We start from the raw sequence: 288,358 nt of genomic DNA, 5'->3' as shown, positions 1-288,358 counted from the left end.
TTGCGACATTGCTACAGCGATATCGTCGGGGTCAAATCGAAAGTGACGCACATCCGGCGCCGGTAATGACGTTGCAACGTGTAAAGCCTAGATGCGCCGATAAACGATCGCAAAATCGTTGTAAATTGGCGATCTGTGTAGTGTCGGTTATTTCCATAATGTCGCACCAATAGGAGATACGATGTTGTTCCTCGTTCCTGCGGCAGCGCACATCGCTGTGTATGAAGCGGCAGGAGCGAGGAACATCTCCTTACCTGCCGGCAATGAGGAAGGAAGGAGGTGGGCGGGATGTTTACGTCCCGCTCATCTCCGCCCCTCCGCTTCTATTGGCCGCCTGCCGTGTGACGTCGCTGTGACGCCGTACGACCCGCCCCCTTAGGAAGGAGGCGGGTCGCTGGCCAGAGCGACGTCGCAGGGCAGGTAAGTGCGTGTAAAGCTGGCGTAGCGATAATGTTCGCTACGGCAGCTATCACAAGATATCACATGTGCGACGGGGGCGGGTACTATCGCGCTCGGCATCGCTAGCATCGGCTAGCGATGTCGCAGCGTGCAAAGTACCCCTTAGAATGCAGTAGTTTAGGCTACACCTGAGTTGAGGTAAAGCCCTGCCCCTGAGGTGCTTCACCCTTTTACGGATTTGTCCTAATAGGTCACACCTTCATTTTATAGACCTTCATCTTGACTATCTCATAGATAAATTTGACTTGCAATTTGACTATTTAGCATACAAATAGTTATGCAGATTCTTGTCAGGTCACTGCATTGTTACTGTTTTGCTCCTGGTGTTTGAAACATTTTTTGTCTTCCTGTATACTACAAATTACAACATGTTCTCACATTCTCTAATAGCTCAGTGTGTTATTAGGTTGATTCCCAAGCAAAAGGTCCCTGGTTAGAATTAAAGAGCAGCTGTGAAGAAGATTTCCCAAGAAAAGAGAAGCAATATCATCCACCTCATCGATAGCCATCTCTCGGCCATGAAAATTGCCAAACTGCATCATATGAGGCCATGATAGTTGGAAGAATACAAAATGAAGTCCATCCATCCATTCAAAAGCCAAGAGGTGATGTCCAGGCAAAATATCGGAGTCAACAAGTCGGCTCATAAGTTCTGGTGTGAGAAACATAGTATTAGGTTCATATAGCAACTCACAAAGGGTAAAGGTAACACACTAAAGAACTACAACTGACCCTGCCGGTTCCTCTACAGACTAGAAGTCCCAGCCACGCAGGTCATAGTGGTTCCTGCTGGAGTTGAAATAGCCTAATTGATGGCAACTTGGGCCTTATCTGCCCGATCGGCCATCGAGCACTTCACGTTTCTCCTAAGGAACCAGAGGGCAGAGGAGAGAGCTATGTACCTACAGAAGGAAAGGTGTGCTGAAGTAGAAAGTTATTCCAGAGTGACTAAGACAAACAACAAAATACAAAATACCAGAGAAGGTGAATATTACTAAAGAATATGCCCCCTACTTACTGACAACAAACATAAGATAAGAGCAGAGTGGAGAACAAAAACAGTAGAGAGGGGTATCCTAGCTGGTCTGCCACTGACTGGTGGAAACTAACAGCAATATGGCTGGACTTCAAAATGAGAATATCACCAGCAGGGGAAAAGTATTCGAAGCCGCACCCAAAAGGTGATTGGGCAGACAAATAAGTAAATTAAAACACCTGCTACCCTAACAGAACTAAAGCAGTGATAACAGAAACTAAACACCCAAAGAAAAACTGTATCCACTGTGGTCCAGCAGACAGAAAAGCCGACCACAGAGCACAGACTCGAGGGTTTGCATCCAGACGCGAGACACATAGCAGTGGAGGTGGCTCTTAGGCTTCATAATAGTGAGATCACTGACGTCCATGCAAGTACCGGGCAATGAATTTTAACCAAGTCTGGAATGGTGGCCCGAAAAAAGGTGAAGAAGCTTCCACTTCAATATCATCAAAAGAAACATTGGCCCGAATTTGGAAAGAAGTATGAAAGTAGAAGACTAGAAGATTTGGAATGATGAGATGAAAGTCAATAGATCTCTCTAATGGGGGCAAATGGGTCTGGAAGAAACAAGGGAAAAAGGGGCTAATGAATCGAGAAATTGAAGGAACTGTCAAGTTCGGTGGAGGAAGCCTGATGATATGGGGGTGTTTCACAGCCAAAGGCGTTGGATACTTGACCACGATCAATGGTGGTCTTCATGCTGAGCTGGATGTGAGTGTCCTACAAGACGAGTTACTTCATAAACTGGTATGAAAAGGACGACAAAGTGTTCCAGCAGGACAATGACCCAAAGCATACGGTGAGATTGGCTAACAAATGGTTCAATAACAATGAAGTCAGGGATTGAACCCCACAGTCCCAAGACCTCAACCGAATCCAACACTTGTGGGTAAAGTTGAAGAAAAACCTGTATACATACCCAAGTGAGCTTACCAGTATACACCAACACTGGGACCGTGTAGAAGAAACCAGGGATCAGATTTTGGTTGAGACATGCTTGAATCGGGTCGAGGGCCCAAAAGGATTCAGGCAGCGCTGAAAGCCAAAGGTGGATTTACAAAATATCAACAAAATAATACAAATTTTAATTTAGATCTTTAGGAGCAAAACAGTAACAATGCAGTGACATGACAAAAATCTGGATAACTAATCATATGCTAAAGAGTTGCAAGTCACATTTATGAATGAGATAGCCAAGATGATTGTCTATAACATGAAGGAAGTCTTGCACTCAAAGCTGTAGTGGATGGTGAGATATAGAGCCTGAATGACAACAGGTCAAAACATTGTTACCCTTTTGCTTGTCACTGTATAATGATATATATATATATATATATATATATATATATATAGTGTTTTATGGTATAGAGTTATCCATACTTGTCCTTTATTTTTTCGGGAGATGTTTTTTTTTATTGGACGCAGAGAGATTATTCCGGTTAGACCAAGTCCTTTGTAAGCTAGCAGCTAATTTTATGCCCTCGTCTTTGCTCGCCAAGCATATTATTAGAGGGATGGAAATAAACTGGGCTGTAAAGTGCTGCGAGATGCAATTTAGGGGTAAAGTAAAGGATATTAATAATCAGAAACACCTTTTCTTGCAGAATCAGCAGGCCGGATAATGAGTAATGAGAGTGGATTGTGTCCAGCAGGAAGGGTTGCCGTATGTGAAGCTGGCACAGATGCCCAGGATTCTGCCATATCGGTGCCCAGCTGTTCTTATTCTCCATGCCGCACCTCCTCCCGTGCTTCGGCAGGTACACGTGAATATTGGGGAGGGGGCAGGAGTAACTTCATCTCTATTCTAAAAAAAATAAGAGCCCAAACATTTTTCCGCTCCGTCAGGCTGTTGTCGCCCTCCCCACCCCATCAGCTTCCAATTGTGGAAGGAGCGCAGGGATAATTACCCACACAATGGCTCCTAATGATCTCGCTGGAGGAAGCGGCTTCTGCCATTCTCCGGTGTTTTTCTATGAGTGCAAAACACAGGCCAGGAATATAGGAAACACTTTGCGGGATAAGTGGGTGGATATTAATGTCAAGTGTGGCGCTCCTTCCTCCAGCCTGGAGTGGGCAGCGCACTTGTCAAGGTCGTTTGCAGGAGATGGTGACAGGTGCTCGTCCCCTCCGCCGCTCCAGCACCTGCACCACAGTCTATGGGATAAATTCCATTATAGGGCAGGCGACCTGTGGATCTCCGCTGCCCACGGACCACAAAACACGGATGTAGCACTACTGCTTAATCATTCAATATATTGGGTTACATTGAGTTGATTTACATAGGACTGCAGGAAAATATTGTGCTCATTTGGGTGCATTACATGAGTCATCTAAAATATAAAGCTGAGTGTATGTGTATATGTCCGCTAAAGGAATCCGCACCGTCGCATTTACAATCACAACATTTTGAACAGACGCCCCATGTGACTCAGAGAACGTCATAGACTATGTAAAATAGACAGGAAAATTTAACCCCGCGCTTTACAGTTACTCTTCAAAAAACCTGCCTCCATTAAAGTCAATGGAGCTGCGAGCTACAGGCTATTGTGATTGGTTGCTATAGGAACAAAGGAAATTGTTAGTATAAGAAGCTTATGTGTGAGGTAATATGATGTCAGTGGGGAGACGGATAGGGAGAGACAGAAAGAGACAGACAGACAGCCACAGAGAGACAGGGAAAGAGATAGAGACAAACAGACAGAGACAGATAGGAAAAAAAAGAGCCAGACAGATAGAGACAGACAGAAAGACACATGGGAAAGAGACAGAGACAGACAGACAGATAGAGGCAGACAGGGAAAGAGACAAATAGACAGAGGTAGACATGGAAAAAAGGCAGACAGATAGAGACAGACAGTTAGAGAAAGAAACAGAGGCAGACAGGGAAAGAGACAGATAGAGGCAGACAGAGAAAGAGACAGAGACAAACAGACAGGGGAAAAAGGCAGACTAAGACAGGGAAAGAGACAGAGACAGACAGACAGAGACAGACAGACAGAGACTGACAGACAGTCAGAGACAGACAGAGACATATAGAAACAGACAGAGAGAGACAGACAGAGATACAGTTATTATCCCGGACAATGCCTGGGTACTATACTACAGCTAGTTTTGGATAAAAATGAATCTAAAGTATACGTGGTTTTACCCAATTTGATGCGGTTTTTCAATGAGGTCTGATTATCACAGCCCGAGTTTGATCTGATACTCACATGACACTCAGCCATACAAGTCAGTGAGTGCACGGAAATAATCCGACTGCACTCGGATGACATCTAACTGCAGTCCAATTTCCGTGCACTGACAAAAATGGAGAAAATGGAGAAATCTTGTTCTCCAATTCTCCCATCCAAGAGAAGCAGACCACACTGTGCTGACACTCAGATCAAACCCTGACAAGAGTGTCATTTGCATAATCCTCATGAATTTCTCGGATGAGAGAATCTACAGGCGCCTGACCCTGGCCATAGGGTCTACACGTGTTTCTATGTATGAATGACTGGCTGAGCGTACACATATATATATATATATATATATATATATATATTTACAGTATATGTATAGTTGTGTATGTCAGAGTGCCTCTGCGTGTATATAATTATATACAGTATGTGGACAAGTTTCAGGCAGGTGTGGAATAAATGCTGCAAAGTAAGAGGCCTCTAAACAGGAATGATAATCAATTATTTTTTATCAAGTAACAACCTGCAAAGTCAATGAACAAAATAGAAATCTAAATCAATCAGTACCTGTGTGTAAGAGTATGAGTATCTATCTGAAATAAGTATTGAACACATCACCACATCATCATCAAGTAAATATATTTCTAAAAGTGGTACTGACATGAATTTCTCACCAGATGTCAGTAACAACTCATCCAATCCACAAAGGCAAAAATAAAATAAATCAAACTATAAGTTAAGTGATGTGTAATAATGAGAAATGACACAGGGAAAAAAATATTGAACACACTTACTGAAATGTATTTAATATTTTGTACAAAAGCCGTTGCTGGTAATGACAGCTTCAAGATACCTCCTGTATGGAGAAACTAGTCGTCTGCATTGCTCAGATAGGATTTTGGTCCATTCTTCCACACACACACTCCTCACATCCTGCAGGTCCCGGCTCCTTCTATGAACTCTGAATTTTAGTTCCTTCCATACATTTTCTATTCGATTCAGGTCTGGTGATCGGCTCGGCCATTCTAACAGCTTTATTTTCTCCTTGGCTGTGTGTTTGGGATCTTGGTCTTGCTGAAATGTCCACCCTCGTTTCATCTTCTTCATCCTGGTAGATGGCAACAGATTTTTATCAAAAATGTCTCTGTACATTTGTCCATTCATCCTTCCAACAATTATATGACGTTTGTCAGTGCTGTATTCTGAAAATCAGCCCCACACCATGATGTTCCCACCTCCACACTTCACTGTTGTTGATGTTTTTGGGGGTGATTTGCCTTTTGGCCTCCAAACCTGGTGTGTATTATGGTATCCAAAGAGTTCAATTTTGGTCTCATCAACTATATTGTTAAGCAAACATTAAATGACCCTTAACCTGCTTTTTGTTCAGCAATGGAGTCTTGCATGGTAAGCGTGCATACAGGAGCGTGCATACAGGCCATGGAGGGGGAGTGCATTACTTATTGGTTTCCTTGAAACAATTGTAGCTCCTGATTCCAGGTCGTCTTTCTGTAGCTCTTTACAGGTGGTTCTTGGCTCTTGGACAACTCTTCTGATAATTATTTTCATCCATCTGTTTGAAATCTTGCAGGGAGCTCCTGGTCATGGCCGGTTTATATGAATGTGTATGTGTCTATACATGTATATTTGTATGAGTGTCTGCATGTATAAATGTGTGTATGTGTGTTTAATATGTATGATTAACAAAAAAGAGACAGTTGCACACTGCAGCGCTAAGATATGCAAACAATTAATATAAGAATATAGGCATGCATTACTGCTATAAAAAGAAGTAAAAATTGAGATACACAAACTGGCCAGTTTTATGTGAGCCCAACAGCCAAGTTGACTTCTTATTGTTCGTTCCATGATTTCTCTAATACCTCTCTTTGGGTTAAAAAAAACCCCTACAATTTCTGGGTGGACAGGAACCTGATAATAAAAAATTAAAAGCACCTATGGCTGAAGAGCAGGAGTGCTCAATGAGAAGGTATGACCCTGTAAGCTAAGAAAAAGACTAATGGCACTTTTATATTTCTATATTCATTTTATACATACTACAGAGTGCAACTGTTTCTTTTTTGTTACTATGTTTTATGATCAGTATTCACCTGTTCATATTAGAAAGTTAGGAAGTGCCTTCAGTACTATGTATGAGTGACTGAGTGTGTTTTGTGTATGTACTGTATGTGTGCATATTTATATACTGTATCTCACAAAAGTGAGTGCACCCTTCAAATTTTTGCAAATATTTTACTATATCTTTTCATAAGACGACACTGAAGATCTGACCCTGTGATACAATGTATGTATGTATGTGTGTGTGAATATATATATATATATATATATATATATATATATATATATATATATATATATATATATATTACAGTGGAACCTTGGTTTAAGAGTAAAGTGGTTTGAGAGCGTTTTGCAAGACATGAAAAGCTTCCTATAAATTTGTAACTTGGTTTAAAAGCAATGCTTTGCAATAAGAGCAAATACTCACCATGTACACTTCCAATTCTGTCCTTTCACCGCGTTCTGTCCCGCTCTGGAGGAAACTTTCTGTACATATGTACTGTATACAGTATACCATTGTACAGTACAGTACGGTATATACTATATAGCATTTCTATCAATTTGCATTTGTGGATATAGTATTGCACTTTCTTTCTGCTAACCAGTGCAGCACATTGCTTATACTGTATCTCTCACACACCAACAATTCTATTGTAAGCTAAAGTGAAGTTTAATTTGTTTTATATGTTTTTACTGTACAGTATTTTGTATTAGTGACTGTAATGATTTTATATGAATACAGGACAGTATTTTGTATTACTGTAATAAGTTTGTATAAATGCAGTAAATATTTTTGGGCTGTGGAACGAATTGTCTGTGTTTCAATTATTTCCTATGGGAAAATTCGCCTTAATATAAGAGTAACTTGGTTTAAGAGCGCACTCCCGGAACCAATTATGCTCATAATCCAAGGTTACACTGTATATATATATATATATATATATATATATATATATACATATACATATTCAGACATACTGTATATATGTGTGTATTTGTGTATGTGTCTGGAAATTTGCGTGAGTGTATATTTGTGTGCATGTATGTGTATCTGTATATATGTACGTGTGTATGTGTGTATATATATGTATGTATGTGTATATATGTATGTGTGAATGTATGTGTACCTGTGTGTATGTTTATATATGTATGTGTGTATGTATGTGTATCTGTGTGTATGTACAGTCATATGAAAAAGTTTGTGCACCCCTATTAATGTTAACCTTTTTTCTTTATAACAATTTGGGTTTTTGCAGCAGCTATTTCAGTTTCATATATCTAATAACTGATGGACTGAGTAATATTTCTTGATTGAAATGAGGTTTATTGTACTAACAGAAAATGTGCAATCCACATTTAAACAAAATTTGACCGGTGCAAAAGTATGGGTACCCTTATCAATTTCTTGATTTGAACACTCCTAACTACTTTTTACTGACTTACTAAAGCACTAAATTCGTTTTGCAACCTCATTGAGCTCTGAACTTCATAGGCAGGTGTATCCAATCATGAGAAAAGGTATTTAAGGTGGCCACTTGTAAGTTGTTCTCCTATTTGAATCCCCTATGAAGAGTGTCATCATGGGCTCCTCACAACATCTCTCAAATGATCTGAAAACAAAGATTATTCAGCATAGTTGTTCAGGGGAAGGATACAAAAAGTTGTCTCAGAGATTTAAACTGTCAGTTTCCACTGTGAGGAACATAGTAAGGAAATGGAAGAACACAGGTACAGTTCTTGTTACCCCAGAAGTGGCAGGCCAAGAAAAATATCAGAAAGGCAGAGAAGAAGAATGGTGAGAACAGTCAAGGACAATCCACAGACCACCTCCGAAGACCTGCAGCATCATCTTGCTGCAGATGGTGTTAATGTGCATCGGTCAACAATACAGCGCATGTTGCACAAGGAGAAGCTGTATGGGAGAGTGATGCGAAAGAAGCCGTTTCTGCAAGCACGCCACAAAGAGAGTCGCCTGAGGTATGCAAAAGCACATTTGGACAAGCCAGTTACATTTTGGAAGAAGGTCCTGTGGACTGATGAAACAAAGATTGAGTTGTTTGATCATACAAAAAGGCGTTATGCATGGAGGCAAAAAACCACGGCATTCCAAGAAAAGCACTTGCTACCCACAGTAAAATTTGGTGGAGGTTCCATCATGCTTTGGGGCTGTGTGGCCAATCCCGGCACCGGGAATCTTGTTAAAGTTGAGGGTCGCATGGATTCAACTCAGTATCAGCAGATTCTTGACAATAATGTGCAAGAATCAGTGACGAAGTTGAAGTTACGCAGGGGATGGATATTTCAGCAAGACAATGATACAAAACACCGCTCCAAATCTACTCAGGCATTAATGCAGAGAAACAATTACAGTGTTCTGGAATGGCCATCCCAGTCCCCAGACCTGAAGATCATTGAACATCTGTGGGATGATTTGAAGCGGCTGTCCATGCTCGGCGACCATCAAACTTAACTGAACTGGAGTTGTTTTGTAAACAGGAATGGTCAAATATACCTTCATCCAGAATCCAGAAACTCATTCAAAGCTACAGGAAGCGACTAGAGGCTGTGATTTTTGCAAAAGGAGGATCTACAAAATATTAATGTCACTTTTATGTTGAGGTGCCCATACTTTTGCACCAGTCACATTTTGTTTAAATGCGGATTGCACATTTTCTGTTAGTACAATAAACCTCATTTCAATCCAGAAATATTACTCAGTCCATCAGTTATTAGATATATGAAACTGAAATAGCAAAAACCCAAATTGTTATAAAGAAAAAAGGTTAACATTAATAGGGGTGCCCAAACTTTTTCATATGACTGTATTTGTATCTGTGGGTATGTATATATATATATATATATATATATATATATATATATACAGTGCCTACAAGTAGTCTTCAACCCCCTGCAGATTTAGCAGGTTTGATAAGATGCAAATTAGTTAGAGCCTGCAAACTTCAAACAAGAGCAGGATTTATTAACAGATGCATAAATCTTACAAACCAACAAGTTATGTTGCTCAGTTAAATTTTAATACATTTTCAACATAAAAGTGTGGGTCAATTATTATTCAACCCCTAGGTTTACTATTTTGTGGAATAACCCTTGTTTGCAATTACAGCTAATAATCGTCTTTTATAAGACCTGATCAGGCCGGCACAGGTCTCTGGAGTTATCTTGGCCCACTCCTCCATGCAGATCTTCTCCAAGTTATCTAGGTTCTTTGGGTGTCTCATGTGGACTTTAATCTTGAGCTCCTTCCACAAGTTTTCAATTGGGTTAAGGTCAGGAGACTGACTAGGCCACTGCAACACCTTGATTTTTTCCCTCTTGAACCAGGCCTTGGTTTTCTTCGCTGTGTGCTTTGGGTCGTTGTCTTGTTGGAAGATGAAATGACGACCCATCTTAAGATCCTTGATGGAGGAGAGGAGGTTCTTGGCCAAAATCTCCAGGTAGGCCGTGCTATCCATCTTCCCATTGATGCGGACCAGATGGCCAGGCCCCTTGGCTGAGAAACAGCCCCACAGCATGATGCTGCCACCACCATGCTTGACTGTAGGGATGGTATTCTTGTGGTCGTATGCAGTGCCATCCAGTCTCCAAATGTCACGTGTGTGGTTGGCACCAAAGATCTCGATCTTGGTCTCATCAGACCAGAGAACCTTGAACCAGTCTGTCTCAGAGTCCTCCAAGTGATCATGAGCAAACTGTAGAAGAGCCTTGACATGACGCTTTGAAAGTAAAGGTACCTTACGGGCTCGTCTGGAACGGAGACCATTGCGGTGGAGTACGTTACTTATGGTATTGACTGAAACCAATGTCCCCACTGCCATGAGATCTTCCCAGAGCTCCTTCCTTGTTGTCCTTGGGTTAGCCTTGACTCTTCGGACAAGCCTGGCCTCGGCACGGGAGGAAACTTTCAAAGGCTGTCCAGGCCGTGGAAGGCTAACAGTAGTTCCATAAGCCTTCCACTTCCGGATGATGCTCCCAACAGTGGAGACAGGTAGGCCCAACTCCTTGGAAAGGGTTTTGTACCCCTTGCCAGCCTTGTGACCCTCCACGATCTTGTCTCTGATGGCCTTGGAATGCTCCTTTGTCTTTCCCATGTTGACCAAGTATGAGTGCTGTTCACAAGTTTGGGGAGGCTCTTAATTAGTCAGAAAAGGCTGGAAAAAGAGATAATTAATCCAAACATGTGAAGCTCATTGTTCTTTGTGCCTGAAATACTTCTTAATACTTTAGGGGAACCAAACAGAATTCTGGTGGTTTGAGGGGTTGAATAATAAATGACCCTCTGAATAAACTTTTCACAATTTAAAAAAAAAAAAAAAAAAAAAATAAATAACATTCTTTTTTGCTGCATTTCACACTTCCAGGCTGATCTACAGTCCAAATGTCACAATGCCAAGTTAATTCCGAATGTGTAAACCTGCAGGGGGTTGAATACTACTTGTAGGCACTGTATATGTATATTTTATATATATATATATATATATATATATATATATATATATATGTATGTATGTATGTATGTATGTATGTATGTGTGTGTGTGTATGTATCTGGGTGTGTGTGTATGTATGTGTGTATATATGTATATGTGTTTATGTATGTGTATGTATATATATATATATATATATATATATATATATATATATATATATATATATATATATGTGTGTGTGTATGTATGTGTGTGTATGTATGTGTATGTGTGTATATATGTATGTGTATCTGTGTGTATGTGTATATAAGTATGTGTGTATGTATGTATGTGTGTGTACCTGTGTGTTTCCCAATACTCTGTGTATGTTCTTCATACTTTGTCATCTACCATATTACACTCGCTCCACTGCTGTATATTTCTACCCGTCAGATTAATTCATTTTCGGCATTACGTAATATCGTTGTGTTCAAATATTTGCAATCCGATTTAGTAATGAAAAATGAAGCATTTGCAGGAGCGAGGGCCAACAACACAGCTGATTTTACCCCCAATGGGGGATTCCAGGTCTCTATCATGTACCACAATCCTCTGTGGAGGGGAGTGGGTTAAACTTTAATGCCAGACACTCAAGTAAACAGACCCTTGAGCCTTTCACTGCTAAATATGAAAATGAGGATATCACGTCGTCTATGTAAGAGGGGGGCCTCAATCAGGTGCCGGGAGAAATTCACCCATTATTTATGCATGATTTGTGAGCATAAATGAAAGAAAATTTTGAATCCTATCCCCACGGTGCGGCACAATACGCCAGTACCCGAGCCGGGAGACGGGGGGGTCTGTATCGAGCCAGGAGATGGGGGGGTCTGTATCGAGCCAGGAGACGGGGGGTCTGTATCGAGCCAGGAGATGGGGGGGTCTGTATCGAGCCAGGAGATGGGGGGGTCTGTATCGAGCCAGGAGATGGGGGGGTCTGTATCGAGCCAGGAGACGGGGGGTCTGTATCGAGCCAGGAGATGGGGGGGTCTGTATCGAGCCAGGAGATGGGGGGGTCTGTATCGAGCCAGGAGATGGGGGGGTCTGTATTGAGCCAGGAGACGGGGGGTCTGTATCGAGCCGGGAGATGGGGGGGACCTGTATCGAGCCAGGAGACCGGGGGTGGTCTGTATCAAGCCGGGAGACAGGGGGTCTGTATCGAGCCAGGAGACCAGGGGATCTGTATCGAGCCGGGAGACGGGGGGTCTGTATCGAGCCAGGAGACTGGGGGGGGCTGTATCGAGACGGGGGGGGGGGTCTGTATCGAGGAGGGGGGGCTGTATCGAGCCGGAAGACGATGGGGTCTGTAATGAGACGGGGGGTCTGTATCGAGCTGGAAGACGGTGGGGTCTGTATCGAGCTGGAAGACGGGGGTCTGTATTAAGCCGGGAGATGGGGGAAGGGTCTGTATCGAGCCAGGAGACGGGGGGGGGGGGGGGGTCGGGAGAGGGGGGTGTACCTGGGTCACTGGTAAAGGTGATAAGGAAGTGGGAGAGTATGAGACAGAGATGGAGACACTCACTAACCAGTGAGGGGCCTGATGGATCCTGTCTGACAGCTGGAGGATGAAGGACATTGCAGGTGACATTCTGTCAGGTAGATGCACTACAGCTCCGCTGCGGGGGGTTCACTATCCCTACACAATTCATTATATGTCACTCACTATGTCCTATTTTTCCTCTCTCGTTTCATAGTTTGACTGACGAGCCTCAAACAGACACAAAATGCACAACTCCCCTATACCTGGAGAGCTGAGCACGAACGTAGCAGAGCTGAGATTGTAAAAGATTGTAACTCTGGATCAGTACAGGATCACTAATGTAATGTATGTACACAGTGACTGCACCGGCAGAATAGTGAGTGCAGCTCTGGAGTATAATACAGGATGTAATGCAGGATCAGTAATGTAATGTATGTACACAGTGACTGCCGCTCTGGAGTATAATACCGGATGTAACTCAGGATCAGTACAGGATCAGTAATGTAATGTATGTACACAGTAACTGTACCAGCAGAATAGTGAGTGCAGCTCTGGAGTATAATACAGGATGTAACTCAGAATCAGTACAGGATACATAATGTAATGTATGTATACAGTGACTGCACCAGCAGAATAGGGAGTGCAGCTCCGGGGTATAATACAGGATGTAACTCAGGATCAGTACAGGATAAGTGTCGCGGGCGGCGGGGCGCTGCGCTCACCACGCTCGGGTCCGGCGCTGCTGCTGCTCGGTGGCTCGAGTGGTGGGCCGGATCCGGGGACTCGAGCGGCGCTCCTCACCCCTGAGTGAAAGGGGGGGTAGTTCGGTTTGGGGATTTGGTCCGTGATGCCACCCACGGGTTGTGGTGAGGTTGGGCACCACCGCTGCTATTGACGGGGATCCCGGGAGCGATGGCAGGGAGCAGCTGGGATGTTTCTCTCTCCTCCGTGGGTAGGGGGGTTGGTGGTCCCGGGGCCCGGTGAGGTGTCGGGGAGGCAGGGTCGGGCAAGGTGCAGGGTCGCTTGGACTGCACAGCGCGGTGCCGGATGGCACGGTAGTACTCACTCAGCCACAAAGATATGCAAAGTCTCTGGTAAAACAAACGGCTGGATGGATGGGTCCCGCAGCCGGCTGCTGTGGCTTCTCCTGGACGGTTGGTGGTGGCTGCCTTTCCCTGCACCTTTTGAGTATGTTCGGTCCCGATGGCTTCCCAACGGTAATCCGCTCCCCAGCGTGTATATGTGCCGGAGGAGCCCTTTTGCCCGCAGGCTCTGGCCCTTGGAACTCTAGCTCTAGCGGTAGCTGTATTTCCTTTTGCTGGTCGGACGGTTGCCTTCAATCGGGTCTTGGGTGTTAGGAAACCCCTGGGGTTCCGGTCACTAACGGATTTGACCTGTTTAACGGAGACTCCAAGCCTGGTCGGGGTCCGCAGGCCCTGCCGGTTTGTGCTGGCTTCACTTCGCTCCCCGGTTCGGTACCGGTGGGCCACCGCCCGTCCCCGGTCCTACGGTTCCGCGTTGATCTGCCTCTCCTGCAGGCGGCCACCACCACCTGCCAACCTTGCTCTCGGTGCCCGGGCCACACACCCGGACACGGTCAGTTTGCTCCTCTCCTACTACTTCACTCCTTACTCCTTTACTTCCCTAACTGCACTCGAGCTCAGCCCGAGCTTAACTGACTTCCTTTTCCGCCTCCAGGACTGTGAACTCCTCAGTGGGTGGGGACAACTGCCTGGCTCCACCCCACCTTGTGTGGACATCAGCCCCTGGAGGGAGGCAACAAGGATCTGTGTCTGACTGATGTGCCTGTCTCAGGGTGGGGAGTGTCGTGTTCTAGTCCCTGTGACGACCTGGCTAGTCCAGGGCGCCACATAAGTAATGTAATGTATGTACACAGTGACTGCACCAGCAGAATAGTGAGTGCAGCTCTGGAGTATAATACAGGAGGTAACTCAGGATCAGTACAGGATAACTAATGTAATGTATGTACACATTGACTGCACCAGCAGAATAGTGAGTGCAGCTCTGGAGTATAATGCAGGATGTAACTCAGGATCAGTACAGGATAAGTAATGTAATGTATGTACACAGTGACTGCACCAGCAGAATAGTGAGTGCAGCTCTGGAGTATAATGCAGGATGTAACTCAGGATCAGTACAGGATAAGTAATGTAATGTATATACACAGTGACTGTACCAGCAGAATAATGAGTGCAGCTCTGGAGCATAATACAGGATGTAACTCAGGATCAGTACAGGATAAGTAATGTAATGTATGTACACAGTGACTGTACCAGCAGAATAATGAGTGCAGCTCTGGAGCATAATACAGGATGTAACTCAGGATCAGTACAGGATAAGTAATGTAATGTATGTACACAGTGACTGCACCAGCAGAATAGTGAGTGCAGCTCTGGAGTATAATACAGGATGTAACTCAGGATCAGTACAGGATAAGTAATGTAATGTATGTACACAGTGACTGCACCAGCAGAATAGTGAGTGCAGCTCTGGAGTATAATACAGGATGTAACTCAGGATCAGTTCAGGATAAGTAATGTAATGTATGTACACAGTGACTGCACCAGCAGAATAGTGAGTGCAGCTCTGGGGTATAATACAGGATGTAGCTCAGGCTCTATAGGAATGTTACATATTATATTACACTGTTTCACTCTGTTGTGTCTTGGATTGTAATCTGTCTTCTGAGTGTTTCGTGCAGACACATCTATCTGTACATCCATACATAATCAGTCCATTTACGCTGAAATTGATCTGTGTCCCCTTCCTCCAAGGTCGGCTTTCGCAGTTCACTTAAGAGTTCAATTTGCGTTGTTTCTTATCAGGGCCATAAGTACAGGTTACCGGGAGCCGCTGTCTGCAGCCGCCGCTTCTCCCCGGTAATGGAAAATGTATTCTAATGCTCTTGTGTTATTGTGATGCAGGCTGGGGCTCGGGGCTCGCAGAGAAGGGCGATGATTTTAGCTGCATCCAAAAAGCTAATTTTTTCCCTCTCGGCTTCCTGGCTTTCTGCCCACTTGGCCCTGACAGATAGAAATCAGCCTGCCATCATCAAGAGAGCACAGGCAGGCGGGCGCTGCAGACAATATGCAGCAAGCATTTCATTTGCACCCACTGAAGGGCCCTTGTAAGGGAATTCATAAAGCAAGGTTTAAAGGCACAGGTGCATGGCGGGAATCGGATCCATATTCCTGTTAAATCCCATTTTTAAGTACTTAATTAGTAATTCTGTGTTGTGAGAGAGTCGTTTCTTGTTCACGACCCGGACAACACACTTATTTCAATAGAAAATGGGGTGTAATTCCTTATATTTCCTCCGGAGGCGCTGCAGGTGCTCAGTACTCGTAACTAGTGATGAACAAGCACTACCATGCTCGGGTACTCGTAACTAGTGATGAGCGGGCACTACCATGCTCAGGTGCTCAGTACTCGTAACTAGTGATGAACAAGCACTACCATGCTCGGGTGCTCGGTATTTGTAACTAGTGATGAGCGGGCACTACCATGCTCAGGTGCTCAGTACTCGTAACTAGTGATGAGCGGGCACTACCATGCTCGGGTGCTCAGTATTCGTAACTAGTGATGAGCGGGCACTACCATGCTCAGGTGCTCAGTACTCGTAACTAGTGATGAGCGGGTACTACCATGGTCGGGTGCTCAGTATTCGTAACTAGTGATGAGCGGGCACTACCATGCTCAGGTGCTCAGTACTCGTAACCAGTGATGAGCGGGCACTACCATGCTCGGGTGCTCAGTACTCGTAACTAGTGATGAGCGGGTACTACCATGGTCGGGTGCTCAGTATTCGTAACTAGTGATGAGCGGGCACTACCATGCTCAGGTGCTCAGTACTTGTAACTAGTGATGAGCGGGCACTACCATGATCAGGTGCTCAGTACTCGTAACTAGTGATAAGCGGTCACTACCATGCTCGGGTGCTCAGTACTTGTAACTAGTGATGAGCGGGCACTACCATGCTCGGGTGCTCGGTTCTCGTAACTAGTGATGAACAAGCACTACCATGCTCAGGTGCTCGGTACTCGTAACTAGTGATGAGCGGGCACTACCATGCTCAGGTGCTCAGTATTCATAACTAGTGATGAGCGGGCACTACCATGCTCAGGTGCTCAGTACTCATAACTAGTGATGAGCGGGCACTACCATGCTCAGGTGCTCGGTACTCGTAACTAGTGATGAGCGGGCACTACCATGCTCAGGTGCTCAGTACTCGTAACTAGTGATGAGCGGGCACTACCATGCTCAGGTGCTCAGTATTCATAACTAGTGATGAGCGGGCACTACCATGCTCAGGTGCTCAGTAATCATAACTAGTGATGAGCGGGCACTACCATGCTCGGGTGCTCAGTACTCGTAACTAGTGATGAGCGAGCACTACCATGCTCGGGTGCTCAGTACTCGTAACTAGTGATGAGCGGGCATTACCATGCTCGGGTGCTCGATACTCGTATACTCGTAACTAGTGATGAGCGGGCACTACCATGCTCGGGTGCTCGATACTCGTATACTCGTAACTAGTGATGAGCGGGCACTACCATGCTCGGGTACTCAGTACTTGTAACTAGTGATGAGCGGGCACTACCATGCTCGGGTGCTTGGTACTCGTAACTAGTGATGAGCGGGCACTACCATGCTCAGGTGCTCAGTACTCGTAACTAGTGATGAGCGGGCACTACCATGCTCAGGTGCTCAGTACTCGTAACTAGCGATGAGCGGGCACTACCATGCTCGGGTGCTCAGTACTCGTAACAAGTGATGAGTGGGCACTACCATGCTCAAGTGCTCGGTACCAGGGCCGGCCTTAACCTGAATGGTGCCCTGTGGAAAACTGCCCTTTGGTGCCCCCCCTACTGATTTTTTACCCAATTTCCCAGGAAACAAACGAGGACAGGAGGCCATTTTTTTTATATCCTAAGAAAATCGATCTCTTCAAATGTACAATTACAAATTTGTGCTGGAGAATCTGCACCTCAAATCCATCACGTCTGATCTCGTTTTTTGAGGTCCTCCAATTTCAACCATTTATGCCATATTCATGGATATTACACCCCACCCCAGCTACGACTCCAGCCCTCCCTCAAGCGTATGTGTGTGTGTGTGTATATATATATATATATATATATATATATATATATATATATATATATATACACACATATACACACACACACACACACAGTCATGGCCAAAAGTGTTAGCACCTTTGAAGTTGTTTCAGAAAATAAAGCATTTCCCTTAGAAAATTAATAATATACCCCCTACACTTCCCCTCTCCATAATATACTCTCTACACTGACCCTTTCTATAATATCTCTCCCACACTGCCCCTATTTATAATATTCCCCCACACACTGCCCCTCAGTGTTCCCCCACACGATATCCCTGTGTATAATATCCACACACACTGCCCCTCTGTAAGATATCCCACAAACACACACACTACTCGTCTGTATAAATATCTCTCCCACACACACTGCCCCTTGTTTAATATCCCCCACAAACACTGCCCCTCAGTAGAATATACCCACACAATGCCCTCTGTATAATATCCCCCCACACACTGCACCTCAGTACACTATCCCCCACACACACTGCACCTTAGTATACTATCCCCCCACACACACTGCTCCTCAGTATAGTATCACCCCACACACTGCTTCTCTGTATAATATCCCCCACACACAATGCCCCTCTGCATAATACTCCCCCACACACTGGTCTTCTGTATAATATCCCCACATACACACTGCTCCTCTGTATAGTATCCCCTCACACTGTGCTCCACTGTTTAGTATCCCCCACACACACTGTTTTTCAATATATTATCCCACACACACGGTTCCTCTGTATAATATCCTCCCACACCCACTGCTCCTCTGTATAATATCCTCTCACACACTGCTCCTCTGTATAATATCCTCCCACACACTGCTCTTCTGTATAATATCTCCCCACAAACACTGCTCCTCAATACATCCCCCTCCACACACGGCTCCTCTGTATAATGTCCCCACACGTACACTGTTCCTCTGTAAATACCAACACACACTGCCCATTTGTATAATATCCCACAGACTACTCCTCTGTGTAGCATCCTACACACACACTGCCTCTCTATATATCCCCCACACACTGCAACTCTGTATAATATACACACACACAATGACCCTCTGTGTGATATCCCTCATGTACGCCTCTTTGTACACTATCCCCCACACAAGATGCCCCTCTTATATTATATTATATATATATATATATATATATATATATATATATATATATATATATATATCCTCACACACAAAATGCTCCTCTGTATGTCATCCCACACACACTACCCCTCTGTATACTATCCCCCCACACACATTGTCTCTCTGTATAATATTCTCCTGGTATATATGTCCAAATCCTGGTATATTTGTCTGCATCCTGGGCCCTTCCTGGTATGCATGTCCCCATCCTGGTTTATTGTTCCCTTCCTAGCATAAATGTCCTCTTACAGGTATATATGTCCCCATCCAGGGACCCTCCTGGTATGCATGTCCCCATCCCAGTTTATTTGTCCCTATCCTGGTGTATATGTCCAATCCTGGGCACCTGGTATGTATATCCCACTCCTGGGCACATTCTGGTATATATGTCCCTATCCTGGTTTCTGTCCCCTTCTTGGTATATATGTCCTCCTCCTGGTATATATGTTCCCATCATGGATTATTTGTCCCTTTCCCAGCATATATATCCCCATCCTAGGCTCCTCCTGATGTGTATATATATTCCCCTCCTGGGCACATTCTGGTATATATGTCCCCATCCTAGTTTTTGTCCCCTTCCTGGTATATATCTCCTCCTTCTTGTGTATATGTGCCTTTCCTTGGTCTCTCCTCGTATATTTGTCTACTGCAAAAAGAAAAAAAAAAAAACATTTTACTCACCCTCCCCGCCTCCCATGTCCTGCAGCCTCCTCTCTGAGCAGCGATGCATTTCAGCTGGATACGTGCCCTCCACACATCCAGCTAAAGCAAGGCAAGGGCTGCAGTCAGTGCCCCCCCCACCACCATCGCTGGAGTCAGTGCCCCCCCACCACCCACGGCTGCCCCCCGCACCACCCGCGGCTGGAGTCAGCGGCCCCTCGCCCCCCGCGGCTTGAGTCAACACCCCTCTGCCCCTGGAGTCAGTGTCCTCCCCACCACCCACGGCTGGAGTCAGCGGCCCCTCGCCCCCCGCGGCTTGAGTCAACACCCCTCTGCCCCTGGAGTCAGTGTCCTCCCCACCACCCACGGCTGGAGTCAGCGGCCCCCCCACCCCCCGCAGCTGGAGTCAGCACCCCCCCACCCCTGGAGTCAATGCCCCCCACCACCACCCGCGGCTGGAGTCAGCGCCCCCCCACCCCCACGGCTGGAGTCAGCGCCCCCCACCACCCGAGGCTGTAGTCAGCATTCCCCTCCATGGCTGGAGTCAGTGGGTCCCCCACCACCCCCGGCAATCTTCAGCTCATAGAGCGCCTACCTCTCCCTGCCGGATGCCGCGCGCTCGCCAGCTCCGCGTTGCCCACAGCACTGTGATGAGGTGCAGGGTGATGACCACATCACATTGGGCTGCGGGATGACGTGCCACCTTTCTGCTCTGCTCCATTCACAGTGCCTCCCCCACCACATGGCTAATTTGCATGTGATGCCCTAGAAGGACTTTGCACGCACCATAGTCATGTGCAGACTGCAGTTGTGGCTGGAGCGACACCGCCGGGCCCCTCTGCTGCAGCTGTGACTGGGGCTCGGTGAACATGGTGGGCCCGGCTGGCCAGGGGCTACATAAAGCTAAGTAATTAACCAGCGGCGGTTACAGTAAAAACGCAGTGCTGGGACCGGAGGAGCCAGGAAATTTAAAACTTCCTACCTGTCTGCTGCGCCCCCTCCGAAGCATAGCCGTTTGCACCCTGTGCGACCGCACAAGTCGCACATGCCTAAAGCCGGCCATGCTCGGTACTCGTAACTAGTGATGAGCGAGCACTACCATGCTCGGGTGCTCAGTACTCATAACTAGTGATGAGCGGGCACTACCATGCTCGAGTGCTCTGTACTCATAACTAGTGATGAGCGGGCACTACCATGCTCGGGTGCTCGGTATTCATAACTTGAGATGAGCGAGCACTGCCATGCTCGGGTGATTTATACTTGTAATGAGCAGTCGGACGCTCGGACGGTCTTGACTCAGGTACAGAATATAATGGAAGTGAATGGGGGACTCGAGCATTTTTCTGGAAGATCTGGAAAAATACTTAAGTTCTCCATTGACTTCCATTATACTCGGGTACTCGAGTTGAGCCCATCTGAGCGTCCGACTGCTTGTTACGGGCACCAAGCACCCAAATAATCAGTTGCACCTCTCCAGGGTCACCTGTACCCCAAGAAAGTGGCTAGGGAGGTCTGTATGGCGCCTTGATCAAATATGTCATTGTTACATTCATAAATGTGCTGTACCAAAGTGTAAGGTGTTGAATGGACGGAGAGACTCCTCTGTTGTTGGTTCGGACAGGAGTTTTCCCTCTACGAAACGTTCAGGTCCGGACCTGTGTAAGAATGACTATGTGTGGGTGTCCACTAAAAACACCAGGTGGAAATGTGTCCCTGTGGCTCTAGGCTTGAAGTTTATTGGTTCCTTTAGAGTTACTGACATTCCTAATCCTATGGCTGTACATCTCGAGCTACCCCCAGCAATTAACACCATGACGTATTCCACAGGTCCTTGCTCCAGAAATGTGTGGTGCCTCCTACTGGTAACCGGAGGGGCCTGTTCACATTTGAGGTGAACTATATTACCCAGTCTTGAGAGTCCTGAGGCCTCTCGTTAAAGGGGGGTACTGTCATGGTTGTCTCCCTGTTTTTGGAGACTAGTGGCAGCTTTAGGACTGAAGCCTTTCATCTTCATCTGGGACTCTACATTTATATTTTGTTTGGTTTCTCTTGGTTCTGAAACAGTTAATGTCAGTTTTGCTGCTAGCAGCTTCCCAGCAGTGCAGGTCAGCTGCAGCTACTTTGTATCCACACCCCTTTGTGTTTAAGTAGCAAGTTTTCCCAGCAATCTTTGCTGATTATACAAAAACATTTGTATTCTGGCCGCCTTGGTGGAAGGAGCTGCTATGGATTTGTCCTGAGCTCCTATCTTCTCCATTTTGGTTGTTTTTCCACTGTTTGTCTCACCTACCCTGTTGTTGTTTTAGTGCTGCGGTGGGTCAAGTCTACCTTACCTTCCCACTCATTAGCCAGGACTATAGTAGGGATTTTTCAGAGCTACAGATATTCTTGCTTGGCGACAGGTGAGGAATCTGTATAGGGTCTGGCTAGGAGTGCAGGGTACCGCAGTAGGTAAGGACAGGAGGTGTCCCAGTTATCTTCTCACTAGTATCAGGACCCACCGCTGTTATTGTATTCCTGGTGTTCCCCTTGTTTGTGGTATTGTTGAGGTGTGTTTTTGTTGTGCGTCAGACATCTATGGTCTGAACGTGCCCACCACGCGTATAAGCATGACAGTCGTTCCAGTCACCTATTTTCAAAGAACATACTTGACGTCACTCCATTCAAACTTCTCCTGCCCTGAGGTGGGGGTGGGGGCTGAGGTGCCTAATTCTGGCCGTAATGAGGCATCCATTTTAAAGCTTTGATAAATAAAGGTCACCATGTTGGGAACTAGGTTTTTCCATTGTTATAAGGATATGAGAACATGATGAGCCTATGGTAGCAAGTTGGTTGTCACTAATAGGTGGGTTTGCGCCCCTTCATCTGGACCTGTACTAGCAGAACTACCTGGAAAGTCCAGATTGAGGAGTGAGTGACACAACCCTGTATGTACAGAGTCAGTCTACTGTATAGCAGCAAAGCTTCCTGTATAATGCCACAACATGTGCACTGGTGGTCAACCAGAGTCAAGTGGTGCCAGCATAATAGTCCCCAACATCTGGTTCTGCCACTGATATTTCTAATAGGTGGAGAGCCACCAGTTGGAGTTCATTTTTTTAAGCCGAGGTTAATAAACCATAAATTGGAAGTTCTTTCCATTATCGTGTATGAATGACCCATCCAGTAGCTCGCGGGTTAATCAGCGGCGGTGGCGGCACAGTCTGGTGTGGAGCCGGCCATCTTTTGCTTGCGCACATGTTGTCTATTCTCAGAATTCTCACCTTATTTATTCAGTATAGTATTGAAAACAAGTTTTACGCCACATTTAGCCCAGCTGGATCCGGCTCACTTCCAGAAGGAAAATCACACTTTACCACGCGTCACGTATCATCTCCATCCTGAGAAGTCTGCCGATGGGAGAGCGGGATTATAGCGGCCACTGTATACCTAATTCTGTGTACTGCAGCCTCTCTAACATGCAGAGATATGGCGCATGCTGGTATAACCTGGGCATCTCCTGTATATAATTATATATGTACAGCTGGTATAACCTGGGCATCTCCTGTATATAATTATATATGTATAGCTGGTATAACCTGGGCATCTTCTGTATATAATTATATATGTACAGCTGGTATAACCTGGGCATCTCCTGTATATAATTATATATGTACAGCTGGTATAACCTGGGTATCTCCTGTATATAATTATATATGTACAGCTGGTATAACCTGGGTATCTCCTGTATATAATTATATATGTACAGCTGGTATAACCTGGGCATCTCCTGTATATAATTATATATGTACAGCTGGTATAACCTGGGCATCTCCTGTATATAATTATATATGTATAGCTGGTATAACCTGGGCATCTTCTGTATATAATTATATATGTACAGCTGGTATAACCTGGGCATCTCCTGTATATAATTATATATGTACAGCTGGTATAACCTGGGCATCTCCTGTATATAATTATATATGTACAGCTGGTATAACCTGGGCATCTCCTGTATATAATTATATATGTACAGCTGGTATAACCTGGGCATCTCCTGTATATAATTATATATGTACAGCTGGTATAACCTGGGCATCTCCTGGATATAATTATATATGTACAGCTGGTATAACCTGGGCATCTCCTGTATATAATTATATATGTACAGCTGGTATAACCTGGGCCTCTCCTGTATATAATTATATATGCACAGCTGGTATAACCTGGGCATCTCCTGTATATAATTATATATGTACAGCTGGTATAACCTGGGCATCTCCTGTATATAATTATATATGTACAGCTGGTATAACCTGGGCCTCTCCTGTATATAATTATATATGTACAGCTGGTATAACCTGGGCATCTCCTGTATATAATTATATATGTACAGCTGGTATAACCTGGGCATCTCCTGGATATAATTATATATGTACAGCTGGTATAACCTGGGCATCTCCTGTATATAATTATATATGTACAGCTGGTATAACCTGGGTATCTCCTGCATATAATTATATATGTACAGCTGGTATAACCTGGGCATCTCCTGCATATAATTATATATGTACAGCTGGTATAACCTGGACATCTCCTGCATATAATTATATATGTACAGCTGGTATAACCTGGACATCTCCTGTATATAATTATATATGTACAGCTGGTATAACCTGGGCATCTCCTGTATATAATTATATATGTACAGCTGGTATAACCTAGGCATCTCCTGTATATAATTATATATGTACAGCTGGTATAACCTGGGCATCTCCTGTATATAATCATATATGTACAGCTGGTATAACCTGGGCATCTCCTGTATATAATTATATATGTACAGCTGGTATAACCTGGGCATCTCCTGTATATAATTATATATGTACAGCTGGTATAACCTGGGAATCTCCTGTATATAATTATGTATGTACAGCTGGTATAACCTGGGCATCTCCTGTATATAATTATATATGTACAGGTAGTATAACCTGGGCATCTCCTGTATATAATCATATATGTACAGCTGGTATAACCTGGGCATCTCCTGTATATAATTATATATGTACAGCTGGTATAACCTGGGCATCTCCTGTATATAATCATATATGTACAACTGGTATAACCTGGGTATCTCCTGTATATAATTATATATGTACAGCTGGTATAACCTGGGCATCTCCTGTATATAATCATATATGTACAGCTGGTATAACCTGGGTATCTCCTGTATGTAATTATATATGTACAGCTGGTATAACCTGGGCATCTCCTGTATATAATTATGTACAGTGCCTACAAGTAGTATTCAACCCCCTGCAGATTTAGCAGGTTTGATAAGATGCAAATAAGTTAGAGCCTGCAAACTTCAAACAAGAGCAGGATTTATTAACAGATGCATAAATCTTACAAACCAACAAGTTATGTTGCTCAGTTAAATTTTAATACATTTTCAACATAAAAGTGTGGGTCAATTATTATTCAACCCCTAGGTTTAATATTTTGTGGAATAACCCTTGCTTGCAATTACAGCTAATAATCGTCTTTTATAAGACCTGATCAGGCCGGCACAGGTCTCTGGAGTTATCTTGGCCCACTCCTCCATGCAGATCTTCTCCAAGTTATCTAGGTTCTTTGGGTGTCTCATGTGGACTTTAATCTTGAGCTCCTTCCACAAGTTTTCAATTGGGTTAAGCTCAGGAGACTGACTAGGCCACTGCAACACCTTGATTTTTTCCCTCTTGAACCAGGCCTTGGTTTTCTTGGCTGTGTGCTTTGGGTCGTTGTCTTGTTGGAAGCTGAAATGACGACCCATCTTAAGATCCTTGATGGAGGAGCGGAGGTTCTTGGCCAAAATCTCCAGGTAGGCCGTGCTATCCATCTTCCCATGGATGCGGACCAGATGGCCAGGCCCCTTGGCTGAGAAACAGCCCCACAGCATGATGCTGCCACCACCATGCTTGACTGTAGGGATGGTATTCTTGGGGTCGTATGCAGTGCCATCCAGTCTCCAAACGTCACGTGTGTGGTTGGCACCAAAGATCTCGATCTTGGTCTCATCAGACCAGAGAACCTTGAACCAGTCTGTCTCAGAGTCCTCCAAGTGATCATGAGCAAACTGTAGACGAGCCTTGACATGACGCTTTGAAAGTAAAGGTACCTTACGGGCTCGTCTGGAACGGAGACTATTGCGGTGGAGTACGTTACTTATGGTATTGACTGAAACCAATGTCCCCACTGCCATGAGATCTTCCCGGAGCTCCTTCCTTGTTGTCCTTGGGTGAGCCTTGACTCTTCGGACAAGCCTGGCCTCGGCACGGGTGGAAACTTTCAAAGGCTGTCCAGGCCGTGGAAGGCTAACAGTAGTTCCATAAGCCTTCCACTTCCGGATGATGCTCCCAACAGTGGAGACAGGTAGGCCCAACTCCTTGGAAAGGGTTTTGTACCCCTTGCCAGCCTTGTGACCCTCCACGATCTTGTCTCTGATGGCCTTGGAATGCTCCTTTGTCTTTCCCATGTTGACCAAGTATGAGTGCTGTTCACAAGTTAGGGGAGGGTCTTAATTAGTCAGAAAAGGCTGGAAAAAGAGATAGATAATCCAAACATGTGAAGCTCATTGTTCTTTGTGCCTGAAATACTTCTTAATACTTTAGGGGAACCAAACAGAATTCTTGTGGTTTGAGGGGTTGAATAATAAATGACCCTCTGAATAAACTTTTCACAATTTAAAAAAAAATTAAAAAAAGAAATAACATTCTTTTTTGCTGCAGTGCATTTCACACTTCCAGGCTGATCTATAGTCCAAATGTCACAATGCCAAGTTAATTCCGAATGTGTAAACCTGCTAAATCTGCAGGGGGTTGAATACTACTTGTAGGCACTGTATGTACAGCTGGTATAACCTGGGCATCTCCTGTATATAATTATATATGTACAGCTGGTATAACCCGGGCATCTCCTGTATATAATTATGTATGTACAGCTGGTATAACCTGGGTATCTCCTGTATATAATTATATATGTACAGCTGGTATAACCTGGGCATCTCCTGGATATAATTATATATGGACAGCTGGTATAACCTGGGCATCTCCTGTATATAATTATATATGTACAGCTGGTATAACCTGGGCATCTCCTGTATATAATTATATATGTACAGCTGGTATAACCTGGGCATCTCCTGTATATAATTATATATGTACAGCCGGTATAACCTGGGCATCTCCTGTATATAATTATATATGTACAGCCGGTATAACCTGGGCATCTCCTGTATATAATTATATATGTACAGCTAGTATAACCTGGGCATCTCCTGTATATAATTATATATGTACAGCTGGTATAACCTGGGCATCTCCTGTATATAGTTATATATGTACAGCTGGTATAACCTGGGCATCTCCTGTATATAATTATATATGTACAGCCGGTATAACCTGGGCATCTCCTGTATATAATTATATATGTACAGCCGGTATAACCTGGGTATCTCCTGTATATAATTATATATGTACAGCTGGTATAACCTGGGCATCTCCTGTATATAATTATATATGTACAGCTGGTATAACCTGGGCATCTCCTGTATATAATTATATATGTACAGCCGGTATAACCTGGGCATCTCCTGTATATAATTATATATGTACAGCCGGTATAACCTGGGCATCTCCTGTATATAATTATATATGTACAGCCGGTATAACCTGGGCATCTCCTGTATATAATTATATATGTACAGCTGGTATAACCTGGGCATCTCCTGTATATAATTATATATGTACAGCTGGTATAACCTGGGCATCTCCTGTATATAATTATATATGTACAGCTGGTATAACCTGGGTATCTCCTGTATATAATTATATATGTACAGCTGGTATAACCTGGGCATCTCCTGTATATAATTATATATGTACAGCTGGTATAACCTGGGCGTCTCCTGTATATAATTATATATGTGCAGCTGGTATAACCTGGGTATCTCCTGTATATAATTATATATGTACAGCTGGTATAACCTGGGCATCTCCTGTATATAATTATATATGTACAGCTGGTATAACCTGGGCATCTCCTGTATATAATTATATATGTACAGCTGGTATAACCTGGGCATCTCCTGTATATAATTATATATGTACAGCTGGTATAACCTGGGTATCTCCTGTATATAATTATATATGTACAGCTGGTATAACCTGGGCATCTCCTGTATATAATTATATATGTACAGCTGGTATAACCTGGGCATCTCTTGTATATAATTATGTATGTACAGCTGGTATAACCTGGGCATCTCCTGTATATAATTATATATGTACAGCTGGTATAACCTGGGTATCTCCTGTATATAATTATATATGTACAGCTGGTATAACCTGGGCATCTCCTGTATATAATTATATATGTACAGCTGGTATAACCTGGGCATCTCCTGTATATAATTATATATGTACAGCTGGTATAACCTGGGCATCTCTTGTATATAATTATGTATGTACAGCTGGTATAACCTGGGCATCTCCTGTAGATAATTATATATGTACAGCTGGTATAACCTGGGCATCTCTTGTATATAATTATATATGTACAGCTGGTATAACCTGGGCATCATATGTATATAATTATATATGTACAGCTGGTATAACCTGGGCATCTCTTGTATATAATTATGTATGTACAGCTGGTATAACCTGGGCATCTCCTGTATATAATTATATATGTACAGCTGGTATAACCTGGGCATCTCTTGTATATAATTATATATGTACAGCTGGTATAACCTGGGCATCTCTTGTATATAATTATGTATGTACAGCTGGTATAAGTTAGACTACTCTAGTCTTGCGGCTCAGGAGGAGTATGGTTGTTCGTCTTGCCCGTGGATGTTTAGGTGCAGAGGACACTTGTCGCTCTCAGACTGCAGATCTAGTTCACAGTAACATCTTAATGGATATATTATTTTCCAGCCGGAGCGTAAATTATTCGGTAAAGCAACAATTTTTCTTGTCAGTTTTAGCAGGTTATTATGCGCCGCCTGCACTCGTGCTCCTCTCCTGCCTCTGCACAGCGCCAGTATTTATTAATTAAAAGCTTCTATTCAATGTACAGGAAGAATGAAGAGATTGACAGATGGCAAATTATCCAATTTCTTCATTCACCCATAAACTGTGACCCGTAACTCAGATACAGAAGAGATCCCCAGATGTGATTTATTTACTAGTTAAAAGTAAGTGCGCCCCCAATAGACGGCTAGGCCAGGGGGTCAGTGGGGCAAATACCCCCATGGGCCACTCCCCCAGCAGCAGTGCAGAACCACCATGGCCGTCACATTATTAGACATGGCCAGGCACAGTGCACTGGCTGCTAGCAGTGACACTGCCGGGCCTGCACACAAGCAGAATGACAAAGACAGTGCCAGCCCGGCTGCGTCACTGCTAGCAGTCAGTGCACTGTGCGCAGCCATGTCTGCTAATGTGACGGTCATAACAAGTGCGCCCTCCATCTTGTCCTTGGCACCCAGCTTCCCCATGCTCTGCTATACATCTTTCCCTCAGCACCCAGCTTTCCTATATCAGAACATGGGAAAGCTGGGTGCTGAGGGAAATAGCCCTTTTCCCTCAGCACAAAACATTCCCATCCCATTCTTATATCTTTGTCCCCCCTCTTATGTAAGGTACTAAATACTATAATGGCCTCCACATAGCCTTCCGTATAGTATAAGGGGTCCCACATAAGGTCCCACATTACCCTTCATATATTAGAATGCACACCCAGGCCTCCATGTTTTATAATGCATTTCCCATAGTTCTTCATGTATAAGGCATTTCCAAGCCTCCATGTATAATGCAGCCCCCCAGGCCTCCATGTATAATGCAGCCCCCCAGGCCTCCATGTATAATGCAGCCTACCAGGTCTCCAAGTAAAATGCAGCTCCCTTGGCCTCCATACATAATGCAGCCCCCTTGGCCTCCATGTATAATGTAGCCCCCCAGGCCTCTATGTATAATGCAGCCCCCCAGGCCTCCATGTATAATGCAGCCCCCAGGCCTCCATGTATAATGCAGCCCCCCAGGCCTCCATGTATATTGCAGCACCCCCAGGCCTCCATGTATAATGCAGACCCCAGGTCTCCATGTTAAATGCAGCCCCCTAGGCCTCCGTGTATAATGTAGCACCCCCAGGCCTCCATGTATAATGTAGCACCCCCAGGCCTCCATGTATAATGCAGCCCCCAGGTCTCCATGTATAATGCAGCCCCCTAGGCCTCCATGTATAATGCAGCCCCCCAGGGCCTCCATGTATAATGCATCCCCCAGGCCTCCATGTATAATGCAGCCCCCTAGGCCTCCATGTATAATGCAGCCCCCAGGCCTCCATGTATTTTGCAGGCCCTTAGGCCTCCATGTATAATGCAGCCCCCCAGGCCTCCATGTATAATCCAACCCCCCAGACCTCCATGTATAATGCAGCCCCCTAGGCCTCTATGTATAATGCAGCCCCCTAGGCCTCTGACCACCGTATACTCACTGATTTAAAAAAAACAAACAACAAACCAAAACTAAAGCACCAAGTACTCACCTTTCTCCTTGTTCCACCGCTGCTCTGTCCTCACCTCTCTCCTCACTTCACCGCTGTTTCGGTCAGCGTCCTCCCGTCCTGCGCAATGCATGCATCAGCACAGCAGTCGCACAGGAATGACATCGCCACGCAGGCATAGGGGGAGAATGATGAAGCATGGAGCAGAGGCACATTGCTGTGTGCGATGACGGGTGACACCGGGCAGCAGCGGTGGCACTGGGTCATATAGCGGCCGCGTGGTCTGCGAAAGAACAGCGCAGCTCTTCTCTCACAGAAAGGAGCCGGCTGCTGATGTGCAAAGCGGCCGCCGGGCCCCTAACCTGCCGGGCCCGGTCGCAATGGCAACCTCTGCAACTGTGGTCATTATGCCCCTGTATGTCAGTGTATATGACTGTGCATATATTTATTTCTGTTTATGTATTTTGATAAATGTTTTCATGTATGTATATGCCTGTGTGTGTACGTACCTGTGTACATATCTTTGTATATGTTTGTGTCTGTTCTCCTTCCTTCTGCTCTTCTAAACTTTCCTTTTTTCTACATTCCTCTCCTCCATTTCCCACTCCTTTACTTGTTTTCTTTCTGTACATTTCACAGCCTTAATTTCAATATCCCTCTTTTTTTCCTTTGCTTTTTCACTTTCTTCTCTTGTTTGGTCTCTTCCCGTTATTTCTCCACCTGGATCTTGTCCTTCCCTCTTTTTCTTTCTCCTCCTGTTGCCTTCACTCTCCTCCATTTCCCCATCTTTTCCTTTCTCTCTCTTCAGTTTCTTCCTTCTCTACTACATTTCTTCTTTTTAGTCTTTTCATTCCCTTCCACTTCACTTTTTCTCCCCATACCCTCTCCTTCCCTGCTTTTTCCTTCCTTTTCCTCTGTTTCCTTCTGACTCTTCTATAATCATCGTCCTCTAACGTATTCTTCGCTCTCCTCCACCTCACACTCCTTTTCTTTTATTCCCTTCCCTATCCTGAAATTCATTGAATTTCCCTCTTTTTTTTTCTTTTCCCATCTTCAGCGGCATAACTAGAGTTCGATGGGCCCTGGTGCAAAATTTGAACCTGGGGTCCCACCTTATGTTAGTCAGATGTATGTATATGTATGTCTACATTTAGCATTCTAAATTCTATAAAGACATACGAGTTGCCCCCCCCATTATGTAGTAATGTCCCCCACCCTTTTCTAATGTCCCCCATCCTGGGCTCCTTCCATGTAAATATGTCCCCCATCCTGGTATATATGCCCCCCATCCTGGTAAGAATGTCCCCCATCCTGGCATATATGTCCCCCATTCTAGCCCACATTCTGGTGTGTATATATAACCTCATCTTGGTAAAAATGTCCCCATCTTAGTATATATGTCCCCTTCCTGGGCCCCTCCTGGTATATACTGTCCCCCTTTTGGTCTATACTGTCCCCTTCCTGGTATATATTGTCCCCCTCCTGGTATATACTGTATGTCCCCATCCTGGGCCCCTCCTGGTATCTACTGTCCCCTTCCTGGTATCTACTGTCCCCTTCCTGGTATCTACTGTCCCCTTCCTGGTATCTACTGTCCCCCTCCTGGTATCTACTGTCCCCCTCCCGGTATCTACTGTCCCCCTCCCGGTATCTACTGTCCCCCTCCTGGTATATACTGTTGCCTCCTGGTATCTACTGTCCTCCTCCTGGTATATACTTTCCCCCTCCTGGTATGTACTGTGCTTTTCCTGGTATCTACAGTCCCCCTCCTGGTATATACTGTGCTTTTCCTGGTATCTACTGTCCCCCTCCTGGTATATATGTCCCCATCATGGTAAATATGTCTCTGTTCTGTCTAATGCCAAAAACAACAATATTGTACTCACTCTCCCTGGCTCCCACGTCGTGTATCATCCTCCTATGTAGCCAGCGCACAGTGGCCGGCAGGTTTCATTGATGTCGGTGTTATTGCAATGCATGATGTCATTGCAATACGCCACCCTCAGTGACTGGAACACAGATTAATGCTGGCGGCTTCTGTTTGGTTGGCAGCATGTATTGCAGTACAGGGAGCCAACGGGTCTCTGCACCGCGATGCATTTCAGCTAGATGTGCAGCCTTGGACACAAATGCAGCTGAAGCAGGGCTAGGGCCGGCGGGCCCCCTGCGCCCCCGGGTCGGGTTGCAATCCCTGCAACTGAGATTGTCCCGCCCCTGGCCATCTTCACCTTCCTTTTCTTTCTTTCTCTTCCCTTTTCCATTCTTCTTTCCATTCTTTCCTATCATTTCATTTTATTTTCTTTCTCTCTTCCATGTCCATGACTTTTCTCTTTCCTTCTCTCTTACCGTATTACTTTCTCTTTCCCTTTTCTCTCTCCCTCCCTTCTTCTCCTCTTGACTTTCTTTACTTTTCCCCAATTTTGGCCTTTTCGGTAATGTCAGAAACTCGTCCACCCGAGATGACGAATGGCTGCTCAGACTGTGAATAGATACTTTTAGCTTCAGTAGTGGAAAAATAAGAGTGAATTTCATGAAAATATTCAAAGCCAAATAACTTCTCTTTATGAGTCCAGGACAGGAGAATGCTTGTTGAATGCAATTAGTATGATTCACAGATATGATAGGGAACAGAGATAGACTCCGCCATGCAGGGAAACCTCTGCTCTGATTGGGAGTGAATGAAATCTGATTGTGTTTTTCTTCAAGCCGCCATTAATCTGACTGCGGAGTCTCATCACTCGAAACACGCTCATCTCAACAGCACTTTAATTAGATCAGATAGAAAACAGTCATGACTGTGATAAAAGCAGAATCTTAAAGTAAAGTGAGGTCTACACATAATAGCCACAGGGAGAAAGCGAACTATTGTATGTACAGAGCCCTATAAATAGGGGAACTATTATGGTAATTTTATTCTTGTACATAGGAGCAGTATTATAGTAGTTATATTCTTGTACATAGGGGCAGTATTATAGTAGTTATATTCTTGTACATAGGAGCAGTATTATAGTAGTTATATTCTTGTACATAGGGGGCAGTATTATAGTAGTTATATTCTTGTACATAGGAGCAGTATTATAGTAGTTATATTCTTGTACATAGGGGCAGTATTATAGTAGTTATATTCTTGTACATAGGAGCAGTATTATAGTAGTTATATTCTTGTACATAGGAGCAGTATTATAGTAGTTATATTCTTGCACATAGGGGGCAGTATTATCGTAGTTATATTCTTGTACATAGGGGCAGTATTATAGTAGTTATATTCTTGTACATAGGAGCAGTATTATAGTAGTTATATTCTTGTACATAGGGGCAGTATTATAGTAGTTATATTCTTGTACATAGGAGCAGTATTATAGTAGTTATATTCTTATACATAGGAGCAGTATTATAGTAGTTCTATTCTAACAAATAGGAGGCAGCATTATAGTAGTTATATTCTTGTACATAGGAGCAGTATTATAGTAGTTCTATTCTTGTACATAGGGGGCAGTATTATAGTAGTTATATTCTTGTACATAGGGGTAGTATTATAGTAATTATATTCTTGTACATAGGGGCAGTATTATAGTAGTTATATTCTTGTACATAGAGGCAGTATTATAGTAGTTATATTCTTGTACATAGGAGCAGTATTATAATAGTTATATTCTTGTACATAGGGGGCAGTATTATAGTAGTTATATTCTTGTACATAGGGGCAGTATTATAGTAATTATATTCTTGTACATAGGGGCAGTATTATATTAGTTATATTCTTGTACATAGAGGCAGTATTATAGTAGTTATATTCTTGTACATAGGCGCAGTATTATAATAGTTATATTCTTGTACATAGGGGGCAGTATTATAGTAGTTATATTCTTATACATAGGGACAATATTATAGTAGTTATATTCTTGTACATAGGGACAGTATTATAGTAGTTATATTCTTGTACATAGGGGCAGTATTATAGTAGTTATATTCTTGTACATAGGGACAGTATTATAGTAGTTATATTCTTGCGCGATACAGCAGCCAGGTGAATATAATCTTTTCATATTTCTTTTTACCTAATAACACTGCTATATTTATTATGTTTTGGGGTTTGGGAAGATGTCAGAAAATAATAAAAGTCTTTTCAGGGCACTTGTCACTTAATTTTATTTGGCTAGCGAATAGCGAGTGAATGTACCTGAAACTCAGTTTGGGAGATTCACTTATCTTTTAGCCGTGGCCTCGATGTTGGCTGTACGTCACTTGCCATTGGGAATGATGGCGGTTTATATAGAGACTCAGCATAAAAACAAGCGCCCTACTCTGGCAGTAACATAACAAAGTAAAAGCAACAAATTGCTGAAAAGTAGAAAAGTTAATGATATTTGACATCTTGTCACCGGTGTTAATGTTTCCTGTTTCCCCTTTTCTTTTAAGAAAATGATCTATATGTAAGATGATGGCGTCTGTGGTAATAAAGCGCTCGCTGGTGCTGAGAGTGTGGCGCCCCTGACCTGGTCAGGCACCACTGAGTACTGCACCCATGCTGGGGACAGTACAATACAGGTAATCCAGATGGCTGACTGGGGTGTGGAACACAGGCGCATAGTGATCAGGCCTCACACATGTACCTAAGAGAGGACCCCTGGGGAACCCAGGAGGGGGCAGAGCCTACGCCTTCACTGGAATAGTGGAGGGGGTGAGAGCTTCCATCTCCTCTCAAGGGGTGTGGTAAGAGAGTCTGGTTGCTAGGTGGCGTAGGCAGACACAAGTGGGGAAGGAAAGAGAGATAGGAGGAGTTAGTTAGAGCTTGGAGCTCGGACTGAGGAGATGTCAGCAGAAAGAGCAGAGATGGAAAAACCCACCAGTGAGTCGGTTAGAGCAGAACTCCAGAGGGCTCAGTGAGGAGCAGACCTGTGGGGCTGATGCTGTCTAACAGCGCCCGCGCAGTGGCTACAGACGGGGGAGAACGGTCAACTAGAAGTGCTGCCTGAAAGCCAGCTTCAGCTAGAGAGTGCACGGAGTGGGAAGTACGGAGACTTCTAGAGAGCACCAGGCCCAACCGGGCGGCAGATCCCGAAGCGGGGATAGATTCACCTTTCCCTGCTAAACCTGCCGGTGTGGGGCTCTTACAGCCCACACCACAACACTACAAAAGCCGCAGCCACGTAACCGCAGTGAGGGCCCATAGGTCATAGGAGGCAAGAGGCTGGAGTGGCCTGGTCCGGGGAACAAGCACACGGCACACAAGAAGGGGAGAGAGGCTTGGAGCATCTTCCCTGGGTGACCCCCATAGGGACTCAAAGTCGGGGTCACCCCAAACCACCAAGGGCTAAGGAAGGCGAGTCAGTAGTCACCCTCATAAAGTCAGCCTGAAGGACACCTGGTTCCCATCTGGTTCATCTCAGCTACGCCCGGGCTACTCACCCTGCCATCTAATGTGAGTAAAAACCCTGAAAGACATCCTGCCTGTGTGGTCATTCTGCGACTTGTGGTACTACAAACCTACACAGGGCCCTGGGGCTTGCCTCACTCTCAGGAGGCTACTACATCTAACTGCACACACCATCAGCCCCAGGCGACCCTCAACCTGCAGTGGCGGTCCCTACTGGCCGCAATACTGAGAGTGGCGTCACGATCAAAAACAGAAGATTTCCTACCAGTGACGGAGATCCAGCAACGTGGAGTCCCTGAAGGTAACGCACCGACACCGACACAACACCTGCGGGGCTTCACATCTGGCGTCACGAACAGGATAAGGACTAGACCTGTCCAGACAGGTGACCATGTGCCTGGGCGGTCCGCTTGAAAAATTGGAAGCGCCGCCATATTGCCACCATGAAAAGCGCGCTGAAAAACAACAGCAGCCCGCGCTGGAAGAAGTTACCGCCCACGAAGAGGTGTGGCTACCCAGAGATCCTCTGCAGAGTTCTGACCTTGCCGGCTATGAAAGCGGAAGCGTCCAGAAACGGCGGGAGAGAAGGGAAGCCACAAACCTGCTGCTGCGGAGAGCAGAAATGGAGTCCAGACGCGGATACCCAGAACCAGGCACTGCTGCCTGGTGGTGCCGAGAGCTTGCCATCTTCTGCGACCGGCTGGAGGCCGGGATTGTGCGACAGCTTAGGGAAGAACGCACGGAGCTCCTAGAGATGGCTGCGGCGGTGCGGACCTACGAGGAGGGAGCCGCGCGACGCATGTCAGACCGAGCGGCGACGACGCAGACCCCGATGCTGCCACAGATGGGTGAGTCGAGTGATGCCCCGGCCAGCACAAGTGCCCCGACCCCTGCTGCCACGCCCGCGGTCCCGGAAGAGGCGCCCGGCGCGGCGCCACCGAACCAGGCCGCAGCCACGCTAGATGCGGCCCGCCAAATCCAGGCCGCCGCAGCCATGCCCCGCCTGGCCCGCAAAGGTCCGACTACCACTGCGATACTGATCCGTGCCGCAGGTGTGACACTGACCCAGGCTGCCACCCTGCTGAGCCCAGTCCGCCAAGACCCCACCGCAGCAGCGACGCTCGTCCGCGCCGCAAGTGAGATGCTGAACCAGGCCGCAGCCCCGCCGGGTGCGGCCCGCCAAGCTCCGATCGATGCAGCGACGTCTAGCCCAGCCTGCACAGAGCCCCCTGCAACAGCGACACTGATCCAGGCCGCCGCCATGCCGGGCGCGGCCCGCCAAGACCAGGCCGCCGCCATGCCAGGCGCGGCCCGCCAAGACCAGGCCGCCGCCATACAGGGCGCGGCCCGCCAAGAAGAGAAGACTACCTCACTATTTTCCCCGGCCTGCAAGGCCAGAGCAGACACCGCTCCCCAGTCAGAAGAGGTCCCTGCTGGAAAGCCCACGCTGGGGGAAGACCCCGAATACTGGCGGCTGAAGGCTGACATGGAGGCCAAGTTTCCACAATGGTTGGTGGACCGGTACATGCTCCCTCCGCATACCCCCAAGAGGATTCCAGCAACCCCTGCAGCCGCGCCAGAGAGTCCACCGCCCAGACCAGCTGAAGAGAGCCCATCCCCAGCACTGCCACAACCAGAGTGCAGCGAAGAACTAAGGGGGAGAGGAGGCCAGGAAGCAGAAGGGCTAACTCCGACGCCAGCCGCAGCAGACCCCTACCCAGAGCCGGAGATGCTGCCCTATTCCCGCTGGGAGGAGGAAGACTTGACACCGTCAGCAGACGAAGATCAGCCCAAAGACCTCACCTGGGAGCCTGCAGGCATGAACCCAGCCCGCAAGACACGGCGCAGCAGATCAAAGCGTCCTCCGACACCACAGTCCCCAGAACAGAAAGAGGTTACAGCCAGAGATCTGGAGGAGAAAAGGTGCCTAAGAAGGTCCAAAGCCCAGGCTAGAGGACCCCTTTACAGAGGAATAGTAGAGGACTTCAACCTGAAAAGTGGATACGGCTTCATTGTAGTAAAAGGAATAAAAGAGGGCATATTTGTTAACAGGAGAGATGTTCAAGCCCACCTGCCCAGAGGACATTCCGGCAGAAATTTGAAAATTGGAGAAGCAGTACAGTTCACTCTGCATGAAGGTGAAAGGGGATTGTATGCGCTCGATGTAGCACCATGTCCAAGACAAGAAAGACAAGAAAGACAAGAAAGACAAGAAAGACAAGAAAGACAAGAAAGACAAGAAAGACAAGAAAGACAAGAAAGACAAGACAGAGATAAAGAAACAGATACAGAAAAGGAATCAGATGCAGACCAAGAAAGGAAAGACACAGAACCTATAGATGAGGTAACCACAGATGAAGACAGAGACAAAGAGCAGGAAAGTCACAGGTGCCAGTGCCCAACGTGCCCTCGCCCTAGTGAAAAAGAGGAGTAAAGTAAAGGAAAGTAAGAAGAGAAGTTACTGTTTTGATCAGTTTTGAAAAGTTTTGTTTTGCAACGTTTAAGAAATGCGCCCACAAAAACTATTGTGAGAAACAAACTTAAGGCTATGAACTTGCTATAGCCACAAACTCTCGCAGTGTAAATAGTTACACCAGTGGCACCACCACCAGGGCCAGCCTGTTTAGGGGCTTGGCTCGTCTGCAACCAGGGGGGCCCGTCCGTAGAAAAGGGCCTTGGCTCACCTGCGACCAGAGAGCACGCCTGTTTATGGGGCCTTGGCTCACCACCACAAAGAGGGTACCTGGTCAGCACCAACTGTGGAGTCCGCCTCTGCATCCTGCCAGAAGAGGCTGACGGCGCGGATCCACCAGGCCAGGTATACCCTGAAACCACCAGCCCATGAAAGCCGCCTATACATCCTGCCAGAAGTGGCTGAAGTTGCGGCCAACGTGAGAGGGTTTTGGGTGGGTTAACGGACTTGTGGGTGGAGGGTGGTGATGTCTGATACCTGGTGCTTTTAAAAATGTTTTACATGTTTTAATGTTTTATGCATTTTAAAATGTTGTCTTGCAGCCCGAGGACGTGCTGGTGATAACTAAGGGGGAATGTGGCGCCCCTGACCTGGTCAGGCACCACTGAGTACTGCACCCATGCTGGGGACAGTACAATACAGGTAATCCAGATGGCTGACTGGGGTGTGGAACACAGGCGCATAGTGATCAGGCCTCACACATGTACCTAAGAGAGGACCCCTGGGGAACCCAGGAGGGGGCAGAGCCTACGCCTTCACTGGAATAGTGGAGGGGGTGAGAGCTTCCATCTCCTCTCAAGGGGTGTGGTAAGAGAGTCTGGTTGCTAGGTGGCGTAGGCAGACACAAGTGGGGAAGGAAAGAGAGATAGGAGGAGTTAGTTAGAGCTTGGAGCTCGGACTGAGGAGATGTCAGCAGAAAGAGCAGAGATGGAAAAACCCACCAGTGAGTCGGTTAGAGCAGAACTCCAGAGGGCTCAGTGAGGAGCAGACCTGTGGGGCTGATGCTGTCTAACAGCGCCCGCGCAGTGGCTACAGACGGGGGAGAACGGTCAACTAGAAGTGCTGCCTGAAAGCCAGCTTCAGCTAGAGAGTGCACGGAGTGGGAAGTACGGAGACTTCTAGAGAGCACCAGGCCCAACCGGGCGGCAGATCCCGAAGCGGGGATAGATTCACCTTTCCCTGCTAAACCTGCCGGTGTGGGGCTCTTACAGCCCACACCACAACACTACAAAAGCCGCAGCCACGTAACCGCAGTGAGGGCCCATAGGTCATAGGAGGCAAGAGGCTGGAGTGGCCTGGTCCGGGGAACAAGCACACGGCACACAAGAAGGGGAGAGAGGCTTGGAGCATCTTCCCTGGGTGACCCCCATAGGGACTCAAAGTCGGGGTCACCCCAAACCACCAAGGGCTAAGGAAGGCGAGTCAGTAGTCACCCTCATAAAGTCAGCCTGAAGGACACCTGGTTCCCATCTGGTTCATCTCAGCTACGCCCGGGCTACTCACCCTGCCATCTAATGTGAGTAAAAACCCTGAAAGACATCCTGCCTGTGTGGTCATTCTGCGACTTGTGGTACTACAAACCTACACAGGGCCCTGGGGCTTGCCTCACTCTCAGGAGGCTACTACATCTAACTGCACACACCATCAGCCCCAGGCGACCCTCAACCTGCAGTGGCGGTCCCTACTGGCCGCAATACTGAGAGTGGCGTCACGATCAAAAACAGAAGATTTCCTACCAGTGACGGAGATCCAGCAACGTGGAGTCCCTGAAGGTAACGCACCGACACCGACACAACACCTGCGGGGCTTCACAAGAGCTCCATATTGTGGAAGCGTAAAGACCAAACACTTACATGTCAAAACCCAGACACTGTGGATACAGGCAGCTCCAGCACCTGACTTCAGACGCTCACGAGACACTTAAAGACGTCTTCCAGGGTACAAATAAGACATAAAGTGATGGTGCAAAGTGCAGGGAAGATCGTGGATTTCAGAAGTGGATACAAATTACGGCAATTTTATGTGTGAGGGAAGTGCGGGAAATTAGCAAGTTGATTTTCACAAAGTGAACAGCGGAAGAATAAGGTCAAATTCAGGAGCCTCGGGGTAAAAAGTGCGGAATGTGAGACATGGAGAAGACATCTGGCCACATTACTGCTGACCATCACTCCCTTCCTTCCTCATCATACTGACTACAAGGGATGGAGAAAGGAGAGTGACTTTTCTCAGCACATTTCCACTTCACAAAAGTGAAGGTGTGCCGCCCCCGTGGGAGCAGCCGGGCTCCTCGGACCTGGGTTCTCAGTGGCTCGAGGGTCTCTGGATCCCGGGAGTCGTGCGGCCACTCAAATGAAGGAGGGGTATTTAGAAGGGATTATAGAGTTTGTGATGCCACCCGTGGTGCGGGGTAACTGGGGAGAATACCGCCGCTGCCGTTGGGGAGTACCCGGGAGATGACGGGGGCAGCCAGGTGTTGTAACCCTCCACATGTAGGGAGGATGCCCCAGGACTCGGTGTGGGGATAAGGCCGTGGGATGCAGGGATCACTCTTGTACTCACTCAGTCCATTAAGCAGACTGAGGGGCACTGCAGCCAGAAACTTGAGATGCTGCCCCCTGACTGCTGGCCCCTCTGCATGTTTAAAGAGAGGTCTCCCCCTGGAAAGACACTGACCTGCCGCCCCGCCTCCTGTGGTGTGACTGGCCTAAGCTCCGCCTCCTGGATACATATCACCGTGCTGCCCAGCTTCCGGCCTCTCGGCTGCAGGACCCGGACCTGTTTGTGCAGCCGGTCACAGGGACCCGCTCCTGGAGGCGGTAAGAGAGCTATCAGCAGGGAGGAAAGCGTTTCAGCTCACAGCGCTGTTTGCTGTGAGCGGCTTCCTCTCTGCTGAGGCAGAAGCGATGTGTGCCGGTGAGCGCGGCGTTCTGAGGGAACTACCCGCCCGCCGGTCAGCTTGTGCTCGCCGTTAATCTGCCCCAACCACCCCCCCCTCCCCTTTTCAGCAGGGAGGGAAGCGTCCTGCTCATGGCATTGTTAGCTGTGAGCGGCTCCCTCCCTGCTGAGACTCAAGCTATGTGTGCCGGCGAGCAGTGTTCTGAGGGAACTGCCCGCCCGCCGGTTAGTTTGAGCTGCTGCTAAATTTAAAAAAGGAGCGCTTCGCGCTCTTTTTCTACGGCGCCGCCCACCCGCCGCCCTATCACTGCCGGCACGGGGGGGGGGAAGTACGGGGGCGATCTGTGGGTCGGCGCGGTCCCTGTTGCAGGCGCAGGTTGGAAGCGCTGCAGCGGTGGGTGCGCTGGCCTGCTGCAGTAATAAGCCCCGTTCCCCTGTACCGGCCCCTCCACCACCCCACATCTTCTCATGGTATGCCTCCAGAATGTAGCTGTATCCCCCGTACGTTAAGGGGGGATATCCTGGGGACCGCGTCAGGGGCCGCATGGGTATCCCCGCGGGGGGGGCAAGAAGGGATGTGGTTAGGCTTCACTACAACTGTTCAGGGAAGGGGGCAGTTGCATTACGCAAGGAGCAGCAGCTGCAGGTGGCGTATGCTCCACCTGCTGATACCCCAACTCCACCATTTAGGGTGCCAACCATAAACCTCCCCTCCCCCCCACCTTTTTGAGGCTGGCATGACGCCAGGGGGAAAGCTAAACACACAACCCCCCCCCCCCCTCTTGACACTGTACGCACTGGGGCTGTAGGCAGAGCAAACCCTCCTCCCCCTCCCCTCCCAGGGTTCCGGCATGGGATGGCGGCGGTTGGGATGGCGTTGAACACCGTGCTATGCTGTCATTTGCAGGTACCCCGGCCACTATTGTAGTCAAAACATGGTGCGGGTAGCTGCGTAGTCAGTCAGCTTCACTATTGGATCGGCGTGGGCATCGGGGCTCTGAGCATCATCATGGAAGAGGAAATAAAAAAAAAAAATATATAGTCACATCGGTAGAGCTAGATCCCACCACCACGGCGGGTGGTCGAGGTCGCCGCGTTGGCAGACGCATTCTCGTCCTCAGACTAAGTTCTGGTGAGGTCCCGCGGCGGGACGAACAGCATCCGGGTACATTGGTCTGGACAGCGGAGTTGCCGTTGGAACCGGGCGTGCAATTTCCAGAGTAGGGTCTGCTTTTTCCTGCATCTTCTGGTAAGTACCATTATGTGGGACTGTGGGTGGGATAAGTGCCCCAGGGGAGGGGTAACATGATGTCACCAGGAAACAGGATTCCCACCCAATTCTACATTCTTCCTACTGAGTCATGTATGACCAACACCGTGGGTGGACTGCGGAAATCTCCCACCCTGATATTAAAGGCAGTTGTAGTATCTGCCATTGCTGAATACTGTGGTCGGCATTCCACAACCTGACTGCTCTAACTGTAAAAAACCCTTTCCTATTTATTTTAAAAAGTCTTGTGCCAGTCCTTTATACAAACAGGTATTTATGCATGAAAATGGGATCTCCATGATAACTTAGTGCTGTAGCTTTAAAGTTTAAGGTTTGGTACCTTTTCGTTGCTGGTTTGTGTTTCATCTTAACAGACAAAATGAGCAAGTGATGTGCAAAATTTGCATCTTTATATTTTATTTAATTGCATAATTATGTCCATAACATTTCCTGATTAATTATGTCCACATGAATATCCCCTCAAAAAAAAAAATCAATTTTATTTTGATCCCAGGTGCATATAACTGACAAATGGCTATCCAATGTTTTACCAGACGGAGATTATTCTAATATTATACGATAGTGGGTGCCGACCAACTATATTATTTGAAGCAATTGTATTTTATATATATATAAAAAAAAAAAAAAAAAAAGAAAACCTCTTATAGGATTTGCCTCTATTCGGAATGCTTGGCCACATGGAGACAGTTTTATTCACTATTACCCGTTACCTGGACGCTCTACACTCCATCTCTGGGAACCCACAGGGAATGCTTTAACTTTGTAAGGCATGTCTACGGCATTAGTTTTTCCCAGGTGCCTTTACCCTGGCTACCAAGGGTATTACTAAGTGGTAATGTTTGGTGGCCCGGGTTTTTGGTTCATGTGTCCAACCTCAGGAGCGGTAAGGTCTAACTTGTGTTCCGTAACATGGAATCAGGATATGGGCAATTGCCAATTAAAAAAAAAAAATCTTTATGTTATATAGCGATCACATATTCGGCTGTGCTTGGCATGCATTGGGGACGCTCTCCCCATTGGGGCTTACGGTCTGGATTCCCTACCTGTATGTTTTTTGGGGTGTGGGAGGAGGCCGGAGTGCCCGGAGGAGACCCACGCAGACACGGGGAGATTGTGCAGGTTCCTTGCGGATGGTGTCCTTGATGGGATTTGGGCCCAGGACCCCAGCGCTGCAGGGCTGCAGCTAGCCACTGAGCCACGGTGCCCTGCCATAATAGTTTCAAGAGCAGGAACAGACAGACTTGTAGGTGGAGTATTTCCGGCGTTGCAGGGCCAGCTGTTTGGGATTATTTGCAATACATAGTGTTTATATAGTTATATATATATATATATATATATATATATATATATATATATATATATATATATAATAAAAAAATTTAAAAAAAAAACTCCTTATGCTGGGCCCGGCGGGCATGGTCCGGTAACCTAACTTTGATGGCGTCTTTCCCCCTATTTAGGTTCCAGCTAAACAAAACGGGGGGTGGACTGGGAAATAGGAGGATGACCAGTGGTTCGACGATGCTGGTGGGTAAAAGCCTTAACCAACTACAGCCCCTTCCTCAAATAAGTAATCAGGCTGATTAGGTTTTTTGTGGCTTGGAATGCCTATGGGTCAACGCAGGGTTGAAGGCAAAACAGGCATCTGGTTTCCGGGTTAGTATTTTGGTAACTCCACCCACCAGCAGGATCAAGGCTTGGAATTCTCAGCTAGATGGTGGGGTGTTCGGTGAAGTTAGGCCTATGATCCGGGCCCCCATTATGCATTGACCTGACGGTTTTATGGTACGTTATGCAGCGGGTGTTGCTCCGGTGGTTGATGTGAGTGACGATTTTCCAAGCCACCCTCTAGTAATACACACCCTGCAGTATTCAGCAAACGTGCACCATTTTCGGTTGCAAGCAACCTGTTACGAGGTCGGTCTTCCCATTTTAAATTGTGGAACGGTACTGAAGCGATGAGGGTCTTGTGGGGTGTAAGGTATTGTAGGGTTGGATGATTAGCGGCAAGCGAGTGGATCACAGTAAGCCTATTCTTATCTAGCCGTAGATTGTTTAAAAAAAAAAAAAGGGGGGTTTGGATTGTTCGCCCCATTGCAAATCTATACATTGATGTTTTGGATCTTTTTGCCCTCACTCGGCGGGTGGCCCGACGGTGTCGGTTATGTCTATTAGGCGAGCGGGTGTGATGGGACCGGTTTTTACCCACGACGACGGCCCTTCATTTTAGCGTCACGGAGTTAGTCCTCCTTTTTGTGGGCTGGTTTTGGTTGGTAATGCGACGGTTCCTGGTTATTTTGGTGTTTGCCAGTCGTGGTACCCGGTACGTACTCTCCCAGAGTTGGGGTGTTCCAAGGCTTCAGGGGCCAGCATACATGAGCACAGTTTCAGTGGATTAGGTGACTGCAATTGAAATGCATTATGAGGGACGTCAGGACTGAGTTGGTTTTGAAATCGGGTTTTTATTAGACACGTAAGAAGAGTCAGAACAGCGTACAGGGCTAATGTAAAATGACATGATTGTGATTTGTTTATTTATAAAAAAAAAGAAAAAAAAAAAAAAGGGGTTTTGCCAGTACCACCTTGGAGGGAAGAGGTGTTTGATGGTTACGAGAATTCTCTGTTCTGACAGTGTTTTTCCTTTCAGATCCAAGTCGGCCTAGTGACTGGGTCCGAGGTTACTTCCATATATGTTGGCTGCGAGGATAGCGGATCTTCGCCTCTTCGCCTTGGTGGTCGGTCCTTTGTTCCCTTTACAGTGGATGTAATTGGAGAGGTTGCCGGAGCTTGGCTCAGCCGTGGGTCTATCAGAGGCGATCAAGATTGCGTGAGCTCTCTTTTCTCCAACCGACTTGGTGATACACATAGGCTTCAAGTATCTGGTCCAAGGCCGTCTAGCTAGGCCTCTTACCCTTATCTGGTCATAGAGGTACAAGTTTCCCTGTTTTCGTTCGGAGTGTTACAACGCTCTCCGGTCGAAGGTAACCCTCTGGCCCAGGGGGCATGGAGCTAAGGAAGAATGTGATAAGGATCTCTCCTGGCGCATGGTCGATCAGGGCCTACCCAAGTTGTGCTGTTAATAAAGTTTTAAAAAAAAAAAGTTGTTGGTCTGGCACCGCCAGCGAGAAGGCAATATTTGGCTGTCCTTAAGCTTGGATGGGTACATCCCAAATGATGATGTTATGGATATGGTGGTTGCGGAAATACCTGGGACGGCTCAGGTATTTTAGTTTTTGGGGGGGGGTCGCAGCTTGCTGGCGCTGTGCTGCTCCTTGGCGGAAGGGGTAGGAAAAGTGGTGGTGAAATACCCGCGCCGGACGGCCGGAAGGCGGTACATTTCCCTGAACCCCGTGATGTTGGCAAGTTAATGCCTGGTTAAAAGCTGCGACCATATTTTATGCCAAAGTAAAAGATGAGAGTGGTTTTTCCCCATGCCTCTCTCCAAAATGGAAAATTCAAATAAAAGTATTTTAATTTATAAGAGAACGGTGTTGTGTCTTTCTAGGGGGGAAAATGGTGGTAGTTGGGTCCTGGCAGTCTGAGGGGCACTGCAGCCAGAAACTTGAGATGCTGCCCCCTGACTGCTGGCCCCTCTGCATGTTTAAAGAGAGGTCTCCCCCTGGAAAGACACTGACCTGCCGCCCCGCCTCCTGTGGTGTGACTGGCCTAAGCTCCGCCTCCTGGATACATATCATCGGGCTGCCCAGCTTCCAGCCTCTCGGCTGCAGGACCCATACCTGTTTCCCGCCCTCCCTCCCCTTTGTTTTCCAATTTTGATTGAGTTTACTGTGTTTAAGTCGCAGCAGCGGAAGGGGTAGGAAAAGTGGTGGTGAAATACCCGCGCCGGACGGCCGGAAGGCGGTACATTTCCCTGAACCCCGTGATGTTGGCAAGTTAATGCCTGGTTAAAAGCTGCGACCATATTTTATGCCAAAGTAAAAGATGAGAGTGGTTTTTCCCCATGCCTCTCTCCAAAATGGAAAATTCAAATAAAAGTATTTTAATTTATAAGAGAACGGTGTTGTGTCTTTCTAGGGGGGAAAATGGTGGTAGTTGGGTCCTGGCAGTCACCGACAACCGGGTAAACCACGTCTCTGGACACCGCTGCCGCTGAGGGGAGCTTAGTTCGGGTCCCGTCCCCAATAGTGCTGCCTGGTGATCCGTAACCTGCCTCCTGGCACTTAGTGTACTTCTCTGGTGGTCCCGGTAGTGTGAAACTTGCCGGGTCCCGCTGCCCACTGTGGCTAAGTGTGGGAGCTTGCTCTCAGGGCTCACGCTTGGGATTTTCTGGACCGTTTTGGATGGAAAGTCCTACCCCCCTTGTTGCGCTAGTGCCCCGATTTTGGAGCGGTTGGGAACAAATCTTGAAGGCTCCGTTCTCCATGGGTAAATTATTGGGTTGCCTGCAGCTACTCCCCAACCTAGGCTCCACGTACCCCTTTGTACCTCGGTCCCAGCCCGGTGATGGTGCAAGGCCGCCGGCTGTCCTGCTCGACAGATCCGAGACCCTTGCCACGATCCCCTGCAACTGAGGGTCCTACTCCTCTAGGCCCTGACCACCATCTGCAACCTAGACAGTTTCCTTATGTGAGTCCCCGCTCCCGACCTCCTCAGAGCTCCTCACAGCTCGAGGGCTACTCTCTCACCACCACAGACTAACTCACACTGACTATGTCGCGGGCGGGGAGGAGGGTGTCAGCACACTACGCTCACCCCCCACTGCTCGGGTCCGGCTGCTGCTGCTCAGTGGTGGCTCGAGCGGTGGGCCGGATCCCGGGGGTTTCTCGAGCGGCACTCCTCGCCCGTGAGTGAAAAGGGGATTTTGGTTGGGGAGATTGTTTATTGTCCGTGACGCCACCCACGGTTGTGGTGATTGAGTGTACACCACCGCTGCTCTATATGGGGATCCCGGGGATGGTGAGGCGGAGCAGCCAGTTGTTGTGTTGTCCCTCCGTGGGTAGGGGTTGGTGATCCCGGGGCCCAGTGGGGTGCAGGAGCGCAGGGGCAGCGCTGTGCCTTGCGGCACTGAGGTACTCACTCAGCCAGTAAACACGACACAGTTCTCGGTAAACAAGCGGCTGGTTGGACGGGTCCCTTGGACGGTTCACGGTGCTGCGGTTCCCTGCAGTTAGCGGTGACGGTCTCTTCCCTGCACCTTTGAAATGTCTGCTTGGTAGCGATGGATTCCCACCGGTTACCCGCTCTCCGACTACAATCTGGGCCGGAGGAGCTCCACACTTTGCCCGCAGGCGCCGGCCCTGGGAAACTGGTGCCTTGGCGGTGGCGGTGTTTCCCCGTTGTGGTTGGACCTTTGCCGTCAATCAGGACTTGCTTGTTGGGAGACAGACGTCCCCTTCACTAACGGATTTGGCAATTTACGGCGACTCCAAGCCTTGCCGGGATCCGAAAGGCCCCTGCCCTGGTGCTGACTGCCCTTTGTATACTGCTCCAGACCCCCGGGCACACAGCCTCCGTGGTCCTTCCAGCAACCTCCAGACAGTCCCACTGCAGACCTTCACCGCCGTCTGCTGACCTTGCTGACTCCGTCTGGGCACACAGCCACAGACCAACTTCAGGCTGTCACTTCCACTGTTGTTTCACTTCACTCTAGCTCCCTCCTGAGCTACACTCTGTTGTTACTCCTTTCACTTCCTCCTCCTAAACTGAACTGCACTCTAGCCCTGCCTGGGCTAATCTGCCTGGTACTTCCTGCCTCCAGAGCTGTGAACTCCTTGGTGGGCGGACACCAACCGCCTGGCTCCACCCCCTGGTGTGGACACCAGCCCCTGGAGGAAGGCAACAAGGATTTGTAGGTTAGCTGGTGTACCTGCAGGGAATGTGGGGTGTGTGTGGTGTTGTGACCTGTGACCCCTGGCTTGCCCAGGGCGTCACAACTACACTCCTCCCCTCCCCTCCCTGACCCCCACAAGTGGGCGACTCTATTCCACTCAAGCCGTCCACTGGTGTGTCTGGTGGGTGTGGTGCAGAGTGTGTCTAGGATTTGATTAGCTGATGTAGGCAACACCATTTGTTTAGGGACCCATAACCAAGAAGGAGGTGGATACTGCACGGGAGGGTAGATTGTGCAATACCCTGTGACGACCTGATAGCCCAGGGGCGTCACAGTTGTTGTACTGGGTAGCATGGCTACCAGTGTGGGGGGGGGGGATGGGGCAGCGGGCCCACCCAGAGCTATGCTTCTGTAAACTGTACCAGCGCGCTTGACGCACCCCAGGGCTTTGGGGTACTCGGTCCCGGGCAGTATATTTACTGGGACAGTTCACTGGGTGGCCGTTGCCCGATTCCGTGACCCTGGGGGTCGCTTAATAGGGGAATTTGTACAGGGGAAAATAATCAAATTAAATAGTTTTTCGTGACGCCACTTTTGGTGTGCGGTTATATGGAGAGAACCGCCGCTGCAAAGTCTCTCAGTGCTGGGGCTGGTGATATTGGGCAGCTTAGTTGTAATGGCTCTCCGCAAGTAGAACTAGGCCCCAGGGGAGGATGATGGAGGTTGTAGTCTATGGGTGCAGAGGCGTACGAATAATTCAGACAACACAGTGGCTGGGATTAACTTGTGCTTTACTCGCTGGTTTTGAGTTGTTGCCACCCGATTTGTGCTGGTCTTTACCAATCCGGTATTCCCTTTGTTCCAGTGTCAGTCTAGTGAACTGGTGTGCTTTACCTCCATGAACCCTGTAGTAGTTGGTGGGTCCCCGTGGCTTGGAGTATTTTCGGGGTCCCCTCCTATTGTCTCCGTCTTGTCCCATATGGCAGGTAGCTTGAACCTCTCGTGGGTCGGACCTCTGTCCCCGTTCCCAGGTTCCCTCTCTGTTGTTGTGCCCTGGACACTAACGTCGGTAAGGTCATTGATGGTCCCCTCACCAGACAGATTGTTATCAGGCGAGCGTAAAGTGTCCTCTTGAACTAGGGTTCGTAACCCCGTCAGTGCTCAGTCCAGTGAGTACTTCATCGTACTCTCCCTGGCAACCGTACTCCTTTTTACTCAGTAGATCACTGCACACTTTCCCATCCGCACGTCAACTTCTGACTGACTTGGTGTCTGGTTACTTTCTATCTAACAAGATGTCCGTCGTCTGTCCACTTCACTGACTAGCCCCTCCTCTTCCCAGTTTTCTGACTAGTGGATTGGATGTGTCCCAGCCTATAGGTGACCACCCGTCAAGTCCATTTCTAACCTGATTCTCATTTTGGGGGCAAAGGGCGTGGTTTGTGAGTGGTGTGTTGTGGTGTTTTACCAGCACTGGTCTTCCAGGAATCCTGGGGTTGGATGTAGTACCCTGTGGCACCTGATAGTCAGGGGCGCCACACGCTCAGTGCCCACACAATTAAACTCTGCATTGGAACAGGGAGCCATGATCTCCCTGCACCACCACTCTTCATTCTGCAGCTCAAATAAGGCCTGTGGTCTATAGAGCAGCAGGCAGACTCATGGAGGAGGCAGGGCGCGGAGTGATGATGTCATCATACTGCCATATCATAGTGTGGGGAGAATACTGGGCTATCCATACAGTGTGGGGGAAATACTGAGGCCCCCTATAGAGTATGAGTAGGGCTACTGTCATACAGTGGGAAGAGGATCAATTTGGGGCCCATCATACTGCGCATACGGAGCTGTGTATCTATCATGCTGTGTATATTAGAACTGTGGGGGGCATCATGCTGTGTAGTGGGGAAGTATATATGAGGGGACTCAGGACACATAATTAATTAAGTGGGCATTAAGGCTATGTGCGCACTAGAGCTTTTTACCTGCGGATTTACCCGCGGATTTGCCCCGGAAATTTCTTGAGAAATGTCTGCAATCTTTGTGCAGACATTTCCCATGAAATTCAATGAGAAAAAAAAATAGCTGTGCGCACTGTGCGGATTTTTCTCAAGAAAATTTCTTGAGAAAATTTTCTCGAGAAACTTTCTTGAGAAAATGTGCATGTCCATTAATTTCCGCAGGTACCGGGGGTATTCCGGGGGTATTCCGCAGGTAGCAATGATGTGCGGTATACCCCCGGAATAGCCGCGAATTACCTGCGGGAATGATCATCGCTGCCTGCGGTTTTGCAGGAAGCGATGTCATTATGCCAGGAAGAGGAAGCGGAGCAGACGTCACACTCCCTGGACGCCGCACAGAAGCACTTCCGTGCGACCTCCAGGTGCCAGTCTGTGTCCTGCTCCGGCCTCGCGGCTGCCTGCACTGCAGGGTGTCAGTGTCTGCCCGCAGTGTCAGCAGCCTGTCACGCGGCAGCGCAGGCAGACACTGACACCCTGCAGTGCTCGGAGCCGCGGGGATGACGATCGCTGCTGTCAGGAGGTGAGATCATTACCTGCTGTGACGATCTCCTGCCTCCTGACGTCAGCGCTGTCTATGCCCGTCTCACGAGCGACCCGAGACTGTCACTAGCGGTGACGTCACGGGCTCTCGCGATAAGTCAGTGACAGCGCTGACGTCAGCAGTACAGGAGATGATCACAGAAGGTAATGATCTCATCTATGCTCCTGATGGCAGCGCTCGTCATCCCCTGCAGTGACCTGAGCTGACCTATTGATGTTAGCTCAGGTCACTGCATTGCTCTCCCAGCCAATGGGGAACATTCTGTTCTTCATTGACTGGGACAGCGACTATGGTATGGATCGCCGTGGGACCCCCCCCCCCTATTGGATTACGCCGGACGTGGATTGATTGTTCTTTTCAATAAATTGGTTAAAGAGGCTATGTGGGGAGTGTTTTTTCAAATAAAACTTTTTTTGTTGTCTATTTTTTAATTACTACTGACTGGGTTGGTGATGTCGGGTATCTGATAGACGCCTGACCTCACCAACCCCAGGGCTTGATGCCAGGTGACATTACACATCTGGCATCAACCCCATATATTACCCCGTTTGCCAACGCACCAGGGCGCGGGATGAGCTGGGGCAAAGCACCAGGATTGGCACGTCTAATGGATGCGCCACTTCTGGGGCGGCTGCGGCCTGCTATTTTTAGGCTGGGGAGTGTCCAATAACAGTGGACCTCCCTAGTCTGAGAATATCAGACCCCAGCTGTCCGCTTTACCTTGGCTGGTGATCCAATATGGGGGGGACCGCACGTTTTTTGTTTTAAATTATTTATATAATTTAAAATAACAGCGTGGGGTGCCCACTGTTTTGGATTATCAGCCAAGGTGAAGCTGCTCACAGCAAGTTGGGCTGCAGTGTGTACATCGCCCTGGCCAAAAACTAATGCTCTAGCAGGATACAGCTAAACCCCCACTAAGTGAAGGCATCACAGGTGCAGGAGAAGCAGATCACACACACACCTTCACACAACTTGCTGTGAGTAATACTTGATTTTTGGAGGACATTATCCTCTTATTGTTGCTTTTTTTATATTTAGTGTAGGGACCTACAGACATGAGGTCCCTTGACGAGGGTGTAGGCTTACGTTTTATGGCCATAAATACCAACAAAAACCTCATATTTATTTTTTTGTTTGTACAGGATACAGCCAGGCCCCTTTCTGTTGGGCCTTGCATTGTAGAGTGTCTGTCCGTGCATGATATACAGTGGAGTACGGCTTGGCAGCCCGCCTGATCTAATAGAAGGGCGTTACCTAATAGGCTGCGGGTTTGTGACTGTGTCATCTGCATGTGAACAGCGCTCTATGCAAGCCACTTGTGTGCAGTTTTATCATCTAGCAGTCACCTCCCCTCCATTCCATGAAGGTGTGTGTGTGATCTGCTTCTCCTGCACCTGTGATGCCTTCACTTAGTGGGGGTTTAGCTGTATCCTGCTAGAGCATTAGTTTTTGGCCAGGGCGATGTACACACTGCAGCCCAACTTGCTGTGAGTAATACTTGATTTTTGGAGGACATTATCCTCTTATTGTTGCTTTTTTTATACCAAGGTGAAGCTGCCAGCGGTGTTCTGCAGGCTGCAGCCGTCTGCTTTACCCAAGCTGGCTACAAAATATGGGGGGACCTCACGTCGTTTTTTTTTAATTATTTATTTATTTTATGGCTAAATACAAGGCTAAGCACCCTTTAGTGCCACATGAAAGTCACTAAAGGGTGCCAGCTTAGAAAATGCAGGAGAGTGGGACATTATATAGGTTTTTCTCATCTATCTATCTATCTATCTATCTATCTATCTATCCCTCTATCTATCTATCTATCTATCCATCTATCCCTCTATCTATCTATCTATCCATCTATCCCTCTATCTATCTATCTATCTATCTATCTATCTATCTATCTATCTATCTATCTATCTATCTATCTATCTATCTATCTATTCATCTGTCCATCTATCCCTCTATCTATCTATCTATTCATCTATTCATCTATCTATCTATCCCTCTATCTATCTATCTATTCATCTATCCATCTTTCCCTCTATCCATTATCTGTCTATCGATTATCTTTATTATTTATTGCAGGGACAAACCTGCGGTAAATCCGCGGTAAATCCGCGGTAAATCCGCGGCAAATCCGCGGCAAATCCGCATGCGTTTTTGCCGCGGATTTTTCCGCAGGTGCGGAAATCTTCCACTCCCAGAAGTTTCTCAAGAAATTTTCTTGAGAAAATTCACATTTCTAGTGCGCACATAGCCTAAGAAGTATTATTGTCACTCTGTGTAGCTGTGCTGTGACCTCTTCTGCAGGACTGATATCTACCGCTATAGGTTCACAGTATGGTGGTAATATTGATGCAATCTTTATATAGTGATTTTCAGTAACAACCCAGTCACCTGCTGAGGTTCCCCTAAATCTATGATTGGGGTGCGCCACCGTAGTTGTAATCAGAGCTAAATGGTCAGAGGTCACGGAAATGTGTTGCCTCCTCTAGCTACGCCTCTGCATGTAGAATTCCTTTACTAAACCAATGCTAATATATACAGTGTTTATATATATATATATATATATATATATATATATATAGCATAACACTATCTGAACAGTGATTCCATTATAGAATATAATGTTCTTTATATGTCGAATAATAGTACTGCCCCTATGTACAAGAATATAACTACTATAATACTACCCCCTATGTACAAGAATATAACTACTATAATACTGCCCCCTATGTACAAGAATAACTACTATAATACTGCCCCTATGTACAAGAATATAACTACTATAATACTGCTCCTATGCACAAGAATATAATTGCTATAATACTGCTTATATGTACAAGAATATAACTACTATAATACTGCCCTCATGTACAAGAATATAACTACTATAATACTGTCCCTATGTACAAGAATATAACTACTATAATACTGCTCCTATGTACAAGAATATAACTACTATAATACTGCTCCTATGTACAAGAATATAACTACTATAATACTGCTCCCTATATACAAGAATATAACGACTATAATACTGCCCTCTATGTACAAGACTATAACTACTATAATACTGCTCCTATGTACAAGAATATAACTACTATAATACTGCTCCCTATATACAAGAATATAACGACTATAATACTGCCCTCTATGTACAAGAATATAACTACTATAATACTGCTCCTATTTACAAGAATATAACTACTATAATACTGCCCCTATGTACAAGAATATAACTGCTATAATACTGCCCCTTTGTACAAGAATATAACTACTATAATACTGCTCCTATGTACAAGAATATAACTACTATAATACTGCTCCTATGTACAAGAATATAACTACTATAATACTGCTCCCTATATACAAGAATATAACGACTATAATACTGCCCTCTATGTACAAGACTATAACTACTATAATACTGCTCCTATGTACAAGAATATAACTACTATAATACTGCTCCCTATATACAAGAATATAACGACTATAATACTGCCCTCTATGTACAAGAATATAACTACTATAATACTGCTCCTATTTACAAGAATATAACTACTATAATACTGCCCTCTATGTACAAGACTATAACTACTATAATACTGCCCGCTATGTGCAAGAATATAACTACTATAATACTGCCTCTTTGTACAAGAACTACTATAATACTGCCCGCTATGTGCAAGAATATAACTACTATAATACTGCTCCTATGTGCAAGAATATAACTACTATAATACTGCCCCTTTGTACAAGAATATAACTACTATAATACTGCTCTCTATGTACAAGAATATAACTACTATAATACTGCTCCTATGTACAAGAATATAGCTACTATAATACTGCTCCTATGGTACAAGAATATAACTACTATAATACTGCTCCTATGGTACAAGAATATAACTACTATAATACTGCTCCTATGTACAAGAATATAACTACTATAATACTGCTCCTATGGTACAAGAATATAACTACTATAATACTGCTCCTATGGTACAAGAATATAACTACTATAATACTGCTCCTATGGTACAAGAATATAACCACAATACTGTCTCTTTTGTATTTGCCTATAGCATCACAGTTACATATATCCCTGTATACTTTCCTCTCGTCTTATATGATTTATTTGCACACAGAGTAACATTGTGTTTCATTTATTAAAAAATAAACCTAACATAAAAATATTCAGATTATGAAGTATTTCTTGTGTTTTCGGTAAATTCTCTGCAGGATTATGCGGTATCATTAGTTATAAATTTTCACGCTTTTTCTCCCGTCTGATAATCTGATGCAGTTTTAGTTAAAATGCCGAGGGAAGGCCGAGCACACGGAAAGACAGGGAATTTTCTATTTCTAAGCAGATTCAGTTTTGCGTTGCCGAGGCCTCGCAGTCATGTGTAACCCATTTTCGGCATTTTTTACCCCTGCTGAGTGTATGGACTTCTAACGAGACCCTGATGGGAACTTGGGTTTAAGACATTATTCTCAGCAGGTTATTTGATCTTTATTTGCAGAATGCATTCAGCTGTGTCCCTATCTCTAAACAATATGAAGAATCTAATGCGCGGCACGCTCCATCAGTTCCCAAGCTCATCTTGATTTGCGGAGACAATTACAAGAGCCTTCCTTCAGCAGCCGCTGTGCTCCTCTCAACCTCTGCAAGTGCACAGATTTCAGACTCTCTGCCTGCTGGAAACGACGCCATGTCAAGAAACTGGGGCGGCCGCAACATGCGCAGGTCCAGATAATGTAATGACTGCAGGGTGCAATGCAACCGTCCAGGCCACCGATGGTAATCTGCAACAGGGCCGCCCATCTAACCTTCGCTATTGGTGTCTTCTTATTTAGCACCCGGTCCCTAGAACAACATATGGCTTTCCACAAGGGATATTTTAGGGTTTGATGGAGGTGGCATCTGATCATAAAGCATTGGAAGTCACTAAGGCATGGCTAAGTGTAAGGATTTACATTTGGATGGCAGTAGTGGGCAGCCTTGGCTATTTCTGAATTAATTGCACAAACTGTATACAGGGAGCTCCCCCTAGTGGTGGCTGAAGACAGAATCTTATCATGTATCTCTGTATACAGGGAGCTCCCCCTAGTGGTGGCTGCAGACAGAATTTTATAATGTATTTCTGTATACAGGGAGCTCCCCCAACTGGTGGCTGAAGAAAGAATCTTATGTATCTCTGTGTACAGGGAGCTCCCCCTAGTGGTGGCTGCAGACAGAATCTTATCATGTATCTCTGTATATGTCACGCTCCCCGGGTCCTCTGCTCCGCTTCCCGGCTCACCTGCCACGCTCCCCACTCTCCAGCCTCCATCGCCCGCGCTTCCCAGGCCTCCTGGTCCCCGCTCCCGGCGCCCGTCGGCTTCCCAGCCCCAGCCCGGCTCTGCTGCGTCCTCCTCTCAGCTTCCTGCCCTGGCTTCTGGCACCCGGGCCGCGCGCATGCGCATTAGGGCGCGCGCGCGGTCACTGACCCTTTCTTAAAGGGCCAGTGTCCACTGACAGGAAATGAAGCACACAGGTACGGGGTATAAAGGGGTGCAATGTCCAAGGGGGCGGGGCCTGATCTTCGTGTTTCCCAAGCTAGGAGTCAGGTCTCCTTGTGTTCCTGTGAGATACTTACCTCTCTCTCTTCTAGAGCCGATCCTGCATTGCCATCCGGTCCTGCCGTATCCCGAACCCCGAACGCTGCCTATCTGCCATCCTGACAGTCCGCACCATCTCTGTTCCCTGCGGTGACCCGTCATCTCGCTCCAACGGTTCCGGACCCCGCCTGACATCATCCCGGCTTCCGAACCTGAGCTCCGTCACCCGGACCACCATCAGTGACCCCGTGGTTCCAGGGACTTCTCCATTGTGCTCTTGTGCGCGGACTGTTCTGCTACCTATAGTGCTCCGGCTACCGGACTCCTTTCCTCATCGGGGAGTTCGGCCCAGTGGATCCACCTCCCGGGTCTGCCCATCCACCTGGCCCTAACAGTATACAGGGAGCTCCCCCTAGTGGTGGCTGCAGACAGAATCTTATCATGTATCTCTGTATAGAGGGAGCTCCTCCTAGTGGTGGCTGCAGACAGAATATTATCATGTATCTCTGTATACAGGGAGCTCCCCCTAGTGGTGACTGCAGACAGAATCTTATAATGTATCTCTGTATACAGGGAGCTCCCCCTATTGGTGGCTGCAGACAGAATCGTATTATGTATCTCTGTATACAGGGAGCTCCCCCTAGTGGTGGCTGCAGACAGAATCTTATCATGTATCTCTGTATATAGGGAGCTCCCCCTAGTGGTGACTGCAGACAGAATCTTATCATGCATCTCTGTATACAGGGAGCTCCCCCTAGTGGTGACTGCAGACAGAATCTTATCATGCATCTCTGTATACAGGGAGCTCCCCCTAATGGTGGATACAGTCAGAATCTTATCATGTGTTTATGTATACAGGGAGCTCCCCCTAGTGGTGGCTGTAGGCAGACAGAATTTTATCATCTATGTCTGTATACAAGGAGCTCCCAATAGTGGTGGCTGCAGAAAGAATCTTATGTATCCCTCTATACATAGAGCTCCCCCTAGTGGTGACTGCAGACAGAATCTTATCATATATCTCTGTATACAGGGAGCTCCCCCTAGTGGTGGCTGCAGACAGAATCTTATCATATATCTCTGTATACAGGGAGCTCCCCCTAGTGGTGTCTATAGACAGAATCTTATGTATCTCTGTATGCAGGGAGCTCCCCCTAGTGGTGTCTATAGACAGAATCTTATGTATCCCTGTATACAGGGAGCTCCCCCTAGTGGTGACTGCAGGAAGATATAATCTTATGAGATTCTTTTGCTATATAAGGAATTTGAATTTATGTAAAAGTAAGAAAAAGTAGAACTTAACAAGCTATACAGATATATTTCCTAACTAAATAAAATTGATTAAATAATTAGATTGCTATAAACCGTTGCATTTTAGGTATCCCATTATGGTCAAAATAACAGAACCATTATTTTGAAGGTATTTCTCTCTAGCTCTCTATGATGGGGTAAATTCTTTATATAAGATGATACCTCCCTTATACAGAGAGAGAATGGTTAATTCCCAGAATCCCTGTGACTGTTGGGATCTGACAACCCAGAGAAAGCGATTTCTTCCAGGCGTGGAAAGGGATGCTAAAATACTGTGACAATGCATGAAAGGGAAAGGCAAAGTTAATGAACTGTTGGAACCAGTGAGTAAAAGTGAATCCGTTTACTTATGCATGAAAGTTACTGATTAGCTTGGACTTTGGATCAAGGCTATAATGAGGGCTCAGCTGGTGGTACCTAGAAGAAGAATCCTGCCCGCCGCACGATTCTGGCGCCGCCGATTCTGCAGTGACAGACTCATCAGGCATGCAATGCTATGCTGACAACGGGACCCCTGTGGTCTTTTTATACAGCCTAAAGAGAACTGTTTTAAGTTGGAGATGCCCCAGCGAGCGGCGCAGGAGTTATCTCTCCTCTTAGAATCCCACAGTTCGGATGTAATCTAATTCCCAAAGATTTCTATTTAGTCATTTATCCCATCCTTCCTAAGGCTTTATGAAATTGAAATTTTCAATTTTATTCTTTGCACTGGGTCACAATGTTTTTTTTTTATCCATATATAATACTGGTTTTCAACACTAGGGGGTGGTAAGTCATTTAAAATTGGGCGCGGCAAAAACTGCATAGTGTAGAAAGGTCTTATTCTCCAATGATCTGCATTACATAGGCAAGACTGGAGCAAAAAAATGCCTACAAGTGTTTTGGGTTGTTTAGGTTTTTTTTTTAGAAACGGCACCACCTTCATCTGTGGCTGTGTCTGGTATTGCAGCACAGTACTATTATCTGAAAATTAGGATGCGGGGAGATGATTTTGTCTTTCTAATTTCCCACAACCCCTTTAAGTTCATACAAGGATTGGTCATCCAGATTATGTTCTACTAGTTGTAGTACTCGAGCGTTGCCCGGGATAGTAACTGTCTCTTTGTCTCTCTCCCAGTCTGTCTGTCTGTGTCTGTCTCTTTCTGTGTGTATGTCTGTCTCTGTCTGTGTGTGTGGCTCTGTCTATATGTCAGTCTCTTTCCCTGTCTGTCTGTGTGTCAGTCTCTTTCCCTGTCTGTCTGTGTGTCAGTCTCTTTCCCTGTCTGTCTGTGTGTCAGTCTCTTTCCCTGTCTGTCTGTGTGTCAGTCTCTTTCCCTGTCTGTCTGTGTGTCAGTCTCTTTCCCTGTCTGTCTGTGTGTCAGTCTCTATCCATGTCTGTCTGTGTGTCAGTCTCTATCCATGTCTGTCTGTGTGTCAGTCTCTATCCATGTCTGTCTGTGTGTCAGTCTCTATCCATGTCTGTCTGTCTCTGTGTCTGTCTGTTTCATTCCAGGTCTGTCTCTTGTCCCCCTCTGTCTCTTGTCCCCCTCTGTCTCTTGTCCCCCTCTGTCTCTTGTCCCCCTGTCTCTTGTCCCCCTCTGTCTCTTGCCCCCCTCTGTCTCTTGCCCCCCTCTGTCTCTTGCCCCCCCTCTGTCTCTTGCCCCCCCTCTGTCTCTTGCCCCCCCTCTGTCTCTTGCCCCCCTCTGTCTCTTGTCCCCCTCTGTCTCTTTTCCCCTTCTGTCTCTTTTCTACCTGTCTCTTTCCCCCTCTGTCTCTTTTCCCCCTCTGTCTATCTCTTTCCCTATCTGTCTCTGTCTCTTTGACTGTCTCTTCCCTCTCTCTCTTTCCCTGTCTGTCAGTCTCGGTCTGTGCTTATGTCTGTCTGTCTCTTTCTGTCTCTCGCTATCCGTCTCTCCACTGACATCTTATTCCCTCACACATAAGCTTCTTATACTAACAATTTATTTTGTTCCTATAGCAACCACTCACAGCTCCTATTAATCAGCTGTAGCTCCTATCTCCATTGAGTTTAACGGAGACAGGATTTTTGTAGAGTAACTGTAAAGCATGGGGTTAAATTTTCCTATGTCAAAACATAGTCTATGACGTTCCCTGAGTCACATGGGGTGTCCGTGCAAAATTTTGTGATTGGAAATGCGACGGTGCGGATTCCTTTAGCGGACATACACACACACACACGCACACACACACACACACACATACACTCAGCTTTATATATTAGATTAGAAGATTCTACACAGATTGCTGTGTAGTAATATGATTATTCATAGGCAGATAGTCCTTTACAATACTTGAGTACAATAGGCCACATTAGCTTTGTGAATATGACTCCATCCTCAATGACAAACATGTGTAAGGTTGCACCCCGCAACCTGGGGGGGTTCCGCTCACTAGCAACGGTGCAAGGTAGCTTAGGCATACACAGGCAACACAGTCTTTCTCAAAAATGTAGCAGTTTATTAGTAACCAACATAAACTGCCCTTCCAAAACACAATGAAGCCTCTCTTGGCTTAAAGGAAAATATAACATCCACATACCGTGGGCTTCCAGTCCAGTTAAATGTCCATAGTGGAGTCTCCACACTCTGGCTCCAGCCAGCGAACACAAGTCACTGTGGTTGCAACCTGCAGCCTCCAGCCCTCTCCAGCCAGGCTGCAGTATTTTCCCCAGTCCTCACCTGGACTGATTTCCAGGAGTCTCTCTTCAGTCTTCACACAGACTGAGATCTCCAGCACACATCCTCCATGTGCAGCACTCTCAGGCTTCTATCCAGCACACATCCTCCATGTGCAGCACTCTCAGGCTTCTCTCCAGCACACATCCTCCATGTGCAGCACTCTCAGGCTTCTCTCCAGCACACATCCTCCATGTGCAGCACTCTCAGGCTTCTCTCCAGCACACATCCTCCATGTGCAGCACTCTCAGGCTCCCCTCCAGCACACATCCTCCATGTGCAGCACTCTCAGGCTTCTCTCCAGCACACATCCTCCATGTGCAGCACTCTCAGGCTTCTCTCCAGCACACATCCTCCATGTGCAGCACTCTCAGGCTTCTCTCCAGCACACATCCTCCATGTGCAGCACTCTCAGGCTCCCCTCCAGCACACATCCTCCATGTGCAGCACTCTCAGGCTCCCCTCCAGCACACATCCTCCATGTGCAGCACTCTCAGGCTTCTCTCCAGCACACATCCTCCATGTGCAGCACTCTCAGGCTTCTCTCCAGCACACATCCTCCATGTGCACCACTCTCAGGCTTCTCTCCAGCACACATCCTCCATGTGCAGCACTCTCAGGCTTCTCTCTGTTTCTAAAACTGTCTCTTAAACCCAACCGGATACACCCACAGGTGGAGGTATGTGATTCTCCAGCCCTGTCCATCATACTGGTCACAGTTTAAAGGGAACCTAACCCTTAATTACAACCCAAGTTCTGTGGAACTACAGGTCCCACAGTCACACCTTCAGTTCAATATCACAGGGGGATCCTTCTCCACTGCGACCATCCACAACATTGGTGGTCGCTACCTCACACATGATATTGAAGGGGTTAAAGGGGACCTTTAACTGTAGTCTGTAGAGTTTTAATGGCACTGCTCCTCTGATTCTGGAACAGTTTGTCTTTTTCTTCTGTGCTCCTCTGTTCCAAATTTATGCGTCCCAGTAATAATGGTGCAAATTATCCCCTTAAAGGGATGGTCCAAAGGCTAGAGTAAATTTCATTTTAAATTCCCTATCTATTTGATGCTATAATCTAAGCTACTTTCTAATATACCTGTATTAAAAATTCCTTACTGTTCTCTAACTACACTATATAACTGCTGTTCTATTTATTTTTCTATTTCTTGTCTGTCCCAGTGCATGCTGGGATCCTCAAACAAAGCGTCATCAGGGGGCTGTGAGCACAGCCTCTGCCATCTCCAAGAAACTGGGTCAGCGCTAGTCTCCTGCATGTTATAGACACCGCTCTGTTATCTGCTGATTATTGTTAATCTGAGCAGACAACAGAGCAGGCGCTGTGCACTATGCAGATTGCACAGCACAGGGAGGGACAGAGCACAAACACAGCTGGGGCAGAGAAGAGACAGATCAGTGCCTGAAATGCGCGTTATGTTGACACTTCGTTTCAAGGAGGGGACAGAGGTTGTCGTCACTGCCACAGCCTCTGCCTCCTGATGATGCTTAGTTTCAGGGAGGGAGCAGAGGCTGTGACAGTGACTGCAGCCCCTGCCCCCTGCACTGATGACACTTTGTGTATCCCAGCATGCACTGGGATTCTCAAAGAAATCATCAGCAGACAGGAAATAGAAAAAAATTGAATAGTAGATAGTGTAGGTAGGGAATTTTTAATACAAGTATGTTAGAAAATGTCTTAGATTATCACATCAAATAGATAAGGATTCAAATGAAATTTACTTTTGCCTTCGGGCCACCCCTTTAAAAAACTGGGAGGACACTACAGAGCTGCGCTGTCGGTACTTTGTGTTTTCATTGGCCAATGTAAAAGAAGAAAAGCCAACACCCACAGAAAAAATTGCATTGTAATTATCAAGCTGCATAACTCTGGTGCGGAGGAGTACAGAAGAAAAAGAAAAACTGTTATAGAATTAGTATAGTGGCACCAATTGGAAGAGGTATTCATTGTAAATTTTGCAGGGTCAACATAGCCACCCCCTTTTAGGGAGCTCACTAGGTCTTTAAGATCCTCTAAGCCCAAAGCCGGGTGGGTACATGGGCCATAGTGCATCAAATGGGAGACCCTTATCCAAAATACTGAAAGCCACAAGCAGAAGGGTGACTGAGGAACAGGAAGCTGCAGACAGCCAGGAGATGTTGTGGAGGCCGAAGACAGGTTGTAGAGGTACTGAAAGCCATAGGCGGACAGGTAGCTGAGGAACTGGAAGCTGCAGACAGCCAGGAGGCGACCTGGAGATCACAGACAGGTTGCAGAGGTAATGAAAGCTGCAGGCAGCCAGGAGACAACCTGGAGATCACAAGCAGATTGCAGAGGTAATGAATACTGCAGGCAGCTAGGAGACGACCTGGAGATCACAGGCAGGTTGCAGAGGTAATGAATGCTGCAGGCAGCCAGGAGACGACCTGGAGATCACAGGCAGGTTGCAGAGGTAATAAATGATGCAGGCAGCCAGGAGACGACCTGGAGATCACAGGGAGGTTGCAGAGGTAATGAATGCTGCAGGCAGACAGGAGACAACCTGGAGATCACAGGCAGGTTGCAGAGGTAATGAAAGCTGCAGGCAGCCAGGGGATGTCCTGGTGTCCGCAGACAGGTAGCAAACTAAAAGTCTTAATATCATTGAAATCTTAATAACAATTAGTAAGCCTTATGCACGCCTAGGTAGGAGATCACTTGGGGGCACACCAGTCTAATTGTAAAACTTAATGTGCAGGACAAGAAAGTTTAGCGGAGCATAACCCAGACCCAAGACAGGTGTGTAACAATACTCCATTCTTAGGGCCCCTCCACAAAAGGTCAATAACCCTCAGCAGTGTTGTAGCCACTGTAACTTTGGGATCTACCGGTATGTTCTTAGTATTTTGTTAGGGCAATCAGTAGGTGAGGTAGTTCCTCGAAGCTCAGGATAAGGGTGTACACACGCGCTATGGGTGCTGCTGCAGCAGATGGGAGACTATTAACTGAGAGCTGCAGGCAGAAGGGTAGTTGAAGAACTGAAAGCCGCACACAGCCGAGAGACATCCTGGAGACAGCAGACAAGTTGCAGAAGTACTGAAATCCACAGGCAGATAGATAATTGAGGAACTGCAAGCTGTAGACAGACAGGAGACACCCTGGAGACCACATACAGGCAGTCTGGTAACTGAAGAAGTGGAAGCCGCAGGCATCCAGGGGAAGTCCTGGAGACCACAGACAGGTTGCAGAGGTACTGAAAGCCCCAAGCAGACAGGTAGCTGAGGAACTAGAAGGCACAGAGCGCCAGGAGATGTCCTGGAGACCACAGACAGGTTGCTAAGAACTGGAAGCCGCAGAAAGCCCAGAGCCGTTGTAGGGTCCGCAGACAAGTTGGAGAGGTATTGGAAGCCGCAGGTTAACAAGAGACATTGTGAAGACCACAGACAGGTTACAGAGGTTCTAAAAGCCGCAGGCAGACTATTGCTAAGGAACTGACTGTAATCTCATGAAGATCACATGATTGTTATAGGTTGAGCTTTAGAAACTCTCAGCAATTAGCTTTCAGTCTTACCTTCACGGGGCAGGCGCAAAGATTTAAAAGAACACTATAAAAAAATATAATTGTGTTATGCAGGGCTGGGGAGGCCGGACCTAGCGCCAAAGTTCTCCCTAAGTCATGCTCCTCCCAAGGTGAGACAGGAATACAAAAATGGCACAAAACTAAAAGCTCATGGCACTGCTGTCACTTGGCAGATGAGCACATGTACATTTTCCATTATAGTTTTCCCGTCATCTTACTGTGATAAATGAAGGTGGCTGTCGTATGTAGACTGATGTGAGCGCGGACATGCACCTCCTTATTTACAGCATCTCCAGATTACAGCAAATTACTACAAGTTCTGTCATCAGCGAAAAGACACAAAAGCTGCCACAAAGCTCATATTCAGTAGACGAGGGTGGGGCTGCGTTTGGTGGTGGCCCCCGTCTTGGTCTTGTGCTCATGGTTGGTTTATTTTCAGTCTGCGGTCACGATTTGATGATTCCCTCCCATCAGATCCCTGCAGAGCTGCATTCTGTACTCGGGGAAGAAACCTCTAGTTACACGGGAGGCCGGGCACAGCCACAGCAGACAGCGGCAAAACGAGGAGCTTCCATTGGTGGTCTTTACAGGATTGTAGTTTTTTAGGCTCATTCATCAGACCTGTCCTGACAGTAAAACTGTCTGCAGTCACTAGTACGGAGAGCTCCCTTTATACAGAGACATGATAAGATTCTATCTGCAGCCACCACTAGGGGGAGCTCCCTGTATACAGAGATACATGATAAGATTCTGTTTGCACCCATCACTAGGGGGAACTCCCTGTATACAGAGATACATGATAGGATTCTGTCTGCAGCCACCACTAGGAGGAGCTCCCTGTATACAGAGATACATGATAAGATTCTGTCTGCAGCCACCACCAGGGGGAGCTCCCTGTATACAGAGATACATGATAGGATTCTGTCTGCAGCCACCACTAGGAGGAGCTCCCTGTATACAGAGATACATGATAAGATTCTGTCTGCAGCCACCACCAGGGGGAGCTCCCTGTATACAGAGATACATGATAGGATTCTGTCTGCAGCCACCACTAGGGGGAGCTCCCTGTATACAGAGATACATGATAAGATTCTGTCTGCAGCCATCACTAGGGGGAGCTCCCTGTATACAGAGATGCATCATAAGATTCTGTCTGCAGCCACCACTAGGGGGAGCTCCCTGTATACAGAGATGCATCATAAGATTCTGTCTGCAGCCACCACTAGGGGGAGCTCCCTGTATACAGAGATGCATCATAAGATTCTGTCTGCAGCTACCACTAGGGGGAGCTCCCTGCATACAGAGATGCATCATAAGATTCTGTCTGCAGCCACCACTTGGGGGAGCTCCCTGTATACAGAGATACATGATAAGATTCTGTCTGCAGCCACCATTAGGGGGAGCTTTCTGCATACAGACACATGATAAGATTCTGTCTGCAGCCACGACTAGGGGACGTTCCCTGTATACAGAGATACATAATCAGATTCGGTCTGCAGCCACCAGTAGGGGGAGCTCCCTGTATACAGAGATACATGGTAAGATTCTGTCTGCAGCCACCACTAGGGGGTGCTCCCTGTATACAGAGATACATGGTAAGATTCTGTCTGCAGCCACCACTAGGGGGAGCTCTCTGTATACAGGGACACATGATAAGATTCTGTTTGCAGTCACCACTAGGGGAGTTCCTTGTATACAGAGATACATGAGAAGATTCTGCCTGCATCCACCACTAGATGGCGCTACCTGTATATATAGACACATGATAATATTCTGTCTGCAGCCACCACTAGGTGGAGCTCCCTGTATACAGAGATACATGATAAGATTCTGTCTGCAGCCACCACTAGGGGGAGCTCCCTCTATACATAGATACATGATAGGATTCTGTCTGCAGCCACCACTAGGGGGAGCTCTCTGTATACAGGGACACATGATAAGATTCTGTTTGCAGCCACCACTAGGGGAAGCTCCTTGTATATTATTTATGTCATGAACCTTCTATTTGAGCTCCCTCTTGTGGTGGCTGCAGACAGACACAATTTTATGTTAATGTTTTACTCAGAGAGGAGGTTTGGGGCTCTGTATCAGTAAAACTGAGCTCCAAGCATTATGAAGATATATTAAGTTATTATTCAGGGCAAGGCATTAGAGCAATATAGACATTAAAAAATGATATGGTGTAATGGGCAGCCATTCACTTTAAGAACCTTACATATATTCCTATTTTTCTTTGGAAACGGTTAGTTCTTTCCCGCGGGATCCTGCCGGAGTCGCTTCTGTTCCGTATCCCCCCGTGGACCGGTGAACATCTCCTGCTTGTCATGAATTTACATAAGTTGATTGCAGGTTGGTTAACTGGCGGAGATTCATTCTGCTCCATCACGAGGCGGCCGAATCTTTCTTGTTTTCGCTCACGTCACTTGAAGTGTTTGGCATTTGATGTCGGAGCTGGTAATTCAGCGGCGAGGTGCTGGCATTTACTGCACGCGCGGCTCTCTCACACAAACTTCCATTAAGAATTAAATCATCTCATTAGGAGAGCAGAGATCGGGCTCGAAGACTGCAGCCGCCCCGCCATCGCCCTCCCGGGACACGGTGCACAGGGATAGCTATTTAAGAGTTAAAAATGGATAGAAAAATGGTGGTGCAGGCTTTGTGATCCTCCTTCAATACCTTGTACTCCACATACTTCCCAGCTCTATAATTGGATATGACAGTAAAGAAAGACCACCTACCCAGGGTTTGTTTCCGCCTATGCACCCTTTTACTTATTACCACCCTCTGTAATACTATTGTATGAACTGAGGATTTCGATTGCGTTAGGGCAATGACAACCAGAGACGGGTTCTTGGTGCAAAGAAGTTTTATAATATGTAACCACAATATGTACACAGAACAGAACATAAACACAGTAAATACCTGCCAGGTTCGGAGCAAAGGGGAATTCCCGGGGCCGCGCACCGGACTCCCCCAGGGAGACCACCAGGAGCGAACCCCTATACAGGGACTGTCTGGCGATCACCCCAGAAGGCCTAAATGCGCAGCAGCCGGGACACGAAAGGTCAACAGGTATAGCCCAAAAATGCCCGTACGTGATGTGAGTCCAAGGGTGGATATGAAACGGAAGGAACCGGGCAGAAGTGCCGACCAGAGACGGCAGACGGAGTCCGGGCACAGCTTGATGAGACCAGGTGAAGTCCAGAGCCGGTGTCGGTTGTTTCAACAGGATCCAAATAGCACTCAGGAACCAAGAGCAGCAGGGCAGGAGTAGACAGGAAGCAGTATACTCAGGCAACTAGACTAAGCTTAGGGGCGGGCTTTTAAACAGATGAACAGGAAGAAGGGCAACAGAACAGAAAACTCCATGTTAACAAAGGGCAAGATCCTTCAGAAGAAAACTGGAAATCCCGGAACTCTGACACCCTCACTCTTTATAGTGGAGACCTCTACAGGTCCTCGCCAGCCAATTGCCAAGAGGTGACCGGTCATGGCTGGGCCTCCTCTTTTTACGGTCTCTATGGGAAGTATGGTCTTCAGTGGAGGCCATAGACCACAGTGGTAATCATGGTTCCTGTATAATGTCACAAGGGTGACATCACAATATCATGACACAGACACATGGAGGAAACCATTAAGGAGAGACTTCACATGTAAGGCTACTTTCACACATCAGGTTTTTTCCATCAGGCACAATCCAGAAAAAAACGGGTAAAACGGATCCGGTACGACATCCGTTTTATCCCCATAGATTTGCATTGTTACCGGATTGTGCCTGATGGCTTTGCGTTGCATCCGTTTTTTTCCGGATGCGGCAAAATAAATTAAAGCGGCGGCCGGAGGCAATGTATCTTGCAACCTTTTTTTGTCCAGCAAAAAAAACGCATTGCGCCGCATCCGGCCGCTGCGGTACATTTTTCAATGCATGCCTATGGACGCCGGATGTGGCGCGATGCGGAAAAAAACGCATCCGGCCGCCGCATGCGGTTTCTTCCACTGCGCATGCTCAGTAGCGTGCCGCAACTGGAAAAAAACAGACGGGCCGCATGTAAAAACTTATGCAAAGGATGCGGTGTTTTCGATCCATCCATTGCATAGGTTTCACAGCCGGACTGAGCCGCACTGCTCAAACCGGATGTGTGAAAGTAGCCTAAATTTTCTTAGTTGAGTGGAATCATCTTGGAATTGGATAAATTGCTACACCTTGAACAGTAAACTTACCAAATGGTCGAGACAAGTTCTGGCGGATAATAACTTTAACTACTCTTTTCTGCACACCATATGTTTGCATTGCACCAAGAAGCCATTAGACCCTGCAAATTTGCCCCATTGTGAAAGTCCTCCCACTCCATAGTCACAAATTGCCACCATTCCCTAGCAAGGAGCGGACATACCTCCTCTGTAGCTGCACAGGGGTTCAGCAAGGAAGCACTCTGTTTCTCCGATAACAAACCCTTGAATGATTTTTTGGGGTGTTTTGGAGTATGCTTAAAATATAATCCCTACTGCAAAAATAAGCCCCAGTTACAGTTCTATAAGAAAGTGACCAAGCAGCTAAAAAAGTTAAAGAAAACAACAGGACTTTTCATTAAAGAAAGCAGACACCCCCAAAAGATGTCAGACAACCCCCCCAAAAAAATTAAATCGCACTCACCAGACCCCAAACAATTACAGTTGGCAAGTACTGATGGTGGATGGGCTCTCACACAGAGATCTGCGTCACTGTCAGGTCCCCATCTTTACTGCACTGCAGCTCTCACACACAGATCAGGTACCAGTATCACTATGTGAGAGTGATACTGCTTCCAGTCACCAGGGGGAGCCAACCGCTATAGAACACAAGGGAAACTGACAGAGATGCAGATTTGTATGTGAGAGCCCATTTACTTGCCAACACTAATTGTTTGGGGTCTGGTAAGTGCGATCTTTTAGGGGGTGTCTGCTTTCTTTTCGGGGTAAACTTAGCAGTACATAGAGGATAATATATTTAAGCAGGTTATTTAACTCTTTGTAAATATAGTATGTACCCACTTCTAGAGGACTGGACCATGAGGATAGCAGATTAGATAGGAAAATGTCCATCTGACCCAGTAATAGGAGTAACACAAAGTGCTGATGTTCCAGAATTGATGACGATTAGATTAGAATAAATGTTGATTTTTTTTGTTCAAGAATAAATGTGGATTGTTCTTCATAGGAAAATATAAGACGTCCCCTGAAAATAAGCCAAGAGCAAAAAATAATGTAAGACCCTGTCTTATTTTCGGGGAAACACGGTATTTCCACTGGTTTCTCTTTACTGTATATTGTACGCTGGCTCGTAGTAATCTGAGTACACATTTTTTGTGTTGCTTGTTACTCAGGACGTAGCTGTGCTTTCTTCTGTTCTCCTTCCTCCACTAACATAAGATGTTGTAGGAGGAACCTCCCAGCATCTGAGTTTACTCATTAAATAATACTGAAGTTTGAATTCATTGTCTGATTTTTCTTTTAGTCATTTTGTGGATTCAAACTAGTATGGGAGGCAGAAACACTAAAAGTGAGCCACAGGCTGCAGTGTTACGTATAAGACAAAGACCTAAATTGTATTCTTTCCTCAGGGGTACTTTGCACGCTGCGACATCGCAGGCCGATGCTGCGATGCCGAGCGCGATAGTACCCGCCCCCGTCGCAGCAGCGATATCCTTGTGATAGCTGCCGTAGCGAATATTATCGCTACGGCAGCTTCACATGGACTCACCTGTCCTGCGACCGTCGCTCTGGCCGGCGACCCGCCTCCTTGTTAAGGGGGCGGGTCGTGCGGCGTCATAGCGACGTCACACGCCAGGCGGCCAATCGGAGCGGAGGGGCGGAGATGAGTGGGATGTAAACATCCTGCCCATCTCCTTCCTTCCGCATATTCTACGGAAGCCGCAGTGACGCCGGTAGGAGATGTTCCTCGCTCCTGCGGCTTCACACACAGCGATGTGTGCTGCCGCAGGAGCGAGGAACAACATCGGACCATCGCGTCAGCGTAATTATGGATTACGCCGACGCTGCAGCGATGATACGATTACGACGCTTTGTGAAGTGCGTCACTTTTAATTTGACCCCACCGACATCGCAGCTGCGATGTCGTAGTGTGCAAAGTACCCCTCAGTATGGGTGAAGGAAGACATGGACACCAGGCCATATAGGCTCCTTGCTTGTTGGCCAAGGAGACTCTGTCTACCGGTATGACTTTGCGTTGGGTGCGCGTCATGCACTGGTTTCTTCAGGCCGGTGTCCATCACCTGCTGCCGGTCCTCGACGTAGACGAAATAGTAACCCACGCAACAACAGAGGTCACTTGACAACCAAACTTGTTCAGTTTATTCTTCATATGACAGAGATGGCCTCACTCCTCAATGATTCTACTGTTTCTGAGGATACTCTTTTTCGTCCTGTCTCCCGCAATATTGGAACTCATCCTCAAGCTGCTGGGTCTGTGTCTCCATTCCTCCCTTTTCTAACACCTTCGTCCGCTTCTGGGCTCCGAAAGCTTATTTGGTCCCACGACTCTCTAAGACCGCTGGGGTCAGCCATAGGCTCCAGACCTTACAAGATTACCTCAGGGTTCCCTGACACCGTAGCCACGTCTTTTCTTACTCAAACCCTAATCAGAACTGGCACTCCATGAATCCAGCACTACTAGCCAACCCACTTATCATCCTCTACCTTGACTTAAAGGGAACCTGTCAGGTCCAATATGCACCCAGAACCACGAGCAGTTCTGGGTGCATATTGCTAGTCCCTGCCTAACCGTCCCTGTATACACTAGCAAAGATAAAGAGATCTTTAGAAAAAGTATTTCTAAAGATCTTTTATTATATGCTAATGAGCGAGGTGACTGGTCCCCTGGGCGTTAGTTCCCCTGGCTAATCGGCCCCATTAGCATGTTGGTACACCCCTGTGGGCATGCTAACATGCTAGTTAATGTCCAGCGTCAAAGGATGATCTCACTCACCTCTCCGCTGCCATTCCCGCCCAGCGCTGGATTTTGGCTCAGTGCGCATGACCCCGGTGTTTCGGTCATGCGCACTATGAAGCCGGGTGTACGCGTCCTGTATTCAAACTGAAGTAGTGAGCATAACCGAAAGTCTGGGCTCATGTGCACTGAGCCGAAATCAGGACTCGGACACGATGGCAGTGGAGAAGTGAGTGAGATCATCCTCTGATGCTGTGCATTCATTAGCATATTAGCACACGCACAGGGGTGTACTAACATGCTAATGGAGCCAACTAGCCAGGGAAGCAACACCCTTGGGACTAGTCCCCGCTCTCATTAGCATAGGATAAAAGATCTTTAGAAATACTTTTTCTAAAGATCTCTTTATCTATGCTAGTGTATACAGGGACTGCTAGGCAGGGATTAGCAATATACACCCAGAACTGCTCGTGGTTCTGGCTGCATATTGCACCTGACAGGTTCCCTTTAACCCTGTTCCATCAGATATCTAATCTACCACTGCTCCAGCCCACCCGCTAGGTGGTGCCCGCTGGCAAACGGCTCTGTCTCTACTACATCGAGAACCTACAATCCACTAGCAGCATTTACATGTTAACACACATGATGTGTAATGTGTATGTGCTTACTTTATATATCCCTGTGTGCAGGTGTGTAAAATAATAATAGATATTAGGGATGATCGAACACTTCGATTATTCGGCTTTGCGAATATTTTCCGAATACCTCGCCGCTATTTGACTATTCGCGAATATTTGATGCACAATGTAAGTCTATGGGAAACCCGAATAACAACTATTTGGTACTATTCGGACTTCCCATAGACTTAGGGGTACTTTGCACGCTGCAACATCGCTAGCCGATTCTAGCGATGTCGAGCGCGATAGTCCCCGCCCCCGTCGCAGATGCGATATCTTGTGATAGCTGGCGTAGCGAACATTATCGCTACGGCAGCTTCACATGCACTTACCTGCCCTACAACGTCGCTCCGGCCAGTGACCCGCCTCCTTCCTAAGGGGGCGGGCCATGTGGCGTCACAGCGACGTCACACAGCAGGCAGCCAATAGAAGCGGAGGGGCGGAGATGAGTGGGACGTAAACATCCCACCCACCTCCTTTCTTCCGCATGGCCGGCGGAGGCAGGTAAGGAGATGTTCCTCGCTCCTGCGGCTTCATACACAGCGATGTGTGCTGCCGCAGGAACGAGGAACAACATCATACCTGTCGCTGCAGCGAAATTATGGAAATGACCGACACTACACAGATCACCGATTTACAACGCTTTTGCGATCGTTTATCGGTGCATCTAGGCTTTACACATTGCGACACCGGATGTGCGTCACTTTCAATTTGACCCCGATGAGATTGCAGTAGCGATGTCGCAACGTGCAAAGTACCCCTTACATTGCGCATCGAATAGTCGAATAGCGGAGAGTTATTCGGAAAACATTCGCAAAGCTGAATATTTGAGGTATTCGATCATCCCTAATAAATATCTATATAATGTATATGTGCTTATTTTATATATGTCTGTGTGCAGGTGTGTACTATGTGTCTGTGTGTATAATGTGTATGTGCTCATTTGGTATATGTCTGCGTGCATGCCTTTACTACGTGTATGTGTGTGTGAGGTACAGTATTAGCATGTACATCTAATATATAAAGCTGAATGTGTATATGTGTGTGTGTGTGTGTGTGTGTGTGTATGTCCGGGATTGGCATCTGCACCGTCGCAGCTACAGCCACAAAATTTTGCACACTCACACATCTGGACCCCGAGAGCGTCATAGGCTATGTTTTGAGGGGAAATTCTAACCCCGCGCTTTACAGTTATTCGCCAAAAAACCTGCCTCCATTAAAGCGAATGGAGCTGGGAGCCACAGAGCCACAGTGGAATTCAGAAGAATGCGCAGCCACGCCCTTATATGGAATGTTGGCTAGTCACAATGCAGCCAGGGAAAGAGACAGACACAGACAGGGAAAGAGGCAGACACAGACAGGGTAAGAAACAGACATAGACAGGGTAAGAGACAGACACAAAGAGACAGACAAAGAGACAGACTCACAGGGAAAGAGACAGACACAGACAAAGAGACAGAGACAAAACACAGGGAAACGGACAGACAGGGAAAGAGACAGACAGGGTAAGGCCCGTTTCACACGTCAGTGAAAAACACAGACGTTTTTCACTGGCGTGTAAAACACGCACATGTCCCTGCGTGTGCCGAAAATCACGGCACACGTGGGTTGTCTAAGTGCAATCCGGGCTCCGTTCTCCGTGACCCGTGATTGCACTTAGAGATTCACTCACCTGCGCCCACTCCCGCTGTCTGTGGTGCTGAATCCTCCCGCGACGCAGGATCCGGCCGGCGGTGACCCCTGCAGGAGCTGCTTCCGGGTCGGCTGTGTCGCGCATAATGAATATGTGCGACAGTAATCAGCCGGCACAGAAGGAGCAGGGAGAACGGGCTGCAGAGGACATCGCTGGACGCCGGGTGAGTTAAAATGTTTATTATTTTAAAAGCACGTATTTTTCTGGCACGTGTTTCACGGACCACACCACTGCGTGGTCCGTGGAACATCAGTGATGCCAGAAAAAAATGGACATGTCTCCGTGCAGCAATCACGCACACGCGGGTACGCTGCACGGAGACACGTGCAGTGACAAATCACTGACGTGTGAGCAGACCCATTCATTAGAATGGGTCTGCGTATGTCAGTGATTCTGGTACGTTTAAAAAAAAGCACAAACGTACCAGAATCACTGACGTGTGAAAGGGGCCTCAGAGACAGACAAAGACAGGTAAAGAGGCAGACACAGGGAAAGGAGGGAAAGAGACAGACAGGGAAAGAGAGGGAAAGAGACAGACAGGGTAAGAGACAGACAAAGACAGGTAAAGAGGCAGACACAGGGAAAGGAGGGAAAGAGACAGACAGGGAAAGAGAGGGAAAGAGACAGACAGGGAAAGAGACAAACAGGGAAAGTGACAGAGATAGATAGACAGACAGGGAAAGAGATAGATAGACAGACAGGGAAAGAGATTAAGACAGACGGAGAAAGAGATAGACAGTCAGAGACAGACAGGGAAAGAGACAGACAGACAAAGAGATAGAGAGAGAGACAGAGAGATATATACAGAGGGGGAGACAGACAGAGAATGGGAGAGAAACAGAGAGACAGTTACTATTCCGGGCGTTAATACATTCTATTTATACATTCTATCTCGGGAATGTTAATACATTCTATTTTGTTAACAGTTATTAACCCGGGCGAAGCTGGGCAGTACAGCTAGTATTTTATATAGTTGTGTATATTAGTGCTTAATGTGTGTATACATGTGAATATGCATGTGTATAGGCGGGTGGGCATGCACATGGGCTTTTTGCTTTCACTGTCCGCCCGTTTCCCATTGATATTTGTGATTCCTTGAAGCAGAGGGTGGCTGTGTCACAGCTACTCATACAGCCAGCCTCCGTCGGTGCGGGCCTAGTCGGAATGCAATATTACCTGTTAATCTTCCCTCTGTTCCTAATATCACAGTAGAGAGATTTGCTTTTGCTCCCTGTGAGTAATGACTAAAGTGTGAGGTTACGTAGGGAAATACAGAATGCTAAACCTCAGAGTGGTGAACGTGGATGCACACCTCCATCAGGTATAATGTCAACGATGAAAAGGGAGAAGAATTTATCTGCGGGGAAACTATCGAGTGGCTGGTTTTCAAGGTAAAATTACCATGGATACAACCACCGTAGAGATGAGGCGTCTCTTCACATCTGCTGTCAGTGCTATAATAGTTAAGGCTGAGCGGCTCTTTCATTTTATAGACTACTGTGTGGAATTATAGCAGTAATCATGAGAAGGTCTTCATTCACACAATTTTCCGATCACCTGCTGTATGACTTTCCTTCAATTTCTCCTTCAAAACTTCTCTTGTGCTGCAGCTCGTCCGTAGAATGAGTTGCCACGTTATATCGATCTGTGCTAGCATATCCCCGCCTCTCGAGCAGGAACCGACATGGTCCAAGTGTCTTCTTTCATTGTTGGTTTCTCTTTTGCATTTCAAAACCTCTTGTTAGGCTATGTGCGCACTAGGCGTTTTTGCCGCGTTTTTAGCGGCGTTTTTTACCGCGTTTTTGTGCTGAAAACGCAGTGACATTGCTTCCCCAGCAATGTCAATGGGTTTTCATAAGTGCTGTCCCCACACAGCGTTTTTTTTTAGCTGCGTTTTTGTGGTGACCACAAAAACGCAGCATGTCAATTATTTCTGCGTTTTTCACTGCGTTTTTCACTCATTGAATTCAATGAGATGTTAAAAACGCAATGAAAAACGCATATAGCCGCGTTTCTATGACTAAAAACGCAGCTATACACGCAAGGGGTGGGCACTACAGTGACGTGTACAGGAAGAGGATTCCTTCTGTTGGTAAACACAGAAGCATGAATCCTCCCGGTACCGTCACCGCTGCCTCCACCTCCCGTCCTGTGCATGTCAGCTCCGTGCGGCGCCATGTCTGGGCGGGAGGTGGAGGCAGCGGCGAAAACCAAAGTGAACACTAGAAAAATAAAAAAATGTCATATATACTCACCTGTCCGCAGGGTCCCGGTGCCATGCCCGCTCCCAGCTCCTCCCGGTCCCGCCGCTCTGGCTGTGTGCAGTCTCCCCGGGGCAGGACCTTGCTTGCAGGACCTGGCGAGGGATCACCTGATGCAGTCACCTGACGCATCAGCTGATCGCAGTCTCGCCGGCTTCTTCGCGCCCGGCCGGCTATCAGCTGATCCTGCCGTCAGGGGACTTCATCAGCTGATTACCGGCAGCTCTTGCAGCGATCGGACGGGATCAGACTCCTGTCCAATCGATCGCTCCAGGAGCTGCCGGTAATCAGCACAGCACATAAGTGAGTATTATTATTTTTTTTTTTTCTACTGATGCATCTGCTGATTGTATAATCGGCTTTTATACAATCAGCTGATGTGTGATGGGATTCAGGCACTTGAACCTGACACATCATCTGATCGCTCTGCCTTCCAGCAAACCGATCAGATGATATTGGATCCGGATTGGACGGCGCGGGACCCTGACCCAGGATTACTGCGGAGGGGGGTTAATTTCAATAAAGATGGAGTCACTAATTGTGTTGTGTTTTATTTCTAATAAAAATATTTTTCTGTGTGTTGTGTTTTTTTTTTATCATTACTAGAAATTCATGGTGGCCATGTCTAATATTGGCGTGACACCATGAATTTCGGGCTTAGGGCTAGCTGATAATATACAGCTAGCCCTAACTCCATTATTACCTAGCTAGCCACCCGGCATCAGGGCAGCTAGAAGAGTTGGATACAGCGCCAGAAGATGGCGCTTCTATGAAAGCGCCATTTTCTGGGGTGGCTGCGGACTGCAATTCGCAGTGGGGGTGCCCAGAAAGCATGGGCACCCTGCACTGTGGATTCCAATCCCCAGCTGCCTAGTTGTACCCGGCTGGACTCAAAAATTAGGCGAAGCCCACGTCATTTTTTTTTTTTAATTATTTCATGAAATAATTAAAAAAAATGGCTTCTCTATATTTTTGGTTCCCAGCCGGGTACAAATAGGCAGCTGGGGGTTGGGGGCAGCCCGTATCTGCCTGCTGTACCCGGCTAGCATAGAAAAATATGGCGAAGCCCACGTCATTTTTTTTTTTTTAATTATTTCATGAAATAATTAAAAAAAAGGGCTTCTCTATATTTTTGGTTCCCAGCCGGGTAAAAATAGGCAGCTGGGGGTTGGGGGCAGCCCGTATCTGCCTGCTGTACCCGGCTAGCATAGAAAAATATGGCGAAGCCCATGTCATTTTTTTTTCTTTTTGGGCAAAAAACTGCATACAGTCCTGGATGGAGGCTGCTGAGCCTTGTAGTTCTGCAGCTGCTGCCTGCTCTCCTGCATACACTAGTGAATGGAGGCTGCTGAGCCTTGTAGTTCTGCAGCTGCTGTCTGCTCTCCTGCATACACTAGTGAATGGAGGATGCTGAGACTTGTAGTTCTGCAGCTGCTGTCTGCTCTCCTGCATACACTAGTGAATGGAGGATGCTGAGACTTGTAGTCCTGCAGCTGCTGTCTGCTCTCCTGCATACACTAGTGAATGGAGGATGCTGAGACTTGTAGTCCTGCAGCTGCTGTCTGCTCTCCTGCATACACTAGTGAATGGAGGATGCTGAGACTTGTAGTTCTGCAGCTGCTGTCTGCTCTCCTGCTTACACTAGTGAATGGAGGATGCTGAGACTTGTAGTTCTGCAGCTGCTGCCTGCTCTCCTGCATTCACTAGTGAATGGAGGATGCTGAGACTTGTAGTTCTGCAGCTGCTGCCTGCTCTCCTGCATACACTAGTGAATGGAGGATGCTGAGACTTGTAGTTCTGCAGCTGCTGTCTGCTCTCCTGCATACACTAGTGAATGGAGGATGCTGAGACTTGTAGTTCTGCAGCTGCTGTCTGCTCTCCTGCATACAATGAACATTTTGAAGAAGGAAATGACATCAGACCTTTTTTTTTTTTTTCATCAACAATCTTTAATGGCATTGTGCACTGATTAAAAACGCAGTGAGCAAAAACGCAGCAAAAAACGCACCAAATCGCGGCAAAAACGCATGCGTTTTTGCCGCGATTTGGTGCGTTTCTTGCCGCGTTTTTTTAGCCGCGGGTGCGTTTTTTAGACAAAACGCACATAAAAACGCAGCGTGAAAAAAACGCCTAGTGCGCACATACCCTTAGGCTATGTGCACACGGTGCGTTTTTCTCGGCGTTTTTGCGCGTTTTTCGGGTGCGTTTTTGGCCTCAAAACTGCATGACTTTGCTTCCCCAGCAAAGTCTATGAGTTTTCATTTTTGCTGTCCCCACACAGCGTTTTTTTTCAGCTGCGTTTTTGTGGTGACCACAAAAACGCAGCATGTCAATTATTCCCGCGTTTTTCACTGCGCTTTTCATCCATTGAGTTCAATGGGATGTTGAAAGACGCAATGAGAAACGCAAATAGCTGCGTTTTGGTGCGTTCAAAAACGCAGCTATAAGCGCAGGAGGTGGGTAGTAAAGTGACGTGTACAGGAAGAGGATTCCTTCTGTCAGTATAGACAGAAGCATGAATCCTCCCGGTACCGTCACCGCCGCGTCCACCTCCCGTCCTGTGCATGTATGCTGCCGTGCGGCGCCATGTACAGGCAGGAGGTGGAAGCGGCTGCGAAAACAAAAGTTAACAGTAGAATAAAAAAAAAAAAAGTTATACTCACCTGTGTGCAGCCTCCCGGTGCCATGCCCGCTCCCAGCTCCTGTCACGGTATCGCCGCTCCCGCTCCGGCTGTGTGCAGTCTCCCCGGGGCAGGACCTTGCTTGCAGGACCTGGCGATGGATCACCTGATGCAGTCACCTGACGCATCAGCTGATCGAGTCTCGGGCTGACGCGGGCGCCCGGCCGGTATCAGCGGATGCGTCAGGAGACTTCATCCCTGATTACCGGCAGCTGCTGCAGCGATCGGACAGGATCAGACTCCCGCCCCATCGCTCCGGGAGCTGCCGGTAATTCAGCACATAAGTGAGTATTATTTTTTTTTTTTTCTACTGATGCATCTGCTGATTGTATAATCGGCTTTTATACAATCAGCTGATGTGTGATGTGATTCAGGCACTTGATCCTGACACATCATCTGATCGCTTTGCCTTCCAGCAAACCGATCAGATGATATTGGATCCTGATTGGACGGCGCGGGACCCTGACCCAGGATTACTGCGGAGGGGGGTTTATTTCAATAAAGATGGAGTCACTAATTGTGTTGTGTTTTATTTCTAATAAAAATATTTTTCTGTGTTGTGTTTTTTTTTTATCTTTACTAGAAATTCATGGTGGCCATGTCTAATATTGGCGTGACACCATGAATTTCGGGCTAGCTGATAATATACAGCTAGCCCTAACTCCATTATTACCTGGCTAGCCACCCGGCATCAGGGCAGCCGGAAGAGTTGGATACAGCGCCAGAAGATGGCGCTTCTATGAAAGCGCCATTTTCTGGGGTGGCTGCGGGACTGCAATTCACAGCGGGGGTGCCCAGAAAGCATGGGCACCCTGCACTGTGGATTCCAATCCCCAGCTGCCTAGTTGTACCCGGCTGGACTCAAAAATGGGGCGAAGCTCACGTCATTTTTTTTTTAAATTATTTCATGAAATTCATGAAATAATTTAAAAAAAAAAAGGGCTTCCCTATATTTTTGGTTCCCAGCCGGGTACAAATAGGCAGCTGGGGGTTGGGGGCAGCCCGTACCTGCCTGCTGTACCCGGCTAGCATACAAAATATGGCGAAGCCCACGTCATTTTTTTTTTTTGGGGGGGCAAAGAAATCCTGCATACAGTCCTGGAAGGAGGATGCTGAGCCTTGTAGTTCGACAGCTGCTGTCTGCTCTCCTGCATACACTATTGGATGGAGGATGCTGAGCCTTGTAGTTCGACAGCTGCTGTCTGCTGTCCTGCATACACTATTGGATCGAGGATGCTGAGCCTTGTAGTTCTGCAGCTGTCTGCTCTTCTGCATACACTAGTGGAAAATGAAGAACACATTGAAGAAGGAAATGACATCAGACCTTTTTTTTTTTTGTTCACTGATAAAAAACGCAGTGAGCAAAAACGCAGCAAAACGCAGCAAAAAAACGCACCAAATCGCGGCAAAACGCGTGCGTTTTTGCCGCGTTTTTTTTTACGCAGGTGCGTTTGTGCGTTTTTAGCAGCCAAAAACGCACAAAAACGCAGCGTCAAAAAAACGCAGCGTGTGCACATAGCCTTACAGTTGCGTAGTGTGAGTTGCAAGGAAAGTGTGATGCTAGTCACTACTTACGGATAGTATAGACAGAAGAGTAGTCAGGAATACCGGGGTTTGGAACAGGACACGTATGATCACACGGAGTAAACAGAGGCGTAGTCAGGTCACAATCCGAGGATCAAAATTCCAGGAAAGCACTTAATAGGTTCAGGGAGAAAACAGAGACGTGGTCAGGTAACGGTCTGAGGTCAAAAGTCAGGAGGTCACAACAGGAACAGGGAGCGGGCAGACAGAAATGAAATAACATTCCGGGGTCAAAAAACAAAGAGCAGAACACTAGCAGAGACACAAACCAATAGCACAACTGCAGAACCAGAAAATACAACTGGCAAGGTTGTGGGCGAGCATGCTCAGTAAAGAAGCCTGAGCAATTACCAGGAAGGTGGAACACCTGAGTAATCAGCACCTCCCAAAACCAACATGTAATCCTGCGCTGTCAATCAAGCTACCAGCCAGTAGCACAGGAAAGCGCAGCAGAACATCTCCTAATGCAAGATGCTATGCACAGAGGAATTGTGTCACTGCCAGGTCTGTAGTCCAGGAAAGTGCAGCAGAGCATCTCCTAGTCTGCAAGATGCTCTGCACAGAGGAATCGTGACAGAAAGTAGCCCATGCAATGCCTCCGTCTTATCATACAGATCCTGCTTGCAGTTTCAATCACTTGGTGGAGTTGCATGGTTTACCGTGAAATTGCTCTAGTGTTGAGTGCAAATCTGTGCGTTCTCTGTAGACAAATCAGATGGCAAGCTCGACTGGAAGCTTAATGGTCTTAATTAGCTCAAGGTTGTCTTCTGAGGGACATATACTACAGGTTTAAGTGTGGTAAGCGGCATCCCAAGTGTCCCATCGTGCATGAAACCTAATCATGGTGTCTGAGACAGTGTTTCTTATGCTTCATGCCTTCTGTTGAGTAAGTTTCTCGTTTACCAGTTTGTCAACGTGACCCAGTTTGCTTTCGATAGAAGTTACTAGATGGTCTATACTCATTGTAATGTTACTTCTAGATACGAAAAATAAAGCTAATGTCTTAATTTTGGTATCCATGGATCTGCTAAATCATGGGAAATCCAATAAGTCTTGAAAAGAGGTCATAAGTTTACTTTTTGGTGGATTTGACCATGGAGTGTCCCTAAAACACCATCAATGTAAATCATGATTGGTCAAGAATATTATTTAGGATATATTTAGAGGAACAGTTACTTACTAGATGGTTCTAGATCTACAGACAATCAGGAAGGACCCCCAGGTAATCACACTTTTCACCTTTGGGGCTCCATTTTCCTTAGACTTTAGATTGGGCCAGCATTATTCTGCTAGCCTGAGGACTTGAATGCAAGATGGTTTTCTCCAGGACTATACCTTGAAGGAGATAGATAGAGATTTACCCTACAGGCTGGTAGAATTTTTAGGCTAAGGTATCGTTGGACAAACTAAGCTGCTGAAATATCAATATCAATCAATGTAGGCAACTATGGGCTTCAAGTAAATGAGAATAGGATAATTATAGGCACCTGTAATCTGATTTGTCTGTTAACATGTATGTGCCATATACTCTTCGCAATTAAACCCCAGTGGTGGACATGTCCTGGTCTATAGAGTAACACTAAACTGAAAAACTTAGCTCTTACATCTTACATCTCTCTATAGTAAATGAGCGGCCAACATAGAGAGGACCTTACCTGTTTAACTTATCCTGGCCTATGAAGTTGTTCCCAACTGAGATGATGTTGAGGAGAAAGACCCATCCAAATGCTATCTATAGAAAATGCCAATCCACAGATAAAGATCAAGCTGGTACATAATCTTCACCAACTAGTGTATCAAGAAAGTCTCACCAAAACTATCAGTCCAAAAATGTCGAGAACAATCTTTATACCAAAAGAGACCATTGGGAAAGGTCCATAATCTGTGGACCACGGTCACGTAAACTTCCCTCTATTTGCTAAGGGTTCATACCACCAACTTTCTACACAGGACCCTATAGATACTACCGTAATATAGTTTAGGGGATATCTTTAGGTCCTTCACGTTTGTCCTGCTATCTTGGTGCCTTTTTTCTAGTTTATGTTTTGGGTTTCTAGTCATGCTAGATTTTGTGCTCTTGCTTTTCCAGGTTTTAGGGTCACCGGTTACCCTACTCTAGGCTAGTCGATTACCTGTATCAGGAGTGGTACTTACTAATGGAACCTGGACTTGTTAGTTCTAGTAGGGTCAATGATACCTGGACTTGTTGATTCTAGCAACGTCCAGTCAGATGTGGTTTTGTTGGTTCTAGTAGGGTCAAGCCAGACGTGGATTTGTTGATTCTAGTAGGGTGTAGTCAGACGTGGGCTTGCTAATTCTAGTAGGATCAAGCCAGATGTGGTCTTGTTGGTTCTAATAGGGTCAAGCCAAAGATAGACTTGTGATTCTAATAGGGTAAAGCTAGATGTTGTCTTGTTGATTCTAGTAGGGTAAAGCCAGATGTGGTCTTGTTGGTTCTAGTAGGATTAAGCCAGATGTGATCTTATTGGTTCTAATAGGCTCAAGCCAGATGTGGACTTGTTGATTCTAGTAGGGTCAAGCCAGATGTGGTCTTGTTGGTTCTAGTAGGGTCAAGCCAGATTTAGGCTTGTTGATTTTAGTAGGGTAAAGCTAGATGTGGTCTTATTGGTTCTAATAGGGTCAAGCCAGATGTGGAATTGTTGATTCTAGTAGGATCAAGCTAGACGGGACTTGTTGGTTCTAGTATGGTCAAGCCAGACGTGGACTTGTTGATTCCAGTAAGGCAAAGCCAGATGTGGTCTTGTTGATTCCAGTAAGGCAAAGCCAGATGTAGTCTTGTTGGTTCTAGTAGGGTGAGGCCAGAGGTGGACTTGTTGGTTCTAGGAGGATCAAGTTAGACATAGACTTGTTGCTTCTTGTAGGGTAAAGCCAGACTTGGACTTGTTGGTTTTAGTAGGGTAAAAACCTACAACTTTTGTTGGACCCAACTGTAGTCTTGCAAGGCACAAAATTAAATATTTGATACATTTATGAGTTTTATCTTTGGACCTGACTCCCTACTTCCCGATTAGTATCAAAGAATTATTGATGGTAAATACTGATCATAAGCCGCTATTAAAGTGGTTACATTTTTTGGACTGAAAGCTTAGTCTCTGACGAGATATTCCGTACACTCATTGTTCTCCGGCATAGTATCTCTCCACTCGCTCTGCTTCCAACTCACGCAATCAATTTCCTTAATTAGTTTTTAATCAGAAAAAGATTACCAGGTACCTACGAGTATGAGACATGTAGGTGCTTCATTACCATGCAAGTGAGATTTTTCTTATGTAATAAGACAGTCTCTGCAGGTCTGATCAGAGAGAACATAAATAAGACTGTTTATCAAGGCGCTCTGGCTTCTTCTCATTCCTATTGTCGTCTTGTTACCCTGAGAATTGTAATATTTGTCATCTTCTGCGGTTTACAAAGCTTTTGTCCTGTGCATCACGGTATAGAAAATTCATTATTTTATCACGTAGCCATACACACAGCAGGGAAGCCATAGTCTGGTCTCAGCAAAGTCTGTCAGTTCACAAGAAAACACTGACAAAACTATTCTTATAGAAATGGGCAATTTTATAGTAGGTAGTTCTTGTATATAGGGGCAGTATTATAGTAGTTATATTCTTGTACATAGGGGCAGTATTATAGTAGTTATATTCTTGTACATAGGAGCAGTATTATAGTAGTTATATTCTTGTACATAGGGGCAGTATTATAGTAGTTATATTCTTGTACATAGGAGCAGTATTATAGTAGTTATATTCTTGTACATAGGGGCAGTATTATAGTAATTGTATTCTTGTACATAGGAGCAGTATTATAGTAGTTATATTATTATACATAGGGGCAGTATTATAGTAGTTATATTCTTGTACATAGGGGGCAGTGTTATAGTCGTTATATTCCTGTACATAAGGGGCAGCATTATAGTAGTTATATTCTTGTACATAGGTGGAGTATTATAGTAGTTATATTCTTGTACATAGAGGCAGTATTATAGTAGTTCTATTCTTGTACATAGGAGCAGTATTATAGTAGTTATATTTTTTTACATAGGAGCAGTATTATAGTAGTTATATTCTTATACATAGGGGCAGTATTATAGTAATTATATTCTTGTACATAGGGGGCAGTGTTATAGTCGTTATATTCCTGTACATAAGGGGCAGCATTATAGTAGTTATATTCTTGTACATAGGTGGAGTATTATAGTAATTATATTCTTGTACATAGGGAGCAGTATTATAGTAGTTCTATTCTTGTACATAGGAGCAGTATTATAGTAGTTATATTCTTGTACATGGGGCAGTATTATAGTAGTTATATACTTGTACATAGGGGGCAGTATTATAGTAGTTATATTCTTGTACATAGTGGACAGTATTATAGTAGTTATATTGTTGTATATCTGAGCAGTATTATAGTAGTTATATTCTTGTACATAGGGGCAGTATTATAGTAGTTATATTCTTGTACATAGGGGGCAGTATTATAGTAGTTATATTCTTGTACATAGGGGCAGTATTATAGTAGTTATATTCTTGTATATAGGGGCAGTATTATAGTAGTTATATTCTTGTACATAGGGGCAGTATTATAGTAGTTATATTCTTGTACATAGGGGCAGTATTATAGTAATTGTATTCTTGTACATAGGAGTAGTATTATAGTAGTTATATTCTTTTACATAGGAGCAGTATTATAGTAGTTATATTCTTATACATAGGGGCAGTATTATAGTAATTATATTCTTGTACATAGGGGGCAGTGTTATAGTCGTTATATTCCTGTACATAAGGGGCAGCATTATAGTAGTTATATTCTTGTACATAGGTGGATTATTATAGTAGTTATATTCTTGTACATAGGGAGCAGTATTATAGTAGTTCTATTCTTGTACATAGGAGCAGTATTATAGTAGTTATATTCTTGTATATAGGGGCAGTATTATAGTAGATATATTCTTGTACATGGGGCAGTATTATAGTAGTTATATTCTTGTACATGGGGCAGTATTATAGTAGTTATATTCTTGTACATAGGGGGCAGTATTATAGTAGTTATATTCTTGTACATAGTGGACAGTATTATAGTAGTTATATTGTTGTATATCTGAGCAGTATTATAGTAGTTATATTCTTGTACATAGGGGGCAGTATTATAGTAGTTATATTCTTGTATATAGGAGCAGTATTATAGTAGTTATATTCTTGTACATAGAGGGCAGTATTATAGTAGTTATATTCTTGTACATAGGGGGCAGTATTATAGTAGTTATAGTCTTGTGCATAGGGGCAGTATTATAGTAGCTATAGTCTTGTACATAGGGGGCACCATTATAGCAGTTATATTCTTGCACATAGAGGACACTATTTACGTTAGCAGAGCTTTGCTGTTTGTAGGTAGTCATACACTTTGCAGCATTAGTTAGTCATTATTGCAGCGCAGTCTCAGTATTGGGCAGAGTGGATTGTGAATATTATTTGTTAAACAGAAGCAACAGATTAACACATGATTGGAGCATTATTATATTCTTCTACCAGAGGGAAGGATTATGTAGGAAGGACGTTAGACTTTTCGCAAGGTGACTTCATTGAAAGGGTTAAGTGGCGCCGCAGACAGACTGTAGAATAACTCCCTGGCCTTACAGTGCTTGCAGGGAGATAATTAAGAAAACAATTCAATCTCATTAGTAAATGTGATGGGGTCTGGGAGAGAGATGCCAGAGTAATTGAAATGAGCATTTCCCCCCAGGGAGGGAGTCACGTACCCTCTTACAGACCATTGGCATTTCTGCCTGTGCAAAGAAATGATTGTGGTCCTTCAATGGAAGAAGAATAAGGACTCATGTAGTATTTGCAGGGGAAGGAAAACATCTCATCCAGGGGGCAGAGGCAGCAACTGGCGCTCTAGTGCAGATTTTGCAGTGGGGTCTTTTTCTGTGTTCAGGGTCTTCACCTCCCCTTGGGCACCAGGCTCTGGATGCATCTACTGCTCCTGCACCTCCTACAGTTACACCCCTTTTACTGATTGACTGGGCATCCTTGGCACTCAGATTTCGGGCTGGTTTGTCATCTCGTTCTTCTATAGTGGATCTGTTCTTGAAAACCATTTATTTTCTATCCACACCTTCCCTGCAGCAGACTAGGGGGAGTGCTGACGCCGCAGAGATGGGGATTTATGTTCCACAGACATCAGCTGGTGGAGTGACATTTATTGCAACACTGCTCAGCAGACGAGAAACTCGAGTCTGTTCAGATGTCTGCAGCTGTGTTGAATGTGGTCATTCAGACGGCTCCATTGCTTTATGATACTGGAAACATACACTTAAGGCCCCGTTACACGCAACGACATACCTAACGATATATCGCCGGGGTCACGGACTCCGTGATGCACATCCGGCATCGTTAGCGACGTCGTTGCGTGTGACACGCACAAGCGACCATTAACGATGGAAAATACTCACCAAATCGTCCATCGTTGACACGTCGTTCATTTTCAAAAAATTGTTGATTCTTGAGGACGCAGGTTGTTCGTCGTTCCTGCGGCAGCACACATCGCTACGTGTGACACCTCGGGAACGATGAACTACAGCTTACCTGCGGCCGCTGGCAATGAGAAAAGAAGGAGGTGGGCGGGATGTTACATCCGCTCATCTCCGCCCCTCCGCTTCTATTGGGTGGCCGCTTAGTGACGCTGCACGAACCGCCCCCTTAAGCCTGCTTTACACCTTACAATTAGGTGTGCGATCTCGTATGCGATGTGACACGCCCAGGTCGCATATGCGATTGAATGAGATCGCACATAGGTCGTTCATTTGCTGTCACACGTGCGTTAGTAGTCTATGTTAAATTGATCAATTTTATGTGCGATCCTTTAGATCATGTGTTCTGTGACGTATGCATTGAGCACCCTTTTTTTTTTATTTATTGACTTGACAAGCGTGTGTAATGTGTAGGGATGCGTTTTTACTATGTCATCTGCCATTCAGCTCTGCTACATGGCCGCTAACAGCAGACACAGACAGCCATGTAGCAGAGCTGAATGGCAGATGACAGCAGACACAGACAGAGCCGCACTGTCAGAATGAACTCGGGTGAACTTCACCCGACTTCATGGTCATGCTGCGGCTCTATCTGTGTCGCGCCCTGATTAGCGGTCACCAGTAGAGTTGAGCGCGGTTCGTGGTTCGTGGTTCTCCAGTTCGCGGCTCGAGTGATTTTGGGGCATGTTCTAGATCGAACTAGAACTCGAGCTTTTTGCAAAAGCTCGATAGTTCTAGAAACGTTCGAGAACGGTTCTAGCAGCCAAAAACAGCTAAATCCTAGCTTGGTTTCTGCTGTAATAGTGTAAGTCACTCTGTGAATCAAACTATTATCACATTTCAGTGTATAGTGTGCGTGAACAGCGCCTTCAGATCACTGCTGTTTCTATAATGGCGATCGCCATTTTTTTTTTTTTTTTTCTTGTCTTCCTTCCCTAAGCGCGCGCGTCTTGTGGGGCGGGCCAGCATGTCAGCCAATCACAGACACACACACAGCTAAGTGGACTTTGAGCCAGAGAAGCAACGGCATGTGTGATAGGATCTGCATGTCACATGTCCCTGCATTATAAAACCGGACATTTTCTTCACGGACGCCATTATCTGCCTTCTGCGTCTTTGGTGTCAGACATCACTGTCGCAGCTCCGTCCTCCTGAGTCCTATCGCCGATACAGCTGTATGCGCTGCATACACAGCGTTAGACAGCTTAGGGAGAGCACTTTATAGCAGTCCTTTTAAGGGCTCGTACCGGCAGGGTCAGAGAGCCATAGGTGACAGGTCCTGAAAACAGAGAAAGCGTCTGTGTAGCCCAGGTCAGGGATTTCCTCCCTGCATTTCACCATTAGGAGGGAATAGAAAGGCAGGCTTCCATTCCTCTACCCAGAGCACCACAATCCTGCCACTGTACCCTCCTGTCCTCTGCACACTCCAACTCATTCTAAGTAAGCCATTATACTAGCACACACTCAGTGTACCTAGTGGCATCCTAAACGTGGCTATTGGACTTTGCTATAGTCCCACTAGTGCCAAGACATTTGCAGCACGTCTGCCTGCGTTGCACACTCCAACTAATTATAACTAAGCCATTATACTAGCACACACTCAGTGTACCTAGTGGCATCCTATACGTGGCTATTGGACTTTGCTATAGTCCCACTAGTGCCAAGACATTTGCAGCACGTCTGCCTGCGTTGCACACTCCAACTAATTATAACTAAGCCATTATACTAGCACACACTCAGTGTACCTAGTGGCATCCTATACGTGGCTATTGGACTTTGCTATAGTCCCACTAGTGCCAAGACATTTGCAGCACGTCTGCCTGCGTTGCACACTCCAACTAATTATAACTAAGCCATTATACTAGCACACACTCAGTGTACCTAGTGGCATCCTATACGTGGCTATTGGACTTTGCTATAGTCCTACTAGTGCCAAGACATTTGCAGAGCGCATCTGCCTGCGTTGCACACTCCAACTAATTATAACTAAGCCATTATACTAGCACACACTCAGTGAACCTAGTGGCATCCTATACGTGGATATTGGACTTTGCTATAGTCCCACTAGTGCCAAGACATTTGCAGCACGTCTGCCTGCGTTGCACACTCCAACTAATTATAACTAAGCCATTATACTAGCACACACTCAGTGTACCTAGTGGCATCCTATACGTGGCTATTGGACTTTGCTATAGTCCCACTAGTGCAAAGACATTTGCAGAGCACGTCTGCCTGCATTGCACACTACAACTTTTTTAAACTAAGCAATTTTACTAGCAAACACTCAGTGTACCTAGTGGCATCCTATACGTGGCTATTGGACTTTGCTATAGTCCCACTAGTGCCAAGACATTTGCAGAGCGCATCTGCCTGCGTTGCACACTCCAACTAATTATAACTAAGCCATTATACTTGCACACACTAAGTGTTTTTTAGTGGCATCCTATACGTGGCTATTGGACTTTGCTATAGTCCTACTAGTGCCAAGACATTTGCAGAGCGCATCTGCCTGCGTTGCACACTCCAACTAATTATAACTAAGCCATTATACTAGCACACACTCAGTGAACCTAGTGGCATCCTATACGTGGCTATTGGACTTTGCTATAGTCCCACTAGTGCCAAGACATTTGCAGCACGTCTGCCTGCGTTGCACACTCCAACTAATTATAACTAAGCCATTATACTAGCACACACTCAGTGTACCTAGTGGCATCCTATACGTGGCTATTGGACTTTGCTATAGTCCCACTAGTGCCAAGACATTTGCAGCACGTCTGCCTGCGTTGCACACTCCAACTAATTATAACTAAGCCATTATACTAGCACACACTCAGTGTACCTAGTGGCATCCTATACGTGGCTATTGGACTTTGCTATAGTCCCACTAGTGCCAAGACATTTGCAGCACGTCTGCCTGCGTTGCACACTCCAACTAATTATAACTAAGCCATTATACTAGCACACACTCAGTGTACCTAGTGGCATCCTATACGTGGCTATTGGACTTTGCTATAGTCCCACTAGTGCCAAGACATTTGCAGCACGTCTGCCTGCGTTGCACACTCCAACTAATTATAACTAAGCCATTATACTAGCACACACTCAGTGTACCTAGTGGCATCCTATACGTGGCTATTGGACTTTGCTATAGTCCTACTAGTGCCAAGACATTTGCAGAGCGCATCTGCCTGCGTTGCACACTCCAACTAATTATAACTAAGCCATTATACTAGCACACACTCAGTGAACCTAGTGGCATCCTATACGTGGATATTGGACTTTGCTATAGTCCCACTAGTGCCAAGACATTTGCAGCACGTCTGCCTGCGTTGCACACTCCAACTAATTATAACTAAGCCATTATACTAGCACACACTCAGTGTACCTAGTGGCATCCTATACGTGGCTATTGGACTTTGCTATAGTCCCACTAGTGCCAAGACATTTGCAGCACGTCTGCCTGCGTTGCACACTCCAACTAATTATAACTAAGCCATTATACTAGCACACACTCAGTGTACCTAGTGGCATCCTATACGTGGCTATTGGACTTTGCTATAGTCCCACTAGTGCCAAGACATTTGCAGCACGTCTGCCTGCGTTGCACACTCCAACTAATTATAACTAAGCCATTATACTAGCACACACTCAGTGTACCTAGTGGCATCCTATACGTGGCTATTGGACTTTGCTATAGTCCCACTAGTGCCAAGACATTTGCAGCACGTCTGCCTGCGTTGCACACTCCAACTAATTATAACTAAGCCATTATACTAGCACACACTCAGTGTACCTAGTGGCATCCTATACGTGGCTATTGGACTTTGCTATAGTCCCACTAGTGCCAAGACATTTGCAGCACGTCTGCCTGCGTTGCACACTCCAACTAATTTTAACTAAGCCATTATACTAGCACACACTCAGTGTACCTAGTGGCATCCTATACGTGGCTATTGGACTTTGCTATAGTCCCACTAGTGCCAAGACATTTGCAGCACGTCTGCCGGCGTTGCACACTCCAACTAATTATAACTAAGCCATTATACTAGCACACACTCAGTGTACCTAGTGGCATCCTATACGTGGCTATTGGACTTTGCTATAGTCCCACTAGTGCCAAGACATTTGCAGCACGTCTGCCTGCGTTGCACACTCCAACTAATTATAACTAAGCCATTATACTAGCACACACTCAGTGTACCTAGTGGCATCCTATACGTGGCTATTGGACTTTGCTATAGTCCCACTAGTGCCAAGACATTTGCAGCACGTCTGCCTGCGTTGCACACTCCAACTAATTTTAACTAAGCCATTATACTAGCACACACTCAGTGTACCTAGTGGCATCCTATACGTGGCTATTGGACTTTGCTATAGTCCCACTAGTGCCAAGACATTTGCAGCACGTCTGCCTGCGTTGCACACTCCAACTAATTATAACTAAGCCATTATACTAGCACACACTCAGTGTACCTAGTGGCATCCTATACGTGGCTATTGGACTTTGCTATAGTCCCACTAGTGCCAAGACATTTGCAGCACGTCTGCCTGCGTTGCACACTCCAACTAATTATAACTAAGCCATTATACTAGCACACACTCAGTGTACCTAGTGGCATCCTATACGTGGCTATTGGACTTTGCTATAGTCCTACTAGTGCCAAGACATTTGCAGAGCGCATCTGCCTGCGTTGCACACTCCAACTAATTATAACTAAGCCATTATACTAGCACACACTCAGTGAACCTAGTGGCATCCTATACGTGGATATTGGACTTTGCTATAGTCCCACTAGTGCCAAGACATTTGCAGCACGTCTGCCTGCGTTGCACACTCCAACTAATTATAACTAAGCCATTATACTAGCACACACTCAGTGTACCTAGTGGCATCCTATACGTGGCTATTGGACTTTGCTATAGTCCCACTAGTGCCAAGACATTTGCAGCACGTCTGCCTGCGTTGCACACTCCAACTAATTATAACTAAGCCATTATACTAGCACACACTCAGTGTACCTAGTGGCATCCTATACGTGGCTATTGGACTTTGCTATAGTCCCACTAGTGCCAAGACATTTGCAGCACGTCTGCCTGCGTTGCACACTCCAACTAATTATAACTAAGCCATTATACTAGCACACACTCAGTGTACCTAGTGGCATCCTATACGTGGCTATTGGACTTTGCTATAGTCCCACTAGTGCCAAGACATTTGCAGCACGTCTGCCTGCGTTGCACACTCCAACTAATTATAACTAAGCCATTATACTAGCACAAACTCAGTGTACCTAGTGGCATCCTATACGTGGCTATTGGACTTTGCTATAGTCCCACTAGTGCCAAGACATTTGCAGCACGTCTGCCTGCGTTGCACACTCCAACTAATTATAACTAAGCCATTATACTAGCACACACTCAGTGTACCTAGTGGCATCCTATACGTGGCTATTGGACTTTGCTATAGTCCCACTAGTGCCAAGACATTTGCAGCACGTCTGCCTGCGTTGCACACTCCAACTAATTATAACTAAGCCATTATACTAGCACACACTCAGTGTACCTAGTGGCATCCTATACGTGGCTATTGGACTTTGCTATAGTCCCACTAGTGCCAAGACATTTGCAGCACGTCTGCCTGCGTTGCACACTCCAACTAATTATAACTAAGCCATTATACTAGCACACACTCAGTGTACCTAGTGGCATCCTATACGTGGCTATTGGACTTTGCTATAGTCCTACTAGTGCCAAGACATTTGCAGAGCGCATCTGCCTGCGTTGCACACTCCAACTAATTATAACTAAGCCATTATACTAGCACACACTCAGTGAACCTAGTGGCATCCTATACGTGGCTATTGGACTTTGCTATAGTCCCACTAGTGCCAAGACATTTGCAGCACGTCTGCCTGCGTTGCACACTCCAACGAATTATAACTAAGTTACATTGTCAGGGATATTTATTCTTTATTATTCTGCTGTTAATAAAGCTAGACCACCACTGCAATCTTCACCACCTCTCAATTTTTACTACCACATTTTCAGTCCACAATCTTGTCGCAATCAACATGAGTGGCAAAATGACAGATGCTGGTGGAAAGGGGAAGAGGCGTGGTGGAAAAGGCAAAAAAGGTTTTGTCAGTGGGGAAGGTGCCAAAGCTCCATTATCATCTGCTGAAGATAGACCATCTACTAGCAAAAGTAAGATGTCTACTACTTATTGTGGACAATCCGATGTGCTCCCTTTTTTACGGACACGAACAAGAGGAACAAAGGTAGATGATGGGCAAAAAAGGAAAATGCTTGAATGGATCTCAAGTGGTCCAACAAGTGCCCTCTCAGCCACTTCAAGTACCGCATCCAAAAAACACCATTCCTCTGAGTTGTCATCCCAATCACACTTGATTTCTCCCAGCTCTGAAGTCTCCATCAGCCCTGCACAGTATGGTGGAACTGAGATGGCTGAGTCTGCAGAGCTGTTCAGTCACACTATAGCCTGGGAATCAGAGGTCTGCTCCCAAGCTACAGTGAGTACAGAACAGGAAATGGTCTGCAGTGATGCCCAGAACCTTTGTGACTCAGATTCAGGCCGTGAGGACCAAGTTTCTGAGCATAATGTTGACCCTTTGTCACAAACTGTAACACCTGTGGTTATAGACAATGAGGAACATACTGATGAAGATGAGACGCAGATACCCGATTGGGATGACAACTTAAATATTCGGTCAGGGCAAGAAGAGGCTCGGTCTGAGGGGGAGGGGAGTGCGAACACAACAATTGATGATGACGTTCTAGATCCCACCTACTGTCAACCCCCAGTCAGGCACTCGAGGAGGTCAACAGAGGCGGTGGAGGAGGATGCAACCGACGACGAAGTTACCTTGCGCCTTCCTGGACAGAGTCGGAGCACTGGTAGCACGTCTACAACTGCATCCTCAGCCACCACTCTGCCTATGAGCATTATTCGGGGTGGATCAACAGGTCGCATGGCCTCTAAGCCTTGCCTAGCCTGGGCCTTTTTTCACATCGAAAAAGATCGCCCAACTCATGTGATATGTAACATTTGTCATGATTCTGTTAGTAGAGGTCAAAACCTCAGCAGTTTGACAACTTCTTCCATGAATCGTCACATGAATAAATATCATAAGTCCCGGTGGGAAGCTCACCGTGCTGCAATGCCGGCTAGCGGAGCGAACCATCCACCGCCCGCCCCTTCCAGTGCATCCGCGCGCTCTTCATCTTCTAGGACTGTGGGGACAGCTGTCACACCTGTTTTTCCACGCAAAACTTCCACCACTGTAACCGCAACAGGCAGTTTGCTTGTAAGGTCGTCAGTTGGTTTGGAAGGGGAAACAAGTGAGTGTGTACAGCTCTCTCAGACATCGATAGCACCAACGTTGGATGAAGGCAACATCATGTCTCCGCCTGCACTTTCCTCACAAACCTGCATTTTTCCAGGGACACCCTACTCAACACCGTCTACACACAGCAGCCAGATCTCTGTCCCTCAGATGTGGTCAAATAAAAGGCCACTTCCTCCGACCCATGACAAAGCTAAGAGGTTGACTCTATCCCTCTGTAAGCTGTTGGCTACCGAAATGCTGCCTTTCCGCCTAGTGGACACACAGGATTTTAGAGACCTTATGTCTGTCGCTGTGCCCCAGTACCAGATGCCTAGTCGCCACTACTTCTCTAAGAAAGGTGTGCCCGCGCTACACCAGCATGTCGCACACAACATCACCGCTTCCTTGAGAAACTCTGTGTGTGAACGGGTGCATTTCACCACCGATACTTGGACCAGTAAGCATGGACAGGGACGTTACATGTCGCTGACTGGGCACTGGGTAACTATGGTGATAGATGGTGAAGGGTCTGCTGCACAAGTCTTGCCGTCCCCACGACTTGTGTGTCAATCCTCTGTCTGTCCAAGTTCCGCCACAGCTTCTGCATCCTCCACCTCATCTGGGTCCTCCACCTCCGCCCCAAGCCTGCCTGGTCAGGCCACCAGCGTTCTCACTGCGTAGAAGGAATCACGCACGCCTCATTACTATGCTGGCAGCCGAGCGCAACGGCATCAGGCGGTCTTTAGCTTGACATGTCTTGGTAATAAGAGTCACACAGCTGAGGAGTTGTGGTCAGCTCTGCGGTCCGAGTTTAATAAATGGTTGTCTCCACTCAACCTGCAGCCTGGTAAGGCCGTGTGCGACAATGCTGCAAACCTGGGTGCGGCCCTTCTCCTGGGCAAGGTGACACACGTACCTTGTATGGCTCACGTGTTGAACCTTGTCGTGCAGCAATTTTTAACACACTATCCCGGCCTAGATGGCCTTCTGAACAGGGCACGAAAACTGTCTGCTCACTTCCGGCGTTCAAGCGCCGCAGCTGAGCGACTTGCATCGCTACAGAAGTCTTTCGGCCTGCCGGTTCATCGCCTGAAATGCGATGTGGCGACACGCTGGAATTCAACTCTCCACATGTTACAGCGACTGTGGCAGCACCGCAGAGTCCTGGTGCAATACGTCATGACGTATAGCCTGGGCCAACGAGATGCAGAGGTGGGGCAGATCACCCTGATGGAGTGGTCTCAGATCAAGGACCTATGCACCCTTCTGCACAGTTTCGACATGGCGACGAATATGTTTAGCTCTGACAATGCCATTATCAGCATGACGATTCCAGTCATTTACATGCTGGAGCACACGCTAAACACTATTCGGAGTCAGGGGGTGGGACAACATGAAGGGGAGGAACTACAGGAGGATTCATATGTGCAAGGGACAACAACATCACCAAGGTCCAGACGTTCATCATCACCAACGCAGCAGGCATGGGACCATGGGGAACAGGGATCGACAAGGGCGCATAGTAGCAGGCGAAATGTTGAGCAAGGTGCAGGAGAACATGAAGAAATGGAGGACGAACTGTCCATGGACATGGAAGACTCAGCGGATGAGGGAGACCTTGGTCAAATTTCAGTTGAAAGAGGTTGGGGGGAGATGTCAGAGGAAGAAAGAACGGGTAGCACCTCTATGCCACAAACACAGCGTGGACTTGGTCCGCATGGCTGCGCAAGACACATGAGTGCCTTTTTGTTGCACTACCTCCAACATGACAGTCGTATTGTCAAAATTAGAAGTGATGATGACTACTGGATTGCCACACTATTAGATCCCCGGTACAAGTCCAAATTTTGTGACATAATTCCAGCCATAGAAAGGGACGCACGTATGCAGGAGTATCAGCAGAAGCTGTTACTCGATCTTAGCTCGGCTTTTCCACCAAACAACCGTGCAGGTGCAGGGAGGGAATCTCCCAGTTGTAACTTGACAAACATGGGACGGTCTCGTCATCTTCACCAGTCTACCCGTACCAGTAGGACCGTATCTGGTGCCGGTAACAGCAATTTTATGGAATCTTTTCATAATTTTTTTAGACCCTCTTTTGCAAGGCCACCAGAGACAACAAGTCTGACACATACTCAACGGCTGGAGAGGATGATACAGGAGTATCTCCAAATGAACATCGATGCCATGACTGTGCAACTGGAGCCTTGCTCCTTTTGGGCTTCAAACATAGAAAAATGGCCAGAGCTCTCCAGTTACGCCTTGGAGATTTTGTCGTGTCCAGCTGCCAGCGTTGTCTCTGAACGTGTCTTCAGTGCTGCTGGGTGTGTGCTGACAGATAAGCGCACGCGTCTGTCCAGTGACAATGTGGACAGACTGACGTTCATCAAAATGAACAAGTCATGGATCCAGAAGGAATTTACTACCCCTGTGTCATCCTGGGGAGAGTAAATGCTTGTGGATTTGGAATGTGCTTGATGCAAATCAAAACATCCTGTTTGCAACTAGGGCCCAAGTGCTGCCACTGATGGGGTGGGTGTCTGTGTGGCCCAATTTTTGGAAAAAAAGGGAGACTCCGCTTGGAGTAACCCTTGCTTGATGTGTTTTTAAAAGAAGCCAAGATGAACAGAGCTGGGATCAGGAAAGACTTTGCTACCTACCCCGGTGTCATCCTGGGGACGGATAAGAATGACGTATTTTTGAATGTGCTTGATGCAAATCAAAACATCCTGTTTGCAACTAGGGCCCAAGTGCTGCCACTGATGGGGTGGGTGTCTGTGTGGCCCAATTTTTGGAAAAAAAGGGAGACTCCGCTTGGAGTAACCCTTGCTTGATGTGTTTTTAAAAGAAGCCAAGATGAACAGAGCTGGGATCAGCAAAGACTTTGCTACCTACCCCGGTGTCATCCTGGGGACGGATAAGAATGGCGTATTTTTGAATGTGCTTGATGCAAATCAAAACATCCTGTTTGCAACTAGGGCCCAAGTGCTGCCACTGATGGGGTGGGTGTCTGTGTGGCCCAATTTTTGGAAAAAAGGGAGACTCCGCTTGGAGTAACCCTTGCTTACATTGTTTTTTTTTTTAAACTTTGAATTTTTATTGAGATTTTCAATTTACGTTTTTCATACATAAAATAAAACATAAAATTCAGAATTCTTATCGAACCTAGACAAACAATGACAGGACAGGTGAGGAGGGTTAGGAGGGGAGAGGAGAAATAGGAGGGAAGAGGGAAGGGTTTCAAGAGTCCATGCTCCTTCCATAGGACCCATAGGCCTCAGTCTCACAGATCCTCCTGTCCCGCAAAGTAGTCCCATGGTGCCCACACGGCCTGGAAACGGTCAACTGTGTCATGCAATAGTGCCGTGAGATGTTCCATGCGTCTAACGTCCAGTAATCTATACTTGAGGCTCTGGAGTGAGGGTGTCCCTGGCTGCCTCCAATTCTTTGCAATTAAGCATCTGGCCGCCGTAAGGATGTGGGACAAAAGCTTAGAGGCCGTTTTTCCCAATCCCCCATTCCCAAGACCCAGAACATAGATCAGGGGATCAAGATCAACCTCTATATATAGTACTTTATGGATCAACCCTCTAACCCGCTCCCAGAAGGGGACTATCCCTGGACAGGACCAGAATATGTGCAGAATGGTGCCCCTGCCTCCCCCGCATCTCCAGCAACAAGCCGGTATGGAGGGGTCTATGCCATGAAGGAAATCTGGAGTGTGGTACCAAAATAGCAAAATTTTATAGATATTTTCCTTATATATGTGCATATTGACGTCTTGGCGGCGTTTCCCCAGATTGCTGCCCATTCCTGAGGAAGTATCCGCCTTCCCAATAGAGACTCCCATTTCCGCATGTATGGAAAAGACCCCTCGGGCCCCTCCCGTGACTCAGAAAGCAAAATGTAAATTTCCGAAATTAGTCCCTTAGTATCAGTGCCCCTTCTGCAAATTTTCTCAAAATCTGTGGGAATCGAGGCCCCTGCCCTGCCAAACAAGGAGCCAGCCAAGTCTCTGATCTGCAGATATTGGAAAAACTCTCGATTAGAGAGAGAGAATTTATCTCTAAGGTACTCAAAGGAATGGATCTGCATTGTACTTCCATCTATAATGTCTGCAAATCTGAATAGACCTGCCTTGAGCCAGGGGTGCACCATGTCCGACTCCAGACTGCTTGGGAGCAAAGGTTGGTATATGAAGGACACCAGAGGGGAGCAGGGGGATGCCAAAGGAAATCTTCTAATACAAAATGCCCAGAGGTCCCTAGTGAACTGCATCGGTCCAAGAAGAGGGGGGGGCGAATCACACCGGGCCGGGGGCCACAGGAGCGTGTTTGGATGTATAGGCGCCAGCCAAAGTTTTTCAATCTCAGTCCACCTGTTGTATGCCCAAAGGGACACCCAACAGGGGATCCTCCTAAGATGGGCCGCCCAATAGTATTTTAGGATGTCCGGGACAGAAAGCCCCCCCCTGTTTCTCCGAGCCATCAACACCTCCCTGGCCACCCTATGACGTTTGTTACACCAAATAAATCTAAGGATAGCCGCCTGAAGGGACTTCAGCTCCTTTATTGGTACCTTAACTGGGAGGGTTTCAAAGAAATATAATAATTTTGGGAGCAAGCTCATTTTAACCGCCGCAATGCGCCCCATCCACGAAAGAGGGAGGGGCAACCACTTGCTCAAAAGATTTCTCAGCTCTCGGAAAAGGGGGGGGAAGTTAAGGTTATAGAGGGAATCATAAGTAGATGTGAGGTTAACCCCCAGGTACTTGACCGCATCTGTCTTCCAACGAAACTTAAAATTCAAACGCAGGTAATCCAGGGCCACCAGGTCGAGATTCAAGGGCATTGCCTCCGTTTTGCTAGAGTTGATCTTATACCCCGAAAGGCTCCCGTACCTACCCAAGTTGCACATTAAAATTGGAAGGGACACATGGATGTTAGTAAGTGTAATGAGCACATCGTCGGCAAAAAGCGAGATTTTAAACGGTTTATTCCTGACCAGGACCCCCGAGATGTCTGGGTTGCTCCTGACCGAGGCCGCGAGGGGCTCTATGCATAGCACAAAAAGGAGGGGGGACAGGGGGCACCCCTGCCTGGTGCCATTGGAGATGAGAAAAGGCTTAGAGATGTGGAGGGGGAGTTTGATAGAGGCCGTAGGAGCGCTATACAGGGACTTCAAGGCCCGCATAAAGCCACCCGAGATCCCAAAGACCTCCAGTGTCTTGAAGAGAAAAGGCCACGCAAGGCGGTCAAAAGCCTTCTCTGCATCTAGACTCAACACCAACGCCTGTTGCTTCGTCCGATTTGCCACATCCACCAGGTCTATGACCTTCCTGGTGTTGTCACCCCCCTGACGGCAAGGGACAAAACCCACCTGGTCTTTATACACGAGTTGGGGCAACCATCGATTAAGCCTGGCCGCCAAGAGCTTGGTGAACATCTTCAAATCGGAGTTCAAAAGGGCTATTGGTCTATAATTAGCACAGTCCAATGGGTCCCTGGGTGGCTTGGGCAGGAGGATTAAATGGGAGTGTAGCATGGATGGAGGGATAGGGTCACCCTGAAGGAAAGAGTTAAACAAGGCGGCCATGTGTGGGAGGAGCTCCGCCGCAAACACCTTGTAATAAAAATAAGTAAAGCCGTCCGGGCCCGGTGACTTCCCGCCAGGCAGGGCTTCCAGAACTTGCTCCAGTTCCTCTGTAGTAATCTCTTCATTCAAAGCCGCGGCTGCTCCGCAAGGCAGTGAAGGGAGCTCAAGGGCCGAAAAATAGTCCCCAAGTGCCCCAGCCCCGCGCGAAGCCATGCCCGGGGGAACCGGAAGGTTATAAAGCTTGCTGTAGTAATTGAAAAAAATGTCAGCTATTGAAGCGGGGTGATAGTGGATAATGCCCTTTTCGTCGCGCAGAGCCTGAGGGCATGAGGATGTAGCGCGCTCCTTAAGCTGCCTGGCGAGTAAGGTATGAGCCTTATTACTCCTTTCATAGTATCTTTGTTTGGAAAAGGTTAGCAATTTTTCTGCTCTGCCAATTGCCAAGTCTCTCAACTTTTCCCTAAGGCTGATGACTCTCCTAAGAATAGTCAGTGATGGGGCAGCCGCCAGTCTCCCCTCCTGTAGCTTAAGATGGGCCGTTATAGAGTCCCGCTGACTTGTGGCATTCTTTTTAGCCCTGGCGCCCTCTCTAATGCATAGTCCCCTCATCACTGCCTTGTGAGCTTCCCAGAGTGTTGCCGGCGACGTGACCGTGCCCGTGTTCAACTGAAAGAATTCGACCAGTTGCTTATTTAAAAAGGCCCTAGTGTCGGGATTTTTGATCAGAGATTCATTAAGGCGCCAATGCTGAGGCCTAGGTCGAGGACCATCTTTCTTGAAGTCCATTGTGAGTGGGGAATGGTCTGACCACGTAATCGATCCCATCTCCACCCGCTCAAGACGCCCCAGCAGCTGTGAGTCAATGAAAAAATAGTCTATTCTGGTGTGCGTCTGATGCGGATGCGAGTAGAAGGAAAAGGCCTTCTCTCCCGGGTGGTCCACCCTCCAAGCGTCGTATAAAGCGCCTGATCTAATGAGCCTACGAAAGTCCCGGGACAAATTTTTCGAAGCACCCGATGGAGGGTGTCCACCCACAGAGAGTCTGTCGGCCACCTCCGAAAAGGGGATGTTAAAGTCTCCCCCCAACACCGTAGAGGCCGGTGCCAGTCCGCCTATCAGATCGAGTATTTTCTTAAGAAAGCGTATCTGCCCTTCATTAGGTGCATAAATGTTGGCCAGTATGTGCGGGGATCCCCCCAGTTGGCCCTCCAGAATCACATATCTACCCTCTGGATCGCAGTGAGAACCCGTAATTTGTAGAGGACAACTGGAGGATATTAAAATAGCAACTCCCCCCCTCTTGGAGCCCGAGTAAGCCGAGTAATGGATGGGAAAGCGGTGGGACACAAATTTGAAAGTGTTTGATTCCACAAAATGTGTTTCTTGGATAAAGGCTATGTCTGCACCTGATGTTTTCAGTTCCTGTAGCAGCAATTTCCTCTTACGGGGTGAATTCAGACCTTTTACGTTAAGAGAGATAATGCGGGTCATATCTAAAACTTAGAAGTAAGAAAAAGCTAATGGCACACCTATACCGTCGGGGGCATGACTTCCCCTGTGAAGCCGGCCAGAGGAGACGGTCCATACGACAAAGGGCCGCAGCTCCCAGGGACTCTAGAAGGGGTGGTACCTGAAAGGACACATAAGGAAAAAACATCGGGGAGGGGGGAAGACAAGGACAAACATAGAAATGAACATGAATTAAGAACATTAACCAAAATGCATAAACCTTAGGCATAGATTCCCGGGGGGTAAACCCGGAAGGGAGAGACCTAGAGGGAGGTTCCCCAACCCGTCTGGGCTGAGAGAGCCACCCACCTCACTCCCCAGTAGCCCTCCCACGGGGGTCAGTCCAGTGGGCACAGGCCCGTGCCTAAAGGAAACAAGGGAGAAAAAAAAAAAAAAACCTCAACCACTAACTCCAAGTAAGGGGACCGGGCTCCCGCCAACCCCCCTACCCCCCACGGCATCATTGTGGCTACAGCCCCCCCCCCCCCCCCTTATGCAGCTCAACAGACCCAGAGGGCCGCAGATGACACAATGGACAGTCAGAGGCTTGCTGTAGAGAGAGTCACAGTATCACAAAGCATGCTCAGCCACTGGAACTCAGAGGGTATAAGAAATAGGCACCAACCAGGTTAAGGAGTGTCCTCAACGGCGAGCCGGGGAGGGGAGCGACCCGCGGCCCCTACCTCCTCTCCCCCCCAAAGCCCCACGCCCTCCACCCCTCACCTTGGACCACACGGGAGGGGGCGGACCTTCCAACCTTTGCAAGTCCCAATCTGGGATACAGACCGCTGGAATGTCCAGTGCTTCACAGAACAGAGTGGTATCTGCTGGAGTGCGAAGGGTCGCCGATTTACCCCCTCTGCGCGCTGTTAGTGCAAACGGGTAACCCCAGCGGTATGGAACCTGGTGCTCCTTCAGGCTCGTGAGGAGGGGTTTGAGGTGCCGCCTTTTCTGGAGTGTGATGCGAGAAAGATCCGGGAAAAGCTGGATTTCCTTGCCATTGAACACAGATGCCGTGCGCCTCATTCTAGCCTTAGCCATGATCAGTTCTTTGGTGGAGAAGTCGTGGATGCAACAAATGATGTCCCGGGGTTGGGTGGATAAATTCTTCGGCTGTAAAGCCCTGTGTGCCCTGTCCAGCTTGATGATGTTAGAAGGGGGAGCGTCCAACACTTCATTAAAGATGGATTGTAGTATGGAGTTTGTGTCCTCGGGCCCATCTGACTCTGGGACCCCCCTCACACGGACATTGCAACGGCGTCCTCTGTTGTCGAGATCCTCTATGTGAGACTGCATATCCTCCATAATTTTTTGTTGCGATTTTGCCAGTTTGTGTAATTCTGATACATGGGATCTGGTGATGTCATGCTCTTCCTCCAGGGATTCAATTCTGCCAGACAATTGCTGCAAATCTCTCCTCACTTCAGCTATTTCTGACCTGCAAGTTGCTTTAACCTCATGTATGAGGCATTGAAAGTCCTCTTTAGAAGGAAGTTTACTTATGAAATCATGCATGTCCTTATAGGAGGTGTCTGGCCCTTTAAGGTGAGCACCTGCAGTAATAGACGCTGGAGTTTTAGTCTGGTGCTGGGGAAGCTGGGGAAGTTGGTCTCCACACCGAGGCCCAGAGGGGGGAAGCAGGCTGCTCTGTTCCCTGATATTACCAGCTGTAGCTGCAGTCCCTTCTCCCGGCAGTGGGGAGGGCTGCCCCCCGACCTCCACCTTATCTCCCACAGCCACTATGTGCTCCTGGGCCTGCTGCTGCTGTGCCTGAGGATCCGATGCAGTGCAGGGCTGCTGAGCCAAGGCATTCCCTGTTGGAACTGCTGCAGAGATTCCTCCACTTTCCCCTGTGTCCCCGCTCACCCACTCCTCCTTCTCTTGCTGCTTAGCAGGCCGGGCCAGTGCCTCCATTTCCCCTCCATGCTCCTGGAAAGATGGCGTCCGGGCCTCCCCTGGACCCTGTTCCAGGCCCAAGAAAGTATCCAGCGCCGTGGTGTGCAGCGGGGGGGGCACCGATGCCTGCTGCGATGGTTTAATCCTCCGTGGTCCCATCCTGAGAGCCGGTGAGTAGGTTTATGCTTATGATAAGTGCTGATTTAGCTGAGGGTCAACAGGAGCTCCTCTTCCCCACGTCCACTCAGCTCAGCATCCTGGACACGCCCCCGCTTACATTGTTTTTAAAAGAAGCCAAGATGAACAAGTCATGGGTCAGCAAAGACTTTGCTACCTACCCCGGTGTCATCCTGGGGACGGTTAATTATGGGGTATTTTTGAATGTGATTGATGCAAATGTAGCTGTGAAGTGTACAACTAGGGCCCAAGTGCTGCCACTGATGGGGTGGGTGTCTGTGTGGCCCAATTTTTGGAAAAAAAGGGAGACTCCGCTTGGAGTAACCCTTGCTTGATGTGTTTTTAAAAGAAGCCAAGATGAACAGAGCTGGGATCAGGAAAGACTTTGCTACCTACCCCGGTGTCATCCTGGGGACGGATAAGAATGGCGTATTTTTGAATGTGCTTGATGCAAATCAAAACATCCTGTTTGCAACTAGGGCCCAAGTGCTGCCACTGATGGGGTGGGTGTCTGTGTGGCCCAATTTTTGGAAAAAAAGGGAGACTCCGCTTGGAGTAACCCTTGCTTGATGTGTTTTTAAAAGAAGCCAAGATGAACAGAGCTGGGATCAGCAAAGACTTTGCTACCTACCCCGGTGTCATCCTGGGGACGGATAAGAATGGCGTATTTTTGAATGTGCTTGATGCAAATCAAAACATCCTGTTTGCAACTAGGGCCCAAGTGCTGCCACTGATGGGGTGGGTGTCTGTGTGGCCCAATTTTTGGAAAAAAGGGAGACTCCGCTTGGAGTAACCCTTGCTTACATTGTTTTTTTTTTTAAACTTTGAATTTTTATTGAGATTTTCAATTTACGTTTTTCATACATAAAATAAAACATAAAATTCAGAATTCTTATCGAACCTAGACAAACAATGACAGGACAGGTGAGGAGGGTTAGGAGGGGAGAGGAGAAATAGGAGGGAAGAGGGAAGGGTTTCAAGAGTCCATGCTCCTTCCATAGGACCCATAGGCCTCAGTCTCACAGATCCTCCTGTCCCGCAAAGTAGTCCCATGGTGCCCACACGGCCTGGAAACGGTCAACTGTGTCATGCAATAGTGCCGTGAGATGTTCCATGCGTCTAACGTCCAGTAATCTATACTTGAGGCTCTGGAGTGAGGGTGTCCCTGGCTGCCTCCAATTCTTTGCAATTAAGCATCTGGCCGCCGTAAGGATGTGGGACAAAAGCTTAGAGGCCGTTTTTCCCAATCCCCCATTCCCAAGACCCAGAACATAGATCAGGGGATCAAGATCAACCTCTATATATAGTACTTTATGGATCAACCCTCTAACCCGCTCCCAGAAGGGGACTATCCCTGGACAGGACCAGAATATGTGCAGAATGGTGCCCCTGCCTCCCCCGCATCTCCAGCAACAAGCCGGTATGGAGGGGTCTATGCCATGAAGGAAATCTGGAGTGTGGTACCAAAATAGCAAAATTTTATAGATATTTTCCTTATATAGTGTGCATATTGACGTCTTGGCGGCGTTTCCCCAGATTGCTGCCCATTCCTGAGGAAGTATCCGCCTTCCAAATAGAGACTCCCATTTCCGCATGTATGGAAAAGACCCCTCGGGCCCCTCCCGTGACTCAGAAAGCAAAATGTAAATTTCCGAAATTAGTCCCTTAGTATCAGTGCCCCTTCTGCAAATTTTCTCAAAATCTGTGGGAATCGAGGCCCCTGCCCTGCCAAACAAGGAGCCAGCCAAGTCTCTGATCTGCAGATATTGGAAAAACTCTCGATTAGAGAGAGAGAATTTATCTCTAAGGTACTCAAAGGAATGGATCTGCATTGTACTTCCATCTATAATGTCTGCAAATCTGAATAGACCTGCCTTGAGCCAGGGGTGCACCATGTCCGACTCCAGACTGCTTGGGAGCAAAGGTTGGTATATGAAGGACACCAGAGGGGAGCAGGGGGATGCCAAAGGAAATCTTCTAATACAAAATGCCCAGAGGTCCCTAGTGAACTGCATCGGTCCAAGAAGAGGGGGGGGCGAATCACACCGGGCCGGGGGCCACAGGAGCGTGTTTGGATGTATAGGCGCCAGCCAAAGTTTTTCAATCTCAGTCCACCTGTTGTATGCCCAAAGGGACACCCAACAGGGGATCCTCCTAAGATGGGCCGCCCAATAGTATTTTAGGATGTCCGGGACAGAAAGCCCCCCCCTGTTTCTCCGAGCCATCAACACCTCCCTGGCCACCCTATGACGTTTGTTACACCAAATAAATCTAAGGATAGCCGCCTGAAGGGACTTCAGCTCCTTTATTGGTACCTTAACTGGGAGGGTTTCAAAGAAATATAATAATTTTGGGAGCAAGCTCATTTTAACCGCCGCAATGCGCCCCATCCACGAAAGAGGGAGGGGCAACCACTTGCTCAAAAGATTTCTCAGCTCTCGGAAAAGGGGGGGGAAGTTAAGGTTATAGAGGGAATCATAAGTAGATGTGAGGTTAACCCCCAGGTACTTGACCGCATCTGTCTTCCAACGAAACTTAAAATTCAAACGCAGGTAATCCAGGGCCACCGGGTCGAGATTCAAGGGCATTGCCTCCGTTTTGCTAGAGTTGATCTTATACCCCGAAAGGCTCCCGTACCTACCCAAGTTGCACATTAAAATTGGAAGGGACACATGGATGTTAGTAAGTGTAATGAGCACATCGTCGGCAAAAAGCGAGATTTTAAACGGTTTATTCCTGACCAGGACCCCCGAGATGTCTGGGTTGCTCCTGACCGAGGCCGCGAGGGGCTCTATGCATAGCACAAAAAGGAGGGGGGACAGGGGGCACCCCTGCCTGGTGCCATTGGAGATGAGAAAAGGCTTAGAGATGTGGAGGGGGAGTTTGATAGAGGCCGTAGGAGCGCTATACAGGGACTTCAAGGCCCGCATAAAGCCACCCGAGATCCCAAAGACCTCCAGTGTCTTGAAGAGAAAAGGCCACGCAAGGCGGTCAAAAGCCTTCTCTGCATCTAGACTCAACACCAACGCCTGTTGCTTCGTCCGATTTGCCACATCCACCAGGTCTATGACCTTCCTGGTGTTGTCACCCCCCTGACGGCAAGGGACAAAACCCACCTGGTCTTTATACACGAGTTGGGGCAACCATCGATTAAGCCTGGCCGCCAAGAGCTTGGTGAACATCTTCAAATCGGAGTTCAAAAGGGCTATTGGTCTATAATTAGCACAGTCCAATGGGTCCCTGGGTGGCTTGGGCAGGAGGATTAAATGGGAGTGTAGCATGGATGGAGGGATAGGGTCACCCTGAAGGAAAGAGTTAAACAAGGCGGCCATGTGTGGGAGGAGCTCCGCCGCAAACACCTTGTAATAAAAATAAGTAAAGCCGTCCGGGCCCGGTGACTTCCCGCCAGGCAGGGCTTCCAGAACTTGCTCCAGTTCCTCTGTAGTAATCTCTTCATTCAAAGCCGCGGCTGCTCCGCAAGGCAGTGAAGGGAGCTCAAGGGCCGAAAAATAGTCCCCAAGTGCCCCAGCCCCGCGCGAAGCCATGCCCGGGGGAACCGGAAGGTTATAAAGCTTGCTGTAGTAATTGAAAAAAATGTCAGCTATTGAAGCGGGGTGATAGTGGATAATGCCCTTTTCGTCGCGCAGAGCCTGAGGGCATGAGGATGTAGCGCGCTCCTTAAGCTGCCTGGCGAGTAAGGTATGAGCCTTATTACTCCTTTCATAGTATCTTTGTTTGGAAAAGGTTAGCAATTTTTCTGCTCTGCCAATTGCCAAGTCTCTCAACTTTTCCCTAAGGCTGATGACTCTCCTAAGAATAGTCAGTGATGGGGCAGCCGCCAGTCTCCCCTCCTGTAGCTTAAGATGGGCCGTTATAGAGTCCCGCTGACTTGTGGCATTCTTTTTAGCCCTGGCGCCCTCTCTAATGCATAGTCCCCTCATCACTGCCTTGTGAGCTTCCCAGAGTGTTGCCGGCGACGTGACCGTGCCCGTGTTCAACTGAAAGAATTCGACCAGTTGCTTATTTAAAAAGGCCCTAGTGTCGGGATTTTTGATCAGAGATTCATTAAGGCGCCAATGCTGAGGCCTAGGTCGAGGACCATCTTTCTTGAAGTCCATTGTGAGTGGGGAATGGTCTGACCACGTAATCGATCCCATCTCCACCCGCTCAAGACGCCCCAGCAGCTGTGAGTCAATGAAAAAATAGTCTATTCTGGTGTGCGTCTGATGCGGATGCGAGTAGAAGGAAAAGGCCTTCTCTCCCGGGTGGTCCACCCTCCAAGCGTCGTATAAAGCGCCTGATCTAATGAGCCTACGAAAGTCCCGGGACAAATTTTTCGAAGCACCCGATGGAGGGTGTCCACCCACAGAGAGTCTGTCGGCCACCTCCGAAAAGGGGATGTTAAAGTCTCCCCCCAACACCGTAGAGGCCGGTGCCAGTCCGCCTATCAGATCGAGTATTTTCTTAAGAAAGCGTATCTGCCCTTCATTAGGTGCATAAATGTTGGCCAGTATGTGCGGGGATCCCCCCAGTTGGCCCTCCAGAATCACATATCTACCCTCTGGATCGCAGTGAGAACCCGTAATTTGTAGAGGACAACTGGAGGATATTAAAATAGCAACTCCCCCCCTCTTGGAGCCCGAGTAAGCCGAGTAATGGATGGGAAAGCGGTGGGACACAAATTTGAAAGTGTTTGATTCCACAAAATGTGTTTCTTGGATAAAGGCTATGTCTGCACCTGATGTTTTCAGTTCCTGTAGCAGCAATTTCCTCTTACGGGGTGAATTCAGACCTTTTACGTTAAGAGAGATAATGCGGGTCATATCTAAAACTTAGAAGTAAGAAAAAGCTAATGGCACACCTATACCGTCGGGGGCATGACTTCCCCTGTGAAGCCGGCCAGAGGAGACGGTCCATACGACAAAGGGCCGCAGCTCCCAGGGACTCTAGAAGGGGTGGTACCTGAAAGGACACATAAGGAAAAAACATCGGGGAGGGGGGAAGACAAGGACAAACATAGAAATGAACATGAATTAAGAACATTAACCAAAATGCATAAACCTTAGGCATAGATTCCCGGGGGGTAAACCCGGAAGGGAGAGACCTAGAGGGAGGTTCCCCAACCCGTCTGGGCTGAGAGAGCCACCCACCTCACTCCCCAGTAGCCCTCCCACGGGGGTCAGTCCAGTGGGCACAGGCCCGTGCCTAAAGGAAACAAGGGAGAAAAAAAAAAAAAAACCTCAACCACTAACTCCAAGTAAGGGGACCGGGCTCCCGCCAACCCCCCTACCCCCCACGGCATCATTGTGGCTACAGCCCCCCCCCCCCCCCTTATGCAGCTCAACAGACCCAGAGGGCCGCAGATGACACAATGGACAGTCAGAGGCTTGCTGTAGAGAGAGTCACAGTATCACAAAGCATGCTCAGCCACTGGAACTCAGAGGGTATAAGAAATAGGCACCAACCAGGTTAAGGAGTGTCCTCAACGGCGAGCCGGGGAGGGGAGCGACCCGCGGCCCCTACCTCCTCTCCCCCCCAAAGCCCCACGCCCTCCACCCCTCACCTTGGACCACACGGGAGGGGGCGGACCTTCCAACCTTTGCAAGTCCCAATCTGGGATACAGACCGCTGGAATGTCCAGTGCTTCACAGAACAGAGTGGTATCTGCTGGAGTGCGAAGGGTCGCCGATTTACCCCCTCTGCGCGCTGTTAGTGCAAACGGGTAACCCCAGCGGTATGGAACCTGGTGCTCCTTCAGGCTCGTGAGGAGGGGTTTGAGGTGCCGCCTTTTCTGGAGTGTGATGCGAGAAAGATCCGGGAAAAGCTGGATTTCCTTGCCATTGAACACAGATGCCGTGCGCCTCATTCTAGCCTTAGCCATGATCAGTTCTTTGGTGGAGAAGTCGTGGATGCAACAAATGATGTCCCGGGGTTGGGTGGATAAATTCTTCGGCTGTAAAGCCCTGTGTGCCCTGTCCAGCTTGATGATGTTAGAAGGGGGAGCGTCCAACACTTCATTAAAGATGGATTGTAGTATGGAGTTTGTGTCCTCGGGCCCATCTGACTCTGGGACCCCCCTCACACGGACATTGCAACGGCGTCCTCTGTTGTCGAGATCCTCTATGTGAGACTGCATATCCTCCATAATTTTTTGTTGCGATTTTGCCAGTTTGTGTAATTCTGATACATGGGATCTGGTGATGTCATGCTCTTCCTCCAGGGATTCAATTCTGCCAGACAATTGCTGCAAATCTCTCCTCACTTCAGCTATTTCTGACCTGCAAGTTGCTTTAACCTCATGTATGAGGCATTGAAAGTCCTCTTTAGAAGGAAGTTTACTTATGAAATCATGCATGTCCTTATAGGAGGTGTCTGGCCCTTTAAGGTGAGCACCTGCAGTAATAGACGCTGGAGTTTTAGTCTGGTGCTGGGGAAGCTGGGGAAGTTGATCTCCACACCGAGGCCCAGAGGGGGGAAGCAGGCTGCTCTGTTCCCTGATATTACCAGCTGTAGCTGCAGTCCCTTCTCCCGGCAGTGGGGAGGGCTGCCCCCCGACCTCCACCTTATCTCCCACAGCCACTATGTGCTCCTGGGCCTGCTGCTGCTGTGCCTGAGGATCCGATGCAGTGCAGGGCTGCTGAGCCAAGGCATTCCCTGTTGGAACTGCTGCAGAGATTCCTCCACTTTCCCCTGTGTCCCCGCTCACCCACTCCTCCTTCTCTTGCTGCTTAGCAGGCCGGGCCAGTGCCTCCATTTCCCCTCCATGCTCCTGGAAAGATGGCGTCCGGGCCTCCCCTGGACCCTGTTCCAGGCCCAAGAAAGTATCCAGCGCCGTGGTGTGCAGCGGGGGGGGCACCGATGCCTGCTGCGATGGTTTAATCCTCCGTGGTCCCATCCTGAGAGCCGGTGAGTAGGTTTATGCTTATGATAAGTGCTGATTTAGCTGAGGGTCAACAGGAGCTCCTCTTCCCCACGTCCACTCAGCTCAGCATCCTGGACACGCCCCCGCTTACATTGTTTTTAAAAGAAGCCAAGATGAACAAGTCATGGGTCAGCAAAGACTTTGCTACCTACCCCGGTGTCATCCTGGGGACGGTTAATTATGGGGTATTTTTGAATGTGATTGATGCAAATGTAGCTGTGAAGTGTACAACTAGGGCCCAAGTGCTGCCACTGATGGGGTGGGTGTCTGTGTGGCCCAATTTTTGGAAAAAAAGGGAGACTCCGCTTGGAGTAACCCTTGCTTGATGTGTTTTTAAAAGAAGCCAAGATGAACAGAGCTGGGATCAGGAAAGACTTTGCTACCTACCCCGGTGTCATCCTGGGGACGGATAAGAATGGCATATTTTTGAATGTGCTTGATGCAAATCAAAACATCCTGTTTGCAACTAGGGCCCAAGTGCTGCCACTGATGGGGTGGGTGTCTGTGTGGCCCAATTTTTGGAAAAAAGGGAGACTCCGCTTGGAGTAACCCTTGCTTACATTGTTTTTAAAAGAAGCCAAGATGAACAAGTCATGGGTCAGCAAAGACTTTGCTACCTACCCCGGTGTCATCCTGGGGATGGATAAGAATAGCGTATTTTTGAATGTGCTTGATGCAAATGTAGCTGTGAAGTGTACAACTGGGGCACAACTGCTGCCACTGAAGGGGTGGGTGTGTGTGTGGCCCAATTTTTGGAAAAAATGGAGACTCCGCTTGGAGTCACCTTGCGGTGTTTTACATGATTTTAGAAGGGCGTGCCATGCCTATATCTGTGTGTCCTCCTCTTTTTCCTTGTCCAGCTGTTTTGTTTTCGCATGAGTATATGTCCTTGTCACTTTCCAATGTGTTTGAGTTGTTTGTCACCTTTAGGACACCTTTGAGGGTGTTTTCTAGGTGTTTTTCTGTGTTTGTGATTGCCTGCCATTGTTTCCTATGCAGTTCGAGTTCGGTTCGTCGAACGTTCGACGAACCGAACTCGAACGGGAGGTCCGTTCGGCGAACCAACCTCGAGTCGAACCGCGACCGGTTCGCTCATCTCTAGTCACCAGTGAAGGACTCACCGGTGACCGCTAAACTCCTGAGTGACTGAATTGAGCAGCCCTCTCTCATATACTCACCGATCCCCGGCGCTGCACGGCATTCACACTGCTCCGGCGGCTTTTACTGTTTTGAAAAAGCCGGCCGCCCATTAAACAATCTCGTATTCCCTGCTTTCCCCGCCCACCGGCGCCTATGATTGGTTACAGTGAGACACGCCCCCACTCTGAGTGACAGGTGTCACACTGCACCCAATCACAGCAGCCGGTGGGCGTGTCTATACTGTGCAGTGAAATAAATAATTAAATAATTAAAAAAAACGGCGTGCGGTCCCCCCCAATTTTAAAACCAGCCAGATAAAGCCATACGGCTGAAGGCTGGTATTCTCAGGATGGGGAGCTCCACGTTATGGGGAGCCCCCCACCCTAACAATATCAGCCAACAGCCGCCCAGAATTGCCGCATACATTATATGCGGCAGTTCTGGGACTGTACCCGGCTCTTCCCGATTTGCCCTGGTGCGTTGGCAAATCGGGGTAATAAGGAGTTATTGGCAGCCCATAGCTGCCAATAAGTCCTAGAATAATCATGTCAGGCGTCTATGAGACACCCTCCATGATTAATCTGTAAATTACAGTAAATAAACACACACACCCGAAAAATCCTTTATTAGAAATAAAAAACACAAACATATACCCTGGTTCACCACTTTAATCAGCCCCAAAAAGCCCTCCATGTACGGCGTAATCCAGGATGCTCCAGCTGTATACGCCTAGTTGAGGCGACCACCAGACTTGATAAGAAATGGAAAGATAAATATGTGTTGACAGACAAAAGGACGATGGTGGAGGATGTTGATGTGGACGGTAGTGTGGAGCATGGCGTGGACGGTAGTGTTGAGGATGGCGTGGACGGTAGTGTGGAGGATGGTGTGGACGGTAGTGTGGCGGATGTTGTGGACGTTAGGGTGGAGGATGGTGTGGACGGTAGGGTGGAGGATGGTGTGGACGGTAGTGTGGAGGATGGTGTGGACGGTAATGTGGCGGATGGTGTGGACGTTAGGGTGGAGGATGGTGTGGACGGTAGGGTGGAGGATGGTGTGGATGGTAGTGTGGAGGATGGTGTGGACGGTAATGTGGAGAATGGTGTGGACGGCAGTGTGGAGAATGGTGTGGACGGTAATGTGGAGGATGGTCTGAATGGTAATGTGGAGGATGGTGTGGACGGTAATGTGGAGAATGGTGTAGAAGGTAGCGTGGAGAATGGTGTGGACGGTAGCGTGGAGAATGGTGTGGACGGTAGTGTGGAGAATGGTGTGGACGGTAGTGTGGAGGATGACGTGGACGGTAGTGTGGAGGATGGTGTGGACGTTAGGGTGGAGGATGGTGTGGACGGTAGTGTGGAGGATGGTGTGGACGGTAGTGTGGAGGATGGTGTGGATGGTAGCGTGGAGGATGGTGTGGACGGTAGCGTGGAGGATAGTGTGGATGGTAACGTGGAGGATGGTGTGGATGGTAGCCTGGAGAATGGTGTGGACGGTAGCCTGGAGAATGGTGTGGACGGTAGCGTGGAGAATGGTGTGGACGGTAGCGTGGAGGATGGTGTGGACGGTAGCGTGGAGGATGGTGTGGACGGTAATGTGGAGGATAGTGTGGATGGTAGTGTGGAGAATGGTGTGGACGGTAGTTTGGAGAATGGTGTGGACGGTAGCGTGGAGGATGGTGTGGACGGTAATGTGGAGAATGGGGTGAACGGTAGTGTGAAGAATGGTGTGGACAGTAATGTGGAGAATGGTGTGGACGGTAATGTGGAAGATGGTGTGGACGGTAGCGTGGAGGATGGTGGGATGGTAGCGTGGAGGATGGTGGGAGGGTAATGTGGAGGATGGTGTGGACGGTAATGTGGAGGATGGTGTGCACGGTAGCGTGGAGGACGGTGTGGACTGTAGCGTGGAGGATGGTGTAGATGGTAATGTTGAGGATGGTGTGGACGGTAGCGTGGAGAATGGTGTGGATGGTAGCGTGGAGAATGGTATGGACGGTAGCGTGGAGGATGGTGTGGACGGTAGCGTGGAGGATGGTGTGGACGGTAGCGTGGAGGATGGTGTGGACGGTAGCGTGGAGGATGGTGTGGACGGTAATGTGGAAGATGGTGTGGATGGTAGCGTGGAGGATGGTGTAGACGGTAAAGTGGAGGATGGTGGGAGAGTAATGTAGAGGTTGGTGTGGACGGTAATGTGGAGGATGGTGGGAGGGTAATGTGGAGGATGGTGTGGACGGTAATGTGGAGGATGGTGGGACAGTAATGTGGAGGATGGTGGGAGAGTAATGTGGAGGTTGGTGTGGACGGTAATGTGGAGGATGGTGGGAGGGTAATGTGAAGGATGGTGTGGACGGTAATGTGGAGGATGGTGGGAGAGTAATGTGGAGGATGGTGTGGACGGTATGTGGAGGATGGTGGGAGAGTAATCTGGAGGATGGTGTGCACGGTAGCGTGGAGGACGGTGTGGACGGTAGCGTGGAGGAGTGGGTGGACGGTAATGTGGAGGACGGTGTGGACGGTAATGTGGAGGACGGTGTGGACGGTAGCGTGGAAGATGGTGTGGACGGTAATGTGGAGGATGGTGGGACGGTAGTGTGGAGGACGGTGTGGACGGTAATGTTGAGGACGGTGTGGATGATAATGTTGAGGATGGTGTGGACGGTAATGTTGAGGACGGTGTGGATGGTAATGTTGAGGATGGTGTGGACGGTAATGTTGAGGACGGTGTGGAGGGTAATGTGGAGGACGGTGTGGACGGTAATGTTGAGGACGGTGTGGATGGTAATGTGGAGGATGGAGGGACGGTAGCGTGGAGGACGGTGTGGACAGTAATGTGGAGGACGGTGTGGACGGTAATGTGGAGGACGGTGTGGACGGTAATGTGGATGATGGTAGGACGGTAGCGTGGAGGATGGTGTGGACGGTAATGTGGAGGATGGTGGGACGGTAGCGTGGAGGACGGTGTGAACGGTAATGTGGAGGACGGTGTGGACGGTAGCGTGGAGGACGGTGTGGACGGTAATGTGGAGGATAGTGGGACGGTAGCGTGGAGGATGGTGGGACGGTAGTGGTGAGGTTGGTGTGGACGGTAATGTGGAGGATGGTGGGAGGGTAATGTGGAGGATGGTGTGGACGGTAGCGTGGAGGACGGTGTGGACGGTAATGTGGAGGATGGTGGGACGGTAGCGTGGAGGATGGTGGGACGGTAGTGGTGAGGTTGGTGTGGACGGTAATGTGGAGGATGGTGGGACGGTAGCGTGGAGGATGGTGTGGACGGTAATGTGGAGGATGGTGTGGACGGTAATGTGGAGGACGGTGTGGACGGTAATGTGGAGGATGGTAGGACGGTAGCGTGGAGGATGGTGTGGACGGTAATGTGGAGGATGGTGGGACGGTAGCGTGCAGGACGGTGTGGACGGTAATGTGGAGGATGGTGGGACGGTAGCGTGGAGGATGGTGTGGACGGTAATGTGGAGGACGGTGTGGATGGTAATGTGGAGGACGGTGTGGACGGTAATGTGGAGGATGGTAGGACGGTAGCGTGGAGGATGGTGTGGACGGTAATGTGGAGGATGGTGGGACGGTAATGTGGAGGACGGTGTGGACGGTAATGTGGAGGACGGTGTGGACGGTAATGTGGAGGATGGTAGGACGGTAGCGTGGAGGATGGTGTGGACGGTAATGTAGAGGATGGTGGGACGGTAGCGTGGAGGACGGTGTGGACGGTAATGTGGAGGATGGTGTGGACGGTAATGTGGAGGATGGTGTGGACGGTAGCGTGGAAGATGGTGTGAACGGTAATGTAGAGGATGGTGGGACGGTAGCGTGGAGGACGGTGTGGACAGTAATGTGGAGGATGGTGTGGACGGTAGTGTGGAGGATGGTGGGATGGTAGTGTGGAGGATGGTGTGGACGGTAGTGTGGAGGATGGTGTGGACGGTAGTGTGGAGGATGGTGTGGACAGTAGTGTCGAGGATGGTGTGGACAGTAGTGTCGAGGATGGCCTGGACGGTAGCGTGGAGGATGATGTGGACGGTAGCGTGGAGGATGATGTGGACGGTAGCGTGGAGGATGGTGTGGACGGTAGCGTGGAGGATGGTGTGGATGGTAGCGTGGAGGATGGTGTGGACGGTAGCGTGGAGGATGGTGTGGACGGTAGCGTGGAGGATGGTGTGGACGGTAGCTTGGAGAATGGTGTGGACGGTAGCGTGGAGGATGGTGTGGACGGTAATGTGGAGGATGGTGTGGACGGTAGCGTGGAGGATGGTGTGGACGGTAGCGTGGAGGATGGTGTGGACGGTAATGTGGAGGATGGTAGGACGGTAATGTGGAGGATGGTGTGGACAGTAGCGTGGAGGATGGTGTGGACGGTAGCGTGGAGGATGGTGTGGACGGTAATGTGGAGGATGATAGGACGGTAATGTGGAGGACGGTGTGGACGGTAGTGTGGAGGATGGTGTGGACGGTAGCGTGGAGGATGGTGTGGACGGTAGTGTGGAGGATGGTGTGGACGTAATGTGGAGGATGGTGTGGACGGTAATGTGGAGGATGGTGTGGAGGGTGGTGCAGAGGATGATGGGACGGTAATGTGGAGGATGGTGTGGACGGTAATTGGAGGATGGTGTGGAGGGTGGTGCGGAGGATGATGGGACGGTAATGTGGAGGATGGTGTGGACGGTAGTGTGGAGGATGGTGTGGACGGTAGTGTGGAGGATGGTGTGGACGGTAATGTGGAGGATGGTGTGGACGGTAGTGTGGAGGATGGTGTGGACGGTAGTGTGGAGGATGGTGTGGACGGTAATGTGGAGGATGGTGTGGACGGTAGTGTGGAGGATGGTGTGGACGGTAGTGTGGAGGATGGTGTGGACAGTAATGTGGAGGATGGTGTGGACGGTAATGTGGAGGATGGTGTGGAGGGTAATGTGGAGGATGGTGTGGACAGTAATGTGGAGGATGGTGTGGACAGTAATGTGGAGGATGGTGTGGACGGTAATGTGGAGGATGGTGTGGAGGGTGGTGGCGGAGGATGATGGGACGGTAATGTAGAGGGTGGTGCGGAGGATGATGGGACGGTGTGGACGGTAATGTGGAGGATGGTGTGGAGGGTAATGTGGAGGATGGTGTGGAGGGTAATGTGGAGGATGGTGTGGACGGTAATGTGGAGGATGGTGTGGAGGGTAATGTGGAGGATGGTGTGGAGGGTAATGTGGAGGATGGTGTGGACGGTAATGTGGAGGATGGTGTGGAGGGTAATGTGGAGGATGGTGTGGAGGGTAATGTGGAGGATGGTGTGGACGGTAATGTGGAGGATGGTGTGGAGGGTAATGTGGAGGATGGTGTGGAGGGTAATGTGGAGGATGGTGTGGACAGTAATGTGGAGGATGGTGTGGACAGTAATGTGGAGGATGGTGTGGACGGTAATGTGGAGGATGGTGTGGAGGGTGGTGCGGAGGATGATGGGACGGTAATGTAGAGGGTGGTGCGGAGGATGATGGGACGGTGTGGACGGTATTGTGGAGGATGGTGTGGAGGGTAATGTGGAGGATGGTGTGGAGGGTAATGTGGAGGATGGTGTGGACGGTAATGTGGAGGATGGTGTGGAGGGTAATGTGGAGGATGGTCTGGACGGTAATGTGGAGGATGGTGTGGAGGGTAATGTGGAGGATGGTGTGGAGGGTAATGTGGAGGATGGTGTGGACGGTAATGTGGAGGATGGTGTGGAGGGTAATGTGGAGGATGGTGTGGAGGGTGGTGCGCAGGATGATGGGACGGTAATGTAGAGGGTGGTGCGGAGGATGATGGGACGGTGTGGACGGTAATGTGGAGGATGGTGTGGAGGGTAATGTGGAGGATGGTGTGGAGGGTAATGTGGAGGATGGTGTGGACGGTAATGTGGAGGATGGTGTGGACGGTAATGTGGAGGATGGTGTGGAGGGTAATGTGGAGGATGGTGTGGAGGGTAATGTGGAGGATGGTGTGGAGGTAATGTGGAGGATGGTGTGGACGGTAATGTGGAGGATGGTGTGGAGGGTAATGTGGAGGATGGTGTGGAGGGTAATGTGGAGGATGGTGTGGACAGTAATGTGGAGGATGGTGTGGACGGTAATGTGGAGGATGGTGTGGACGGTAATGTGGAGGATGGTGTGGAGGGTAATGTGGAGGATGGTGTGGAGGGTAATGTGGAGGATGGTGTGGAGGGTAATGTGGAGGATGGTGTGGACGGTAATGTGGAGGATGGTGTGGAGGGTAATGTGGAGGATGGTGTGGAGGGTAATGTGGAGGACGGTGTGGAGGGTAATGTGGAGGACGGTGTGGACGGTAATGTGGAGGATGGTGTGGACGGTAATGTGGAGGATGGTGTGGAGGGTAATGTGGAGGATGGTGTGGAGGGTAATGTGGAGGATGGTGTGGAGGGTAATGTGGAGGATGGTGTGGAGGGTAATGTGGAGGATGGTGTGGACGGTAATGTGGAGGATGGTGTGGAGGGTAATGTGGAGGATGGTGTGGAGGGTAATGTGGAGGATGGTGTGGACGGTAATGTGGAGGATGGTGTGGAGGGTAATGTGGAGGATGGTGTGGAGGGTAATGTGGAGGACGGTGTGGAGGGTAATGTGGAGGATGGTGTGGAGGGTAATGTGGAGGTTGGTGTGGAGGGTAATGTGGAGGATGGTGTGGACGGTAATGTGGAGGATGGTGTGGAGGGTAATGTGGAGGATGGTGTGGAGGGTAATGTGGAGGATGGTGTGGACGGTAATGTGGAGGATGGTGTGGGGGGTAATGTGGAGGATGGTGTGGAGGGTAATGTGGAGGTTGGTGTGGAGGGTAATGTGGAGGATGGTGTGGACGGTAATGTGGAGGATGGTGTGGAGGGTAATGTGGAGGATGATGGGACGGTAATGTGGAGGATGATGGGACGGTAGTGTGGAGGACGGTGTGGAGGGTAATGTGGAGGATGGTGTGGAGGGTAATGTGGAGGATGGTGTGGAGGGTAGTGTGGAGGATGATGGGACGGTAGTGTGGAGGACGGTGTGGAGGGTAATGTGGAGGATGGTGTGGACGGTAATGTGGAGGATGGTGTGGACGGTAATGTGGAGGATGGTGTGGACGGTAATGTGGAGGATGGTGTGGAGGGTAATGTGGAGGATGGTGTGGAGGGTAATGTGGAGGATGGTGTGGAGGGTAATGTGGAGGATGGTGTGGACGGTAATGTGGAGGATGGTGTGGAGGGTAATGTGGAGGATGGTGTGGACGGTAATGTGGAGTTTGATGGGACGGTAATGTGGAGGATGGTGTGGAGGGTAATGTGGAGGATGGTGTGGAGGGTAATGTGGAGGATGGTGTGGAGGGTAATGTGGAGGATGGTGTGGAGGGTAATGTGGAGGATGGTGTGGAGGGTAATGTGGAGGATGGTGTGGATGGTAATGTGGAGGATGATGGGACGGTAATGTGGAGGATGGTGTGGACGGTAATGTGGAGGATGATGGGACGGTAATGTGGAGGATGGTGTGGACGGTAATGTGGAGGATGATGGGACGGTAATGTGGAGGATGGTGTGGACGGTAATGTGGAGGATGATGGGACGGTAATGTGGAGGATGGTGTGGACGGTAATGTGGAGGATGGTGTGGAGGGTAATGTGGAGGATGGTGTGGAGGGTAATGTGGAGGATGGTGTGGACGGTAATGTGGAGGATGGTGTGGAGGGTAATGTGGAGGATGATGGGACGGTAATGTGGAGGATGGTGTGGAGGGTAATGTGGAGGATGGTGTGGAGGGTAATGTGGAGGATGGTGTGGAGGGTAATGTGGAGGATGGTGTGGACGGTAATGTGGAGGATGATGGGACGGTAATGTGGAGGATGGTGTGGACGGTAATGTGGAGGATGGTGTGGAGGGTAATGTGGAGGATGGTGTGGACGGTAATGTGGAGGATGGTGTGGAGGGTAATGTGGAGGATGGTGTGGAGGGTAATGTGGAGGATGGTGTGGACGGTAATGTGGAGGATGGTGTGGAGGGTAATGTGGAGGATGATGGGACGGTAATGTGGAGGATGGTGTGGAGGGTAATGTGGAGGATGGTGTGGAGGGTAATGTGGAGGATGGTGTGGAGGGTAATGTGGAGGATGGTGTGGACGGTAATGTGGAGGATGATGGGACGGTAATGTGGAGGATGGTGTGGACGGTAATGTGGAGGATGGTGTGGACGGTAATGTGGAGGATGGTGTGGACGGTAATGTGGAGGATAGTGTGGACGGTAATGTGGAGGATGGTGTGGACGGTAATGTGGAGGATGGTGTGGAGGGTAATGTGGAGGATGGTGTGGACGGTAATGTGGAGGATGGTGTGGAGGGTAATGTGGAGGATGGTGTGGACGGTAATGTGGAGGATGGTGTGGAGGGTAATGTGGAGGATGGTGTGGACGGTAATGTGGAGGATGGTGTGGACGGTAATGTGGAGGATGGTGTGGACGGTAATGTGGAGGATGATGGGACGGTAATGTGGAGGATGGTGTGGAGGGTAATGTGGAGGATGGTGTGGAGGGTAATGTGGAGGATGGTGTGGAGGGTAATGTGGAGGATGGTGTGGAGGGTAATGTGGAGGATGATGGGACGGTAATGTGGAGGATGGTGTGGAGGGTAATGTGGAGGATGGTGTGGAGGGTAATGTGGAGGATGATGGGACGGTAATGTGGAGGATGGTGTGGACGGTAATGTGGAGGATGGTGTGGACGGTAATGTGGAGGATGGTGTGGACGGTAATGTGGAGGATGATGGGACGGTAATGTGGAGGATGGTGTGGACGGTAATGTGGAGGATGATGGGACGGTAATGTGGAGGATGGTGTGGACGGTAATGTGGAGGATGATGGGACGGTAATGTGGAGGATGGTGTGGACGGTAATGTGGAGGATGGTGTGGACGGTAATGTGGAGGATGGTGTGGACGGTAATGTGGAGGATGGTGTGGAGGGTAATGTGGAGGATGATGGGACGGTAATGTGGAGGATGGTGTGGAGGGTAATGTGGAGGATGGTGTGGAGGGTAATGTGGAGGATGGTGTGGAGGGTAATGTGGAGGATGGTGTGGACGGTAATGTGGAGGATGATGGGACGGTAATGTGGAGGATGGTGTGGACGGTAATGTGGAGGATGGTGTGGAGGGTAATGTGGAGGATGGTGTGGACGGTAATGTGGAGGATGATGGGACGGTAATGTGGAGGATGGTGTGGACGGTAATGTGGAGGATGATGGGACGGTAATGTGGAGGATGGTGTGGACGGTAATGTGGAGGATGGTGTGGACGGTAATGTGGAGGATGGTGTGGAGGGTAATGTGGAGGATGGTGTGGAGGGTAATGTGGAGGATGATGGGACGGTAATGTGGAGGATGGTGTGGACGGTAATGTGGAGGATGGTGTGGAGGGTAATGTGGAGGATGATGGGACGGTAATGTGGAGGATGGTGTGGACGGTAATGTGGAGGATGGTGTGGAGGGTAATGTGGAGGATGATGGGACGGTAATGTGGAGGATGGTGTGGACGGTAATGTGGAGGATGGTGTGGATGGTAATGTGGAGGATGATGGGACGGTAATGTGGAGGATGGTGTGGATGGTAATGTGGAGGATGATGGGACGGTAATGTGGAGGATGGTGTGGACGGTAATGTGGAGGATGGTGTGGAGGGTAATGTGGAGGATGGTGTGGAGGGTAATGTGGAGGATGGTGTGGAGGGTAATGTGGAGGATGGTGTGGACGGTAATGTGGAGGATGGTGTGGAGGGTAATGTGGAGGATGATGGGACGGTAATGTGGAGGATGGTGTGGACGGTAATGTGGAGGATGGTGTGGACGGTAATGTGGAGGATGGTGTGGACGGTAATGTGGAGGATGGTGTGGACGGTAATGTGGAGGATGATGGGACGGTAATGTGGAGGATGGTGTGGAGGGTAATGTGGAGGATGGTGTGGAGGGTAATGTGGAGGATGGTGTGGAGGGTAATGTGGAGGATGGTGTGGAGGGTAATGTGGAGGATGATGGGAGGGTAATGTGGAGGATGGTGTGGACGGTAATGTGGAGGATGGTGTGGAGGGTAATGTGGAGGATGGTGTGGACGGTAATGTGGAGGATGGTGTGGAGGGTAATGTGGAGGATGGTGTGGAGGGTAATGTGGAGGATGGTGTGGAGGGTAATGTGGAGGATGGTGTGGAGGGTAATGTGGAGGATGATGGGAGGGTAATGTGGAGGATGGTGTGGACGGTAATGTGGAGGATGGTGTGGACGGTAATGTGGAGGATGGTGTGGAGGGTAATGTGGAGGATGATGGGAGGGTAATGTGGAGGATGGTGTGGAGGGTAATGTGGAGGATGGTGTGGAGGGTAATGTGGAGGATGGTGTGGAGGGTAATGTGGAGGATGATGGGAGGGTAATGTGGAGGATGGTGTGGACGGTAATGTGGAGGATGGTGTGGAGGGTAATGTGGAGGATGGTGTGGAGGGTAATGTGGAGGATGGTGTGGAGGGTAATGTGGAGGATGGTGTGGACGGTAATGTGGAGGATGGTGTGGACGGTAATGTGGAGGATGGTGTGGACGGTAATGTGGAGGATGGTGTGGAGGGTAATGTGGAGGATGGTGTGGACGGTAATGTGGAGGATGGTGTGGAGGGTAATGTGGAGGATGGTGTGGACGGTAATGTGGAGGATGGTGTGGACGGTAATGTGGAGGATGGTGTGGAGGGTAATGTGGAGGATGATGGGAGGGTAATGTGGAGGATGGTGTGGACGGTAATGTGGAGGATGGTGTGGAGGGTAATGTGGAGGATGGTGTGGAGGGTAATGTGGAGGATGGTGTGGAGGGTAATGTGGAGGATGATGGGACGGTAATGTGGAGGATGGTGTGGACGGTAATGTGGAGGATGGTGTGGAGGGTAATGTGGAGGATGATGGGACGGTAATGTGGAGGATGATGGGACGGTAATGTGGAGGATGATGGGACGGTAATGTGGTGTCTATTCTTCTACTGATATCAATGAACAAATCAGAGAGCACAAATAAAAAAGTGAGAGCGGGGAATGCGGTTGTGAGTGTGACAGATTGGAGCTCCACGTCGCCACATCTCAGGTGCAGCCCCGGTACAGGGATTGAGTCTGATGTAATAAAACAGAGATTAGGTGTGTGACAATTTTATGGGTCAGCGAGCTCGGAGAGATCCCTGCGTGTCACCACATGACTGCAAATACATAAATGCTCCGTCTTCGGGAGGTGACAAGTATATAAATAAAACAGGATTCCCGCAGGGTAAATTTGGTGTCCTCTAAATAACTCAATACAAAGCCATTAATGTCTAAGCCACTGGCAACAAAAGTGAGTACACCCCAATGTGAAAATGGCCAAATTGTGCCCAATTAGCTTTTTTCCCTTCCTTGGTGTCATGTGACTCATTAGTGTTACAAGGTCTCAGGTGTGAATGGGGAGTAGGAGTGTTACATTTGGTGTTATCTGTCACACACTCTCTCATACTAGTCACTGGGAGCTCAACATGGCTCCTCATGGCCAATAATTCTCTGAGGATCTGAATTGTTCCTCTACATAAAGATGGCAAAAGCTATAAGAAGATTGCCAACACCCTGACACTGTACTGCAGCATGGGGGCTAAGACCATACAGTGGTTTAACAAGACAGGATCCACTCAGCACAGATCTCGCCATGGTCGATCAAAAAAGTTGAGTGCACGTGTTCAGCATCATATCCAGAGGTTGTCTTTTCATATAGACGAATGCTGCCAGCATTGCTGTAGACGTAACAGGAGTGGGAGGTCTGCCTATCAGTGCTCAGACTATACGCCGCACACTGCACCACATTGGTCTGCATGGCTGTTGTCCCAGAAGGAAACCTCTTCTAAAGATGATGCACAAGAAAGCCCGCAAAGAGTTTGCTGAAGACAAGCAGACTAAGGACATGGATTACTGGAACCGTATGTTGGTCTGATGAAACCAAGATAAACTTATTCAGTTTAGATGGTGTTAGGCATGTATGGTGGCAACCAGGTGAGGAGGACAAAGACAAGAGTCCTACAGTGCCTACAGTCAGGCATGGTGGTGGAGGGTAATGGTTTGGGGCTGCATGAGTGCTGCTGGCTGTGGAGGGCTACAGTTCACTGAGGGAACCATGAATGCCAACATGTACTGTGACATAATGAAGCAGAGCATGGTCCCCTCCTTTCATATTCCAACATAACGACCCCAAACCCACCTCCAAAATGACCACTGCCTTGCCAAAGAAACTAAGGGTAAAGATGCTGTACCGGCCAAGCGTCTCCAGACCTGACCCCTATGCAGCATCTGTGGGGCCTCCTCAAACAGATGCCGGAGTAGTACAAGGTCTCTAACACCCACCAGCTCCATGATGTTGTCATGGAGGATGGAAGAGGATCCAGTGACTCCTATGAACCTTTAGCAAAGTGTGTAAAGGAAATTATACAGAGGGGCAGTTTGTGGGGATATTATACAGAAAATCAGGGTGTGTGTGGAGGGATATTATACAGAGGACCAGTGTGTGGGGGGGATAGTACACAGAGAAACAGTGTGTGTTTGGGATATTATACAGAGGAGCAGTGTGTGTGTGTGTGTGTGTGTGGATATTATACAGAGGAGCAGTGTGTGTGGGGAGATAGAGATAGTATACAGAGGAGCAGTGTGTGTGGACATATTATACAGAGGAGCATTATGTGTGGGGGATACTATACAGAGGAGCAGTGTGTATGGAAGGGTATTATACAGAGGAGCAGTGTGTGGGCGGATATACAGAGGGGCAGTGTGTGGGTATATTATACAGAGGGGCAGTGTGTGGGGGATATTATACATGGGGCAGTGTGGGAGAGATATTATGGAGAGGGGTGGTGTAAAGAGTGTATTATAGAGAGGGTGTAAGGGGTGTATTATTAATTTTCTGGGGGAAATGCTTCATTTTGTGGAACAACTTTAAGGGTGCTTACACTTTTGGTCATAACTGTGTATGTATATATATATATATTTATATTTATTTATAAATTCACATCCTTTTCGAAGAATGGCGGTGACAGCGTAGAAGTTTTGGGTGGAGGCAGAGCTGGGGTGGAGCCTGGGCGAAGTCTCAAGGGGGCCCAAAAATGTTGCCAGTATGGGGCCATGAAATTCCTAGTGGTGGCTCTTTACTAAGAGAACAATCACTAGAGAAGAACATTATAGTTGGAAAAATAGAAAGAACAAGGTGAACAGGAAGACCAGCAACCCGATGGATTGAAACTATCAAGATAATGGCGGAGAAGACTCTGGTGGACCAATCTAGGCTGCAGAAGATCGATCTTCCTACAGAGCGTTCATCCATCAAGTCGCCATGGCCATAGGTGTATGAGTAACCAATTAACAGAAACAGCTGATAATGATCATGTTCATATGTAAGTTGAAAAACCATCATTAAGTGAAACAGAAATAGCTGTGTAGAATGCTATTACATGTAAACATGTTATTAACCTGCAGATATGTGGTTAATCTGCAGGTTAATAGAGTTTGAAACTTGCCCGACGCCGGCAGTTAGAGCGCCACTGCCGGGAGGAGAGGAAGTTTAATCCTCTCGTCAGCATTCAGGTTTCAGTCACAGGGGTGGAGCCGGCAGGGTTTCAGTCATGGCGCTGTGAATAGAGAGCAGTGACTGTAATCACTCCCCCGTTGTTTACTGATAGCCACCGCTAATGCTGAGTGGAAGCGACAGTCAGTCAGTGTGGGGGACACGGTTACAGCTGCCACTCTCGATTGACAGAGTAGTAACTGAAACTGCGCTAGCGCTGCCCCGTACCTGAAACCCGAACGCCTCCAAGAGGATTAAAGTTCATTTCCTCCCAGCAGCGGGGCTCTACGTACAGGCACCGGGCAGGTTTTAAATGCAATTAACCTACAGATTAGCCCCATATCTGCAGGTTAATAGCATTTTAACACGTTAACAGCTTCTCTTTAAAACTGGGTGAGGAACAGACAAACTCTGCTATAAAGGTGAAACTGTGGAAGACAGATCATGTCACAGGTCATACACCATGGCAAGACTGAGCACAGCAAGAAGACACAAGGTAGTTATACTGCACTGACAAGGTCTCTCCCAGGCAAAGATTACTAAGCAGACTAAGGGGTACTTTGCACGCTGCGACATCGCTAGCCGATGATAGCGATGCCGAGCGCGATAGTCCCCGCCCCCGTCGCAACTGCGATATCTTGTGATAGCTGCCGTAGCGAACATTATCGCTACGGCAGCTTCACACGCACTTACCTGCCCTGCGACGTCGCTCTGGCCGGCGACCCGCCTCCTTCCTAAGGGGGCGGGTCGTGCGGCGTCACTGCGACGTCACGCTGCAGGCGGCCAATAGAAGCGGAGGGGCGGAGATGAGCGGGACGTAAACATCCCGCCCACCTCCTTCCTTCCTCATAGCCGGTGGAGGCAGGTAAGGAGATGTTCCTCGCTCCTGCGGCTTCACACACAGCGATGTGCGCTACCGCAGGAACGAGCAACATCGTATCGCCTATTGGTGCGTCATTATGAAAATGACCGACCCTACACAGATCACCGATTTACGACGCTTTTGCGATCGTTTATCGGCGCATCTAGGATTTACACGTTGCGACGTCGTTACCGGCGCCAGATGTGCGTCACTTTCTATTTGACCCCAACGACATCGCAGTAGCAATGTCGCAACGTGCAAAGTACCCCTAAGGTTTCATGACGTGCTGTTCAAGCTCTTTTGAAGAAGCACCAAGAAATGAGCCGTGTTCAGGTCTGTAGATGCAGTGGTCGGCCAAGGAAACCTAGTGCAGCAGATGAAAGACACATCATGTTACTTTCCTACAAAATGGGCAGATGACCAGCAGTGCCATCAGCTCAGACCTGAGAGCAGCCAGTGGGACCAGCTGCAAGAAAAGGGTTATGATGAGGGTTCACAGGAGCAGTGACGCATGGTGGAGGATCTAACAAGTGTGCGGTCCTTTCACTGATAAATCCTCCGCTCCTCCTGCCACTTGTCTTTATTTTCTTCCCTAGTATAGTAGAATCACCCTCCTCGCATGCAGCCATATTAGCAACATATTATCTTGAAATTGTCTGCGCACCTGTGCATCCTGAAACACTCTGTGCTGCTGTTAAATGTCACATTAGCTGATTTTACATGGAGCTTCCCTTTAAGAATGCAGCCCATGGGAACGGCACATGCGACACGACTGTCTGATCTCCACATTCGTAATTCCTCGACACACGATGTAACCAGTTATTTGCTGAAGCCGGAATTAACATCAGACGCTCGAGAGGGTCGGCTTTATCCCACGCCTATTGTTTGTTGTAGAAAATCCGGCTTTTTTTAATTTTAATTCCAGTGTAATCAGCTCATTTGCATACCGCGGCGGAGGAACCGTGGAATGACTTAATCGCTGCCCTTGAAATGAAAAGAATTAATTGTGAGTTGCAGGTGGACACAGGGTTAAAGCAGACAAAAGACTAAATATTTTTCTACATTTTACCTTATTTTTTTTGCATAAGAATGGTTAACCCTCTAGTGACTACCTAAAGCAATGATGTCCAACCTGTGACTCTCCAACAAAGTACAACTACTCCCAGCATGCACTCAGGGTCAGAGACAGAATAGAGTTGTGTGGTAGAATTATGGGGGGGTACTGTATGAGGTGACACTGTGGGGGCATCATATGTGTGGGGGGGACTGTGGTGCATCATACTGTGTGTGCAGAGACTGTGGGGGCATCATATTGTGTGGAGGGCTGTGGTGGCACCATACTGTGAGCTGGACTGTGGGGGCATCATACTGTGTGGGGGAATGTGGGGGCATTATACTGTGTGGGGGACTGTGGGGGCATCAAACTGTGTGGGGGACTGTGGCAGCATCATACTGTGTGGGGGACTGTGGGGGCATCATACTGTGTGGGGAACTGTGGGAGCATCATACTGTATGGGGGACTGTTGGGGCATCATACTTTGGGGGACTGTGGGGGCATTATACTGTGTGGTGGACTGTGGGGGCATCATACTGTGTGGGGGGCTGTGGCGGTATCATACTGTGTGGGGGACTGTGGGGGCATCATACTGTGTGGGGGACTGTGGGGGCATCATACTGTGTGGGGGACTGTGGGGGCATTATACTGTGCGGGGAACTGTGGGGGCATCATACTGTATGGGGGACTGTTGGGGCATCATACTTGGGGGGACTGTGGGGGCATTATACTGTGTGGGAGACTGTGTGAGCATTATACTGTGTGGGGGACTGTGGGGCATCATACTGTGTGGGGGACTGTGCGGGCATCATACTGTGTGTGTGGGTAAATGCTTTAGGAGCATCATTTGAGGGCATCAAACTGTGTGGGAGGGGGTACTGTGGGGCATTATACTGTGTGGGGTGGCACTATGGGGGAACCATACTGTGTGGGGGGACTGTGGGGGCATCATACTGTGTGGGGGGCACTGTGGGGGCATCATACTGTGTGGGGGGGGACTGTGGGGACATCATACTGTGTGGGGGGCACTGTGGGGGCATGAATACTGTGTGGGGGGACTGTGTGGGGCATCAATCATACTGTGTGGAGTGGCACTGTGGTGCATCATAATGTGTGGGGGGACTGTGTGGGCATCATACTGTGTGTGGGTGGCTGCTTTAGAAACATTATGTGAGGGCATCAAACTTTGGGGGGGGGCAGTGGGTGCGAGGCAGCACTGGGGCCATATTTATGTACCATAAAAGTATCATTATTTGGAGAGCACAGCAGGCATCATTGTGAGGAAAGGGCTGTGGAGTCATTATACCATGTGTGTGGGCATTGGGGCATCTTTATTTGTGTAAGGGGAGCACTATGGAATGTCATTATCTGGTGGTGGGCAATGTAGGGGCCTTTTAATGTGTGGGGTATACACTGATGGGACTGTATGGGAGGGGCTCTTGTTACCCCCTTACTAACAATTAATAGAAGCGTGGAAGGAGGGAGATGCAGCTGCAGTTTCTCTCTCTCTTAGTGGGCGTGTCCCTGCTATAAAAGGGAAGCCGTTGAGGGAGACATCTGATTGGCCCAGAGCACCCAGCACATCTCTGACATCACACCAGGATATGTCTGTGGTCCGCCCACTCAGCCTGGAGAGAGAGTGTGCAACACATGGAATGAATCCTATGAACTTTGCAGATTACACACATTTTGGTCAGCATCTTTCTTCCACAGCTGCTTAAGGCTACTTTCACACATCCGTTTTTTGGTATCAGGCACAATCCGGTTTGTGCCTGATGCGACGGATCCATCACAGACTGTGGGAAAAGTGATGCGACGGATCCGGTAAAAAAATTGATCCGTCTTAATTTTTCCCGAGAGAGAGATTTTTATTGACTAGAAGTGAATTTACACAGCGTCTGGGCATGCCCAGAGGCAAAAAACGGATCCATCGCCTCATTCCGTCATTTGCCAGATGACTACGGAGCCAGTACCCATAGACTTCCATTGTAAAATAAGACAGATGGCGACGGATCCGTCGCCTTCCGGTTTTTCGCCGCTCACAAAAAACGTTCCTATGGACGTTGCTTCCAGCGGCCGCACAGACAAATTTGATCCGGCGCACGCCGGATGAAACGCAAGGCCATGTGGCACAATCTGGCGCTAATGCAAGTATATGAGGAAAAAAACCGATCCGTCACCGAATCCGTTTTATCTGCAATTCGCCGGATTGTGCCGGATGGCAAAAAACGGATGTGTGAAAGAGGCCTAAGGCTCCTTTTACACTGCGTTCTTCCCCATGTTCGTGGTCCCATCGTATCTTACATCCCAACCTCCCACAAAACAGGATTTGGAAGTATGCGCCGATGGAGCCATTGACTATAATGGTGCAGACGGAGTCATATTGTGCACTACTATGCAGCATTTTCGGGTGTATATGTGACGCCCCTGCCTCTATCAGGGTATCACAGGGAGCTGCACTCTTGTTTCTCATAGTGCAGAACCCACCCTCCATGGTTCTGGGTTCCTACACACTGGTATTGCGCCCATCAGCACTCAAACCCTAACCACACCTCACACCACACCCTGTCAGGCACACCAGTGGGTTGGTCTAGCTGGAAAAGGGCCACCCTCCTAGGGGTCAGGCAGACTAGTGGGAGGGACTTAGTGAGAACAGTGAGAGCTCCCAAAGTGAGAGGAGCTGGGAGTAGCAGCTCCGTAGAGAACAGTAGTAGTCCTCAGAGTAAGGAACTGAGGGTGTTGTAGCTCCCTGTGTGACCTTGGTTAAGTCGCAAATGGTGGTCTGGGACCAGAGGAGTCGGAGACCCGGTCACAGGGTATTGGAAGGGGTGTACTGACTTCGTTTTGGAGAACGGTCGGCACCAGAAAGTCCAGTAACTGGACCGGTACCGAGCACGGTGGGGAACAGGACCCTAGATCGGGGAGTAGCTTCACTCAACATGATAATTAACCTGTGGAGGATAGTCTCTTTATGAACTTTCCCCAAGAGCTCAGAGATTGAAGGCATCAGCACAACGAGGAGGATAAGGTTTTCCAACCCATGTGGCCCACTGAGATCCCAAGTGCCAGCCATCAAGAGCATTGCTCCACTGCCTAAAGGGAGCGGGACCCTGACAGCTTCAGGCCGACGGGTCACCTAGGAACATCTAGACAGTTGTGCATGGAGACCACTAAGCAATTCCAGTGGGGACGGACACCCGGACGGGCTCCCCAAAGCGGCAGTGATACCCAGAGACTTGGTTTACTTCTGTGTCAGAGTCTGCTTATTGGTCGCATCAACATCCGTACGACCTGAGTGAGTACACTGCCCTCGCTGCGTCCTGCCTGCCCATATAGCCTGCACAACACTATCCGCCACCTTCCTCCAGAGTCCCGGGGCCTCACCTACCCGTGGAGGATCACCATCTGGCTGCCCCCCTCCATCTACCCTGGGTACTCCTATCGGTACTCCCCTTACCGCGAACCACAGGTGGCGTCACAAACTATCCCTTGTAAATATCTTCCCCCCTTTTAAATTGAGTGGCCGCTGAGCCCTGGGTCCGGGGACCTTCGAGCCACAGCCAACCCCGGATACAAGCAGTCCGACTGCTGCAGGGGTGGCACATATACGCCTACTGGAGGTAGACACCCAGACATAGTAGAAGGAGTCTGTCTCTTGTAGGTGTATACACCCTAAAATGGTGCACGACAGAACACATAGTGACTCCATCTGCACCATTATAGTCAATGGCCCTGTCGGTGCACACATCTGAATCCCATTTTGCGGGGGGGGGGGGGGGGTAGTTGGATGTAAGACCGATGGGACCACTGAACACAGTGTGATAAGCCATAAATAGGAGAAAGATTTTGGATATTCCTAAAGAATCACATAAGATTTATTCCAGAGCCAAGCATTACATGGTACATCAGCTGCGGACATATCATCGGTGCAGCCCAAGAGGTAAAGGGGCCATTTTTATTTTCAAAACAGGTGTTATTGTGTATTTTCATGAGCTCTTGAACGGAAAAGAGCCCATATATTGTTCTTGCACAGGGTCTCTTTTCTGTCTATGTCCACCAGTGTTTACATTATACATTGTGGGCGGCATGGTGGCTCAGTGGTTAGCACTGCAGTCTTGTGGCTCAGTGGTTAGCACTGCAGCCTTGCAGCGCTGGGGTCCTGGGTTCAAATCCCACCAAGGACAACATCTACAAGGAGTTTGTATGTTCTCCCCATGTTTGCGTGGGTTTCCTCCGGGTTCTCCGGTTTCCTCCCACCCTTCAAAGACACACAGACAGGGACTCTAGATTGTGAGCCCCAATGGGGACAGTGTTGCCATTGTATGTAAAGCGCTGTGGAATTAATAGTGCTATATAAATGAATAAAATTATTATTATTATCATTAATTGTACAGTTTGCACACACAGCTATGCATGCAGGCAGTTCCCCAAGGCGCCACCTTGTGGAGGCAAATATGTCATCACTTTGTAAATGATGGGGTCAGATTAATAGCAAATTAATTAGTCTAGTGACCCAAACCCTAAACCATCTGCCTATCTTCATGAAATCCTGCTTAGCAGACTAATTGATCATCGTGGCCTCTCCTGTAACCCATCATTAATTTACATGAATATACCCTGCTGTTTAACGAGTCCCCGATTCTGAGACAATTAGATGTTCAGCCCATTGCAATGTCTTTCTTATGCATTACCCAATTCAGTATTTTCACACATCAACCTCATCTGCAGGAAACTAAATTTGACCATCAGCTCCTAACAGAATGGAGAAAATGTGAACAAGCTGCAATATATGCAAATAACGGACACTGTGTGCAGCAGACACTGTGTGCAGCCAGATATGTGCACACACTAATGAGGACTGTATTACTGCCTATTAGACTTTACTTCTAAAAATGAAATTACTTAGTGCACAAATTGGTCATTTTATGTGTGCCCATCCACCACGGGTCCCTTCAAAGGTCACCTTGTTGTGGCAGGTGGGCAGGAGCGGAATGATCATGGTCCAGGGGTGCAGGGGGCCCGCCGGTCCCAGTACCTGCTTCAGCTGGATGTGCGTCCAAGGCTGCACATCCAGCTGAAATGCATTGCGGTGCAGAGACCCGTCTGGTCCCTATACTGCAATACACGTTGCCGGGCAATCAGCAGCTTTCGTCAGTATCCCAGTGACTGAGGGCGGCGCATGGCAATGACATCATGCACTGCAATAGCACCGACACCGGTGAAAGCTGCCGGCCACTGTGCACTGACTACACAGGAGGACGCTGCACAAAGTGGGAGACAGGGAGGGTGAGTACAATGTTGTTGTTTTTTGCATTAGACAGGATGGAGATATATTTACCAGGATGGGAACATATATACCAGGAGGGGGATAGTAGATACCAAGAAGGGGACAGTGTATACCAGGAGAGGAAGAGTACATACCAGAAAGGGCTTAGCAGAAGGACAGTTTACACCAGGAGGGCCCCAGGAAGGAGATAGTAGATACCAGGAGGGAGACAGTATATACCAGGAGACCCCCAGAAGGGAGACAGTAGATACCAGGAAGGGAACAGTATATACCAGAAGGGGGCAAGATTTTATACCAGGATGGGCCCAGTAGAGGGACAGGGACAGTATGCACCAGGAGGGCCCCAGGAAAGGGACAGTATATACCATGAGGGGGACAGTATATACCAAGAGGTCCCCAGGAGGGGGACAGTATACACCAGGAAAGCCACAAGAAGGAGACAGTAGATACCAGGAGGGAGACAGTATATACCAGGAGACTCCCAGAAGGGAGACAGTAGATACCAGGAAGGGAACAGTATATACCAGAAGGGGGCAAGATTTTATACCAGGATGGGCCCAGTAGAGGGACAGGGACAGTATGCACCAGGAGGGCCCCAGGAAAGGGACAGTATATACCAGGAGGGGGACAGTATATACCAGAAGTGGAACAGTAGATACCAGGAAGGGGGCAATAGATACAAGGAAGGTGGTAGTATATACCAAAAGGGAGCAAGATTATATACCAGGGTGGGCCCAGTAGGGGGAGAGTATGCAAAAGGAGAGCCCCAGCAAAGGGACAGTAAATACCAGGAAGGCAGCAATAGATACCAGGAAGGAGGCAGTAAATACCTGAAGGGGGCAAGATTGTATACCAGGGTGGGCCCAGTAGGGGGACAGTATGCACCAGGAGGGCCCCAGGAAAGGGACAGTATATACCAGGAGGGGGCAGTAGATACTAGGAGGGGGACAGTATATACTAGGAGTGGCCCAGGATGGTGATATATATACCAGGATGGGGGATATTTAAAACAGGATGGAGTTTTTATATACACCAGGATGTGGGCTAGAATGGGGGACATATATAAGGATGTGGATATACATACCAGGATGGGGGATATATATCAGGATGGGGGACATTAGAACAGGATGGGAGACATTATTACATAATGGGGGGGGGAAGGGGGCAACTCATATGTCTTTATAGGATTTAGAATGCTAAATGTATGCATACATATACATACGTCTGACCAATATAAGGAGGGGCCCAGGTCCAAATTTTGCATCAGGGCCCATCGAACTCTAGTTACCCCACTGCTGGTGGGAATACACACATTAACTAATTTGTGCTATAGGAATCTCATTTTTATAAGCATTGTCTATATGTCAGTAATGCAGATAACACTGCACATATTCAATAAACCATCCTCATCTCGCTCACAGATACAGCGCATTTCTCAGCTCGCTGTAAATGTGAAATCTCGTCCCCAGGAAACAGAAATCATTGTCTTTTCATTTGTCCACTAGGGGGCAGTAGTGGTCTTTTTTTTCCCTAACATGATACCTGCACTCCCACCCTGCACCTTTCTGGATGTACAACCTACTAGTTACACAGGAGCCTAGAGCAAGGGTTGGGAGAAGCAGAAGGTGAGAGCGGGGAGCGGGGAGCGGGGAGCGGGGGGGGGGGGGCGCGGAGCTGGAGATGTTCTTGATGATAATTTGAATGCACCCGTTAATGATCAAAGTGTTACACACTAATTACTAGCACTTACCTACCAGATATTAAGTAATCTGTCTCTTTTTTTGCACCTAACGATGATTCTCTTAATGAGCTTCAGACTGACTCTTTTATAAATATTTTATTTATTTATGGCTTAATTTTTATTTTAGGCTGATAATTCCCGAGAGGATGGGAAGAGCGAGAAGTTAAGTGAAAAAGTTCCTGGCGGATATGGAGGATGACAGACATTACACGTATGTATAAAATAAATAATAATAAATATTAATACTGGAGATTTGCTGAGGACGGGGGACGGGCACACTAGTCACCCCTCAGCCACTAAAATACCAAGGACGAGGCAATTTGCCAAATTTAGGTTCTAATTAATTTCTTTAAGGAACCCCCTGTCTAGAGAAATTAGTAGTCAACCATGTAGTCATTGGAGACCCCACTGTGGAGACCCCATTCTCCTCCACCAGCACCATCTGTTATAGCCAGGGAGACCACGAACTACAAGATATCACACAGTGCCTGCGGAGATCAATGGACGTCCATGTAATGCCCTGGAGCCAACTGATCAACAGAGGGGGATTCTTTATTGGAGATCACTCTACACGTTTTTAACCTCCATTTCTACAATGTAACTTGTATTTTTTTATTATTATTATTTTATTATTTTTTATTATTATTATTATTATTTATATATTATATTATATTATTATTATATTATTTATATATTATATATTATTATATTATATATATATATTATATTTATATATTATATATTATTTATTATTATTATTATTTACTATTATTAATTATATTATTTTATTATTATTATATTATATTATTATTATATTATATTATTTATTTTATAAATTATATATATATATATATATTATAATTATTATTATTTTATATTATTATTTATTATTATATTATATTATTTATTATTATTAATTATATTATTATTATTTATTATTATTATTATTTTATTATTATTATTATTTATTATTATTATTACCGTATTTTTCGGACCATAAGGCGCACCGGATTATAAGGCGTATTAGCAATGAGAGCCTGCTATGGCACCTAGGTTCATATATAAGGTGCACCGGATTATAAGCCGCAGCGCATTAAGTTCTTGACAGCTGCGAAAAGGCCGGGGTGCAATCCGGAGTTCAGGTGACAGCACCGGAGATCAGCCCGGGATGTCTGCAGCTGTCATGAACTGAACCGCAATCGCCGGGGAATCCATCACTCGGCGCTCGCGGTACAGTGTAGGCTGCACTCTGGAGCTCAGGTGAGAGCTCCGTAGTGCAGTGCCGGTACCTGAATCCAGGCCTGGCATTACTGGAGATTCCTCCGGTAGCCAGTCCGACGCTGCTCTTATGTACAGCATTCTAACATGCTGTATATAAGAGCGCAGGCTGCACTGTAGAACATAAAAAAAAAACGCTTTACTCACCTAAACCGGTCGCTGCGGTGCTGGTTGGCCAGATGGGCGGCGCTGTTCTCCGGGACCGGCGCCTCCTCTTTCGGCCATCTTGCTCCCCTGTCTTCTGAAGCCTGTGTGCATGACCCGTCCACGTCATACACACTCACCGGCATTGAGGTCCTGCGCAAGCGCACTTTGATCTGCCCTGCTCAGGGCAGAGCAAAGTACGGTATTGTACTGCGCCTGCGCAGGACCTCCGTGCCGACGAGTGTGTATGACGTGGACGGGTCATGCACACAGGCTTCAGAAGACAGAGGAGCAAGATGGCCGAAAGAGGAGGCACCGGTCCCGGTAGAATAGCGCCGCCCATCTCATCAACCAGCACCGCAGCGACCGCTTTGTGAGTAAGCATGTCTCTTAACAGGAGGCATAATGCTTGGTTGTATTCATATACAAGGCGCACCGGACTATAAGGCGCACTTTCGATTTCTGAGAAAATCATAGGCTTTTATGTGCGCCTTATGTCCGAAAAATACGGTTTATTATTATTATTGCACCATTTATTCCATGTCGCTTTACAAGTGAAAAGGGTATACATAAAAACAAGTACAACAATCATTAACAATACAAAGCACAGACTGGGTTACCCATCCCTCTATCCGTCTGTCCATCTATCCCTGGTGCCCAGCGCAGCTAGCCCTGTAATGCAGCACCATGGACAGCTCCGGGCAGCAGCAAATAGGAGAAAATAATTCATAGTTTCCAATGTCAGCTCCTCAGCAGAGAAGATGAGAGCTGAGACCCCAGGTCACCGATAATAAAGAGGATAATGCAACATGATAATATAATTATAATCATTATTATCATATCCTAGAACAATCGCACCCACTACAATCCACCGGCCCATCCCCCACCTCATACCAGTGTTCTCCCAGATATCTAGCCAACAACTAACTTTTTATGTGTGTGTATATATATATATATATATATATATATATATATATATATATATATATATATATGTATATATATATATTACAGATCAAACGTTTGGACACACCTTCCCATCTCTAGAACAACTGTTAAGAGGAGACTCTGTGCAGCAGCCTTCATGGTAAAATAGCTGCTAGTGTCGCGGGCGGAGGAGGGGACGCCGCGCTCTCCCTCTGCTCGGGTCCAGCTGCCGCGGCTGCTGCGGCCTGCTGCTGCTCGGTGGCTCGAGCGCTGGGCCGGATCCCGGGGACTCGAGCGGCGCTCCTCGCCCGTGAGTGAAAGGGGATTGGGATTTGGGATAGTTTATTGTCCGTGACGCCACCCACGGTTGTGGTGATTAAGTGGACACCACCGCTGCTCTGTCTGGGGAGCCCGGGAGTGATGGTATGGAGCAGCCAGTTGTTGATTTGCCCCTCCGTGGGTAGGGGTTTTGGTGCTCCCGGGGCCCAGTGATGGGGTTGGTATGGTGGACAGGCGGGTATGGGGCCTGTGGAGGTGCAGGGGCGCAGGGGCAGCGCTGTGCCGCACGGCACGGAGGTACTCACTCAGCCAGTAAACACGACACAGTTCTCGGTAAACAAACGGCTGGTTGGACGGGTCCCTCGGACGGTTCACGGTGCTGCGGTTCCCTGCTGTTAGCGGTGACGGTCTCTTCCCTGCACCTATGTAAAGTCTCTTGGTAGCGATGGGTCCCCACCGGTTACCCACTCCTCGGCTTGAATCTGGGCCGAAGGAGCCCTACTTTGCCCGCAGGCGCTGGCCCTGGGAAACTGGTGCCCTGGCGGTGGCGGTGTCTCCCCTTCACGGTCGGGCTGTTGCCTTCAATCGGGACTTGGTTGTTAGGAGACAGAGGTCCCCTTCACTGACGGATTTGGCAAATTATGGCGACTCCTAGCCTTGCCGGGATCCGAAAGGCCCCTGCCCTGGTGCTGACTGTTCTTCGTATACTGCTCCGGTACCGCCGGGTCACCACCCGTCCGCGGTCCTTCCAGCAACCTCCAAGCAGTCCCCCTGCAGACTATCACCGCTGTCTGCTGACCTTGCTGTCTCAGTCCGGGGCACACACCCGGACTAACTTCAGGCTTTCTTAACTGTTTCTTTACTGTCGCCACTCTTACTGTCCTCCTTTACCACTTCACTGTTTACTCCTTCACTTCCCTAGCTGTTCTCGCTTCTCACTCAAGCTCTGCCTGAGCTCAACTGCCTGGTTTTCCCGCCTCCAGGGCTGTGAACTCCTCGGTGGGCGGAGCCAACCGCCTGGCCCACCCCCTGGTGTGGACATCAGCCCCTGGAGGAAGGCAACAAGGATTTTAGGTTAGCTTAGATGTACCTGCCGGGAATGTGGGGTGCATGTGATGTTGTGACCTGTGACCCCTGGCTTGCCCAGGGCGTCACATTCCCCCTTAGCAAAACGCAGACCGTCCTCGGGCTGCCCGTCCAACGCCGGTTTTATTTTCCTTTTGTTTTTCTGTAAGATAGAAAAAACGGTAACATCTATACAAGTTATGACATCATCCCACATCGGGAGGTTCAGTTCTTAAACGTTGCAAACATTAAAACAGTTAACGGTTACGGTCTCCGCTCTCTCCCACCCAAGTAACCTGGCCCTGATGCTGCCCCTAAAGCCCAGGCAGCACCCCTTGACCCCAGTCCAGCACAAGTTACCCGAGCGGGATCTGTCCTTCCCCTCCAGAGGGTAGCCAAGGGTTCCTGTGGTGGCTGGGCCCCAGCCTGCTCTGCTGTGGGCCCTCCCTCCAACCTGCCTCTCCGAAGGCGGTAAATGCGTAAACGGTAACGGTAACACAACTTATTTACAAGCCACTTAACGTTTGTGGTTGCCCTGCAAGTTCACGGGCTTGTCCATGAGCAGTTCCTCATGCAAACACTTTTCAAACGGTCCCCACGGGGACAACGGTGCCGGCAACGGCTGGTTTCCAATCATGGTTGAATCAGGTGAACTTCACGGTTTCATTTTGCTTATCATTTTTGCAACAACTTTTCCAAACTTGTAAACATACTCAGACTGGTGGTCCCAACGGGGACGGTGCAACGGTGCTCCGCTGCCGTTATTCCGAGTTCTCAACATCACCTGAGGGAGGGGGTGCGGCGTTCACACGGGACTCCTGGCTGCCCCTTAACTTCGCATCCAGCGCGAACCACCCCCTCTCCCCACAGTGCCGGGTGTACTGCACGATGTCGCCCGGCATCAAGTTACGACCGGGATGCTCCTCAGGCAGGTGGGCATTCACATCCCGCCGGGCTATAAACACTTCGGCCTCCAGGCCCGGTTCATATATAAACCCATAGCCCCGGCGGACATCAAACCGCCTCACCTGCCCTTCGTACAGCGGGCCCCGGACACGGAACGTTGCCTGACGGAGGCTCTCTTTTTCCCGGATTGCACGGGCCACCAACTCCGCCTTCTTTCTTTCCCGTTCACCGATTTCCAGGCCCAACGATACTGGCTCCCTGTCCCAATACGGCGCTGCTGCGAGCTCCGGCGCACGGGTCGGGCCCCGCAAGACCTGTTGGACATTGCCCACTGCTGGTACTCTGGGCGTCAGGTCCTGCGGTGACTTGGCCTTAGACGCTGCCTTGCATCGGCAACCCGGCGCAACCTCAGCCGAGGTGTGGGGGATGGGCACAAGGGCTTTCCGCAGTTGGGCCTTCGGCACGGAGCGGGTCATCGGCTCCGGCTCGGGGACTTTCTCGGGGGACGCCTCCGGTTCGGTTTTCGGGGCTTTCCAGGGCAGCACCTCCGGTCGACTACGGGCTCCGGCTGCAGGTCGGCCCGCCTGGGCGGGGATGCTAGGTATCGCTACCGGTTGCGGTGGTAGCGGGCCCAGTGGCGGGGTCACGGCTTCCGAGACGGGTGGCGAGGGAGGCAGCAGGGGGAGAGGGTTTGGACCGGGTCCCGCAGCCGCGATGACCGGCCCTTCAAGGGCGTGGTCACTCACCCTCAGGGGTGGCGTGGGTCACTCACCCTCCCTTCCTCCGCTTCCTCCTCGCGTCTCCGCACGGTCGCTATGACGTCCGCCATGTCGGTCTCCCACTCCTCCATGAGGAGCTGCATCTTGACCTGCAGCCGTTGGTAGAGCTGCGCGGTCCGGATCTCCACCCACGCCGCGGTTCCAGGCGCGGGGGCTACGGTGCTGCGGGACGGCATGAACATGTTGCTGGCGGCCTCTCCCAGGAACAAGATGGCTGCAGGGTCCTGGTGTCCCTGCTTTTATAGCCGCGTTCACATGCAGCTAGCCGCCATTCCGTCTCCTTCAGCCTCTTTTCGGCCCCTCCTCTTTTGGGGCGGGGTTTTGGCCTTCGCGCCTCTGCTACTCGAGAAGACGCTCGAGCAGGAACTTTTCGTGCCAAAGATGGCGACTTCTGAAATTTTCCGGCCGGATACCTCCGGCGGTCACAAGGCGCACCTCTACCCAACGGCAGAGCGGTAAGATCCTGTTCGTGACGCCAAGTTGTCGCGGGCGGAGGAGGGGACGCCGCGCTCTCCCTCTGCTCGGGTCCGGCTGCCGCGGCTGCTGCGGCCTGCTGCTGCTCGGTGGCTCTAGCGCTGGGCCGGATCCCGGGGACTCGAGAGGCGCTCCTCACCCGTGAGTGAAAGGGGATTGGGATTTGGGATAGTTTATTGTCCGTGACGCCACCCACGGTTGTGGTGATTAAGTGGACACCACCACTGCTCTGTCTGGGGAGCCCGGGAGTGATGGTATGGAGCAGCCAGTTGTTGATTTGCCCCTCCGTGGGTAGGGGTTTTAGTGCTCTCGGGGCCCAGTGATGGGGTTGGTATGGTGGACAGGCGGGTATGGGGCCTGTGGAGGTGCAGGGGCGCAGGGGCAGCGCTGTGCCGCACGGCACGGAGGTACTCACTCAGCCAGTAAACACGACACAGTTCTCGGTAAACAAACGGCTGGTTGGACGGGTCCCTCGCACGGTTCACGGTGCTGCGGTTCCCTGCAGTTAGCGGTGACGGTCTCTTCCCTGCACCTATGTAAAGTCTCTTGGTAGCGATGGGTCCCCACCGGTTACCCACTCCTCGGCTTCAATCTGGGCCGAAGGAGCCCTACTTTGCCCGCAGGCGCTGGCCCTGCGAAACTGGTGCCCTGGCGGTGGCGGTGTCTCCCCTTCACGGTCGGGCTGTTGCCTTCAATCGGGACTTGGTTGTTAGGAGACAGAGGTCCCCTTCACTGACGGATTTGGCAAATTATGGCGACTCCTAGCCTTGCCGGGATCCGAAAGGCCCCTGCCCTGGTGCTGACTGTTCTTCGTATACTGCTCCGGTACCGCCGGGTCACCACCCGTCCGCGGTCCTTCCAGCAACCTCCAAGCAGTCCCCCTGCAGACTATCACCGCTGTCTGCTGACCTTGCTGTCTCAGTCCGGGGCACACACCCGGACTAACTTCAGGCTTTCTTAACTGTTTCTTTACTGTTGCCACTCTTACTGTCCTCCTTTACCACTTCACTGTTTACTCCTTCACTTCCCTAGCTGTTCTCGCTTTTCACTCAAGCTCTGCCTGAGCTCAACTGCCTGGTTTTCCCGCCTCCAGGGCTGTGAACTCCTCGGTGGGCGGAGCCAACCACCTGGCGGCCCACCCCCTGGTGTGGACATCAGCCCCTGGAGGAAGGCAACAAGGATTTTAGGTTAGCTTAGATGTACCTGCCGGGAATGTGGGGTGCATGTGATGTTGTGACCTGTGACCCCTGGCTTGCCCAGGGCGTCACATTAGGAAACCACTGCTAAGGACAGGCAACAAGCGGAAGAGACTTGTTTGGGCTAAAGAACGCAAGGAATGGCCATTAGACCAGTGGAAATCTGTGCTTTGGCCTGATGAGTCCAAATTTGAGATCTTTGGATCCAACCACCGTGTCTTTGTAGAAAAGGTGAACGGATGGACTCTACATGGCTGGTTCCCACAGTGAAGCATGGAGGAGGAGGTGTGATGGTGTGGAGGTGCTTTGCTGGTGGCACTATTGGGGATTTATTCAAAATTGAAGGCATACAGAGCCAGCATGGCTACCACAGCATCTTGCAGCGGCGTGCTATTCCATCCGGTTTGCGTTTGGTTGGACCATCATTTCTTTTTCAACAGGACAATGACCCCAAACACACCTCTAGGCTGTGTAAGGGCTATTTTACTAAGAAGGAGAGTGATGGGTGCTACGCCAGATGACCTGGCCTCCACAGTCACCAGACCTGAACCCAATCGAGATGGTTTGGGGTGAGCTGGACCGCAGAGTGAAGGCAAAAGGGCCAACAAGTGCTAAGCATCTCTGGGAACTCCTTCAAGACTGTTGGAAAACCATTTCCGGTGACTACCTCTTGAAGCTCATCAAGAGAATGCCAAGAGTGTGCAAAGCAGTAATCAAAGCAAAAGGTGGCTACTTTGAAGAACCTAGAATATAAGACATAGTTTCAGTTGTTTCACACTTTTTTAAGTATTTAATTCCACGTTTTCATTCATAGTTTTGATACCTTTAATGTGAATCTACAATTTTCAGAGTCCTGAAAATAAAGAAAACTCTTTGAATGAGAAGGTGTGTCCAAACGTTTGTTCTGTACTGTTTTGGTCTGTACTGTATATACACACAATATTCTTTCTTTTGTCCAACATCTTGGCTGTATAAATCTTCAGACCACTACCTGTCCCATTATGGCTTGCTGTAACACCCAAACCGGCATCCCAATGCTGTCCTGACCCCCTCTCCCTGTGGGAACGTTGGCTCTCTCACCTACCCGGCCATCCTGCAGTGGCTGTCCCGTCCCGGGGTCATGCTGTCTCTCGGGGCCTGCACTCACCACACAGGCCTCCTGGGAATGCCTGTAGGGTGTGCGCATGTCCAAGCCTCTTTTCTTAAAGGGGATGTACGCTGTGACACAGAAGTGCCTCTCAGGTCAGCTGATATAATGAATTAGAATTTCGGTCTGGTTGAGCGCTAATGACTGGGCTGCCAGCTTTGTGGATAATTTGTTTTATTAGTATTAATAAAAGGGTAAACTCCTGTTTTATACAACGCGTTTCAGCAAAGTCTCTGTTGCTTTCCTCAGGTATCAGCTGAGATATTTGAGGTATTTAAGGCACCTTCCCCTTTAGGTAGGTGCTTGGGCAACGTGTTCCTAATGTTGCCAGTTCTCAGGTCCCATTGTGTTGCTGCTATCATTGTGTTGTAGTCTGCTGCTGATTCGTATTTTCAGTGCATTACCAGTCTGCTGCTGCAACTATCCACATCGGCCGCTGCTACCGCAACCATCCATCCATGACATGGCTGCTGCTGTTGCTATAACCAGACACTATATTGTATCCGTGGCGCCAGCTGTCAAGGTATCGCAAATCCCCTGTGGCTGCCCTCTGCCAGCTGCTTACCAGCGTATGTACCTATTGCCACCTCCAGTGGCTTTAGTGAAGATTCGGCGGCCATTCCAGTTCACTCCTCCAGGCACGTGAACAGTACTTTGGTCCGGTGTGGTGTGGTCCGGACCCACTAATCCTGTGCTCGCCCTGTGAGCATAACGCTGGCCCACATGTCACAAAACAAGGTGTGATCGGATGATATTGCAGCAAATCTGTGGAGCATTTCCCATTTGAGCAGGAGAGATTTCAGTATATAGGCCCAGGAGAGGCGACAGACTGCCCCCTGTGCAGCAGCATGCCGTATGTCACAGGCTGTGAGCAAACTCCAGCCCATGGCAAGGAGGCGCAGAGATGATTGACGTCATGAGTGTGTCACAGCCTGATGTGCTCTTGGGGGGGATCTGGGATCAGAAAATCACAGCGTATTCTTAATCGCAGATCTGCTTCGTCATTTACGGTGATTTGGAGCGTATTTCATACTATCCAGTATTGAAGGGGTTAAGGTGTATTTCTATCCTGCAGTGATCTAACAGATAGTTGTAACCTCAGCTTCAGCCACTCCCTTCTGCTATAAATATCCGCTCCTCACTGCACCCTATGCCGGCTATAGCTCAAACTTTAGCTGTCCATCTTGAAGGAGCTCGTCTTGGCAGAGCTGTATTGATGTTACAGTTGCAGCTGTGAAGCTCCTGCTGAAGAAACCTTGCAGATCTCATTGTTGTGTCTTTCCCCAACTGTTTGTCTTAGATACCTTGTGTCATCTTATTGCAGAGGAAAACTAGTGTTTCAATGGCCATAACTAGTCAGGGTCGGTTCAGGGCCAGCGAGGGTCTAGGCACATGATCGGCGATGGTGGAAAAGACTCGTATAGAGGTGTTAGGAAGTGCCTACGCACATGATCAACGACGAGGGGGAGTACTCATATAGAAACATTAGGGAGTGTAGGGATCACTCTCAGGTGGGTGTTAGAAGATGATCCTGCTCCCCTCTCCCTAGATCCAGGCCCCTCTGTTGTATTGTTTCCCGGGTGTACCCTGTGTGTTGCAGCACTCGCCGGGAGACCCATCTTCACCTTCCGGGACACCAATAGTCACTGCGCGACAGTTGACTGGTAAAGTCCAGCTACACAGGAGGGGTCAAATATTGTCAAAATTACCCCCACCGTTCTCCTCCTGATCACATGACCTTCGCCCATTTGTACTGTAGCTAACATCTACATCATAGTCACTGGGCCGTCTGCCCCAATCATAGTCAACTTGACTTGCCCATTGAATTTTATGTAATACTCAGACTAGACCCCCCAAAAAGAGACCCTCTTGCTGGGGCAGTTCTGAATGTGAGAGCCCCCCACCCTGAGAGTTGCCTATTATGATATTGGAGTATAATGAACCCCTTTGAGCAGGTCATTATAGGATCTCAGTCCCAGTGTAACCTTATTAATGGGACGTATAGCAGACAGCGGAGAACAGATGAACATGAAGTTTTGCTGTAGACGTGGCCCGTGTGTCTTGTCTTCCATATAGAATCCTGCCGTCGTTTTTTTTTTTTAGCGCGGTAATGAAATGTCTTGACCTTTACATTGTAGCCATTAAGACATAAATGAACATGAGGTTTACAGCCCCGGCGCATTCATCATGGTGTAAATGATGGAAATCAGTCCCTTGTACAGCGAACAAGGCTGAAAAATGGCAGCAAACAAAAGACGTCACATGCACGGGAATCCTATACATCCGATAGACACTATAGAGGAATAGGGTCCATCCATGGTTATTTCCACCTGTCTATGACCCAATTATCCCGCATTGTCACCGCACGCTCTGTCTTTGGATTTGGCCCATGGACACTCTCGGACCCTTAGGCACGGGTACGTTTGACCCCTCTGAAGTTACCCCACAACACACAAGGTGACCTCACTAATTCCTGACGGGGTGGGGGGTAAACAGATCCCAAAAGATGGTCGGAGAATGGTCCTGACAGTTTCCATTTGTCTTTCGAAAACATGAATATCAATGGTGTCTGTAATTCCAATTGAACACGGCTGGGACCTAAAAGCCACGAATTTATCCAGCGAATACATGAATTATTCCATCTGATGAAAGTCAAGATCTGAGAGTAGCAGGAGTGTGCAATCTGGACGGCGGGTCGGGATAATTGAGTCATACTTTCATGCTTATAGGAACGGAGTCAGGACAATCCCTCTAGGTGTCACGTTAGTTTCGGAGAAGTACCAAGCAAACGGCAATAGGGAAGGGAAACCCTGTGTGTATGGAAGGGGGAGATGGTGACCCCTGATCAAACCTATTGCTGGTCCCTGGGGTCCCAAACCACCTAAGATAGGCTCTGTACCTATGCACCGAGCCGGATACCTGACCCCAGGTATCCCTAAATAAGGAACAAATGGGATGAGCTCTTCATCAACCCTACTAATCAACTATAGAAGATACAAGCAGGACACACAGGGGGAAAAGCATGAACTACTTTCAGCAACAATAGCACACAGGAATACAAGCCACCTGCTTGCAACCAAGGCTTGAATGAACTGAGAATATCACCAGCACCAGTCCAAAGAAGGAAGGGATATTTAAGCACCAATATACTGCCGATGGTCAACAGCTGGGTGGAAGTCGAGCTCCTGCTGCGTCCAAAAGGGGGAGAGATGAATCTAGCAGGAAAGCTACCTATACCAATGAATACTGACAGCAGGAACAATAGAAAATCAAGGAGCATTCTGTGCAGCCAAACACTGTGACCTTCTCTGGCCAGAAACAACATGACTGTCTGTCACCCGTGACACACCCATGACAATGGGGCCGCTGACTTCCCCCAGTCTGGTCTGTTCCAATGCTACCTAGTGTGACTGAGTGAGAACAAGTCTGTGTAACATAAAGATGCAGCCTACTGTACAGCAGATTGATCATGTGACCTCTTCAATACACATTGCTTTATGTATCCAATAAGTGGTCACATGATTGGTACTGGGCAACCCTACTGCAGCTTACAGTTTCTCCAGCTGCTGCAAAACTACAACTCTCAGCATTCACCAACTACCTCCAGTTACTTGCAATTTTTTCTATGCATTTTTTACCCCTTAAAGTGCTGTTTCTTTATTTTTTTTTTTACCATAAACACATTGTATAATCTTCTGATTCTCCTTGTTGCTAGACTGAAGGGAAATAATCACCTTCCTGTGTATCATGGAGAGGCAGTCTCCTGTATAGCAAAGCATGATAACACGTCTGGTGACATTCTAACACACATGCAACCAAATAATGGTCGTTTAAGAGGTCTCGAGGTTGTTAAAGGGGTTGTTCAGGACAGGACTAAGATATTGATTATTTATTCCTAGGATCAGATATTAATATTGGATTGGTGGGGGTCTTACACCTGACATGCCCACCGATAAGCAAATATGATGTCCTGCCAGGATGAACACCACTAAGAAATGGTGGTTCTTGGTACTGAAGTTTAGCTCCTATTAAAGTGAATATTATCCAAGTTGCAGTACCCTACAATGACCACTAGGTAGTGTGTGGAGCTGTGCTGCTCCAGCTCCGCAACTTGTTAACATCCAATTCCTGCTATTCCTGCTAATAGTTGATCAGTGGAGGTGTCAGTTGTCTGACTCCACTGATCAGATATTGATCATCCATCCTAAGGACAGGTCATCAATATCAAAGTCCTGGAAAACTCATTTAAAGGGAACCAATCACCAGGATTTTCCTATATAACCTAAGCAAGTGCTATACTGGCACTATCATGCTGAGTCTATACATACCTTTAGGCATCAGCTACGATGTATAGATTTTGAAACACAAGCAAGTAAAGTTTGTAAAATGAGCATCTTTTTGAATGACAGCAGCTGCCAATCAGTTGATAGCTGGGGTGGGTATTCATAGTGATTCCCTCCCCCTGCCTGTTGTTCCTGACCTTATCTTTTATTTATGCTAATTCTATTATACAATTGGTTTACCAAGTGGTTAGAAGGACCTGTGCTGATGTCATACCCATGTGACCAGAATGGGTGGGGCCTCAGCCAACATAGCTGATAGCAGGAAGCAACATTTTTCTGTTAGGTGAGGCCCTGCCCCTTCTTGTCACATGGGTATGACATCAGCACAGGTCCTTCTAGTCACTTAGTAAAACGATTCAATAATAGAATTAGCATAAATAACAGATAGGAGGAGTTACAACAGGCAGAGGGGTGGGAATCACTATGAATATCCCCCCAGCTATCAGCTGATCGGCAGCTGCTGCCACTCAAAAAGCTGCTTATTTTACAAACTTTACTTGCTTGTGTTTCAAAGCCTATACATCCTAGCTGATAACTATAGGTATCTATAGAATCAGCCTGATAGTGCCAGTATAGCACTGGCTTTACGTTATATAGGAAAATCCTGGTGACTGGTGCGCTTTAAGATATCTTTGGAGTTGTAGTTTTGCAACTATGTAAGATCCCCATATAGGAGAACGCTGCCATATAGAATCCAGTATGGAGGAAGAGTCAATGGGAGAATGAGTTATTCCACCGTGTCTTCACCGCTCTTGGTCTATAATGATACAATGTCCATCGATGATGAACTTCCGTCTCCGCTTCTCTGAATACATTTCTTATATGATTTTTTTTTCCCTTTATTCTTCACTTATAAGTCAGGTAAGAAAAAATCAAACAGGAATCCTATACAACGTGGAGGCGGAGGGCGAGATCAATACCATGACAATGCCGCCATCAATAAACTCAGAGCAAGTGACATCAGCAAAGCACAATTTACCGGGAACTTCATTTCTGCGCTTCCGTGGAGATATCTCACATGGAGGGGGATACTCATTAAAGGGAACCGGTCACCACTTTTTTTGGCTATAAGCTGCGGCCACCACCACCGGGCTCTTATATACATCATTCGAACATGCTGTATATAAGAGCCCGGCCGCTGTGTAGAACATAAAAAAACGCTTTATAATACTCACCTAACGGTCGCGCAGTGGGCCTTATGGGTGTCTTCGTTGTCCAGTGCCGGCGCCGCCTCTTTTGGTCATCTTTGTCCTCCTTCTTCTCTAGCCGCGGTGCATGACGCGTCCGACGTCATCCACACTCGCCGGCATTCAGGTCCTGAGCAGCGCGGATCACAGTATTGTAGTGTGACGCCCTGGGCAAGCCAGGGGTCACAGGTCATCACACCACTACACCCCAGTTAGGAACATCAAAGCTAACCCAAAATCCTTGTTGCCTTCCTCCAGGGGCTGATGTTCACACCAGGGGGTGGGCCAGGCGGTTGGCTCCGCCCACCGAGGAGTTCACAGCTCTGGAGGCGGGAAGAACCAGTCAGTCCAGCTAGGGACAGAAAGGAGTAAACAGGCAGTTAAGTTAGGGAAGTGAAGGAGTAAACAGCTAAGGCTGCTTTCACACTACGTCTTTTTAACATGCGTCCTGAACGTTTTTTTAACGCAGAAACGGATCCAGTGCAAATGCGTTTTCATTTCAATGCATTTGCAATGGACTCGCGTTAACATGCGTTCACCTGCGTTTGCGTGCGTTATAGTGAGGATCCAGCGACTTGCAGTTTTTTAACATCTTTCAAAAACGCTACTTGTAGCGTTTTTGAGCTGCGTCCAACTTCTGCAAATTTCTGGATCCTGACTAAACAGCACGCAAACGTATGTGAACGCTGGCATGCTGATAGACAGGATCCTGCTTGCTCTACTGAGCATGCCCAGAAGCCAGCCCCGTGATCAGTCTATCTCTCTCCTCCCTCTGTCTCTCTCCTACCTCTCTGTCTCTCCCCCTCCCTCTCCCTCTCTCCCCCTCCCTCTCTCCCCCTCTCTCTCTGTCTCTCTCCCCCTCCCTCTCTCCCCCTCCCTCTCCCCCACCTGAGAGCTGCGGACACTCGTAACCAAGGTAAACATCGGGTAACCACTTATCTTAGTTACCCGATGTTTACGTTGGTTATGTGTGCAGGGAGCCCGGCTCCTAGCAGCTGCAGACGCTTGTAACCAAAGTAAATATCGGGTATCCAAGCAAGTATACCCGATGTTTACCTTGGTTACGAGCCTCGCAGCTGTCAGATGCCGGCTCCCAGTCTGGCACGTTTAGTTCCCCTCACTCCCGATCACATGACTCCAATGCCCGCCCCTAAACATCCAGTGACAGGATCCTGCAAAGTAACACATGCGTTTGTATGCGTTTTTTGCTGTAAAAGCAGGATCCGCTTTTGCAGCAAAAAAACGTTCAGGACGCATGTTAAAAAGACGTAGTGTGAAAGCAGCCTTAGATGAGTTAAGGAAGTGAAAGTAGAAGGAAGTGAAGGGGTAGAGGAGCAAAGGAGAAAACTGGAGAAAAAGGAGTAAAAGTGAGAGTAGAAAAGCCTGAAGTTGGTCCAGCTGTGTGCAGGACAGAGTCAGCAAGGTCAGCAACGGCGGTGATTGTCCGGAGGGGTGACCGTTTGGAAGTTCCTGGAAGGACCGCGGACTGGTGGTGGCCCGGCAGTCTGGAGCAGTGTACAAAGGACAGTCAGCACCAGGGCAGGGGCCTCTCGCACCCCGGCAAGGCTAGGAGTCGCCATAATTTGCCAAATCCGTCAGTGAAGGGGACGTCGATCCCCCAACAACCAAGTCCCGATTGAAGGCAACAGCCCAACCATTACAGTAGAGACACCGCCACCGCCAGGGCACCAGTTTCTAAGGGCCAGCGCCTGCGGGCAAAGAGTAGAGCTCCTCCGGTCCAGCTTGAAGCCGGGGAGCGGGTTACCGGTGGGAACCCATCGAGACCATCAACAACATTAGGTGCTGGAAAAGGGACATCACCGTCACCTTCTGGGGAAAGCAAGTGCAGCCGTCCGTGGGAACCGTCTTTCCAGCCGTGTGTTTTACCAAGAACTGTGTCAACGTCTCAGGCTGAGTAAGTACCACAGTGCCGCAAGGCACAGCGCTGCCCCCGCGTCCCTGCGCCCACCAAGCCCTGCATCTCCCACCTCATCACTGGGCCCCGGGATCACCAACCCCTACCCACGGAGGGGCAACACAACAACTTGCTGCTTCACACCATCACTCCCGGGATCCCCACACAGAGCAGCGGTGGTGTCAACAACTCACCACAACCGTGGGTGGCGTCACGGACAATAACCAATCCCTACACCCAAAATCCCCTTTCACTCACGGGCAAGGAGCGCCGCTCGAGAACCCCCGGGATCCGGCCCACTGCTCGAGCCACCACTGAGCAGCAGCAGCCGGACCCGAGCAGAGGGGTGAGCGCAGTGCTGACACCCTCCTCCCCGCCCGCGACAGTAGTGCGCCTGCGCAGGACCGGCGAGTATGTATGACGTAGACTCATCATGCACACAGGCTTCAGAAAGAGGATGAAGCTGGCAGAAAGAGGAGGCGCCGGCACCAGAGGACGAAGACGCCCATATGGCCAACCGCACGACCGTTAGGTGAGTATTATAAAGTGTTTTTTATGCTATACCCCTGGCCTGGGCTCTTATACATAGCATGTTAGAATTCTGTATATAAGGCTATGTGCGCACTAGAGCAAAATACCCGCGGATTTACCCGCGGATTTGCCGCGGAAATTTCTTGAGAAATGTCTGCAATCTTTGTGCAGACATTTCCCATGAAATTCTATGAGAAAAAAAAAAAGCTGTGCGCACTGGTTTGGATTTTTCTCAAGAAAGTTTCGGTGCGGAAATTTCTCGAGAAACTTTCTTGAGAAAATGAACATGTCCATTAAATCCGCAGGTATCCCGCGGATTTCTGCAGTACAGCCTGCAAAAATCCGCAGGGAACCACCCGCGGGAAAATCGCGGCAATTTCGCGGCAATTTCGCGGCAATTCCGCGGCAAATCCGCGGCAAATCCGCATGCGCTTTTGCCGCGGATTTTTTCCGGAGTTCAGCAAATCTTCACTCCCAGAAGTTTCTCGAGAAGATTTTCTCGAGAAACTTCACATCTCTAGTGCGCACATAGCCTTAGAGCCCGGTGGTGGTGGCCGCAGCTTAAAGGCCAAAAAGTGGTGACAGGTTCCCTTTAAAGCCTGCTTTACACCTTACAATTAGGTGTGCGATCTCGTTTGCGATGTGACACGCCCAGGTCGCATACGGGATCTAATGAGATCACACGTAGGTCGTTCATTTGCTGTCACACGAGCGTTAGTAGTCTATGTTAAATTGATCAATTTTGTGTGCGATCCTTTAGATCATGTGTTCTGTGACGTATGCATTGGGCACCTTTTTTTTTTTTTTTTTTTATTTATTGACTTGCCAAGCGTGTGTAATGTGTAGAGATGCGTTTTTACTATGTCATCTGCCATTCAGCTCTGCTACATGGCCGCTAACAGCAGACACAGACAGCCATGTAGCAGAGCTGAATGGCAGATGACCGCAGACACAGACAGAGCCGCACGATCAGAATGAACTTGGGTTAACTTCACCCGACTTCATGGTCATGCTGCGGCTCCGTCTGTGCCGCGTCCTGATTAGCGGTCACCTGTGAAGGACTCACCGGTGACCGCTAAACTCCTGAGTAACTGAATTGAGCAGCCCTCTGTCATACTCCCCGATCACCGGCGCGGCGCTGCACGGCTTTCTCACTGCTCCGGCGGCTTTTACTATTTTGAAAAAGCCGGCCGCTCATTAAACATTCTCGTATTCCCTGCTTTCCCCGCCCACCGGTGCCTATGATTGGTTGCAGTGAGACACGCCCCCACGCTGAGTGACAGCTGTCTCACTGCACCCAATCACAGCAGCCGGTGGGGGTGTCTATACTGTGCAGTGAAATAAATAATTAAATAATTAAAAAAAACGGCGTGCGGTCCCCCCCCAATTTTAAAACCAGCCAGATAAAGCCATACGGCTGAAGGCTGGTATTCTCAGGATGGGGAGACCCACGTTATGGGGAGCCCCCCAGCCTAACAATATCAGTCAGCAGCCGCCCAGAATTGCCGCATACATTAGATGCGACAGTTCTGGGACTGTACCCGGCTCTTCCCGATTTGCCCTGGTGCGTTGGCAAATCGGGGTAATAAGGAGTTTTTGGCAGCCCATAGCTGCCAATAAGTCCTAGATTAATCATGTCAGGCGTCTCCCCGAGATTCCTTCCATGATTAATCTGTAAGTGACAGTAAATAAACACACACACCCGAAAAATCCTTCATTAGAAATAAAAAACACAAACATATACCCTGGTTCACCACTTTAATAAGCCCGAAAAAGCCCTCCATGTCCGGCGTAATCCAGGATGCTCCAGCGTCGCTTCCAGCGCTGCTGCATGGAGGTGACCGGAGCAGCAGAAGACACAGCCGCTCCGGTCACCTCCACACAGCAAATGAAGACAGCCGCGCGATCAGCTGAGCTGTCACTGAGGTTACCCGCGGCCACCGCTGGATCCAGTGACAGCGGATAACCTCAGTGACAGCTCAGCTGATCGCGCTGCTGTCTTCATTTGCTGCGTGGAGGTGACAGGAGCGGCTGTGTCTTCTGCAGCTCCGGTCACCTCCATGCAGCAGAGCTGGAAGCGACGCTGGACCATCCTGGATGACGCCGGACATGGAGGGCTTTTTTGGGGCTGATTAAAGTGGTTAACCAGGGTATATGTTTGTGTTTTTTATTTCTAATAAAGGATTTTTCGGGTGTGTGTGTTTATTTAATGTCACTTACAGATTAATCATGGAAGGCATCTCATAGACGCCTGACATGATTAATCTAGGATTTAGTGGCAGCTATGGGCTGCCATTAACTCCTTATTACCCCGATTTGCCAAAACACCAGGGCAAATCAGGAAGAGCCGGGTACAGTCCCAGAACTGTCGCATATAATGTGGCAATTCTGGGCGGCTGCTGACTGATATTGTTAGGCTGGGGGGCTCCCCATAACGTGGGTCTCCCCATCCTGAGAATACCAGCCTTCAGCCGTATGGCTTTATCTGGCTGGATTTAAAATTGGGGGGGACCGCACGCTGTTTTTTTTAATTATTTAATTATTTATTTCACTGCACAGTATAGACACGCCCACTGACTGCTGTGATTGGGTGCAGCGAGACACCTGTCACTCAGCGTGGGGGCGTGTCTCACTGCAACCAATCATAGGCGCCGGTGGGCGGGGAAAGCAGGGAATACGAGATTGTTTAATGGGCGGCCGGCTTTTTCAATATAGTAAAAGCCGCCGGAGCAGTGTGAACGCCGTGCAGCGCCGGTGATCGGGGATCGGTGAGTATATGAGAGAGGGGGTAAGAGGGATAGACTGACATGGACAGAGAGAGAGGGACAGAGATAGTGACCGACTGACAGAGATTAGTGAATGACAGACATTGTGAGGCGCTTCAGAACGCTGCTTTTCAGCTGCGCTCTGAAGCGGACCTTTTTTAAGCTGCGGTGCAGAGCGCACACCTGCGCACATAGCCTCAGACACCAAAATCGTATGAGGGATGTCACACTTTTCAATTGACTAGGTTCATACAACAAAACGTCCAATCCAGCACTCGTGTCCAGGAAATGTAATAAAATTTGCTTCTTTTATTTATTCAATTTTCATAGTAAAATTGGATCATATCCACAAGGTATAAAAAATCCCCATAAAGACGGGATGGGATGACAGAGGAGTACGCGTTTCGAGCTACATGCTCTTAATCTCAATCCAAGGAGTGGATTGAGATTAAGAGCATGTAGCTCGAAACGCGTACTCCTCTGTCATCCCATCCCGTCTTTATGGGGATTTTTTATACCTTGTGGATATGATCCAATTTTACTATGAAAATTGAATAAATAAAAGAAGCAAATTTTATTACATTTCCTGGACACGAGTGCTGGATTTTTTTCTTTTTTTCTTTTTCCTGGAGTTTCTTGGCCGGGCCGGCCTTCCCATGCACCTGTCCTTCATTGGAGTCTCCATGTGATCTGGGTGAGCTGATTCTACCTTTCTGTTTCTCTGTAACAAAACGTCCAATGTATGCGGAATAAACGACGTGTATGCGATCACCGTATTTTCGTTCAATCTTGATTGCACGTAGGTGTCACACGCAAATACGTCACGAACGATGCCGGATGTGCGTCACTTACAACTTGACCCCGACGACGGATTGAAAGATTTATTGAAGCGTGTAAAGCAGGCATAAGACCAAGCTATCTGTAATATTTGCACAGTGCAACAAAGCAATGGGTTTGTATCTGTCTCAAAGGAGAACCCAACACATGGATAATCTATGATTTCACCACTAACAGTGTAATACTTGATCTGTCCTACGGGGGCGCTGTAGGGAAAATGAACACTGGAGGGATTCAGAATCTAATTCCATTAATCTAAAACACTGGTCTACAAGGAGTATCTCTCTGGAATTCCCAATCCATATCTACATTACATGGGCAACTTATTGCTTTCAATAGGAATTGTATAATACTTTATTTCTCCTGTGGGGGCACTGTACGAGAAATGAGCAAATGCTTTCCCTGGACTCTACAGTAGAACTACAATAGAACATGTCTTTATACCACCAAAGTGAGTACACCCTTCACATTTTTGTAAATATTTTATTATATCTTTTCATGGGACAACACTGAAGATCTGACCCTGTGATACAATGTACAGTGTCAGTGTGCAGCTTGTATAACAGGGTAAATGCATCGCATTGGTCTGCATGGCTGTCGTCCCAGAAACAAGCCTCTTCTGAAGATGAGGTGCAAGAAAGCTCGCAAACAGTTTGCTGAAGATAACCAGACTAAGCACATGGATTACTGGAACCGTCCTGTGGTCTGATGAGACCAATATAAACTTATTTGGTTCAGATGATGTCAAGCGTGTGTGGTGGCAACCAGGTGAGGAGCACAAAAACAAGTGTGTCCGGCCTACAGTCAGGCATGGTGGTGGGAGTGCCATGGTTTGGGGCTGCATGAGTGCTGCCAGCTGTGGGGAGCTATATTACATTGAGGAAACCATGAATGCCAACATGTTGTCACGTTTGTCTCCCTGTTTTTTAGAGACTAGTGACAAGTTAAGGACTGGAGCCTCTCATTTCCATCTGGGACTCTAAATGTTTCCTTTTTTTGGTTCTTTATGAGTTAATTTCAGTTCTGTTGCCAGCAACCCATTGCAGTGCATGTCTGCTGCAGCTGCTTTGTAGCCATGCCCCTTTACGTTTAAATAGTTTTGTTTCCCAGCAATCCTTGCTGATTTTACAATGAAATTGTATTCTGGCTGCCTTGGTGGAAGGCTCTGCTGAGGATTTCTCCCAAAGACGGACTTTATCCTTTTTTGTTGCTGTTTCCCCAGTTTGTCTTGCCCTTCCTTGTGTCTTATTAATGCATCAGTGCGTCTAGTGAACCTCACCTGCCTTTCACTAGCCAGGGCATCTACAAGGCGTTTCATGGTCTCAGGTTCCTGCTCGGCGACAGTTGCGGAGACTGTAGAGGGACTGGCAAGGAGAGTAGAGACAGCTTCAGGTGAGAATAGGAGGTGTCCCATTTACCTTCCCACTAGCTCCAGGGCCCTTCATTGTAGTGGTGTTCCCAGTATCCCCCTTTGTGTGTAGCTTTTTGGGGTGTGTCAAACGCTTGTAGGTCTGAACGCACGTGCCACGCTCGTCACCCTTTGCAAGAGTGACACATGTACTGTGACATACTGAAGCAGAACATGATACCCTCCATTCATATTCCAACATGATAACGACCCCAAACACCTCCAAGATGACCACTGCCTCGCTAAAGAATCTAAGGGTAAAGGTACTGGACCGACTAAGCATCTCCAGACCTAAACCCTACTGAGCATCTATGGGAACTCCTCAAGTGGAAGGTGGAGGAGCGCAAGGTCTCTAACATACACCAGCTCCATGAAGCCATCATGGAGGATAGAAGAGGATCCAGCTGCTCCTGTGAAGCTCTAGTGACCTCCATACCCAAGAGAGTTAAGGCAGTGCTTGAAAATAATGGTGGCCTCACAAAATATTGACACTTCGGGCAGAATTTGGCCTTTTTAACTTAGGGGTGTACTCACTTTTGTTGCCATTAATGGCTGTGTGTTGAGTTATTAAGAGGGCACCAGATTTACATTGTTATACAAGCTGCACACTGACACTGCACATTGTATCACAGGGTCAGATCTTCAGTGTTGTCCCATGAAAAGATATAAAATATATACAAAAATGTGAGGGGTGTACTCACTTTAGTGACAGATAGTATGTCCATTGCCTGGACAACCTATCGACTTCAGTAAAAATGGCGTAATACTTCATTTCTCCTGTGGGGGCAGTGTAGGGTAAATGAGCACTTACAGCAGGGTTTTATTAGGTACAGCGCCATGCATTTGGTTGTGGCTGTCGTCGGTACTGCAACTCAGACTCACCAGCACAAGGTAGGAGGTACAACTGGAAGAGATTTTGCATTGGGACCCAGGAGCCCTAGATAATCGCAGTGTTCGGGGCCACACATTATGGCCCCAATTATTCGGTTGGGGTTACATGCATTGTCCCTCAAATCTAACTGATGAGAGATTTTGGCACTATGGTAGTAGGTCTGATCCTGATAAGAGCCAATAATTAGTTCTCCAAGGCCCCTTCATTTGCATATGCTAATAAGGGGACTTTGGGCCCCCATGGACAGTGGCACAGATGGTTCCTCTGGTTTAGTTTCTGCCGCCTGGGATTTTTTTTTTCCCAGACCCGGTCACGTGAGGACGGCATCTGAAGCTTAATTGAAAAATCCCCGGCATCGGGACGAGTATGTAAATAGAAGTTATTAAAATTGTATCGAAGAATAAATGTTGTATTAAAAAAAGTAAAAGATTATTACTCCTCCTGCTCAGATCAAAGGAGAGGGAACAATGACAGGTTCAGAATATTGTTATTACTGCCGCAACGCTCCAGGAGCAGAGGGAAAAACGAGGGCGAGGCGGGGGAGGGGAGCGTCGGGAGATAGAAGCGGAGAGAAGGCGAAAAATGGAGGGGAGTTTATTAAAGAGGCATTACGACAAAATTCGGACTGTATGAAAATATGCTGAATACATAATAGATAAAAACTTATCGGAACATTTCAAATCACAGAAGCACAGAGTATTTCAGGAGAGGAGAGTGTGGATGAGGTCACAGATTGGGAATCACATGATGGAAGATGCTGGGCTCTCCAGCAGCACAGAGTATTTCAGGAAAGGAGAGTGGGGATTAGGTGACAGATTGGGAATCACGTGATGGAAGATGCTGGGTCCTCCAGCAGCACAGAGTATTTCAGGAGAGGAGAGTGTGGATGAGGTCACAGATTGGGAATCACATGATGGAAGATGCTGGACCCTCCAGTGGCACAGAGTATTTCAGGAGGAGAAAGTGTGGATGAGGTCACAGATTGGGAACCACATGATGGAAGATGCTGGGCTCTCCAGCAGCACAGAGTATTTCAGGAAAGGAGAGTAGAGATGAGGTCACAGATTGGGAGTCACATGATGGAAGATGCTGGGCCCTCCAGCAGCACAGAGTATTTCAGGAGAGGAGAATGTGGATGAGGTCACAGACTGGGAATCACATGATGGAAGATGCTGGACACTCCCAAAGCACAGAGTATTTAAGAAGAGGGGAGTGTGAATGAGGTCACAGATTGGGAATCACATGATGGTAGATTCAGGGCCCTCCAGTAGCGCAGAGTATTTCAGGAGAGGAGAGTGTGGATGAGGTCACAGATTGAGAGTTACATGATGGAAGATGCTGGGCCCTCCTACAGCACAGAGTATTTCAGGAGGGGAGAGTATGGATGAGGTCACAGATTTGGAATCACATGATGGAAGATGCTGGGCCCTCCAGCAGCACAGAGTATTTCAGGAGAGGAGAGTGTGGATGAGGTCACAGATTGGGGAATCATATGATGGAAGATGCTGGGCCCTCCAGCAGCACAGATTATTTCAGGAGACGAGTGTGTTAATCTTATAGGAGATCACAGAGTGTTACATGTTGAGCAAAGCAGAGTCCTCCAGAAACCCAAAATTGTTTTGGGAAGTATTCTGGTCTTATGGATCACAGACTGAGAGTTAATTGGGGGAGGAGTATTGGCTAACAGCAGTACAGAGTATTTTAGGAGAGGAGTGTGCTGATCCTATTCACAGCTACATTGCTCAGTACTGCTGTATAATGTCCTCCATGCTTCAGTTTTCTTGTGCTATATTTCACACCAGAGCTGGACTCAAATCTATACTGCTCAATAATGCTCTATAACAGGGGTGCAGAACCTCCAGTCCACGGATGATCTTTTCTGTGGACCCCAGGGTCCACAGTGCTTGGGCCGGGAGCCGTATTTTGCTGTTTGCCAGCCCTTCTTTCACAGGAAGCATGCACACACAGCAGTGAAAATTATGTGTGTATGTATTGAAGGATTACGCCTTTGCACTGGCCGCTGCCAGCATCAGGATGTCCTTTGTGTGTATAGTTAGCGCACAATGCATCTCCTGTGATGTATATGCCTCTAGGCCCTCCTGTGATCTATATGTACTCAGCATCTCCTATATGCTCCAGCCCCTCATGTAATGTATATGCCCCCAGCCTTACCTGTGATGTATATGCCCCCAGCCTTACCTGTGATGTATATTCCCCCAGCCTGTCCTGTGATTTATATGCCCCCAGCCTCTCCTGTGAGGTATATGCCCCAGTGTCTCCTGTGATCCATATGCCCCTGCCTCTCCCGTGATGTACATGCCCCAGTGTCTCCTGTGATTATACAGTGCCTACAAGTAGTATTCAACCCCCTGCAGATTTAGCAGGTTCACACATTCGGAATTAACTTGGCATTGTGACATTTGGACTGTAGATCAGCCTGGAAGTGTGAAATGCAGCAAAAAAGAATGTTATTTCTTTTTTCTTTTTTTTTTTTCTTAAATTGTGAAAAGTTTATTCAGAGGGTCATTTATTATTCAACCCCTCAAACCACCAGAATTCTGTTTGGTTCCCCTAAAGTATTAAGAAGTATTTCAGGCACAAAGAACAATGAGCTTCACAGGTTTGGATTAATTATCTCTTTTTCCAGCCTTTTCTGACTAATTAAGACCCTCCCCAAACTTGTAAACAGCACTCATACATGGTCAACATGGGAAAGACAAAGGAGTATTCCAAGGCCATCAGAGACAAGATCGTGGAGGGTCACAAGGCTGGCAAGCGGTACAAAACCCTTTCCAAGGAGTTGGGCCTACCTGTCTCCACTGTTGGGAGCATCATCCGGAAGTGGAAGGCTTATGGAACTACTGTTAGCCTTCCACGGCCTGGACAGCGTTTGAAAGTTTCCTCCCGTGCCGAGGCCAGGCTTGTCCGAAGAGTCAAGGCTAACCCAAGGACAACAAGGAAGGAGCTCCGGGAAGATCTCATGGCAGTGGGGACATTGGTTTCAGTCAATACCATAAGTAACGTACTCCATCGCAATGGTCTCCGTTCCAGACGAGCCCGTAAGGTACCTTTACTTTCAAAGCGTCATGTCAAGGCTCGTCTACAGTTTGCTCATGATCACTTGGAGGACTCTGAGACAGACTGGTTCGAGGTTCTCTGGTCTGATGAGACCAAGATCGAGATCTTTGGTGCCAACCACACACGTGACGTTTGGAGACTGGATGGCACTGCATACGACCCCAAGAATACTATCCCTACAGTCAAGCATGGTGGTGGCAGCATCATGCTGTGGGGCTGTTTCTCAGCCAAGGGGCCTGGCCATCTGATCCGCATCCATGGGAAGATGGATAGCACGGCCTACCTGGAGATTTTGGCCAAGAACCTCCGCTCCTCCATCAAGGATCTTAAGATGGGTCGTCATTTCATCTTCCAACAAGACAACGACCCAAAGCACACAGCCAAGAAAACCAAGGCCTGGTTCAAGAGGGAAAAAATCAAGGTTTTGCAGTGGCCTAGTCAGTCTCCTGACCTTAACCCAATTGAAAACTTGTGGAAGGAGCTCAAGATTAAAGTCCACATGAGACACCCAAAGAACCTAGATAACTTGGAGAAGATCTGCATGGAGGAGTGGGCCAAGATAACTCCAGAGACCTGTGCCGGCCTGATCAGGTCTTATAAAAGACGATTATTAGCTGTAATTGCAAACAAGGGTTATTCCACAAAATATTAAACCTAGGGGTTGAATAATAATTGACCCACACTTTTATGTTGAAAATGTATTAAAAATTAACTGAGCAACATAACTTGCTGGTTTGTAAGATTTATGCATCTGTTAATAAATCCTGCTCTTGTTTGAGGTTTGCAGGCTCTAACTTATTTGCATCTTATCAAACCTGCTAAATCTGCAGGGGGTTGAATACTACTTGTAGGCACTGTATGTCCCAAGTCTCCCCAGTGATATATATGCCTCCAGCATCTCCTGTGATGTATATGCCCCAGTGTCTCCTATGATCCATATGTCCCTGCCTCTCCTGTGATGTATATGGCCTCAGTATCTCCTGTGATGTATATGCCCTCAGCCCCTCCAGTGATGTATATGCCCCAGCGTCTCCTGTACTGTACATGCCTCCAGCCTCCCCAGTAATGTTAATGTCCCCAGTGTCTCCTGTGATGTATGCCCCCCCCCTAGCCTCCCCAGTGACACATATGCTAGCAACATCTCCTGTGATATATATGCTCCACCACAATAGGGGTGAGTTAATTTATTGTTTGACCAAATATAGCCGGATAATTTTCAAGTTGATAATTTTGTGCTGTCCTCGAATGATGGTACAAAAATCCCTATGGCCTTAGCCAAAAAAAAAAGGTTCCCCACCAATGATCAATAATATCCTACATGCTTTTGCTTTATAAAAGGTTTATCTCATTTCATGATTTCACACCTATACTGCTCAGTACGACTGTATGATTTCATCCATGTTGCAGCTTTCTAGTAAGCTTTCTAGTAAGTGTTTCATTTCACAGCAGAGCTGGATTCACAGCTACACTGGAAAGGGCTGTATAACATCCTCTATTCTGAATATTACAACATAGAGACAATAAAGGAGGAATCCCTCATGTCTGTGCGCATTGTATGGGAGATGACATAGCAGCTAGTCTCCAACCTTCAGAGGGGGAACATTTGTGAAAAATGAAGGATACACTTCATATAATAGCCAGAGATAATATTATCCATCATGTACACACACAAGAGAGTATTCTGAACAGTCACCTGAAATGGCAGGTACGCTAAAATCTTGTGGGGGGCAGTATCTTGTCCAGCCGTGGATGTTTTCCCATCTAATATTGTGGCACATGTGAAAAGGTTATTCTTTGCTCAGATTTCTTTAGTATGGTTAGGTTGGCAGTGCCAAATTTTAACAAGACCCCTTACTTCTCGGGTCCTATGGCAGCTATTGTTGTAACCTCGGTTACCAATTGTTTAAATTTATTGCTACATTCAAACGTATAACGGTCGCCCTTGGAAACCGACAGCAGTTAAGCTCAACCGCCAATCAGACAAGTGACCAGTAACAATGCAGGAAAAAAGCTATAGATGTCCCATTGATACATTGTATATAAGAACTTGACTTCTGCATCCGCTCAAAAATTATCCTCTGACTCATCGCGGAAAAATATGGATCGTCTCCGCAGCAGATGTACGAGGAGGAAATACATATGTTTATTGCCACCAAGGTGGGACTAGAAGCCACAACAGACAATAAAGATGTCACTAGACTGGGAGAACAGTGACACCGAGAGATACAAACACGTCAAGAGGAGAAGCAGAAAATGAAGGCAAGACGAGCGCCATAGATACAGGGAGAGATAGCGGAGAGCGGTATATTATGTGACAGCTGATGTGCCGAGATAAGGGGAGCCGGGACACAAGGAGAGAAAAGAGATACAGAGATGGAGATATATATATATATACAGTTAGGTCCAGAAATATTTGGACAGTGACACAAGTTTTGTTATTTTAGCTGTTTACAAAAACATGTTCAGAAATACAATTATATATATAATATAGGCTGAAAGTGCACACTCCCAGCTGCAATATGAGAGTTTTCACATCCAAATCGGAGAAAGGGTTTAGGAATCATAGCTCTGTAATGCATAGCCTCCTCTTTTTCAAGGGACCAAAAGTAATTGGACAAGGGACTCTAAGGGCTGCAATTAACTCTGAAGGCGTCTCCCTCGTTAACCTGTAATCAATGAAGTAGTTAAAAGGTCTGGGGTTGATTACAGGTGTGTGGTTTTGCATTTGGAAGCTGTTGCTGTGACCAGACAACATGCGGTCTAAGGAACTCTCAATTGAGGTGAAGCAGAACATCCTGAGGCTGAAAAAAAAGAAAAAATCCATCAGAGAGATAGCAGACATGCTTGGAGTAGCAAAATCAACAGTCGGGTACATTCTGAGAAAAAAGGAATTGACTGGTGAGCTTGGGAACTCAAAAAGGCCTGGGCGTCCACGGATGACAACAGTGGTGGATGATCGCCGCATACTTTCTTTGGTGAAGAAGAACCCGTTCACAACATCAACTGAAGTCCAGAACACTCTCAGTGAAGTAGGTGTATCTGTCTCTAAGTCAACAGTAAAGAGAAGACTCCATGAAAGTAAATACAAAGGGTTCACATCTAGATGCAAACCATTCATCAATTCCAAAAATAGACAGGCCAGAGTTAAATTTGCTGAAAAACACCTCATGAAGCCAGCTCAGTTCTGGAAAAGTATTCTATGGAGAGATGAGACAAAGATCAACCTGTACCAGAATGATGGGAAGAAAAAAGTTTGGAGAAGAAAGGGAACGGCACATGATCCAAGGCACACCACATCCTCTGTAAAACATGGTGGAGGCAACGTGATGGCATGGGCATGCATGGCTTTCAATGGCACTGGGTCACTTGTGTTTATTGATGACATAACAGCAGACAAGAGTAGCCGGATGAATTCTGAAGTGTACCGGGATATACTTTCAGCCCAGATTCAGCCAAATGCCGCAAAGTTGATCGGACAGCGCTTCATAGTACAGATGGACAATGACCCCAAGCATACAGCCAAAGCTACCCAGGAGTTCATGAGTGCAAAAAAGTGGAACATTCTGCAATGGCCAAGTCAATCACCAGATCTTAACCCAATTGAGCATGCATTTCACTTGCTCAAATCCAGACTTAAGACGGAAAGACCCACAATGTGGTGGCATGCAGAGCCCAACTTGCGAAAATTGTGTCACTGTCCAAATATTTCTGGACCTAACTGTATATATATACACACACACACACACATACACACACAGTATATCACAAAAGTGAGTACACCCCTCCCATTTTTGTATATATTTTATTATACCTTTCGTGTGACTAGATCTGACCCTTGTTGTCAGTGTACAGCTTGTATAACAGTGTAAGTTCGGTGTCCTCTAAATAACTCAACACACAGGCATTAATGTCCAAAATGCTGGCAACAAAAGTGAGTACACCCCTAAGTGAAAATGGCCAAAATGTGCCCAAAGTGTGAATATTTTGTGTGGCCACCATTATTTTCCAGCATTGACTTAACTGTCTTGGGCATGGAGGTCACTAGAGTTTTCCAGGAGCTGCTGGATCTTCTTCCATCCTCCATGACGACATCACGGAGCTGTTGGATGTTAGAGACTTTACACTTCTCCACCTTAGATTTGAGGAGGCCCCACAGATGCTCAATAGGGTTTAGGTCTGAAGATGCTTATGATTAAGGACTTTGCTTTTAATATGTAAGATCGAAAACGCGTCAAGTTTTTCATGCTTTTTGTCTTGCGTTATGGAGCTTGTCAATTTTCTATTTTTTAAAGAAATTATTTAATAAAATTTTGGATTTTATTGTTTGGAATTTGTGCTGGATTCACCCTCCCCCTTTTTTCCTTTGTTGCCTTCATCCCGGAATGGCCTGCCCGACGGACCGCGTGCACCCTGTAAAGCCCTGGAGTACGTACACTGGATTAAGTGAGCTGAAATTTTCCCTTTTTCTCTCCTATCAATAGGATTTAGGTCTGTAGACGCCTGGACAGTCCAGCACCTTTACTCTCAGTTTCTTTAGCAAGACAGTCATTTTGGAAATGTTTGGGGTCATTATTATGCCAGATTACTGCCCTGTGGCCCAGTTTCCGAAGGGAGGGGATCATGCCCTGCTTCAGTATGTCACAATACATGTTGGTATTCATGGTTCTCTCAATGAACTGTACCTTCCCACACCCAGCAGCAATCATGCAGCCCCAAACCATGATACTCCCACCACCATGCCTGACTGTAGGCACGACACACTTGTCTTTGTCCTCCTCACCTGGGTGCCTCCACACACACTTGACACCATCTGAACCAAATAAGTTTATCTTGGTCCCATCAGACCACAGGACAGTTCCAATAATCCATGTCCTCAGTTTCTTTAGCGAGGCAGTGGTGGTCTTGGAGGTGTTTGAGGTCGTTATCATGTTAGAAAAAGGGATCATGCTCTGCTTCAGTATGTCATAGTACATGATGGCATTCATGGTTCCCTCAATGAGCTGTAGCTCCCCACAGCTGGCAGTACACATACAGACCCAAACTATGACACTCCCACCACCATGCCTGACTGTAGGCAGGACACACTTGCCTTTGTCCTCCTCACCTGGTTGCCACCACACACACTTGACTCCATCTGAACCAAATAAGTTTATCTTGGTCTCATCAGACCACAGGATGGTTCCAGTAATCCATGTCCTTAGCCTGCTTAGCTTCAGAAAACTGCATGTGGCTTTCTTGTGCATCATCCTTAGAAGAGGCTTCCTTCTGGGATGACAGCGATACATACCAATGTAATGTAGTGTGCGTCGTATGGTCTCAGCAGTGACTGGCGGACCCCTACACTCATGTAACTTCTGCAACAATGCTGGCAGCACTATTCTGAGAAGACGACAGCTGGATATGATGCTGAGCTTGTGCACTCAACTTCTTTGATCGACCATGACGAGGCATAATAATAATAAAAAATACACATAATTAGTATCGCCATGTTCAGTAATGCCTAATCTATCAAAATATAAAATGAATTAATCTGATCGGTACGCAGTGTAGCGAGAAACCAATGGTAGTTGGGGGTTGATGTCAGTTGTGTAGTGTCAGCTGGTATAAAGCCTTGGTGTTAGTAATGGAGAGGAGTCTATCACACAGTCCCATTACTAACCCAGTAATAAAAAAAGCGGTGACATCAGGGTCGTCGGGTCACCACGTCACTTCAGGTCACACTACACTGTGCGTGAGATCCGGTGCCTCTGATGAGTGGAAACGTTACTGATGTCACCGGTCATTGGAGGCCCTGGGCCTCATGCAGCCCAGTGTGACCCGGAATTGCCTGTAAGCAAAGTCTACGGAGAGTCAGATCAATGCTCCATAGAGTCTGTTAGTCGTAACCCCTGGACTATGTTAAAGCAGCTGGGAATTTTATTTTTTCTTTTACATAAAGAGAGTAAATATCTAGTTTTATTTCTCTGTTTGTACATTTGTGGGTTTTTGTTATTTTTTAAGATATCCTTTCTTTGGACTACAGTGGATTCCCAGGACTGCGGCAGAGCTGCAAGGTTTTGTTTTTTTTTTTGTTTTTTTTTAATAAATTGATAAACAAGGGAAAATTTCAGGGACTGTTTATTGAAATAAATAATTTTTTGTGAGTGTCTTTTTTTGGATTACTGGGTTAGTAATAGGAGTGCCTGTCCATTACTAACCCCTGGGGTTGATGCCAGCTGACATTAAATAGCTGACATCAAGCCCATAAACCATTGCAATCTGGAAGAGTAAAGGGGGTGTTACACACAGCGATATCGATAGCGCTATCACTAGCGAGCGTACCCGCCCCCGTCGTTTGTGCGTCACGGGCAAATCGCTGCCCGTGGCGCACAATTTCGTTCAGAGACATCACACGGACTTACCTGCCTAGCTACGTCGCTGTGGCCGGCGAACCGCCTCCTTTCTAAGGGGGCAGTTTGTGCGGCGTCACAGCGGCGTCACTAAGCGGCCGCCCAATAGAAGCGGAGGGGGCGGAGATGAGCGGGCGTAACATCCCACCCACCTCCTTCCTTCCTCATTGCCGGCGGCCGCAGGTAAGCTGTGTTCGTTGTTCCCGGGGTGTCACACAGAGCGATGTGTGCTGCCTCGGGAACGACGAACAACCTGCATGCTCAACAATCAACAATTTTTTAAAAAGGAATGACGTATCAACGATGGACGATTTGGTGAGTATTTTCCATTGTTAGCGGTCGTTCGTGCGTGTCACATGCAACGACGTCGCTAACAATGCCGGATGTGCGTCACGGAATCCGTGACCCCGGCGATATATCGTTAGATACGTCGTTGCGTGTAACGGGGCCTTAAGTCAAGGCACATTTAATGTGATGCATTACTTCTGGGGAGGCTGCCGGCTGGTAATTTTAGGCTGGGAAGGGTCAAATAACCATGGACCTTCCCAGCCTCATAATACCAGCCCCCAGCTGTCTGCTTTACCTTTGCTGGTTATCAACATTTATTTATTTGGTTAATACCGTAGCTGTAATATCTATCTTTGTATATCTTTAACACATAAAAAACTTTCATTTTAGTGTCATGTGTTTTTTTTTCAGTATGTGTCACATGGATAGCACACGTACCTGAGACACATACACATGCCAAAACAGAACTTGCCACACGTGTTATGGACAGGTGTATCCAACTGTAATGCTTTGCTTATTTATAACTTCAGACCGGAGGAACAATGGAGGGTGGTAGAATTGTATCTAATTACATGAGAACGACAAAAGTTACCAATAAACCGTCTACATATGACCCGCACACATATACTAGCTGTATCAAGCAGACGTTTACTCCTTTGTTAGATAGGAGCAGTTCAGTAAGGAAGGGGTTAACAGCGGCAGGATCGTCCTGCTTGACCCAGAAATTCCTGATAGGTAATGATGGCCTTTTCTGGCCCTGGAGTTTGTTATCTCGATATAAATCTGGAGCGCAGCAATTCAGCTTCATTTCGAGCTGAAACGAGTACAAAGTCTGAGCCGTAACCACTCCGCAAATTACAGTAATCAAAAATAAGTACATCGATGCTTCATATCCCAACCCCGAGCTCCGGACCGCGGCCGCCGCTGCCGACGAGAGAGATATTCAGCCACAAAAACATCACAATTAAATCGGGCTCAAAATAAGGACAAAATAAAACTTTGATAAAGCTAAGAAACATAAGATTAACGTAAAAAATCTCCACAAAAAATATTTAAAAGAGATAAGATGAAGGCACAAATTCTCCAGATATTTAAAGTCCTTATGACAACACTTCCTGTAAAGGTGTTCGGTTACCTTGGTGTTGTTCCATCAAATCAATGTCTACACATATACAAACATAACCGAGGTTTAGTTGAGATATAGCCATTGATGAGAATGGTGATTGGACATACACAATATCCTCATGACAACACTTCCAGTCCCATTTTCTGTTGATCTCTGGTTCTCTTACGGACATTGTGTGGGTCCGATCACCATTCTCATCAATGTTTACACATATACAAAGACAGAGAGAAAACTTACCGTATCTCAATGGTGATTGGAAATGTACAATATTTCTAGAACTACAAAGCAACAGAAAATGTGACAGGGAGTATTGTCATAGGGACATTATGTGTGCTCAATCATCATTCACATCATTCTTTTAATCCCCTAACTAAAGATCAGTTATTTTTTTTTTTAGATGTTTATGTGTAAACATTGTGTGAATAATGATTGGACGTACACAATATCACTAGAGAAGATAGAATCTTTTGAAATTCAAATCTTCCGGGTTTAACCATTTTTATTTTTTAAACATTAATTAACTGCGCTCTGAGTGTCTTCACTTTTTTTAAAAAACAATACAAAAATTATCACTAGTGATGAGCGGGCACTACCATGCTCAGGTGCTCTGTGTACATGTAACTAATGATGAGCGGGGCACTACCATGCTCGGGTGCTCAGTACTCGTAACAAGTGATGAGCGTGCACTACCATGCTCGGGTGCTCTGTACTCGTAACTAGTGATGAGTGGGCACTACCATGCTCGGGTGCTCTGTACTTGTAACTAGTGATGAGCGGGCACTACCATGCTCAGGTGCTCTGTACTGGTAACTAGTGATGAGTGAGCACTACCATGCTCGGGTGCTCAGTACTCGTAACTAGTGATGAGCGGGCACTACCATGCTCGGGTGCTCAGTACTTGTAACTAGTGATGAGTGGGCACTACCATGCTCGGGTGCTCAGTACTCGTAACTAGTGATGAGCGGGCACTACCATGCTCGGGTGCTCTGTATTTGTAACTAGTGATGAGCGGGCACTACCATGCTCGGTGCTCTGTATTTGTAACTAGTGATGAGCGGGCACTACCATGCTCGGTGCTCTGTATTTGTAACTAGTGATGAGTGGGCACTACCATGCTCGAGTGCTCGGTACTCGTATCTAGTGATGAGCGGGCACTACCATGCTCAGGTGCTCAGTACTCGTAACTAGTGATGAGCGGACACTACCATGCTCGGGTGCTAAGTACTCTTAACTAGTGATGAGCGGGCACTACCATGCTCAGGTGCTCTGTACTCGTAACTAGTGATGAGCGGGCACTGCCATGCTCGGGTGCTCAGTACTCGTAATGCTCGGATGGGCGAGACTCATGTACCTGAGCCCTGAGTTTCTGCAATCTATATCTCACAGGTGTCTTAGGTGAAACCAAGGAAGCCTATACTGGCCCTAAGGCTGGCGGCCCCTGTACTGACCAAAACACCCGGAGGTACTCTTAATGGTAGGGAGGTCTGTGCCTCCAACGTAGGCCCTATCTCCTGTCCTTGTCCCTGATGATATGACTCCCCTTCCACAACCCACCACCCGGTAAAATGGGCGACTACACCACACCAACAGGAGACTACACCACACCAACAAAAAGAGATAAACCGGGGTAACAACTATGATTACTCATACACACGGCAACCACACACAAAGGAGACCCTAAAAGTGCACAAAGGAAAACACCATAAAGAGGGGGGAATAACAGTCTATTGGGTAAATTCTAAAGCCTAAACAAACACATCTGAAAATGCTGCAGCAAAAACCAATGCTGCAGCCAAAAGCACAACTGAGAGAGAGTAACAACAGCTCCTTCCACCTCCTGGCCAAGCTTCCAAATGATAGGAAATAACCGGCACCCTCTGGTGCACAACGTCAAAGAAGAAAACAGCCGGCAGTGTCATATAATTTCTGTACCCTAGACCACTAGGAATATTAAAGGGAATCTGTTACCAGGTTTTTGCCACCTCATCTGAGAGGAGCATAATGTAGAGACAGAGATCCTGATTCCAGCGATGTGTCACTTACTGGACTGCTTAGTGTAGTTTTGATAAAATCACTTTTAAATCAACAGGAGATAATCATTACAGGACTACTTGGTGTGCTGCAGGTAGTCCAGCATATATATGAGCTCTGTATAACTACTAGATCTGCAGCAGAGAAAACATGGATTTTATCAAAATGACAGCAAACAGCTCAGTAAGTGACACATCGCTGGAATCAGGGTTTCTGTCTCTACATTATGCTGCTCTCAGATGGGGAAGCAAAAACCTGGTGACAGATTCCCTTTAAGTACAAGAAAAGCTATAAAAATGGAAAGTGGTGGCTTCTACTTGTTACCAAGGGCCCATTTCTTTCAGTTCAGCGCTGTTTATCGGTCAGTGTCCAATACAGATTATGCTTGTAGCCCTGATGCCTTCCTTTGTCTTTTCATGTTCTGCTCGGATCACAAGGCTAATCACCCTTGATAAAAATGGAAAAGAGACAATTAATACAATTTACTGGAGATTTCTTGTTTCCAATCAGAGCAGCGCTCCCCTCATGGCAACATATTCCAAGCAAATTAGCCTTTAATGGTGGCAAGAATCCGCATAAAAGATCAAAGGACGGAGCATTATTCTGCCTTTCTCCAGCGAGGAATCATCCACAGTCCAGGACACAGAAGGGATATTATGCTGGTACCTTATTAATAGGAATATACAGTGTGTACTGTGCACTCCATGACATCTGCTAGACAAGGCCCCAAATATAGTAATGCGAGGGGTAGAGATTGTCCACCTGTGACTGCGACATAAATTACACCACTTTATAAATACTGTATATCATGACTTATCCTGCAATAATCTACAGCTCTTCAGTACATGTGTTATACTCAAGAGCTGCACTCACTATTCTGCTGGTGCAGTCACTGTGTACATCCATTACATTACTTATCCTGCACTGATCCTGAGTTACATCCTGTATTATACTCCAGAGCTGCACTCACTATTCTGCTGGTGCAGTCACTGTGTACATCTATTACTTTACTTATCCTGTACTGATCCTGAGTTACATCCTGTATTATAGTCCAGAGCTGCACTCACTATTCTGCTGGTGCAGTCACTGTGTACATACATTACATTATTTATCCTGTCCTGATCCTGAGATACATGCTGTATTATACTCAAGAGCTGCACTCACTATGCTGCTGGTGCAGTCACTGTGTACATACATTACATTATTTATCCTGTCCTGATCCTGAGATACATGCTGTATTACACTCAAGAGCTGCACTCACTATGCTGCTGGTGGAGTCACTGTGTACATACATTACATTACATATCCTGCACTGATCCTGAATTATCTCCTGTATTATATTCCCGAGCTGCACTCACTATTCTGCTGGTGCAGTCACTGTGTACATACATTACATTACTTATTCTGTACTAATCCTGACTTACATCCTGTATTATACTCCAGAGCTGCACTCACTATTCTGCTGGTGGCATCACTGTGTACATACATTACATTACTTATCATGTACTGATCCTGAGTTACATCCTGTATTATACTCCAGAGCTGCACTCACTATTCTGCTGGTGCAGTCACTGTGTACATACATTACATTACTTATCCTGTACTGATCCTGAGCTACATCCTGTATTATACTCCAGAGCTGCACTCACTATTCTGCTGGTGCAGTCACTGTGTACTTACATTACATAACCTGTACTGATCTTGAGCTACATCCTGTATTGTACTCCAGAGCTGTACTCACAACATAGTCATGTCTTTCTTTGTAATGTCAGGATGTGCTGTCCTATTTTGATGCCACTAATGGATGCTTGGGTGGAGTAATCTAGGAATGCCTAGATGTGTGGCAGTTGATAAGGCCTACAGGTTCCCCTTCTTCTCTGTACAGACTATGGTCCTAGTTTGTTGAGGGACTCACAATACTTGATTATTACGACCCCTGGTTCAGTATGTGAGAAATCTTCCCATCTGGATGCCAGCCTCATTGAGACTATAGCTAATAGAGCAAATGCCGCCTCCTATTACTATTGTAAGGCATGAAGATGCCACCACCACTGGTCTACAGATGTTAAAGGGAACCAATCATCTGGATTTTCGTGTATAAGCTGCAGCCAGTGCAGTACTGGCACTATCATGCACAGTGTGTACATACCATCAGGGGGCAGCTCGGGTGTTTAGTCAGTGAAATTCATCTTTATAAAGTTTGAAATTTCGTGCACTTTTTGATTGACGTGTGCACCTCTCTGTTAATGTCCGGGCGGGTTATGCAGGAGTTCCCCGCCCCCCCACCAGCCTGTTCCTCCCTCTCTCCTGATGTCCGGGCGGGTTATGCACGTGTTCTACGCCCCCCCGCGCCGCCTGTTCCTCCCTCCCTCCCTCTGGCTGTATGTAAATATCTAATCTTCAGAAACATGGCGCCGGAGTGGGCCTCTGCGCATAGCGCTTATCTCCGGCGCCATGTTTCTGAAGCCCGCATCACACAGCTTGGTGTTAGAGGGCGGCGCATGCGCCCTCGCTCCTTCAGATCCCTTTGTGACCGCAGGAGCGAGCGCGATCACAACAGGACTGCAGAACAGCTGACCGGAGGACGCGATTACCTGCTGCTCCTGTATCGTGCCGCCCCAGGACACCGGGCCAACACACCAGCCGGTGTGACATCGCTGTGGCGCCGCCCTCTCAGACACTAAGTTGTGTAATGCGGGGGCTTCAGAAACATGGCGCCGGAGATAAGCGCTGTGCGCAGAGGCCCACTCAGGCGCCATGTTTCTGAAGATTAGATATTTACATACAGCCGGAGGGAGGGAGGAACAGGCGGCGCGGGGGGGGCGGGGAACACGTGCATAACCCGCCCGGACATCAGGAGAGAGGGAGGAACAGGCTGGTGGGGGGGCGGGGAACTCCTGCATAACCCGCCCGGACATTATCTGCAGAGGTGCACACGTCAATCAAAAAGTGCACGAAATTTCAAACTTTATAAAGTTGTATTTAACAGCCTAAACACCCGAGCTGCCCCCTGATGGTATGTACACACTGTGCATGATAGTGCCAGTACTGCACTGGCTGCAGCTTATACACGAAAATCCTGATGATTGGTTCCCTTTAAGTTCTGTAGAGGCAGACTATACTGTCCAATGACCATCCCAAGGATGAAGATACCATAGAGGCTTTCTATGCAGCTTCTTTGGTGTCAACGAGAAAGGAAAACCAACTCTGGTTGAGAATTGGCCAAAAGAGTCAAGGAAAGACCATTCACCTGAAAACAATGACCAACCCCTTCTGTTCTAGGTACTTCAGCCCCATAGGGTGGGCTCATATATTAATCTTTGGTCTGGGACCTCCTCTGTAGGCCTCATACTGGGTGAAATCCAACTCAAGAGAAGTCAAACTTTTCTAAGAAGCGCCCAAAAGGTGGAATGATCTAGAAAACATGGTTTTCTACCTTGATCAGAAAATTATACAACAAAGAGATTCCTCCAACAACCAAGAAGAAAGGAGGTAAAAAAAAAACAGAAGCGATCTTGTGAACTCCCAACCAGGCTTCAGAAAGTGACTTTTCAAGTCTATTTTATCTTCCGCGAGCAGACCGAAAGCGTTAAAAAAGAAGCAAAGACATCCATAATTAATCCAACCAGCAGCTGGAAGAGGGAGAGACAGAAAATATCACCAGCCAGCACCACAGACCTTCTTTTGAGCTTCCCTTTCATTCCTGAGGCGCCGGGAGCTGTTTGAAGTTTTTTGGGAAGTCTTTGAAAGCTCTTTGTACCTGCCCGTTCTAATCATCCTGCGGGCCTGTTGTCGGAAATAAGATAACAGCCGAGAAGTATTTGTATGCAGATTAGCGCCAAACAAACAAAGACAGGCAGCAAACGCGGGCCAGAGACTTAAGGAGCCCAAGAAGAAGAAGATATAGCAATTCATTAGCACTTGTTTTGATAGAACATAATGTGGCGAAAAGGAATGAGAGGGTCGGGAACTCATAAACCTTCCCCCCAAAAAATAAAAGACGGTCATATGATGGTTTACGTGATGTATGACTCTATTTCCAAAGTTTAGGTAGGTCCAACTGAGCATCTTGATACAATGAGGTTGGGTAGGTACAACTGTGCATCTTGATACAATGAGGTTGGGTAGGTCCAACTGGGCATCTTGATACAATGAGGTTGGGTAGGTCCAACTGGGCATCTTGATAGAATGAGGTTGGGTAGGTCCAACTGTGCATCTTGATACAATAAGGTTGGTAGGTCCAACTGTGCATCTTCATACAATGAGGTTGGGTAGGTCCAACTGTGAATCTTGATACAGTGAGGTTGGGTAGGTCCAACTGGGCATCGTGATAGAATGAGGTTGGGTAGGTTCAACTTTGCATCTTGATACAATGATGTTGGTAGGTCCAACTGTGCATCTTCATACAATGAGGTTGGGTAGGTCCAACTGTGAATCTTGATACAGTGAGGTTGGGTAGGTCCAACTGGGCATCTTGATAGAATGAGGTTGGGGAGGCCCAACAGTGTATCTTGATACAATGAGGTTGTGTAGTTAGCCAAGAAGTAAGAACAATGTCCAGCACTGGAGAATAATCAGATTCAGATTCAGCCAGGTAAATTTCCAAGTTTTAATAGACATTTGGTGTCTCCGTGTAAAATATGACAGGTAATAAAAGTCACTCCAAAGGAAAAATTATGACATAGCAATGCGTTTCTGCTACATGAAGTAGCCTTTGTCAAGCTACAGTGAGGTTGGGTAGGTCCAACTGGGAATCTTGATACAGTGAGGTTTGGTAGGTCCAACTGGGCATCTTGATACAATGAGGTTTGGTAGGTCCAACTGAGCATCTTGATACAATGAGGTTGGGTAGGTCCAACTGAGAATCTTGATACAATGAGGTTGGATAGGTCCAACTGAGCATCTTGATACAATGAGGTTGGATAGGTCCAACTGAGCATCTTGATACAATGAGGTTGGATAGGTCCAACTGAGCATCTTGATACAATGAGGTTGGATAGGTCCAACTGAGAATCTTGATACAATGAGGTTGGATAGGTCCAACTGAGCATCTTGATACAATGAGGTTGGGTAGGTCCAACTGTACATCTTGATTCAATGAGGTTGGGTAGGCCCAACTGTGCATCTTGATACAATGAGGTTGGGTAGGTCTAACTGTGAATCTTGATACAATGAGGTTGGGTAGGCCCAACTGTGCATCTTGATACAATGAGGTTGGGTAGGTCTAACTGTGAATCTTGATACAATGAGATACCAAAGAGTTGAGATGGTGGCCGGGCGGTTCGAATGCCAGAAGACTCTTCCATGGTGGTGAACTCTCTTAGTTCTCATATGTCCTTGTCTAAACAAGGAAAAAGAATATATTAATTTTATGGAAACCAGTAGATCTCAGTTCAAGGTGAACCAGCTCTGGTCTTCCCAGGAAAAGAACCAAATAGGAAAACTGAGGTGACATCAGGGAATTTTCGATGGAGGCCATAGACTATGAGCACAAAAAAACCAAGATCAGACCTCTGTGATATGTTGTAGTTTGTAGACCCTCGGCTTCTTTCTGAAAACAGAGTTGGTTAACTAAAGCAGGGGGATTCATTTTTTCAGCATTGGAGTGGCACTTTACATCTACGCCCCTTTCATATAATGACCTTTTGGTGGCTTCACCTTTTATCGATGTCACACGAGTCCTGCAGTGCCATCTTGTGAGTATAATTTCTGAGTGTCTGGAAATCAGAAGTTACATCACAAGTTCCCTATACATCTCTATGAAGACCAGAACAAGGCCAAAAGGAGGCCAGAAGGAAGCCAGGAGAAGATTACAAAAGAAGGTCAGGAACGGGGCCAGAAGGAGACCAGAACAAGGCCAGAAGGAGGCCAGAATGAAATCAGAAGGATGCCAGAATGAGGCCAGAATGAGGCCAGAAAGAGGCTAGAATGCCAGAAGTAGGCCAGAACGAGGCCAAAAGGAAGCCAGGATGCCAGAATGAGGCCAGAATGAGGTCAGAAGGATGCCAGAATGAGGCCAGGACGCCAGAAGAAGGCCAGAATGAGGCTTTCATAGAGATTTATTGAGTTGGGACCTCCAACCGCCTCCAGAAACACTGTAGCTGCTGGCAGGTCACAAATCACAGGAGACCAATCGGAACAGTGGTGATAGAAGATGAAGTCGCCTAGAATATGAGTTTAAGACGGGGGGCAGGAGACTTACGGGTACTTTGCACACTGCGACATCGCTAGCCGATTGTAGCGATGCCGAGCGCGATAGTCCCCGCCCCCGTCGCAGATGCGATATCTTGTGATAGCTGCCGTAGTGAACATTATCGCTATGGCAGCTTCACACGCACTCACCTGCCCTACGACGACGCTCTGGCCGGCGACCCGCCTCCTTCCTAAGGGGCAGGTCGTGCGGCGTCACAGCGACGTCACACGGCAGTCAGCCAATAGGAGCGGAGGGGCGGAGATGAGCGGAACTTAAACTTCCCACCCACCTTCTTCCTTCCTCATTGCAGCCGGTACGCAGGTAAGGAGATGTTCCTTGCTCCTGCGGCTTCATACACAGCGATGTGTGCTGCCGCAGGAACGAGGAACAACATTGTACCTGTCGCTGCAGCGAAATTATGGAAATGACCGACACTACACAGATCACTGATTTTCGACGCTTTTGCGATCGTTTATCGGTGCATCTAGGCTTTACACGTTGCAACGTCGTTACTGGCGCCGGAATTGCGTCACTTTCGATTTGACCCCAACGATATCGCAGTAGCAATGTCGCAACGTGCAAAGTACCCCTTAGATTTAAAGGGAACCTGTCATCAGAAATTTAGCTATAAAGCTAAAAGTTCCCCCCTCTGCAGCTCCTGGGCTGCATTCTAGCAAGGTTCATGTTGGTTTTTAGCTCCCTTTTAGACCAAATATAATACTTTATAAAGGTGTACCTTTTGGGATGCTAATTTTCTAAATCGTCCATGGGGGTGGGCTCTCTGGTGTCCGTTATGTCCATCCTGCCGATTTACGCCGTCCCCCAACGAGATTATGGGCGGCGCTGTGATTATCATTGCAAGTGCCCATAATCTAGTGCACGCGCTTTCCTCTCTGCCTTCAGCGTTCTGCGCAAGCGCTGGCCGTAACCGGTGGTGTCCTGCTCCGATCCTCCCATCTATTTCCTGCTACAGGGAAAGATGGGAAAGAGGGGACGTGTGGTCATCTGGCCAGCGCTTGCGCAGAACGCTGGAGGCAGAGGGGAAAGCGCGGGCACTTGCGATGACAACACAGCGCCGCCCATTCTCGTGCCTGCGCAAACGTCACCAGCGGTCACACTGTGCACGCAGTGCATAGTCCCGCTACAGTGGCACTGCGCATGCGCCGGACCACGGGCTCACTGGGCGGCATCCTGAAAGTATAAAATGCTGCGCTGGGGGACGGCGTAAATCGGCAGAATGGACATAACGGACACCAGAGAGCTCGCCCCCATGGACGATTTAGAAAATTAGCATCCCAAAAGGTACACCTTTATAAAGTATTATATTTGGTCTAAAAGGGAGCTAAAAACCAACATGAACCTTGCTAGAATGCAGCCCAGGAGCTGCAGAGGGGGGAACTTTTAGCTTTATAGCTAAATTTCTGATGACAGGTTCCCTTTAAAACAATAATGCAGAAGTGTAATAAAAATTAAAATGCTGGAGCGCTGCTTTAATTGACTAAACACGTAACTAGTGATGAGCGGGCACTACCATGCTCGGGTGCTCAGTACTCGTAACTAGTGATGAGCGGGCACTACCATGCTCGGGTGCTCAGTACTCGTAACTAGTGATGAGCGGGCACTACCATGCTCGGGTGCTCAGTACTCGTAACTAGTGATGAGCGGGCACTTCCATGCTCAGGTGCTCAGTACTCGTAACTAGTGATGAGCGAGCACTACTATGCTCGGGTGCTCGGTACCCATAACTAATAATAAGCGGGCACTACCATGCTCGGGTGCTCGGTACTCATAACTAGTGATGAGCGGGCACTACCATGCCCGGGTGCTCGGTACTCATAACTAGTGATGAGCGGGCACTACCATGCTCGGGTGCTCAGTTCTCGTAACTTGTGATGAGCGGGCACTACCATGCTCGAGTGCTCAGTACTCATAACTAGTGATGAGCGAGCACTACCATGCTTGGGTGCTCGGTACTCATAACTAGTGATGAGCGGGCACTACCATGCTCGGGTGCTCAGTTCTCGTAACTAGTGATGAGCGGGCACTACCATGCTCGGGTGCTCGGTACTCGTAACTAGTGATGAGCAAGCACTACCATACTCGGGTGCTGGCTACTCGTAACTAGTGATGAGCAAGCACTACCATGCTCGGGTACTTGTAAATAGTGATGAGCGGGCACTACCATGCTCGGGTGCTCGGTACTCGTAACTAGTGATGAGCAAGCACTACTATACTCGGGTGCTCAGTACTCGTCACTAGTGATGAGCGAGCACTACCATGCTCGGGTGCTCGGTACTCGTAACTAGTGATGAGCGGGCACTACCATGCTCGGGTACTTGTAACTAGTGATGAGCGAGCACTACCATGCTCGGGTGCTCAGTACTCGTAGCTAGTGATGAGCGGGCACTACCATGCTCGGGGGCTCGGTACTCGTAACTAGTGATGAGCGAGCACTACCATGCTCGGGTACTTGGTACTTGTAACTAGTGATGAGCGGGCACTACCATGCTCGGGTGCTCGGTTCTCGTAACTAGTGATGAGCGGGCACTACCATGCTCGGGTGCTCGGTACTCGTAACTAGTGATGAGCAAGCACTACCATACTCGGGTGCTGGCTACTCGTAATTAGTGATGAGCAAGCACTACCATGCTCGGGTACTTGGTACTTGTAACTAGTGATGAGCGGGCACTACCATTCTCGGGTGCTCAGTACTCGTAACTAGTGATGAGCGGGCACTACCATGCTCGGGTGCTCAGTACTCGTAACTAGTGATGAGCGGGCACTACCATGCTCGGGTACTTGGTACTTGTAACTAGTGATGAGCGGGCACTACCATGCTCGGGTGCTCAGTACTCGTAGCTAGTGATGAGCGGGCACTACCATGCTCGGGTGCTCGGTACTCGTAACTAGTGATGAGCAAGCACTACCATACTCGGGTGCTGGCTACTCGTAATTAGTGATGAGCAAGCACTACCATGCTCGGGTACTTGGTACTTGTAACTAGTGATGAGCGGGCACTACCATGCTCGGGTGCTCAGTACTCGTAACTAGTGATGAGCGGGCACTACCATGCTCGGGTGCTCGGTACTCGTAACTAGTGATGAGCAAGCACTACCATACTCGGGTGCTCTGTACTCGTAACTAGTGATGAGCGGGCACTACCATACTCGGGTGCTCTGTACTCGTAACTAGTGATGTGCGGGCACTACCATGCTCGGGTGCTCAGTACTGGTAACTAGTGATGAGCGAGCACTACCATGCTCGGGTACTTGGTACTTGTAACTAGTGATGAGCGAGCACTACCATGCTCGGGTGCTCAGTACTCGTAGCTAGTGATGAGCGGGCACTACCATGCTCGGGTGCTCAGTACTCGTAGCTAGTGATGAGCGGGCACTACCATGCTCGGGTGCTCAGTACTCGTAGCTAGTGATGAGCGGGCACTACCATGCTCGGGTGTTTGGTACTCGTAAAGAGCAGTTGGACGCTCTAATGCGTGTGACTTGAGTACCCGAGTATAATGGAATTTAATAGCGAATGTGAGCATTTTTCCGGCAAATCTTCCATTGGGTTTCATTATACTCGGGTGCTCGAGTCGCACCCATCCGAGCGTCCAACTGCTCTTTACGAGAACCGACCACCCAAGCATGGTAGTGCCCACTCATTACTGATTGGCTACAATGTCAAACCTTCTATTTATATACTGCTCTGATTGGCTACTCAATGTTCTATTCCCGCCCATTTGAACTCGGATTTGTAACAATGTATCATCTCTGCATTCTCAGCACAGAATCTGGTGAATATTCAGCCATGTGACTAGTGGCTTCTCGGTAGTAACAACTTCATTACTTCGTGTTCCTCTATATATTCTGTCTTTAGTATACACTTCTCATCAGAGTGACTGCAATATGTTAGCGTGGATTTGTGGCATATATATGATGTATGAATACTTTGATTCCCCAAAGGAGCAGTAAAAATGTTACCGAGCCGGCTATCCTACAAACCCATTCAGCTACAGCCAAGCAACAATGGCTTTCTAGGGATCTGCTGATGTATGTACATATTTGCCAATATTTTATTCCAAGTAAAAAATGAAAGGGATCGTCCATCTGAGTGCGGGTATTAGAAACCAAACACAGTCATTAATTCAAAGGTGCCCTGCAGGGGAAGGAGGGCGGGAGGGGCAAGGCTGAGTGCCCATGTAACAAATGGGTTTCAGATCAATCATAAACTCCTTTATTCCTCAGTCATTGTCGGATAAGCACATCTGAAAAATGCTGAAATGAACCCGACGCCCGGCTCGCAGCGCTGCAGACGGAATCGGAAGGTTGAGAGGGGAGATTAAAAGGTCGCTGACTAATCTGTGATTGACAGCCTTGTCAACAATAGTCATGAGCGACACCTCTGCAGCGACACATATAGATCGCCTGTAATAAATGAATTAGTCATGATAATGTACTGAGCTCTGGGGGAAGTGTGAAATTAAAAGAGAAAATTATGGGGCATCTCTCTACCTTATCCCATTTTTTGTCATTTTTTACTTTATTTTTAAAAGGTATGATTACTTTTGCAACTATGCTTCATATTGCTTCAGCATTATATACAATATATAGTTCATATACATATGATGTGTTTCCCTGGATACTGCCATGGAGTCATATATCTATTCTCATAGTAGTTATATTTTTGTACATAGGGGCAGTATTATAGTAGTTATATTCCTGTACATAGGGGGCAGTATTATAGCAGTTACAGTTAGGTCCAGAAATATTTGGACAGTGACACAAGTTTTGTTATTTTAGCTGTTTACAAAAACATGTTCAGAAATACAATTATATATATAATATGGGCTGAAAGTGCACACTCCCAGCTGCAATATGAGAGTTTTCACATCCAAATCGGAGAAAGGGTTTAGGAATCATAGCTCTGTACTGCATAGCCTCCTCTTTTTCAAGGGACCAAAAGTAATTGGACAAGGGACTCTAAGGGCTGCAATTAACTCTGAAGGCGTCTCCCTCGTTAACCAGTAATCAATGAAGTAGTTAAAAGGTCTGGGGTTGATTACAGGTGTGTGGTTTTGCATTTGGAAGCTGTTGCTGTGACTAGACAACATGCGGTCTAAGGAACTCTCAATTGAGGTGAAGCAGAACATCCTGAGGCTGGAAAAAATCCATCAGAGAGATAGCAGACATACTTGGAGTAGCAAAATCAACAGTCGGGTACATTCTGAGAAAAAAGGAATTGACTGGTGAGCTTGGGAACTCAAAAAGGCCTGGGCGTCCACGGATGACAACAGTGGTGGATGATCGCCGCATACTTTCTTTGGTGAAGAAGAACCCGTTCACAACATCAACTGAAGTCCAGAACACTCTCAGTGAAGTAGGTGTATCTGTCTCTAAGTCAACAGTAAAGAGAAGACTCCATGAAAGTAAATGCAAAGGGTTCACATCTAGATGCAAACCATTCATCAATTCCAAAAATAGACAGGCCAGAGTTAAATTTGCTGAAAAACACCTCATGAAGCCAGCTCAGTTCTGGAAAAGTATTCTATGGACAGATGAGACAAAGATCAACCTGTACCAGAATGATGGGAAGAAAAAAGTTTGGAGAAGAAAGGGAACGGCACATGATCCAAGGCACACCACATCCTCTGTAAAACATGGTGGAGGCAACGTGATGGCATGGGCATGCATGGCTTTCAATGGCACTGGGTCACTTGTGTTTATTGATGACATAACAGCAGACAAGAGTAGCCGGATGAATTCTGAAGTGTACCGGGATATACTTTCAGCCCAGATTCAGCCAAATGCCGCAAAGTTGATCGGACGGCGCTTCATAGTACAGATGGACAATGACCCCAAGCATACAGCCAAAGCTACCCAGGAGTTCACGAGTGTAAAAAAGTGGAACATTCTGCAATGGCCAAGTCAATCACCAGATCTTAACCCAATTGAGCATGCATTTCACTTGCTCAAATCCAGACTTAAGACGGAAAGACCCACAAACAAGCAAGACCTGAAGGCTGCGGCTGTAAAGGCCTGGCAAAGCATTAAGAAGGAGGAAACCCAGCGTTTGGTGATGTCCATGGGTTCCAGACTTAAGGCAGTGATTGCCTCCAAAGGATTCGCAACAAAATATCTAAAATAAAAATATTTTGTTTGGGTTTGGTTTATTTGTCCAAATACTTTTGACCTCCTAAAATGTGGAGTATTTGTAAAGAAATGTGTACAATTCCTACAATTTCTATCAGATATTTTTGTTCAAACCTTCAAATTAAACGTTACAATCTGCACTTGAATTCTGTTGTAGAGGTTTCATTTCAAATCCAATGTGGTGGCATGCAGAGCCCAACTCGCCAAAATTGTGTCACTGTCCAAATATTTCTGGACCTAACTGTATATTCTTGTACATAGGGATAGTATTAGAGTAGTTATATTCTTGTACATAGAGGGCAGTATTATAGTAGGTATATTCTTGTACATAGGGAGCAGTATTATAGTAGATATATTCTTGTACATAGGGGGCAGTATTATAGTAATTATATTCTTGTACATGGGGCAGTATTATAGTAGTTATATTCTTGTACATAGGGTGCAGTATTATATTAGTTATATTCTTGTACATTGGAGCAGTATTATAGTAGTTATATTGTTGCACACAGGAGCAGTATTAGGGTAGTTATATTTTTGTGCATGGCGCAGTATTATAGTAGCTATAGCCTTGTATATACGGCAGTATTACAGCAGTAATATTCTTGTATATAAGTGCAGTATTTTAGTAGTTATATTCTTGTACATAAGGGCAGTATTATAGTAGTTATATTCTTGTACATAGGAGCAGTATTATAGTTATATTCTTGTACATAGGAGCAGTATTATAGTAGTTATATTCTTGTACATAGGGGCAGTATTATAGTAGTTATATTCTTGTATATAGGGGCAGTATTATAGTAGTTATATTGTTGCACACAGGAGCAGTATTAGGGTAGTTATATTTTTGTGCATGACGCAGAATTATAGTAGCTATATTCTTGCACATCGGGATGAGCCAAGTAAGTGGCAGAATTGGCATATCTAATGTGATACTCTAATGCTGCAGTGGATGTGGGCTGCTATTTTTAGACTGGAGAGGGCCCAATAACTATTGGCCTCCTCAGCGTGAGAATACAAGCCACCAGCTGTCTACTTTAGCTTGGCAGATATCAAAATAGGGGATATCCCGCAATGTTTTTGTAATTATTTATATAAATAATGGGGTCCCTTGTATTTTGATACGCAGCCAAGATAATGCTCTCAGCTGGCGACTGGAGTCTCCAACTGTCTACCTGCGCTGGGCATAAAAATATGGGGAGCCCAGCTCCATTTTTTAAAATTATTTATTTATACACTCCCCTTCTTGACCCCGATAACTAGAGTGAAAGCAGCCAATTATAAATGCCAGCATAGAGGGTAGGTGGGGGAAGCAGGACTGCAATTAATCACAGACACTGTTACTGAGGTTGGGTGGGGGAAGAAGTGAATATTAATAAGGGTTAATGAGTGGACCCGGAAGCAGTGTGACAGCCACGGGGGAAACTCAGTATGTATAATTCTCCTGTCTTAATCCCCATAATACTCTGCCAACCTTATTCCCAGAAACCAGCTGTGAGTCAGAAATGCATCCAGGTATCTTCCCCATGCTGTTCCCATTCAGTTTCACCACTTTTCCATCTATTGCAGCATCTTTATCGCCCTCTAGACCTCCGTGGAGGATTGTTGGGAAAAATATTCGAGTTTCTCATTGACTTACCTTATTTTTCGGATTATAAAACGCACTTTTCCTCCCAAACATTTGGGAGGAAAATGAGGAGTGCGTCTTAAAATCCAAATATAGCTTAGGGTGGTGAAGATGGGTCAAAGGACGCAGGGGCAATGCTATGCGGTGTGCTGCCGGCGCTGCTCTGTGCGGTGCTGTTCTGAGCATCGGGTGGTGCAGCTCTGCTCTGTGCGGTGCTGTTCTGAGCGTCGGGTGGTGCAGCTCTGCCCTGTGCGGTGCAGCTCTGCTATGTACGGCATGGCTGGGCTCTGCTCTGTGCAGCTCTGCTCTGTGCAACGCGGCTTGTCTTTGTGTGGCTCGGCTCTGTGCAGTGGGGCTCTGCTCTGTGCGGAGCGGCTCTTTGCGACGGGGCTCTGCTCTGTGCGGTGCGGCTCTGCTCTGTGCGGAGGACAGTGAGGCACCGGTCATTCTGAAGAAGTCGGCGGTGAGGATGTCAAATAATGGCGCCTAGAGTTGGTATACGTGCAGATGGAGCTCTCAGCTCAAGCTCTCATCTGCGCAAGCGCCGACCCCGGTCGCCATTATTTGAAGTGTTGACCACCGACATCTTCAGAATGACCGGTGCCTCACTGTCCGCCGCACAAAGCAGAGCCGCGCTGCACAGCCCCGACACAGAGCAGCGCCTACAGTGAGTATCTGGGCCCTCCTCTGTACCACTCGCAGCATCACCGTACTCCAGTACCGCCCTTGCCGCTGCTCCCTTCCTCCCCGATATAACACAACCCCTGGATTATAAAACGGACCCCATAATATTTTTATTTACCTTTTTTTTCTGCAAATTTGGGGTGCGTCTTATAAAACGAAAAATAAGGTAATTTGGTTTGTTTTTCGAATAGTACGATTAATCTGAAACCCAAATATATAACTATTCGCCCATCACTATTAATTAATTGTGTAGGTCACTTCTGTTGATTGCACCCTTCATATTAATAGTGACTGGAGGGTCTCTGAATGAGGTCTTTGGTGGGAGATACAATAGAGGAAGACCCTCTTCTTATCTGATTCCAGGGATGAGTCCGCGGTGTCTGGACCTTATAACCTCTCATCTCTGTTCTATTGATTTCGATGTTCTGTATCATTATTTCCCGGCTATAATGTCTGTGTTGTGTCGCTCGGCGCTGTTTGCAGGGTCTTTTCTCTTTGAGGCCCCATGCGAGCCTGACCTTTTATCTCTTAGACGTGTCTTACTTCAGTTTTTTCTATGCACTCCTCCAGATCTGCTTGTTCCAGTGTATTGAGTGGAATTTGCTTTGTTGCAAATCTGCTGGGCAAGAAGATGTTGTAGGAAGATGGAATTTGGCCTTCAGTATAATTGCTTCCCTCTCCCTATTGTGCACGATGGACCATGAATTGCTTTAAGCCTGGGGGGGGATTGCCCCTAAATAGAACTGAACCATATACTATTTTCCTGCGCGTTTTACAAGGATCTGAATACCTTTAATGCACTTGTTGATTGCATATATATAACCAGATATTTATGTGTTATTCAATTTATTGTCATGCTCACAGCAGCACAAAGTATTTCAGAAGTCAAATAGGCAAATAACAGGCGTAACTTAAAATCCCTTGGCCCCAATTCACAATCTGTAGCACTCCATGTGTCATTTATAAGGAGGTTGTTTGAGTGAGTGCCACCAATAAAAGAAATCTGTCAGCAGGTTTTTGCTATGTAAGCTGAACACAGCATGCTGCAAGGGTTAACACAGAAAATTCAGGGATACCTGTCTTGTCAAGGTCCAATTTGTTGTTTATTTGCTATGTTTGTTTAAGCAGCAGGACCGTTATCATTGCACGGACTACAATATCACATGTACACTAGTCCAAAACGCCCCCTCTTCTGATTGGCCCCTCACTGTCAATGTGCAATCTCTATAGAAATCCTGGTGAGGGCGGGGACAGCTCTCTCAGCTTTGCTACATGGCTAAAGCTAAAAATTCTGATTGTGTCAGAATGGTTGCACCCAGTAATCTAAGTGATACATAGTTGGATTCAGGATCTCTTTGTCTACATCGTGCTGCTCTCAGAGCAAAAACCTTCTGATAGATTCCCTATAAGTTATTAGTTTTAATTTCAAGGAAATCAATGATGGCTGCTTGTGACAGGAAGAGTGCTATAATATAACAAAAGACAGAGACACAAGTGGGAGGTGTAGCATTGGCATTCCTGCACCGCCTCCTCCCTGCATGGACGCTCAGTCACTCACTTACTCTGCACGGCTTCCCTGCGGTCCTCCACGTGGGTGTTTTCTGTTTCTCTTTCCCGGGACCTGTGCACAGGAGTGCTCCGAGGGCGTGCATGTGCACCACTGTCCTTCTCTTAAAGATCATCATTCCCTGGAAGTGCCTCTCAGCCTATCGCTGAGAAGCACTGGGTACTTTAGGTACTCTCCCACTAGGGGAGGTGCCTTATCAATGTGATTAGTTGGTGGTTTGTTCCCTAGCCAGCTAGTTGTCAGGTCCCCCTGTGCTTCCCGTTACAGTGTACAGTGTCCTTGGCTGTTGCCCTGTGCCTCAGGTACTCCGGTGGTCCCAGCTTTACTAGTTACTCTGCCTGTTCGTCCTGGCCATGCTTTCTGCCTCAGCCGTCTTGGTGGTACCTGTCTACACTAGAGACTCTGTCTGTTTGCACTAGTGTCCATCCTTGCCCTGGGGGTCAGCTACCATAGTCCTGGTCTCTGCCCTGTTAGTGGCACCTGGTGTTCACCTCGCGATGGGCACTTAGTCAAGTCCCTCACACTAAAGGATAAGCCCGGGGTCGGCCTGTAGTCCAGTGGGTCCACTCCTATTCGCCGCTTTACCATCTCCAGCAAAGAGCCTTTCAGGAGGCCACAGACTGTATTGCATAGTGAGAAGAGTACAGTTTTTCAGCAGCACAGATGATTTCAGGAGAAAGGACCTGTCTATTTATGTGCCGCATGTCCCAGACTAGGAGTCTACATGTAACAAGAGAAATAGCTACTAGTTGTCACGATTCCTTTGTGCAGAGCATCTTGCACACTAGGAGATGCTCTGCTGTGTTTTCCTGGACTACTGAGCTGGCAGTGTCACGATTCCTCTGTGCAGAGCATCTTGCACACTAGGAGATGCTCTGCTGTGTTTTCCTGGACTACTGAGCTGGCAGTGTCACGATTCCTCTGTGCAGAGCATTTTGCACTAGGAGATGCTCTGCTGTGTTTTCCTGCACTACTGAGCTGGCAGTGTCACGATTCCTCTGTGCAGAGCATTTTGCACTAGGAGATGCTCTGCTGTGTTTTCCTGGACTACTGAGCTGGCAGTGTCACGATTCCTCTGTGCAGAGCATTTTGCACTAGGAGATGCTCTGCTGTGTTTTCCTGCACTACTGAGCTGGCAGCTTAATAGACGGCTCAGGTTTTCCACCTTCCTGGTAATTGCTCTGATTCTTTACTGAGCATGCTCTGTCTGAACTTTGCCAGTTGTACATTCTGGTTCTGCAGTTGTGCTGTTGGCCTGTCTTGCTGCTAGTGGTCTGATCTTTGTGTCTTGACCCCGGACTGTTGTTTGACTCCTCTCTGCCCGCTCCCTGTTCCTGTTGTGACCTCCTGGCTTTTACCTCTGACCGTTTCCTGACCACGTCTCAGTTTACTCCCTGAATCTATTACGTACCTTCCTTGAATTCTGACCCTTGCATTGTGACCTCACTACGCCTCTGTTTTTTCCCTGAATCTATATGTCCTCCTGTTATCAGACCCCTGATCATGACGTGATTACGCCTCTGTTTACTCCTTGTGATCATACGTGTCCTGTTATCAGACCCCAGCTTTCCTGACTACTCTTCTGTCTATATCCGTAAATAGTGACTTGCATCACACTAGTAAAATGTCCCACATGAGTTGAAGAAGGAGCAGAATATCACAGCAGTACAGAGGATTTCAGGAGAGACGTCTGCAGACCTTGTGGGGATCTGTTGCTCCTACTATGCTATAGTTGGCTCCCAGAGTGGTAGCCTGCAGTGTAAATCATGGTGTCTTTATTTAACCAGCAGGTGGAGTTGCCCTTTAATTTTGGCAAATAAACAGTGAAACATTTTTCATGCACTCTTTACTCCAAAGGAACTAAAACCTGCAGATAAACATAAAACCCGGCACCATGTGGATCTCAGTATAGTCAGTGCTTCAGTTATCGAGCACAGACAGGGACCGGCGGCCGGGGCTGTAATGCATTTTGTTAAAGCTCCTCTTCTCCCTGTTCTGATTTATGCAAATCCCCTCGCACTCTGCAGAATTACAGATTTAAAAATAAATTGGCGGCTTCCTGGCTAAACCTTCTCCAGAAATATATATATTGTCGAGTTTATATATTTATTCTTTACTATGGCATGAAATCGTCGGCGGCGACTGCGCAGGATACGAATTTACAGGAGGATTTTAATCTCGGTTCTGTGAGTCGCCGGCCAGAAACTTTAATCCTATGAGCTTTGTCATGCTGTCATTGACTATAACTCCATGTAGATGGAGCCCGGACACAAATATAGAAAACCGCAAGATTATGAAAGACAATGTAAGATGGCGGCTGATTTAAAGGGGGAGAGTCATGAAGTCAGGGCAGTTATAGAATAGGTTTATCTGGATAACGGCATCGTGTCTGGCCATTAAATTATCCTTCAAAGTGCCAAAAAGGATTAAGCTCCGCCTCCTTGACTATTTGGAGTGAAGACTCCTCCCATTTCTTTAAGGAGTATGTCATGTGAAATCTTGAGCACTATGAATTGTGGCGAGAAGCAACATTTAATTCAAATAATCAAGAAGAAACCTATTAAAAAGTGGAGGAATGAAAAATAATACAGCAGTAACGTGATGCTGCAGTGGGGCTGAAGAGGAAGCCACAAGCTCAGCAGGAGACACATGGGACATTTTTTTTTTCTTAAGAAGTTGGCAACCCCTGAAGAAGGTGTCATGTCATGCGTGCTGGGTATGACAAGTGTGGCGGGGGGCATTCTGACCTACGTGCTAAGGGGACACCAGGGACACTAACAATGGAGGGCCTTGGAACTAGTGAGAGGGGATGGTGGGACACCTCGTATCCTCACCTGCAGCTGTCCCTCCTCTCCTAGCCAGTCCCTATACTGTCTCCACAACTGTCGCCGAGCAGCAACCTGAGACCCTGAGAAGACCCTATAGATGCCCTGGCTAATGAAAGGCAGGTGAGGTACACTAGACAGCATCGCTGCAACAACAAGACACAAGGTAAGGTAAGACAAACAGGGGGGAAAAGCAACAAAAGTATAAAGCTTGAGAGCAAAAAAAATTTCATAGCAGAACCTTTCTTCAAGGTGGCCAGAGAACAAATGAGTTTGTATCTTCAGCCAGGAATGCTGGGAAGACACCTCTATTTAAACCTGAAGGGGCATGGCTACAAAGAAGCTGCAGCTGAAACTTTCATCTAAGGACTGCTGGACCAAAAAACTGACATTAACTCCTGAAGTACTGAAAGAAAAGAAACCACGTTTAAATGAAGAATCCCAGATGGAAATGAGGGATCCCAACCCTGATTTCGTCACTAGTCTCTAAATATAGAGAAACGACCGTGACACGTGAACTGTGCTGTAGGAAAATGTTTAGAAGAGTCCCAGATCGTCAACCTTAGGGGTACTTTACACGTTGCAACATCGCTAGCATCGGCTAGCGATGCCGAGCGTGATAGTACCCGCCCCGTCGCACATGCGATATGTGGTGATTGCTGCCGTAGCGAACATTATCGCTACGGCAGCGCCACACGCACTTACCTGCTCGTCGACGTTGCTGTGACTGCCGAACAATCCCTCCTTCAAGGGGGAGGTGCGTTTGGCGTCACTGTGACGTCACTAATTGGCCGCCCAATAGAAGCGGAGGGGCGGAGATGAGCGGGACATAACATTCCGCCCACCGTCTTCCTTCCGCATTGCCGTCGGGACACAGGTAAGGAGATGTTTGTCGCTCCTGCGGGTTTACACAGCGATGTGTGCTGCCGGAGGAGCGTCAAACAACATCGTACCTGCGGTCGACCCAACATTATGAAAATGAACGACGCTACACAGATCACCGATTTTCGACTCTTTTGCGATGGTTTATCGGCGCATCTAGGATTTACACGTTGCAATGTCGTTACCGGCGCCGGATGTGCATCACTAACGACGTGACCCCGACGATATTTCGGAAGCGATGTCGCAACGTGTAAAGCCCCCCTTAGAATTGTGTAATTGTTTAATGTGGTCCTAGCCAAAGGTCATCATCAGCCGTCCGGATGCAACAGACCACAGGATGAGACACAAAAGTAACAATCCCAAGGACAGAGTCAGATCAGAGACAATCAGGAGCAAGATCAGAAACATCAGGAATGAAAGCTAAGAAAGAGGATAAACCTTCATAAAGAGGTGTGACATTGGAGGCTTTGATAGATCCAGATTAGGGGCACATCCACTTGCCTTGCAGCTTTGGGCAGAAGCTGGAGCCATCCACTGGTTCTTGGCCTTAAAACTGGGGAAAGTGAATAACATGGAGATTGTAAGTCACATGTGCTGATGACCAAGAACATCATGGCCTTTTAGAACATTGTACCCTTACAGATTATCATGGTCTTGAGGAACATTATATGGTCTTGGGGAGCATTTCAGTCTTGAAGAACATCTTGTTCTTGGTAAACAGAGAAGTCATGAGCAATGGCGTAACTAGAGTCCGATGGACCCTGGTGAAAAGTGTGGTTCTGGGACCCAACCCTCACATCTTAGTCAGATTCATGGCCCTTGTATTGCTTTAAATATTGTAAAAACATACAAGCCCCCCCCCATTCATTATGTAATAATGTCCCTTATCCTGTCCTAATGTCATCCATTCTGGGTTACTTCCAGGGAAATATATCCGCCATTCTAGTATATTTGTCCCCATCCTGGTTATTATGTTCCCCATCCTGGTATATATATCTCCCATTCTAGGCCCCATCTTGGTATATATGTCCCCATCCTGGTTTATATATTTTCCATCCTAGGCCCCATCCTAGTAAATATGTTCCACATCCTGTTATATATATCTCCCTCCTAGGCCCCATCCTAGTAAATATGTTCCCCATTCTGACACATATATATATATATATATATATATATATATATATATATATATATATATATATATATATATATATGTCAGAATGGGGAACATATTTACTAGGATGGGGCCTAGGAGGGAGATATATATCTCCCATCCTGGTATATATGTCTTCCATCCTGGTATATATGTCCTTATCCTGGTATATGTGTTTTCCATCCTGAAAAATATGTTCACCTTCCTGGTATAAATGTGCCCATCCTGGTATATATGGTCTCCATCCAGGTATACACTCTCCCCCATCTCAGTATATATGACCTTCATCCTGGGCCCATCCTTGTATAAATGTCCTCATCCTGGGCTCATACTGGTATACATGGCCTCATCCTTGACCCATCCTGGTATATGTAATCCCCATCCTGTAATATATGGTCCACATCCTGGGCCCATCTTGGTATATATGTCCTTATCCTGGGCCCCTTCCTGGTATATACAGTCCTCATTCTATCTCTAATGCAGATGAAAAAAACAATTAACTCACCTCCCATGCCGTGAGGAGTCCTCTCTAACCAGGGCGCAGTGTACTCCACTGTCATGCGCCTCCAGTGATATGCACACCAATTTCAGCTGCCAGCCACTCTTTGGCTGGCAGCATGTATTGTAGCACAGAGACCCGACAGGTCTCTGTGCTGCAATACATTTCAGCTGGATGTGTGTCCTTGAACGTACAGCCAGCTGAAGCAGGCACTGGGGTCAGGGGGCCCCTTGTAACTCCGGGCCCAATTCCAACTTCTGCAATCACGATCATTACAACCTTGGTCATGAGGAACATCTTGACCTTTTGGAAAATTGAAGCCACAAAGAAAATAAACATAATAATCGAAAAGAAAATTTGTGGACCAGCAGAACCTTGTAGTCTTGTGAAACATCGTAGTTTTGAGGAACGTCATGGCATTGAAGAACATTGTGGTCTAGAGGAGTATCATCATGGTGAAAACATCATTTTCTTGGAGAACATTGAAGTTAAGAAGAACATTGTAGTCTTGAGGAACCTTATTGTCTTGTAGGATATCGTAGCCTTGAGGAACATAGTGGTCGAGGAAGCATTGTAGTTGTAAAAAATATTATTGTCTTGAAGAACAGTGAATCAAGTTTTGAGGAACATTGTTCTCTAGCAAACACCATTCTTTTTTAACCTCATGGTCTTGAGGAACATTATGGTCTTGAAAAAAATTATAGTTTTGAAATCTTGGCAAATGATAGAATTTTATTCAAGGCCATCAAGCTTTTTATCATTATTTCCTTTCAAATGACGACCACTGAATTGACCTGTAGACAAACTAATTGGAGGCCAGCGTCATTGTGACAGCCAGCAGCCAGCACAGAGTCATAAATATTCCCTATTACAGTCAGCAGATGTTGGAGGACCGAGCCGACACCAACTAATTCATGTTTTCTCATGACCTGATGTAAATCTATTCTAAGTCCAGCATCGGCAGATTTTTACACATATATTAGCTTAACGAACCCTCAGGAGCCTGTACGCATCACTTGGCCGAGTACCAGTTGGATTATTAGATCTTCCCATTAAAGTGGAACTTTGTACTAAACAAACAAGAGAAATGCTGATATAAAGCTCGGGAGGTATACAGCGGTCACCACCCAAATGTATCACTGAGTGCAAAAAAACATGGAAAAAAATGAAGTTTGGTTGAAATCTTTCATGCTAACAATTATTAGAATCATTATTTAAATTCTCTGACCTTCAATGATTATTGTCCGGATAGTAAAAAATATCTATTTATCTAATATAAATGTAGCGCCCCCTAAACTCATCAGGGCACTACAAGGTACTGCATCTTGTCAAAGATAAGAACAAAAGAGAGCCACATAAGTATTAGCAACAACTCAAAACTGATAATACCCAAAGAGATAAGGCTACTTTACACACTGCGATATCGGTCCCGATATCGCTAGTGTGGGTACCCGCCCCCATCTGTTGCGCGACACGGGCAAATCGCTGCCCGTGTCGCACAACAGCCGTCACACATACATACCTGTCCGGCGACGTCGCTGTGACGGGCGAACCGCCTCCTTTCTAAGGGGGCGGTCCGTGCGGCGTCACAGCGACGTCACTGAACCGCCGCCCAATAGCAGCGGAGGGGCGGAGCTGAGCGGGACGTAACATCCCGCCCACCTCCTTCCTTCCTCATAGCGGCCGGGAGGTAGGTAAGGGGAGCTTCCTCGTTCCTGCGGCGTGCCCACGCAGCGATGTGTGCTGCCGCAGGAACGAGGAACAACCTCGTTACTGCTGCAGTAACGAGATTTGAGAATGGACCCCCATGTCACCGATGAGCGATTTTGCACGTTTTTGCAACGATGCAAAATCGCTTATCGGTGTCACACGCAACGGCATCGCTAATGCGGCCGGATGTGCGTCACGAATTCCGTGACCCCAACGACTCCGCATTAGCGATGTCGCAGCGTGTAAAGCCCGCTATAGAGTCTTTAAATTTGCCAGATATGAAAGACACTCAAACAAGCCATAATTATAAATGTATAAAACATTTTATTTACATAATGCTGTGGATGTGTCAATAAGTAAATCAAGGTGATATAGAGAAAGGACCAAAGGGAATGGGTGCTGAAAGGGAGAAAACCCCACGTGTCCCGGATGAAATTAAGAGAGAAAATCTCCCAGGGATCCATAAACCCCCTCCCAGGGTAATAAGTAACCACACAGAGGATGACAGCCCAGGGATATAGTAAGGCCTGATAAGTAAGTAAACCTAAATAAGCCCAAGGGCGCTGCACCTACCAGGGTGATGGATCACAGAAAGCCGGGGTAGCACGTGGGGACCGACGTCCCAACACGTGATTCGCAGATATACTTCGTCGGGGGACAGGTAAAAATATAGTGAAGAGTATGGACCTTATAAAGGGCACCAAGCCCCATTACAACGCCCCCTCATCATTACGTACCGGTGGGTGGCACGCCAGGCCGCGCCGCGGTGAAGCGTCAGCAGCGGAGGCCGGATGGAAGAAAACTTCCTGTGACGTCACAAACACTTCCGGTCTCCGCTGCCAAGGACGCCACCGCGGTCGCGCCATAGGGCGGACACCTAAGCCGACGCATGACGCGGCCAAGAGGTGGGTACCCCCACTATGCACGACGCATGGCCAGAGGAGGCACACCTCCAATCAGCGCGTCACACAACAGGGGGCGGACGCCTCCAACAAGCGCGTCACAAGGCCAAGAGGTAAATGCCTCAAAAATAGCGCATCAGATGGCCAATCTCGAGCCGGAGGGGGGCTACTTCCCCCCCACCAAGGGTAAGTGACAGTGGTCCCGCAAAATCACGAGAGCCTATCACAAACCATCAGGGGCACTATTCAGACCTGGATGTCAAAGACCAATTTTCTCCCTTTCAGCACCTATTCCCTTTGGTCCTTTCTCTATATCACCTTGATTTACTTATTGACACATCCACAGCATTATGTAAATAAAATGTTTTATACATTTATAATTATGGCTTGTTTGAGTGTCTTTCATATCTGGCAAATATAAAGACTCTATCTCTTTGGGTATTATCCTGTCAAAGATGTAGGGCCTACCCCAGGGACCTGGAAGACCAGTGCCGGTAACATCAAAACACATAAACATCCCCAGTTTCCCTCTCCCAATCATGGGTGACTGACTAGTTTGGGACCCAATGGATGGCCACCCAGGGGTGGAGCTGATCTGGTCCACTAGACGACAACCGGGAGGGAGGAGTGAGATAGTGGTTCAGTCTGTAGTGACAGTGGTAGGAGACGGACGTGTCTTCAGACGGGGTCATGTAGCAGTGACCTAGCTGGTGAAGGAGAGAGCTTGCCAGGGAGAGTACGACGAGGTACCCATGGAACCATAGCAGCGACGGGGCACAGGGCCCTAGGTCAGGCGAACGCTTCAGGCTACCTGACAAATACCTGCACAGTGAGGGGACCATCCAGGACCTCACTGACCCAAAAATCCGGGAGCACCAGCAGTAATGAGAGAACCAGGGACCGGGACAGACCACCGACCCTACAGGGTTCACACTGCCCGCCGTACGGAACAGAGACAAAAACATCAAACAGAAGGGGACCCCCAGACGCTATAGGCCACAAGATTCCACCAACCAGTGACTGGTGCAGGGGAAAGAAGCCACCAGGTTACCACAGGCACTGGGACAAAAGGGATCAGGGGTCGAAACCAGCTGTCCTCAGTGAACCAGCATTACCACCACTGTGAGTAAACACCAGTTGCACTGCATCCACATCGTGTGGTCTCCCTTCATCCACCCCCTGGGGCCCCAGCCCTACTTGTGGAGGGCCTAACATCCAGGCTGCCATTAACATCAGCCCCAGACGGTGAGAAACTGTGCAGTGACGGTTCCATCACCATAACCGCAACTCGCAAGAGGCGTCATGGCATCAACTCTCTAATATCCCCTGTATATAACCCCTTTTTAAAGCGACCCCCAGGGTCACGGAAATGGGCATCGGCCAGTACACACCCGTGACAATGCATCCCCGTACATATACGACCCGGGACCGAGTACCCCATAGTCCTGGGGCTGCACATAATCACTCCATATATCTTCTGGGGTGGCTGCAGGCTGCTATTATTAGGCTGGGAAGGACCAAATAACCATGCCCCTTGCAACCCTAATAATATCAGCACCCAATCGTCTGGGGCGCGATACACGCAACGACATCGCTAACGAGATGTCGTTGGGGTCACGGAACTTGTGACGCACATTCGGCCTCATTAGCGATGTTGATGCGTGTGAAACGCACGAACGACCGTTAACGATCAAAATTACTCACCTAATCGTTGATCGTTGATACATCGTTCTAATCCCAAATATCATTGCTGTTGCAGGACGCAGGTTGTTTGTCGTTCCTGAGGCAGCACACATCGCTATGTGTGACACCGCAGGAATGACGAGAGACACCGCACCTGCGTCCTCCGGCAACGAGGTGGGCGTGTCTTACCTTCGGCTGCTCTCCGCCCCTCCGTTTCTATTGGAAGGCTGCCGTGTGACATCGCTGTGACGCCGCACGAACCGCCCTCTTAGAAAGGAGGCGCCGTTGCTAGGCAGGTAAGTATGTGTGACGGGGACTAACAATATTGTGCGCCACAGGCAGCGATTTGCCCGTGACGCACAAACGACATGGGCGGGTGCTTTCATCAGCGATATCGCTGCGTGTAAAGCCCCCTTAACTTGGTAAGTTTTTTCGAGCAAGGCCTTGTCGTATTGGGCCCAATGTGGAAACACGGAGCGTGACCTACCCGACCACACGTGATCTCCAGCAGTAAGTTGGAAGAGCAAGGTCTAACTAAACAAAATGTATTAGAACTACTCCATAAAAAGGGGACAATGCCCAGACCCTTGGAAAAGAGTTAGCAAATTTCCTAGGTGCCCCACTTGGTGTCTGCCTGCCACCCACTTTTATATGTGGGGTCCATCAGGTCCTGTGCGTGGGAGGAGGACACGGTTCTGGAATTTGTTATGGGCCTCGCTATTTTCTATATTCATATGCTGGGTCTTCTGGCATTGGAATGAGAGGCCAGTGACCACCGCACCATATGCTAATCACTGCAGCAGTGCCCGGTTGGAGAGACGTCGGCTATTCCAGCACTCGGAGCTTGCAGAAGGAATTGATTGTGTGCGCTCGCCTGCTCTGTGATGTAATGAACCCGCCGGAGGCTTTACCTGAGGGCTGCTCTGAGGGAGAAAATAATTCCTCATCTGCAGAGTAAACATTTTATGGGTACGAGAGAATAATCCTCTCAGTAGGACACATCCGTGCATCATCCATATTATCACTGCCGCTAACACAGCGCACCACGACTTCGGCTCAGACCTCACCGACCCAAGGGGGAGAGACCTTAACCTGTAAACTTAAAGCCGCGTAGATAATAAGATGCAGGCGCTTCACCTTCTGTAAAAAAAAACAAAACCTCCATAATTATGTCATACAAGAGAACCGAGAGGTAGAGAGGTTAAAGGGAAACGCCGGTACAAGATCCGTAACGTGCCACATCAATGATTTTCTATAACATAAGATACTGTACCTGCCGGTAGTTGCCTGGACAGTGGTATCGGCCTCAACGGGGGACCGTAGATTCATGGCCTAGAGGGGCTACTGATCATGAGTTGGGGTGGATACTAGTGTAATACCGCTACAGTGTTGTATGTAGAAAAACAAAAGCGTAGAGATATCAGCTCAACCTCAGGACGGTTCCGTAATATGTGAAAAAAATAAATTCCAACAACTGCAAAAATGAGTAGACTAAAAAAAAATTAATCCCATTTATTATAGTACATAAAAGAGATTAAAAATAAACACAGAAAAATAAGTCACCGGGTCAACGCATTTCAAGACGACTATGTCTTGGCAAAGAATGAGTGAGAAAACTATAGATAACAGGTGTAATGTTGGCGTTCCCTTCAGTAACCGGCAGGGATGCCAATGCACTCAATGCTCTGCTCACCATCCATTTGTTTCTCCAGTGCCTTGCCTGGTGTGGCTCCCAGCTTCCAAGGTCCACGCACACTACGTGGATTTCCTGACAGCGCACTTAGGCCACGTGCTCCCCATTTCTTAAAGTATCAGCATGCGCATTCCTGATGTGTCCCCAGCCTATCGTTGTGGAGTATCTGGTATTTAAGGCATCCTCCCCTTTTGGGAGGTGTCTGAGCAACGTTGTTTCCTCTAGCTAGTGTGCCTTGTGGCTGCTAGATCGTTGGCTGGTCCCTGGATTCTGTTCTAGATTCGGTACTCACCCGTACACATGATCCAGTCCTGATCCTGTGCCTGAACCTTCTCCAGTTTCCGGGTCCCTTCATGAGTTCCTGATCCCTGGTTCCAGCCTGAGTTCCTAATCCTGTCCCTGGTTCCAGCCTGTGTTCCTGTATCCATGCCTGTGTCTCGTTACCAGCCTGTGTTCCTGTAAACGTTCCTGTGTCCCGGTACTAGCCTGTGTTCCTATGTCCGTTCCTGTGTCCTGGCACCAGCCTGTGTTCCTATGTCCGTACCAGCCTGTGTTCCTATGTCCGTTCCTGTGTCCTGGCACCAGCCTGTGTTCCTATGTCCGTTCCTGTGTCCTGGCACCAGCCTGTGTTCCTATGTCCGTTCCTGTGTCCTGGCACCAGCCTGTGTTCCTATGTCCGTTCCTGTGTCCTGGCACCAGCCTGTGTTCCTATGTCCGTTCCTGTGTCCTGGCACCAGCCTGTGTTCCTATGTCCGTTCCTGTGTCCTGGCACCAGCCTGTGTTCCTATGTCCGTTCCTGTGTCTCGGCACCAGCCTGTGTTCCTAAGTCCATTCCTGTGTCTCGGCACCAGCCTGTGTTCCTATGTCCGTTCCTGTGTCCTGGCACCAGCCTGTGTTCCTATGTCCGTTCCTGTGTCTCGGCACCGGCCTGTGTTCCTAAGTCCGTTCCTGTGTCTTGGCACCAGCCTGTGTTCCTAAGTCTGTTCCTGTGTCTCGGCACCAGCCTGTGTTCCTATGTCCGTTCCTGTGTCTCGGCATCAGCCTGTGTTCCTGTATCTGTTCCTATGTCCCGGTACTAGCCTCTGTTCCTGTATCCATTCCTGTGTCCGTGTACCAGCCTGTGTTTCTCTGTCCGTTCCGGTGTCCTGGTATGAGCCCGTGTTCCCGTATCCAGTGATGTGTCCCGGTACCAGCCTGTGTTCCTATTAACGTTCCTGTGTCACGGTACCAGCCTGTGTTCCTGTTTCCTTTCCTGTGTCCTGGTACCAGCCTTTGACCCTGTAAACATTCCTGTGTCTCGGTACCAGGCTGTGTTCCTATGTCCGTTCCTGTGTTCCAGTACCAGCCCAAGTTCCTGAATCCATGCCTGATCCAGCCCCAACTGTACCTGTACCAGCTTCCACTCTGTCAGTTATCCAGATCCTGTTCCAACAGTTGCTCTGACTCTGTTGTGCCGCACCTGTGACGCCCTGGGCAAGCCAGGGGTCACAGGTCATTGCACCACCACACCCTACACCCCAGTTAGGAACACCAAGGCTAACGAAATCCTTGTTGCCTTCCTTCAGGGGCTGATGTTCACACCAGGGGGTGGGCCAGGCGGTTGGCTCCGCTCACCGAGGAGTTCACAGCCCTGGAGGCGGGAGGAACCAGGCAGTTAGAGTTTGGAAGGAGAAGTGGAAAGAAGGGAGATCAGCTCAGGGGGAGCTGGAGTGAGGAGCTAAGTGAAGGAGTAAACAGTGGAGTTCAAGTTTAGGAAAGTGAAGTAAAGGAGAAGTGAAGTTGTAGTACAGCTAAAGAAAGAAGCTGAAGTGACAGTAGTAAAGCCTGAAGTTGGTCCGGCTGTGTGCCAGGACAGTGACAGCAAGGTCAGCAGACGGCGGTGACAGTCTGAAGGGGAGACTACTCGGAGGTTGCTGGAAGGACCGCGGACGGGTAGTGGCCCGGCGGTCTGGAGCAGTATACGAAGAACAGTCAGCACCAGGGCAGGGGCCTCTCGGACCCCGGCAAGGCTAGGAGTCGCCGTAAATTTGCCAAATCCGTCAGTGAAGGGGACGTCTGTCTCCCAACAACCAAGTCCCGATTGAAGGCAACAGTCCAACCATTGAGGAGAGACACCGCCACCCGCCAGGGCACCAGTTTCTCAGGGACAGCGCCTGCGGGCAAAGTAGGGCTCCTCCGGCCCATATCCAAGCCGGGGAGCGGGTTACCGGTGGGAACCCATCGCTACCAACACAGGAACATTAGGTGCAGGAAAAGGGACATCACCGTCACCTACTGGGGAAAGCAAGTGCAGCCGTCCGTGGGAACCGTCTTTCCAGCCGTGTGTTTTACCGAAAAACTGTGTCAACGTCTCAGGCTGAGTGAGTACCACAGTGCCGCAAGGCACAGCGCTGCCCCCGCGTCCCTGCACCCCACCAAACCCTGCATCTCCCACCTCATCACTGGGCCCCCGGGATTCACCAACCCCTACCCACGGAGGGGCGACACAACAACTGGCTGCTCCATACCATCCTTCCCGGGATCCCATACAGAGCAGCGGTGGTGTCAACCAAATCACCACAACCGTGGGTGGCGTCACGGACAATAAAACAATCCCCACACCCAAAAACCCCCTTTCACTCACGGGCGAGGAGCGCCGCTAGAGTCCCCGGGATCCGGCCCATCGCTCGAGCCACCGAGCAGCAGCAGGCCGCAGCAGCCCGCGGCAGCCGGACCCGAGCAGCAGTGGGAGAGCGCGGCGTCCCCTCCTCCGCCCGCGACAACTTGGCGTCACGAACAGGATCTTACCGCTCTGCCGTTGGGTAGAGGTGCGCCTTGTGACCCGCCGGAGGTATCCGGCTGAAAAAATTTCGGAAGTCGCCATCTTTGGCGCGAAAAGTTCCCGCTCGAGCGTCTTCTCGAGTAGCAGAGGCGCGAAGGCCAAAACTCCGCCCCAATAGAGGAGGGGCCGGAAAGAAGCTAAGGGGGACGCGATGGCGGCGTCCTCGAATTGGAGTGCGGGAATACCTGCCACCGGAGTACCCAAGCTCTGGGGGAAACGAGGCGGAGTAGCTTTTTGAGGACTGCGGCCCGGGTGAGCTCCCCGCCGGGACCGCTGCGTGGCTGGAGCGGGAGTTGGGCCGATTCTGCGTGAAGGTGAGGGCGCAGAGCCTGAAGCAGTTGATGGATTGGAAGGCAGAGATGCGAAGGATGGTTGCCGTAGTGGGGGGCCCGTGAGCAAGGGGCCGCTGCAGCCGTGCCGCGTCGCAATCAGTCCACCCAAACCCCCAGAACCGGCCCTGATTGAGTGGGAGACGGACATCAGCACCGCGGCTGGGGGTCCGGAGAGAGAATGTCGTTGATGGAGGAAGAGGTCCCAAGCATGCCGCCTCCGCCGCCATTCCTAACGGCTGTTAGTGGTTCGGGGGTTGAACTGCCAGTGGGAGGAAAACCCCATGTACCCGCTCGGTCCCGGAGTGGGCCGACCCCCTGCGGTGGTAGCCGCCTCAAGGGCAGCGGATGCCCGCTGCAGCAGTCCCCCGTTGGGACCCCCCTGTTTCTTTGTTGAAAAAGAATGATAAGCAAAAATGATTACCGAAGTTTCATCAGATTGTCTACAAGCGTGATTGAGAGGAAACCGGCCGTTGCCGGCACCGTTGTCCCCGTGGGGACCGTTTTAAAAAGTTTTGCATGAGGAACTGCTCATGGACAAGCCCGTGAACTTGCAGGGCAACCACAAACGTTAGTGGCTTGTAAATAAGTTGTTTTACCGTTACCGTTTCCGCAGTTGCCGCCTCCGGAGAGGCAGGTTGGAGGGGAGGGCCCTCAGCAGAGCAGGCTGGGGCCCAGCCACCACAGGAACCGGTGGCTACCCTCTGGAGGGGAAGGACAGATCCCGCTCGGGTAGCTTGTGCTGGACTTGGGTCAAGGGGTGCTGCCTGGGTTTTAGGGGCAGCATCAGGGCCAGGTTGCTTGGGTGGGAGAGAGCGGAAAACCGTAACCGTAAAACCGTTTTGCAACGTTTAAGAAATGTGCCTCCCGTTGTGGGATGATGTTATGCTTTAAATGTTACCTTTTTACCTTTTACAGAAAATAAAACCGGTGTTGGACGGGCAGCCCGCGGACGGTCTGCATTTTGCTAAGGGGGAATGTGACGCCCTGGGCAAGCCAGGGGTCACAGGTCATTGCAACCACCACACCCTACACCCCCAGTTAGGAACACCAAGGCTACCGAAATCCTTGTTGCCTTCCTCCAGGGGCTGATGTTCACACCAGGGGGTGGGGCCAGGCGGTTGGCTCCGCCCACCGAGGAGTTCACAGCCCTGGAGGCGGGAGGAACCAGGCAGTTAGAGTTTGGGAGGGAGAAGTGGAAAGAAGGGAGATCAGCTCATGGGGAGCTGGAGTGAGGAGCTAAGTGAAGGGAGTAAACAGTGGAGTTCAAGTTTAGGAAAGTGAAGTAAAGGAGAAGTGAAGTTGTAGTACAGCTAAAGAAAGAAGCTGAAGTGACAGTAGTAAAGCCTGAAGTTGGTCCGGCTGTGTGCCAGGGACAGTGACAGCAAGGTCAGCAGACGGCGGTGACAGTCTGAAGGGGAGACTGCTCGGAGGTTGCTGGAAGGACCCGCGGACGGGTAGTGGCCCGGCGGTCTGGAGCAGTATACGAAGAACAGTCAGCACCAGGGCAGGGGCCTCTCGGACCCCGGCAAGGCTAGGAGTCGCCGTAAATTTGCCAAATCCGTCAGTGAAGGGGACGTCTGTCTCCCAACAACCAAGTCCCGATTGAAGGCAAACAGTCCAACCATTGAGGAGAGACACCGCCACCCGCCAGGGCACCAGTTTCTCAGGGCCAGCGCCTGCGGGCAAAATAGGGCTCCTCCGGCCCATATCCAAAGCCGGGGAGCGAGTTACCGGTGGGAACCCATCGCTACCAAACACAGGAACATTAGGTGCAGGAAAAGGGACATCACCGTCACCTATTGGGGAAAGCAAGTGCAGCCGTCCGTGGGAACCGTCTTTCCAGCCGTGTGTTTTACCGAAAAACTGGGTCAACGTCTCAGGCTGAGTGAGTACCACAGTGCCGCAAGGCACAGCGCTGCCCCCGCGTCCCTGCACCCCACCAAGCCCTGCATCTCCCACCTCATCACTGGGCCCCGGATCACCAACCCCTACCCACGGAGGGGCGACACAACAACTGGCTGCTCCATACCATCCTTCCCGGATCCCCATACAGAGCAGCGGTGGTGTCAACCAAATCACCACAACCGTGGGTGGCGTCACGGACAATAAACAATCCCCACACCCAAAAACCCCCTTTCACTCACGGGCGAGGAGCGCCGCTAGAGTCCCCGGGATCCGGCCCATCGCTCGAGCCACCGAGCAGCAGCAGGCCGCAGCAGCCGCGGCAGCCGGACCCGAGCAGCAGTGGGAGAGCGCGGCGTCCCCTCCACCGCCCGCGACACACCCACTGCCCGCTACCTAGTACTCCTTTTCCTGACCTCCATCCTTCCCATCTTGTCTTACCTCCCTGTCTCTCTAACCCGTGCTCTGCTTTGTTATCCCATCTCCACTCCCTTCTCTTTACTTACTTGTCCTCTTGGTTTCTGACCCTGGCTTGCTATCTGACTTCGGCTCTGCTCCCCTCCAGCTCCTGACGATACCTCCTGGCTTTCCGTCCCTCGGCTCTCACTTGACTCCGCTTACCCCTCTGTACCTACGTGACTTCCCAGAACTGATTGCTTGATCGACCATTCTATTGCATCCTTCCGCGGATGCTAGTGACCTCTAGTGGGCTTGCGCCTAACTCCACTTAGGAGCTCTATATCCTGCCTGAGTTCCGGCTCCCAGTTGTGGTAGTAAAGCGATGGACTAAGGGCCCTCTGCTATTCAGAGCAAATCATGGTATCAGACAGACTTAACAGGTAAACCAAGAAGAAAGTTTATTTATCAGGGTAACAAACGTAAGCTGCGGAGCAACGGCGGGATAGGGGCAAAAAGGAACAAACGGTAAAAGAGACAACTCCAGTTACAACAATGTATATTTTAGCTGAGGCGGACGGCCCAGGTCGCCACAACTAGTACAGTAAGTAATACAAGTTCAAATAGCAATACAACAATATGCACATATACAACATTTAAAGGAGTTGTCCGACATTAGCTTACTAAAAAATTTTGAGTTTATCTGTGCTGTATTATCATATAAAACACCCCTACACTGTTATTTTTTGTTTTCTGACTTTTGTTCCTCTTGAATTATACCTTTATTCTCTGCAGCTCTTTGTTTACATTCAGCACAAGCAAACTGACCACTTCCTGTGCAAAACCTCAGTCAGAGCTGGCAGCGCCCCCCCTCAGTGTCCAGCCCAACCCTCTGCCAGCCCCGCCCTCTGCCCACCCCCTGCACACACATTCCCTGTCAGTATTCTGCCCCAGCACCTGACTTATCACTCTAGCTATGGAAAAAACAGCCCCACATAGGGCTCTGCACCGCACACACACACATACACACACACACACACAAACAAAACACACGCACACACACACAAACAAAACACACGCACACACACACATCGGGCTCTGTGCTCCACATCACATCAGGCTCTGCAACCCTCCCCCCACCCACACACACAAACACACACACGGCGCTCTGTACCGACCCCCCCCTCACCATCGTTCTGTACCGACCCCTACCCCCATAGGGAACACATGTGGGCTACATTCACATGACCATTCCGTTTTTGCGGTCCGCAAAAAAACGGTCCATTTTATCCTGCATGCATCCGTGTGTCATCCGTGTGCCTTCCGGTTTTTTTTGCGGACCGCAAAAAACTGAAGCAGCAAGAAAGATAAATAGATGAGTAGATCTAGAGATGGATAGATAGATATAGAGATAGAGGGATGAATGAATGAATGAATGGAGAGATAGATAGATAGATAATGGATAGAGAGATAGATAGATAATGGATAGATAGATAGATGAGAAAGACATATAATGTCCCACCCCCTCCTGCATATTCTAAGCTGGCACCCTTTAGTGACTTTCATGTGGCACTAAAGGGTGCTTAGCCTTGTATTTAGCCATAAAAATAAATAAATTAAAAAAAAAAAACAACGTGAGGGCCCCCATATCTTTTGTAGCCAGCTAGGGTAAAGCAGACGGCTGCAGCCTGCAGACCACAGCTGGCAGCTTCACCTTGGCTGATCCAAAACAGAGGGCACCACACGCTGTTATTTTACATTAAATAAATAATTTAAAACAAAAAACATGAGGTCCCCCTCAAATTGGATCACCAGCCGAGGTAAAGCAGACAGCTGTGGTCTGGTATTCTCAGACTAGGGAGGTCCACTGTTATTGGACACTCCCCAGCCTAAAAAAAAGCAGGCCGCAGCCGCCACCAAAAGTGGCGCATCCATTAGATGTGCCAATGCTGGCGCTTTTCCCCAACTCATTCCGTTGCCCTGGTGCGGTGGCAAACTGGGTAATATATGGGGTTGATACCAGATGTGTAATGTCACCTGGCATCAAGCCCTGGGGTTAGTGATGTCACGCGTCTATCAGATACCTGACATCACCAACCCAGTCAGTAATAAAAAAAAAATAGACAACAAAAAAAGTTTTATTTGAAAAAACACTCCCCAAAACATTCCCTCTTTCACCAATTTATTGAAAAGAACAATCAAATCTGGGTCCGGCGTAATCCAATAAGGGGGACACATGACTATCCATACCATAGTCAATGAAGAACAGAATGTTCCCCATTGGCTGGGAGAGCAATGCAGTGACCTGAGCTAACATCAATAGCCCAGGTCACTGCAGGGGATAATGAGCGCTGCTGCCAGGAGGCAGATGAGATCATTACCTTCTGTGACGATCTCCTCTTCACTCCTGTCAGCCCTGTCACTGACTTCTATGTCCCCCGCGTTCTCAGCAGTATCGCCCGTGACGTCACCGCTAGTGACGAGAGAATGCAGCGGGCATAGACGGCAGTGACAGCGCTTACAGGAGTGAAGAGAATATCGTCACAGCAGGTAATGATCTCATCTGCCTCCTGCCTCCATCCCCGCGCCTGCACGCACTGCAGGGTGAGAATCTGCATGCGGGCAGACACACACTGCAATGAAGGCAGCCGTGGGGCTGGAGCGGGACACAGACTGCACGGGCACTCCTGCTATCCTGAGCAGGGGGCCCAGTGCTGGCGGTGACACCGTGGGCGGGGAGAGTACGGGGTGCGGGGACTCACGCACTGTACCAGCCCGGCAGGGTGGCAACATGCTGTTCCAGATTTGCATGTCAACATGTTCCTGCCCATGTTGACATGAAATGATCGGAAGCAGCAAAATCGCGGCAGGAGCGGTCACATGACCACTCTGAGCCGGGGGAGAGGGGCTGACAGCAGGGCAGGTCAGTGCTCTCTATCTACTTACCTGCCCCAATGTAGCCCAATAGGGTAATAATAAAAAAAAAGTCAAAATAAGCCGGATAACCCCTTTAACAATCCTACTCTATCCACTAACCTGGCTGGTTTCCTCTAAAGGGACCTTGTGGATACCGCATTCTCACTATGGAGGCCTATACTGGTTCCCTTACCGCTGTACCCGGCTACTCACTCACGGCTCTGTCTGCAGGACCGGTCCACTCTCTAGCTTGTCGGTACGGTGGTGCACACTTCACTCCAGGAGGGCGATGCAGGACTTCTCTTCCACAATTTGCTAATTTGCTGGGCTCATCAGGCAAGGAACCCTGGCAGGTCGCATGCCGACCCTCCTCTCTGCATCCCCCTGCATGTCCTGGAATCCACTGTCCCACTTCCTGTTTCTCTCCACACTTCTCTCAGATCAGACCATACAAGCACCCAGCAGCAGGGGAGATGCGGGCCATACCAATATGCTCTGCTGGGGAGCCAGCCTCTTAAAGCCACAGTACAACACAGTCCAAAAGTCACATTACAGCAACATCTTTAGTAGGGGCTGCATTTCTCTACAGTAGCGTCACACTTAAATTTTTAAGCTGGTCCTTGAAAATTTGGAGTATTTCCCATGGCAAAAGGGTGGTGACACTTGTACAACTTTGGGATGGTCCTGTGTGGGATTTGGGGTGCTCTTGGGTAACATCGAGTAGGGATAACATGCCCAAAAATTGGGCAAATCAATGTAGGTAACTATGTCTCTAGCACTACAGTAATTACTATACAGTGTGTCCACCCATATCCTGTCCACCGCCATTAACTTGAGAACGGCGGCAGCTATAGGCATAGAAGTGGTGTCTAGGTATAGCAAAGTAGCCATGCTCTACGCAATGAAACCACCTATAGCGCCACCTGGTGGAAAACAACGGAGTTAGCATTTTTATATCGAAAACGGAACAAGATACAGAAAAAAGTGAATTACAAAGTTGTAGGGCATCATCAATTCAATACGAATCGACACCTTGCATACAGAAATGCTCTGATTAGAATGTATAAAACGCGCGTACGTATGGTCGCGATCTCCAAAATGCGGACTTTGCAAAATGCGGATTAATGGAGCACTTATCCGTCACTAAGCTCACTAATGGGAATCGTGACCAAAGGGAACCGCTTTTGCATTGCGAGCACAATATTTTGTTATTGTTTTATGATTTTTGGCCAATTCATGTAAGCCGACCGTTTTAATTTCCCATCCATTGTAATTATTTGGGGGACACGTCTTTCCTCTCCATCCCCCTTGGTCACGATTCCCATTAGTGAGCTTAGTGACCGTTAAGTGCTCCATTAGTTCGCGTCTCACAACGTCTCCATTTTGGAGATCGCGACCATACGTACGCGCATTTTACACCTTCTAATCATAGCATTTCTGTATGCAAGGTGTCGATTCGTATTGAATTTATGATGCCCTACAACTATAGGCCCCGTCACACGCAACGACGTATCTAACGCTATATCGCCGGGGTCACAGATTCCGTGATGCACATCCGGCATTGTTAGCGACGTTGTTGCTTGTGACACCAACGAGCGACCGTTAACGATGGAAAATACTCACCTTATCGTCCATCGTTGACACGTCGTTCATTTTCAAAAAATCGTTGATTGTTGAAAACGCCGGTTGTTCGTCGTTCCCGAGGCAGCACACATCGCTACGTGTGACACCTCGGGAACGATGAACTACAGCTTACCTGCGGCTGTCGGCAATGAGGAAGGAAGGAGGTGGGCGGGATGTTACGTCCCGCTCATCTCCACCCCTCCGCTTCTATTGGGCGACTGCTTAGTGACGCCGCTGTGACGCCGCACGAACCGCCCCCTTAGAAAGGAGGCGGTTCGCCGGCCACAGCTACGTCGCTAGGCAGGTAAGTCTGTGTGATGGCTCCTAACAATATTGTGCGCCACGGGCAGCGATTTGCCCATGATGCACAAATGACGGGGGCAGGTGCGCTCGCTAGCAATATCGCTGCGTGTAACGGGGCCTTTTGTAATTCACTTTTTTTCTCTATCTCGTTCCGTTTTCAAGATAAAAATGCGAACTCCGTTGTTTTCCACCAGGTGGCGCTATAGCTGGTTTCATTGCGTAGCGCATGGATAATTTGCTATACCTAGACACCACTTCTATGCCTATAGCTGCCGCCGTTCTCAGGTTAATGGCGGTGGACAGGATATGGGTGGACACACTGTATGATGCTGATGCGAGAATTTCACCGAAACTTGAATTTTGCAATTTCACTCAAATTCGACCTTAAAATTCAATTTGCAACAAATGGATTAAAAGCAAAAGGAACGTAGATTATTTAACATAGATTTAAAAAAAGTAAAAAGGAAAAAATGACACTCCCCGACCCCGGCCATCACCCGTCCCGGCCTCCTCCGGTCTTCGGTCGGAATTTAGGCATGGGATTGTGCCGTAACTTTGTGAACCCAAGTGACGCCGATTGGCAGCATAGATTTTGAAATTGGCGGAGAAATTAAACATTTCGTAGTGCCGCTGCAGAGATTTTGTTTACAGGGGAGCAGAGGACGGCGGCTGCATGACTTTGATAAGCCGGAGAATGGCACAGCCCCAAGGTATCAATGCAGATCATTAACCCCGCGGTATTATTCACAGCGGGACAGTAGTGACGTGAAGTAGTTTGCAGCGGTAAAGTAGGACAATAGCGACTAATCAGGAAGCGGCAGCGGAGGCTGGCGAATTTCCCATCAAGTTTTCGTATGACAAATGGGTGAGAACAGAGATAACCTCCTCATCCTCCCCACAATGAAATCTGCATATCTGCCCATCCGCAGCCACAACACGCCTGTGTACTGGGGGCGCGCGCTGAATGCACAGCCCTCACCCACTCTTCACTTATTGCTGTGTCTCAGGCATTTATCTAAATTGAGTCGGATATTTCATTGAAAAGTGGAATGAGTAAATATTTGGCTGCTTTATATAGAGCTGTTCTCATTACAAGATTACCCGCATGGCCAATGGAGTACGGGATAGTGTCATCTGCAGGTGGTAAACACGTCCTCTACTGGGAACCCACTAACTGCTCACTAATCTAATACTGGGGCTGGGGTGCATATATTCTTGTACATAGGGGCAGTATTATAGTAGTTATATTCTTGTACATAGGGGCAGTATTATAGTAGTTATATTCTTGTACATAGGGAGCAGTATTATAGTAGTTATATTCTTGTACATAGGGAGCAGTATTATAGTAGTTATATTCTTGTACATAGGGAGCAGTATTATAGTAGTTATAGTCTTGTACACAGGGGGCAGTATTATAGTAGTTAAATTCTTGTACATAGTAGCAGTATTATAGTAGTTATATTCTTGTACATAGGGGCAGTATTATAGTAGTTATATTCTTGTACATAGGGAGCAGTATTATAGTAGTTATATTCCTGTACATAGGGGCAGTATTATAGTAGTTATATTCTTCCACATAATGGTCACTATTAGAGTAGTTATATTCTTGTACATAGGGGCAGTATTATAGTAGTTATATTCTTGTACATAGGCAGCAATATTATAGTAGTTATATTCTTGTATATAGGGGCAGTATTATAGTAGTTATATTCTTGTACATAAGGGAAGTATTATAGTAGTTATATTCTTGTACATAGGCAGCAGTATTATAGTAGTTATATTCTTGTACATAGAGGCAGTATTTTAGTAGTTATATTCTTGTACATAGGAGCAGTATTATAGTAGGTATATTTTTGTACATAGGGGCAGTATTATAGTAGGTATATTTTTGTACATAGGGGCAGTATTATAGTAGGTATATTTTTGGTCATAGGGGCAGTATTATAGTAGTTACATTCTTGTACATAGGGATCAGTATTATAGTAGTTGTATTCTTGTACATAGTGGCAGTATTATAGTAGTTATATTCTTGTACATAGGGGCAGTATTATAGTACTTATATTCTTGCACATAGGAGCAGTATTATAGTAGTTATATTCTTGTATATAGGGGCAGTATTATAGTAGTTATATACGTGTACATAGGCGCAGTATTATAGTAGTTATATACTTGTACATAGGGGCAGTATTATAGTAGATGTATTCTTGTATTATAGTAGTTATATTCTTATACATAGGAGCAGTATTATAGTAGTTATATTCTTGTACATAGGGGCAGTATTATAGTAGTTATATTCTTCCACATAGGAGCAGTATTATAGTAGTTATATTCTTGTACATAGAGGGTAGTAATATAGTAGTTATATTCTTGTATATCGGGGCAGTATTATAGTAGTTATATTACGGGATAGTGTCATCTGCAGGTGGTAAACACGTCCTCTACTGGGAACCCACTAACTGCTCACTAATCTAATACTGGGGCTGGGGTGCATATATTCTTGTACATAGGGGCAGTATTATAGTAGTTATATTCTTGTACATAGGGAGCAGTATTATAGTAGTTATATTCTTGTACATAGGGAGCAGTATTATAGTAGTTATATTCTTGTACATAGGGAGCAGTATTATAGTAGTTATAGTCTTGTACATAGGTGGCAGTATTATAGTAGTTAAATTCTTGTACATAGTAGCAGTATTATAGTAGTTATATTCTTGTACATAGGGGCAGTATTATAGTAGTTATATTCTTGTACATAGGGAGCAGTATTATAGTAGTTATATTCCTGTACATAGGGGCAGTATTATAGTAGTTATATTCTTCCACATAATGGTCACTATTAGAGTAGTTATATTCTTGTACATAGGGGCAGTATTATAGTAGTTATAGTCTTGTACATAGGCAGCAGTATTATAGTAGTTATATTCTTGTATATAGGGTGCAGTATTATAGTAGTTATATTCTTGTACATAAGGGAAGTATTATAGTAGTTATATTCTTGTACATAGGCAGCAGTATTATAGTAGTTATATTCTTGTACATAAAGGCAGTATTATAGTAGTTATATTCTTCTACATAGAGGCAGTATTATAGTAGGTATATTTTTGTACATAGGGGCAGTATTATAGTAGGTATGTTTTTGTACATAGGGGCAGTATTATAGTAGTTATATTCTTGTACATAGGGGCAGTATTATAGTAGCTATATTCTTGTACATAGTGGCAGTATTATAGTAGTTATATTCTTGTACATAGGGGGCAGTATTATAGTAGTTATAGTCTTGTACATAGGGGCAGTATTATAGTAGTTATATTCTTGTACATAGGGGGCAGTATTATAGTAGTTATATTCTTGTACATAGGGGGCAGTATTATAGTAGTTATATTCTTGTACATAGGGGCAGTATTATAGTAGTTATATTCTTGTACATAGGCGGCAGTATTATAGTAGTTATATTCTTGTACATAGGGGGCAGTATTATAGTAGTTATAGTCTTGTACATAGGGGCAGTATTATAGTAGTTATATTCTTGTACATAGGGGCAGTATTATAGTAGTTATATTCTTGTACATAGGGGGCAGTATTATAGTAGTTATATTCCTGTACATAGGGAGCAGTATTATAGTAGTTATATTCTTGTACATAGGGAGCAGTATTATAGTAGTCATATTCTTGTACATAGGGGGTAGTATTATAGTAGTTATATTCTTGTACATAGGGGGCAGTGTTATAGTAGTTATATTCTTGTACATAGGGGGCAGTATTATAGTAGTTATATTCTTGTACATAGGGAGCAGTATTATAGTAGTTATATTCTTGTACATAGGGAGCAGTATTATAGTAGTTATATTCTTGTACATAGGGGGCAGTGTTATAGTAGTTATATTCTTGTACATAGGAGCAGTATTATAGTAGTTATATTCTTGTACATAGGGGGCAGTGTTATAGTAGTTATATTCTTGTACATAGGAGCAGTATTATAGTAGTTATATTCTTGTACATAGGGAGCAGTATTATAGTAGTTATATTCTTGTACATAGGGAGCAGTATTATAGTAGTTATATTCTTGTACATAGGGGGCAGTGTTATAGTAGTTATATTCTTGTACATAGGGGGCAGTATTATAGTAGTTATATTCTTGTACATAGGGGCAGTATTATAGTAGTTATATTCTTGTACATAGGGGCAGTATTATAGTAGTTATATTCTTGTACATAGGAGCAGTATTATAGTAGTTATATTCTTGTACATAGGGGCAGTATTATAGTAGTTATATTCTTGTACATAGGGGCAGTATTATTGTAGATTTATTGAATCATGATCTCAGGTTATCCTGTTCTCTATAATAAGTAATGACCTTACCCCTTCCTATGGTCTGAGATCAGTTAGATGTTTCTTGTGTTTCTTTTGCCCTTGACTCATAATACATTTTTGTCACGTTTCATTTTCAGAGCAGTTATATTATAAGTTATAAACATTTGGGTATTTTTGTAGCATTTTCTGAACTCTTGAAAAACAAACAGATAAAAATCTCCAAAGGTTCAACCCATTAATATAACCGCGTCCTCAGCCTCTCGCCGGCAAAATATCTTATTTTCTTGTTCTAGTAAAACAAGTCTATAATTTTCCAATATTCTGCGCATTATCGTCGTATTAATCCCAGTGCAGTGTTAGTACAATGGAAGGTTTGAAGCAGCAACAGGGAAATCGCTCTGTTAAGCGCAGCAGATAATGAGAATGAATCGCGCCGCAGACGTTATCGCTCTGGTAGCCGGTTCTCCCCGGCGCCTTCATAATTGTTGGCGTACACAGATCTGACATCTGTGGATCACTCCTTGGCAATGCTCGCTCCCTCTGTCTGCAGCAGTCGTGCCCTTATACTTTTTGCCAACTTTTTCTGACAATGTATTGGTTTCTGCATTGGGGACACAAATGTCAATAAAAGTTCTTGTGTAACAGCGGGAGACACGTGGACCCCAGGAATCCGGCGCTGCTGATGTACCCCACCATAGGAGCTGACGCCTCATTCAGGACCCTCGATTATTCCTCATCGCAGAGAGAATCTATAAAGAGCAACTCTCTGTCTTGGATTAATGTCAATGAGAGCAGTGTAATGCCTGGCCTATCCTGTGGGGGCGCTGCAGGAGAATTGGATACATATATTTAGTATTCTGCTGCATGTAGTGCACCTATAGTCCTGTCTTCTGCTGCATGTAGTGCACCTATAGCTCCTGTCTTCTGCTCTATGTAGGGCACCTATAGTCCTGTCTTCTGCTCTATGTAGGGCACCTATAGTCCTGTCTTCTGCTCTATGTAGTGCACCTATAGCTCCTGTCCTCTGCTCCATGCAGTGCCCCTATAGCTCCTGTCTTCTGCTCCATGTAGTGCACCTATAGTCCCATGTTCTGCTCCATGTAGTGCACCTATAGCTCCTGTCTTCTGCTCCATGTAGTGCACCTATTGCTCCTGTCTTCTGCTCCATGTAGTGCACCTATAGCTCCTGTCTTCTGCTCCATGTAGTGCACCTATAGTCCTGTCTTCTGCTCCATGTAGTGCACCTATAGATACAGTCCTCCGCTCCATGTAGTACACCTATAGCTCCAGTCTTCTCAATGTAGTGCCCCTATAGCTCCTGTCCTCTGCTCCATGTAGTGCCCCTATAGCTCCAGCCTTCTGCTCCATGTAGTGCCCCTATAGCTCCAGTCTTCTGCTCCATGTAGTGCACCTATAGATACAGTCCTCTGCTCCATGTAGTGCCCCTATAGCTCCTGTCCTCTGCTCCATGTAGTGCATCTATAGTCCCATGTTCTGCTCCATGTAGTGCACCTATAGCTCCAGTCTTCTGCTCCATGTAGTGCACCTATAGATAGTCTTCTGCTCCATGTAGTGCACCTATAGCTTCTGTCTTCTGCTCCATGTAGTGCCTCTACAACTCCTACATTCTGCTCCATGTAGTGCACCTATAACTCCTGTCTTCTGCTCCATGTAGTGCACCTATAGCTCCTGTCTTCTGCTCCATGTAGTGCCCCTATAGCTCCTGTCTTCTGCTCCATGTAGTGCACCTATAGGTCCTGTCTTCTGCTCCATGTAGTGCACCTATATCTCCTGTCTTCTGCTCCATGTAGTGCACCTATAGCTCTTGTCTTCTGCTCCATGTAGTGCACCTATAGCTCCTGTCTTCTGCTCAATGCAGTGCCCCTATAGTTCCTGTCTTCTGCTCCATGCAGTGCACCTATAGCTCCTGTCTTCTGCTCCACGTAGTGCACCTATAGCTCCTGTCTTCTGCTCCATGTAGTGCACCTATAGCTCCTGTCTTCTGCTCCATGTAGTGCACCTATAGTCCTGTCTTCTGCTCCATGTAGTGCACCTATAGATACAGTCCTCCGCTCCATGTAGTGCACCTATAGCTCCAGTCTTCTCTATGTAGTGCCCCTATAGCTCCTGTCCTCTGCTCCATGTAGTGCCCCTATAGCTCCAGTCTTCTCCATGTAGTGCCCCTATAGCTCCATTCTTCTGCTCCATGTAGTGTCCCTATAGCTCCTGTCTTCTGCTCCATGTAGTGCACCTATAGTCCTGTCTTCTGCTCCATGTAGTGCACCTATAGCTCCTGTCTTCTGCTCCATGTAGTGCACCTATAGATACAGTCCTCCTCTCCATGTAGTGCACCTATAGCTCCAGTCTTCTCTATGTAGTGCCCCTATAGCTCCTGTCCTCTGCTCCATGTAGTGCACCTATAGCTTATGTCTTCTGCTCCATGTAGTGCACCTATAGATAGTCTTCTGCTCCATGTAGTGCACCTATAGCTCCAGTCTTCTGCTCCATGTAGTGCACCTATAGCTCCAGTCTTCTGCTCCATGTAGTGCACCTATAGATAGTCTTCTGCTCCATGTAGTGCACCTATAGCTCTTGTCTTCTGCTCCATGTAGTGCACCTATAGCTCTTGTCTTCTGCTCCATGTAGTGCACCTATAGCTCCTGTCGTCTGCTCCATGTAGTGCACCTATAGTCCTGTCTTCTGCTCCATGTAGTGCACCTATAGTCTTGTCTTCTGCTCCATGTAGTGCACCTATAGTCCTGTCTTCTGCTGCATGTAGTGCACCTATAGATACAGTCCTCCGCTCCATGTAGTGCCCCTATAGCTCCAGTCTTCTCTATGTAGTGCCCCTATAGCTCCTGTCCTCTGCTCCATGTAGTGCCCATATAGCTCCAGCCTTCTGCTCCATGTAGTGCACCTATAGCTCCAGTCTTCTGCTCCATGTAGTGCACCTATAGATACAGTCCTCCGCTCCATGTAGTGCACCTATAGCTCCAGTCTTCTCTATGTAGTGCCCCTATAGCTCCTGTCCTCTGCTCCATGTAGTGCCCATATAGCTCCAGTCTTCTGCTCCATGTAGTGCACCTATAGATACAGTTCTCTGCTCCATGTAGTGCATCTATAGTCCCATGTTCTGCTCCATGTAGTGCACCTATAGCTCCAGTCTTCTGCTCCATGTAGTGCACCTATAGATAGTCTTCTGCTCCATGTAGTGCACCTATAGTCCTGTCTTCTGCTCCATGTAGTGCACCTATAGTCCTGTTTTCTGCTCCATGTAGTGCACCTATAGTCTTGTCTTCTGCTCCATGTAGTGCACCTATAGTCCTGTCTTCTGCTCCATGTAGTGCACCTATAGTCCTGTCTTCTGCTCCATGTAGTGCACCTATAGTCCTGTCTTCTGCTCCATGTAGTGCACCTATAGTCCTGTCTTCTGCTCCATGTAGTGCACCTATAGTCTTGTCTTCTGCTCCATGTAGTGCACCTATAGTCTTGTCTTCTGCTCCATGTAGTGCACCAATAGTCTTGTCTTCTGCTCCATGTAGTGCACCTATAGTCCTGTCTTCTGCTCCATGTAGTGCACCTATAGTCTTGTCTTCTGCTGCATGTAGTGCACCTATAGTCCTGTCTTCTGCTCCATGTAGTGCACCTATAGTCCTGTCTTCTGCTCCATGTAGTGCACCTATAGTCCTGTCTTCTGCTCCATGTAGTGCACCTATAGTCCTGTCTTCTGCTCCATGTAGTGCACCTATAGTCCTGTCTTCTGCTCCATGTAGTGCACCTATAGTCTTGTCTTCTGCTCCATGTAGTGCACCTATAGTCTTGTCTTCTGCTCCATGTAGTGCACCTATAGTCTTGTCTTCTGCTCCATGTAGTGCACCTATAGTCCTGTCTTCTGCTCCATGTAGTGCACCTATAGTCTTGTCTTCTGCTCCATGTAGTGCACCTATAGTCTTGTCTTCTGCTCCATGTAGTGCACCTATAGTCTTGTCTTCTGCTCCATGTAGTGCACCTATAGTCCTGTCTTCTGCTCCATGTAGTGCACCTATAGTCTTGTCTTCTGCTCCATGTAGTGCACCTATAGTCCTGTCTTCTGCTCCATGTAGTGCACCTATAGTCTTGTCTTCTGCTCCATGTAGTGCACCTATAGTCCTGTCTTCTGCTCCATGTAGTGCACCTATAGTCCTGTCTTCTGCTCCATGTAGTGCACCTATAGTCCTGTCTTCTGCTCCATGTAGTGCACCTATAGTCCTGTCTTCTGCTCCATGTAGTGCACCTATAGTCCTGTCTTCTGCTCCATGTAGTGCACCTATAGTCCTGTCTTCTGCTCCATGTAGTGCACCTATAGTCCTGTCTTCTGCTCCATGTAGTGCACCTATAGTCTTGTCTTCTGCTCCATGTAGTGCACCTATAGTCCTGTCTTCTGCTCCATGTAGTGCACCTATAGTCCTGTCTTCTGCTCCATGTAGTGCACCTATAGTCCTGTCTTCTGCTCCATGTAGTGCACTTATAGTCTTGTCTTCTGCTCCATGTAGTGCACCTATAGTCTTGTCTTCTTCTCCATGTAGTGCACCTATAGTCTTGTCTTCTGCTCCATGTAGTGCACCTATAGTCCTGTCTTCTGCTCCATGTAGTGCACCTATAGTCTTGTCTTCTGCTCCATGTAGTGCACCTATAGTCCTGTCTTCTGCTCCATGTAGTGCACCTATAGTCCTGTCTTCTGCTCCATGTAGTGCACCTATAGTCTTGTCTTCTGCTCCATGTAGTGCACCTATAGTCTTGTCTTCTGCTCCATGTAGTGCACCTATAGTCCTGTCTTCTGCTCCATGTAGTGCACCTATAGTCTTGTCTTCTGCTCCATGTAGTGCACCTATAGTCCTGTCTTCTGCTCCATGTAGTGCACCTATAGCTCCTGTCTTCTGCTCCATGTAGTGCACCTATAGCTCCTGTCTTCTGCTCCATGTAGTGCACCTATAGCTCCTGTCTTCTGCTCCATGTAGTGCACCTATAGTCCTGTCTTCTGCTCCATGTAGTGCACCTATACTCCTGTCTTCTGCTCCATGTAGTGCACCTATAGTCCTGTCTTCTGCTCCATGTTGTGCACCTATAGTCTTGTCTTCTGCTCCATGTAGTGCACATATAGTCCTGTCTTCTGCTCCATGTAGTGCACCTATAGTCTTGTCTTCTGCTCCTTGTAGTGCACCTATAGTCCTGTCTTCTGTTCCATGTAGTGCACCTATAGTCCTGTCTTCTGTTCCATGTAGTGCACCTATAGTCCTGTCTTCTACTCCATGTAGTGCACCTATAGTCCTGTCTTCTGCTCCATGTAGTGCACCTATAGTCCTGTCTTCTGCTCCATGTAGTGCACCTACAGTCCTGTCTTCTGCTCCATGTAGTGCACCTATAGTCTTGTCTTCTGCTCCATGTAGTGCCACTATAGTCCTGTCTTCTGCTCCATGTAGTGCACCTATAGTCCTGTCTTCTGCTCCATGTAGTGCACCTATAGTCCTGTCTTCTGCTCCATGTAGTGCACCTATAGTCCTGTCTTCTGCTCCATGTAGTGCACCTATAGTCCTGTCTTCTGCTCCATGTAGTGCACCTATAGTCCTGTCTTCTGCTCCATGTAGTGCACCTATAGTCCTGTCTTCTGCTCCATGTAGTGCACCTATAGTCTTGTCTTCTGCTCCATGTAGTGCACCTATAGTCTTGTCTTCTTCTCCATGTAGTGCACCTATAGTCTTGTCTTCTGCTCCATGTAGTGCACCTATAGTCCTGTCTTCTGCTCCATGTAGTGCACCTATAGTCTTGTCTTCTGCTCCATGTAGTGCACCTATAGTCCTGTCTTCTGCTCCATGTAGTGCACCTATAGTCCTGTCTTCTGCTCCATGTAGTGCACCTATAGTCTTGTCTTCTGCTCCATGTAGTGCACCTATAGTCTTGTCTTCTGCTCCATGTAGTGCACCTATAGTCCTGTCTTCTGCTCCATGTAGTGCACCTATAGTCTTGTCTTCTGCTCCATGTAGTGCACCTATAGTCCTGTCTTCTGCTCCATGTAGTGCACCTATAGCTCCTGTCTTCTGCTCCATGTAGTGCACCTATAGCTCCTGTCTTCTGCTCCATGTAGTGCACCTATAGCTCCTGTCTTCTGCTCCATGTAGTGCACCTATAGTCCTGTCTTCTGCTCCATGTAGTGCACCTATACTCCTGTCTTCTGCTCCATGTAGTGCACCTATAGTCCTGTCTTCTGCTCCATGTTGTGCACCTATAGTCTTGTCTTCTGCTCCATGTAGTGCACATATAGTCCTGTCTTCTGCTCCATGTAGTGCACCTATAGTCTTGTCTTCTGCTCCTTGTAGTGCACCTATAGTCCTGTCTTCTGTTCCATGTAGTGCACCTATAGTCCTGTCTTCTGTTCCATGTAGTGCACCTATAGTCCTGTCTTCTACTCCATGTAGTGCACCTATAGTCCTGTCTTCTGCTCCATGTAGTGCACCTATAGTCCTGTCTTCTGCTCCATGTAGTGCACCTACAGTCCTGTCTTCTGCTCCATGTAGTGCACCTATAGTCTTGTCTTCTGCTCCATGTAGTGCCACTATAGTCCTGTCTTCTGCTCCATGTAGTGCACCTATAGTCCTGTCTTCTGCTCCATGTAGTGCACCTATAGTCCTGTCTTCTGCTCCATGTAGTGCACCTATAGTCTTGTCTTCTGCTCCGTGAAGTAATGATTACAAGGCTTTCTCTTATTTATGAAGCCTTCCGTCTCCTCCTCAGACATCCCTCCATCTTGCCTCCCCCTCGGGCTGTGCATATTAAAGGCTGTAAGTCTTTGCTGTTGTGTTTTGTCATTTATATTACGTATTGTTCTTCATTCTTATGCTCTGGCAGATGAGGGGTCGTCAATCAGAGCACGGAGAAATAATAAGATACCTCGCTATGGATTTTTTTCTCATTAATCGTAGTCGTCAAAAACTCCGAATTAACTTGTGTCTTGTAGAAATATTTGGATAGAAAGTGACGTAGAATAAGTCAGAAAGCAGATCTGTAACACTGGGAATGGATTCACTGTAATATTACATTGGTTCATTCAGGCCTCTGCCACACTTCCGCAAAAAACACGTGCGTGTCTCGCGTTCCGTTTTTATGTCCGTTTCACCGGTACGTGTGACATCCGTGTGATGGCGCATGCTCGCCGTGTGTGCATGTTGAATGTCCATGTATGCGTGAGATACGTATGTGTCATGTCCGTGTTCAGTCCGTTTGTCTTGATCCGTGTGTGTGGCAAAATGTCGTTGCTACATACTCGCTGACAGCAGACACAAATTGAGTTGCGCGATGAGAATGAACTTCACCCGACTTCATTGTCACCCCGCGGCTCTGTCTGTGTGTGGCGTCCTGATTAGCGGTCACCCGTGAAGGACTCACCAGTGACCGCTAATCCCCTGAGTGACTGAAGTGAGCAGCGTGATTAGTGCTGCTGTCACGCAGGCTACCCACGGCCAGCTGGAGTCCTCCACCCGAGACCGCAACTCACCTGTGACTTCATTGCAGATCGCGCTGCTCACTTCAGTCAATCGGGTGACTTGCTGTCACAGTTGGAGGATTCAGCGGTGGCCGCGTGTAACCTGAGTGACGTCATCGCTGATCGCGCGGCTCACTTCAGTTGCTCCATGGAGATCACAGAGAGCGGTCATGGTATGTGGCCGCTCTGGTCAGCTTCATGTAGCAGAGCTGAGAGCGTCGTGGGACCTCCGTGGATTACGCCGGACCTGGAGGGGTATTTGGGGCTTAATAAAGTGGTGAAAGAGGGTGTTTGTTTTTGTGTATTATTCCAAATAAAGGATTTTTTGGATGTGTGTGTTTATTTTCTTTTACTTACAGGTTAGTAATGGAAGGTATCTCAGGGAGACGCCTGGCATGGTTAACCTAGGACTTAGTGGCAGCTATGGGCTGCTGCCATTAACTCCTTATTACCTCGATTGCCACCGCACCAGGGCAATTCGGGATGAGCCGGGTACAGTCCCGGAACTGTCGCATCTAATGGATGCGGCTATTCTGGGCAGCTGCTGGCTGATATTGTTAGGCTGGGAGTCTCCCCATAACTTAGAGCCCCCCATCCTGAGAATACCAGCCTCCAGCCATGTGGCTTTACCCTGGCTGGTATCAAAATTGGGGGGGACCGCACGTCTTTTTTTTTAATTTATTTATTTTACTGCACAATATAGACCCGCCCACCGGTGTCTGTGATTGGTTGCAGTGAGACAGCTGTCACTCAGCGTGGGGGCGTGTCTGACTGCAACCAATCATAGGCGCCGGTGGGCGGGAAAAGTAGTGAATACGAGATTGAATAATGAGCGGCCGGCATTTTCAAAATAGTGAAAGCCGCCGGAGCTTTTTGACAGCTGTGCAGCGCCGCGCTGGTGATCGGGGATCGGTGAGTATGAGAGAGGGGGTGAGACCGACCGACAGAGAGAGGGACAGACAGAGAGAGAGAGACAGACAGAGCGATCATCTGACAGAGAAAGATACCGACCGACTGACAGAAGGAGATTGACTGAAATCCACAGACAAAAAAGATTGACCGACATCGCATCCAGAACGCACAAAAGAAGTGATACGGATGGTACGGATAGCACACGTACATGCTACGTGTCACATACGTACAGGCATGGACCCATTGACTTTAGCGGGTCCATGTCTGCGTGATGCCGGAGAAACGTGGACATGTCATCCGTGTGAAAAAACGCACACATGTACAATGCACACGGACACACGTTCCGTGTGGATTTACGTGTGTGTACCTGTTACCATAGGGTAACATTGGTGCACGTGTGCACGTGCCGCCGGTACGTGCAAAAACGTACCAAACACGTACCGTCGGCACGGATGTGTGTTGGAGGCCTTACGGGGTATCAATAAACTTCCCCCTATGTACAAGAATATACTGTAACCACTATAATACTACTCCTATGTACAAGAATATAACTACTATAATACTGCCCCTATGTACAAGAATATAACTACTATAATACTGCTCCCTATGTACAAGAATATACTGTAACTACTATAATACTACTCCTATGTACAAGAATATAACTACTATAATACTGCCCCTATGTACAAGAATATAACTACTATAATACTGCCCCTATGTACAAGAATATAACTACTATGATACTGTCCTATGTACAAGAATATACTGTAACTACTATAATACTACTCCTATGTACAAGAATATAACTACTATAATACTGCTCCCTATGTACAAGAATATACTGTAACTACTATAATACTACTCCTATGTACAAGAATATAACTACTATAATACTGCCCCTATGTACAAGAATATAACTACTATAATACTGCCCCTATGTACAAGAATATAACTACTATAATACTGCCCCTATGTACAAGAATATACTGTAACTACTATAATACTACTCCTATGTACAAGAATATAACTACTATAATACTGCTCCCTATGTACAAGAATATACTGTAACTACTATAATACTACTCCTATGTACAAGAATATAACTACTATAATACTGCCCCTATGTACAAGACTATAACTACTATAATACTGCTCCTATGTACAAGAATATAACTACTATAATACTGCCCCTATGTACAAGAATATAACTATTATAATACTGCTCCCTATGTACAAGAATATAACTACTATAATACTGCTTCTATGTACAAGAATATAACTACTATAATACTGCCCCTATGTACAAGAATATAACTACTATAATACTGCTTCTATGTACAAGAATAGAACTACTATAATACTGCCCCTATGTACAAGAATATAACTACTATAATACTGCCCCTATGTACAAGAATATAACTACTATAATACTGCCCCTATGTACAAGAATATAACTACTATAATACTGCCCCTATGTACAAGAATATAACTACTATAATACTGCTCCTATGTACAAGAATATAACTACTATAATACTGCCTCCTATGTACAATAATACTGTATAACTACTATGAATATTCATCTGTATTGATGTGACACCTCTCTGGATATAGTATTGCTCTCTTTATTCAATGTTCTATCCAATGTTCTTATAAAAACAAGGCAGATGAGATCAGTAAATCTGAGCACTGTAGTGTAATATAATATATCAGTACACTACGACGGCCAAATTTCAATTTATTAGGATGACTGATCAAATGCCACTCAGAAACAAGCAGAAGTGACACGTAGATTGCCACAGATATGATCTGACGAATGAATATAGAAGAATGTATTTACATTACATTATATAGCGGGAATATAACGATGGAAGAGGCGACTAACTATTGACTGCATTATGGTATCTTAACTCTTTCATGACCAAGTGATTTTTTTTTTTCAAGTCGACCCTTACTTCTCAGCTTGATAAAATGTAAAATATTATATATATTGTAAAATATTAGAAAAAGTCCAAATAAAGTGGCCACATGTGTAATAAGGGAGTATTGAAAAAAATAAGGACCTTTTGGTTATAAAGAGCGGCAGGCAGTGCTCAATGTCAGGCAGCAGCTGCAAAAGCAAAGGCAATTTTTAGGTTGTATTTCAAGAAAGATAAAAAGATTGGCCCTTGTTTATTAGCAATCAATTAGAACCCAATAAATGTAGGCTTATCCACCATTCGTCTTATTTTGTGGGTGTCGGCCAACGACGGCATTAATCTGGAACTGCCTTCCATATCATATCTAATTTGATAAAGCAGTGAATTTAGTGAGATCGAATGGACGTGGGGCTTTGATGGCGAATCTGACATCGAAGCGCCATTACATTTGCTTCCAATGCTCCCTGACAGTTTTCACGTGTTAGGTTGTGTGTGGGATGGCGGTTTTTTTATGTGGATTGTTATTTACCCATGAGTAGATCTTTTTTTTTTCTATGTGGGCCCTTCAAGTTCGGCAGTTTATTCAATCTTATTGTTGAAGTTAAAAAAAGGTATCGTTAGAGTTTGGGATTCCACTGTCCCCGGACAAGACTAAAAGCCCAGCATGGGGGCAGTATTATAGTAGTTATATTCTTGTACATAGGGGAAGTATTATAGTAGTTATATTCTTGTACATAGAGGGCAGTATTATAGTAGTTATATTCTTGTACATAGGAGCAGTATTATAGTAGTTATATTCCTGTACATAGGGGCAATATTATAGTAGTTATATTTTTGTACATTGGGGGCAGTATTATAGTAGTTATATTCTTGTACATAGGAGCAGTATAATAGCAGTTATATTCTTGTACATAGGGGCAATATTATAGTAGTTATATTTTTGTACATAGGGGGCAGTATTATAGTAGTTATATTCTTGTACATAGTAGCGGTATTATAGTAGTTATATTCTTGTACATAGGGGCAGTATTATAGTAGTTATATTCTTGTACATAGGGACAGTATTATAGTAGTTATATTCTTGTATATAGGGGCAGTATTATAGTAGTTATATTCTTGTACATAGGGCAGCATTATAGTAGTTACAGTGCCTACAAGTAGTATTCAACCCCCTGCAGATTTTGCAGGTTTGATAAAATAAGTTAGAGCCTGCAAACTTCAAACAAGAGCAGGATTTATTAACAGATGCATAAATCTTACAAACCAACAAGTTATGTTGCTCAGTTAAATTTTAATACATTTTCAACATAAAAGTGTGGGTCAATTATTATTCAACCCCTAGGTTTAATATTTTGTGGAATAACCCTTGTTTGCAATTACAGCTAATAATCGTCTTTTATAAGACCTGATCAGGCCGGCACAGGTCTCTGGAATTATCTTGGCCCACTCCTCCATGCAGATCTTCTCCAAGTTATCTAGGTTCTTTGGGTGTCTCATGTGGACTTTAATCTTGAGCTCCTTCCACAAGTTTTCAATTGGGTTAAGGTCAGGAGACTGACTAGGCCACTGCAACACCTTGATTTTTTCCCTCTTGAACCAGGCCTTGGTTTTCTTGGCTGTGTGCTTTGGGTCATTGTCTTGTTGGAAGATGAAATGACGACCCATCTTAAGATCCTTGATGGAGGAGCGGAGGTTCTTGGCCAAAATCTCCAGGTAGGCCGTGCTATCCATCTTCCCATGGATGCGGACCAGATGGCCAGGCCCCTTGGCTGAGAAACAGCCCCACAGCATGATGCTGCCACCACCATGCTTGACTGTAGGGATGGTATTCTTGGGGTCGTATGCAGTGCCATCCAGTCTCCAAACGTCACATGTGTGGTTGGCACCAAAGATCTCGATCTTGGTCTCATCAGACCAGAGAACCTTGAACCAGTCTGTCTGAGTCCTCCAAGTGATCATGAGCAATCTGTAGACGAGCCTTGACATGACGCTTTGAAAGTAAAGGTACCTTACGGGCTCGTCTGGAACGGAGACCATTGCGGTGGAGTACGTTACTTATGGTATTGACTGAAACCAATGTCCCCACTGCCATGAGATCTTCCCGGAGCTCCTTCCTTGTTGTCCTTGGGTTATTCTTGACTCTTCGGACAAGATGGCCTCGGCACGGGTGGAAACTTTCAAAGGCTGTCCAGGCCGTGGAAGGCTAACAGTAGTTCCATAAGCCTTCCACTTCCGGATGATGCTCCCAACAGTGCAGACAGGTAGGCCCAACTCCTTGGAAAGGGTTTTGTACCCCTTGCCAGCCTTGTGACCCTCCACGATCTTGTCTCTGATGGCCTTGGAATGCTCCTTTGTCTTTCCCATGTTGACCATGTATGAGTGCTATTCACAAGTTTGGGGAGGGTCTTAATTAGTCAGAAAAGGCTGGAAAAAGAGATAATTAATCCAAACCTGTGAAGCTCATTGTTCTTTGTGCCTGAAATACTTCTTAATACTTTAGGGGAACCAAACAGAATTCTGGTGGTTTGAGGGGTTGAATAATAAATGACCCTCTGAATAAACTTTTCACAATTTAAAAAAATAAATAAAAAAAGAAATAACATTCTTTTTTGCTGCATTTCACACTTCCAGGCTGATCTACAGTCCAAATGTCACAATGCCAAGTTAATTCCGAATGTGTAAACCTGCTAAATCTGCAGGGGGTTGAATACTACTTGTAGGCACTGTATATTCTTGTACATAGGAGCAGCATTATAGTAGTTATATTCCTGTACATAGGGGCAGTATTATAGTAGTTATATTCTTGTACATATGGGCAGTATTATAGTAGTTATATTCTTGTATATAGGGGCAGTATTATAGTAGTTATATTCCTGTACATAGGGGCAGTATTATAGTAGTTATATTCTTGTACATTGGGGCAGTATTATAGTAGTTATATTCTTGTATATAGGGGCAGTATTATAGTAGTTATATTCTTGTATATAGGGGCAGTATTATAGTAGTTATATTCTTGTATATAGGGGCAGTATTATAGTAGTTATATTCTTGTATATAGGGGCAGTATTATAGTAGTTATATTCTTGTATATAGGGGCAGTATTATAGTAGTTATATTCCTGTACATAGGGGCAGTATTATAGTAGTTATATTCTTGTACATAGGGGCAGTATTATAGTAGTTATATTCTTGTATATAGGGGCAGTATTATAGTAGTTATATTCCTGTACATAGGGGCAGTATTATAGTAGTTATATTCTTGTACATAGGGGCAGTATTATAGTAGTTATATTCTTGTATATAGGGGCAGTATTATAGTAGTTATATTCCTGTACATAGGGCGGTATTATAGTAGTTACTGATTCTGAGGGGTTTTTTTTACATCTTGGCTATAACGTTAAAAGAAAAGTTTTATGAAGTCTGGTGTTACCGGTATAAAAGTGATTTCTTATCTTTTGTCACTAAATTCAAAGCTGTGAATCTTTAGAAACTTCCAATTACATAATTCTTGCAAATTTTCTATAATTTTAGATCTATCTGCATAAAAAAAAATGTAAGAAAAGAAAGTGGCTCATCAGCACCTGTGAGTAAGCGTCAGACGGAGAGACGGTTTTGGGGGGAGAAACGTGGGAATGGAAATTGAATTTCACATATAAAACCATCACATTTTTACTTCTTAAAAAAAAAAGAAAAGAAAAAAAGAAAAATATTCAAAGGCTGAAAGTTAATGATCAGATGTGAGGAAAACTTTTGAGAGTCCATAGAGCGACCATCACGGCAGTGACCGGCAGAGGAGTGCTGCGCCACCGGATTGTCCTCCCCTCCCACAACCGCTACAACCACCGCCATCATTCTGTCCCGTCACTCAATAAACCTGTAGAAAAACACCCATCAGCCGATTATGAATGTGAAGGTTGCACAAGAGAAGAGCGATGAGAATAACAATTACGGAAATCAATAACACTTTTCTTCTTTTCTGTTTAGAAAGAAAGAAAATTACCTTCTGCTGCCGGTGAAACCGCGGTAATTATTTGCTGTTATTATTTCATGTATTTAACGTCCCGGCAGCGCTCGGGTCAGATTGGAGGGCCTTGTCATTAAACGATTGGATCCAGTTGAGTGGTATTTGTCCTGTTAGTCTAAGTGCCTTGTAAGATGGTGACGGAGATTTCCTTAATGACAGCTTCGTATTTAAATCTACATCTAAAGACGGGATTGTTTCCGGGAATATTGTGATTGTATTATAAAGACCCGCTCCACTGAGAGCGCAGTTCAGTTACATCCTGTATTATACTCCAGAGCTGCACTCACTGTTCTGCTGGTGCAGTCACTGTGTACATACATTACATTACTTATCCTTATCTATGCAACACTAAATAGTGCGTAAGTCCCACAGACACATCCAGGTGGTGCCGAAACCCGGGCTACACAAAAGGTAACTCTACTGAAGTCTTGTGATAGTGTCTTATTTAAGATAATGTATAACAGGTTAAGAAAGGTAGAACTGATGGACTGGAAAAAAAATATTTTCTTTTCATAATATTTCTCATGTACTGAACATAAGTTACATCCTCCAGAGCTGCACTCACTATTCTGCTGGTGCAGTCACTGTGTACATACATTACATTACTGTACTTATCCTGTACTGATCCTGAGCTACATCCTGTATTATACTCCAGAGCTCCACTCACTATTCTGCTGGTGCAGTCACTGTGTACATACATTACATTACTTATCCTGTACTGATCCTGAGTTACCTCCTGTATTATACTCCAGAGCTGCACTCATTATTCTGCTGGTGCAGTCACTGTGTATATACATTATATTACTTATTCTGTACTGATCCTGAGTTACCTCCTGTATTATACTCCAGAGCTGCACTCATTATTCTGCTGGTGCAGTCACTGTGTATATACATTACATTACTGATCCTGTACTGATCCTGAGTTACCTCCTGTATTATACTCCAGAGCTGCAATCATTATTCTGCTGGTGCAGTCACTGTGTACATACATTACATTACTTATCCTGTACTGATCCTGAGTTACATCCTGTATTATACCCCAGAGCTGCACTTACTATTTTGCTGGTGTAGTCACTGTGTACATACATTACATTACTTATCCTGTACTGATCCTGAGTTACCTCCTGTATTATACTCCAGAGCTGCACTCATTATTCTGCTGGTGCAGTCACTGTGTATATACATTACATTACTTATTCTGTACTGATCCTGAGTTACCTCCTGTATAATACTCCAGAGCTGTACTCATTATTCTGCTGGGGCAGTCACTGTGTACATACATTACTTATCCTGAGTTACCTCCTGTATTATCCTCCAGAGCTGCACTCACTATTCTGCTGGTGCAGTCACTGTGTACATACATTACATTACTTATCCTGTACTGATCCTGAGTTACCTCCTGTATTATACTCCAGAGCTGCACTCATTATTCTGCTGGTGCAGTCACTGTGTATATACATTATATTACTTATTCTGTACTGATCCTGAGTTACCTCCTGTATTATACTCCAGAGCTGCACTCATTATTCTGCTGGTGCAGTCACTGTGTATATACATTACATTACTGATCCTGTACTGATCCTGAGTTACCTCCTGTATTATACTCCAGAGCTGCAATCATTATTCTGCTGGTGCAGTCACTGTGTACATACATTACATTACTTATCCTGTACTGATCCTGAGTTACATCCTGTATTATACCCCAGAGCTGCACTTACTATTTTGCTGGTGTAGTCACTGTGTACATACATTACATTACTTATCCTGTACTGATCCTGAGTTACCTCCTGTATTATACTCCAGAGCTGCACTCATTATTCTGCTGGTGCAGTCACTGTGTATATACATTACATTACTTATTCTGTACTGATCCTGAGTTACCTCCTGTATAATACTCCAGAGCTGTACTCATTATTCTGCTGGGGCAGTCACTGTGTACATACATTACTTATCCTGAGTTACCTCCTGTATTATCCTCCAGAGCTGCACTCACTATTCTGCTGGTGCAGTCACTGTGTACATACATTACATTACTTATCCTGTACAGATCCTGAGTTACCGCCTGTATTATACTCCAGAGCTGCGCTCATTATTCTGCTGTGGGAGCTATTGTGTACATACATTGATTGAATTGCTTATTTTAGGGACTTTTCATTTTGATGTTAGGCCCCTTCTTTCTTCCTCTAGGGTTAGTAGAAGTGACCAGTAGTTGCTGTGACGCTATCAGCCATACGAGCAGTAGTCAGGTAATAATTAATCTGAGGACTCGGGCTGTGTAATGAGGATTTCTGCCTGAAAGCTGAATTTTTAATTAACTATTAATTTAATAAGAATTCCATTTTCTTATAGACCCCTTCCCATATGCTTTACTGTGTCTACAGCAATAAAAAACATATACAAAATAGTAAGAGGGCGAGGATGAAAGTCTTCCAGCCACAAGCAGCATGTAAATCGGTAATAGAGAAGATTCATGGGCAACCCCGGCAGATGCCGCTCCCTGTGTCTGATAATGGGAGCACAGAACCGCAGCTTCTCAGCACAGAATATTCTCACACAGAGACGTCTATCCAGGAGAGTTTCTAAAAATCTTCCTCCCTTGAAAAAAAGACATTTAATTTCGTGTAAAATAGGTCGTAAGCGCTAAAATGATGTCTAAGCTACGCACCAGCAGAGCATACGGACATATCATTAAAGCACTACGCCAGAGTTCGTTCTATTTCAGGGCTGGAGTGGTGCTTTAAATGTAAGCGACCTGCCCCGTCTTATACTCACCTCCCAAATCCGATAGGCCCCAGTGCAAAATTTAGACCTGCTCCCTGCATGTTGGTCCGGCATATGGGCCCTTGCAGCATTCTAAATACTGTAAAGACATGTGTTGCCCCCCCACACCCCTCACACTTCATTATGTACTAAATGTTCCCCATCCTGGGCCTCAACCTGGTAAATATGTTCCCAATCTTGGTACAAAAGTCCCCCATTCTAACTCCTATCCTAGTATATATGTCCCCCATCCTTGACTCCTTCCTGGTAAATATGTTACCCCATCCTGGTATTTATGTCCCCCATCCTAGGCCCCATCCTGGTATATATATCCCCCATCCTGGTAAATATGTCCCCCATCCTGGTATATATGTCCCCCATCCTGGGCCCCTTCATGGTAACTATGTTCCCCATCGTGGTAAAGATGTCCCCCATCCTAGGCCCCATCATGGAATATATGTCCCCTATTCTTGATCCTTCCTAGTATATATGTCCCCCATCCTGGTATATATATATGTCCCACATCCTAGGCCCCATTTTGGTATATATGTCCCCCATTCTGGTAAATATGTCCCCCATCCTAGGCCCTATCCTGATACATATCCCCATCCTGGTAAATATGTCCCCCATTCTGGTATATTTGTCCTCTATCCTAGGCCCCTTCCTGGTATATATGTCCCCTATCCTGGTATATATATGTCCCCCATCCTGGGCCCCTTCCTGGTATATATGTCCCCCATTCTGGTAAATATGTCCCCCATCCTAGGCCCCATCCTGATACATATCCCCATCCTGGTAAATATGTCCCCCATTCTGGTATATATGTCCTCCATCCTAGGCCCTTCCTGGTATATATGTCCCCTATCCTGGTATATATGTCCCCCATCCTGGGCCCCTTCCTGGTATATATGTCCCCCATCCTGGGCCCCTTCCTGGTATATATGTCCCCCATTCTAGGCACAATCAGGGTAAATATGTCTCCCATCCTGGTAAATATGTCCACAATCCTGGTATATAGGTTCCCCTCCTAGGCCCCATGCTAGTATATATATCCCTCATCCTGGTAAATATGTCTCCCATCCTGGTATATATGTCCCCCATTATGGGCCCCATCCTGGTATATATGTCCCCCATCCTAGGCCCCATTCTGATGTATATGTCCCCATCCTGGTATATATGTCCCCATCCTGGGCCTATTCCTGGTCAATATCCTCCCCATTCTGTCTCTAACACATAAAAAAAAATCTACTCACATTCCCCAGATCCCATGTCGCTCAGCGTCTTCCTCTGAATTTGGTGCAGAGGTCGCAGCTGACATCGGCATGCTTAATATGGGTGACATATGACGTCATGTGCCCCAATCACAGACGTGCACCTGCCTCAGATTGCTCAGCAGGGTGTTTTGCAGTGCAGGGACCCCGCAGGTCTCTGAGCAGCAGTGAATTTCAATTGAATGTGTGTCCTCTGATGCACATCCAGCTGTAGTAGGTACTTGGGTTGGTGGCCCCCTCCACCTTTGGACCTGGTCGCGACCTCTGCAACCCCGATCATTACGCCCCTGCCTGCAGTCATCTTCATCTGTTTCCAGCATCGCTCCAGTCAGTCTCTGGCGATTTGTGACCTGCCGGCAGCTCCGGGGTTTTATGGAACGTGCATTCATATTATACATTATTATATTATATTTTTTTTAATTCATTTTTGTTTTTTTAGTTACCCTTATATGTTTTATCTTGAAATTGTTGAGCTTCTTTTGTGCTTCAGACTCCTTCTTTTTCTACTTGTACAGATTTATGTTTTACATTATAGGTATTGTTGGATTGTGGGTATTTATCATTATCGTATAGTTGAAACCAGACATTTCAATCCACTATCTAAAAAGACACGTCTGCAGGTTTTTCCCTCCGCTATCTATAAAGACACATCTGCAGGTTTTTCCCTCTGCTCTCTATACAGACACATCTGCAGGTTTTTCCCTCCACTTTCTATAAAGACACATCTGCAAGTTTTTCCCTCTGCTCTCTATAAAGACACATCTGCAGGTTTTTCCCTCAGCTCTCTATACAGACACATCTGCAGGTTTTTCACTCTGCTATCTATAAAGACACATCTGAAGGTTTTTCCCTCCGCTCTCTATAAAGACACATCTGCAGGTTTTTCCCTCTGCCCTCTATAAAGAAACATCTCCAGGTTTTTCTCACTATTTGACATGAAATTAGAATAAACCTTTCCCATTTTAGATGAATTACTAAAATTATTTATATTTGCCAGAATAATGAGAGAGAGAAAATGTTCTAAGGCATTTTTATTACTTTCTGCAAAGTCAAGAGTTTCCCTCCATGTTGTTAGTATTTGGTGCCATTGCCCTTACACTGCATGACTTGGGTGAAACGTTTTGGATCCTTCCACAAGCTTCTCACAATAGTTGGTATAAATTTGGGCCCATAACTCCTGACAGAACTGGTGTAACTGAGCCATGTTTGTAGGTTGCCGCTCGCACCGGCCTTTTCAGCTTTGCTCATAAATTTTCAATAGGATTGAGATCAGGGCTTTGTGATGGCCACTCCAAAACATTGACTTTGTTCTCCTTAATCCACTTTGTAACCAGTTTGGCAGTAGCTTTGAGTCATTGTCTATTTGAAAGACCCATTTTCCGCCCAAGATCTAAGTTCCTGGCTGATGTCTTGAGATGTTCTTCAGTATTGCCACATAATCTTCTTTCCTTATGATGCCATCCATTTTGTGAAGTGCACCAGTCCCTCCTGCAGCAAAACAACCCTACATGATGCTGCTAACCCCGGGTTTCACAGTCAGTGTAGTGTTCTTAGTCTTCAAAGCTTCTCCCTTTTTCTTACAAATCAAATGATGGTCATTATGGCCAAACAATTCAATTTTAGTTCCGTCAGACCACAGGACGTCTCCAAAAATTAAGCTTTTTGTTCCTATTTGCATTTGCAAACATTAATCTGTTTTTTTATGTCTCTTTTGGAGTAATGGCTTCTTCCTGGCAGAGTGGCCTTTCAGCCCATGTTGATACAGTACTCGTTTCACTGTGGATAATGACACAATGTTACCAGCTTCCGCCAGCATCTTCACAAGGTCTTTTGCTTTTGCTCTTGGGTGATATGCACATGTCTGACCAAAGCACGTTCACCTCTGGTACACAGAACCCGTCTCCTTCCTGAGCGGTATGATGGCTGGACATTCCTATCATCTTTATATTTGCGTATAGTTGTTTGTAAAGATGAACGAGGCACCTTTAAATATCTAGAAACTGCATCGAAGTATGACCCAGACTTGTGCAAGTCCACATTTCTCTTCCTGAGATCTTGCCTGATTTCTATGGACTTTCCCATGATGCTGCACAAAGAAGCAGTGTGTTTCAGGTGTGCATTACAATACCTCCACAGGTGTGTCTCTAATTAACTCAGATGTTGCCAATAAGCCTATCAGAAGCTTCCAAAGACATGACATCACTATATGAGTGGTCCCATATTGTTTAAATGCAGAGTACTCTTAGTGTATGTAAACTTTGACTTAGCAGAAAGTAATAAAAATGCCTTAAAACATTCTCCCTCTTTCTCTCTCTCTCTCTCTCTCTCTCATTATTCTGGAATTAGGCAAATATAAATAATTTTGGTTCCTAATTGACCTGAAACGGTAAAGATTTATTCTAATTTCATGTCAGAGTTAGAAAAACCTGCAGATGTGTCTTTATAGAGAGCGGAGAGAAAAAACCTGCAGATGTGTCTGTATAGAGAGCAGAGGGAAAAGCCTGCAATTGTGCCTTTATAGAGAGCGGAAGGAAAAACCTGCAGATGTCTCTTTATAAGGAAAAGAGCGGAGGGAAAAGCCTGCAGATGTGTCTTTATGGAGAGTGGAGGGAAAAACCTGCAGATGTGTCTTTCTAAAGAAAAGAGCGAAGGGAAAAGCCTGCAGAAGTGTCTTTATAGAGAGTGGAGGGGAAAACCTGCAGATGTGTCTTTATAAAGAAAAGAGCAGAGGGAAAAGCCTGCAGATGTGTCTTTATAGATAGCGGAAGGAAAAACCTGCAGATGTGTCTTTATAGAGAGTGGAGGGAAAAACCTGCAGATGTGTCTTTCTAAAGAAAAGAGCGGAGGGAAAAGCCTGCAGAAGTGTCTTTATAGAGAGTGGAGGGGAAAACCTGCAGATGTGTCTTTATAAAGAAAAGAGCGGAGGGAAAAGCCTGCAGACGTGTCTTTATAGATAGCGGAAGGAAAAACCTGCAGATGTGTCTTTATAGAGAGTGGAGGGGAAAACCTGCAGATGTGTCTTTATAGAGAGCATAGGGAAAAACCTGCAGATGTGTCTTTATAGAGAGCGGAAGGAAAAACCTGCAAATGTGTCTTTATAGAGAGTGGAGGGAAAAACCTGCAGATGTCTCTTTATAAAGAAAAGAGCGGAGGGAAAAGCCTGCAGATGTGTCTTTATAGAGAGTGGAGGGAAAAACCTGCAGATGTGTCTTTATAGAGAGTGCAGGGAAAAACCTGCGGATGTGTCTTTATAAAGAAAAGAGAGGAGGGAAAAGCCTGCAGATGTGTCTTTATAGAGAGTGGAGGGAAAAACCTGCAGATGTGTCTTTATAGAGAGTGGAGGGAAAAACCTGCAGATGTGTCTGTATAAAGAGCTGAGGGAAAAACCTGCAGATGTGTCTGTATAGAGAGCGGAGAGGAAAAACCTGCAGATGTATCTTTATAGAGAGCGGAGGGAAAACCTGCAGATGTGTCTTTATAAAGAAAAGAGCGGAGGGAAAAGCCTGCAGATGTGTCTTTATAGAGAGCGGAAGGAAAAATCTGCAGATGTGTCTTTATAGAGAGTGGAGGGAAAAACCTGCAGATGTGTCTTTATAGAGAGCAGAGGGAAAAACCTGCAGATGTGTCTTTATAGAGAGCGGAAGGAAAAACCTGCAGATGTGTCTGTATAGAGAGCGGAGAGGAAAAACCTGCAGATGTGTCTTTATAGAGAGCAGAGGGAAATACCTGGAGATGTGTCTCTATAGAGAGCAGAGAGAAAACCTGCAGATGTGTCTTTATAGAGAGCGGAGGGAAAAACCTGCAGATGTGTCTTTTTAGAGAGCAGAAGGAAAAGCCTGCAGAAGTGTCTTTATAGAGAGCGGAAGGAAAAATCTGCAGATGTGTCTTTATAGAGAGCGGAAGGAAAAATTTGCAGATGTGTCTTTATAGAGAGCGGAAGGAAAAATTTGCAGATGTGTCTTTATAGAGAGCGGAGGGAAACTTCTGGTTTCAACTGTATCACTTTAATTTCTTGTAAAGAATATATTCTGCGTATAAGAGAGACTAGAAGAATGGTATCAGGATCCATTGATCACAAAAGACACCCAGCGATCACCTGTGATCCAGGAGGGATCCGGTCAGTAAGTGATCAGTTTCCTTGAGCACCCCCACAGGGGAATTGAAGAATTACACAATGTATAACAAAAGCAATGAGCTGGATACATGGATGGATGTTCCTGGTCTTCCAGAGCGGGAGATACTGTAGCTTCTGTAGCTGCTTTCCAATAGATGAGTATGTAAATGCAGAACCTCTTTCTTTATTAAAGGAGACTTTTCTTGTAGGGGCACAAATATGGGATTTGCAATCCAGACAAGATCTAGATCTTTGCTATTCTCCAGTCACTCATTGTATTCCTAAATTCCTCCAGCAACATATAAACCATGAACTTGTACAATTCCATTCTATAAGAACAATTTCGGATTTTAGGTAATTACACATGCATGTACATTCTTCACATATAACCGTCATGATGAACAGATTATCTGTCAAAATGTCTCAGACATTATTCAACTCACCTGTCACTGACTGACTGACTCCTGACTGCTGGAGACTTATAATTAGAAAGTGAGCAGAAAAAATAGATATTCTGTCACATTAAATTCTTTAACACCTGTGTTTAATGGATTACACAGAGCGTGAAATTCTGTAGACTGTTCATATAGCAATTGTTACTTATTAACTACCAACTTTATTAAAGCAAAACCATCTAAAATGTTATATAAGACATATACAAACATAACTACTATAATACCGCCCCCTATGTACAAGAATATAACTACTATAATACTGCCCCCTATGTACAAGAATATAACTACTATAATACTGCCCCTATGTACAAGAATATAACTACTATAATACTGCCCCTATGTACAAGAATATAACTACTATAATACTGCCCCTATGTACAAGAATATAACGACTATAATACTGCCCCTATGTACAAGAATATAACTACTATAATACTGCCCCTATGTACAAGAATATAACTACTATAATACTGCCCCTATGTACAAGAATATAACTACTATAATACTGCCCGTATGTACAAGAATATAACTACTATAATACTGCCCCTATGTACAAGAATATAACTACTATAATACTGCCCCTATGTACAAGAATATAACTACTATAATACTGCTCCTATGTACAAGAATATAACTACTATAATACTGCCCGTATGTACAAGAATATAACTACTATAATACTGCCCCTATGTACAAGAATATAGCTACTATAATACTGCCCCTATGTACAAGAATATAACTACTATAATACTGCTCCTATGTACAAGAATATAACTACTATAATACTGCCCGTATGTACAAGAATATAACTACTATAATACTGCCCCTATGTACAAGAATATAACTACTATAATACTGCCCCTATGTACAAGAATATAGCTACTATAATACTGCCCCTATGTACAAGAATATAACTACTATAATACTGCCCATATGTACAAGAATATAACTGCTATAATACTGCCCCCTATGTACAAGAATATAACTACTATAATACTGCCCCTATGTACAAGAATATAACTACTATAATACTGCCCGTATGTACAAGAATATAACTACTATAGTACTGCCCCCTATATACAAGAATATAACTACTATAACACTGCCCCCTATGTACAAGAATATAACTACTATAATACTGCCCCCTATATACAAGAATATAACTACTATAATACTGCCCCCTATGTACAAGAATATAACTACTATAATACTGCTCCCTATGTTCAAGAATATAACTACTATAATACTGCCTCCTATGTACAAGAAGATAACTACTATAATACTGCCCCCTATGTACAAGAATATAACTACTATAATACTGCCCCTATGTACAAGAATATAACTACTATAATACTGCTCCTATGTACAAGAATATAACTACTATAATACTGCCCCTCTATGTACAAGAATATAACTACTATAATACTGCCCCCTATGTACAGGAATATAACTACTATAATACTGCCCCTATGTACAAGAACATAACTACTATAATACTGCCCCCTATGTACAAGAATATAACTACTATAATACTGCCCCCTATGTACAAGAATATAACTACTATAATACTGCCCCTATGTACAAGAATATAACTACTATAATACTGCCCCTATGTACAAGAATATAACTACTATAATACTGCTCCTATGTACAAGAATATAACTACTATAATACTGCCCCCTATGTACAAGAATATAACTACTATAATACTGCCCCCATGTAAGTAAGTCCATAAACTGTGGTGTGAACTGTTCTTTTTCTTCTCCCTGTAGTTGCGCTGATTTCTTGTTTTCCCTCACCTGTTTCCTCCTCCCTCTCCATATAAATCATCCCAATACTCGGTATCGTCATCTCCTCACACCTCTCCTTGCACATTTTTTTTTTGCAAACACTTAGGGGCAGAATCCAGGCCGAGCTGGTTATCCCCAGAAATTCTATGTGCTGCCGTCCATCCAGCAGATGCTATAATCCTCGCTGAGCCTCTCTATAGCCAAAGATCTTGGGATGATGACATTGATCTAAAAGGATGAGTTGTGAGGTCTCCACTCTGCGGGTCTCATGTATGAGCACACCGTGTACGAGATTTCAGCGTACATGCCCAGCAATCAGCTGCAGTCAGTGAGGAAATGGAACTGCAAGTGTTCGGTTCTCCTTAGTGCCCCCACAGGAGAAGTGAAGTATTACAGATGCATTATTGAAGTATTGGGTTATTCTTGTATATGATGGATAGATGGAGGGATGGATAGATGGATAAATGGATGGATGGATGGATAGATAGATAGAAAGATAGACAGGTAGATGGATGGATAGATGGATATATACATGGATAGATGGATGGATGAAAGGATAGATGGATGGATAGCTGGATGGAGAGATGGATGGATGGATAGATAGAAGGATGGATGGATGGATGGATGGATGGATGGATGGATGGATGAATAGATATGATGGATATATAGATGGATGAATGGATAGAGGGATAGATGAATGGATAGATGGATATATAGATGGATAGAGGGATGAATGGATAGAGGGATGGATGAATGGAGAGATGGATGGATTGATGGATGGATGGATAGATACATGGATAGATGGATGGATGGATAGATGGATGGATTGATGGATGGATGGATGGATGGATGGATAGATGGATGGATTGATGGATGGATGGATGGATGGATAGATAGATTGATAGATAGATAGATGGATGTATGGATGATATATAGATAGATAGATAGATACATGGATAGATGAATGAATGTATGTATAGATGGATAGATAGATGGATGAAAGGATATATGAATAGAGAGATAGATGAATTGATGGATGAATGAATGGATGGATGGATAGGATGGATATATGGATGAATGAATAGATGGATAGATAGATAGATGGATGAATGTATGGATGGATGAATAGATAGATGGATGGATAAATGTATAGATGCATGGATAGATGGATAGATGGAAAGATGGATGAATGGAAAGATGGATGAATGGATAGATGGATGAATGGATGGATGGATGAATGGATGGATGGATGAATGGATGGGTATATGGCTGAATGGATGTATGGATGGATAGATAGATAGATACAGGTAGATGTATGAATGGATGAACGGATAGATGAATAGAGAGATAGATGAATTGATGGATGGATGGATGGATGGATGAATTGATAGATGGATAGATAGATGGATAGATTATCCGTTTCTTTTTTCAGCCCAGATAATAGATGCAGAGCTGCGCTATGTGGCGCAGGTGATAATTGATGTGCGTCTTACGTTTCTGGAATAGATTTCTCGGGCTCCTCACTGCGCTCCGCGAGGATCAGATTAACTTCATTTCTGCTTCGCCTTCATTTGCCAAAGAGAATATTAGAAATATGGCAATGATTTTACTCCTGGAATAAAACCTCTCGATTATTTACAGGTTGTGATACTTTTGCTTGGATCAGCGTCTAAATTATAGATAGCTGCTGCTGTTCGGAGGCTTTGAGCTGCGCGGCGGAGATGTAACAGGTGCTGGAAGCTTCTACAGAGCCGTCCCGATATATATAATTTATCCATCTGTCCAGTTATAGATATCACAGGCTGGGCGCTCTTTATATTCGCCCCCATCAGATCAGACGCTTCACATGGAAGCTTCTATTGGAGATACAGAAATGCTCCGCCATGCAGAACGGCTGCCAACAACCTGAGATCGGATCCAGCGGCGTACATCGTATACTGTATCCCGCACGCTTCTGGGTCCAGGTGGCAGCAACATAAAGAATAAACAGACCTAGGATTTTAGTATAAAGCAGTAAATCCGTAAACATTGGGTTCTGGCAATGAAATTGCCTTTTAATTCTGCCATTTTTGGATAAAATGCACTCAATGCAGTGAAATCAGACGATATATAGTGACAGTTAATCTTCAGACTATCTATAAAGGACTTTAAATACCCCTGGGGCCCAAAAGTGAGGCAATATCGATGTCATCTTCTAAGATTCATGGCCAACAGCTCCTCGGGGGCCGTCCTCCAGCCCCTTTGGCTATCACTATTTTGAGTTTTGCTTGCAGTTCCATGCATAGCCACACGGTGCGCTGTTCAGAGCTGTAAGTCAATGAAGAGTTATATAGAGGAAAAGTATATAATGGAGGACCATGTAAGTAGCCTTCAGAAGCATGGTGAGCACCCTAATGGGGGCAAATACCAGAGCATGTGACCAATAATATTGCCCATTCTCTTTCTTACCCCTGTAATGAGCAGTCCTGCGCTCATCTGCAAAATCTGTCTCTCCCAGGATCTGTGCATCACTCTCCTGAAATATTCTGTGCTGATTACTAATTATTCACCATTTTCCACCCCACGCTTCAGTTAATTACATTGATTTTGCTTTTCTTTCACTAATATAATCGTAAATGAACAGGTCGCAACCTCACATCAGATCGGCACAGTCTTCTCCTGAAACACTCTGTGCTGCTGTTTTAGCTCCATTACAGGCCATACCCCTCCAACACTTGTCTTTACATCTCTTAAAATGTCCCTTTGTGTCTGATGCTGCCCTGTCTTTACTAACATCATAGTGTAATTCTCACTACCACCATAGATCAGTGCACTCCCCTCCTAAAATACTCTGTGCTGCTGCTTCTGCTACTCCAAGCTTGGTTGCATGCCCGATATCATGACCCTGTATGTGTCTCATAGAGCCACTAATATCACAGTGGACATCTCACTGTCTCAATGTAGAACTACTATAATACTGCTTTTTCTAACTATAATACTGCCCCTATAATACTGCCTCTATGTATAAGAACATAACTACTATAATACTGCCCCTATGTACAAGAATATAACTAATATAATACGGCTCCTATGTACAAGAATATAACCACTATAATACTGCTCCTATGTACAAGAATATAACCACTATAATACTGCTCCTATTTACAAGAATATAACTGCTATAATACTACCTCCTATGTACAAGAATATAACTACTATAATACTGCCCCTATGTACAAGACTATAACTACTATAATACTGCTCCCTATGTACAAGAATATAACTACTATAATACTGCCCCTATGTACAAGAATATAACTGCTATAATACTACCCCCTATGTACAAGAATATAACTACTATAATACTGCTCCTATTTACAAGAATATAACTGCTATAATACTGCCTCCTATGTACAAGAATATAGCTACTATAATACTGCCCCTCATGTACAAGAATATAACTACTATAATACTGCCCCTCATGTACAAGAATATAACTACTATAATACTGCACCTCATGTACAAGAATATAACTACTATAATACTGCCCCTATGTACAAGAATATAGCTACTATAATACTGCTCCTATGTACAAGAATATAACTACTATAATACTGCTCCTATGTACAGGAATATAACTACTATAATACTGCTCCTATGTACAGGAATATAACTACTATAATACTGCCCTCTATGTACAAGAATATAACTACTATAATACTGCCCCTATGTACAGGAATATAACTACTATAATACTGCTCCTTTGTACAAGCATATAACTACTATAATACTGCTCCTATGTACAGGAATATAACTACTATAATACTGCTCCTATGTACAGGAATATAACTACTATAATACTGCCCCTATGTACAAGAATATAACTACTATAATACTGCCCCTATGTACAAGAATATAACTACTATAATACTGCCCCTATGTACAGGAATATAACTACTATAATACTGCTCCTTTATACAAGCATATAACTACTATAATACTGCCCTCTATGTACAAGAATATAACTACTATAATACTGCCCCTATGTACAGGAATATAACTACTATAATACTGCTCCTTTGTACAAGCATATAACTACTATAATACTGCTCCTATGTACAGGAATATAACTACTATAATACTGCCCCCTATGTACAAGAATATAACTACTATAATACTGCCCCCTATGTACAAGAATATAACTACTATAATACTGCTCCTATGTACAGGAATATAACTACTATAATAGTGCTCCTATGTACAGGAATATAACTACTATAATACTGCTCCTATGTACAGGAATATAACTACTATAATACTGCTCCTATGTACAGGAATATAACTACTATAATACTGCTCCTATGTACAAGAATATTACTATAATACTGCCCCTCATGTACAAGAATATAACTACTATAATACTGCCCCTCATGTACAAGAATATAACTACTATAATACTGCCCCTATGTACAAGAATATAACTACTATAATACTGCTCCTATGTACAAGAATATAACTACTATAATACTGCCCCTATTTACAGGAATATAACTACTATAATACTGCTCCTATGTACAGGAATATAACTACTATAATACTGCCCTCTATGTACAAGAATATAACTACTATAATACTGCCCCTATGTACAGGAATATAACTACTATAATACTGCTCCTTTGTACAAGCATATAACTACTATAATACTGCTCCTATGTACAAGAATATAACTACTATAATACTGCTCCTATGTACAAGAATATAACTACTATAATACTGCTCCTATGTACAGGAATATAACTACTATAATAGTGCTCCTATGTACAAGAATATAACTACTATAATACTGCCCCTATGTACAAGAATATAACTACTATAATACTGCCCCCAATGTACAGGAATACTGTATAACTACTCTACTGAAATACTCTGTGCTACTGTGGCTAATTAAAATTGACTCAGCCAATGACAAGTGAAGAGTGAGCATAATAATAGAACATTCAGAAATTTGCACATTAACAATCTCAGTCCTGCTCCCCCACCCTGTAAAGGCACATAACACGACATATTTTCGCTGCTGATTGCAGCCTCCTGACCTCACGTATGTTATAAACACTTCTTTTTTTTCCTCCTCCCTTTGAATGTTTGTGCAGATCCCCAGGATCCTCGCTCACACATCCTGACATTCTCAGCACGCTGCTTACTTGCTTAAAAATTTCTTGAAAAAAAAAAGGTGAATAAAAAACAAATGGGAAGTCAAGCTCGGCGCCCCGCTGATAACATTCAAAGCCAAATCAGAGCGAATACGCCCTCCGGCCGGCTTTAAATACACACGCGTTTCATGTTTAGGTCTTTAGCTGTCATCTCCCACCACGTACACGTCAATGAAAAGAAGTGAGCAGTCTCGCCTTCTCGCGCCTTTCCTGGCCGGTATCATCGAGCTCGCTATTTCAATATACCGGAGAATAAGAAGAAATAATGGCGTAATATAATAAAGCCGTATTACAACATCAGTACCGCTCTCTTTGTATCACCTTCCAGTCCGGAAATTGAAACATTGAAATGGGAAGAAAATTTATGGAGGTGATTCACCAAATTGGCCATTTACAATAGGGAATCATAGGCTCATAGAATGGTAGAGTTGGAAGGGACCTCAAGGGCCATCGGGTCCAACCCCCTGCGAGTTCAGGCTCTCCTAAATCATCCCTGGGCCCCCAAGACATGGACCTGTAATGTCACCATAAGTCATGGTAGATAATAAAACTTCAGATTAGAATAGTATACAAAACTTGCCGGGGGGCATAAGGAACGCCCTTTGGGCCCTGGATCTGGTGGTCCCTTGGGTACCTGACAGATTAATTGACTTCTACTCCTTAATCATGGCTGACTTTTTAGAGGTGGTGGCAACTTTCCCGAACCATTAGAAGTGTAAGATCGCCTGACCCCAAGAAAAGGTATGAGTGATGCCATCAAGAAGGTCAAGTGATGTGACGTAGAGAGGATGTCCACTACTTTTACATTGATGGCCTATCCTTAGCAAAGGTCATCAATGTCTGATCGGCCGGGTTCCGACACCCGGCACCCTCGCCGATCAACTGTTCTATGTCCCGACAGTGACCGTATGTGGCCGGAAATGCTCTGTTCCGGAGCTGCTCCATCTTCTGATGGTTGCCGCAGCCAGTGACTGCACATCCGCCTCCTATTGACCAGAATGGGAGGTGGATGTGCAGTACCCGGCCGCGGCCACTATCAGAAGACGGAGCAACTCCAGAACTGAGCATTTCTGGCTGCCTGCTGCCGCCGTCGGGACCAAGAGCAGCTGATCGGCAGGGGTGACGGGTGTTGGATCCTGGCCGATCAGACACTGATGACCTATCCTAAGGATAGGCCTTCAATGTACAGTAGTGGATGTGACGCCCCAGGGGCTGTGGGGTACTCGGTCCTGGGCGTGCGGTGCGCAGGGGGGAACAGTCATGGTCGCAGCCGAGGCCCGGTCCCGTGATCCTAGGGGGCGGTGCGATAAAAAAGGGGTGAAAAATAATAAAATAAAGGAGTTCTCAACTACGCAACTTGTGGTGTGCGGCCAGGTTATTGAGGCCGCCGCTGCAGGGTCCTGCTGGGGCTGGTGGAGTAGTGCAGCTTAGGTGTTTTGGGCCCTCTGCAAGCAGGGCCAGGCACCAACAGTGGATGATGAGGGGGGCAATGGTAGGGGGCAGTCAGTGTAGGTGTACGAAGGAAACTGTCCACACCGATATTGTAGTTTCAACTTGCCTTTTACTTGTGGCTTGGTATCTGGACCCGCTGGTGCCGGTTACAGGTGTTCCCGCTTCCCTTGTTCTCCGTGCCAGCTGTGACCTGGGTTAGCTGTCCTCTGTGCACACTTGTTGTTGATGGGATCCCGTGGCCTAGAGCTTCTGGGGAGTCAATACGTTTCAGTCTTGGTCCAATTGCAGTCAGCCTGGACTATTTAAGGGGTTCAATCCCCGGTTCCCACTTTGCTGCTGATACTTCAGACTCTTTGGTTGGTGAGGGACCCCGGAGATCCCCTCATTTGCAGAATTAACAGCTGACCATAAAGTGTCCCGCTGTCCTTGGGTCTGCACCCCGCCTTGTGCTGAGTCCTGTGAGCCTTGGTTCCAGACTTCCACAGGCGTCCCGCGGTTCCTGGAGTATTACACTTCCACAGTTAACCCACGGTTCCTGGAGTCCCGGTTCCTCACTCCACAGTCCTCGTCTCCTTTACATCGTCCCGTTCTTACTTCAGGTCTCTACACCTTTCCTTCACTACTTTACTCGCAACTCTCTACTTCCACCTCTCCTCTCCTTGACTTCTTCCTCCACACTCCTTCCCGCCAACTTCCCAACTGACCACTGGCCCCTCCCCCTACAGATTGGGTGACATTTCCAATAAGTGCCTATCCCTTTTACCTGTTGCTAGGCAGTCTCCCAGTCTGGAAATGGGGTTATGTATGTGGCCTGAGGGTGCTGGTGTGTTGACTGGCACGGATATTCCGGGGTTTGGGTTTGCACAGGTTACATTTAGTGGCACCTGATACCTCAGGGGTGCTACATGGACAACCCCTTTAATGCCCCCTCCTGATGTATGTAAAGCGCTGAGGAATATGTTAGCGCTATATAAAAATAAAGATTTATTTTTTTTTATTTTTAAAGAGAACCTATCACCTGGTCGAAAGTGGGCAGTTTTACCTTTCACTTTATTCTTGCTGCTCCTCTGAAAATTCAGATTTTAATGGTTTTTAAATCCGCCATATGGTTCTAGAGATATGGGCTTATTTAATGCTAACTTGTAGGCCTTTACAGAGAGGGTGGTGCTTACAGGCTCCTCTGGGGCGTGTCTTTAGGCTACTCTGCATGATTATCCTGTTGGCCACACACCATTGGTAAAGAAGATACAAATTAGCACGGAATAAAAAGGCCCGAATATCTGGAACAATATGGTAATATAAAAAAAAATGAAAAAAAAAATTAGTGAATCACCGGGAATAATAAAAGAGCAAAAATTGACAACTTTTGACTTGGTAACATATGATTTTTACCGTTTTTTTCCCTTTTCTGGGTGAGTGCCCCTCTTTACATGTGCTTTTTATCTGACAATATACTTTTATACCCAATGAATGTCTTATGGGAGGTGAAAAAATCTCCTTAGGGCCCTTTTTTCAGGCATATGTGCAGGCATATTGGTTGCAGTCGCATCTGGGCCCTGGGGAGCCCAAAAGGTCTTTGTGGCCCTTTAAGGACACCCTGGAGATGAGCAAATCACTTCAAGATGCATCAAATTCACCTAAAACTTTGCAAAAATTTTGTATTCCCCAGAATCTAATTTTTTTTGCAATTTAATTTGCCCAAATCCAACACAAATGGAGGTTCTACACCATTTTGCTGGATCCAAAGGGGCAAGGAAGGGGTTAATAAAATGAATAAAGCAATCTCATCCCGGCCTTTAGATTTGCTCATCAGATTTTTTGGCAGCGTTGCTCATCACTTGAGTTTAATGTTAAGCTGCTGTTGGGGAGCGGCCGTGGAGCCCCATTTTTGCAGTGGGTTGGGTAGCAGCCATTTAGGGTAAACCATAGTGATGCATTAATTACCATTATTATCCAATATATTCGGTTTTACTATATGTAGGTTCAAACATTTAATATCAATTTATACATTTTTATCTATCTGCATGTGAAAAAAAATAAGTAAAATAAATAAATAAAAAATAAAAAAAATAAAACCATCCTTAGTGCAGACAGGGGCCTCGTCCGCGCTGCTCTAATGGGGCTTTCTATCTGTTAGAAATTCACTTTAATGGAATGTTACTCTACATTTTGTGATGAGACTGAAGTCTATTTAAAAAGACAGACGCTTTCCAATGTGCTTTTAAAAACCGTCTGTCAATTAGAGGAACGTCAGGGGCTCAGCGGATGGGAAGAGATGACAGTAAATGAAAAATAGGGGGAGGGGTGACAGCAACGAAAAAAAAAATTGTGAGATGAACAGTCGTTGTATGGAAGGAAAATGGAAGGTTAACCCCAGAAAAGAAGAAAGAGAAGGGAGAAAATGTGGAAGAGCGGAGGGAAGACAGAAGAACTAAGGGGAGTGGGGGCAAGATAAGAGAAAGGATGGGAGAATTACTGAGAACAGGGACCAAAGAGGGGGCAAAAGGGTGAAAATGTCTGAAGATGGGAGAATGATGGGAAACAATTGGGCAAAGAGAGGTCACAATGAGGAATAGAAGGAAAATAAGAGGGAAAAGAGGGTGTTGTGCCCAGTTCTGGCACGGTGCCCCCGAATGCTGCTGCTCTCATGCCTTGGGCGGGGGCGCCATTCTCCTCACCTTTCCGGCCAGCCCATGTGCCCCGTTCTGGCCCTGAGGGCCTGCCGCAACCTACTCCTGCTTCCAGACCACACACAGGCCTTCTGGAGTGTCCAAAGGGTGCGCTCGGTGACGCCCCCTTTCTTAAAGGGTCGGTGTCTCATTACCCGGAAGTGACCCTTGAGGTCAGCAATCTCCCTGAAGGTTTTTAAGGCACCCTCCCCCTAGGGGAGGTGCCTGAGCATTGTTGCCAGTTCTCAGGCTTCATACCCATCACTGTGTCTAGACCTTTGTTACATGTCCTAATACAAGTTACCTGTACCCACTAATCTGTGTCTCTTCCTAGAGCCTGCTGCTACCACCACTTCCGTGCTGCCACGTCTCAGTTACCACTTATGTGCTACCTTGTCTAAGTTACCACCTCCGAGCTGCCACGTCATGGACACCATGTTCTGTTGCCATGTCTGTAATTCCTTGTCTGTGCCGTTACATCTGTGCACACCCATACTAGACTTCAGAGACTCTCCTGTCTAAGAATAAGAGCCGATACCTTTGGATACCTATACCTATAAGAGCCGATACCTATATGTCGCGGGTGGGGAGGACGCCGCTGTGCTGCGCTCGCTAACGCTCGGGTCCGGCGCTGCTGCGACGGCTGCTCGGTAGCTCGAGCGGTGGGCCGGATCCGGAGACTCGAGCGGCGCTCCTCGCCCGTGAGTGAAAGGGGATAGTTTGGTTTGGGGATTTGGTCCGTGACACCACCCACGGGTTGTGGTGAGGTTGGGCACCACCGCTGCTGGTGACGGGGATCCCAGGAGCGATGGTAGGGAGCAGCTGGGATTTTGTTTTCCCCCTCCGTGGGTAGGGGTTGGTGGTCCCGGGGCCCGGTGAGGTGACGGAGAGGCAGGGTTGGCAAGGTGCAGGGTCGCCTGGACTGCGCAGCGTGGTGCTGGATGGCACGGTTGTAATCACTCAGCCACAAATGTACGCAAAGTCTATGGAAAACCAAACGGCTGGATGGATGGGTCCCACAGCCGGCTGCTGTGGCTTCTCCCGGACAGTTGGTGGTGGCTGCCTTTCCCTGCACCTTTGTGTATGTTCGGTCCCGATGGATTCCCACCGGTAACCCGCTCCCCAGAGTGTATATGTGCCGGAGGAGCCCTTTTGCCCGCAGGCTCTGGCCCTTGGAACTCTAGCTGTGGCGGTAGCTGTATTTCCTTTTGCTGGTCGGACGGTTGCCTTCAATCGGGTCTTGGCTGTTAGGAAACCCCTGGGGTTCCGGTCACTGACGGATTTGACCTCTAATGGCGGCTCCAAGCCTGGTCGGGGTCCGCAGGCTCTGCCTGTGAGTGCTGGCTTCACTTCGCTCCCCGGTTCGGTACCGGCGGGCCACCGCCCGTCCCCGGTCCTACGGTTCCGCGTTGATCTGCCTCTCCTGCAGACGGCCACCACCGTCTGCCAACCTTCACTCCTCTCTCTTCCTAACTGATCTTCACTCAACTCTAACTGACTTCCTTTTCCCGCCTCCAGGACTGTGAACTCCTCAGTGGGTGGGGCCAACCGCCTGGCTCCACCCCACCTGGTGTGGACATCAGCCCCTGGAGGGAGGCAACAAGGATTTTGTGTCTGGCTGATGTGCCTGTCTCGGGGTGGGGGTGTATGTTGTAGTACCTGTGACGACCTGGCTAGTCCAGGGCGCCACATATATACCGATACCTATAAGAGCCGATACCTCTGGATACCTATACCTATAAGAACCGATACCTATATACCGATACCTATAAGAGCCGATACCTCTGGTCCTGGCAGTCGTGCATTTTGGCCACCTGGGGTAGTGCCTGCCTGACAGTCCCTGTATAGGGGGTAGCTCGAGGGTAGCTCCTCCAGGGGAGTCCAGTGTACGGTCCATTGGGTCCACTCCAGGACGCTTGCTGCTCCTTGGCGACCTTAACAGAGAGTCATATGGGAGAATTATGGGGAACACAGGGAAAACATGGGCACACAATGAGGATTAGGGGCAAAAAAGTGAGAACAATGGGGAAATGATGGGAGCCCAATTAGGCACAGCGGGCCTGAGGAGCACAAGTGGGGAAACAGGAAAACTAGAGAGGACACTTTGGGGAAAATGGGAAAATTATGGGATAACAGGGCAAAGATGGGAGCATCTTCGGAAACAAAAGAGAAAGTCAACGATGAGGAGTGTTGGGCAAAGAAGGCGCAAGGGGAAAAGGGGGAAAATAGAAATAGGTATATATAATGGTGAACAAGAGGGAAAAATGTGAGCGCACTATGGGAAACACGGAACAAACAATGGGAGAATAGAGAGGTAAAGGGGGAGAGATATAAGAACAATAGGAAGCAGGGGATGGGAGAACAATTTGAAGAGGGTAAAACTTATAGGGGAGGAAAACTGCAGCACAATACAAGAAAACAAGTGGGAAAAAGAAGGAAAAATGTCATCACAATAATAAAAGAGGTAATTAAGGTGGAAAAACAATGGGGAGTATGGGGGACAAGAAAAAGAATAGCAAAGTGGGAAAATAGGAGAAGAAAGGAAAAGATTGGAAAACAACAGGGAAGAGGGTGAACATAGGAGCACAAAGGGGATAAAGAGGAGAACACAATGGGGGCAAAGAGGGGAGCACAACGTGGCCAAAAAGGGGGGGCACAATGTGTGGCAAAGAGGAGAGAACAATGGGGCAAAGAAAGGAGAATAATAGGGTGCAAAGAGGAGAGCACAATGGGGATATAAAGAAAAGCACAAAGGGGGCAAAGAAGGGAGCACAATGTGGCCTAAAAGGGGGACGCAATGTGTGGCAAAGAAGAGAGAAAAATTGGGGCAAAGAGGAGAGAAGAATAGGGGGATAGAAGGGGGAACAATGGGGAGCGAAGAGGAGAGCACAATGGGTATAAAAAGAAAAGAAAAATGAAGGCAACGAGGGGAGTACAATATGGCCATAAAGTGGGGTACAATGTGTGACAAAGAGGAGAGAGCTATGGGGGCAAAGAAGGGTGCATAACAGGGGAAAAGAAGGGAGCAAACAGGAGAGCACAACGGGAATAAAAAGTAAAGCACAATGGGGGCACCAAGAAGGAAGCACAATGGGGCAATGAGGAAAGAACAATGGGGGTAAAAAGGGTAGCACAGTGGAGATAAAGAGGAAGGAACAGTAGGGGAAAATAGGTGAGAATAATAGGGGTAAAGAGGGAATCACAATACAAAGGAAAATTGTGAAAATCCAGCTACCTAGGACAAAGGACGCCGAAGTGTGTCTGAAACTCATAGCTATTGCTACCTGTGGTCGGAGTCACTTGTGATCACTGCCAATATGGGTAGAATGTCATTCGTAACCATTTTTCAGCATGGTTGTGGATATTAATTCTTCAATAAATACTGTATATAAAGTAGGGAGCAGGGAGGACAATAAGGAACAAATGGAAAAAGATGGACAGACACTCAAAATGATGCCCTCAGACACTGGGCATCATTTTGTCGTCTTTTTCAATAACTATGTTTTACTTATATAACAAAATGGCTGCATGTCCTATTTTCAGTTTTGCAAAACATAGCCTCTGCAATCCAAAAAAACCCTGCCAATTTCTCGGTTAGTGCAGCCAATTTCCATGATGCGCACAGTCCTGGCCGAAAGTGTTGACACCCTTGAAATTGTTCCAGAAAATGAATTATTTCTCCCAGAAATTTATTGCAATTACATGTTTTGTCATACACATGTTTATTTCCTTTGTCTGTATTGGAACAAGAGAACAAAAGGCAAATTGGATATAATTTCACACAACACCCCAAAAATGGCTAGACGTAATTTTTGGAACCTTTCCAAAATTGTAAATAAACAACTTTGTTTCAAACTCATCTGTGGGTAACAGGTGTGGGCAATATGAAAATCAAACTTGAAACCAGTTAAAAAGGGGAGAGGTTGACACACTGTTTGTAGAGTTATGTGAGGGCTCGTTTTTTGCTGGATAAATTGGAGTTTTTATTAGTACTATTTTGGGCCACATATTTTTTGATCGCTTTCTATTCCACTTTTTGTGTGGCAGACTGTGCAAGTGGAAACGCAGATGGGAAACCCGAGTGTACATCTGAAGTATTATGGAAAAATATTTTTGTGGCCCCTGTAACTTAGACAAAATATGCCCGCCACAGGCGTGATGAGAGACTTGATGTTGTTTTACTCCGTAAAGAAATGTTGTTGTTTAAAGAGACCTGTGTCCTTGTGTGGTGCTTGAGGGTACTTGGACCTGCTACAACCAGGAGCTGGGAAGCGGTGCTGAAGAGAGAACCAGCCCTGGCCTCCGACCTGAAAGTAAGTACCCTGCACCACAAGTCCCAGCAAACATTTCCCTGCACTGAAAAGGCGATCGTTGTTGTGACTTTCATCCGAGGGGGTGATGGTTTCACGCTCCCTCTGGTGGTCAGGACTGGGCGTGAAGCTGACTGTGCCTTAACAGGTGTGGGAGTTAATTGGGAGTTTAGGAAGCCCAATTGCAGATCAGCCTGGGCTATATAGAAGAGCAGTGTCTGCTGATGGGGGCCGGTTATAGATGTTGTTCCTCAGTCTCTGAATTGCCTTGGAGTTGTCCTTCCATTTATCCTGTGCCTGTCCTATTTCAGATAAATTGCAAGTTATTTGCTTTATTGCCTGATCCACAGCTAAGGGTGTTTGTTTTTCTTTTTGTCTTGCTTAAAGTCTGTTTTCTTGCAGGAGAGGAATTGTCTTTTTGTTTTGATGAGCATGGGGGTTCCCCCTCTGCAGGTCCCACTGCAAGAAAAGGGAGATTCTCCCTCTTCTATTTGATTATTTGCACTTTTGTATTTCTTGTGGGGTTTTTTTGGTATTTTGTTTCTCCCATTATTTACAAGAGTACCTAATATAGTGGGGTAGAGACTGTGTGGTCTCAGTATTTTTCTTATCAGGAGATTGGTATTTTTCAGCAGGGTTTTTGCACTGACCACAATCAGTTTTCTGTCATGTTCTGTTCTATCTAGGAAGTCAAGCCTCGCCTTTGCTAATCTATAGTTCCTATCTGTGTATTGTGTTTTCTTACATCACCATTGGCTTTATATGTTGGGGGCTTGCTATTCCTTTGGGGACTACTCTGAGTCAAGATAGGTTTCCTTATTTCTATCTGTGAGGTGTAGTAAGTTTCTCCGGCTGTGATTAGGCATCTAGGTGTGTTTAGGAATGCTCCATGGCTACTTCTAGTGTGGTCTGACAGATAGGGGATTGCGGTCAGCTCAGGTTCTAACTACTCTTGTGTTTTTTCTGCTGATGGGATTTTTGTGATCATCCACGGTGACCAGATCATAACAGATCGTGGTGCAGAGTCAAGATCCATGGCTGTGCTGCGGCCGAACAGCAATCTCTGCTGGGACTACCATGTCATCGGACCGCCCCTCCGACATTCGCAAGATCGCCTGGACATAACCCATATGCCCTTGATTGGGAAGGCACTGATCATAAAGATGTACAGACTTGGAACGACATCAGAAGGAGTTTAAAATTGCCGTTGGGAGAAGAGAAGACGCCTTCAAATATGAGAGACCTGGAGTAGTTTGCATAAGAAGAGTCCAAAATTCCAGGTGAGAAGAGTAAGAAGAAGCTTGTGGATGGGTATAGGAAGTAGTTGATTGCAGTTATTTATTCCAAAGGGTAAAGGGTGTGCACCCAAATATTAAGATGAGGGGGACAACAATGTTGTCTGGACCATTTTTGCAGTTTTGTGTGAAATTATGTCCAATTTGCTTTTTTTTCTGGGGGTTTTTTTGTGCATGACAAAATGTGTAATTGCAATAATTTTCTAGAAATACTTCATTTTCTGGAACTTCAAGGGTGCCAACACTTTCAGCCATTGACTAGTCACCTGAATAACCAAACAATAACAGATTGTCCAAAGTAGATGTGTGACGCCCTGGCAAAACCAGGTAGTCACAGAGGTTGTACAATCTCTCAAGTACAAAACTCCATCCTCCTCGGCAGTCCAACACAAAACCCACACCCAGGTGCACTACACCAGCCAGTAAAGCCTAGTCACCCCCCATGACAATAGTGACACACCAGTGGGCGGGACCAGGTGGATGGGAGCGCCCACCTAGGGGTCCTGAGGTGTCAGGTGAGGGAACACAGCAGAACAGCTCAGACAGGAGTCAAGTGCAGACAGTTGAAGTGGAGTCAGGGGTTGGGGCCCCTGGACTACCAGACTAGGTGGCAGATGGCAAGCAGGACCACAGGCGACGGAGATCCGGTCGCAGGAGACCTAAAGTGGACCGGGGCAGGGTTGTAGCCCGCCGGTGGCGACAGTGGGAATCCGGTCTGGAGGCCGTGCCCAGACGGGGTACCTGGACCCTAGGACGAGGAAGGTTGCAAGCCCCTTGTCAATTGTCCAGCCGGGGACAAGGTTTCAGGCCTTGTTCTACAGAAGCCCAGAAAGCAAAACGGAAGCCCAACGCGGGTGATAGGGTGTCCACCAGAACCCACAGAGATCCCAAGGGTCAGATTTCGCGGGCCACAGCTCCCGACATACACAGTACCGGGAGCGGACTTCCCCGTTACAAGCGGAGTTGTCCCAGAGAAGACACAAACACTGAGTGCAGGAGGAAGGGACCCCTGTTTACTGCACCCGGGTGTGGGACCCAAATACACCCACTGGCGACCGGTCACTGGCAATTTGGTTTACCACTGGACTCTGTGTGCAATTCTTTGGAACTGGAGTACACCATCCATCCCCGGTCCAACCCTGCACGTCATTCTCAGCAGTCATTACTCCCGTACACCCCTGGGCCCCGGGACTACACCTCCCCTACCCATTTAGGGGATTCCATCCTGCTGCCCTGCTCCATCAGCCCCGGGTGTCCCATCAGCAGGCAGCGGCGGTGCTGCCAACTCTCACCGCAATCCACGGGTGGCGTCACTGACAAAAACTCTCTCCCTTGTAAATACCCCCCTTTCCTACGGTTGTGAGGACGGATGGCTGTACGAGCCCGGGTCCGGCTACCACTCGTAACGAACCCGGATCCGAGCAGCCCCTGCAGCGGCCCGGCCCCCGTCCGCAACAGATGCCCCCTTTAAATGGACTTCCCCTTTAAGTGATGCAATGGGAGCTGCAGGAGTCATCTGGATTCTCCCCCTTCTCTATCTCTACCTGGAACTTGAAGAGATTACAGAATGAGGGAAATAAGTCAGTATTTCGATGGTGCCGGAGTCATTATGACGGGGAGAGAAGCAATCTAGAGCGATACAATGTCACACAGAGAAGATTAGACATCGGCTCTAATAACCGCGCACATTACGCCGCATTCCCGCTCGTAGACTTTGAATACGAGTTTTATGAGGTTTATTAACCTTTAAATCTCGGAATGTAAATTATTCCGAGCTCCTCGAATACATAATGTTTAATTACCTGGATGACGATAACGCAGCGGGCGCCATTACTACCTGAACAGCGACTTTATTGAATTCTTTGGTTGATTAAGACACGGCTCCCATAGCTCTTGGATGGGTCTCCTTACTGTTTCTTGTAGCCGGAGGCGCCGTTTGCCTTCCAGGTGGGTCATTGACTTCATCAGGAAAGTCACTGGAGCGGAAGCGCATCCTCCCTCATTAAATAATCTGTTCTCAGATCTCCTGGTAAATCTGCTAATAATTAACTCCTGATTAATTGAGTCAAACCTATTAATGCTTCTGACACACTGCCTGTCCTCGTCTGCAGGACAATACGCAAGGTACGGATCACATATCCCTACAAAGCTCTGGGCCGGTCTGGTTCTAGATCAGAAGATCCCCCTGGTGTCTAGGGACTTATCCAGGCGTCACACGGTACGATCCATCACACGAGCGATCGTACCCACCCCTGTCGTTTGTGCGTCACGGGCAATTAGTTGCCCTTGGCGCACAAAGTCGTTAAACCGCCATCACACGTACTTACCTGCTGAGCGACATTACTGTGGGCGGCGAACATCCACTTCCTGAAGGGGGTGCGACGTTCGGCGTCACAGCGACATCACACAGCGGCCAGCCAATAGAAGCGGAGGGGAGGAGATGAGCAGGATGTAAACATCCCGCCCACCTCCTTCCTTCCGCATTGCCGGAGGGAGCCGGTAAGCTGTGTTCATCGTGCCCGAGGTGTCACACAGAGCGATGTGTGCTGCCTCGGGAACGATGAACAACCGGCGCAAAGAAAAATAAACTATTTTTTAAAAATGAGCCACGTGTCAACGATACACAATTTGCGAACGTTCTGCATCTCTCGTAGATGTCACACGGGACGACGTCGTAAACGATGCCGGATGTGCGTCATGAAAACCGTGACCCCGATGACATATCGCGCGATAGATCGTCTCGTGTGACGCCCGCATTAGAGGCAATGGTTCATGAAAAAAAGTATGCAAATTAGCCCCAAAAGTAAGAAATGTATCCCATTATATGGAAATAAGTATGTGCCCCCTCCACATCTATCTCCAGGAGCTTTTTTGACCTGTTCTATAGTTGTCGCGGGCGGGGGAGGGGACGCTGCGCTCTCCCACTGCTCGGGTCCGGCCGCAGCTGCTGCGGCTGCTCGGTGGTGGGTCAAGCGGTGGGCCGGATCCCGGGGACTCGAGCGGCGCTCCTCGCCCGTGAGTGAAAAGGGTGGGGATTGGATTGTGGGGATTTGGTTATTGTCCGTGACGCCACCCACGGTTGTGGTGAGGTTGGTGACACCACCGCTGCTCTGGACAGGGATCCCGGGAGCGGTGACTGGGAGCAGCTTTGATGTTAGTTTTCCCCTCCGTGGGTAGGGGGTTAGTTGTCCCGGGGCCCGGTGATGGGGTAGGGATGGATGGCAGGTGGGTTACGGGGCCTGGTGAGGTGCAGGGTCGCGGGGGCAGCACTCACTGGTACTCACTCAGCCAATGATGAGGACACAGTTCTCGGTAAAACACACGGCTGGATGGACGGGTCCCACAGACGGCTGCGGTGTTGTCTCTCCCGGCAGGTTGATGGTTGATGGTGACTGCCATTCCCTGCACCTATGTAGTGTAACGGTTCCAATGGGTTCCCACCGGTAACCCGCTCCCCAGCTTGGATGGGTGCTGAAGGAGCCCCTTTTGCCCGCAGGCTCTGGCCCTGGGAACTCTAGCCTTGGCGGTGACTGTGTTTCCCTCTCTCGGTTGGACGGTTGCCTTCTGTCGGGACTTGGCTGCTGGGAAACCCAGGAGGTTCCCTTCGCTAACGGATTTGGCAAATTCACGGCGACTCCTTGCCTTGCCAGGGTCCGTAAGCCCCTGCCGGATGGTGCTGGCTTCTCTTTGCGTACCGGTCCGGTACCGCCGGGCCACCGCCCGTCCACGGTCCTTACGGTTAGCTCCAATAGGCCACTCCTGCAGACGGTCACCACCGTCTGCCAACCTCGCTGATCCGTCCGGGCCACACACCCGGACCAACTTCAGTCTGCTCTACTACCACTTTCCTTCCTTCCACTTTCCACTCTCAAACTCAACTCTCCTCTTTTCCTGCCTCCAGGACTGCGAACTCCTCGGTGGGCGGGGCCAACCGCCTGGCCCACCCCCTGGTGTGGACATCAGCCCCTGGAGGAAGGCAACAAGGGTTTTTGTCTGACTTCGGTGTGCCTGACCGGGAGTGTGGGTTGTGTAGGTGTTGTTCTCTGTGGCCCCTGGCTTGTCCAGGGCGCCACATATCCATCAAAGATAATGTTGACTCGATGTCACGCTAGGTGTGAGGGAGTATCAAGCGAATGGCGGAAGGGAAGAAAAACCTTGCTTCTAGAGAAGGGGGAGATGGGGACCCCTGACCAAACCTACCTTTGGCCCCTGGGGTCCCTCACCACCCTAGATAAGTTTCGCACCTATGCGCCGAGCCGTATACTTGACCCTAGACCTGGGCCCTAGATAGGGAATAGATGGGATGAGTTTTTTTGTCAAACCCACTAAACACTAAAGAAGACACAGGGAGTACACACATGGGGGAAAGCGCATAAGCAACTTATCTCCAGATGCCTCAGGAAGACGTTCCCCAAAGAACAGCAACAATCCTACAGATGAGTGCAAGCCGCCTGCTTGCATCCAGAGCTTGTGAACCAGCCTGAGTCCAGGGAAAATGAAAGTATTTAAACCTAAGGGGAAATACAGATGATTAGCAGCTGAAGGGAAGAGGAGCTCCGCTGGGTCCTAAGGGGAAAAGGATGAAAACCCAGCAGAGGAGATACCTAGTACACTGAATACTGACTGAAGGAGCATTTTGCGCGGCGAAAAGCTGTGACCTTCTATTGCTAGACACCAGGACTGTCTGTCACCTCTGACACACCTATGGCACCTAGGCTGTGTGCGGCGAGTCATGTAAAATTTTAATAATGTTGAAGATAAAAACAGAAATAATAAAACTAAATAATGTGGCGGCATTAGTGTGAACACCCCCTTATAATTGGCGATATGGTTGTGTTCCTAATCCGTCAGTCACATTTTCCCCCCATGTTACTTAGTAGTCAATGCACAGCTGCCATCATTTACAGGGCTTCTGATTAACCCCAGAGAACGTTTCACTGTTCAAGTCAGATTTCCCTGACATTTTGTTACTTGTATTTTACTGCGAAATCCATGATCCATAAAGAGCTGACAACACACCAAATGGATCTCAGTACTGAAAGTTATTAGTCAGGAGAAGGGCGCATCCAAAAATCTATGGCATTGGATATACAGTACCATGGACTCTGTGAAGAAGTCCATATTACCTAGAACTTGACGTCCCTGAAAAAATTGATGACAAGACAAGAAATAAAATTGTTCCCAGAGGCTGCCAAGAAGACAACAGCAACATTAAAGGAGCTGCATGAATTTCTGGACAATACTGGTTGTGTACTGAAAGTTACAACAATCTCCCATAGTCTTCATATATCTGGCCTGTTAGGTAGGGTAGCAAGATGGATGTAAGAAAACAAAGAAAAACATCCAAGCCCACCTATGTTTTGCCAAAACCTACATCGAGTCTGTCAAATACACATGGCAAATGTGTTGTGGTATAATGACACCATGGCTGAACTTTTTGACTATAATTCCAAAAGGTATATTTGATGCAAAGCCAACACTGCACATCACCACACATTCATCATACCCACAATGAGGCATGGTGGAGGCAGCATTATGCTTTGGGGCTGATTTTTGGCGGCTAGAATTGGGGCTTTAGTCATAGTGGAGGCAGTTATGAACAGTTCCAAATATCAGTCAGGTTTTTTTTGCATCAAACAATTCAGACCATTGTTAAAAAGCTGAAGGTGAAAAGAAATTTCACCTTCCAGCAAGACAACGCTCCTAAGTGACCTCCAAATCAACAACAACTTCTCCAGAATAAGATGAAAGTCCTTGAATCGCTCAGCCAGAGCTAGACCTTAATCTGAGGGAAAATTTGGGGGGACCTGAAGAGGGCGCTGTTCACAAGAGATGTCCCCGCAATCTGACATATGTGGAGCTACTGCATAGAAGAGAGGGCAAAGATTTCCAAATCTGGATGTGCAATGTGATAGATTCCGACCCCAAAAAGACTGAATGCTGTCAGAAACTCAAAGGAGACGTCACCAAAGTATTAATCTAAGGGTGTGCAGATTTATGCAACTACATTTTTATCTCTTTATTCATTTTTTTTCTTAATGGATTTGTACAGATTGTAAGAGACATTAAAGGGGTATTCCCATCTCCAAGATCCTATCCCAATATGTAGAATATTAGCAATTACCTCCAATTAGAAATGTAGCATAGTTCTTCTGATATAACCATGTCTCTTACCCTATATGCAGGGCATTGCTGGACCTTAGGTAATGGTTATGACCACGCATATAGTGACAGTTAGTTAGTTGCTCGTGGTCGGAACCCTAGATACCTAAGGTCCTGCAATGCCCTGCAAATGAGGTAAGAGACATGGCTAATCAGGAGAACTATACTACATTTCTAATTGGAGGTATTTGCTAATATTATTACTATTACACCTACTACATATTGGGATAGGATCTTAGGGATGGGAATACCCCTTAAAGGTGAAAGAAGTTCCGAAATGATTCTTCTTGGTAGTATTTTTTTTCTATGACAAGATCCTGGCAGTTTCATAGGGATGTGGGGACTTTTTTATCCAGTGTATGTGACACATATTTTAGCATTATATTGTATGTGCTGTATTTCCGTTCATACATATGGATATGTATTTCTCACTAGACCCGGTGGTGAGATATTTCGTGGTGGGGGGTATGAGAACCTGTGTTATCTCACGTGTTATCTGTAGCCCCAGAGGCCGAACACTTGAACGAGGAAACCTAGGGTTTAATCACTAAGTGGTAGAGACGCTGCGAGGAGTCCTGCATAGTCGTGAGGGTGCTGCTATTGTCAGAAACGCCTGGAATCGAGGGGGGCAACCGCCGGCTGTGAGCTGATTATATAAGAACTAGAAGGTGGCCCGATTCTACGCATCGGGTATTCTAGAATTTACGTATTGTGTAGTTCATGTATGATTTTTGTTATATATATATATATATATATATAGATATTGTTGTGTGTAGTTACCAAGTGTTTGTGTAGGGTATGTGCGTATATTTGTGTGTGCCGCGGTGTTTGTGTGTTGGGTGTTGTGTGTGTGCGGCATTGTTTGTTTGTGTGGGTGTCTGTGTAGGGCAGTGTTTGTGGTTCCCTGTGTGTGTGTGGTGTGTTGTGCAGTGCGTGTGTGGCGGAGTGTGTGTGTGTGTCTTTTGGGGGGAAGTGTGCACCACCCATCGTGCTCCATCCCCCATGCTGCGCACCCCCCCTCGTGCTCCATCCCCCATGCTGCGCACTCCCCATCGTGCTCCATCCCCCATGCTGCGCACACCCATCGTGCTCCATCCCCCATGCTGCGCACCCCCAAACGTGCTCCATCCCCCATGCTGCGCACCCCCAAACGTGGTCCATCCCCCATGCTGCGCACCCCCCATCGTGCTCCATCCCCCATGCTGCGCATTCCCCATTGTGCTCCATCCCCCATGCTGCGCACTCCCCATCGTGCTCCATCCCCCATGCTGTGCACTCCCCATCATGCTCTATCCCCCATGCTGCGCACTCCCCATCGTGCTCTATCCCCCATGCTGCGCACTCCCAAACGTGCTCCATCCCCCATGCTGCGCACTCCCCATCGTGCTCCACAGTCACACATCAGACAGTATATACGCACACATCTGATCGCATACACTCACACACACACCCCACTTCTCCCTGTGCCCACCGGTGGGCGGTCCCAGCAGCTGTGCTGCACGCCGTGCTCCTCTGCCGACACTCACAGATCCGATCGCATACACTCACACACTCACACATCAGAACACATTCACACAAATCCGATAGCATACACGCACGCGATATCACGGGATGTTGTGAGTATGTGGATGCGATCTGATGTGTGTGTGAGTGTGATCTGATGTGTGTGTGTGTGTGTGTTTGTTCTTATGTGTGTGCGTGTGTGTGTGTTCCGCCGCTGCAGGACCTTGATGCGCTCACCTCGGGGCGAGAGGCCATTCCGTGTGGGGGGCGGAGCCTGGGCGAGCGGCCAATCCGTGCGGGGGGGGCAGAGCCGAGGCGAGCGGCCAATCCGTGTGGGGGAGGAGCCGAGGCGAGCGGCCAATCCGTGCGGGGGGGGGGGCGGGGCCATGGCGAGCCCAGCGGCCAATCAGCTGTTTGTCACCGTAAGGACATGTCACCGTGAGGACACAATTTTGGAGCAAGACAGACAGAATAAGGCAATTATATATATACCAGAAGGTGGCCCGATTCTACGCATCGGGTATTCTAGAATTTACGTATTGTGTAGTTCATGTATGATTTTTGTTATATATATATATATATATATATATATAGATGTTGTTGTGTGTAGTTACCAAATGTTTGTGTAGGGCGCTGTACATGTTTTGGGTGTTGTCTGGGTGTGATGGGGGGTGAGAGCGGTGTTGTTTGTGTGTTGCGTTGTTTGTGGAGCGCTGTGTGTCTGTAGCGTTGTGTGTGTGTTGCGCGGTTTGTGTGTGTGTGGTGTGTTTTGGGGGGAGGTATGTTTTGTGCAATGTGTGTGTTGTGCGGTATGTGCGTATATTTGTGTGTGCAGCGTTGTCTGTGTGTGGGTGTCTGTGTAGGGCAGTTGTTTGTGGTTCCCAGTGTGTGTGTGTGGTGTGTTGTGCAGTGCGCGCGCGTGTGTGTGTTGGGGGGAGGTGTGCACTTCCCATCGTGCTCCATCCCCTATGCAGCGCACTCCCTATCGTGCTCCATCCCCTATGCTGCGCACCCCCTATCGTGCTCCATCTCCCATCCTGCGCACTCCCAAACGTGCTCCATCCGCCATGCAGCGCACTCCCCATCGTGCTCCATCCCCCATGCTGCGCACTCCCAAACGTGCTCCATCCGCCATGCAGCGCACTCCCCATCGTGCTCCATCTCCCATGCTGCGCACTCCCAAACGTGCTCCATCCGCCATGCTGCGCACTCCCAAACGTGCTCCATCCGCCATGCTGCGCACTCCCAAACGTGCTCCATCCGCCATACTCTGCACTCCCCATCGTGCTCCATCCCCCATGCAGCGCACTCCCCATCGTGCTCCATCCCCTATGCTGCGCACCCCCCCATCGTGCTCCATCTCCCATGCTGCGCACTCCCAAACGTGCTCCATCCGCCATGCTGCGCACTCCCAAACGTGGTCCATCCACCATGCTGCGCACTCCCAAACGTGCTCCATCCGCCATACTCCGCACTCCCCATCGTGCTGCATCCCCCATGCTGCGCACTCCCAAACGTGCTCCATCCGCCATGCTGCGCACTCCTAAACGTGCTCCATCCCCTATGCTGCGCACCCCCTATCGTGCTCCATCTCCCATCCTGCGCACTCCCAAACGTGCTCCATCCGCCATGCTGCGCACTCCCAAACGTGCTCCATCCGCCATGCTGCGCACTCCCAAACGTGCTCCATTCGCCATGCTGCGCACTCCCAAACGTGCTCCATCCGCCATGCTGCGCACTCCCAAACGTGCTCCATCCGCCATGCTGCGCACTCCCAAACGTGCTCCATCCGCCATGCTGCGCACTCCCAAACGTGCTCCATCCGCCATGCTGCGCACTCCCAAATGTGCTTCATCCGCCATGCTGCGCACTCCCAAACGTGCTCCATCCACCATGCTGCGCACTCCCAAACGTGCTCCATCCGCCATGCTGCGCCAGCATCAGCCTCTCTACCCGCAGCATCAGCCTCTCTGCCCGCACCATCAGCCTCTCTCCTCCCAGCATCAGCCTCTCTCCCCGCAGCATCAGCCTCTCTGTCCCCAGCATCAGCCTCTCTGTCCCCAGCATCAGCCTCTCTGTCCCAAGCATCAGCCTCTCTGTCCCCAGCATCAGCCTCTCTGTCCCCAGCATCAGCCTCTCTGTCCCTAGCATCAGCCTCTCTGTCCCTAGCATCAGCCTCTCTGTCCCCAGCATCAGCCTCTCTCCCCGCAGCATCAGCCTCTCTGTCCCCAGCATCAGCCTCTCTGTCCCCAGCATCAGCCTCTCTGTCCCCACCATCAGCCTCTCTGTCCCCAGCATCAGCCTCTCTGTCCCCAGCATCAGCCTCTCTGTCCCCAGCATCAGCCTCTCTGTCCCGAGCATCAGCCTCTCTGTCCCCAGCATCAGCCTCTCTGTCCCCAGCATCAGCCTCTCTGTCCCCAGCATCAGCCTCTCTGTCCGCAGCATCAGCCTCTCTCATCCCAGCATCAGCCTCTCTGATCCCAGCATCAGCCTCTCTGTCCCCAGCATCAGCCTCCCCATCCCAGCCTTCCCCAGGATCAGCCTCTCTCCTCCCAGCCTCCTCCAGCACGCCATGCTCCTCTGCCGACACTCACAGATCCGATCGCATACACTCACACACACCGACACACACCTGATCGCATACACTCACACACACCCGATCGCATACACTCACACACACCCGATCGCATACACTCACGCACACACACATTGATGATATTGCACATACGCGCTCATACTCGCAACATCCGGAGATACCACATGCTTCTGGCCATGTGATCCTCCGGCAGGTCCTGGAAGGTCACAACAGCACAGTATCGAGGCCGAGAAGCAAGCGATATCGCCGGATGCTGTGAGTGTGTGGATGCGATGTGTGTGTGAGGTGTGTGTGAGGTGTTTGTGAGAGTGAGTGTGATCTGATGTGTGTGTATGTGTGTGCTGTTATGTGTGTGCGTGTGGATCTTCCGCCGCTGCAGGACCTTGATGTGCTGGTAACTATGCTAGCATGGTTACCAGCTGGTAACTATGCTAGCATGGTTACCAACGTATCCCGTCCTCCGCTCGCACGGGAGCCCACACCAGCATACGGCGGCAAGGCCAGCAATGCGAGGGTAAGTATCGGCTGGGTTGGCGGCGTACGCTGATGTGGGCTCCCGTTGGGGGGGGAGTACAGTACTCACCTTGGAGTCGTGGCTCCGTGACTGTGTCAGTTCGGGGAATGCGCGGGGGGGCGGGGCCAGAGCTAGCGTGCATTGCGTGAGGGGGGCGGGGCGTGGCGTGGCCGAGTTGCCAATGCCTGCAGGGTGCCGGGGCGAGAGGCCAATCTGTGGGGGGGGGCGGAGCCTGGGCGAGCGGCTGGCCAATCCGTGTGGGGGCGCAATTTTGGAGCATGACAGACAGACAGACAGACAGACAGAATAAGGCAATTATATATATAGATAGATAATGTTAGGTAATTAGGTACCATTACCATTAGATAATTAACTTTACCCTGTTTAATGACCTTAAAGAGTTCTTTCCCTAAATCAAGTTCTCCTCGGGGTAGTGGATAACTTGATTTTTGGGAATAACCCTTTAAATTAAAGTGAGTAAACTTAATTCCCTAATTGAAGTGGATGGAAGTGAATCCCCCATGTTCGCATCACTGGGCCTGCCCTACCGATCAGAACGGTATCCCATAGACAATGCGTAGGGAATAACTTCATTTTTGAGGGAATAACCCTTAAATTTTAAACAGTAAATTTATTACTATACTACCTGTACTGCCCGGCTTCGCCCGGGTTAATAACTGTTGTTAACAAAATAGAATGTATTAACATTCCCGGGATAGAATGTATAAATAGAATGTATTAACGCCCGGGATAGTAACTGTCTCTCTGTTTCTCTCCCATTCTCTGTCTGTCTCCCTCTCTGTATATATCTCTCTGTCTCTATCTCTTTGTCTGTCTGTCTCTTTCCTTGTCTGTCTCTGACTGTCTCTGTCTCTTTCTCCGTCTGTCTCAATCTCTTTCCCTGTCTGTCTATCTATCTCTTTTCCTGTCTGTCTATCTATCTGTCACTTTCCCTGCCTGTCTCTTTCCCTCTCTTTCCCTGTCTGTCTCTTTCCCTCTGTCTTTTTCCCTGTGTCTGTCTCTTTACCTGTCTTTGTCTGTCTCTTTCCCTCTCTTTCCCTGTCTGTCTCTTTCCATGTGTCTGTCTTTTTGCCTGTCTCTTTACCTGTCTGTGTCTGTCTCTTAACCTGTCCCTCTCTTTCCCTGTCTGTCTCTTTCCCTGTCAGTCTGTCTCTTTGTCTGTCTCTTTGTGTCTGTCTCTTACCCTGTCTATGTCTGTTTCTTACCCTGTCTGTGTCTGCCTCTTTCCCTGTCTGTGTCTGTCTCTTTCCCTGGCTGCATTGTGACACGCCAACATTCCATTTAAGGGCGTGGCTGCGCATTCTTCTGAAGTTCTGGCTGCACTGTGGCTCCCAGCTCCATTCGCTTTAATGGAGGCAGGCTTTTTGGTGAATAACTGTAAAGCGCGGGGTTAAAATTTCCCCTCAAAACATAGCCTATGACGCTCTCGGGGTCCAGAAGTGTGAGTGTGCAAAATTTTGTGGCTGTAGCTGCGACGGTGCAGATGCCAATCCCGGACATACACACACACACACACACACATACATTCAGCTTTATATATTAGATATTGCAGGGATATTCCTGGGCTGAAGGAAAAATTTAACATTGAGTACAATGTGAGCGAGTGGAGACTCTATTGCTTCATCCCAAAAAAAGTCTGAAAGATGCTACTGCACAATGGCAGCGAGTGTGCTTCATTGCTTGTAGGGCATTCTGTACACTTGAAGGAAAACTGAGAATTTAGACTTTTTATTCTCAAGGAACGTAATAAAGAGGATCAAGGATGGTCAATATGTGGTGCGCTGAAAGCTCTCTCTTTGCTCTTTTGGCAGCAAGGAAAATTGAAGAAGTACCCATGCCTTTGTATGTATGGGGCAGCCGGGATAGGATTGGAGACATCACTGGAGCCAAAAACACACCTCCAGGCTGTGTAAGGGCTATTCGACTAAGAAGGAGAGTGATGGGGTGCTACGCCAGATGACATGGCCTCCACAGTCACCAGACCTGAACCCAATCGAGATGGTTTGGGGTGAGCTGGACCGCAGAGTGAAGGCAAAAGGGCCAACAAGGGCTAAGCATCTCTGGGAACTCCTTCAAGACTGTTGGAAAACCATTTCCAGTGACTCCCTCTTGAAGCTAATCAAGAGAATGCCAAGAGTGTGCAAAGCAGTAATCAAAGCAAAAGGTGGCTACTTTGAAGACCCTAGAATATAAGACATATTATCAGTTGTTTCACACTTTTTTGTTAAGTATTTCATTCCACGTTTTAATTCATAGTTTTGATGCCTTCAATGTGAACCTACAATTTTCAGAGTCATGAGAATAAAGAAAACTCTTTGAATGAGAAGGTGTGTCCAAACGTTTGGTCTGCATGTATATATATATATATATATATATACTGTGTGTGTGTGTATGTATATATATATATATATATATATATATATATATATAGTATCTGAAATTGGTTAATGCAGCAGATTATTATATATATAATATTGTATACATTTTTGGCTACAATAGAGATTTTTCTTGTTCTTCTTGTTTGTACATAATTTCTCATTTTGTGCAAAATCCATACGTGGTGATTAAAAAATAAGTTTTTTCTTTAAATCAGGACATAAGATAACATAAGAATCAGTCATTGTATTTGAACAAAAATTAATAAACCCAAACTTTGCATACCAGTGTTATTAATCAGCCTTTGCAAACTTCGGCATCTGTCTCATATACTCTCAAAAGTCATACTGAAAGTGCTGTTTTAGCTGTTTTTACTGCCTCGTTCATGTGCTTTTAGAAGTTGCTTTGAACTACTGCTCTGCAAGAATCCAAAATCAAATACTATTTACAAACGCTTCTCTGTTGGAGCTTGGGGGAGGGGATCAGAGAAGCTCACACAGGCTGCTAAATATTGTTTGAGTGGGGATTCATGCCAGAGCAGCAGTTAAAAGCTGCTTCTAAAAGATCATGAACTAGGCAGTAAAAATAGCACTTTCAGCATGGTGTTTGACAGATGTAATACAGTGTTTGACAAAAATTCATAATTTTTCACAGACTTATTAAGTATAAAAAGTTTAGTTACACTTTAACTATTTTTAGTAATTGCATTTAAAGCAATTGGATTTTTTTCTGAATTGTTTTCCTATTAGAACAATTGTAATAAATGTGCAGGACAGCTGCGAGAAAATCTCTGCTGCAATAACCAATTTCAGATACTGTTTATGGCGACCTAGGAATGAACTATAGAAGTGTTGTTTAGGGGCGCTGCAGTAGACTCATATTGGAGATTGCAAACTACCATATCTACCTTTGATAGCTGTGCTCCTGTCTGCACAATGTTATACACCTTATATAAGAGCGCATGGGGCAAAATATCCTAGATTGTCTGTAGCAGAGCTGAATTTGTCAATAATAATGTCATTCTATTGAAAAATTGCTTAAAATACAATTCCTAAATAATGAAATAAAGTAGATTGTCAAACATCAATTTCCTTCCCTCTGCAGATTTTTGGTTTATTTTCCTTAGCTGCCGAGCAGCCGTAAACGCCGCCGCGCTCCTCCATACAGGTTTATTACTGTCTCTCGTACCTGGATGGAGGATGCATTTGGCTATTATGCCATTATGTGTTTGCAGTGAAGGTAAAAGCTCTCCTTGATCTCTTGTAGTAAAGCAGATCTGGTTAAGAGCGTGTTTATTTTTACTGTTAGATTTTCACAGGCCGCATCCCTCTGTTCACAGATGTAGCAGAGCTGAAATTGTACCTTCCCTGCCTCTCGTGGTAACATACATGGGGGTCGTAGAGAATAAGAAATAAGCTGGGATTACTTTTGTGATACAGTATATGGCTATGTGCCCACGCTGCGGAAAATGCGCGGATTTTGCCGCGGATTTCTCGCGGAAAAGCCGCGGATTTTCCAGAAATCTGCAGCACAGCTACTCCCCAGCCATTTCTATGGCATTTGGGATATGCTGTGCCCACGCTGTGGATTTTTCCGCAGCGGAAATCGTGCGGATTTTCGTGCGGATTTTGCCTATTCAATTGAATTAAAAAAAAAAATCGCAAAATCCGCAACAAAATCCGCGTCAAATCCGCATAAAATCCGCGTCAAATCCGCACAAAATCCGCACCTATGAAAAGGTGCGGATTCCGGGGGAAAGCTGCGGATTTTGATGCAGAAAAATCCGCAGATACAGAGTCCCGTGGGCACATAGCCTATGAATGCAATGCTGATATTATGAGGTGGGCCACACAGCACACTCAGCTCTGCTACAACCATAGAAAAATAAAATGAAGAGTAAAGATGGAGCAGAGCTGAGATTGTCTGATGTCATAACAACACAGATTATTCCACATGGTATCCCACCATGATAGGATTAGATACACAGCTAAGCAAATAGTATGACACAATAGGATTAGATACACACCTCGTCAGACAGTATCTCACATAATAGGATTAGATATGTGGCGCCCCTGAGGTTTCAGGTGCCACAGGGTATTGCATCTCATTTAAGGTGCAATGCTTATCCCAGTTGATGAAGGAGTTAACCATTGGTGTCTTTTCACTTACACAACATTCAGCCAGTGAGTCAGCCAGTTACACAACTTAGGAAGCCAGCCAGCCTGGGAAAATCCCGGTTGGTGAGACAACCACTAGTGAGTCATCAGAAAGGTGGGGGCTGCACTGAGGGAGTAAGGAACACACAAACATTTTCACTTCAGAATAGTCTGAGACTCTGAATAACACGGTCGCAGCACAGAGTGCTTGAGAGCTTCTTCTGCTAGAACCGGGCAGACTGGAAAAGGGCGAGAGGCAACTGGTGGAGTTAGTGAGACAGAGGAGAACATGGTAGCTGGAGGTCGAGCCTAACCATTCCCACAGTGCGGGCGCTAGACCGGGTGCAGAGCCCTAGGGTGGGACATATTCCACATTGGACCACCAGAATCTGCAGGGGATGGGGATTCCAAGTCCCATCGCCTATCACCCATTTTCCCGGAGCGCAGTGACTCATACGGTCCAGTGTCAAGATCACAGTCGGGCCCCATGGCGGATTCGCACCACCTGCATACGGGATGGGATATTTTACAAGAACTCCGGGGTCCCCAAGTTGCTTCAAGCCACTGGGATACACAAGTAAGTGCAGAGGGGGAAGGTCTCATATTCCACAGACACCGGTGATTGTTTCTTTTTTCTTAGGGACCGGCTGGAGCCCATCATGGCAGAGACCGGCACCACTGGGGCATCTTCCGAACTGTGAATAAAAAGAACTTTGAACCGCAACCCCGGTGTCGTCCTTGTCATTGCCCGCGGCGTCGCCCCGCGCTTCGGCGCCACCAGCCGTCCCCACAGCCCTCATTTCACCGGGGCCCGCTCCACCTGTGGGGAGTGATAACATCTTTGCTGCTATTACCATCCGCCCAGGAGGACAGTGACAGCAGCGGCGGCCAATCCCTGGCTGCGTACCGCAGGTGGCGTCACGATAAACATCACTCCCAACCTCATCACCCCCTTTTATTGTGGACTCCTCGGGGCACGAAGCCGGACAGGGCCACCCGTGACATCCCCGGAACCGACACCATCGGCCCGGTGCCGAGTATTGTCAACTAACCCCCTGACCCCTGGGTGCCACAGATACACCGCCCAGTAAAAGGTATCAGACATTAAGATTAGAGACACAGTTCAGCAAATAGTATCAAACATGATAGGATTAGATGTACAGCTCAGCGGACAATATCATACAGGACAGGATTAGATACACAGCTCAGCATCACACTGGGCAGGATTAGATACAGAGCTCTGTATCACACAATACAGGATTAGGTACACATCTCAGTATAACACAGAACAAGTTTAGATACACAGCTCAGTATCATAAAGGGCGAATGCTGCATTGTCTTTTTTCCGCCATTTTCTAGGTTAGGCCACTGCTTTGCTCTGATATTAATGGCGCAGAGAGAAGAGTCTGGCGCGAAGCAACAAGAGGAAATGAGAACAAAAAAGATCTGTGAACTTTGCTAAGAGGCGTCTATTATCCCTTCCTTATCGGGAGCCATCGAGGCCTTTAGTGCCGATGCCGTTGCCATGACGACACGGTCTCGTCAACAGATGAGAAAGCGTTTTTGTCAGGGACGGGCCCGAACAAGTGAGAAGCTATTTGGACTGTGGCGGCGCGATCGCCTTAAATCAATAGCGCACATAATACACTCTCCGCTTTTCCATAAATCTTCATTTCTTCCTCGCTCTTTCATTTCCGGGCTGTTGACAGTACGGCTGAACTTTATCACCTGTGAATTTCCTGCAGCTCTTCTCCATTCTTATCCCCTCGGTATCTACAAGCCAGCGACACGGCGGTGAGAGGCTCGGCTGCCGCCTCGGGGTGACATGGACCCCTTCATGCACAGAAAGCCCATGTCATGGAGGCCTCACAGAAAGGCCGGATAGGCCTCAAAGGAGCACAACAAGGAGAAGTGCGGCCTAGTGGGACTGTCAAGCCTGAGTAGGATTTTATACTAGGCATGGATAATAACGTGCTGCGGTTATATCAGGAAGATTGTTTTTATTCTGACCCCGGCTTTTCATATCCAGGGACATATATAGAATAGACTGGTTCACATCCCACCCAAGACCCCACCCTGGAGGAACCCCAAACTAGGGAGACCTTCTGTCGCGGGCGGGGAGGACGCCGCCGCTGTGCTCGCTAACGCTCGGGTCCGGCGCTGCTGCGGCTGCTGCTCGGTGGCTCGAGCGGTGGGCCGGATCCGGGGACTCGAGTGGCGCTCCTCGCCCGTGAGTGAAAAGGGTGGTTGGTTTTGGGGAATTTAGTCCGTGACGCCACCCACGGGGACGGCGACTCCAAGCCTAGCCGGGGTCCGATGGCCCTGCCTGTGTGTGCTGGCTTCACTTCGCTCCCCGGTCGGTACCGGCCCGACCCCGGTCCTACGGTTCCGCGTTGATTCACCACTCCTGCAGACGGCCACCACCGTCTGCCAACCTTGTTGTCAGTGCCTGGGCCACAAACCCAGACACTCTCCACTTTACTCCTCTCACTTCCACCTCCTGGACTAAACTCCACACTCTAATTGACTCCTTTTCCCGCCTCCAGGCCTGTGAACTCCTCGGTGGGTGGAGCCAACTGCTTGGCTCCACCCCACCTGGTGTGGACATCAGACCCTGGATGGAGGCAACAAGGGTTTTGTGTTTGGCTAATGTTACTGTCTAGTGGGGGTGGGGGTGTTTGTGTGTTACTGTGGCTAGTCCAGGGCGCCACATTCCCCCTTGGTGAAATGCAGACCGTCCGCAGGCTGCCCATCCATCACCGGTTTTATTTTTCAAAACTGTAAAAACATAAATTAACATGTAAACATATAAAACATTTTTGTCAGGTTACTTGAACGTTGCACATATAAAACACTTATAATAATGACGGACAGACGGATGTCTTCCGCTCTCCCACCCAAGCAACTTAGCCCTGATGCTGCCCCTAAGAAGTAGGCAGCACCCCTTGACCCCAGTCCAGGTTCAGGCTGCCCGAGCGTGAACGGGTACAGTTACTCGCACCCGGCTGTCACTTCAGGGGACCCCACGTCCAGGGGGACCCCTGACCCCCGGAGGATGGCTACCGGTCCTGGTGGTGGCCGGGCCCCAGCCTGCTCTGCTGCGGGCCCTTCCTCCAATCTGCCTCTCCGGAGGCGGCAACGGTTTCCATCCCACAAAACTATTTACAAGCCCACCAGTTCGTGGGTGGCCTGCCAGTTCTCGGCCATGTTCATGAGCAGTTTCTCATGTGGGTGGTAAAAACAGAGAGAGTCCCTCCAGGGACACTTGCCAGCAACGGCCGGGATAATCACAGTAGCTAATCAGGTGAAGTTTCGGTTTTGATTCTGATTCATTTGAACTGCTGAGGGTCCCAACAGGGACAACTTGCTTGCAACGGAGGGCCGCTGCCACTATTGCTCACTTCTGTACTCCTCACCCGGCTTCAGGTAAAGAAGCACGGGTTCCAGCCCCTGCAGCGCACGGCAGGCGCGACGAGGAAGAGCTGCCTGGTATCCATTATTTCCGCTCCGAGGGATGTAAGTGGCCTCCATGTCATACAAGCCGAAGACTCCCTCCTCCTCCGAGACAGGCTCCGTGTCAGCCCCCGAGCTGCTGTCATGACTCAAGGGGGTTAATGGTGGGACCTGGTAGGTCGGTAACAGTTTCCAGCTGAGCCCAGACTCGTGGCTCCTCAGTGGCAGGTGACCCGTCGGCAGCCGGTGTACGGAGGCCCTCCCTCGGTTCTTCTAAATCACCCGCTCCTGCTATTGATTGGCTGGCTTCCTCTCGGGCCTCCGGGTCCTGGCGGGGCAACACGGACTCCGCCATCTCCATCGGGGACGGTGGCCTGAGCTGGGTTGTACGGGCGGTCAGCACAGGTGATGGAGCGGGCCCTGCTGGGGCCAGGGGTAGACCGGGTCCTTCAGCCGCAGCGGCCGGTCCTTCAGGGACACAAGGGCGTGGGTCACTCACCAGCTCCTCTAGCATGGCCTCTATTTCATGCGCCCGCACGACCACAGCCAGCTCCTCCATCTCAGCCGTCCAGCGATTTAGCAGGTCCCGTACTTGGGCCCGGTTACGACAGCACAACAGCATCACTTGGGTATTCAGCCACGCCACCGTCCCGGGGGCAGGCTCCGGAGACTCGGGCCTCTCAGGTGGTGCGGACATGTTGCACGCTGCTTCCAGGAACCGGGTATGTTGCAGAGTCCTGGCGTCCCCGCTTTTTATGCCCTCGGCTACATCAGGCAGACATACACCCGCCCCCCCCCCCCTTGGTTCTCTTTAGCACTTCTGCTTGTTGGGGGCGGGGCTTCGCATTCGCGCCTTCCCTGCTCGAAGACGCTCGAGCGGGAGATTTTCGCACCAAAGATGGCGGCGCTTCAAAATTTTCGGCCGGACACCGCCGGCAGAGATCACAAGGCGCACTTCTACTGGTAAGTAGATGGGTTCAATTCTGTTCGTGACGCCAAGTTTTGTCGCTGGCGGGGAGGAAGCCGCCGCTGCGCTCGCTAACGCTCGGGTCCGGCGCTGCTGCTCGGTGGCTCGAGCAGTGGGCCGGATCCGGGGACTTGAGCGGCGCTCCTCGCCCGTGAGTGAAAAGGGTGGTGGGTTTTGGGGAATTTAGTCCGTGACGCCACCCACGGGTTGTAGTGAAGATGGGCACCACCGCTACTGGTGACGGGGATCACGGGAGCGATGGTAGGGAGCAGCTGGGATGTTGTTTTCCCCCTCCGTTGGTAGGGGTCGGTGGTCCCGGGGCCCGATGGTGGGACAGGGATGCAGGGTTGGTGAGGTGCAGGGTTGCAGGGACAGTGCGGCGCGGTGCCGGATGGCACGGGTGTACTCAGTAAGAGATGCACAAAGTCCTCAGTAAGCCAAACGGCTGGATGGACGGGTCCTGCAGCCGGCTGCAGTGTCTCTCCCCGGACAGGTGATAGCGGCTGTCTTTCCCTGCACCTTTGTGTACTTGTTTGACTACGATGGATCCCCAACGGTAGTCCGCTCCCCGGTATATGGATGCCGGAGGAGTCCGTTTGCCCGCAGGCGCTGGCCCTTGGGTCTCTAGCCTTAGGCGGTAGCTGTATACCCTCACGGTGTCGGCGGTTGCCTTCTAACGGGTCTTTGGCTGTTATGAAACCCCTGGGGTTCCTGTCACACTCGGATTTGACTGTTGACGGAAACTCCAAGCCTAGCCGGGGTCCGATGGCCCTGCCTGTGTGTGCTGGCTTCACTTCGCTCCCCGGTCAGTACCGGGGGGCCAACGCCCGACCCCGGTCCTACGGTTCCGCGTTGATTCACCACTCCTGCAAACGGCTACCACCGTCTGCCAACCTTGTTGTCAGTGCCTGGGCCACAAACCCAGACACTCTCCACTTTACTCCTCTCACTTCCACCTCCTGGACTAAACTCCACACTCTAACTGACTCCTTTTCCCGCCTCCAGGCCTGTAAACTCCTCGGTGGGTGGGGCCAACCGCTTGGCTCCGCCCCATTTGGTGTGGACATCAGACCCTGGAGGGAGGCAACAAGGGTTTTGTGTTTGGCTAATGTTACTGTCTAGTGGGGGTGGGGGTGTTTGTGTGTTACCTGTGACGACCTGGCTAGTCCAGGGCGCCACACTTCCACTACTAGATACCACTTTTTGACCATGATACACAAATCTTATTGATCTAATCTCAAAATTTGTGACTGTCTTGGCAAATTAAGATTCATTACCAATTATCTCCAATAAGAATGATCTTTCAAATGTTCAAAATCTTATTTGAACCATTTTGCAGCTCTAGATTGTCTGTAAATCCTTAATCTAGCTCAGTGCTTTTACAAAAATGTCCTTCAGAGCTGCTCGAGATAGCTCTGTCTTTGACTCTATCCTTCTTCTCAGTGTTAGAGAAAGCAGTATAAAGGTGAAGGTGGTTCTATAGAGATCTTCACAATGTGGAGAGGAGTGAAAGCATTTACAGTTTCAGAGAGGGCAGAGAAAACAGGCTACATATAAAGAGGAAACATATGGAAATTAAATTAAATACATGCAGGACATCCAGCCTATATTACTGAGAGAGATGCTAAGATCATTACTATATTACTGGCAGGAAAACTCCCAGAAGAGAAAAACCTAAACCTTGTATCAGGCTGTAAACAGCATATCTGAAATCTGAAAATGAATGAAAAATTAAACACACAGATCTCACATCCAGCCTATATTACTAAGTGACACACAAACCTCCCATACAGCCTATATTACTAAGTGACACACAAACCTCACATCCAGCCTGTATTACTAGGAGAGACAGGCAAACACCACTTCCAGCCTATATTACTGGGAGGGGTACACAGGCCTCATAATAAACCTGTATTATTAGGTTGAACACACAGAAAGCTGAGGGACACACAGACCTCACATCTAGTCTATATTGAAGAAAGGGAACTAGCGCTCTTATTCAGCCTATATTACTGAGACAAATAAACATATAAACCTCCCAGCATATATTACTTCAAGGGACATATAGAACTCACATCCTGTCTATAATACTAAGAGAGACAATCAGATTTCACATCCAGCCTATAATATTGAACACGACAAACAGAGATCACATCCGGCCTTTATTATTGATGTAAATACAGAGCCCCCATCCAGCCTATATTACTGGGAGAGACATACATAGCTCACATCCAGCCTATATTACTGGGAGAGACATACATAGCTCACATCCAGCCTATATTACTGGAAGGGATACACAGACCCCCAAATCCAGCCTATATTACTGATAAGGACACACAAACCTCACATCCAGCCTATACTACTGGAAGAGATACACAGACCTCACATCCAGCCTATATTACTGGAAGAGATACACAGACCTCACATCCAGGATATATTGCTGATAAGGACACACAAACCTTACATCCAGCCTATACTACTGGAAGAGATACACAGACCTCACATCCAGCCTATATTACTGTATGGGATATGTAGACCCCATATCCAGCCTATATTCCTGTGAAAGACATGCAGACCTTATATTCAGCCGTATTACTGGGAGGGACAATCCCATAAGAGAAAAAGCTGAAACTTGAATCAAGCTGGAAATTTCATATCAGGAATTTGGAAATGAATAAAAGAATGAAGCTTGAGGAACCTAACCATGCCTTTCAGAACTGCTATTAGAATTATTATCAGTAATTTAGCCATTAGGTTAAAAAAAAATGACAGAATTGTTCTTTACCTATGGTGATAAGCAGTTGGTGTCTGGATCTCTCGTACTTGGTTGTCATCAAGGCGATACAAGGCTGAACACTGCTGAAAATTTCAGAACATAATTACCCCTTTTTAAAATCCATATCCCTCCAACCCCTTCAATACCGATTTTCCCAAGATGCTGGGGGTCCAAGAAATCTTCCAGAATCTCAGGATTCCGGGAGATTTGGCAGGACCTGGCAATTTGCAGACTTTTCAGAGAGTCAAGAGGTGTCTCCGCTTTTTCCGGGAGTCTCCTGAAAACGTTGGGAAAGTTGTCCAGTTTAGTTTGGGTTTTCTTCTAGTTAGCGGTACAGATGGAGAGCTCTGGAGAAGGAGGCACTGAGTGTTATGCTCACGGGGAAAGCGTGGTACTAGTGGGTCCACTGGACTGATAACACCGTGCACCTGCCTGGGAGAGCGAAATGGACCGACCGCCGAGTCTTCACTTCTGCCACTGGAGGTGGCAGGAGGTACACACGCTGGTAAGCGGCCGGCAGGGGGCAGCCCCAGAGAATTTGCGATACCTCGGCAGCTGGTGCGACAGATACAGTACAGTCTATGATTGAAGCGGAAAAGCAGCAGGCAGAGTCGTGGATCTGTCTGGTATGGATGGATGGATACAGCAGCAGCGACCGGCATGGATACTTGTAGCAGCGAGTATCGTGGTAGCCGGTCAACGTGGATGATCGTGCAGCAGCTGCAGCTTAGGATAGCACTGAAATATAGATAAATGTCAGCAGCACCACTCAGCGCCAAGACAGCAGCAACATAATGGGACCTGATAACTAGATATATTTAACTTGCATTCAGCAAATCCCAACCTCTGGAGTAATACCAGTATATACACTCATTATAAATGAATAAATATCATTTTATAAATTTGATTTATTAACTTCCCTTTTTAAAGTGCATCTGCACTGCCTCGACGCGTTTCTCCGCCCTCTAATCCGGTTCATCAGGAGGCCCAGGGAGAAAGGGAACCATTCAATAGTGATGCAGCCTGATGGAGGCTGGACCTGATAACTAGAGATGGACCTGATAACTAGCAACGTTGAGAACTCATTGCCAAGCATCTCCCTTAAGGGGAAGGTGCCTTAAATACCTAAAACCTCTCAGCTGACCCGAGAGGCACTTCTTGGTCAGTGTGCGCTGGCCCGTTAAGATGAGGGGCATGGCTGCTTGCACCCTTTGGGCAGAACCAGGAAAGTGTACACCACAGGCTCTGGGAGACAGCAGCATGGACCGAGGGCAGGGCAGCCACCGCAGGACGGCCGGGCAGGTAGAGAACCGATGGGTAAAGCGCTTTGCTTAGTTACCCGATATTTACCCTGGTTACCAAGCGCAGAGTCGCTGGTGGTTGGTCGCTGGTGAGATCTGCCTAATTGGCAGCTCACCAGCGATCATGTAGCGTTACACCAGCGCTCCTGACCAGGTCGTATCGTGGTCAGAATCACTGGTACAATGTTTAGTGAGACAGTACCCTTAAATCCAGGGAAGAGGAGGCCATATCTCAGGAACGGAGAGGAGCAGGAAGAAAAGAAAAACAGCGCCAAAATCAGGAGAAGAGGGACATTTAAACCTGATAAATAACATATTTATGGCAAATGATAGATCCTCCTTAAATAGTTAATTCGTCTCTGCTAAATCACCATTGTGCGAATTACAGGTCACCTCTGCTTCTTTATTCGCATCCTAATATTATAGAACGATCTCTTATGAAATATTTCATCGTTTTAACCTGTGCAAAGTGATCGGATGCATTTTTTATGACCGCCCCCATTGTAGAGGTGGCAGAGTCAGACAACACTAGACGACAACATCAAACCACATAACCAGTCAATAACACCTTTCCCTCCAAATAAAGATATTCTTGTTTTTTTTCCATTTCTCGCAGCATTTGAAGTGTATTGGTTACAAAGAATTTTCCTAGCAGGAGAACCTAATTCCCAGTCTAGATTAATACTTTATCACCACCGGGACACAGATTGGCAGCGGAGAGAGCACAAAGAGGTTCATTACATTCTGGGCATGGGTTCGAGTGTGATACACATTGGACATGTTGTGATGTCTCCAGTCCATTATTTGTAGACTCTATTAAGTGCCCGGTGGTAGATCCAATGTAACTAGACTGGCACTGTGGGGAGGAGACCACAGCCACTTGATGCCAGGTCTTCCAAGTGTTAGACAGGCGAAAATACGTGATTATCCTGGATTAATAGTTGATACAGCACCTCATTTCTGTTCCTATGTGGATATTATTCATGGTCTTCACACCACAGGAGAAATCAATATGCCCATCTACATGACTATGTCTCCGGGTATGGCTTGTTATACTGTCATTTCACTGTCCCCCCTAAGCTCCAATGACTCTCGAAGTCGTCAGGACTCAGCGGGAAAACTTAATTTCCTGGAAATTGTAGAGTGAAAAACAAAATCGCTCCCCCCCCCTCAACCCAACAAGCTGGAAAATGATAAGAATTGTCAAATATTTCAAGTTGTGACCGGAAACGGTAGCCGAGAAGATATGTTATTACTATTAGTCAAAGTGATTGTACAAAGTATGGCCTGCAAAAGAAAACCTATAAAGTATGAAAAATTACAGAGAAATACAATCCATTACCTGCAAAAAAAAAACCCTAAAAGCTGAAAAATTACAGAGAAATACAATCCATTACATGCAAATAAAAAAAAACCCTAAAAACTGAAAAATTACAGAGAAATACAATCCATTGCCTGCAAAAAAAAAACCCTAAAAACTGAAAAATTACAGAGAAATACAATCCATAGCCTGCAAAAAAAAAACCTAAAAACTATGAAAAATTACAGAGTACAATCCATTACCTGCAAAAAAAACCCCTAAAAACTTTGAAAAATTACAGAGAAGTACAATCCATTACCTGCAAAAAAACCCCTAAAAACTGAAAAATTACAGAGAAATACAATCCATTGCCTGCAAAAAAAACCCCTAAAACCTGAAAAATTACAGAGAAATATAATCCATTACCTGCAAAAAAAACCCTAAAAACTGAAAAATTACAGAGAAATACAATCCATTGCCTGCAAAAAAAGAACCCCTAAAAACTATGAAAAATTACAGAGAAATACAAACCATTACATGCAAAAAGAAACACATAACTATGAGAAATACAGTCCATTATATGCAAAAATAATCCTAAAAGCTATGAAAATTTACAGAGAAGTACAATCCATTACCTGCAAAAAAAACCCCTAAAAACTATGAAAAATTACAGAGAAATACAATACATTACCTGCAAAAAAAACCCCTAAAAACTATGAAAAATTACAGAGTAATGAAATCCATTACCTGAAAAAAACACCTAAAAACTATGAAAAATTACAGAGAAATACAATCCATTACCTGCAAAAAGAAACACATAATAACTATGAGAAATACAATCCATTATATGAAAAATAACCCTAAAAACTATGAAAGTTTACAGAGAAGTACAATCCATTACCTGCAAAAAAACCCTAAAAACTATGAAAAATTACAGAGAAATACAATCCATTACCTGCAAAAACCACCTAAAAACGATGAAAAATTACAGAGTAATGAAATCCATTACCTGAAAAAAACACCTAAAAACTATGAAAAATTACAGAGAAGTACAATCCATTACCTGCAAAAAAACCCCTAAAAACTATGAAAAATTACAGAAAAATACAATCCATTACCTGCAAAAAAAACCCACCTAAAAACTTTGAAAAATTACAGAGAAGTACAATCCATTACCTGCAAAAAAAATCTAAAAATTACAGACAAATTCAATCTATTACCAGAAAAAAACCTTAAATCTGAAAAATTACAGAAAAATACAATCCATTACCTGCAAAAAAAACCCCACCTAAAAACTATGAAAAATTACAGAGAAATTCAATCTATTACCAGAAAAAAACCTAAAATCTATGAAAAATTACATAGAAATACAATCCATTACCTACAACAAAACCACCTAAAAACTATGAAAAATTACAGAGAAGTACAATCCACTACACCTGCAAAAAACCCCTAAAATCTATGAAAATTTACAGAAAAATACCAATCCATCACCTGCAAAAAATGTAAAAACTATGATAAACTGCACAGAAACACAATGTACTGCCTACAAAAAGGTAAAAACTTTAAAATTGAAGAGAGATTCACTTTATCACCTGTAAAAAATGTAATAAACATGAAAAGTGTAAAAAAAATATAAAGAATCACATGTAAAATTAAAAAAAGTAAAAACTATGATAAAAGGTAACAAAAACTTTTTAAAATTGCATATATATTTTATCACCTGTACAAAATGTAATACCCATTAAAAATGTCAAAAAATGTCAAAAAAATCAACTGAAAAAAGTATGAAAAATTGCAGCGATACAGTGTAGTATCTGCAGAAAGGCAAAAAATATGACATATTGTACATAAATACAATATATCTCCTGCTAAAAAGAAAAACTATGCACATATTCAAAGAAATGCATCATATAGCCTGGAAAATGGTAAAACTAAGAAAAATTGCAATCATACAATGTATTGCTTGCAAAAAGATAGAAACTGCCAGAGAGATACAATATATCACTTGGAGAAAAGGTAAAAACTCCAAAATTTGCACAGAAGTGTTAAATATTGCAGAGAGACGACCGCTGTATCACCGGATAAACAAGAAAAAATTCTATAAAAAAAATGCAAAGAAATATATGTGTTATCACCTAAAAAAATTGCAGAAAAAAAAGTGAAAAATTGTAGACATATAGTTCATTGCTTGCAAAAAGTTAAAAAATCTGTGAAAAAGTACACAGAAATATAATGTAGGTAAAAAGCTATGAAAAAGTACACAGAAATACAATGTATTACCTGGATAAAGGAATAAATATGAAAAATTGCAGAGAGACACAATGCATAGACTGCAAAAACAGTGAGGGCAATTATAACTGTATTACAGCATGGGCATACCATACTTCACAGCTTCCGGCACCTTATCTCAACGCCAACCCTTCCTCACTGGCAATGTAGTGATTGTGGCACTATTTGGGCACTGCTTCTTGTGTGCTGTATAGGAATACTAGATGGGCACTATGTTGGTTGTACTTTGGCACTGAATGGGGGATATTATTTAGGAAGTGGAAATTTGCTAATTCCTATGGTTTCTCATTTCTCCCTCTTCCCATATTTGTTTTTGACCAGAAGCCACCACAAGTCTTGAATCAGTAAGATCCCAAAATGCAAATCGTTGTCTTTGGTCTCTTGGTGGAGCTTCCGTTCTTTGGAGACGTCCCCCCTCTCTCTTTCTCTCTCTCTCTAAGCTTTCCGTTGATCAGTGTCAGTAGTGATCGGTAGAGCTTCCATTCTTTGGAGACGTCCCTTACCTCTCTCTTTTTCTAAGGTCTCCATTGATCAGTGTTGGTAATGCTCTTTAGTCTCTTGGTGTAGCTTCTATTCTTTGGAGACGTCCCTTACCTCTCTCTTTTTCTAAGGTCTCCATTGATCAGTGTTGGTAATGCTCTTTAGTCTCTTGGTGTAGCTTCTATTCTTTGGAGACGTCCCTTACCTCTCTCTTTTTCTAAGGTCTCCATTGATCAGTGTTGGTAATGCTCTTTAGTCTCTTGGTGTAGCTTCTATTCTTTGGAGACGTCCCTTACCTCTCTCTCTTTTTCTAAGGTCTCCATTGATCAGTGTTGGTAGTGCTCTTTGGTCTCTTGGTGTAGCTTCTATTCTTTGGAGACGTCCCTTACCTCTCTCTCTTTTTCTAAGGTCTCCATTGATCAGTGTTGGTAGTGCTCTTTGGTCTCTTGGTGGAGCTTCCATTCTTTGGAGACATCCCTTACCTCTCTCTCTCCCTCTAAGGTCTCTATTGATCAGTATCGGTAGTGACCTTTGGTCTCTTGGTGGAGCTTCTATTCTTAGGAGACGTCCCCTCTTTCTCTCTCTCTCTCCCTCTCTCTCTCTAAGGTTTCCCATTGATCAGTGTCGGCAGTGATCTTTGGTCTGTTGGTGGAGCTCCTATTCTTTGGAGACGTCCCCTCTCTCTAAGGTCTCCATTGATCAGTGTTGGTAGTGAACTTTGGTCTCTTGGTGGAGCTTCCATTCTTTGGAGACTTCATCTCTCTCTCTCTGGTCTTCATTGATCGGTATCAGTAGTGATCTTTGGTATCTGGGGTTGCTGGATGTTTCTTGTTTTTGGGCATAACTGTTGAGCTCACTCTACTTTAAAAGGGATATTTAACGCCAAATGCTAATAGGAGGTCTATGGAGCAGACTGTCCTGTACACTGATGGTAATGTACTCTCCAGCCCCAAGTCTGAGACTGCTATTTTCATAGAAAATAGGACTGTGCCCCTACTACATTGTCATCCCATGTAGACATACTTTGCTCCACTTCATGAAGTGAGGTAGTGGGGTATGAGTCTTCTTTCTGTAGTGCCTGTATGGAGGCTGATATAGTGGCTTTATACCGAGGCACTGTAGACTTTGAAGTTGAATTGTCTTGTTCATCTTCCACCATTTTGTCTGTACTGGTGGTTGCTGACATTTCGTTCCCTCAGCTCATTTTGCCTATCTATTGCAAACATATTCAATTGCTTATAGAGATGAGCAATTTTTTTTGGATTCACCAACTTTACAAAATTTTCCCAAAAATTTGATTTGCTGTAAATATAAGCCTCCAATTGCTCTGAAAAAAGCGTAATGCACTAAGGTCTCTTAGGACTGTATCAAAACCCTTTCACAGACTTAGTAACGTCAAAGTGACCTCAACATATGCGGCTATGGGTAGACGGATGGTGACCATTCTTCACTGCTGTGCTGTCACACACTACATCTATAGTTTTTTATAGCTTTATCTTCCTATGTCTATTGCTGAGCTCTCACGTCCACTCTCTACCCTAAATCACACAATCATGGCTGCTGCATTCCCTGCCTCTGCTTTTATACAGGCTATGTGTGATGAATGTCACTAAGTGGCGCTAGACACTAATTGTATGCACTAAATGGGGAGGTAGTCAGACAGGTCATGATCATAAACCAGGAGGGCATGACACTACATGGGGGCAGACAGAGACAAGGTCAAGATACAAGCCGGAGGTCAGGTACATACAAAATACAGGGAGCTGGCGGGGACGTGGTCAGGAGTAAGTCCGAGGTCAGAAGCCGGGAAGTCACAACAGAAACAGGGGAGGACAGGCAGAGACGGGTAAACAACAGTCCGGAGTCGAGAGACCAAGATCTGAACACTGAGCATCACAGGAGCCAACAGCACAACTGTAACCAGAAAGTACAACTGGCGGTGTCCTGAGCTCACACGCTCCCTAAAGAAGTAGAGCAATCACCGGGAATGAGAAGCATCTGCGAGAGCACCTCCCAGGACCAGAGTGAAACCCAGTGCTGTGAAACAACCAGCAGAGCATTCATCCTGCAAAACGCTCTGCACCATAAGCCATCCTAAATTATTTAAATCCCACAAATCCACCGGACTCGTAGAACTTCCAAAGTCTTTTTGCATCAGATTGATTTCCTGATACTATGGGTGATATGGAGTTTGCACGACTTTAAAGCTCGGATGGAAGGGAGGTCTTCTCTCCTCGCCAGCTCTGGAACCATAGGCACACAGTGGCCCTTGACTGATCAGATTGGGTTCCCTAAAATGTGCCCAATGTGAGCTTGTCATTTGTATCAATTCTTTCAAAATCGGTACAGAAAGAGTTAAGCCAGAGCTGGGTGACTCAGCTTTCCATATGGCTTCTATATGTTGCATGGTGGACCGGGGCTTATTTTCGGCATTTAGCTCATGATACACAGTTTCAGCTACTTGAAGTCACTCATTATTCACATTTCCTCAATATATGGATGATATATAAAAGTCATTCAGCGAAACCACAGGCGCCATATTCCGTTCAGTGGATACAGCAGAATATATTCCTGTCCATTGCTGCCTGGGAAGCCATAACATCCCCATAGTCTGATGTGCTCACGTATATCACGCTCCGACGCTTGTCAGTGGAGGCTCTAAAGTTTCAATGAGCGAATATATCACATCCCAGCAGTAACCATGATGCCTTTATTGCAAATCGAGCTACGAGTCCCTGCCTAGAAAGGGTTTTATGCCATCTTCCCAAAAATGGTGCATAGCGGCTCCGCTTCCAACCACAACACAGAATTAAAGGACCCTACAAGGAAGATCATTGACGATGGAGAGGCGTGCATCACCATAGCTCTGCAGGAAGAGTGTTTGGCGTCTCTGACATCAGATGTTTGCAAATTTTGGGCAAAAGATGTGGCTTTTAGTTTGGAGGGTGCATCTGTAAAGGGTTATTCCCAACCTGGCGAGTTATAAGTTGCAGATTGCTGGAGGTCCAAGGACAGGAACCTTCACGGAGTCTGAACCACTTTTTGTTGGCCTACCGCCATGTTTGACATCGCATCTCCTGAAGTTGGTTGCAATTTTGGTGAAAGATGTGGCTATTTTCCCAGATAAGAAGGGGAGCTGGGCTTCTATGAAGAGGTTACACCAACACTAATAGGCCGCTCTCACATGTCAGTGATTCCGGTACGTAGGACGTCCGGACATACACAGATCCATTAAAACACACGCTGATGTGATCCATATGACACGTACTGGAGAAAACACGTGTCTTTGAAATAAAATTATTTTCTATACTTGCCTATCTCCAGCGCTGCTGTCTTCGGTGCTGCTTTCACTTGCTTCTGGGTCCCGCTCATTATGCTCATGAATATTCACTGCACCATGGACCCGGAAGCAGCAGCAGAGCGAGAGACAGCAGCACCATGGACAGCAGCACCGGAGACATCAGCACCACAGACAGCAGCGCCGGAGACATCAGCACCATGGACGGCCAGCAGCGCCGGAGATATCAGCACCACAGACAGCAGCGCCGAAGGCATCAGCACCATGGACAGCAGCGCCGGAAATGTCAGCATCAGGGACAGCAGCGCCGGAGACATCAGCACTGGAGACATCAACATCACAGACAGCAGCGCTGGACATCAGCACCATGGACATCAGCGCCGGAGACATCAGCACCAGGGACAGCAGCACCGGAGACATCAGCACCACAGACAGCAGCGCTGGAGACATCAGCACCAGGGACAGCAGCGCCGGAGACATCAGCACCACACACAGCAGCGCTGGAGACATCAGCACCACATACAGCAGCACCGTAATCATCAGCAACATAGACAGCAGCGCCGGAGACATCAGCATCATGGACAGCAGCGCCAGAGCCATCAGCACCATGGACAGCAGCGCCGGAGACATCAGCACCACAGACAGCAGCGCTGGAGACATCAGCACCACATACAGCAGCGCCGTAATCGTCAGCACCATAGACAGCAGCGCCAGAGACATCAGCATCATGGACAGCAGCGCCAGAGCCTCAGCACCACGGACAGCAGCAACATGGACGGACAGCAGCGTTGGAAACATCAGCACCACAGACAGCAGCGCTGGAGACATCAGCACCATGGATAGCAGCGCCGGAGACATCAGCACCACGGACAGCAGCGCCAGAGACATCAGCACAATGGACAGCAGCGCCGGAGACAGGTGAGCAAAAAGTTCTTGATCTCTGTGTGCTATCACGGATAGCAGACGGACAACACATATGTGCCAAAATCACGGCACACGGAAGGCCATGCGCACATTCAACCTTCGACAGCAGAGCTGGAGACATCAGCACCACAGACAGCACCGCTGGAGGCATCAGCACCACGGACAGCAGAGATGGAGACATCAGCACCACAGACAGCACCGCCGGAGGCATCAGCACCATGGACAGCAGCGCTGGAAACATCAGCACCATGGACAGCAGTGCCGGAGCCATCAGCACCACGGACAGCAGCGTCAGAGATATCAGCAACATGGAGGGACAGCAGCGCCGGAAACATCAGCACCACAGACAGCAGCGTCGGAGTCATCAGCACCATGGATAGCAGCGCTGGAAACATCAGCACCATGGACAGCAGCGCCGAAGACATCAGCACCACGGAAAGCAGCGTCAGAGATATCAGCAACATGGAGGGACAGCAGCGCCGGAAACATCAGCACCACAGACAGCAGCGTCGGAGTCATCAGCACCATGGACAGCAGCGCCGGAGACAGGTGAGTAAAAAGTTGCTAATCTCTTTATGCTATCACGGATAGCACACGGACAACACACATGTGCCAAAATCACGGCACACGGAGGGCCATACGCACCTTCAACATGTCCATGAAAAAAGTGTGAATTTTCCACAAATGTGTGAAAGAGGCCTCAGGCTGTGCATTTTTTATGCAGATTTGGTACAGATCGTTGCCCAAATCTATATGTCTCTCGTCATGTCAGCAAAGTCTATGAGAATTCTATAGTGCTGTGCACACGTTGCTTATTTTTTACTTGCAGAAGATAATCTGCAGCATGTCAATTGTTGGTGCGTTTTTTCTGCGTTTTTTAGCCCTTCCATCCATTGACTTCATTAAAAAACACATGGTACACAAACGCACCAAAATGTGTGCATTTTTCTGCCAAAAGGTGCAGATTTCATGCAGAAAATATATGCACCAAATCTGCAACATGTGCACATAGTATTAATGAGGACTAAAAGTTGGTGGGTATGGTTTATATAGGGGAAAACCGCTCTCAGGTGCACCACATGCTCCGTTTACCTTCTGTAGCCTCTGTGTTGCACTGTCCATTGCTTGCTATAGAATGAGTTAACTGAGAATCTGTCAGTCAGCTCTATAAGGCCATGTTCAGTATTTGGTCAGTATTTGGTCAGTATTTGTAAACTACAGCAGGAGTGATAAATGCAGACGTGGTGGATGGGTTTCTATTAGGCCAGAATCACACTTGTGAGAGACTCGCGCTAGTCTCGCATCGCATCACCCGGCACGGCCGCACACTCCCCAGATAGGAGCGGGATGGCAGCATGTATTTCTTTGCAGCTGAGAAGCTCCTGTCCGGAGAGCATCAGGCCGTGCCGGGTGATGCGATGCGAGACTCGCGCGAGTCTCTCACAAGTATGACTCCAGCCTTATTGTTTTCCTCTTATTGTTCCACTCCTGGTTTTGGCTTACTGGTGTAAAATACTGACCAAATACTCAACGTGCGAACATGGCCATAGGGTCTCACTCAGAATTTGTAACGCTTATATCTCTCTCTTGGCTGATGACCACAGTCTACATCAGACCTAAATTGGCCGGTAAAAGAAAAGCCTATAAAAGCCAAACGCTGCAAAATTTCTAATGAAACCCAATTGCAAAAATCTATTTTTTAACCCCATATACATGCATTTAATTAAAATAAAAATGATAACCCCTTTAAATGACAATAATTAGGGCTAAAAATCTCTGCAATTGGTTTCCATTAAGTTTGCTTTCTCGTGCACCATAGATGGTGTGCGCTGTATTGATTTCTCCAAGCGCCTGTAAAACAAACCTTATTAATTTGGAGTTCCAAGGGCATAGAACCAGAGTATTTCGCGCACACCGCCTTGCCCTATTTGATGCTTGATGCCGAGTGAGTCAACTGAGAATCCATCAGTGAGCTTGTACTGAAAAGCCACATTTTTAATATATCTGAATAGCAAAAGTTATTTTCAGCCCCAAATACATTCCTTTAAGTAAAAAAAAAAAGTGGCACTCTTTGTATAGGAAAGCAGCCATTGTTTTCTATTCTGATATAACCCCTTTAAAGCAGCAGATGGAGGACACAAATAACCGCTCTGTGAGTGCAGATTTTTCATTTTTGACTGCACTTTTTCCATAACGTCGCCGTTCACCGGATTCATTTTCCTTCCATCATAAAGAAGAGATTTTCTAATTACAAAACAATTTGAAATAAAATAAATGATGTCTGACAGATGGCGGAGGAGTGAGAGGCGGCAGTCAGTCAGTGGGAAAGCTCTCGGGTACCGGACCATGAAGACAATCCAGCAAAAATTACAAACACCATGAAAATAAAAAAAAAAGCTCATTTTTTATTTTATCTGTTTTTATTTTATCTGTTTTTATTTTATCTGTTTTTATTTTATCTGTTCACATTCTGACTCTGGAACCTTCACTTAAAGGGGTTGTCCATTCTGCACAACACCCTTCCTTTTTGTACACTGTACTCATATGAAGACCCACAGTGATCTGGAGTAACAGGCAATTAATCTGCAGCGCCCCCGCAGGTGAAATGCAGTATTACACTGCTGCAGTTAAAATGATTGCCTGCCAGCAGTGCGGTACATGGACTTATTGGGTCATACACAGGGAGAGGCTTGTCGCATTTCTTCTTCATTTTGGAAAATATATGAGGATCCTGATTGGGTCATCCTAATAATAATTCCCTATTCTTAGCTCTTAGGCCCCTGTACATGTCAGTGCTTCTGGTACGTGTGGTATCCTTACATGTGACTTTTTTTCACGGCTACCACACGTACCCATCATAACCTGTGATGATCGTCACATGTCCGTGTTTTCACGCAGATTGTTTGTCCGTAGTGTGATCCACATGGAGACATGTTCCTTTATTTCTGGCAGCAAGGATGACAAAGGCCAATACAAGTCTATGGGTCCGCATAATCACATACGGTACAAGGATCGATGGTATCTGTTCGAAGTGCTATCTGTGTACTGTACATGTGCCGTCTGCGTGCTGTGCGAATGCCGTCCACATGCTGTACGTATGCCATCCACGTGCTGTACGTATGCCGTCCACGTGCTGTACTTGTGCCGTCTGCGTGCTGTACTTGTGCCGTCTGTGTGCTGTACTTGTGCCGTCTGCGTGCTGTACTTGTGCCGTCTGCGTGCTATACGTGTGCCATCTGCGTGCTGTGCATATGCCATCTGTGTGCTGTGCAAATGCCGTCCCCGTGCTGTACGTGTGCCGTCCACGTGCTGTACTTGTGCCGTCTGCGTGCTGTACTTGTGCCGTCTGTGTGCTGTACTTGTGCCGTCTGCGTGCTGTACTTGTACCGTCTGCGTGCTGTACGTGTGCCATCTGCGTGCTGTGCATATGCCATCTGCGTGCTGTGCAAATGCCGTCCCCGTGCTGTACGTATGCCGTCCACGTGCTGTACTTGTGCCGTCTGCGTGCTGTACGTGTGCCGTCTGCAAGCTGTGCATATGCCGTTCGCGTGCTGTGCATATGCCGTCTACGTGCTGTACGTGTGCCATGTGCGTGCTGTACATATGCCATCCGCGTGCTGTACGTTTGCCGTCCGTGTGCTGTACATGTGCTGTCCGCGTTCTGTACGTGTGTTGTCTGCGTGCTGTACGTGTGCCATCCGCGTGGTGTGCATATGCCGTCCGTGTGCTGTACGTGTACCGTCTGCGTGCTGTACGTGTGCCATCCGTGTGCCGATGTAACTCAGGATCAGTACAGGATAAGTAATGTAATGTACACAGTGACTCCACCAGCAGAATACTGAGTGCAGCTCTAGAGTAAAATACAGGCGGTAACTCAGGATCAGTACAGGATAAGTAATGTAATGTATGTACACAATGACAGCACCAGCAGAATAGTGAGTGCAGCTCTGGAGTATAATACAGGATGTAACTCAGGATCAGTACAGGTTAAGTAATGTAATTTATGTACACAGTGACTGCACCAGCAGAATAGTGAGTGCAGCTCCGGAGTATAATACAGGAGATAACTCAGGATCAGTACAGGATAAGTAATGTAATGTATGTACACAGTGACTGCACAGCAGAATAGTGAGTGCAGCTCTGGAGTATAATTTAGGATAATGTAATGTATGTACACAGTGACTCCACCAGCAGAATAGTGAGTGCAGCTCTGGAGTATAATACAGGATTTAACTCAGGATCGGTACAGGATAAGTAATGTAATGTATGTACACAGTGACTGCACAGTAGAATAGTGAGTGCAGCTCTGAAGGATGTAACTTGTTATCATCAATACATGAGAAATATTATGAAAAGAAAATATTTTTTTTCCATTACATGAGTCCATCAGTTCTACCTTTCTTGACCAGTTATACACTATCTTAAATAAGACACTATCACAAGACTTCAGTAGAATGACCTCTTGTGTAGCCCGGGTTTCGGCACCACCTGGTTGTGTCTGTGTGACGTACGCACTATTTAGTGTTGCATAGATTGTGGCTATTATATAAGCCATCCTGCCTGATGTCCATCCTGTGGCCATGGTTCTTCCTCATCGCTGGCGGCTCGGTACCTGTGCCCCTCCACAGCCCTGTGCCCAGCATCTCATTAACAGAAGAATTCACTGGCTTGGGCTTCTTTTCATCTTCCTCGCAAGCTTTATGTTAAATCCACCAAGGAGCTCTCCTGGAGGCTTTGAAGTCATCGTGCGCGTGAATAAAGATGTCACGCACACGCGGTGCCTTTTAATGAGGACACAGGGTTTGATGTTGCAACACTCCAGTGCCCAAAGGAAGAAAAATTGCTGCAAGAATATTATTGGAGGTGCCTGCAAGGCCTCGCGTCTTATCTCCAGGTGTCTGGACAGCATGAGAACGAGGAGCAAGGCTTTGAAGCTCAGCGGCAGCGGTTCATCTTATAATACCCCCGGCAATTATTTTAGATTGTCAGCGTTAGGGAGTCAACACCTAGATGACATGTCATACATATATATACGAGACACACTTCCATGAGAGTATCACACATGATGGCTTAGATACATCACTCATCAGACTTGGATACATCAGCGGACTGTATCACCCATACCTGTTTCCCTTCACAAATCTCCCCCAAGATCCTTAGACATGTTAATAATTTAGGAAAATTACATGATGGGGAAAGTGACACTGAGAAGTTCTCTGAAGTTGTGTCATACATGATAGATGAGGGGGGGGACTGTCCTGGGAACTTTATCTAATATATAAAGCTCAGTGTGTATATGTGTGTGTGTATGTGTGTGTGTATGTGTGTGTGTGTGTATGTGTGTGTGTGTGTGTCCGCTAAAGGAATCCGCACCGTCACATTTACAATCACGAAATTTTGCACAGACGCCTCATGTGACCCAGGAAATGTCGTAGACTATGTTTTGATGGGAAAATGTAGCCCCGCGCTTTACAGTTACTCTCCAAAATCCTGCCCCCATTAAACTGAATGGAGGTGGGAGCTATAGGCTATTAATAGCAACTGTTAGTGGTTGCTATAGGAACAAAATAAACTGTTAGTATAAGAAGCTTATGTGTGAGATAATAAGATGTCAGTGGGGAGACGGATAGAGAGAGACAGAAAAAGACAGACAGACACAGACAAAGAGACAGACGGGCAAAGAGACAGACCTGGAAAGAGACTGACCTGGAAAGAGACTGACCTGGAAAGCGACAGACGGGGAAAGAGACAGACGGGGAAAGAGACAGATGGGGAAAGAGACAGACAGACAGACACACATAGAGACAGACACAGAGATAGAGACACGGAGACACATAGACTGATAAAAATACAGACAGAGAGATAGAAACAGACAGACAGAGACAGACACAGACAGACAAGGAAAGATACAGACAGACAGACAGCGACACACGGACAGAGACTGGGAGAAAGACAGAGAGACAGTTACTATCCCGGGCAACGCCGGGTACTACAGCTTGTTAGTTTATAAATGTTATTTCCCCTTGCGCCTATGTTTTTTGTTGGTCGTTTGGTGTAATTTCCACAATCTCACAATGGATTAATAAGGTGTCCCTGTGATGTAGTAAAATTCAACCTTAGTTCTATTGTTTAATGATATGTCCCTGGTGTCCCAGTGATTTAG

At 47.1% G+C, this 288,358-nt stretch overlaps 1 long non-coding RNA gene across 1 annotated transcript; it reads left to right on the top strand.

Annotated features, from left to right (window-relative positions):
* The first annotated feature begins 133,045 nt into the window (after positions 1-133,045).
* On the top strand, positions 133,046-263,276 carry LOC142249146 (uncharacterized). Its single transcript, XR_012724997.1, has 4 exons — positions 133,046-133,133; positions 133,377-133,460; positions 224,732-224,770; positions 262,684-263,276. It is a non-coding gene; the product is annotated as an uncharacterized LOC142249146 (long non-coding RNA).
* The last annotated feature ends 25,082 nt before the right edge of the window (positions 263,277-288,358 follow it).

Source organism: Anomaloglossus baeobatrachus, chromosome 8 (genome assembly GCF_048569485.1).
Source record: "Anomaloglossus baeobatrachus isolate aAnoBae1 chromosome 8, aAnoBae1.hap1, whole genome shotgun sequence".
NCBI classification, from domain to species: Eukaryota; Metazoa; Chordata; class Amphibia; order Anura; family Aromobatidae; genus Anomaloglossus; species Anomaloglossus baeobatrachus.
Note: the sequence above shows the minus strand (reverse complement) of the source record. Positions and strands in the feature narration are given on the sequence as shown.